This window comes from Spermophilus citellus (assembly GCF_964194105.1).
Source record: "Spermophilus citellus genome assembly, chromosome: 3".
Taxonomy (NCBI): domain Eukaryota; kingdom Metazoa; phylum Chordata; class Mammalia; order Rodentia; family Sciuridae; genus Spermophilus; species Spermophilus citellus.
In genome coordinates this window covers 110,467,241-110,755,598 of record NC_138184.1, presented here as the reverse complement: position 1 = coordinate 110,755,598, position 288,358 = coordinate 110,467,241, and the positions used below count along the sequence as shown (strand labels likewise).

At 42.9% G+C, this 288,358-nt stretch overlaps 6 protein-coding genes across 8 annotated transcripts in view; 4 read left to right on the top strand and 2 right to left on the bottom strand.

Moving 5' to 3' along the window:
- The window catches only part of PES1 (pescadillo ribosomal biogenesis factor 1), a 16,609-nt gene extending 13,589 nt beyond the window's left edge, over positions 1-3,020 (bottom strand). Inside the window, exons 1-2 of the mRNA XM_081285952.1 lie at positions 2,886-3,020; positions 234-313 (exon numbers count right to left, since the gene is read on the bottom strand). Of these exons, the coding sequence (XP_081142078.1) occupies positions 234-313; positions 2,886-2,909 (104 nt within the window). The 5' untranslated portion in view covers positions 2,910-3,020. The remainder of the gene's footprint in view (positions 1-233; positions 314-2,885) is intronic.
- Positions 3,021-14,311: 11,291 nt separating this feature from the next.
- TCN2 (transcobalamin 2) lies at positions 14,312-30,895 on the top strand. The gene is made up of 10 exons (XM_081286342.1): positions 14,312-14,438; positions 14,738-14,956; positions 18,315-18,507; positions 19,302-19,471; positions 20,203-20,364; positions 21,867-22,039; positions 22,167-22,353; positions 23,666-23,837; positions 26,716-26,831; positions 30,322-30,895. The coding sequence occupies exons 2-10, from the start codon at positions 14,893-14,895 to the stop codon at positions 30,381-30,383; spliced, it is 1,299 nt and encodes a 432-aa protein (XP_081142468.1). The 5' UTR covers positions 14,312-14,438; positions 14,738-14,892; the 3' UTR covers positions 30,384-30,895.
- A 5,471-nt stretch (positions 30,896-36,366) lies between these two features.
- SLC35E4 (solute carrier family 35 member E4) lies at positions 36,367-43,419 on the top strand. The gene is made up of 2 exons (XM_081287322.1): positions 36,367-37,712; positions 42,437-43,419. Exons 1-2 carry the CDS (start codon positions 37,094-37,096, stop codon positions 42,868-42,870), a joined length of 1,053 nt encoding a protein of 350 aa, XP_081143448.1. The 5' UTR covers positions 36,367-37,093; the 3' UTR covers positions 42,871-43,419.
- Positions 43,420-58,041: 14,622 nt separating this feature from the next.
- DUSP18 (dual specificity phosphatase 18) lies at positions 58,042-64,010 on the bottom strand. 3 transcript variants are annotated; one of them, XM_081288161.1, is made up of 3 exons: positions 63,446-63,868; positions 62,533-62,921; positions 58,042-59,574 (listed from the first exon to the last, which is right to left on the bottom strand). In XM_081288161.1, the coding sequence occupies exon 3, from the start codon at positions 59,505-59,507 to the stop codon at positions 58,941-58,943; it is 567 nt and encodes a 188-aa protein (XP_081144287.1). In that variant the 5' UTR covers positions 59,508-59,574; positions 62,533-62,921; positions 63,446-63,868; the 3' UTR covers positions 58,042-58,940. The 3 variants fall into 3 exon arrangements, with proteins under 3 accessions (XP_081144287.1, XP_081144288.1, XP_081144286.1); XM_081288162.1 differs by lacking the exons at positions 62,533-62,921; positions 63,446-63,868 and adding an exon at positions 63,882-64,010; XM_081288160.1 differs by lacking the exon at positions 62,533-62,921.
- LOC308643401 (uncharacterized protein C5orf52) lies at positions 63,891-71,058 on the top strand (the record flags this gene model as incomplete). The annotated part of the gene is made up of 3 exons (XM_081283258.1): positions 63,891-64,195; positions 66,829-66,937; positions 70,873-71,058. The coding sequence occupies exons 1-3, from the start codon at positions 63,939-63,941 to the stop codon at positions 71,056-71,058; spliced, it is 552 nt and encodes a 183-aa protein (XP_081139384.1). The 5' UTR covers positions 63,891-63,938.
- Positions 71,059-86,405: 15,347 nt separating this feature from the next.
- OSBP2 (oxysterol binding protein 2) lies at positions 86,406-282,854 on the top strand (the record flags this gene model as incomplete). The annotated part of the gene is made up of 14 exons (XM_081283529.1): positions 86,406-87,088; positions 115,840-116,048; positions 249,788-250,044; positions 264,704-264,896; positions 265,158-265,275; positions 266,744-266,795; positions 267,076-267,222; positions 268,281-268,526; positions 270,720-270,840; positions 271,085-271,188; positions 271,264-271,359; positions 271,439-271,623; positions 280,266-280,504; positions 280,696-282,854. 14 exons carry the CDS (start codon positions 86,406-86,408, stop codon positions 280,836-280,838), a joined length of 2,793 nt encoding a protein of 930 aa, XP_081139655.1. The 3' UTR covers positions 280,839-282,854.
- Positions 282,855-288,358: the final 5,504 nt, after the last annotated feature.

The following is a 288,358-nucleotide window of genomic DNA, read 5'->3' as shown; positions in this document are numbered from 1 at the left end:
GGATCAGGGGTCTCTCCTGCCAGAAGGGAGGGAGTAAGAGGCAAAGACCCAGCAGCCCATTCTGAAAACAAAGTTTTCCTCCAGCTTCCCCTCAGACCACACCTGGCAAAGCACAGTTCATTAAAGAAAAAGGAGGAATACCAGAATTCCAGGCAGAGGCAGCTGAGTTTTCACTATGCAGTTCACTGTTGATGCTCCCTGAAGACCCCTACTCCATTCCTCTCCAACCCTACCTGAAGTCAGGCAAGCTCAGCTGCAGTTTCTTCCGGGCTTTGTTTCGACTGATGTAGTTGGTGGCAGAGCCTCGTTCATACTTGGGGAGGGAAAAAAACAATTCTCCATTAGCAACAATGGAAGTGACTGACATTGAACTCTGGACCCAATTCCAGAGGCAACTATCAGTCTGAATAAGTAGTCAAGATGCTTTTGGAATGGGTACTGCTGTAGGAAGGAAGCTGACCTGTTTGAATGAGCTTTCTTGCACTGTCCTTATAATTTGCAGTAGAGGACACATATCCAGCATGTCGTCAGCATGATGCTAGGGACTATGAGGTTGCTGAAAATTAGATGCTAGACCAAGTATTTAGTACTAGTTCTAAATATTAGCCAGTACAACTAGTGATTCCACATATTATTTCATTTCATCCCCACAATCTGTGAGGTGGGTGCCATTAGAACCCACATTTCACAGAGTAGGAGATAAGCTCAGTGAAATAAATTACCAAGTCACACAGCTTTTTCAGAGCTGGGGCTGGTTTTCAAACTCATGTCTGAGTCCAGAGCTTGTACACCTAACCACCAACCCAGGACTCTCAATTCCTTCCCCCTTCCTCACTATTATAACCCCCTACCACCAATCACCCCTTCTTCCCCACATCCCCATGAAATGTTAGTACCACACATCTACTTATAAAATATGGTCCTTTGAGGGGGACCACCAATCACTATAATATCTAAGATACTACCCAAGCAAGTTTTGCTCCCTTGGGGATATCACCTGGGTTGAAAATGAATGTCCTAAGCCACACAGCCTCTCCCTTCCCTTATTCACTTAACACAATAATTGGTTCTCTACTATGTTCAAGTACTAAGCTAGATGTCATGAGGCAATAAAAACAAAAGGCCTGGTCTCTACCTGCCCCCAAGAAGCATGCTGCTTTGTGCAACCACCTGGGTATCTGTAGTGCTAGGATGCTGCCTCACACTCACGCTTCTGTAACTTTGATAGAGAGAAGTAGTACACTGTACCAAACATCCTACAATGCTAACCACAAGAGTCCTTTCCAAGCAAGATCTTCCTCAATAGGTCCAAAAAAGCAAAACCTATAGACAGGAGTCTATAACTCTATAACCATGAAACAGACCATTCATTCTTTCCTCCATACATTAATTGTCTATTGGGGCCAGGCCCATACTGTCCTGGAAATAAGCATCAATTTTTTCAAGAAGTTCAATTTCATTAGTAGTGTTTTCTATTGTCCTATGCTACATGCATCTATATCACCATGCTTATTCTTCTAAATGTTAAGGGGATAATCGTTCTCTACAGGATGATTTTAATATAAGGGTGGAAACATTTTTGGTTGTTGAATGCTACTGACATTTAGTGGGTAGCAGTTCAGCAATGTAGCTAAACATTCCACAACACACAGCACTGCCCATTCTATCCCCAAATGTCTGACACAGCTTAAAAGGCACATACTGATTTATTCACATATCTGCATCTCAAGGGTAGGTTTTCCATCTTCTATCTTTGTAGCTCCAACAGCTAGCACTTACTGGATGCCCAGTAGGGTGTTAGGTTAAAAACAAATTGGCAACAGAAACTTTAAAACCAAAGGACACAACAGAGCCAAGTGCATTTTCCTCATCTCCATTCCCTTCCCAATCTCTTCATGTCACTGAGGTGATTCTCCATTCAGCAACAAGAACAACTCATTGAAAAACTTGATCATGTTACTCTTGGTTTCTACTTGTCTTAGAATAAATTCCAAACTCTTCATTGTAGCTTACAGGTCTTACATGATACAGCCCCTGCCCAACCCCACCAAAAGCCATTTTCCCTTATTTCCTAAATCCCAAACATGTCAATGTCTAGCTTTTGGCAGTTAGTTTCCACTGCCTGGCTTGCTTGCCAAACACTCCCAAGTCCCAGAACCCACCCAAGGTGTTCTGCTCTTCCAGATTTCAACTGAAATGTGTGCCTTTAAGAGAACTTCTAAGACAACGCTAACTGAAATAAGCATCTTTATATTATCCACCCATATCCCTCCTTGGCTTCCTTCGCGACACATTTAACAATCTATGGTCAGACATCCAAGAATTTGCAGAAAGCAGTTTTATTTAAGCTGCAGCGGTCAAGAGGGGGCTAATTTCTGGGTCCGAAAATTCTTTGAGATTTATGCTCAGTCGTACGTTTTTACCAAAGAAAACAGAAAAAAAATGTTGTTTTTTGTTCTTTGTTTTGCACAGCAACAAGCTTGACTGCAAACCTACCTTTTATAAGAAAGAGGAGCTTCACACCACAATGATCTCCCTGCAAAAATCCTGCTGGCATCCTTTGTAAAAATCTTGCTGAAACGCAGAGAAGCTTTTATGCTACAATTATGGTAGGGGTCTTTTGGAGGCCCATATCACCTTAGGGGTGAAGTTATGAAGTTAGAAAAATCAATCCTCACAATTCTTCCAACAAAAAAGAACTTCACAGTTCTCCGAACTAATACGGCAATTCTCGCCCATCCTGGAACCCCTTTCGCAGCTATCTCCCGTCACCTACCGTTTCTGTTCCCACGAGGGACAAGACCGGAGAAAGAGACGAGGGTAGGCTCTGCGACCCCCAAATAATCGCCCGGGAACCCTGGTGTCTCTCTCGCTCACCCACTCACCTTCTTCTTCTCCAAGCCTCCCATGGCTCCACGTTGAGAGGCCGACAAGCGCGGAGCCGACAGACAGCTCCACTTCCTCCCGCTAGGGCCCCGAGGACCCCACGCCGTCCGTCCTTTAGAGCTGCCCAATAAGATGCCTGTGAAAAATCCAAGAAATTAGTGTAATTTTGTCCTCGACAATTATAACTAAAATCTCTAAACTAAATCATTTAGGCCATTATTTTGATATATTTCCCGTCCGTCAATCTGTTATGGCAGTTTAAGCGCTTAAAAAATGATGAAATTAAGGCATTTTTACAATTACCCTGATGATGATCGCTTGCCCATGTGAGCCCCGTTGCATATTGGAATGGAAGGGGGCGGAAGGTCTGGAGACAGCGCAGTGCCTTCTGGGATGCAGAGGGGTGATTCACTTGGTAGTTCCTGACGTGATTGGGTTGTCATGGCAACGGTTGCTAGGCGCTGGTGGACCCCGGCTTGAGCTACTGAGAGGAGGCTGCGCTGGATTAGTCTCCTTGGGCTTCCCTTTGGTTCCTTCGTACTTGGGAGGACAAAATAGAGGAAAATTATACTTTTTTTCCTCGCATAGAGAGACCTGAGGAACCACTTCGATTTTCTGAGCCTTAGCAGTGCACTGAAAATTGACGAAAGGACAAGCAGGGTTACGGAATTCGTGGTATATTTCAAATGTATATTTGACACATTTGAGCTTTTAATTTGTACCTGGAAATTCCATATTCTGTCCCTCAATAGATAATTACATAAATATTTCTTTGACATTTGTACTCGGTGGTACAAGTTTTTATCAAGGAAAACAGAAATAAACCCCGCCTCCCCCAGCAACAAGTTTGATTGCAAACAGCTTTTAAACCACCAGTTGTAGGTGGTGTGGTCTGAGTAGTAAATACAATTTTAATGGTTTTTGTGTTTTCTTTCTTGGAGCCTCCAAACTTCATTTGGAGAAGGCTTTGAAAGTTTACTTCTCAGAGGTGACCTGAGAAGGCAGCAGTGGCTGGCTTATGAAGGGAACAAGAGGCAGGCACAGTGGTCCTGGGCATGTGACCAGGGCAGTCACCAAGACCCATGTACTTGGTCCAGTGCTTTGTTACTTTCTTGAAATTCTTAAAAATTTTAAAGAAGAACATAATCTGAAAAATGGGATGTCATTCCACTTAATCCAAAGACCCATTGGGGGGGTATTGTGCTTCTCAATCCCGCAACCCTGGGTTCTATAGGATTGGAGATCCTGGTCCCCAAAGGTGGCATGCTTTTTCCAGGGAACACAGAATGGATCCCTTTAACCTATTAATTATGATTACCACCTGGGTGCTTTTACTTCCTTGCAACCAGGTCCAGTAGACTTGAAAAGGAGTCACTGTTAGCCAGGCATGGTGTAATCTCAGCTACTCAGGAGGCTGAAGCAGTATGACAGCAAGTTTGAGTCAAGCCTCAGCAACTTAGTGAGACCCTGTCTCAAAATAAAAACTAAAAAGGTTTGAAGATGTATTTCAGTGGTAGAGACCCCTGAGTTTAAGCCCAGTACTAGAAAAGAAAGCAAGGAGACTAGAATGAAAAGGAATCACATGCCAGGAGGGTAATTGACCCTGACCAGCAGGAATAGCTAGGGCTACTTTTACATAATTGGGACAGGAGGCAATATGTGTGGAACCCAGGTGATGTAGCTCCTTCTTGCTACTCTCTTCACTATTTCAATTCTGAATGGCTGCATGAAATACCCATGACACGAAAAAGTCTGGAATACCAACGATTCAGGATCTTTAGATGTGAGATTTGGGTTACATCATCGGGTAAGTCATCAAGATCTGCTAAATTGAGAGCTGAGTGTCATTTATATCTGGTATAGATAGTGCAGGAGAGAGAAGATGAATACCAGTTGGGACCCCAGGATCAACTGCCATGGAGGGAGTGATAGTTCATTCCAATAATCTCCCTTTTGTAAGGTTTCCCGCAGGAAGAGAAGCCCTTAGAGCTGCTCCCTGACCTTGCACAGAGAAGTAATGGGGTGCAAGGGGTAGACTGTGATGACCAGAAAGTGGATCTCTCAAGTCTTTTCCAACTGGGGGGATCACAGTAGCCTGATAATACCAGTTGCTGTGCTCTAAAATCCATCACCATGTTAATGCTACACTTCTGTGGGCGGTTCTCAGCCAATAACTAAACACAGCAAGGGTAACTAAGGCAGGCTTGTTTCTTGGAGACTCAAGACTCCTCTGTTGAGTGACTTTGGCTGTACTGCTACATAGCAGTCATTTCTTACTTTTTCTTTCCTTTCCACTCTTCTTTGCAGGGGTTAGACCTGCATCCTACTCATGGGTCTCTTGGCCTCTTGTCATTCCTTTGCCAGGTACATTCGCAAGGTTTCTCCCCAATCAGTCCTTTGTACATCTAATCCTGTTTTGGCATCTGCTTCTCATATGACCTAGATTAAAACAACTAGTCATATGTGTTGATGATTTTTTTTAGAGAGAGTGAGAGAGGGGAGAGAGAGAGAGAGAATTTTTAATATTTATTTTTTAGTTCTCGGCGGACACAACATCTTTGTTGGTATGTGGTGCTGAGGATCGAACCCGGGCCGCACGCATGCCAAGCGAGCGCGCTACCGCTTGAGCCACATCCCCAGCCCTGTTGATGATTTTTTTATAAAAGGAATTTACCCATGTAATCAGCACCCAGATCAGGAAATACAATATGAACAGGGTTGGGGATGTAATTCAGAGGTAGAGCACTTATGAATGGCACCCCAAGATACCCCCCCACACACAGTTACTGCCCTGACTTTCTAGTTATTACCCCTCAAATAAATTACTGATTTCCTATATCAAACATTAGTTTTGCTTATTTCTGCTCAGAAGGCATTTTGACAAGAAATGTGAAGGGCATGGGGGTTTTACCCAACTTGTATGGATATGAAATTTGTATATGCCAATACTGCAGAAACGTGAGACTTCTAGCTCAAGGAAAAGAGTTCTTGATACAACCAGATTAGCAGGTACAGTACCACTGCTGGGTTGGTTCTCTGATTCTAGACCCACAGTCAATGCAATGAGAGCTGATAGAAACTGTCCACATGAGTGGCCAGTTAGACCCCATAAATGATGGATAAAGAACAACATATTTTCTCTATTTACATATATACAGGAGAGAGGCAGTTTTGTTTCCTCCTCTCTGGAAAAGAGGGAGAAAAACTTCTTCTCTTTGGAGAAAGAATGGGAAAAAAATCCTAATTCTTACCCTGACTCATTGGAATGTAAATAAAATTGTCCCCAGTAACTGCTGTAATTGTACTGGATGGGGTGGAGGGTTGGGGGGTGAGGGATTGGTTCCAGGACAACCTGAGGATGCACAAGTTCCATATATATATATATATATATATATATATATATATATATATATATATATGTGTGTGTGTGTGTGTGTGTGTGTGTGTATGTATTTACATAGAACCTCCAGTATACTTTGAATTATCTCTAGATTACTTATAATACCTAATACAATGGAAAATTTCATGCAAAAAATTGCTATACTGCATTGTTGGGGGAATAATGATGAGGAAAAATAGTATATGTGCAGAACAGATGGAATTTTTAAAATTTATTCTAATTTGTTATATATATGACAACAGAATGCATTATAATTCATATTACACATATGGAGCACAATTTTTCATATCTCTAGTTGTACACTAAGTAGAGTTATACCATTCATGTCTTCATACATGTACTTAGGGTAATGATGTCCGTCTCATTCCACCATCTTTCCTACCCCCATGCTCCCTCCCTTCCCCTCCCACCCCTTTGCCCTATCTAGTGTTCGTCTAATCCTCCAATGCTCCCTGCCTCCACCAACCCCATCATGAATCAACATCCTTATATCAGAGAAAACATTCAGCATTTGTTTTTTTTAGGATTTGGCTAACTTCATTTAGCATTATATTCTCCAACTCCCAGATGGAATTTTTTTTTCCCAAATATTTTTAATCCATGGCTGGTTGAATCTGAGGATGTGGAACCCTTGAATATGGAGTACTGACTGTACATCAAAATCACTCCAAGAGCCAGATTAAACCCTGTATCTTTGGCTGGATGCTTCCAAAGTCTGAGCTTCATCCCTCTAGGAAGGTCAATACCTAGAAAGAGAGGGCTCAGTCTTCCTGGAACCTTGGAAATTTAACAAAGAGCCTGATCTGGGTTGTAACCATTTAGTCTTCTTAGGGTGATAAGTTTTATGATTCTTTTAGATAAGACCATTTAACTAGACAAATGGCTACAGACTAAATCTCAAGGTGCATGAAAAGTGAAAAGGTTCTAGGGTAAATGAAAGTAAATATTCCCTACCTGTATTCTATATTCTTCCTCTAGGGGGCTAGGACTTCTCACAAGAGCACTTCCAGGGAAACTTCACTTCCCCACACAGTATGTTTTCCTTGTATCTAGCTTCTTTCACTCAAAATCATCTGTGTGAAATTCACCCGTGCTTTTGTGTGAATGTTTATTTACTCTCATTGCTTACGGAAGTTTACTATAATTTATCCATTTTATTTTTGGTGGAGAGTGGGGAGAGCAGAAGTTCACCCACTGTGAAGCTAGAGAACAATTCATTAGATTGCCCACACTTTTAAATTTTAATCATATACTTTATTTAACCCACTCTGCAAAAAAAAAAATACTGCTTCAACATGTAAGCCATAAAAACTTACTAATGAACATTTTTCATTCATTTGTTCCATTCTAAGTCCAGTGAGTATTGTAGATTTATAACACATTGCAATTCAAACTGGTGACATTTCAAATGCTCAATGGCCACATGTGGTCATAGCTAGTTGCAGAGCAGATATAGATTAAAAATAGGAATCCAACTCAACTAAAATCAAAATCTCAACCAAAATCACAGCAGGGATTTTTTGTATGCATTAATAGTTAATCCTAAAATCTATGGAAATTGACAGGATCAGAATATCCAAAGCAATCCTGAAAGAGAAGAGCAAAGTTGGAATACACCATCTAACTTCAGGACTTATTATAAAGCTATAGTCATCAAGATAGTGGGGAATACAGGCTTAAGGACAAATGAATATAGCTGTGGAACAAACAGAACCCTCAAACTTGTAATTAGCATCAGAAGTGAGAACCCATGTTCTTCCTTCTATTGAATTACATTGGCACCTTTTTTGAAAATTGACCATAGGTAGGGCCAGGAATTTAACAACTCAGTGGTAGAGTGTCTGCCTGGAATGTCCAAAACCCTGGGTTCAATCCCAGCATTAGAAAAAAATACAAGAGAATTGACCATAGGTGTATGAGTTTACTTCTAGACTCTGATTCTGAAGCATTTTTTGGTGTCAGAAAAGGAGGTGACTCCCCACCTCCTCACACATTGATGGAAACAACCCCTTGATGGCCAAAAGTAGAACAATTTGAGCAACAAAATAAACAAGTAGCATTAACATATAACCCAAACAAAAAGTAAATATATGTGAGTCCATTTATAAATGAATAATCAAATATAAAGAGAAATGACTGAAACAGAGGAGACATAGCTCCCATGTAGAAGAATTCTAACTAATTTATGGAGATACTCTGTCCTCATCTTTTATATTTCTTGACCCAGCCCTAGTATTAGCCATTTTTTCAGATGGGCCTGATTTCTCCTAAAAGAGAATGATAATATAAACCAAGATCTGAATGCTGGGTATTCTTATTGCTACAGGATTAGTCATTCCTTCTAGACTGAGTTGTCAGAGCTAAGAAATGTGTGTATTTTGTCCTGTTGTACCACACATATAGATAAATATTTCTGTATGTAACCATCTATATTTACAATTAAGCTAAACACAAGTTCATACTGATGTCTCCAACTTTAATCTGTTACCACATAAGTCATTCTAGCCTCCTCCCCTTGTTTATATAAACTCCCACTCCCCAAAATGAGAAACCTGCCTTCCACTCTCTGTCATCATTTACTTAATTGCTTAATTCCAAGATCAGATTTATTACCCATATCCTCATGGAATACGACTTTATCAACTAGAGTATAGTGCCTAAGTGCAGATCTAGATCCTTTTGCCTTTATTCTTACAGACCCCACTCATTTTCATAGTTTGGTCAGCCCCTTTCCCATGACACCCTTCAGTGAGTTGTTTCATGCTTTTGTAATATAGTTAGATTGTCACAGTCTGCATTCCATATTAGGATCTCCTGAACTTTTAAGTGATTTAAATTTTTAAAAAATTCCATGCACTTTTATAAATAGCTAGGAGGTTGACCACTGGAGGTTTACTCTATGTAAAGTTCTATAGGTGTTGAAAAATACATAGCATTGTATATCCACCCTGATATTATCACACAGAATAGTTTCACCATGCTAAAAAATTAATAAAATAAAATAAATAAACCTTGTGCTCAATTCACCTAGTCAGCCTTCTTTTCTCTGACAATCACTGATCTTACCTTCCCTGTAGCTTTGTCTTTTTCAGAATGTTATACAATTAGAATCATACAGTATGTAGATTTGCTTCTTCAGTCTTGCTTCTTTCACTTAGCACTATGCATTTAAGTTTCATCCATGTCTTTCTGTGACTTAATAACTAATTTCTTTCTATCACATTTTCATTTAATTAATACTTAATTGTGCCGGGTGTGGTAATCCCAACAGCTCAGGAGGCCGAAGCAGGAGAACTGCAAATTCAAAGCCAGCCTCAGCAACCTTAGCAAGACCCTAAACAATTTAGTGAGATCCTGTTTCAAAATAAAAAATAAAAAGGGCTAGGGATGTGGCTCAGTGGTTCAGTGCTCCTGGGTCCAATCCCTGGTACCAAAATAAATAAATGAATAATCTTAATTGTACAGATATACTACTACTTGTTTATCCATTCATCTACATTCCATTATTCTAAGAGCACTTTGGTTGCTTTCATATTTTGGCAGTTATGAATAAAGTTATCATAAACTTTCACATGCTGACTTTTGTGAGGGTGTAAGTATTCAAATCAGTTGCATAAATAGCTAGGAGGTTTACTACTGGATCAGATGGTTAGACTGTGTTTTGCCTTGTAAGAAACTGCTGAACTATCTGCCAAAGTTTTACATTCTCATCAGTAAAGAATAAGGGTTCTGGTTGCTCCCCATCCTCATCAGTGTTTGGTATTGTCAATATTTTACATTTAGCCATTTTAATTGGTATTTAGTGGTATCTCACTGTTTTAATTTACAAGTCCTTAAGGACATAAGATGTCAAGTATATTTTCATATGCTATTTGCCATCTGCATCATCTTTGTTCAGGTTCTTTGCCCACTTTTAAAATTGGGTTGTTCATTTTCTTATAGGTGTGTTTGAAGAGCTCTTCATATACTTTGGTGAACAGTGCTTTATCAGATATCTGTTTTGCAAATATTTTCTCCAAGTCTATGGCTTGTCTTCTCATTCTTTTTATTAAAAAGTCATTCACAGAAGTTCTTCCTCCCCTCCCCCCCAGTACTGGGGATTGAATCTAGGGGTGCTCTATCACTGAACTCTGTCCTTAGCCTTTTAATTTAACTTAATTTATTTTATTTTTAAATAGGGATTGAGCCCAAGGGCTCTTAACCACTGAGCCACATCCCTAGACCTTTAAAAAATTTTTTTTAGACAGGGCCTCTTAAGTTGCTTAGGGTTTCACTAAATTGTTGAGGCTGGCTTTGAGCTTGTAATCCTTCTAACTCAAACTCCCAAGCTACCGGGATTACAGGTGTGTGCCATCACACCTGGCTCCTCAGCCTTTTTCTTTTCTTTTTGGTAGTGGGGAGTAAATCCAGGGGAGCTCAACCACTGAGCCATGTCTCCCGCCCTTTTTATTTATTTATATTTACAGACATTTATTTATTTATATTCTGAGTTACTTAGAACCTTGGTAAATTGCTGAGGCTGGTTTTGAATTTGCAATCCTCCTGCCTCAGCCTCCTGAGCTCCTGATTACAGGCAGGGGCCACCACAGCTGGCTCCTCTGACTATTTAAAAAAATCTTTTGAGACAGGGTCTCACTAAATTTCCCAAGCTGGCCTTGAATCCACAGTCTTCCTGCCTCAGCCTCCAGAGTTTCTGGGATTATATCCATGTGCACTGTGCCCAACAGGAAGTTTTTAATTTTAATGAAGTCCAGTTTATCAGTTATTTATTTCATGTACTGTGTCTTTAGTATTGAGGCCAAGAAGCCATTGTCTCTTCTTAAAGTTTTATAGTTTTGTGTTTTACAGTTAGGTCTACTTTGAGTTAATAATTTTGATAAGGTATATTTCTAGGCTGTTTTTTTTTTCACATGCATGTGAACCTCCAATTGTTCCAGGACCATTTGTTGAAATGACTCTCCTTTCTCCATTGTCCATTGCCTTTGCTCCTTCATCAAAATGTCAGTTAAGGGCTGGGGTTGTGGCTCAGTGGTAGAGCACTCACCTAGCACATGCGAGGTCCTGAATTCGATCCTCAGCACATTATAAAAATAAATAAAATAAAGGTATTATGTCCAACTACAATTAAAAAATAAATATTTAAAAAAATGTCAGTTGAGCCAGGCATGTTGGTATACACCTGTAATCTCAGCAACCCAGCAGGCTGAGGCAAGAGGATCTCAAGTTCAAGACCAGTCTCAGCAATTTAATGAGAACTTTAGCAACTTAGCAATAACTGTCTCAAAATAAAAAAATAAAAAAGACTGGGATGTAGCTCAGTGGTAAAGCCCCTCAGGGTTCAATCCTCATACTAAAAAAATGTCAGCTGACTGTTTGCATGAAACTATTTCTGGGTTCTCCATTCTGTTACATTGATCAATCTGTCTACTCTTTCACCAGTACAACACCATCTTGATTACTTGAACTCACAGACTTCCTGCCTCAGCCTCCAGAGTTGCTGGGATTATATCCATGTGCACTGTGCCCATGGATATAATCTTGATTACTGTAAAATCTTAAAATAGCTAGTGTAGGCCCCCCACCTTTTTCTTATTCAGTGTTTCATTGATTACTCCAGGTCTTTTGCCTTTCCACATAACTTTGAGAAAAAATTTTTGTTAATATCCACAAAATAGAGGAATGGAAGACTCCTCAGAAAAGCAACATGAAGCAGGTGAAGGTGACTTGGCCACTGATTACTGTGACCATAGGATAGTTAATTGTCCTCTCTGGTGTGTCTTCATTACAAATGGCCTCTAAAATAAGATGTTTAATAAATGTACATTTTCCATTACTTAAGCAGTATATGACATACAATAATACAATTGTGTACCTGTCATATCCATTCTTCTCATGCCATCTTCATGCCTACAATTGTATTTTTCTCTTTAGGATTATTTCTTAGGCTATGTCCTGACACAATCAGGTCTTAACCCACAGGAAAAAAAAATAAGTCCTATGTGCTGAGCCATCACTGTGAGGGAGACCATCCAGCAGAGGAATTATGGACCCCCAAAAAGCAAAAGCTATTAAAGGACTTGAGGGGAGGTGAAGTTGGGTGAAATGTCAACCAGCCAGTTTTCCATAGGCTCAAAGCAACCAGGGCTGTGTGTGAAGGGTCAACTTCAGGCCTGGACAGCAAACTGACTCCAGAGTCCCATTTTCCTGGAAATTACAAAGTTAAGATAGGTGTGGAATGTGGAGTCCATAAATTCCTTCTCTGAGGCTTCTTCTCTGTGTTGAAGTGAATTAGCTCCCAACAGGCAAGAGTGGGAAGTTTCATTCTTACTAAAATACTTTCAAAGAGCAAATTTCTGATACTTTGTGGATTTAGAAGAAAAAACATGGTTATTAGGACACTTTATAGTTGAAGCATGCATGATCTTGGTAAAAATAATGTTTCCTGTTAATATTGCAGCAGGCTTTATTCACGCCTGTAATGCCAGCCTAAAGCAGGCAGGCTGACTTTTTCTTTCTCATACCAATATAATTTTTTCCTCTCTATCTCCCTCTACCTCTCTCTCTCTCTGTCTCTCTCCCACCCCCTTCTATCTTTTTTTCTTTGAGACAGTGTCTTGCTTTTTGCCCAGGCTAGACCGAAACTCATGTTTCAGCCTCCCAAAGACCTGGGATTATAGGTGTGAGCCACCATGCATGGCTCCAAGCTAATTTTTATTTTCTGACTATAGTACCTCAAATAGAAATAATGAACCAAACAGTTTAATCATTTTTCTTTTTCATTTTCCTGAACATGTGACCTAAAACAGCCCAGTTCCACTCCCATTTCATGGCTTTATTTCTTTTTTTGTTTGTTTGTTTGAAGGTACTGGGGATTGAACCCAGGGCCTTGCACATGCTAGGCAAGCACTCTATAGGTTCTCACTAAGTTGCCCATGCTGGCCTTAAACTTGTGATCCTCCTGCATTAGCCTCCTGAAGAGCTGGGATTATAGGTGTGTACCACTGTGCTGGCTGGACAATCCATGTTTAAACTTTTTTTTTTTTTTTTTTAGTTGTAGGTGGACACAATACAAAATAAATAAATTTTATCTCTTTTTATGTGGTGCTGAGGATCGAACCCCAGTGCCTCACACATGCTAGGCAAATGCTCTACCACTGAGCTACAACTCCAGCCTCTGGGAAATCTATCTTTTTTGAAATTTACAAGGTGAGGTAATATCAGTATAAGTGTCTGTAATTCTACCTAATATGGAGACTGGGGCAGGAGGATCTCTTAAGTCAGGGGCTTTAGCTTGCTATTATGACTGGGTGTCTTTACCAAGTATCAGTGGGATTGCACTTATGAATAGCTAAATGCACTCTAGCCTGGGCAGCGTAGTGAGACCCTGTCCCATTGTGCATGCATGCACACAAGCGTGTGCACTCACCCCCCCACACACACACCAATTTACAATACTTTTTAAAATAGACCCATATCTCCATATTTATCAATATTGAAAGCTTGACTTGTGATAAAAAGGCACAAAGTAGATTATCTTGCAAGAACCTTGGCAATTTGCCATTAAATAATTGCAATAAAAATCTCATTTGGAGATGATTAGAGGTGTTTTATGATTATAAGATCCTCACATGTTGAGCTAAAGGGAGCTGTTAGAGTGATCTTATCCAATCCTCTCCTCACATGTATTGGGAATTATTTCAAACTCAAAGAAGTTACATATACCTGGGTATGTCACACAGCCACTACTAGTTGACTTATATGCATTGAGTCTCCAGTGGGGCTGAGCACATAAGGAATCCTTTGTCCCTTCTCTCTGCAGATTTTTAAAAGTTATTTTCTAGTCCTGGCAAGCAGCCCTGCTTCCCTGGCAAGCAGCCCTGCTTCCCATTTTGTAACTCAAATTATTCCGTTTCATTATTTAACTTGTTTTGTTTTTTCTTCTCCAGGAAACCCCAGGTCTGTTGGGTTTGTTGAAAAAACTGGTCAGTCTGATCTGCTTCCAGGGACTGCGCCCGCCCTTTGGGCAGGCTGGCTGGCAGAGAGCAGCTGACTCCGGAGCTCTTGCTCATGTGACCACCACAGCTCCCTGTTGTGTTCCTTGTCCCCAGCCAGGGTGGGTACTCTGAGGGGTTCCTTCTGTGAGGAGCACCAGGTAGGCACCCCAGTCCTGAAAACTCACTGCTGGAACAGCTGGGGGGATAGCAGACAGGCTCAGTAGGATGAACTTGTACGGACTTCAGACACTGTGTTGGTGCCTGGCTCTTTAAGCAGCAGGGATATAACGTGACTGGCTTCAAGTTTTGTCCCACAGGGTCTCTACTGGGCCCTTCCTTCCTTTTGTCCCCTAATTCTAAGAAAGCTGCTCTGCCCTTCCTTCCTCTGTTCTTTGGCCCTTCCCCCCGCCCCTCTCAATAACAGACCTTTTTTTTTTCTTTCTCTCTGCTGATTTAGCAAGCAGCACAGTGGGCGTGGAGAGATTAATCAGTGACAAGAAACTGCCTCTCTCAGAGCAGTGACTGGGCTGTCCTCAGAGAAGCCTCCAAGAGTCAGCCCGCCCCAGGAGTCTGCCCCACTTACCGCCTGCTGCTCACCCATCTGCTCCTGCCATGGGACACCTTGGGGCCTTCTTCATCCTGTTGGGGGCCCTAGGGGCTCTTGCTGAGATCTGTGGTGAGTAACCAGCTTCTATCTTGTGCCTTTTTCCTCTTGGGTCTCAGAGAGGGAGGACTACCTTGCCCATCCCCCTCATATTTTGGGGGGGAAACTGAGACTGAAGTGGGATAGGGGAACTTACCTATCCCTCTGGATTCCCACAACAGTTTGGACTTAGCTGGACCTCCACTTTGGCACACTGTGTTGAAATTAATTATATGTCTAACTCCCCACCAGACAAGAGCTCCATTAATTCAGGTATTTATTAATTTATTCATCCCACACTCATTGAGTTTTTTCTGTGCCAGGCCTGCCTGATGTTAGGCTTTGGAGAAAGAACAAAGAGCAGAACAGGTCCAATCCATGTCCTCCTAGAGCTTATGTTCTAGGGAAGGGGATGAATAAAAGCAATCAAATACCAAACTGGGCTGTGGTGAGTGCCAAAAAAGAAGCCAACCAAGCTGGATGTGGTGGCGCCTGCCTGTAATCTCAGCAATTTAGCGAGGCCCTAAGCAACTTAGTGAGACCCTGGCTCAAAATAAAAAATAAAAAGGGCTGGGGATGTAGCTCAGTGGTAAAGTGCTCCTGGGTTCAATCCCCAGTATGGCTCCCTACCAAAAAAAAGGTGGAGAAGCCAACCAGGGGTGGAGGTAGAGAGCCAGGGGTGGGAGTCTGGGGAAGGATCTCCAAAGACTGGGAGCTAAAACCCAAAGGAGGAAAAGGAGCCCATGAGGAAGGAAGTGGGGACAAACATGCCTGGCAGAGGGAGGTGCACACTCAGAGGCCCTGCCTGCTCTGGCTCTGCTATATCTTGAAGGACCTTAAGGGACCTCTGAGGACCTTTCAGGACCTGTCTGTGAGTCTCAGTGCATAGACGTTGGGGCCAGGTGGGAAGACTGGGGCCAGGTGGGAAGCAGAAGGAAGATTTCAGAATGCTGGCTATTCACATATTTTTCCTCCTTGTAATCTACACACCAGGTCTCTGAGGAAACCATGATAGGCAGGTATAGACATGTCCAGTATCAGGTGAAGAATCCAGAAAGACCAAGTGATCTGCTCAAGGTGTTCCAGTGGAACTTTGCCAGATTAAGATTTTAGAACTTCAGGCCAGGGTCTTTGCTGGGCACTAGAAGCCTGTGTTCCGCAAGGGCAATCAGAGCTCTCATCCCTGAGTCCTTGGTTCCTGTCCAGGCAGACCCCAGGGAGACCTAGGTTGGGCTAGCCATAACTTTCCCTCCTGTCCATCTGGCCAGCCTTGTACTTAGCCACACAAATAGCCCATGAGCCTGACTCTATAAGAGCTCCCTTCTCTTAGGGTCTAGAGAACCTTGTACTGGGATTTGGGATACATCCTGCTGCTGCCAAGTAAGTCATTCCCAGCCTCATTCCTGCACCCAGAAAATGCTCTCCTGCCTTCCTCCTTGAAGTGGTATGAGAATCCCACAGCACCTGCTTTATTAGCTTAAAGCTCTATATGCCTGTGAAATTGACAGGTTTGCTGTACTAATGCCAAAGCAAAGTGAGCTCCTGTGTTTCTAAGTGCCAGCCCCAATCAGTGCTTAGCTACCAGAATAGTATGTGCAGGGTACCCCTGTGAGCAAAAGCCCTGGAGGGTAGAGTGCTTGCCCAAGCCCACTTTTATTAGCCTGCATGAATCTGCCCAGTTCCTTCCTTCTAAGGAAGTTAAACTGGTTGTCAGCCTCTCTTTACAACCTGCTCCTCATCTTATCATTTCTATCCTCCGATGACTCATCATGCTGGAGGTCAAATACCAGGATGGAGCCAGAGGGCTCCCTCACCTGTTTTAGGAAATAGGAGAAGAAAAGTGTGGAGAAATAGATTATCAGAGAGATTGAGACAGACAGAATTAGAGAGCCTCAGAAAGAGACAGAGACAGGGACAGAGACAGAGAGACAGAGATAGAAGGCTACAGAAGTAGAGACAAGCACCCAGACAGAAAACTTCCCCCCACCTGCCCTGTGTGTGTGTGTGTGTGTGTGTGTGTGTGTGTATCAGGGGTTTAACTCAGGGGCACTTAACCACATCCCCAGCCCTTTTTTTAAATTTTTATTTTGAGACAGAGTCTTGCTAAGTTGCTTAGGGCTTCACTAAGTTGCTGAGGCCTGCTTTGAATTTGAGATCCTCCTGCCTCAGCCTCCTGAGCCACTGGGATTACAGATGTGCCCCCCCTTGCCCGGCTGAAAACCCTCTCTCTTACTGAACATTTTGGTGAGAAACCAGCTGTGTGCTCTGGCCTGGCCCCACACAGCAAAGAATTACTCAAGTTTCAAGCTAGTGAATGGTCATTTTATGGCAGCAGGAATCTGTGACTTTTGGAAAACCAGGCATAAATTCATGGGACCTGAACTCAGAGAGAGCTGTGTTGAAGGCCAGGAGGCAGGTAGAGCACTCTGTGGCCATTCTTTTCCTTAGTCCCCTAGGAGAAGCGGCCTGCCCATCATCCTAAGATGTGGCACACTGGAGGCCACTATTGGGCAGCTGGAACCAGCAGCATCTGGGAGGCATAAATGGAAAGGAAAGTCCAAAAAGCCTCTAAGGCAAGCTACTCTGTTCTGAGCTTAGGTCCCTTCCCTAAGGGAGGAAGGCAGCCATCAACTAGAGCTGAAAAATTCCCTGAGGCTTTAGCTTCCAGGTATTTTTGTATCTTAGTTATGTAGCTTCAAATAAATTCTCTGGCTCTCAGATAAATAGCTACAAAATATGACAGTTTGCTAGTCACTTGCCTCAAACTCTCGGGCCATTTTCACTCAAACACAGGTGGCAAGAAAAGAGTTACTTTGAGATGTGCAGGGAAGAAGTTCATCAGGCAGCCCCAGTGAACCAGCTGGCAGTTCATGGTATTTGAAAATTGGATGCGTAACACATGCTGCATGAGTTGACATTTTTGTCAATGGGTAGAACATGTATTTAGCGGGGTACCAAAGAGCAGGGGATTTGTAGTCACACCCATCCTTGGTTTTGCAACCTCATATAAGATACATGATTTTGAACTTCTGTTTCTTCTCTTGTACAAAGCAGATCTGGAGTGAGAGCCAAGCAAGATAGGGTACGATGCCTAGGCATACCCCAAAGCTTGATATCTAGTCTTGCTGTTGCTCCTGATGGGCAGGTGGTTGCCTGGCAATAGCATTCTTTGCCCTCAGCCTACCGCCTCTCTCCCTCACCCACTCCAATTGCTCTCTGGGAACATCTGCTTTCCCTCTTTACCTATTGCGTCCATTTGGTAATATTTCCCCATTCAAGTTGGATGTGTATTTGGTGAAAATGGAAGTGAGAATATTTATTCCCTGGGGATGGCAGTTGCTTGCTAATGGTATGGCTCTGTGACCTCACTTATACCATTTTCTTTCCTAAGTAATACCAGAGATGGACAACCAGCTGGTAGAGAAGCTGGGCCAACACCTCTTGCCTTGGATGGACCAGCTCTCCTTGGAACACCTGAACCCCAGCCTCTATGTGGGCCTGCGCCTTTCCAGCATGCAGGCTGGGACCAAGGAGGACCTCTACCTTCACAGCCTCAAGCTTGATTATCAGAAGTGCCTCCTGGGGTACTGCTGTACTCTCTCTTCTTTCTCTGTGTCTTGCTTCACATCCCAAAAGTCAGGAGACCTGGGTTCTAGTTTGGGCCTTTTACTGCATTGTTGGCAGACTTTAGGCAAGTTTTGTCTTTTCTAGGTCTTTCTCCTTCTGTATAATGGTTGGACTAGATCAGAGATGCTAACATGAGCCCCTTGTGCTGCTACTGCACCCTCTTATACCTGAGGCAGACCTCACTAATCCATGACCATGCTGCCATAGGGAGCCCAGAAGCAACATCTGAATCTGTGCTCATCTTCTGTGCATGAAGCAGACATCACTAATTCATGGCTTTGTTCTGAGCCATGAAGCAGCATCTTTCTATTCTTCCTTTCCAAGGAGCATTAAGGAAAGGCCTGTTCTGGGGTTTGAATAACAGTGAAGAATCAGGAGCATTCATTAAACACCTTCCCACTTGGGATCCTGGAGAAATGGATACAGGGTGGGGAGAGGAAAGGAAGGGGAGAACATATGGGTGAAACATGGCCAAAGTGTGGGGCAAGCACAGGTGATTTGGATGCAGGAGCCTCAGAATTTATTCTTGTAGTTAACTAAAGATATTTTAATGATTAAATTAAGCATTCACCCAATCATTCACCTTTTTAAATATCTTTAGTTAACTACACCAATTTTTGGCACTTCTAGCGATGTTTCCAACTGTTAGGATTTTTCTATTCTGTGATGTTGGTGAGTGGCGGGGGTTCCCCCAAAGGCTTAGCAAGGTGGCACTTTCTCATAAGGATGTTATTAACTGGCTTTGTCCTAGGTCTACTTCCAGAAATTACAACAATGGTTGCCAAACCAAGCCTTCCATGGGCCAGCTGGCCCTCTACCTGCTCACTCTCAGAGCTAACTGTGAATTTGTCGGGAGCCGCAAAGGAGATAGACTGGTCTCCCAGCTCAAGTGGTTCCTGGAAGATGAGAAGAGAGCCATTGGTGAGAGGACACCATCTTCTGTGGGTGGGAAACAGTTGGGAGTGCTCACGATATTTTTGGTGAGAATCAGAATTTGGGGTTTTCTACACAGCCTATTTCCCACTTTGCCTCTCTTATTGTTCACCTGGAGACTTGAGCCTTTCCCGGTAGCTAGGCATTATCCAGCCTTTCCTGAATTCCAACATGCATGTTATTGGCAAGTCTTGATGCTCAGCCATAAAGACTGACCTGACTGCCCACCTTCTTTCAACTCACAGGCCAAGGTCTGCATACATGTGCCCTCCCTCCCTTTCTAGATCATTCCAACTCTACCTTTAACCCCACCTCCACCCCCCACCTTTGGCATTACTTCCTTGAGGAATTCTGTCTCAACTTCCCAGCTATTGAAAGACTTCTGTTATAAGGCTCCATAAACCTCAGGCCATGTTTCAGTTATAATCAGGCTCTCATGAGTATGAGTTGTGCTATGATCAGAGACCCCATCTGCACAGTGCCAGGCTGTTGTCTCTTTACTCCTGTCTTCAAGCATAATGCTTAACACATAGTAGGACCTCATGAAGTAGGGATTGAGGCAATAAAGGAATGAAGGATCCCATGAATTCAAAGGAGTATGTTGGAAAGTACAGGCAATGGTACCCCATGTGCTGATGGGCTGCTTGTTGGGAGAGGGCAGAGAGGCAAGCCCTCAGGCCTGGCATGACTCCCTTACCCTTTGTTTTTCTCCCTCCCAGGGCATGATCACAAGGGCCACCCCCACACCAGCTACTACCAGTATGGCCTCAGCATCCTGGCTCTGTGTGTCCACCAGAAGCGAGTACATGACAGTGTAGTGGGCAAGCTCCTGTATGCTGTGGAACACGACCACCACCTCCACCAGGGTCACTTGTCTGTGGGTGAGTGGGCCAAACCCTGTTGACCATAGGCTGTCTCTCCCTGGCCCCCATCCCCAGCTGAAGACCTCCATGTCCTGGCCCCACATTTACTTGTGAGAGCCCTTCTTATCACATCCCTTAGGAGTGAGATGGAGGGAGACTTGTGTATGGAGCAGTGGCTTTACCTTGAAGCTAGACTAGGATCCAAACCCCAGCTTCATGGCACACTCACTGTAGGACCTCCTGGGGAAGCCAGGTGGCCTTTCCTATAAAATGACCCTCCAGGAGCTGGGGATATAGCTTAGTAGAAAAGAGTATGCTTAGCATTCACAAGTATCACAAGTTTTGATCCCCAGTACCATATTAAAAACAAAGTAAATGACCTCCTAGGAATATAGGATTCCTTACAAGCAAAGATTTAGCATATGCCTGGCATAGAGAAAAATCTGGGTGCATATCATCTCGGTATCAGAGGACCTGTGAAGCTTGAGCCCTAGGTTCCAGAACGGCTTCCTCACTATGTGAACTTGGGCTTTCATTTCTATTTCTTATCATTGAGAATCAAGGTCTCTTTCTAGGCCTGGCATTCCATGAGTGAATATGTGTCTCACACAGAGTGGGGGTTGGATGGTGAAGGTCTGTGTGTGTTGGGGGGTGGGTAAATACCTAGAGAGAAGTAGGGAGCTTGTTCTGCCCTACAGACTTACAGAAAATCAGAGGGCACATTAGAATCAGCTGCAGCAGGTATACAGGCTTAAAAAAAAACCTCAGGACCTATGCAACTCTCCATATCAATTAAATTGAATTACCTGGGTATGGACCTAAGGCAGCAATTGGCTTAAAACTCCCCAGAGGTGGGGGTTGTGACTCAGTGGTAGAGTACTTGCTTTGCAAATGAGAGACACTGGTGTTTGATCCTCAGCACCACATGAAAATAAATAAATAAAACAAAGGTATTGTGTCCATCTACAACTAAAAAAAAAAAAAAAAAGATTAAAAATTAAAAAAAAAAAAAAAAGCTCCCCAGAGGATTTCAAAATGCAGCCAAGTTTGGGAGTGAGTAGTATAGGATCCAGTCTTTCCTTTTCTTTTTGTAAATATGTTTTAGTTGGATCTTTTATTTTACTTATTTACTTATATGTGGTGCTGAGGATCGAACCCAGGGCCTCATACATGCCAGGCAAGTGCTCTACCACTGAGCCAGAACTCTAGCCCCTAGGATCCATTCTTTTTGGGCCTGCCTCCTGTGGTCTCTTCCCTTGACCTTTAGCCCTGAAAGAGTAGAGTGACCATCCAAACCAGTTTTCCCAGGATTAAGAGGTTTCCCGAGACATAAGATATTCAGTGCCTAGATGGGGAGACTCCTGAGCAAATGATTTTGGTTGGTGGCCCTAGCTGCTCTGATCATGTTGTCTGATTACTTCAATTCCTGCTGAGGCTGCCCACTGCCACAGGGCCTGAACCTCAAGGCACTGCATGGTCCCTCATGACTGTCCAGCTCATCATAATTCCTATCTCTTCAGACACAGTGGCCATGGCAGGCTTGGCCCTCACCTGTCTGGAACGCTTCAACTTCAACCCTGATCTGAGACAACGGATCACCTTGGCCATCCAAACATCAAAGGAGAAGATCCTGAAGGCCCAGACCCCTGAGGGCTACTTTGGGAATGTCTACAGCACCCCGCTGGCTCTGCAGGTGGGAAAGAGGCACTGGAGCCATGGCCTGGGGGTCCCTAAAAGGTCAGGCTGGTTGGAGATTGGAAGACCTGGCTAATCACTGCTGGCTGACCCACCCCTTTCCTCTCTTCCCCATCCCATCACAGTTGCTGATGACCTCCCCTATGCCCAGGATGGGGCTAGGCATAGCATGCCTCAAAGCAAGGACAGCCCTGTTGGCCATCCTGAAGGATGGGACCTTCCAGAATGCTCTCATGATTTCCCAGCTGCTGCCCGTCCTGAACCACAAGACCTATATGGATCTCATTTTCCCAGACTGCCAGGCACCTAGAGGTAGTCAAACCTTTTGTGGAAACACAACTTTTTACAATCTTCTGAGATTATTTACATCTGTGTGTCCCAGTTAAGGGCGGTTTCTTGGTCCCAATTTGCTGAGGCAATACAGATTTGTTGGTATGCCTGGGACACAGAAGTTAAAATGCGATTACAGTCTCTAGATGCTCACAGTGTGGGGTCAAAGATGCCAAATACTGAGTGGACTCCAGTGCAGAAATGTTTGAATGAATAAATGAGGAGAGGTGTATTTCAGATAACTCTGAAACATGATGAGCATTAATTGACAGCATTGAATCAGGGCATCATCTGGGAAAGAGACTTGAAGAAGTGATGAGATTTGTCAGTGGAGAAGGGAGAAAGGAAAAGGGAGGGCAGAGCAGAAAGAAGACAGCAAGAATAAAAGCACATAAAAGAAAATAATTTGGGGGAACTTGGGGAAAGGTCTTGTAAAAGAATGGAAATGAGCAAGAGTGGCAGGCAGATTGAATGAAAAGCAGGTTAAGGACCTTGGGTGTAGCTTGGTTGTAAAGGATTTGCCTAGTACATGTGAGTTCAACTTCAATCCCTAGGCATGGAGAGGGGAGGTGGAGGTAGCAGATAACATTTAAAAAATGTATACAAATGTATGTTCTAGAAAGAGTCCTCTGGGAGCCTGGGATGGTGGTGCATGACTCTCATTCCAGCGACTTAGAGGCTGAGGCAGGAGAATTACAAGTTGGAGGCCAGCATTTATAATTTATCAAGGTCTTAAGCAACTTAGCAAGACCCTGTCTCAAAATAAAAATAAAAAGAACTGGGGCCAGGTACTGTGGTGCATGCCTGTAATCCTAACAGCTTGCAAGGCTGAGGCAGGAGGATTGCAAGTTCTAAACCAGCCTCAGCAACTTAGCAAGGCTCTAAGCAACTTAGAAAGACCCTGCCTCTAAATAAAATATAAAAATGGGTTCAGGGATGTGGCTCTGTGGTTAAGCGCCCCTGGATTCAACACCTGCTACCAAAAAGAAAAGAAAGAGCCCTGTGGGGTACAATTCTTGAAGCAGAGAAACTAGTGAGGGGCCTGATCTTGAGTGGTGCAGGGATGTGGAGGCTGAAGGACAAGGGAGCTGGGATGGCAGTCAGGTTTCAGTTTAGCAGATAGTCGTGGCATTAAGCTAAGAACATGCAGAAGAATGCAGTCCAGATGGTCCAAAGTGTTCTTGCAGGAAAGGATGCAGTCTAGATAGGCCAAAGTGTTCTTGCAAGAAGATAGGACTCATACCCAGGCTCTCTATCCTCACACCAGCTTCCCTTTTTTTCCTTCCTGGCACAGTTATGTTGACTTCAACTCTTGAGAATCCTTCACCTGCCCATGTCTCAGAGATGATCAGTGTCACACTGAAGGTCTCCAGTGTCTTGCCACCATATCAACAGGCCATCTCTGTTCTTGCTGGGTCTTCCTTGAAAGATGTCCTGGAGAAGGCCCACGAGCTAGGAGGATTCACGTGAGACACCCCCATTTTCTAATTCTCACTCCATTCATCCCCTCTTCCAGGGTCATGGAATGGACAGGGGACAGAGGAAAGGATTCCCTTGGGAGAAGTACTGGCCCAACTTCTGTGTCCACCTTCTGCATTCCTTTCTGGCTCATGTTGTCATGGAAACAAGGGGCCATGGGAGAGCATTGTCATTAAGAGAGCAAGTTCTGGAATCAGAGCCCTCAGCACTGGGATCCCAGCTCCCCTTTCTCCAGCGAGGGACCCAAGACAGCTATTTACCATAATTCAGGGAGGATGTCAGATGTTCTGTCCTCACAGGACCATTTTGAGGAGAGCAATGTGAGTGGCTCATAGAGTTTGTGCCACTCAGCTGGAAACAGTGGCATATATTTATAATCCCAACTACTCCAGAGGCTGAGGCATAAGGATTTCATCAAGTTGCTAAGCCTGGGCAACTTAGTGAGATCCTGTCTCAAAATAAAAAAGAAAAGAGCTGGGGATGTAGCCCCGGGGTAGAGTACCCCTGACTTCAATCCCCAGTAGTGCACACACATAAAGAGATAGTGTCATTTGCTTTTATAGGTGTAGGGTCCAAAATGTAGGAAGTGCTTAATACAGGTTAGCTTTCAAGAAATAAGACTTTGTAGTATTAAATAATCTTGGTGCAATCCTGTTATTAATTACCCTGAGGAGGTTGGACAATGCTACCCTGAGGAGATGGGACAATGTCCTTCAACTTGCTTCTTACCTTGAGATGTGACAAGTCTAAGAATAAGCAGGTTTGATGATCCACTCCCTGTCAGGCCCTGTCTGGTTCTAAATAAGATAAATGTGATTCATCTTATGAGAATGACTCTCTCTTTTGAGAAGTTAGGGTCCCATCAGGTCAACCCTTCCCCTGAATTCTCCCTTAGAAAAATGAGCCTCTTTGAAGAGGTCCCCAATTCTTGTTTCCAACTGAACTTTCCAGAGAACAACTTTTGAAGCCAGGGAGGACCAAGAGCTCTCACCTTGGGGTCATCTGGGCCAGGGACTCTCAGATCAGAGATATGCAAAGACCCCCTTAAAGGATAAAAATCTCCCACATCCATGGTTGTTACTTCTATAAGAGACTTGGATGTGACTATCAAGTCCTTTCTTTCTTCCTTTAGACAGGTATGAATCCTAAACAACATTGTAAATTAAATTGAAAAAAAGTGTAAAAACCAATATAATGGGGCTGGGGATGTGGCTCAGTGGTAGAGTGCTTGCTTGGAAAGCACGAGGCCCTGGGTTCAATTCCCAACACCACAAAATAATAATAACATTCAAATAAGGATTATCTGTGAAAGTACAGGTCTACACTGGCAGGCCCAGTGATCTCAATACTCCCTTATATTTGAGCCACCACTGAAGCTGAGTCTGTACAGGCTGCTGTAGCTTCCTAGGCTTTTTTTCTAGTCCCAACATTTCCTTCATTATTAAACCCACTTCCTGGTCAATCTCTTGCAGCACACAGAGAAATGCTTCTGGGTACCAACACAGTCACAGGCCACACACATGTTGAGTGACCTTGCCAAGTCTTAATTTAGCAGATGTGGAGATTATTCAGAGCCTGCTGCTTTTGTATTTGAATATTGTTGAGACAATGAAAAACAAAAAGAATTTCACATTTTAAAATTCAGAGCTTCGAGGACCTCTGAAAAGCCAACATGAACACAAATCTGAGAAACTGTTCTTTTGTTAGTGTGAATGGGCTGAGTTCAGGGGCTAGGCCGAAAGGCCATTTTATATAAGGGACTTGAACACTCTTGGATTTTAGTATCTATGGGAGATCCTAGAACCAATCCCCTGAAGATATGGAGGGATGGTTGTTTTTCTTTTGCCTCTTACTCTGAGTGAGCTTCTGTTTCTTAAAACTGAAATAATCTGCAGGGTGTGGTGGTATACACATGTAATCTCAGCAACTCAGGAGGCTGAGGCAGGAGAATTGCAAGTTCCAGCAAATGAGAGAGACTCTGTCTCAAAATAAATAAATTAATTTAAAAAGGGACTGGAGATGTAGTTTAGTGTTAGAGTGCTTGCCTAGCAAGTGTAAGGTCCTGGGTTTAATCCCCAGTACCACCAAAAAAAATTTTTTTTTAAATAATCCTCCCATGTCTAAGATGGAAACCATCCTCACTTTTGGAGTAAAGAAGGATGTGCCCCATGAAATATTAAGAGGAACCTCTGTAAATGGTATCCAGTTGGGTCAGGGAAATGAAAAGTGGAAGGCAAGGAGCTCAAAGAAAGTGGAAAAGGTTGTGAATAAGGTATTTCTTAGTTGCCAGGGCCTAATTAACTAACTACTCCAGCATCCACAAGTGTGGATTATGTGAAAACAGAGTAGACTAAGCAACCCAGCTCCAAGAAGAGGGGATTGCTACTGAGCCATGGAAACTTGCAGAACGAGAGACCCAGTGCCACTGCCAGTTGTCTCTGCCTCTGCTCCCCCATGTCCCTCTCCTCGTGTCCCAGTGTCTCTGCACCCTGGCCTCACATTCTCTCATTGCATCTTGGCCTATTCAGTGTGATGCTTCTGCTTCTGCTTCTGCTTCTCCACCTCCCTGGATGCACACAACATCAGAGCAGGGAATGACAACTAAGTTAATAACTTAATCAGTGTCCCTTCATGGAGGCCATGGTCTTGGTGAATGCAGAAAGGGTGAAACCTCCAGGCAGTATTATTGGGTCCGGAGAGGAGGGGTTAGAGGTAAGACCCATGGACTGTGGCAGGGTAGTCCAGGAAGGCTTTGGCTAGTGCTGGCCCTAAAGGCAAGGACAAAACTTCTTTGCCAGTGCGGATGAGCTCCATTTTTCCCCTTGAGACAACAGTCTCCTCTTTCTTCATCTTTCCCTTTTCTAGGTATGGAACACAGGCCTCCTTGTCAGGCCCCTACCTGACAACTGTAATGGGGAAAGCAGTTGGGGACCGAGAGTTTTGGCAGCTCCTCCGAGCCCCTGACACCCCCCTACAGCAAGGTGAGTGTGATTGCCTGTAACCCCTATATGTGTCCCCTACCTCACCCCAACCAGCAATAAGGCTTCATCAACTCATCCCAGCTTTCCCTTGAAAATTCTTGGGCTATACCTTGTAAAATCACCAATGTTCAAGATTGGACTTAATTTGTTTAACTGATTTCTTAGAATTTTTATGCAAGTTATCATAGAAATTCTTGGAGACCAAGTAGGTTTTAAAAAAGAAAAAAAAAAAGGAAAATTTAAATCACCTGTAATTCACTGTCTAGAAATGCCTCCTTTTAATATTTGGTGTATTTTTTCCTAGATACTTCTAGAAATATGTAAGTTTGTTTAAAAAAAATTGGAGCCACAACCAAGTGTGTCAGCACATGCCTGTAATTCCAGATACTCCAGAGGGTGAGGCAGGTTGGCAATTTAGCCAGACCCTGTCTAAAAATGAAAAAATAAGAAGAACTGGGGATATAGCTCAGCAATAGTGTTTGCCTAGCAAGTATAAAGCCCTGAGCTCAATCCCCAGTACAACCAAAAAGCAGGAGGTGGGCAGGGGAGAGCTATACTTTCTAACAATGGGATCCAATAGAAATAAAACATCAGTTACATGCGTAATTTAAAATTCTCTAGTTGTCCAAACTAATATTAAGGCCAGGTGCGGTGACACACACCTGTAATCCCAGCAGTTTAGGAGGCTGAAGCAGGAGGATTGCAAGTTCAAAGCCAGCAATTTAGCAAGGCCCAAACAACTCAGTGAGACCCTATTTCTAAATAAAATATTAAAAAGGGGCTGGGGATATGGTTCAGGGGTTAAGCACCCCTGGGTTCATTCCCAAGTACCAAAAAAAAAAAAAAAGACCCTAACATTTCTTATTTAACCCAATATATCAAAAATATCATTCTAAGAGGTAATCAATGTAAAATTAGTTTGGTACCAATTGAAAGGACACTCACAGAGTCCACGCAAAGTCCAAAGACCACACCACACACCAGAATCCCGCGCAAGAGATTTATTGTTAGTAACATGGCTGTCCTCTGAGGAGAGCAGCAGCCTGTCGGCACTCACAGAGCAGTTTTATGGCCCACAAGAGGAATCTCATAAGCTGCTTAGGAGTTTAAGCTGGGGTGGGTTGATCCTTTTAGCAGGCACATGTTCTTATGGGAGGAATCTCATTAGCTGCTTAGGAGTTTAAGCTGTGGTGGGGTTGATTGTAAGCTGTTTAGAAATTTAAGCTGTGGTGGGGTTGATATTTTTTTTAGTAAGCACATGTTCTTATGGGAAGTTAAGCAGCATCGCCTCAGAATCCAAACTTTGGAACTTTTAGATAAAATGGCTCCTGACCTAAAATGTCGAATTTGGTGCCAATAACAGTGATTTAACCCAGGCGTGCTTTACCACTGAACCATATCCCCAGCCCTTTTTATTTTTTATTTTGAAACATGGTCTTACTAAGTTGCTTAGTGCCTTCACTAGTTACTGAGGCTGACTTTGAACTTGGGATCCTCCTACCTCAGCCTCCCAAGCCACTGGAATGACAGGCATGTGCCACCACACCTGGCTTCAATGTAAAATTACTAATGACATATTTTACATGCTTTTCTTTTTTTCTCATACAAAGATTTCAAGTGCTTGTTGCCACATTTGCCTAATGGCTACCATAATGACAAGTGCAACTCTGTACTGTTTTGCAACCATTATTTTGTTGTTGTTTTTGTTGTTGTTGTTTATAGGTTGTGTTGTGTTTTGTTGGTGCTGGAGATTGAACTCAGGGGCACTTGACCGCCGAGCCACATCCCCAGCCCTATTTTGTATTTTATTTAGAGATAGGGTCTCACTGAGTTGGTTAGCAACTCACTGTTGCTGAAGCTGGCTTTGAACCTGCAATCCTCCTATCTCAGCCTCCAGAGCTGCTGGGATTACAGGCGTGCACCACCATACCCAGCTGGCTGCAACCTTTTTTTTTTAACTTTTTTTTTTTATACCAGGGATTGAATCCAGGATGCTAAATACTGAGCAACACCCATTATCCCCCACTTTTTAAATTATTTTTTAATTTTATTTTAAGGCAGGGTCTTGCTAAGTTGCTTAGGGCTTAGGTAAATTGTTGAGGCTGGCTTTGAACTCATGATCCTCCTCTCAAGCCATTGGGATTACAGGTATGCACCATAACACCCAACACAACCTTTTTTGTTTTGTTTTGTTTTGTTTTTTAATTCTTAATATACTATGGACATCTTTCTATGTTGGTATATGTAGATTTTACTCTTTATTTATAACAGCCACACAGACCATGTTATCCATTATAGTACTTTGGGCTGCAAGTAACAGGAAATGCAATGCAAACAACTTTCCTCTATGACATCCATTGGCCTGTATGATCAGAAGTACAGAGGTAGCAAGGACTTCAGGAATGTTGTAACCAGGGCTTCAGCCCTGTTTCCCTATGACTTCTTTGGCTCTGTTCTCTCTTTGTGGCTTCCTCCTCCAGAAAGACCCTTGTAGGACTGAGGATATAGCTCAATGGCAGAGTGCTTGTATAGCAATCCTGAGGCCCTGGGTTTGATCCCTGGCACTGCTAAAAGAAAAACAAAACAAAATAGAAAGACCCTTCTATTTCTTTTTGAGGCCACTCCCTTTTTATGAGTGAGAGAATTATCTTTGAATCCCTCAGCAAACTTCTCCTTACATGTCAAAGGCTGAATTGGGACCTGTTTTCATTCCTGGACCCACCTCCTAATGCATCACCTTGGGGGTTAAGTTTCAACATATGAATTATGGGGCCAAACAAACATTCAGATCATAGCATCTCCATTGAAAGGAAATGTCCTAAGCCCAGTGTAGTGGCACCTCCCTGATACCTGGGTTCTCTGAGGACCCATTCAACTCCCCCATGGGTTGTTGACATCATTTCTGATTTTATCCCCCCTGGTGCTGGGTATGAACCCAGGGCCTAATGCATGCTGGCAAGTGCTCTACCACTGAGCTTCACCCTCAACCTGATTGTTATTATTCACCCCATTTCTCTAATGAGAACACAATTGTTAACAGAGGTTAAATAAGTTGCCCAAGGTTACAATGTTAATGAGTGACAGAGCTGGGTTTTGAACCCATGTATCCTACTAGAGCTTGGATTATCTAGAGAGCAAAGGCAGATCCTGGAGATTTCATTGCTATTCCTGTTTCTCCCTCCAGACCACACTGAGCAAGTCCTTCTTCCTGGCAACCCCTGGGGTATTATGAAGACAGTGTTGTTAGGGTCTCTGATTCTTCTCACCTTGTGTCTGTTATCCAGTATGCAGTCCTGTACCCCTGCCCTTTGGAGGTGCCCCTAATGCAAAAATGCCTCATTTAACAGATTCAGACTCGATATTGGCTCTGAAAGGCTTTCAACTTCCCACCAGCAAACTATGACTGGATCTTCAAAGTGGAGCAGGAGGGGGATACAGGTCAGAGGATACCTTGTCTTGTTAACCTTCCTGGCTTCATCTCTTTCTGCAGGCATTGCTGACTACAGACCCCAGGATGGAGAAACCATTGAGCTGAGGCTGGTTAGCTGGTAGTCCCTGGGCTCCCTCAACCCGGCAGCCTCACATACTCCCTGGGCTTCTGTCTTCCTTCCTGATATCCCTGGAATAGGCATTTGCCTGACCCTACTGCTACCTCTTGAACACTTGGAGGGATGTCCTCCAGATCACCACAGCCACCACCCCTATAAGGATCCTAAGCCATGATTCAACCCTGAAGTAGGGAGCCAAGTACCTCCCTTGGGAAGTTTGAGTAGTCCAAATCTGGTCCTGCCTGGCCCACAGGCCCTCCATAAAGGTGGGCCCATGTTCTGAAGGACATACTGCACTCAGACTCCTTGGCAGAAGGAGAAGAAATCTGCAGGACATGGGCATTGTGAGTACTACTGCTCTGGGATTGGAGGCCCAAAAGGAGGCCTCCAGGGCCCAGGGGCTGTGGCCCTGACGCTGACTCTCCACTCTGCTGTCAGGGTGGTGGTCCCAGAGCTGACAAGGCCTTAGCAGGGCTGTTTAATGCCCACCTTGAAATGATTAAAGTTTTGATTGAGTATGTGTTGCAGCATCTTGATGCCTTGTATTCCACAAACACAGGGGCAAGGACAGAGAAGGGGAGGTACCCTGGGGTAGCGGGGGAGTTGGGCACATGGACATTTACATGGATATTGGGTAGTAAGGTTGGCAGAGAGGCTGTTTACTAAGCAACTCTTTAGGGCTGTAAATATTTTAATTTCATCTTTGCTTTACAGATAAGGAAACTAGTAGTTGAAAAGGGAAAGTGATTCACCCAAGGTCACAGACAAGGCAGTAATGCTGTGGCCTCCCACAGTGTCAGGCAGGGGATGTGGCTTAGAAGACAGACAGACATGACCTAAGCAGAGTACAGTGGTGCAGGCTGTGGTCCCAGCTACTCAGGAGACTGATGTAGAAGGATTGCTTGAGACCAAGAGTTTGAGACCAGCCTGGGCCACATAGTGAGATCCCATTTCAAATAACATGCCCTGGAATTAATTAAAAAAAAGAAACAACCCTGATCAGCCTCCTGGCTCCTCCACTGATATATTAAAAATTAGAGATTTTGGGAGTGGGAGGTGGGCAGAGGGAGAAGAAGAGATTCACCAGATTGAACAGGGCAGAGTTGGAGGAAGAGAGGAGGAATGAGAATGGGAAAGACAGTAGAACAAATCAGCCATAACTTCCTATGCTCATATATGAATATTCGACTAGTGTAACTCCACATTATGACACTACAAAAATGAGATTATATATGTCAAAATACATTCTATTGTCTGTATAACTAAAAAGAACAAATTTTTATTTATTTATTTATTTATTTATTTATTTATTTATTTATTTATTTATTTTAAAGAGAGAGTGAGAGAGGGAGAGAGAGAGGAGAGAATTTCAATATTTATTTTTCAGTTATCGGCGGACACAACATCTTTGTTTGTATGTGGTGCTGAGGATCGAACCCGGGCCGCACGCACACCAGGCGAGCGCGCTACCGCTTGAGCCACATCCCCAGCCCAAATTTTTAAATATTAGGGACTTCAATGATTATTCTAATTACATGGCAGAGCCTCAATTCAACTGAAGGCTAAAGTCAGAGTCTCATTGTCTCACTTCCAGCTTTTAGCCACAGCACACTCAGGACACCACTTAGGCCATGGCAGTCAAGATATGGGGACCCTGTCTCAGTAAAGTGAAGTGTTGGGACTGAGGTTCTGGATCACCCTCTTATGATGCAGGGTTCATGGAGGGGCACCCCATATCTCCACCAAGGTTTAGAGGAGAACCTGTCCTTCAAGGGGTGATGAATAGCACATAAGGTTCAAGCTGACGAACTTGAAGTCCCAGAAGCCACAGATTAAACATGTGCCTCTTCCTAGAGGACTGGCTTCCGATATTAAGGATCTGGACAGGCAAGGGAAGAAAGTGATTTAAAACATTCTTCTATATTGAAACAAACATTAAAATAGCAGGAAGCCAGTGAAAACCAGCCCTGTTTCTCTAAGGTGAAATGTCTTCACTCAAAACACAGAAGTGTTTATTCACTTGCCATTCCTTAATTGTGGTAGGGAGAGGACTCTGGACCTGCTCTGTGACTTTCCCCTTACAACTCTTCCCCAGAGGAGTGGTTACTAAAAGAGGTTGGTGTTTGCCTCAGGTCACACAATCTGTAAGTGGAAGAGTTGAGATCCTCATCCAATGATCCTAGTGAATGACACTTGATAGGGCACTTTTCAGCTGCCTCTTACCCGCTGTGACATGACCTGAGAAAGCCACAAGCCTCTCCATATGGGAAAAACTGGCTGTGGCAGGTCTCAGGGTCTATGAGCTGGGTTTGCTCCTTACTCCTGGAGAGATTGTCTTACTGGCTCTGAGGAGCAGGAAGATTCTGAACCCTGTTCACTGGTGCAGGGCCTAACCTTGGACTGCATGGAGGAATGCTTACCTTGCTCATTGTGCAGCAGGGAAGTCCTAACATAGAACACTATTTTTGTGGGACAAGGTGCTGTAGAACACTGGCAAGCACAATTTCCTTATTCCTTTGACAAAAAGTTATTCCCCTGTTGGTGCAGGGTCGGGCTATGTGGTAGTTTCTGGACTCTTGGTGTCTTGACTTCTATAAGATGATATGTATGTATCACCCCTGGCCTATCATGACTTTTATATGTAGATTGGCACACACCTGCTATAAAAGCAATAAAGCAGATGCTGTTCTCTGAAACCGTCTCCGGAGGGGTTTCTCTGTGCCCTCAAGCTCCCCACAATCAATGTTGGAGGGTCAAGCCCCGCAGCAGATCACCAAAAGGATATTTGCTAAGCAGACCCCAGCCCACTGATTCGGGAGTTGCCAAGAACAGTAATGAACTTGAATATGAGGCTCAGTGCTCTCTTACCTATATTTTCCCAGCCCTTCTCTTCTTCTTCAGCTTTCTCTGAGTAGAGCTCTAGCCAGAACTCTGCCACCTTTCCAATTCAAGCCCTAAGTTCCTTCTTACTTTCTGATCATGTGTCCCACAGCCACTGGCCAGGTGTAGTTTTGCACAATCAGCAGGGACCTAGAGAAGCCAGGGTCTGAGAAGCTCTCCTCCAGGACTTGGCTTGGTCTAGCCTGCATTTAGAACACCATGGCTCCAGACATTCTGCTCCTAAGCCTGTTTCCCATTTCCCAGCTGTGGGATAATGCCTGGGTTTACACAGAATGTTCATGCTTATGATCACATCATAGATCATATGTGAGAAAACTGAGGCCTCAGTGGAGAGGTGATCTGTCCAGGGTCATGATCAATATAGAGAAAAGAGAGAAGACTGTCCCATAGCCTCTGAGGCCCAGTGGCTAGATGCTGAGAGCCATTGCCAAGTAGGAATGACGCATCGAAGTTTCCTTGCCAGCGTACCCCATGTTGCTTAGAGGAAGGACTCGTGGAAATGGACTTGCCTTGGACATTTGCAGTGACATTGCATGTATGTTTGAGAAAGGTACCCTGCTCAAGGACCAGGGTGGATCCTGGTTTAAGGAGGATCCTACTGGATTAGGGCGGATCCAGGTTTAGGGTGTATCCTGCTGGGAATAGGGAGTATCCCGCTCCTTGGGTTTAGGGCGGTTTCAGGTTTAAGGTGTACCCCGCTGGGAATAGGGCGTATCCTGCTGCCTCAGGCACGCCGGCTCCCAGAGTATTTGGGATTTAGAACGTGGATTTTGCAGAGAATGTGGATTTCCCCAGAATGTGTGTAGAGTGCTGGTGTGAGTTCGGGAATAAAGAATTGCTGTTTGAATCTACAAAGCTGTGAGTGGCTTGTGATTTTGTGCCCAGCCAGACTGCGGCAGCTAGAAATGGATTCTTCTTCACTTCTAGTCATCCCAGTGTCCCACTTTGCACTGCTTACTTCCCATAGCACTGCTTGGCCCCCTAACATGCAAGTCTCAGATTTGAGGGACTTGGGGAGATGTAGGCAACTTTAGGCTACTCTGGGCTTTCTGGTAGGCCCCAAGGAATGTGAATGAGTCCCTTGCTGCTTCCATGAAGTTGGGCACCCTGATCCCTCCTTCTCCCACATGAAAATAACTTATTGAGGGCCCTGCACCTGCTTCCTTCCCTTCACCAAAACTTCTGTGAGAGTAATCCCCTGCCTCCAGGGGTAACCAAAGAACAGATGGGATAAAGTGCTCTATTCCCTGGCAGCTGGTAGTTTTGTCTTCCTGCACTTTGGCCCTTCTGGGTTCCCAACTGGGATGGTCACTGCTGGATCATATTCACTGAACTCTGCCCTCAGCCTCCCCTACCCCTGGGGTATACACCTTCTCTACCACCAACCTCTGTCCAGATCTCAATTAATCCACTTTCCTCAGGGCCACCTCTCACGAGGCAGGGCAGGAGAGAGCTACTTTGTATGGTCTTTAGAGGCAGTGTAGACAGATTTTCACCACCTAGCATTTCCTACCAGCTCATCTCTGAAAAGATCAGGGTGTTTTTGTTGCTTTTAAAAATTATTCTTAACATTGTTTTTTTATTGAAGGGAACTTACTTAAAAATTGACAAAATCCGCAAAAGACTAAAGCCCATAGGGGGCCCAGATTCCTCCTCCTCAATAAGTAGGGTGGGGTTCTCCCCTTGTCTGGTTCAGTTTCCCTCCCACAACTCCTCCTGAAGAAACCCTAAAATGGCCCCATCTTTTGTCCTCAGCCTGGAAATCCTCTTACCTGTGCCTCTTGCCTTGAAATTTGGGCTATTCAGCAGTGATTTGCAGGCTCCAGCAGGCATCAGAATCACCAGAAGCTAACTTGACTACGTAGATTCCTGGAACCCCTGACAGAGAGGTCTGACAATACCCGTCTCCTGTGAGGCTGAGGTTTTTCCACGGTGTCCAATGACTGAAGGGCTTTAGAGGCACTTGCAGTCATTGGGAATTCTGACCATCAGAGGGCGGAGCGGGCCAAGTTAAGCCGTCCCCCTTTGCTGTCTTTGTTCCTCCGGTCAGGTAGCTGTCAAGGACTCGCTGGTCAGAGCAGACAGGGGTGAACCCTGTTCAGGGGCAGGAGCTTCCACAAAGGAAGGAAGCCTGACAACAAGAAAGAGGCTCATAGATGGTCCTGGGCCCCTGGCTGGGCCTTGGTCCTTGTTCACCTGGACTCCAGAGCTCAGAGAGACCAGGTCCAGGCCTGGAATCTGGGTCGACCTGTCCTGTTCTGGTGCGCTCTATTTACACAACCCTAAGCTACGTAAACATCTGTCCTTCGGATGGGAAAACAGAAAACCAGATAGAGGCAGACTTAGTGGTAGCTGCTCTGCCTTACAGCCCAGGGCTGTCTTGCTAGGGCTGGGGGTAGGAGGTGGACCCCAGGAAGTTCACCTACAAGTCAGCTCTGAGTGACCAGGGGTCAGAACAGATGCTGCTGGCCAGGAATGGATACCGGCTGGCGGTACCCTGCTTCCGCAGCTGTGGGTAGCGGTGGTGATTCAGCTTTCCTCTGTGGCCTGAGGGGGCACCACCCTGGGCTGGGAGAAGGGGGAGTATATTGAGAATAGGAGGGGTGAGGGAGTGGACTTAGGGGACCTTGTGACTTAGCCCTGTTGGATGTCAAGGCCCCACAAGATAATTATGGGCAGGAATGATGTAGGTATGAGAATGGTCCTGGAATAGGGCCTGTGTGTCCCTCTTCAATATCCCACTCCTTTACGACAGCTTGGGAAGCTCTGGGGAATACCAGGTATATCCAGCACTACGTGTTGGTCTTTATGGGGGACTCTCCTTGGAGCTAGATGGAGAGGGTCCTGATCCCCACTGGTGGCGGAGCAGATAAGACTCCAACTAGGGGGACTCTAACCCACAGATGAGCAGACAGAGGTGGGAGGAGGAGGAGGAGCTGAAGCGGGCCTGCCAAGCCGATCACCGGTGGATTGGGAGCCTAGGCGTGAGGGCGGGGCAAGACACACACATCCGAGCTCCAGAGGCGGGGCCTGACCCGGGGTGATGCCTGGGGCGAGGCCCAACTTTCCGGGTGGGGCGCGGGCGGAGGAGGTGGTGGAGGAGGCGGGGCCAAGGACGCGGGGCCGCGCCCAACTGGCTGGGCGGGACTGGAGCCGGGCGGGAGGCTCTCCTGGAGCCCCAGCCGCAGCCCCAGCCGCAGCCGGCGCAGCTCCGAGTCCGAGTCCGATTCCGAGCTGTAGCACCGGCCCTGTTGGAATCAAGCCGAGATCCCCGCCTGGCACCGGTCGGAGCGCAGGTTGGTGTGTCAACGCTCATCCCGGGAATTATCGGAGGTAGCGAGGCGCGACCACCTCCGGGTACCACACGGTGCGGAGCCAGGATTGCCCCTGACAGGCCTGGTCACAGCCGGAGCGCGCAGGAGGTCTGGGAGTCCCTAAAAGGCCTAGGCACTGAAGAGGAGAAAAGGAGAGGATTCCATCTAAGAGCATACCGTAGACTCGGTGCAGGGAGGAGAGTGGAGACTTCATCCAGCACCGGGCAGAAGTGCGCGGAGCTCTGAGACCAGGCTCACGCTTGGCATCCCAGCAGCCGCAACCTAGACTCTACCTTATCTGAGTCAGAACACAGATAGCCTAGCTTCCAGACCTCGGCTGGCCCAGGGGACCTGGCACACAGAAACCGTTCCCTCACCTGTTTGAGACTGGCACAGGGTACAAGGAACCAGAGTCTGGCCTGACTCAAAGTGAGGATCTCTGGTGGACCTGAGCTGCTCACTGGGGAGCCTGCCTCCTGCCCCATCTCCACTGGTGCGAATGTGCCGCTGCCCATTGGAACAACATGAAGGCAGGATGACCTCAGCGGAAGCAGTGGAAGTGACTGGAAGTGCTCGAGTGGCTGGATCCCCTGAGTGGCCCCCTGGCAGCCCCCAGGTCCTCCGGCAACCTGGCCGGGTCCGGGTGGCTGTGGCAGGATTGGTGTGGCTGCTGGCAGGAGCTAGCATGTCAAGCCTCAACAAGTGGATTTTCACAGTGCATGGCTTCGGGCGGCCCCTGTTGCTCTCAGCGCTGCACATGCTGGCGGCAGCACTAGCATGCCACTGGGGGGCACGACGCGGGATGCCTGGGAGCACCCGCCTACGAGTGCTGCTGCTCAGCCTCACCTTTGGCACATCCATGGCCTGTGGCAATGTGGGTCTGAGCACTGTGCCCTTGGACCTGGCTCAGCTGGCTACTACCACCACACCACTGTTCACAATGGCCCTGTCTGCGCTGCTGCTGGGACGTCGCCACCATCCACTACAGTTTGCTGCCATGGGTCCACTCTGCCTGGGGGCAGCCTGCAGCCTGGCTGGAGAGTTCTGGGCACCCCCTGCTGGCTGTGGCTTCTTGCTGGCAGCCACCTGCCTCCGAGGTCTCAAGTCTGTTCAGCAGAGTAAGTTCATATGGGGAAGTGGGAATTAGGGTGGGTGTGGTCTGGATGTCCCTGTGAAGGCTGTGACCGTTATCCCATTTTATAGATGAGGAAACTGAGGCTCAGAGAGGAACAAAAGCTAAGTGAGTTTCAGGCTCTGGAGGCTTAGCTAATATTCAGTAATAATTGCCAATGATATGTCTTACATGGCTCATTAAATCTTTTGTCTCTCTGAATCCCCACACTGCCCCATCAAGGCAGGTACCATATTGTCTCTGTTTAATAGAGACCTTGCAATGGACCATGATATGTCAGTGAGCAGCAGAGGTAAGATTTGAACCCAGAATCCATGCTGAGGGAGTCAGGTGACAGTCAGCTGACCAGAAAGAGACCAAAAAGTGTGGAACAGGGAGAGAAAGAAAAAGATGGCAGGTCTTGAGCTGGAATTTGGAAGACAGGGTTTGAACAAGTCTAGGAAATGCTGATGTTTTGTGGGAGCTGTGTTATAGACCTGGTGCTAGGTGTTAACCCTCAGTTATCATAGCAACTACTGCCTTCATCCCCATTTTACAAGTGGTAGGACTGAGACACAAAGAAGTTTATGTGACCCAGGGTCACACATTTCCTAAACATAGCCCCTACCTAATTTGTACCCTGGCCTCCCTTAGGTGTCCCACTTGGGTAGGAAGTTCTGGCTATCAGCCATGTCTTTGCTCATACTTTCTGGGTAACTTTGGGCAAGTCTAGATCTTCTCTGGGTCAGAGGAGGAGGGTCAGAGTTGATAGAGTCCCATGCACCTCTTATTCTCCCTCCCTCCCAGTTTGGAGGTCCTGTAAAGAGACCCAGACTCAGGCCTGGGAAAGAGAATGGCTGTGGTAGGGGTAGAGGAGTGTTAGAGGGTAGTTTCCAGGGTTGGTGGATTAGGGTTGGGGACACCTAAGCCTGGGGCAGTTTGAATCAGAGCTAAGCCCTGCCCTGGAATCTTTGGAGCCCGGACCCAGAGGTCCTGTCCCCATTCTCCCAGGCCTTGAGGCAAGGCCAAAGCCCAGTTCTATTTTTGCCCTCAGGTTACACGAGCTGGGTACTGAAGTTGGGCATAAGTTTTGGGCATAAGTTGGCTCTGGGAAACCTGACCCTCTGAGGCCCTCCTGGGCAGGGCCACAAGGCTGGGAAGGTCCTAGCCTCAAGGCCCACTGAGAATCTGCTGAGGCTATACTCCTCACTCAGGGCCCCAGGCAACTCCTATCTGCAAGAGTGGCTTTGGACAGCCAGGCCTTGGGGCAAGGAGGCATGGAATGGCATGTGTCTTGCATCAGTTCCCTTCTTAGCTTGTGCTAGCTCCTTCCTTCCCTCCTAAGCTTCAATTCCCTGACATCCTGATGAGTTGGATGTTTACTTAGGGTTCCCACAGTGTTCTCTGCTTTCCCCATCCTGGGGCATTCAGAGCCATTGATAATCTATCTGCTTCCCATTAGACAAGCTTTGGGGAATTTCTGTGCCCCCAACATCTGGCCTGGACGTGGTCATGGGGAAGACACTTCTTAAATGATGGACTTATTGAAGTGGCTCTGACAGCCCAGTTGGTAAGCTGGTGAGGCTGCCTAGTTCAAGGTGCTAAGGATGAAGCTTAGGAGGCTGGAGGCCCACTAATAGAGATGGGAGCCCAGCTAAGATGGAAGGAACAGACTGGATCCAGGGACTGAGATAGGTTTTGAAAAGGAAGAGGTTTCTTTTGCCAGAGGTGTCAGGGCCAGATTCAGACTAGGCTGATGACAACTCCCTTACTGAGAGCAGATGCCATAGGACCAGAAGATAAGTGTCCAGGAAGGGAGAGCCCAGTCAGCAATGGGCAGAACCCTAGCTTTCCTCCTATCTGGACCAGTTGGAAGCCTAGGGAAGCTATAGGGGAAGTGGGATGATACCACTCTCCTACCTATAGAAAGGCTGGGAAGTGGGGTGCTAGCCTGCTGAACTTATTCTCAGCTCTACCCACCTGTGTCACAGAGCAACCTGACTCCATCACTGTTCTTTGAGCTCTTGTATGACCTGGAAGACAATCTCTTTTCAGGAGAGATGTTCTATAGCCAAGGTGGGCACATGTGTGGTAGGAAGAGGTGCTTCTTCCTGAGCACACCTGCCTAGGGGAGGAAGTGTGTAGCTATGATAATGACAACAACATAATTATGATAATGTCCAACACTAGGTGCCACACCATGTTCAGCTCTTCATAGGGACAGAGCTGGAAAGGGAATTCTGGGAATGGGAAAAGGCCATGCCAGGGTATGGGGGATCATGTCAGCTGCTGGGGTTAGCAGTTACACTGGGCATCAGGCCCTGTGCTGAACACCTCATCCCTTGTAAGAGGGGTGTTGTTACCTCCCCATGCCACATATGGAGACTTAAGACATAAAGAGAGGGTGATTATACAGCTAGCGTAGGGTCAAAAAGGGAATAGGACAAAAAGTAGAAAGCAGAGTTTGGAGAAGGATCAGTTGGTATGTCAGCATGTGGCACAAGCACAGATGTGCTCAGAAGATGAAACAAAAATGCCTTCGAAGAAGAAAATTGACATGGATGGTTTCTAGCAGGGGAAGGGTCACTGAGGAGGCAGGATGACACACTCACATTTTGGGAGTGACTTGACTCTGACAGGGGATCACTGCCCTTCCCCTGCCCTTCAGGGTGGGATGCAGGACAGGTGCAAGGAGCTAGATGAAGAGGCTAGAACTTTCCTACCTCGCTGCCTCCGAGGGTGAAATTCAGCAAGGGTGAAATTCAGCAAGGGTGAAATTCACCTGAAAATCCAAAGCCTTCCCTTTAATACACAGGCCAGAGGCAGCTCCTGTTGGTGCTAAATTTGGAACCAATAAGCAGGAGGCATTCTGATTATCTGTTCGTTTCTAGAAATGCTTGAGCTGGAGGGACTGTTGCCTGGAGAACAAAGTCAAAACAGAATGAAATCAAGAAAGGAATAAAATTTCCTATTCTAAGCATAGCCTTAGTGAGTAAGCAAGTATGTGACTGTTTGGAAAGTGCGTGTCAGAAAATGTGCGGAGGCTCAGAAAACCCTGGGAGGGGACCTGTATCAATTACTCATTTCTCTCCACAAACACTTGAAGAAGGCCCCAAACCTCACTGTCCTCATGCATATACTGTCATTTCACCTGGGCTGTATCTGACTCTGATAGTAACACTTACTTCCTTTGTGAATTGGCTGGATGGAAGCATGTGTAGACACAGGTACATACCAGCACACAGTCACACACTTGTGCAAGGTAGCAGCATCTCCTCTTAAAAGGTTTCCTCTTGCTGGGTTTGGTGGCACACGCCTGTAATCCCAACTACCTGGGAGGTTGAGGCAGGAGGATCACAAGTTTGAGGCCATCCTGCATAACATAGAAAGACCCTATCTCAAAAAATAAAAAGGGCTGGGGATGTGGCTCAGTCCTCTATACCACTAAAAAGGAAAAAAAGAAGTTTCCTCTTAGTTCTGGATCCATCTCAACAAACCCTAATGTTGGTAGCAAAAAATACTGATTATCGTCATAAACAGTGGGTAAGAGCCAAGAACCAACAATGACTTTCTTGTTCCCTTGTCATCCAGTGGTCATAAATACATGAAGCAAAGACTGAACCCACCATTTTGACTCAAACCATTTATTTAAAAAATCTATCTTGCTCTTCTTCCTCTTTTCCCTACTCCCCCTTTCCACTCCTATTTCTCCAATTCCTCCTCCTTCCCAACCCCGACTTCTCCTCCTTTATGACATGTAGCTAATAAGTGGCAGGACCCTCTGCTGGCCCATCCATTGCTAGGTGTTCAGAGCTACAGTGTGGGATCCTGGTGGGTCTGATAAGGGCTGGAGCTAAGAAAGGTGGGTCAGATAGTACAGGGTCTTCAAAGATGGGTTAAGAACTGAAGACAGTTCCCTCCAGGCCTAGGGAGCCCCTGAAGAGTTTGATTTATTTTTTATTTTTTATTTTTTTGGAGCCACTTTTCGTGTTCATTGACACTTGGTTGTTCCAGGTACATTAGTTTCACCCTGTGGGAAGTAGTTTGAAGTAGATAAGTCTTTTATAAAATCTTTTTAAAATATTTACTGAATGCTTACTTATTAAAACTTTACGTTATCCTTTTAGCTGGTGTGTAGCACACAACCTGATTTCAGCTACTTGGGAAGCTGACAAGATCACAAGTTTAAGGCCAGCCTCAGGAATTTATCGAGGACATAAGCAACTCAGGGAGACCCTGTCTCTAAATAAAGTGGCTCAGTGGTTAAGTGCCCTGAGTTCAATCCCTGTCATAGGAAAAGAGGGAGGGAGGGTGGGAAGGAATGGAGGGAGGGAGCGAGCGAGCGAGGGAGGAAAACAGGCCACCCTGGGGCTATAGCTCAGTGATAGAGCACTTGCCTAGCATGTGTGAGGCCCTGGGTTCAATTCCCACTACTACCCCCCCCCCCCAAAAAAAAAATAAAGGTATATTTTACTATTTACCCAATTTTCCAAGTGAGGAAACAGGTTTACTGAGCCCAGGTCACAGCTAGTCAGGAGTGGACATAGGACACAAACCCAGGTGGTCTGACTCTCCTGATTGACGGTCATAGTTCAGAGCAAGAGTCATTAACCCTGCATGAATGGTCAAGGCAGGTTTCCTGAGATCAGCTGTGAAGGCCACATTGGGTTGGCTCAGTGGGGCTTGTCTCTGCACTGCACTGGGTCCTGATGGTCACTGTCTTGGTTGCAGGTGCCCTGCTGCAGGAGGAAAGGCTAGATGCAGTGACTCTCCTGTATGCAACCTCCCTGCCCAGCTTCTGCCTGCTGGCGGGTGCAGCACTGGTGCTGGAGGCTGGTGTGGCCCCACCACCCTTTCCTACAGATTCCCGCCTCTGGGCCTGTGTCCTGCTCAGCTGCCTCCTGTCTGTGGTCTACAACCTCGCCAGCTTTTCTTTGCTGGCCCTCACCTCCGCTCTCACCGTCCATGTGCTGGGCAACCTCACCGTCGTGGGCAACCTCATCCTGTCCCACCTCCTGTTTGGCAGCCACCTCAGCACCCTGAGCTATGTGGGCATTGCGCTTACCCTTTCAGGAATGTTCCTTTACCACAACTGCGAGTTTGTGGCCTCGTGGGCTGCCCGCCGGGGGCTGTGGCAAAGAGAGAAGCCTGGCAAAGGTCTTTGAGATCTGGGGGAACTCATGAACCACACCCAGGACAGCCGCATCCTGAATCAACCTTGGCCAATGGCCATGGGAAAAGTGGAAAGCAGGCAGCCACCAGGCCAAGGGAAGGAGAAGCACCTTCTGGAAGGACTCCCTAAAAGCTGGAATGGTGACTTCCAGAGAGATCTACCTCTTGTCCCTGCCTATCTTACCCTGTCACAGACCCCATCCACCGCGGGATGGTGGATCAAAGCCTGGCATAGTCACTGCACCTGTTGGACTAATTTTTATGATTAGTAAAACTGTATCAACTGTTACACTGAAATTTCTGGGCAAACTTTGAAAAATCTCAGCGTGTTATGATGACAACGATTCTCAACAATTGCACAATTCTTCCTCCACTGGGGTAAGCAGTGTGGGGTTCCAAGAAAGGGCTCTCCACTGCTAGAACCCTCAAGGACTTGGGATAGTCTATGCCAACTCCAGGCAGCTGCTACAGCCTCATTCTTGGTTCTCCCATTTTTGGGTCTTCCATCCTCAAATAAACTATTTTTGCTTGGATCCTGTGTCATTCTTTGTGGGTACAGCCAAGGGAATAAAGGGAGAGCAGTGGGCCACCGATGCTGAAACTAGGACATTGTCTCTGACCTATCATAGCCTGTTCAAGCCGCCAGCCTAGCCCTGTTTTCTATAATCCCTCCATTAGCCAGGCCACTATTATCCATTTTTTGGACAGTGGCATTGGCCTCCTCCCTGTTCTTTCCTGTCCCCTCTCCCAGGGCCCCTTCACCTGGAAGGAACTTTTCAAAAACACACATGCTCTGTGGCTTCATACTGCTCTAATGATACGGTCAGAACTTCCTACCCCAGACCACACACAGCTCTTGGGATCTGGCTCCTGTGGCTTCATCAGGCTCCTGTCTCACTTCTCTTTCCCTTGGACTCCGCCTTCCAGGCTCAGTAACTTCCTTCAGGTTCACACAATGCCAGATACACCCTTGCCAGAGCCTTTGCCCATGCTGTTCCCTCTGTCTGGTACCCTCCTACGCTCCTTCCTTCTTTCTGCTATACCCTTGCCAAGGGGGAAAGGTCCAAACATGCACATCTCCCTTATTTTTTCGGTATTGACCCAGGGGTGTTTGCCACTGAACTACATCCTTAGTTGTTGTTGTAGTTCATTTTTGTACCAGAGATTGAACTCAATGGCTCTTAAGCACTGAGCCACATCCCCAGGCCTTTTTTATTTTTTTATTTTTGAGACAGTGTCTTACTAAGTTGCTTAGGGCCTAGCTAAGTTGTTGAGGCCAGCCTTGAACTTGTGATCCTCCTGCTTCAACCTCCTGAGTCACTGGGATTATAGGCATGCACCACTGTGCCAGCCTACCTTGCCTTTAAAGACCAGAAGCTTGGAGTCATGGCACATGCACAGAGAAGCTGAGACAAGAGGATTGCAAGTTTGAGGCTGACCTGGGCAATTTAACAAGACCCTGTCTCAAAATAAAAAATAAAATGGGCTGGAGGTGTAGTTCAGTGGTAGAGTACCCTGGTTTAATTGCTAGCAATGCAAAAAAAAAAAAGGGGGGGGGAGAGAAACCTAGGGGTTAGGGTTTGGAGGTGGGTGGCTCAGTGATGGAGCACTTACCAAACTGTTCTGGGTTCTATCAGCACGTGCGCTCTCTCTCTCTCTCTCTCTCACACACACACACACACACACACACAAAAGCATGGTGGCCTGTGCCTGTAGTGACAGGTTTTACAGGCTTAAACAAGAGGATCACTTGAGCCCAGGAGTCTTGAGATCAACCTGGGCAACATAGTAAGACCCCTTTGTCTCAAAGGGAGAGAGAGAAGCCCCAAAAGGAAGACTGCTAGGAGAGGGTCTTAACAATGGGCCATGCCACAGGGCTGCGGGGGAACAGGGTAAAGCACTGGAGTGTCCCCATAGAGGAAGTGGGAGCACTCAGCAGGGAGCACTCAAGGTTAGCCCAGGGCCTTGAAAGGAGCAGAGCTCCCATGCAGAGAAACTAGGGCAGGAGTTTCTATCCCTAGAGCTAGCCTGGATTCCTGTGACCAGCTGTCCCCCACCCTCAGCCTTGTCATATCACCTCTCTGTCTTTCCTTGGTGCTTCCTTATACCCAGCTACCTCCCCTCAGGGATCACCTGTTAAAAATGACAAGGATCCAGCCTAGAGCTGGCAGTCCAGGGGCCGAATCCTGCTCTGCCCACCTCACTATGAATGTTGGGTAGGTACCCTCCCTTCTCTGTGGCTCAGTTACATATCTCTAAAACGGGGCTGATTCCAATGAGGAGGATTTTAATGAGTTGCCATTGGGCAGCATCAGGGATGAGAAAGAAATTGATGGTGCCAGCTGTCTCTATCCCTATCTTGGGTAGTCACCTCCCCATTTCTAAGGTTCCAGACCCATCTGGAAAATGTCTCTTCTTGGTTGAGGATGGGGAGCTAAAACAGGCTGCAGCTGGGATCTAGGAGGACTGAGGTTCAGGGAGGAATCACTCATTTCTTTATGTAATCAGAATTCCTAAAGGACCACTGTGCCAGTCAGTGCTAGGTGGGGCTGTGTGAAGGGTCAATCTAAGGCTGGGTAGTGGCCAGGTGGTGAGGGACTAGGAATAGAGGCACAGGGGTTCCTGGCCCCTGACTCCACCCAGGCTGGCTTTGCAGGAGGGGAAATGGACCTAGTTGAGTCACCCGCCACCCACCCTCCCTGTGACTCAGAGATGCCACTGGCACAGCCCAACCCTCATGTAGCTTGGGCACTTCTGAACTCTACTCTCAGGCTTGGCCAGGCAGAACAAAGGAGGATGGCTTTGGTTGGGCTGAGCCTCCTCAGAGACTCAGGACCCTTCCACACTTGAGAGGTCCCATTGCCATAGCAGGAACATCCCTGCACCACCCTCACTCAGGGTCCTGGGCTTGGTGGGATGCTTGGCTAGTAAGTGAGCTCCCCGTCACATCAAACCCTGATGGTTATGGGGAGTAATTAGATATGAGCTTGACTTGGAAACTAGTTCATCATCAGATTCAGGACCATCAGGTATCTAAGTTTCGCCCCAACAAGGCCACAGCCAGTGCCTTCCCATCACTCCTCCCAAGCAGTGGGCACAGAGACTGGACTGAGTCAGAAAGCCTGGGTTTCAGTTCGGGCCTTTGCTACTCATGGCATGATTTCAGACTGGCCTCTTCTGGCCTCATAGTGTTGTTGGGAGTTAACACAGGGAGACCAATGGGGAGAGTCCCAGTGAAGGTCATTGTACTTTAAGGCTTTGTCTTTCACTAGTTTCTGTTGCCTCTGGCAAGTGGCTTCACCTCTCTGAGTCTCCATCTTTGCATCTAGTCCCTGCTAGAAAGCTTTCTCAGGATAAGAGATGTCACCGCCCTGAAGCTCTTCTCTCCTTGAACCCCTGCCCTATACCATGCCAAATTGAGTTTGAAGCTCCAGCTCAATGGCACTCCAACTCCTTACACCACTCCAGGTAGGGACCCAATTATATCCCATCCTCTGAGCTAGATCAATTTCTCTCTTCTTCACCAGATCAGGTTTCAAGGTGACCTGCTGCTCTCTCCCCAGCCATCAGCACAGGGTATGGCAGGGACTGGGTGGTGGAATCCCCCCTTATCCAAGGGAGATGTGTTTCAAGAGCCCCCATGGGTGACTAAAACTGCAGATGGTAACTTAATCATATGTAGCCATGTTTTTCTATACATACATAAATTAAGTACCTTTTCTATCTTAACTAAGCACGCAATCACACACTGCAGCTGTAACTTTTGCAATTTGAGGTGTGACAGCAAAACTTGCATTTTTTCCCTTCACAATTTTACACTTGATCTTAGCCAAAAGGCCGAGAAGCGATCCCCTTCACAATTTTAGATAGAAGTTTCATTCTTACAATAGATTTTAGTAATCTCAGTATATGATTTTTTTTTCTTTCCTCATTGAGAACATTCTTTTCACTTACAGAAAACACTTTACACATTATCTCTGTCACATCCAAATTGCCAGCATCACTATTCTTGTGCTCTGGAGGTATCCATTAAGTAAAATAAGGGTTATTTGAATACAAGCATTATGACATCCCAGTTGATCTGATAACCATGATTAAGAAAACACCTACTAAGTGGATAACAAGTGAATAGCATATACTGAGAGGAAACATTGGGCAAAGGGATGATTTACATCTAGGCAAGTAGAAGTTGGACAATGTGAGATTTCATCGTGCTACTCAGAACAGAATACAATTTAAAACTTACAAACTGTTTATTTCTGGAATTTTCCATTTAATATTTTCAGACTGCTCTCTTTACAGTGAATAACAGAAATAATAGAAAGTGAAATTGTAGATAAGAGATGGGGACTACTGTACTAGTAAAAGTTCTGAAGTCAGACTTGGGTTCAAATCCTGGAGCTGGGAATGTGGAACTATGTGACAGGCAAGCACCTTCCCTTCTTGTGTCTCTGTGTGAAGCGGCAATAGCAGTAAAACCTAACCCCAATCAGCTTCAGAAAGGGCTTAGCAATAATGCCTAAAACACAACAGGTCCTCAATTAAACTCACTCAAGGCAGATGCTTACCAGTTCCTCCAAAAAGCTCCTTGGGCCATCTCTCCTACCTCTTTGCCTTCCATTGCATACTGAGAGCCCCAAGAGCATGCTCCTGCCTGGGCAGAGTGGTGTGGATGTCCCAGCCTCCCCCCTGGCCCCGCCTTGGAGGAAGCCAGGGAAGCTGAGGCTTTTCTGGGCATCCTGCCATTGTGAACTTGGGAACAAAGCCTTGTCTCAGTCCCAGCTGCCAGGGTGCCCTTCCTGCCCTCCCCTGGTGGCCCTTGGATTGTCATTCTAGGAGGCTAGGGCAAATGAGGACTCTTCTTACTCCCTTATTTGCCCCTCAAATAATCCCAGGGATCCCAGAAATTCTACCATCTCACTGTTTCTGCTCAGTTGCAAATGCTTTCTGGAAATAATACAAAATACTTAACTGAGGGCCACTTCACAGGGAGCCATGGAAGGTTTTAAATAGAAAAGAGCCATGGTCCTCAGTATATATTTCTTGAAAAAAAAAAAAAAGAATCTTCAATTTCCTCTGGACCCTATGTGGAGGAAAAATTAGAGGCTTGAGCCAAGGGTCAGGGAGACTAGGGAAAACCTGTTGTGGTGGTCCAGGTGAGCGGATGATAACAGAGACAGCACTGGGGACAGAGCAGCTATAAGTTGTATTGATTTAGGATAATAATTTTTTAAAACATTAAAGGAGGCCATTATTTTGGACTAAGATTCTGCAGTAGAGCCTAATACACCAGTCTAAACATTAAAATGGAGTCACCTATGCTCACGTTCTGCATCACTAAACTGAAACTGGTTGTTATCTGACCTTAATCAGAAATCAGGAGATAAGGAAAAACAACCAAAATTCCCCAACAGGCTGGTTTCAACTGGCATGACAATGAAGTTCCTGAGCTTTAATCTTTTAATTCTACAGAAAGTAACCTAAAGTAATCTGATATTAACCAGTTATTCTTCTAGTGTTCTGTTCTCCCTGCCTGCATCTTACAAAGAAAGTGACATGATTAATCAGCTATTTTCTTTTTTGGTACCATGGATTGAACTCAGGGGCACTCAACCACTGAGCCTCATCCCCAGCCCTTTTCTTTTTCTTTTTTTTTTTTTTTAATTTAGAGACAGGGTCTCACTGAGTTGCTTAGAGCCTCAGTAAATTATCCAGGCTGGCTTTGAACTCGCCATCCTCCTGCCTCAGTCTCCCGAGCTGCTGGGATTACAGGTGTGAACCACCGTGCCCAGCTACCAATCAGCTTTTTGTTCTTTGTTTCTGCTTTATTTAGTCTTTCTCTGTTCATAAGACTTTCTGCTCCATCCATAAGAACACTTATTTTACTTTTTGATTGTTTGTTTTGCTGAATACTGAGGATATCCTATCACTGAGCTACATACCCAACTCCCTTTTTTTTTTTTTTTAATTTTTTGAGACAGTCTCACCAAGTTGCCCTGGCTGAGCTTGAACTTGTATCCTGCTTCAGCCTCCTGAACATTGAATGAAGGGTAGACTTTTCTAGAATCAAACAACCAATTAAGGTTTTAAAATCAAAATTATTCCCAAGAATAATGGCTTAAGGCAACAAAATATGTATTATCTCCCAGTTTCAGAAGGTCAGGAATTTGGGAGTGGCTTAGTGAGGTGGATTTTGGCTCAGAGTATTTCGTGAAGTTATAGTCAAAATGTTGGCCAAAGTTGCAGTCTTCCAAAGGTTTGACAAAGGCTGAGGTTCTGCTTTCAAGATGGGTCATTCACATGGCTGTTAACTGGAGGCCTCAGTTCCTTGCCTTGTGGGCCTCTCTCTATGGCTCTTGGCATGGTAGCTATCTTCCACCAGAGTGATTCAAGAGAGCAAGGAGCTACAGTGTCCTTTTTAATTCAATCACAATGGTCACACTTTGTCCTCATTAGATTCCCTAATATCTTATTGCACAGGTCAAACCTGTTTAATACAGGCTGCCCACAGTTGACTCACACAAAGGCATGAACACCAGGAGGATGGGATCACTGCAGCCATCTGAGGTTGGCAAGTTTGTGAGTGACTGAGAATGTGAGGACATAACTTGGGGCTATAAGGTCCTTGCTTAGCATCTGGATGGCCATATTAAGTGACAGCACTATTTTAGGTAAAGAGTTTCACTTTCCTGCCAAGGGTCCTTTCTGAGAAAGCCTCACCACTCCCTCTTACCAACCCAATTCTTAACCATTGCATTAGGACCAGCCTGGCTGATTCCTGAACCTGCCCTATAAAAATCTCAGAACCCAAGCCTGTTTTGCCTCTCTTTTCCTATAAAGAGATGGCCTTTATTTGTCAGCTCTGACAAGTAAACTCTTGTATGTATCTCTGCCTATTCTCCGTCTCTCATTTCTTGCTTACCAGTCTCTCGTTCCTCACTTTCCCTTCAGGAGCCACAGGGAATTAGTCTGGAAGCTTTCTGCTTCGGGTAGGATCTTGTCAGCCACACTACTGTATGCCCCCTGACAAAGTACTGTATAATCTGATCCACAGCAAGCACTTAGCAAATGTTTGCTTTGTGAGAACTGCCTTCTGTCCTACAGACAGGACAAGTTATAGAATCCCCAGCTTGGTACTTGAAGCCCTGAATGTTCTGGTATTGCTAAGCCCATTCCATTGCCCCACCCCTGTTCCCTATGTCTATTATATACTGGAGCCTTCTTTCTTTTTTTTTTTTTGGCGGAGAAGGAGGGCATACTGGAGATTGAACTCAGTGTACTTGACCTCTGAGCCACATCCCCAGCCCTATTTTGTATTTTATTTAGAGGCAAAGTCTCACTGAGTTAGTTGCTTATTGCCTTGCTTTACTGAGGTTGGCTTTGAACTTGCAATCCTCCTGCCTCAGCCTCCCCAGCCACTGGGATTACAGATGTGTGCCACTACGCCCAGCTTGCTGGAGACTTCTAATAATGAGGCTTCCCTTTGTCAGAGGACAGGGGTCTGAGAAGGTCCATCTGTAACAGTGATTCACTTCATGCTTTTTTTTTTTTCCCGTTTTTGCCGCTGTGACTTATTTTTAAAATGGACATGTTTCTTTCTCTTCCACTACATCTTCTCCTCAATAATCTCAGGGGAAACAGGATTACCTTTCTTCCCCCATCCTAGGAGTTATCTGTCCTTTAGCACATATCACAGGAATGAAGTAATTCAGATTTAGGGATGGCACCAAAAGATCTAAGAAATGACAACCTCCCAAATTAGCAAGTGAATTACCACTCTAGATAGAGAACACTGGAATGTAGTGTGGAGAGCCATTCTGACACATGATTGGGTGACTCCCGTTAAGGGCCTGAGGTGCTCTGGCTGTGTCGGAGCTTTCCCGACCCTTTCCTGATGAGAGAGCCCATCCGTGTGGGGGTGTGCATGACCACTGACCCCGGAGACCCAATCACTGGCCCTGACCTTGGAGTGCAGCCCCCCCTCAACCTTCATTGGATGGAATTCTCCCCTGAATCTCTTGTCCCCCAAATAAAAGGCTACTCCCCGGCGTGTTCGCTCGCTCTCTCTCCTGCTAGCCCAGAGTAATCCTCGCTGCCCTGCTGGGCGGCTAGAGGCGGGAACCAGGGAGGCGAGCCGTCTGGGACCTAGCAATGTAAAATAAGGTACTGGTTTGTGTGTTTTATTTCGATCTCTTCTAACTAACTTAATGCCTAGAACCTCATTAATGAAACCACTGCGCAGGCCGCGTGGTAGAATTGGCGCCCACGAGGGGGGCATTCTGAATTAGTTAGATTGAGTGGGAGCGCGCGCTAAAAAGATAAGGGAAAGAAATAAAGATAAAGGAAGATAAGGAAAAAGAAATAAAGAGGAAATAAGGAAAATAAGGAATAAAGATAAAGATAGAGGAAGAGGTGACATTTGGGTCACAAAAGTACCTGGAGATATTGAAGGAAAGAGACGTTAAATTACTTAAAATGGGAAATTCTACTTCTTCGGATAAGGAAATGTATCTGACTATTTTACACAGTATAATTAATCAGAAAGGAAAACAGATAAAGAAAACTCAGTTATTACAATTCTTAAAGATTGTAGGTGAATATTGTCCTTGGTTTTGTGACCAAGAGTCTCCAAATTTACTTACTTGGGAGAAATTAGAAAAGAAAAAAGTTTGTCTTTTTAAAAATATGGGCCAAAGTTCACAGCCCCCTGAAGACCTTTTAAAAGGCATTCAAGGAGCTGTTAAGTCTATTCAGATGGAAAATCAGCCTGAAGCTGGGTTGATTTCCTTTCCCTTGAGCCATTTAAGAACAAAAGCACTAGAGACCAAGGTTAGAAATGTGAACTTAAAGTCCCAGCCCCATGCTGAGAATTCAGATGGCGCGGATCAGCCCGCTTTCTCACCGCCGCAGGCATTTCCTCCTAGCGGGAGCCCGGGAATTCCAGGGGAGGTCCCACAGTGTGACGTCATCGCGCCGACCATGGGGGCCGCCATCTTTAATTTTACCGGAGCGGAACCACAGTTTCCATACAAACCCCTAATGATTTTCAAGGCTTTTAAGAGAGATATTTTAGCCAAAATGGGATTGTTATTAGTTACTCCAAATTCTATAAGATCAGTTGAAGAAGTTAATCAGAGGTATTTTCCTGGAGATGATAAGGAGACCTTTCAGGAAGAATATCTGTTTACAAGCCAGTCTCCATGACAAAGATTAGTAAATACTCCAAACCAAAATTTTTACTAGGGGCCCTGAGTACTTCCCCAATCCCTAAGACAGCTGAAAAAATCACATGGCTCACAGAGGAGCCTATATGGATTTCTCAGTGGCCCATCTCCGGGGAAAAGCTTAAAATAATTCATAGATTAGTTGAGGAACAACTTCAGGCTGGTCATATTGAACCAACACTTAGCCCTTGGAATACACCTATTTTTGTTATTAAGAAAAAGTCAGGAAATTGGAGATTACTACAAGATTTAAGGGCAATAAATCAGGCAATTCAGCCTATGGGATCATTACAGCCAGGACTTCCCTCCCCCACAGCCATTCCTTTAGATTATAGCTTGATGGTAATACATTTAAAAGACTGTTTTTTCTCTATAAGGTTACATCCTGAAGATTGTGAAAGATTTGCTTTCACTGTCCCAGCAATTAATTTTAAGGAACCTGTTAAAAGATACTGCTGGAGGGTGCTTCCCCAGGGAATGCGTAATAGTCCTACACTGTGCCAAAAATATGTTGATCAAGCGATAGATCCCATAAGAAATAGCTTCCCTGATGCATATATTATTCATTTTATGGATGATATATTATTGGCTCATGCTAATCCAGAAGTACTTTCAGAAATTTTTACTCAGTTAGAGACTTCGCTTACAGCAATGGGTTTATGTATAGCTCCTCAAAAAATTCAAAAGGTATCTCCTTTTCAATATCTAGGTCAGATAATTCAAGGGAGTACAATCCGTCCTCAAAATCTTCAGATAAGAGTTAAGGAGTTACATACCCTTAATGATTTTCAAAAACTATTAGGAGATATTAACTGGCTAAGACCATCTTTAAAATTAACTACTTCTGAGTTAAGTCCTTTATTTCAGATATTACAAGGAAATCCTTCTCCAACCTCTCCACGTCAACTAACTTTAGAAGCTAAGGCAGCCTTAAGGAAAGTGGAAATTGCAATTAAAAATGCACAGCTTACTAGAATAGATCCTAAAGAAATAATGTATTTATTAATATTTCCAACTGAGCATACCCCAACAGGAGCCATATGGCAAAGATTAGGAGTTATTGAATGGATTTATTTATCCCATTCCCCTCAAAAAACATTAATTCCTTTTCATGATTCTATAGCTCAATTAGTAATCAAAGGTAGAACTAGGATTTTACAATTAATTGGATCTGAGCCTAATATCATAATTATTCCATTTTCTGTTCAACAGACTAATTGGCTTTTTCAAACTTCTACCTCATGGCAGATAGCTTTTGCAGATTTCCCTGGCCAGATAGATAGCCATTATCCTCGTGATAAGATTGTACAATTTGCATCATTAACGTCACTTATTTTTCCAAAGATTGTACGTTCTCATCCAATAGAGGAAGCTTTATCGGTGTTCACGGATGGTTCCAACTCTGGTAAGGCAGGTTTCTTCAGCCGTGTTCACACAGAGGTAATACAAACTTCTTATACTTCTGCTCAAAGGGCAGAGCTTCAAGCTCTGATTTGTGCCTTAGATTATTTTTCAAATGAGCCTATTAATATCTATTCTGACAGCTTATATGCAGTCGGAGTTACCAAAAATATTGAAACCTCAGTTATTGGGTTTACTTCATCACAGGAGTTATTTGAATTATTTCATAATTTACAAAAGACAGTGCTAATGCGAAAGTACCCATGTTTCATTGGACACATCCGTGCCCATACTAACTTTCCTGGACCTCTAGTTGCAGGTAATGACAAAATTGATAAATTAGTAGCTTTTTGTCAACAGATGTCTTCGTATGACTGTGCACTAGCTTCCCATTCCTTGCATCATCAAAATGCTTCTAGCATTATTAAAAAAATATTAAAAAATTTAATATTACCAGAGAACAAGCTCGTAAGATTGTAAGCCAATGTTCTAAGTGTGTTATTCACACTCCATCTCTGCCATCAGGGGTAAATCCCCGTGGATTAAAACCAAATCAAATATGGCAAATGGATGTAACTCATATTCCTCAATTTGGTAAGCAATGTTATGTGCATGTCATAGTGGACACTTATTCTAGATTTATTTTTGCTACAGCACGTACTAAGGAAAATACTCAACATGTAATTTCTCATTGCTTAGCAGCTTTTTCCGTTTTAGGGTGCCCTATGCAGATTAAAACAGATAATGCTCCAGCTTATGTAAGCTCTTCTTTTCAACAATTTTGCCAAGAGTTTCAAATTAATCATAAAACAGGAATTCCTTATAACCCCCAAGGTCAAGCCATTGTAGAACGAGCTCATTTATCTATTAAGCTTCAATTACAAAAATTGAAAAGGGGGAATAAGATAGTGACTCCCCAAAATAGTCTTAATCATGCCTTGTTTGTTTTAAATTTTTTAAACTGTGACACAGGAGGTCACACTGCTGCTGAGAGGCAAATGTCTCCCTCAGTAACAGGCCCCTTAGGCAGAGTTTTGTGGAAAGATTTACAGACTGGTCAGTGGAAGGGTCCGGACCCGGTAATAACATGGGGCCAAGGGCATGCCTGTATTTTTCCAGAAGGTGCTTTCCATCCTATTTGGGTGCCTGAACGTGCTATCAGACATGGAGGAGATAGAACCCAGACTCAAGCGACTGAGGATCGACCCGGAGGAGCCACAACCCAGAAGGAGGAAATATCGGAAAAAGATGAAGAAAGACCAGATTGAACCAGCCGAGAAGCTGATTTCGTGGAAAGATGTGAAGAAATTGACAACCCAGGCCTCCCAAATACTTCGACGCCTAGGAAAGAACAGGACCCCAGTCTTGATGGTAGCGACAGTAATTGCCCTACTGGGCTGTCAGGTAAAAGGGAATCAAGTAGACACTTATTGGACATATTTCCCAGATCCACCCCTGGTACACCCAGCTGTGTGGACTGGAGAATCTATTCCAGTATTTACTAATGACTCATTCATGATGGGAGGATTTACAGATACTCATATTACTCCCAATCATGTGACTAGATTTAATTATCCTGGCTACAGTGCCCAATTACCTTTGTGTTGGTCACATGATAAACATGCTGGCTGTCTGAAAGTATCATTTGAAGAAAAGACAGCGATCGGTAAACCTAGACTGACAAATAATTCTATTTATGGGGACTTAAAACCTAATACTAGATCAGTAATTAAGATGGGACTTTCCCATAACAAGCCAGTCATTTCTGCAAAACCTCCACCGGTACCCCACTGTCCAAATAGTTCTATAATTAAAATTGGCACCTTTCCTAAATAGATTGATTGTGTAAATACCTTTCCTGTACAACATAAGGTGTCTAAAACTAGTGGGTATATTTTAGACTGGTCTCCAAAAATTGATAAGAGACAATTACGAAGAAATTCTGCTATGACACCTGCAGGATTTGTTAGTAATATTTTGACTTATAGTGAAGGAGGTATTCAAAAAGATATTTGGCGTTTAATTGCTGCCTCAGAATATTTACATTTTTCAGATAAACCTTTACCAAAATTTGTCGGCAAGAACTGCAAAGAGGGATCTTGCTATGGCTTAAGAGCCTGTGTCCAATCTCCTTATGTTTTAATTATTGGAAATGTAAAAGTTAAATGGATAGATGATAGATATTTTGTTACTTGTAATAAGTGCAACCTAACCAATTGTATTTCTAGGTATAATGGAGGAAAAGGAGTGCTGATACTTCATCAGCCCTCTTTTGTTTTATTACCTGCTAATATTTCAGAGCCATGGTATGCTGATGCTGGTTTACAAGTCTTGCAGCAAATTCATGCCCAGCTAACAAGACCTAAACGTGCTATTGGAGTCATAATTGTTGGTGTTTTAGCACTGGTCTCTTTTATTGCCTCAACTGTCTCTGCATCTCTGACATTGTCTCAGAATATTCAGCATGCAAAATTTCTTAATAATTTAGCTCAAAATACTTCCAAGGCTCTGCGTAATCAAGTAAATATTGATGAAAGGATTGAGACTAAGTTAAACGCCTTAGAGGCGACTGTTATAAACATTGGTAATGAACTTTCAGCCTTAAAATTTAAGGAAAGGCTTAAATGCCATGCTAATTATAAGTATGTATGTGTTACAGCTGCCAAGTACAATGCTTCTCTCTGGGATTGGGAGAAGATTAAAAACCATTTATTAGGTATTTGGCAAAATAGTAATAATAGCTTGGATATTCTGGAACTTCATCACCATATCCAAGACATTCAAAATAATAGAGCTGAGTTTTCAGATCCTTCTTCTTTGGCTAACCAAATATTGAAGGAGTTAAATGGATTCAACCCTGGAAATATTCTTAAACACTCCGCTTGGTACATTATTGGATTATTCTCTTTGCTGTTAATTCTCTTTTGTATTGTAACTATAGGATGGCGAGTCTTCCAATCAAGAATCCAAAAACTCCAGAGAGTGAACCGCCGCCTCATTGTTAAGAAAAGAAAGGGGGAATATGTGGAGAGCCATTCTGACACGTGATTGGGTGACTCCCGTTAAGGGCCTGAGGCGCTCTGGCTGTGTCGGAGCTTTCCCGACCCTTTCCTGATGAGAGAGCCCATCCGTGTGGGGGTGTGCATGACCACTGACCCCGGAGACCCAATCACTGGCCCTGACCTTGGAGTGCAGCCCCCCCTCAACCTTCATTGGATGGAATTCTCCCCTGAATCTCTTGTCCCCCAAATAAAAGGCTACTCCCCGGCGTGTTCGCTCTCTCTCTCTCCTGCTAGCCCAGAGTAATCCTCGCTGCCCTGCTGGGCGGCTAGAGGCGGGAACCAGGGAGGCGAGCCGTCTGGGACCTAGCAATGTAAAATAAGGTACTGGTTTGTGTGTTTTATTTCGATCTCTTCTAACTAACTTAATGCCTAGAACCTCATTAATGAAACCACTGCGCAGGCCGCGTGGTAGAATGTAGCCTTTGAATCACCCCTTTAAAAACCTACTTCCCCGTGATGAGCAATCACAGCTCTGGACTTGAGTCCCTGGTTTCTCTTGTTGGCAAAGCCATAAAACTTCTTTTTCATTTTTCTCAAAACTGTGCCCTCATTATGGGATTGGCATGGGGACAAGGACCAAGCTTTCAAAATACCTCCAAGTGGGCAGTAGGACCTCAACTTGGCCTCAGGAAGGAACCTGATTTAGGCCACTGAAAAGAATTTCAGGATCCATCCAAAGAAAGGCACAAGATTTTAAAAAGTGATTACAAAGGTGCTATAATCCTTATAGTTCACAAGTCTGAGGCAGGAAGATCTCAAGTTCAAAACCAGCTTCAGCAACTAAGCAACTTAGCAAGATCCTGTCTCAAAATAAACAAACAAACCAACTAAAGGGGGCTGGGGATGTGGCTCAGTGGTTAAGTACCCCAGGGTTCAATCCCTAGTTAAAAAAAAAAAAAAGGTGGGGGAACAACAAAGGTGTACATCCCTGAAAGGCAAGGTACAGACACCCTTCACCTCTCAGAGAAGAAAAAGACTTGTGATGTATTCAGGATTGAGCTCTCTGATTATATATAGGATTTTCCTGGGAAGAAATATGTAGTTTCCCACGTAAGCTTTTTTAAAATCAAATCCCATGTCAATCATTTGATATTTGGGTTTCAGAATGTTTCTTTTTGGTTAAGCAGTCTAGCCATAAATCAGTTGTGGGCACATTATGTAGTTTTTAAGATCTGCTGATATTTAAATTAATTGGTTTTGTTCTAATTTATCTGGTACAAGCATACACTGGAGGTTTTGTTCATCCAACTAAAGAGACAAGCATGGCTAGTCATTCTCACAATTCATAGCAATTCTAAACAAAGCCTTCTAGGGGAAGTCAGAATTGTACCCCTTGCTTCAGAACCCCTAGGTCACACCTAGATTAAACAGATGAAAACTTTGAAAAGGCTTATAAGACTAAGCCTCTTCTGAGGTAGGATTTAAACCCCTTTTTCTCCCCTATATGGAGTGACTTTCTGGAAAAGCACTTTGAAAACAGTACAGGACTATGCACAGATGAGAGGAAATACCTTGACTTGGGACCAGCAGGGCCAAAGAGTGAGTATATCATCCATAGTGAGAGATGTCCATTATGCTAAGCATGGACCATGACTGGCCTGGTGCTATAGAATTGCTGAATCTTCACAGATGAGGACACTAAGGCTCTAAGTCACATTGAGGGTAGGTGACAGGGCTAAGTTCAGGTTTGCAGGTACAGTCTTTCAAGCTAGAAAACTCTGGAGACCTGACATGTCCTAGAGAATGGACTATGCCCCCTTTATCTAAGACTGATAGGGGATTTAAGATCTAGTCACATACAACAGCACTCAAGAAAAAAAAATTTATAATATTGGAATGTTTGTTTGAAAACTATCTTCTGTGTAAATTTGATCTTAGAAAACTAGAGTATGGCCACTGATGGATGTGGGTTGTTTGGGGACTGTAGGGTTCCTAGAGCACTATTTGAAGGCTACTTATCCAGTAGGTTGGCACTTACTGTGAAAAGTTCAGGGGGTGCCATGATGCTTAAGGCTCTGGTTTTGGGTTTGAAGGAACAAAGTAGGATTGTGGCAGTCTCATTTATGAGTTGTTCAGTCTAGCGAAGGGCAGCAGGATTCCAGGCACTGGTGCTCTGGTCTCTCTCCAGTGTACCACCTGCCACTGATAGGGTAGAAAATTTATCTTCACCTCTAACAATCAAGTTTAATTTTTAAAGATATAGGTTACAAAGTTGAAAGCTGTGGTATCACTTTTTTTTTTTTTTTTTTTTTTGCCCTTATAAAAGGTATCATCTGGTGCATTCCTGTATCAACAAAGATCCTTCAAGTTCAGATCCTGATATAGGATCAATAATAGGTCTGTACTTGGACCCAAAGCAGAGGTCTAGGAGATGATTTACAGTGGAATCATCAAACGGACATCCTTCTCATAGATGTCAGGGATCATTCCCATTGGGGAGCTGACCATGTGTATAGTATTCTTGCCAAACAGCTGGAACTCATAATGGATGAGTTGCTCCCAAAAGCCAGCATTGGGTCGGATGATGGGCCGGCATGACTTGGTCCATGTGTGGGCATCCAGCAGGGACATGGCATGGTACTTCATGAGGTAGGCAAGGCACAAAGTGGCTGAGCGGCTCACGCCAGCGGCACAGTGTAGCAGTGTACGGCCCTGCTTCATTTCCACACTGTGGATGTGGTCGGCAATGGGGTCAAAGAAGTCATAGAGCTTGGAGACAGGTGCGTCAGCCACAGGCACCTGTGTATACTGGATATCCTCATAGATGGTATTTACCACCTCTACTGAGACATTGATGACTGAAGTGATCTGGTTGCTGGACAGCAAGAGCTTGTTGTTGGCAGCTACACCATTGCTGATGTACAGGCTTCTGGTGATCTGTGAGAGGCCGCTGATTGAGGGCTGCCGGAACTGAACTGGGAAGGTGCACACGGGTGCTGTCATCAAGGCGGTGGGTCAGCAGTTGGTGACACATGAGGCCTGCATTTTTCTAAGCTGTGTCCCTGGAAAACTGCAGAGAGGGAGAGAATGTTTAGAGGGTAGGTGCCCAGCAGGCCAACCCAGGAGACTTCTGGGAAATGAACAGATGGGTCCATGGGATTCCCTAAGGCAGTCCTTTGACCATCACAGGAGAATCACTCAGGGAACTCACTAATAATACACATACCCAGATTTTGGCCCCTCCCCAAATACACCAAATTAGATTCTCAGGTAAGGGGCATAAATTCGCATTTCAGCTTGCTTCTTAGGTGATCTAATGCATACTGTCCTACAGAACAAAAGGCAAGTCCCTGAGCCTGGCAGTAGTGGCTTCCCTTGAGGGGTCCCTCATCTCTATTTGGGCAGGTCAACTTGAATTCCTCAGCTGTGCCCTGGCCTGATTCTCCATCTGGGCTCACAAAGTCCTCTGCTTCCCCTCTTCAAAATTCTCTCCTTCCTTCAAGTCCCACTAAGTGGGAATCATTTGTAATATCTTCCTCCTTAGTCTTCTGATTATATGCTAAAGCATGAGACTCTGAACCAGTGACTTGAAACCAGAGCTCACTGAGAGTCACTGGGAGGGGAGAAGAATAAGACCAGGGAGGTTCCTGCTCTCCTCAAAAGAACCATCTCTTTGAAGAGATGGAATGTACTCATGTGGAACTGATGTCAAATAACAAAGTCCTACATTGCTAAACATTCTCCTGTGCCTTGCCTCTAAAGAGAGCCTAGGGAAGGGAGTGTCTGGGAGCTTCCCAGAGACTAGCATAATGGGCACCAAAGCAACCCCAGGAGCAAGAGCAGAGAAGCAGCAGAGCCTCACAAAGACTTGCCATACCAGCACCACCATGTCTGCAGCAGGGCTGTGGCGTGAACCCCTAGGAGGGGCAGACTCCTGTCTTCTCCTCATCTTGGATCCCTCACTTTCTAACTGTTGAACTAAGCTTCAAAACTCCCACACCCTCTTATGTCTTACTGAAAAAGGGACATTTGGATTTAGATCACACCTCTCCAGTCCAAACGGCAGTCTTCGCCAGGCAGACTAATGAGAAACCAAACATTTTTTCCCCCTGCTGCCCACAGTCAGGATAAGATAGCCCCTCAGCTTGACTGTCAAGGTCATTTGTGGCCTGGCTGCTTCCTTTTCTCTAGCCTCCCATTAGCCTCACCCAAGTCCTCAGTTAGACTGAGCCACTGATAGTTTCTCATGACATTTCTTCTCTAGCCAGAGGCCTTTGTTTCTGCTGCTCTCTAAACCTGGAATCCCGCTTCCTTATAAACCTATCAGATCCTGAATTATTCCGTTCAGCAGGACAGTGGAAATCTAAGGAGCCTTGAGATCTTAGGCCAAGAGTCTCTTCTTTAAAGGAAACCTCCTGGAAACACTCTCTTCCCTCTCCAATGCTTGATTAAATTCCTGCTCCAGGCCTCAGTAGCCTGGTGTTTTCTCCTTCCTAACATTTCCAAAACCACTAAAGATGTGGTTTTGCCTTGAGCTATCTGACAATTTGATAAAAGTCTTCTTCTCAAGACACCATGAGCCCTTTAGGAGAACAATTATCTTAATGTCCATTGTATCATGAACCAGTGCCAGACTTCCTGTAGGCGCTTGATCAATACTGGTTGAATTAGGAAACCATTCCAAAGGAGTGAGTCCTGGCCCTTAGTTCAGTGAGGGTTTATAGATTTTGGGGGAATACTCACAACATCACACAGCAAATCTTTTCATACAGGCGGGGAAAATCAAACAACATCTCTTAACACTGATTAGCACATTCACTGGCAGCAACAAGTTGGGTAAGGGTGATTGGTGAGTTCAAGAGGTGGATACCTTTGAACTGATTGGTTTAAGCCGCGAGGGGTGTACTCAATAAACTGCAGGGTTGCCTAATCATGTTATCAATCACCAAAACTACTGGGAGGGTCACCTGGCATTTCAGATATTTTCCCTGTCTCATGCTGATTGATGGTTGCTAGGGGGGTGCTATGAGTCCTCACCTAGCATAACAGAGTCAGGGACACCTGGCTCCGAATATCTCTCCTGTTAACTCAGCAGGGTGGGTATGAGCCTAGGAGCGCTCTGTGAGTTTTTCCAAGGACAAGTGTCACACCCCCTCCCTCGGGACAGGCCTTGAGGTAAAAGCTGGTTTCTCAAAAACGGAGTCACATCAGTTTCTCAGATGGGTCTACGGGACTCTCTAAGGTGGTCCTCTGAATATCACAGAGAATCACTCAAGGGTTCCTAGGCTTCTGGAAAGAATGCTAAAGGATGCAGAGGGAAATTCAACCTGCCAATGCCCCAGGGTCAAATTCATTAGGCTTACCCCAAGAAGGGCAGATAGGGCTGGTTTGTTGTAAAGGTCATTTAAGGGACATGGGATGAGGTCTAAAACCCAGGTGGAAGGCTAAATGCTAGGAGATATTCTGGACTCTCACCATCAGACCCCCCCTCCAAAATTAACTGAGGAGCCCCCAACCAGTGCCCAGAGGGTAGAACAGAGGAGACTGTTGATTGAGTGACAAAAAGTATGAAAAGACACTACATTTTAAAAAGACTAAGATCCTACCCTGGGGCTCAACAGATCAGACTAAAAATCAAAATGGAGTGACTTACACTAAAGTTCTACTTCACCAAACTGAAACTAAGCTGTTCATCTGACCTTGGAGAAATGAGGATCAGAGAGGTAATTGCCAATGTTCTGAAACAGGCCACTCAACTGGCAAAATAAAGTTCCCTGGGTCTTAATACTTTCATAATAAAAGGAAACCTAAAGTAATTTGATGTTAATCAATAAGTTTTTCTACACTTTTGTCTCGAGGCTGAGGCAGGAGGATCAGTTCAAAGCTAGCCTCAGCAAGACCCTGTCTCTAAATAAAATAAATAAAAAAGGGCTGGGTAATGTTTAAGAACCCCAGGGTTCAATCCCTGGCACAAAGTAAATAAATAATTGTAATTTTGCCCTTTGACAATAGGAGTAACAGTGCCTACCTTAAAAGGATGTTGTGATCTGGGTGTGGTGGCACAGGTCCATAATCTCAGCAACTGGAGAGGGTGAGGCAGGAGGACTACAAATTCAAGGCCAGTCTCAGCAATTTAGCTAGATCCTGTCTCAAAATAAAAGGGCTGGGGGTGTGGCTTAGGGGTAGAAGGCCTCTGGGTTCAATCCCCACTACCATAAAAAATAAAATAAGAATTTTGTGAAAATTTAAAGGAGATAATCCAGGTAGTGTTGAATATAGAGCCTGGCACCGAATGAGCACTTTAAAAATGATAACTATTTCTTCTTGCTGTTGTTAGTGGAGTTAAAAAGCGAGGCATTTCCTCCAAATCAGCCCGCCCATCAGTTCTCCAGCCTTCACCTCGTGTGTCTCAGCACCCTTTGGGAAGAGAGTAAAGAGTTTAATTCCAGACTGGGGGCTCAGGAGTCGCAAAGTTCCCATGAGGAAAAAAAAAATGACCCGAGACTTGAAGAATAGTTCAGCATGAAGAAGAGGGAGGGAGAGAAATAGCAACTCGACAGCAGTTGAGGTTCACCATTTTACAATCTATGAAGAAGCCTTTGCCTTCCCTCGTGTAGTTCGACCTTCACAGCTACCTAATCAGACTGGTGTCTAGAGTTAATACTTCCATTTGTCACAGGTGGAAAGAGAGGCACAGAAGGGAGGCCTTGTTCGGGGCCGCCCAAGGCCCCAGAGCTGGTCGTCCGGCTCATTACAGGTGGAAAAAAAGTCGGCAAACACCGAGAAGCGCTGGTTAAATTCTGGCTTATACAGCAGAACAAAATCCACGGGTTGACCGGTTCGAGGCTCTACTTCCAGGAGTGAATTAGGTAGGTTACTTGTGGAATTAGCATTGGAATAGGCTTCTTTTCAACTTGACATCAAGATCCCAACAGTCTTACCTCTCTCCAGTAGGAGTACAAGGGGGTTCGTTCATGAAGAAGTGAAACCGATTATCCCCAGCCAAGGTTCTCAAAGAGAGACCGGCTCGGAAGCACAATCCCCGCCGGCCCAGCAATCTGATTTCCATAATAATGGTTTCTCCTGGGGGGGGGGAGACGTCTGCCGCCCTGGTCTCGGGAGAAATCTCGGTTTCCGTTCTGCGCTCGGAGCAGCCCCTCCCGGATTTAACCGATTACCACCTCCGCGATCACTCCTCGGTCACAGTCGACCTCACCCTCGCCGGCTTATTCTGGCCCGCCCAACTCGTCTCTATAGCAACGCGCTAAGTCGCACTATGGCGGCCGCCGGAGGACAATTCTGCCGCGTCCTCAGCCTCCCGGTTCGCCCCGCCCCCAGGCCCCGCCCCATCGCGTGTTTCCCGGGCAACGCACAAACCTCTGCTGGCCGCGTCTGCCCTGGGTCTCACTCAGTATCTGCGCAAGCGTAGCAATCATGGTTTCCATTCCGGCGTCGTTCCCCTCCAGTGTCGAGGACGAGACCGCACGGCCGAGTAGGCCCTCGGTTACTTGGGATCTGGATTTGTACAAGGATTACAAGTCTTCCTCCAAAGCGACCGCCAGTTCCGGCGCCACTGGGAACTTGGATTTACAGCGCGACCAGCGCGGCGACCGCCAAGAAACCGGCCACGGGGTCCAGCCGAAGGTCTACTTCCTTCGACCACGAACCTCACAGCCATCGGTGTTCTTCAGGTGCAGCCTTGGTTCCCCCGAACTCTCTTAGACCGGACCAGAACCTGCGCCTCTCAACGCTTATCTCCAGAGGCCCATGTTCCCCTTTCTCGCACCCTAGGGGAACCTGGATTTCTCAAAGACCCTGACCCCAACTTCTTTCCAGTCCTTCTCTGACACCTAGGGGCCCGTCTGAACGCCTTCAGCTCTGACTCTCCCGAGTAACTCGAGTCCTACTCCCAACATTTCCTCCAAATCAGCCCGCCTCTCAGTTCTCCACCTTCACTTCGAGCTCTGAACCTGCCTGAGCCTGGTGAGACCAGGGTCCACCTCAGGCTTGAAACTTTCCAACACCCGTCTTCTTAGCTTCCACGTTTCTCAGTGATTCTGGAAAAAAACCCATTTGTCTACCTGTTCCCTATCATTAGGAGCCCCAATTTCCCGCACCCTTTTTCATTTCTGAACTCCTGTCGCTGCATTTTGCAGGCTCCTGTAGAGGACTGGCAGTGGAAGGCAATTTGGTTCAAAATGACCATTATTTATTACTTGAAAGGGAATATTTCCAATCATTTTTTTTAAAAAAAAAAAAAACCTTTTCTTGTATTGATAAATTTGGTGCATTGCTAAGAGGATGAAGAGTGTTTTATGACCAGGCTTGGTAACACACATGTATCAGCCTCTGCAGTGTAGGGAGAACTTCTTCCCTCAAAAATGATAAGGGCTAGTTATGTAGTGCAGTGGTAGCACACCCCTGGGTTCAATCCCCAGGACCACACACACACAAATGTATCTTTAAATATTTTTAGAATTTTAGTTTTTTTTTTTTAAAGAGAGATTGAGAGAGAGGGGGACAGAGAGAGAGAGAATTTTAATATTTATTTATTTTTTCTTAGTTCTCGGCGGACACAATATCTTTGTTGGTATGTGGTGCTGAGGATCGAACCCGGGCCGCACGCATGCCAGGCAAGCACGCTACCGCTTGAGCCACATCCCCAGCCCCTAGTTTTTTTTTTTTAAACAAGATTTAGGGGACTTGCTGTAAGCACCTTGACCTCTGAACTAGTTTTTTTTCCATTAACTCATGTCTAATGCTGTGTTGCCCTGCATAGAAGTCAGAGAAATGAAAATGAGAGATTGGAGATATTTGCTTATTAATATTTGTTTGTAAATATAAAAATATTCACAAGACCATTGTTCCAAATTGGCTGAAGATGAATTAGAAAATAAAATCTAACCCTTCAAAATGTTTTACCCTTTAGAAAATTGCCTTTTAAAATCGAAGTTAGGAAAGTAATATACACTTACAGAAAAATCAGAAAAGAAAGACCAGCAAAATGAATGACCTGAGACAATCACTGTAGCATCTTGACATATGTCATTCCAGGTCCATTCATACACGTGTGTTAAACTTTTTGAAAAATCCATCACAAAGAGTTCATTGTTTAGTTACCTGATTTTTCCCCATCTAATACACCTAAGATGTTTATGTTTTTTTAAAAACTATCTTTTTTTAAGGACCTTTATTTTATTTATTTATATGTGGTGCTGAGAATCGAACCCAGTACCTCACACATGCTAGGCAGGTGCTCTACCTCTGAGCTACAACCCCAGCCCCAATGTTTATGTTTTATACATAATCACATATATTTTATTGTCTGGCTTGCTAAAGTTATTCATTTTTCTTTTCTCCTTGTTCTACATTTAGTTTCCAAATTTTAGCAAATACCAGCATTTATTTTTAAGTAAGCCAAAACATTTAAAGGTATATATTTGTTAAACCACTTCATGGTGTAACCAAATTATCAATATTGAAAACTCAGTGGCTGGCAATATCTGGTCTCTCTTTTTTTTAAATCAATTCCTCATTTTGTTCAAATTTTTTACTTGGAGTACCTGGCTCCATCCTATTCCACCTTCCCCACCTCATCCCATCTTCTACTTCTCACTTTCCAGAGTCTTCTAAAGCCCTGTGCACTCTAAACTTCCCTCATGTTTGTAAACTTTTCCCAAACCCTTTACCCTTAGAATTTCCCTATTAACCAGCCCAATCTTTGTACAAACTCTTTATTTTATTTTTCCCCTGTTCTGATTTACTCCCCACTTCTTAGATTCTCCTTAGATTTATGCTGTGAAGTTCTGCTCCAACCCACCATGTCCTCTCTCAAATTCAACCCTTTGACCTGGTTCTCCAACTTTGACTCTTCTCTAAGATTCTCCGTTTCACCTTCTTTTTCTCATTAAGGTAACTGCTTCTAGGGCTAGGGGTATAGCTTAGTAATAAAGTGTTTGCCTAATTTGTGCAGGAGCCTGGGTTCCATCCTCAGCATTGCCCCCCCCCCCTCAATAAAAACCCAAACAAACAAAAAACAGTTACTGAGGGTTGAGGGTTGTCTCTGATTCTGTTTACACTTCTCTTTGGACTGCTCTTGGCTCTTCAACATCCTTCTCAGGTATCCAAGTCACAGTTCTTTAGCACACACCTTGTCCACAAGGAGAAACATGGTTATTCCCTTGCTCCTCTAAAAATTATGAGAAAGCTGTGCATGTCCTAAGAAACTTCAGCCACTCCCCCAGGAGCCAATGAAATCAGGCCCTAACCCTGGCTTTCGTCTCAGCCATCTCTAACTGGTACTACTTTCCCCTCCCCATTCCAGTTTAATGGATTCCAGTGAAGCAGCATTGAGCAAATTTTTACCCAAGAGCCACTTATCTCAGGTGATTATTCGTGACAACCTCAGTGTACAACGAATCTATGAGACAGAGGTAAAGTAGTCACAGTTTTTGCATTAGAGTGTGTTAAGGGTTTAACTCATATTCATTTTATATTCCCAATATACTGGAGGCAGTAGATCCTTGAGGTGATAGGGAGTCATCAAGATGTTCTAGGGGAGGCCTCATTTTTACAGAGGAGGCAGTTGATAATTGGCGTTACTGACTTGTTCATGGTATCATACCTGTTCCTGAACTAAAGGAGCCAGAGAGAAAAACTCCATGGTTTTTTGCCTCTTGTATTTTTTTCTCAAAGTATATTATGTCTCTAGGGAATTCATGAATACATTCCTACTATTCCCATACAAAATCTTAGGTTCTAGAGCTTGAATCAACATCAACATTTATCTGGTCATTTTTTTACTTTGGGTGTTAACCCCATTTTCCAGATTAAAACTGAGGCTCTTTTTGTTTCTGAACAAGTAGGGTTTGACCTACATACTTGGAAGCCCAAGTGTTGGCACTCCAGTGCTCCCCATGGACCCGGATTGATTCATTCATTAAACATGTCTTTAGGAACTGCTTGGGACAGGCATTGTTAGGCAGTAGGAAGAGACAATTGAATAAGATTCATTTCTTCAAGTAGAGCATTTATTCCAGAGTTGAGCTTTTGTCCCCTTTTTGATTGTTGAGCTTTCCTCCATGTTCCTGGGTCAAATCTGGATGGGCCCATGGGATTCTCACATAGAAAAGAGTGGAGAAGGTCTGTGGATGTAGCTCAGTGGTAGAGCACTTGTCAAGCATGCACGAGGTCCTGGGTTTGATCCTTAGTACTGCCAAAAAAGAAAAGAATGGAGAGCCTTAAGAGAGAGTACCAGATCCTCTTGAGGGCCATATAAACCAAAAACAAAGACTTGGGGGGGGGGCATGTAGCTGAGTGGCAGAGCACTTGCTTAGCATGTATAATGATGCCCTGGGTTCTATCCCCAGCGTTATGAAACAACAACCAAAAACCCCAAAGCAGATCCGGGCCTGGGTGTTTACTAAACTTGCAGTGGAGTAGTATAGTGGAAATAAGGTGGACTTGGGCTTGGAGATGGGCAGGCCAGCTTTGGGTAACATTCAGTGATTTGTTCTTCCCAGCCTCTGTTTTCTTATAGGATCTATTAAGACCTATATAGGATCTATTAAGACCCTTTCAGTTGCAGGTTATATAAACAACTTGAACTAGTTCAAGAAAAATAGAGGAATCTGGGTTTACATAATCATGGATGGATAGGTCAGCTTCACCAGTGTTTGGGATGAGGGAAGCCAGGGGTTCCAGTCCTTTGGTGTGTCTTCCACTCCTCCTCTTCTTCTCTTGCTGCTTTCTGAATATTATCATAATCAAGTTGATTTTCCTTGGGGGACAAGCCACCCTGGCAAGTAGACCACAAAGGGAACACAGTGCTTCTGCTATTGATCAAGTTAGTCAAGTCCTGGATAAAAACCCCCAGTTGGCTGCAGTTGGGACTTGGGCCCATTTCTGCTCCAATCATGGTGATGAGGTGGTGTGTTGTGTTCTGGCTGACTCAGGACTAACCTCTATACCCACTTTGGAGAGAATGTTGTACCTTGCCAGTGGGGGAAAAAAACTCTGAAATACTGTACCTTGAAACTTCTGTATTATCTAGAGGGTTGGTTCATCCTTCAGCCACCCAGAAGTTTCCTTTTAAAACAGTATTTAGCCCTATGTATGATAGGGACTTGATATCTATTATATATTATTATAGTCACTTAATAAATCAGGAAATCGAGACTTAGAGACATAGAGTAATTTACTTGGGTCACATGGTCATTGCAGAATTGCAATCCAAGTCATTGCAGATTCTTCCTTAAGGAAAGAGACTGTCTTCTTTATGTTATAAACCTGGAAACTAGCCCAGAGGCTGGCTTGCAGGAACTCAGTGGATTCAGGCACCTCAGTGATAATGTGGCAATATTCCTGTCTCCCCACCAAAAGTATTCACACTGGGGAAAGAGATAGCTTTGGCTGGACACCAATTTCAGTGAATACAACTAAGATCTAGTGTCTTAAGAATCCCTTGAGCATGCTCTGAGAACAGTGAGTAACGGCTGGTATCATTCATCTACAGCCATGGTGCTCAAGCAGGATGGTTTTGCCCCACAGGGGACATTGACAATGTTTGGAGATATTTTTGGTCATCATAAGTTGAAGTGGTGTGGAAGCTACTATCATTTAGTAGGTAGAGGCCAAGGATGCTGATAAAAAATTCCTACAATGTGCATGATAAAGAATTGACCAACCCCAAACATCAATAGTGTCAATGTTGAGGAACTCTGATTTCTCGTAAGCCAAGCTCAAAGTGAAATCACTAGCTGAGACAGCCCAAATACTAGCTGTCATGGAGTAGACTAGAAAATAGTGTTAAAAGCAGCCATTTACTTCTCAGTGGCTGGATCAGAATTATCTCAGGTACATGATAAGAAAATAGATTCCTGGGTCCCTCCAAACCCTACTAAACTAGAATTTCTGAGGTCTATAATTTTATCAAGCAACTGAAGTGTTTCTTATATTCAGCCAGATATAGAGACCACCAATTTGAATTATATCATTTAATGTCCATTCTTTTTGTCACTATCCTCCCTTTAATTTGCTGTGTCAAATAATCATGTCAACATTGACTAGCATTTATTAAGAACTCCTTTGCTTAGCATTGTGCTAGATCTTCAAATAATTTTAGTGCTTATCTGAATCCTTTGGGAAGCTTGTTAGATCAGCTCTTACCATATTCTGTTTCTACATGTCTCAAACCTCCCCATCCTTCAAAATCCAACCCCAATTTATATGCCATCCCTTCTGTTACAGGGCCTGACTCTAGACCTACATGGAGGATGCTTATCTTGCTCATTGTGTAGCAAGAAAGTGCTAACAGAATTCTATGTTTTGGGACAGAGTACTGTCAGAACACTGGCAAGCACAATTTCCTTGCTCCCTTTGAAAGGAGTTATATGGCAGTTTTTGAACTCTTGGTGTCTGGACTCCTGTAATATGATATGTTGCATATCACCTCTGGCTTATTATAGGTAAATTGGCATATACCCACTATAAAAGCTATTTTTGCTGTACAATAAAGCAGATACAGTTCTCTGAAATTGTCTCTGGAGAGGTTTCTCTGCACCTGAAAGCTCCCCACTATCAATGCTGGAATGGCAGGCCCCTCAGCACCCCATGCAGCTTTTTTTTTTCAGAGCTGGGGATCAAATCCAGGGCCTCATGGATGCTAAGCCTAGACTCTACCCCTGAGCTACACCCACAGCCCTATGCAGATTTTATTGATATCTGCCCTCTTTTGTATTCAATGCTTCTTTTATGAGTAATTACTTTCTTCCTGGTTTAGAAATATTTATGTGTGTGTCTCTCTCTTTCTGACTATGTTTTAGTTATTGGAAACACCTGTGGCGGATTTGTCTTAGCATCCCTTCCCATAGCTAGCTTGTTGGAATAAATAACTGAATGTGTAAGACACAGATGTGCCTTCCCAGACCTTATAATGTTGTTAGGACAGGGAAGAAGTTATATTAGAAGTAACAATAAGAATTCATGGGATAATAAGGGATTTCACAGACAATATACGGGAAGCACTAGATGATTAACAGGGACAGGGTGATGGTGGTTATAAGAAAGAGGTGTTTCTCCCTCTTTCTAGACACACCCTTCCCACAACCCCAGTCCCCCATTTTTACTGACTGTTCTTCGTCATTACAGTCAAAATCAGACTCCTTGGCTGCACACTGTCAGAATGTAACATAGGGGTTATTCACTTTTTATAAATGAGGAAACCAAGGCTCCCTATGAAATATGGTATTTATGAAATGAATATTGGGTCCAGCAGGGACATTTTCCACTTCCAAATCAGCAGCCCTAGATGCTTATCTTGCTGTGAAGTGGCTCCTTCATCCCTAACCTCACCTCTATTTTTTGTAAGATAAGAGCTTCAGACAAGACCAAGAAAAAGATGAGCCATTTGTACGACCATCTGAAAAAAAAGTTTTTGACAGACCAACTCAGAAAGCTGGGGCGCTGGAGACAGGAATCCATGAACATACAGCAGTACTTGGATAAAATCCGGACGCACAAGGTCCAGTCTTGCAAGAAAAGCCATCCACCCTAGTTATGGCAGAATGATCTGACCCAGGGTCACAACACTAGTGGTGACCAGAGAAGAACTAGAAGCTAGCCAGCCTACATCATCATTGAACAATAAACCGAGACCAGCAGACAGCAGAGCACCAAAAAATCCCTCAGCAATTCTTTGTCCTACCCATCCTCTCTATTCTGGTGAAAGATCCTGACAGTCCCGATTCAGAGGCTGAATCAAGCCAGTCTCCATGATTCAGGCAAAGATTGACTTTTCAGTGCCCCTATTTCTTTTTCTTCCTTCTTTCCCTGCACTGGGAATTGAACCCAGGGTATTACACATGTTAAGTATGCATTCCATTACTGAGCTAACGCCAGTACCCACATTTCTAAAGTGATATATCCTACCGAGGTGTTTTGGGAAATGGAAACTTATATGGGAATGACTATGACTATGACTCAATAATGCCACTACCTGGCATTCCAGTGGTGAGAACTTCAGATTGGGGCATCAGAGAGTGCTATTTCCGCCACTTATCACTCATGTGACCTTGTAACCTCCATGGGCCTATTTTCTTATCTGAAAGAATCAGGTTATAGAAAGGGAACCTGCCGCCAAGAACTGGCATGAGGCCGTCAAGTGCTTGGCCCTAGACCTATCATTTCCAATGGCTACCATCAGAGTGGCCCCAGTTAGCTTCTAGCCTTGGGGGTTCCCACTCCCTTTTCTGCTTGCTATCGTGACTACATCCTGATAGTGTCTAATCTGGTTCCTGTAGCAGCTTCTTTCTGTCTTGTGTAGTAGCTGTTTGGGTGTTTGTGATAATCCCTGACTTGAGTGTACACTCTGGGAACCAAGGACCTTCCAAGATTCAGTTCAAGCCTTATTTCTTCTTTGATGCTTTTCCTCACTGGCCCTAGAAGGAAAGGCTGCTTCTTTCTGGCCCTTGGTGTGTCCACTCTCATCTCTGCACAGTTTAGTTGGTCATTACTTGTTTGCACAGTCTCCCTGATCAGGTTGCAGATGTTTTGATGATAGCAGTACTAACACCACAATGCCTAGTAAATGGAGTGGTCATTCACTGTGTTTTGAACAAATGACGGTCTTATTTCTCTATATATATAGCATCAGGACAGTGCACAGAGGAAGGGCTTGGTACTTATTTTTATGTTAACTGAGTCTTCTCATTTTACAAATGAGGAAACTGAGGCCTAAAGAACGGCCTGATTTACCCAAGGTCATATGGCAAGTTAGTGGCAGAGAATTAAAACCAGGTGTCCCAACTCCCGTAGAATGGTCATTCTGCATCACCACAGCTGCTAGGTGAGGACCTTAGTCCTCTCAGTGGCTCTTGGAAGTCATCCTTGGGAAGTTCTCCACATTCCTCCTCCCCACTCTCTCCAGCGCTGCTGCCTGGTGCCATTTGGCAGCCTTGCCCATAAACTGGAGGATCTCAGTGAACTCTGAGGCCAAAGGGGCCTGGGTTAGGGGTAGGGAGGCAGATGTTTTTATTTATCCCTTTTATGGTCTTCCTTTAACACTGGAGCCTGCTTCTTTTCAGTGGGAGCCCAAAACATCATTTTCTAGATTCATATTTTTTTTCTGAGCACAATTGATTAAAATAAATTAATTCAAAATATTCACATTATATAAGCAATATGACTACATTGGCACAAAAAAATCAACCAAAACAATAACAAAAATGTGCCTTTTCTCTTAGATAAGCTAGCTTTTTGGTATATTTCTTATATTTAGTATATTTGTTCTATTTCAACAAATCTTTTTCTTTCCTTGGCATAGTACCCAGAAAGGAGGAAGACCTTGGGGATACTGTAATCTTCAGGAGGCTGCAGAACAGGCCCAGTTCCTTTAATCTCCATATTATCCCTAGGAACTTTCTATGTCCTATGTTTCACCTAATGCAGCTTTTCTGAGCTTTGCCCAGGCACCACACACCTTTCTCCCTTGGAGAAACTGGCTTTGCCTGGGTGAAGGTCTTTGAGTCCCCACGTGGTACCCAAAAGTCAGAGTAGACCCTTGGGGTGGGTAGAAGGAGCTAGGAAGGAGCTGGTTGCTTTTATAAGCCACTGACTTACCTCTGATTGACTTAATCTTCTCATTTTTTATTGAAAAAACAGAGGCTATTGCATTTAGGTTGGGAAAAAGAAGCAATGAAATTCAAGAGAAGCCACTTAGTTATTGGAAGGGAAGAAGGAGATTAAAAAGAAGAAAAATTAAGGGAAGAATGGAGTGTTGGATGGGGAAAATATTATGAGGAGGAAGAACTTAAAGATTTAGTCCAGTGAATATGTACATGCATATGGACACACACATGGAACTCAGATCCAATGAAATGTTACAGAGAAGCCCATTCCAGTAGTCAGAACCATTAACATACTAACATTTATTGAGCACTCATGTGCTCAGTAATGCACAAGGCTTAGCTATTTTCAAACATGATCTCATTGAATTTTCCCCATCTGATGGGTGAGAAAATGAGGTTCAAAGAGTAAGAATCTTGACCAAAGTTGGACAGTGACAAAATCAAACCCCAAGCCTGTCTCAAACTGAAGCCCATCTCCTAACCACCACATTTAGACTCCCTGTCTTTATCACTCCAGGTGGAAGCAGAGGGCCTGTGACTCCAGAGCACATATCAAATCCTTGCTCTTAACTCTATGATTTCACAGATGATATTATGGGGTCTCAGTAATGTCAGTCCTGTGAGGTCAGCTGTTTAACAGCAGAACTGAACTCAAACCTAGTTGTTCTTATGCCAAGTGGCCTTCAGCCACCCATTCTGGGACGCATAAGCTATTAAGGAAAGTTAAGACAGGTTTAGGTGATGCAGACAAGGGAGATGCTCACCTAAGAAGTGGAAGGAAAGAGCAGTCCTGTTTACTTCCTGGTAGTTGTGAAAACATATTCTCAACATCAATCAAGAAATCATTGCTAAATACCCTTTGTGACTGAAGCTCTGTGATAATGGCAGGGATAGGTGAATGGTACTTTCTTTTAAAGAGATTAAGTATGTTTGAGCACACCATTATTTTCTGCTAAAAATACATTCCATTCCCTCCCCCAATGCATTTCACTACTTTGGAGCAGTTGGAAAAGCTTAGTTGAAAAATTTGCAAGGTGTACACTGGACCTTGTTGCTTCCCTCTCTAGAATTTCTCCATAATCTGGGATATAAGGAAGGAAACTTCTATTTACTGAACAGCTATAATATGGAAAACATTGTATATTTTACCTCATTAATTCCTTATAGCACTTTCCAGGCATCATGCCCATCTTGCAGCTGAGAAAACCAAAGCACAGTTGGGTGCAGTGGTGTACTCCTGTAATCCCAGCTATTCAGGAGGCTTACCCACGAAAGAGGATTGCAACTTTAAGTTCACTTTGTCAACTGAGTGAGACTCTGTCTCAAAATAAAATAAAAGGGCTAGGGATGTAGGTTAGTGACAAATTGCTTGCCTAACATGTGAGGCCCTGGATTAGGTATCCAGTACCACAGTAAATTAAAAAAAAAAAGGCACAGGGAGGTTAAGGAGTTTGCTCTGAGTCATTTGATTTGAACCAGACTATAGGTATATGGGGTGTACTCTTTCCACACCAGCCCACTGCCTCCAGCTGTGCTGAGCTTTATTGTGAGTAAAGAGCTTAATTTCAGCCACAGTTTGTTGAAGGCACTGTTCTGCAAGAAATGCCCATGTTTGGAGCTTCCTATTCATGGCCTCTGGCTCCTGTCTCTCCTCTCATGGTTATAGCTATTAAGTATGGTGGTAAATAAAATAGCAGGAAGGAAATCTGGGCGAAGACTCATTCCCTTTATTTCTGGTCCCAGCTCTGAGCTGGTGGAGGTGGCTCTAGAACCCTAGTTTGATAGATCTGGAATAGCCTGCCAAGGGAGGTAGGCAACTGGAATTGTAAGGGAGCAGGGAAGGCAAGTGGCTCTGCCCCAGTTGCTGCTTGAGTGAACTCCATGTTCTTTATTTCTGCTTCATTCATCCATTCATCCATCTATCCACCCATCCACCATCCCACTCATCTATCCACTTACCCATGTGGCACTTTAACACAACCAGAGCACAAATTAGTTTTCTTGTTTGCTGTTACACCTATGGCGGGGTGACCTCCAGCTTTGGAGTGCCTCTACCCTGATGCACTCTGATTTTGAGCAAGTCCCCTTTCCCACTTTGAGAATTTGGGGCTGTAAGACCTGTATTGTGTAGAGCCTCTCCTATTTTACATGTGGGTAACTGAAGCTGGGAGTGGGAAATGGCCTTACCAAAGTCAGGTAAGGATTTGGAGGTGGATACGGTACTGGACCACAAGATGCTGACACTCATTTGTACAATGGGAATGGGAATCCTGGCTTTCCTCATCGCTCAGGATTATAGAGAATGCCACAAGGTAAGAAAAGTGAGGGGAAATGCTTTGAGAAATGAAGTCACAGGCCAAAAATGTCTCAGACATGCACTGGGGCCCTGGCTGCTGGACCACAGATGAATCACACAGTGACCACCAGAGGTCAGCAGATGCTTGCATTTATGTGTCACGATAGCTCTGGTAGAGTCAGGCTGCCTGTATTTGAGATCTAAGAAGGGAAACCAAGTCATTTAATCCCCAGGACTCAAGATAGAAACAGACACAAGCACGTATCATGGCTCAGCCCTTTGTTGAGTTATAAAGAGTTACTCCAGATAAGTCAGAGCCTAGCTGCTATTTTGAAAGTCAGCAGTGCTAGCTAGAAGAGCTGAGGGGACAGTGCCAGGGCAGGCCTTGGACTGGGGCTCCCTCCCTCTCCTAGGAAACCTCTGTAGGCTTTAACTCTCCCACCTGAAACTCAGGGACTAGGGAGCTGATAAATGGTCCCTGAATTTCCTTCTATTTCACAGAACTTCCCAAGCATGGTGGCATGTAGCTGTATTCCCAGCAATGGAGCTGAGGTAGAAAGACTGAGTTCAAGGCTAGCCCTGGTAACATAGGGAGACTTCATCTCAAAAACAAAATAAGCAAGCAAAACCAGACCAAAAAACAAACAAAAAAACCCCAAACAACAACAACAAAAAAACCCCACCATTTCTCAGACCTGAGATGAGTCACAGGGCTTTGCACATGTAATGTTCACAAATATCTGCTAAATGAAAGGCAACAGGTCCTGCTCTGAATGAAGCCAGAATACCTAGGCTTATATAACATAATTCAGGGTTTTACTTTACTAGTGTATTCATCACTTCAAAATGATTGCAGTGGGATTCCTTTAGCTACTCTGCTCATCTGGGAGCATTTTTAGAGGTTCTGTCACCAAACCTCCTCAGTAGATTCTGGTCTCTCAGCTGCTGGAATTATCATTGTACAGATAGTCTTTTTAAGCTTTTCCCATGTTTAACCAACACCTTCTACTTCACCTTGCACATGTTTATTGATAAACTTGTATGTACCAGGCACTTTTTCTTTTAATTCAAAGGATATTTAATGAACATCTATTTATGATGTGCCAGTCACTAGTCCATATCCTGGAGATGTGGCAGTGAACAAAGGAGAGCCACTGGCTCTTTGGAATTACATGTTGTGGGGGAGAAAGACACCAGACAAGGTGAGTAGGTAAATTAGGGGCTCTGTTAGAATACAGTAAGTGCTAGAGAGAAATATAGCACCCTATCATAATGAAGCTGCCTTGGAAAACACTCTGGCAGTTCCTCAAAATGTTAAACACAGAGTTGCCACTTAACAAAGCAGTTCTTTTAGGCATATACCCAAGAGAAATGAAAACATATATTCATACAAAACTTTGTACATCAATGTTCATAGCAGCATCATTCTATATAACCAAAAAGTAAAAACAACTTACATGCCCATCAATGGATGTGTGGAGAAAAAAATGTAGTCTGTCTGCATAATGAAATAGTATTTGGCAATAAAAAGAAATGAACTGAGACATGCTACAATATGAGTGAACCTTGAAAACATTACATGAAGTGAAGGAAGTTAATCCCCAAAGATCATGTAGTATAGGATCCTATTATATGAAGTGTCCAGAACAACTCATAGAGATAGAAAGTAGAGCTGGGCATGGTAGTGCATGCCTGTAATCCCAGAAATTTAGGAGACTGAGGCTAGAGGATCATGTCTGAGGCCAGTCTCAACAACTTAACAAGACCCTCAGCAACTTACCAAAACCTTTTCTCAACAGAGAATGTAGAGCACCCCTGGGTTCAATCCCCAGTAACCTCCCCCTATCTCCCACCCACCAAAATTAGTGGTAGCCTAGGGGTGGGAGGGGAGGCAGGGACTTGGTAGGTAAAGGGTATAGAGGTTCCTTCAGGGATGATAAAAATTGTTCTAAACTTCATCATGGTGTTGGTTATGATAGGTAACAGAAGTGAGCAGTGGGAACATGAGGTTAAAAATATAATTCTATAGATCAGGACTACTGTGCTGACCCTCACATTTTTTCTTCTGAAGGACAATTTGCCTGAGGATGCTTTGGCCCTACATGGACTAAATTAATAGAGAGTGCTAAATTCCTTGGCAAACAATCTGTTATCTACAGGTCCAAGGCAGGCACAAAATGCTCTGCCAATAAGAACACAAATTACCCTGAAGGAAGGAACTTCTGTGACTTTTACACAGACCAGATTCCAGGATGCAGGAATACAGGATAATTAAAACAAATTCCCCAAACCCAAAAATCTGTAAGAACAAGTTCTAATTAGAATTGGTCAGTGTAGGCAGAAGTGATTCACAGTTGATTTGAATCTTAAGCATGTCATTTTAATAGAAAATCTCTCCTCCATGGGGTAAGACCACGTACAGAGAAGACTTAAATGTCTGAAGCAATCCTGCTGTCAGTCAAAAGTCAAGAGGTAGATTTGGGTGAGACTCCGGAAAATTTCCTGGAATGCCCAATAAAGCAGGTGGGCAGGAAGGACATGTTGACTTTTTCCTCTCTAAGGGCCCACTCTCTCCCTTGAGAGTGTCCCCTTTTATTCTTTTCCTATTCCTTCTATTAAACTTGTGTCTACTATTCCAAGTGACTCCTATGAAATCTTTCCAGTGGTCACAAGAATTAGTGACTGAGGACGTCAGTTGGTCACTTTGTCTCTACAGATGACCTTGTTCTGCAACAATTGCACAACCCTGTGAATATATTAAAAACCACTGAGATGTGTGTGTGTGTGTGTGTGTGTGTGTGTGTGTGTAATACACATATTTAAAACATGGGAGTAGGGCTGGGGATGTGGCTCAAGTGGTAGCACGCTCGCCTGGTTCAATCCTCAGCACCACATATAAACAAAGATGTGTCTGCCGAAAACTAAAAAACAAATATTAAAAAAATTCTCTCTCTCTTTAAAAAAATTAAAAAAAAAAATAAAACATATGGGCGTATATATACATATAGGTGCTGGGAATTGAATTCAGGGGTGTTTAACCACTGAGATACATCCCAGTCCTTTTTTGTATTTTAGTTAGAGACAGTGTCTTGCTGAGTTGCTTAAGGCCTTGCTAAGTTGCTGAGGCTAGCTTTAAACTTGTGATTCCCTTGCCTCAGCCTCCAGAGCTGCTGGAGTTACAGGCATATGCCACTGTGCCTGGCTGTGAATTATATTTCAACAAAAGTTTTACATACATACTTAATGGCAGGTGAGAGGGATGAGGTTCAGAGAGGGAGGAATGTAATTTAGAGAAATGATGAGAGAAAGCTTTAAATGAAAGATGACATGTGAACTAAGACCTGAAGAACGTAATAGAGGAATCCTAAGGATATGCAGGGGCAAGACCTGATGATCACCACAAATCCCACATTTTCATTCATTCATAATCACATTATTTCACGTTCAATCTTCCTTGCTGATATTGGCTGACTGTGGTCGGACCTCAGCTTTGTGCCACCCAGTGGAGGCTTCTGATTAATGACCTACAGAGAAGATGCTGATGGACCTCTCATCAGGTAAGTATGAATATAAAGGCTAGGATGCCACTTAGAGGACAACCATCCAGGCAGAGATCTAATAATCTTGTCTACAATTAGACCAGCAGGAAAGGGCAGACACTTGCTGGCTTTCCTTTCCAGGTACATCTAGATCAAAGGAACATTGTAGCCACCTTTGTTTTCAATATCCTTCCATTCTTATATTCGTCTGTTGGTGTATTCATGGGCTTTTTTTCTGGTGGTTCTCACTTCTGGCTGCACATTAGAATCATGGAGGGTAAAAGAGGGGGTACTTACTCCATGCCAGGGCATCTTCTCCAGAGATGTTGTTTAATTGAAGCACACATTTTTAATTTCCCAGAAGATTTCTCCTGAAATGACTGATGGAAACTGAGTTGCTAATGAGGCCAGCTGGTCGAAATCAGTTGAATTAAAGATACCTCAATAGGGTTCCTGGATTAATCAATAAATTTAAGCTGTGCCATTTACTCTGGCAAGACATCAGACCATCTCTTTCAAGTTTCATTTCCCCTTACTAGGAGCCAAGAATAATGATTCACTGTAAAGTTTTATAAATCTATTGGACATAATGGCATCAAAATTCCCAGCAAACCCAACCACTTTCAAAGGTCTTCATAGAAGCAGTCAAAAATATTTTGTGGCAGAACACCATGTGTCTCCCAGGTTCAATTCTCTTTCTTGGTGGCTGCCATCATGCCATTTGGAGAAGTGGCAGCACATTTTGGTGAGAGTGCATGAAAGAGTAAAACTGCTCACCTCATGGCCAGGAAACAAAAAAAAAAAAAAAAAAAAAAGAGAGAGAGAGAGAAAGAGGAAGTGGAATACTTCCCACTAGGCCCACCTCTTAGAGATTTCCTACCTTCCAAAACATAACTCTGGGCACCAAACCTTTAACACATGGGATTTTGAGGGACACTTGAGATTCAAATTATAGCAGACCCCTTTCAGGCACTCTGGCTTTTTAAAAAATGAAATGTGGAGGTAGATGGAGCTCTTGCCTACTAACCAAGCCCCTCCTACAATACCTCTGGAATAAATAAAAATTCCACAGAAATAAAAATCTTTTGTAATCACAAAATTATATCTGTTCCACATTAGTGTTCTTTCTTAGAGTGCTTACTATATTCTGTCTGTATTAATAATAAGTGTTCTGACCAATTCTCTAACCATAACTATTATGTTGTTAGATGGAGGGATTATTATTATTATTATTATTATTATTATTATTATTGGATATCTTCAGCAGGCACTTTTGTTTCATTTTGTTTTGGTACTGGAGATTGAACCCAGGGCCTTGCACATGATATATAAGCACTGTATCACTGAGCTATATCCCAACCTGCCCCCTGGCTTTTTTTATTACCAAGGATTAAAGCAGGTGCTTAACCACTGAGCCACATCTCCACCCCTTTTTTATAGTTTATTTAGAGATAGGGTCTTGCTAAGTTGTCCAGACTTGTGATCCTCCTGCTTCAGCCTCCTGAGTAGCTGAGATATAAATGTGTGCCACCATACCCTGCAGAAGTTTTCTTTATGACCAGATGTGGTGGCACGTGGCTTTAATCTCAGCAATTTGGGGAGGCTGAGGCAGAAGGATTGTAAGTTCAAGACCAGCCTCAGCAACTTAGCAAGACCCTATTTCAAAAGAAAAAATAAAAAGGGCTGGGGATGTAGCTCAGTGGTAATGTGCCCCTGGGTTCAATCCTAGTACCAAAAGAAAAAAAAAGTCTTCTATGTAAGATGGTGGTGGCCTTTGTGCAAGGTTGTATTTTTCGAGGATCCTTATAATAGTTTTTAATCATAGGCATGTGTGTGAGAACCATTTCTTATTGGCTTCCTAGCTCTGCTTTGCTTTGGGTTTGGCATAAGTGACTCCATTTTGAATCTGCCAATTTTCACATAATACATATAATAAAATAATAACTTTTTGATATGCCCTGTAATAGTCTGCTCGGGCTGCCATAACAAAATGCCATAGACTAGTGTCGTAAGCAACAAAAATTTATTTCTCACAAGTCCTCAATGCTGGGAATTCCAAGATCAAGGTGCAGACCTATTTGGTTTTCCTTCCTGGCTTGCAGATAAGATGGCTTCCTTCTGTCTGTGATCTCACACTGGGGAAAGAGTGAGGTCTCTGATGCTTATGAAGACACTAATGCTATTGGATTAGGACCCTACACTTGACTAATTACTTCCTTACTCCAAATACAATCACATTGGGAGTAACATAAGAATTTTGGTGATGGGGCTGGGGTTCTGGTTCAGTGGTACAGTGCTCGCCTAGCACATGCGGGGCCCTGGGTTCAATCCTCAGTACCACATAAAAATAAATAAATAAAATAAAATATTGTGTCTAACTACAACTAAAAATTATTATTTTTTAAAAAAAGAATTTTGGGGAGATACATTCAGTTTACAGCATTACAAAAAGCCTGATCTGTGTTCAATATTGCCCAATTATTTCCAAAATATATATTTTTTAGTTGGCTTATTTTAAACAAATTTAAACGAAATTCATACATTGCATCTGGCTGATATGTATTTTTTAAATTGGTACCATTTTCCTATTTTTAATTTTTTTTTTTTTTTAGTTCTAGGTGGACCTATATTTTGTTCATTTATTTATTTGCAGTGCTGAGAATCGAACCCAGTGCCTCACACATATGAGGCAAGCGTTGTACCATGGAGCTACAACCCCAGCCTGCCATTTTCCTATTTCTATTTTTTCCCCAAGATATGCATTTATTGAATACAACTGGTCATTTGGATATAGATTTACCTATTTTTGGATTTGATTGATGAACTCCTTGGGTCATTTAGCTTGTTACTATGTCTTCCTTTTACAGTGGGAGAAAGCCGTGATTAAATTAACATTTAGTTGGAAAGGAATGGGATGGGTTATAGTATAAAAATAAATATAGATGGTGCTATGTATTTTCTACTGGCCTGTATCCAAATCACATAGTATTCTACAGTTGTGCTTCATGTGATGCTAAGATTGATCAGTAGACTCAATTAGTATCACTCTAATCCTTGATGTAGTCCTTCATTGACCCCATCACTTAATAGCTCTGATGATCTTTACTTTACCTTGACTAATTATTTCACAGGGAGTTGCCGAAAGATGATATTTTTTTTGGGGGGGGTAGGAGTGCTGGGGTTCAAATTTAAATTCTCTCACATAAGAGTCAAGCACTACCACTAAGCCCTAGCCTTCCCTGGTCCTTTTTTTTTTTTTCCCCATGTAAGCAGCAAAGAAGTGTTTATTGTGAGCTAGCTTGGTCCCCCACGTGCACACAGTAACTGGTGACACTGAGAGGCCCTGAGCCCAGGGTTTGCAGCAGTTTTATACACTCTTTAGGGAAGGCAGGTACTTCACATACATCATAGCATCTCTTAGCAAATCATCACACACACACACACACACACACACACACACACACGGGAAAATCATAAAACAACTCTAAAATATGATTAGTACATTCACTGGCAGGAACAAGTTGGGTAAGGGTGATTGGTTAGTACAAGAGGGGGATTCGTTTGACCTGATTGGTTTAAGCCACAAGGGGTGTACGTGCTGAACTACATGGTTTCCCAACATGTTATCACCCACCATAAACTACTAGGAGGGTCATCTGGCATCCCAGGTATTTTCCCTATCTCATGCTGATTGTTAGTTGCTAGGGAGTTGCTATGGGTCTCACCTAGCCTGACTGAGTCAGGGACATCTGGCTCTGCAGATCTCTCCTGTTATTTATAGATAAACAACTTAGCAGGGTGGGTATGTGCCTAGGAGGGCTCTGTGGGTCTTTCCAAGGACAAGGGTCACACCCCTTTCCTTGGACAGGCTTTGCTCTGAGGTAGAGGCTGGTTTCTCATTCCCCGCTTTGTCTGGAAACTTGGGAACTAATCATGGTTCCCTCAGTTGGGGGTCTATTTGGGAAGGCTCTACATCTTGGTAGAGTAAACAGTAACCCTCGGGGCCAGGCTTCAACTTCCTAGACTCACTCAAAATTGGCCTTCTAGATCCAACCTGACTCGATTTACTTATATACACTGTCTATCTATTTCTGGATTCATTCCCCCCATCTAATTTTAGGAACTCCTTATTGCTGTAAGGAGAAGGGGCAAAGGCTTAGTCTAGCTGCTTCAGAGCTGAGAGGGGGCATTGAATGTGAGGGGGCTCGACGACATGGGGGACGAAGTGGGGGACGTGTTTAGAAGTCTTGGGGAAAAACAGGTTGTCATCTGGGGATGGGTGCTTCTATGAGAGAAACAAAAACTATTCCCTGGTCCTTTTAATTTTTTATTTTGAGACAAGATCTGACTAAGTTGCCCAATCTGACCTCAAGCTTGCAATGCTCCTGCCTCAGCCTCCTGAATTGCTGGGATTACAGGCATGCTCAACTGTACCCAATTCTTTTATTTCGAATTCTATCTTCTCTTCTGAATTTATTAGCTAATCCTTCTATAAATATTTCCAGTTTAAACTCTTTGGTTCTCATGAATACAGCTTGTATAAGAAAGGTGGGATATAGATTTAATTCTTTCCCTTTATCAATTTTCATAATTATGAATTGGTACAATAGAAACCACCATGATTGACTAGTGAAATATATTTTTATTTTGTTTTGTTTTTGTAGCTTTAGGAACTTGTGGGCTTAACATACAAATTTTTACATAGCTGATATTTTAGTCCATTGCAATCATTATTCTTATTGATGCTCAAACTGTCTCATCTTTGGGTAATAGGAGTCCCTTTAAGTTGGCTTCTGAGTCCCTTTGACTCAATAGGTATTAAATTCAGTGGTCCTGAATAGCTTCTTTATTCAGTCCAATTACTATTTTTTGAATAGATGAAACATACAGTAAAACACCCAAGAGGTTCAAATGGTATGAGGAGATGTCCCAGGTAGGTTAATCTTGCATATTTCCTGCCCCAAACTCAGAGTCACCGTTTCTCTAAGGGAAAGGATCTGTCACTTTAAAAATGAAAAAAATCTCTCATCCCCAGGAGATCCACTTTCTGTAAAATGAAAGGCGTTCCTCACAGTGATGTGCCTACCCATGTCCTGTCCTACTCTTTCAAATATGCTGAGCTATTTATCATTTCCCAGACAAGCTGTTCTCTCCTGATTTGGGACTTTGTGCCTGCTGGTTTCTTTGCCTTGAATGCTTACCTTGTCCCTCTGATTCACTGAAAAATCTTGTTCCTTTTGTGACTCTTTCACCCACTGTGGAAGAACTAATGGCATAGGCCCTGTCATCTTAGAGAAGCTGGTTATTTATTACAGTAGTTAAAGCATGTTGTTAATTATTTGTTAGTCAGCTTCCCTCCTTGAGAGCAGCAAACACTTCTGATACATACACAGCAGGGGCTGAGCTTTCCCACTGTGGATGCTTCCCAAGCTTGTCAACCTTCATCTCATGTCCTGCTCTAGCCTCTGATTAGTTCATTTCACCAACCACTTCACAGAGCACTCTGATTAACTAACTAAAAACTATTTACTGAGTATCTACTATGTCAAATGTGCTTTACATATATGATTTTCTTACAATGCTTTCTAGTAGATATTATCTTCATTATCCAAATGTTCAAGAAGAAGCTCATGGGATGGCTGAAGCTTCCATAGCTAAGGAGTGGCCAAGCCTGGATTTCCTTGGTGGATCTGACTCTCAAAGCCTTCTGTGTTTGTCCTCTATATCACTGTCCATACAAATGTGACCATGATCTACCCACACCAGAACCCCCTGGGTAGTGTGTGTTTTGCTGGGGATGGGACCCTGAGCATACCCAGCCCTGGGTAGTTCATTAAAATGAACACTCCTGGATTCTACCTCAAATCTACTGAATCAGAATATCAGGGAGATGGATGGAAAACTGAATTTCTAATCAGCTTCCCTGGGGTAACTTTAAACAATTATTATTATTACTATTGTTTTGAAGTACTGGGGATTGAACCCTGGGATGCTCCACCATTGAGGTACATACCCAGCTCTTTTTATTTTAAGACATGTTCTCACTAATTTGCCCAGGCTGGCCTAGAACTTGCCATCCTGCCTAAACCTCAGTTATTAGGATCGCCCAGTTCTATGCCCCACTGCTCCCAGAAGCAATCACTTTTCCCCAGGGGTGGGGACACTGAGCACACTGAAGTTTGCGGACCACCATTGTACTCATGGGATCACCAAAGATGGCCTGGGTTCTGTACTCCAGAGCTCACAGGAAAGACTGTAGAGACTTCTGCTCAGCTCATGCCTCACCTCCTGGTTCTAGGGCCTTCCAATCTGCTCCTTTCTGATCACCACTTCATGTAAGAAATGGTCCCTGCACAGGTCACCTTGTCAGAATCAAAAATCAGGACCAGCGGGTAAGGGAAGGGTAAGCCTTTTGGGGATGAGACAAAGGGAGACTGCACGGAGATCTAACCTGGAAGGGTCTGGGCAAAATCCTAAGTGAATATAATTTTTCATCATATATTCCTAATCATTTGTAAAAACCATCAACTTTTTCTGTTGGGATAGATTCTTTAAAATCAATGATGTTTAACCTTTCTGAGGTCACAGTCTTCTTTGATAATCCCATGAACTATGGACTGTCCCTCCTCAAAAATGCGCGGACAGGGAAACCTCCAAGATTACTGCGGAAGCTTCATGATTGCCAGCCTCCACAGGAATATCCATGCAGCGGATCCAAGTTTAAGAATCTGATTTTGGGGTGTGTTCCTTGTTCTAAAAGTCTTGGTTTAGACAAAATCAATTTCTCTCTCTCTCTCTCTCTCTCTCTCTCTCTCTCTCTCACACACACACACACACACACACACACACACACACACCTGCCTTGGCATGAACCAGAGGCCAGCTGACCCAGAAGGTGGAGGCAGGAGGTCGTGGTGGCCCACACACAGATAATGGCTGACACGTCATTTTTAGCTTTTAGCATCTCTTGGCTGAGCCCCTGTAAGCCTTTGGGTTTTGAGTGCTGCCTCTGCTGGGGTTTCAGGGAGCTGAATGAACACGCCCCAGTCGAGGGTGGGACGCCGGGCGTAGAGAGCTGCACCGGGAGCCGACAGGCTCGGCATTCATCATTGTTCCCCCAGCGCCTGGCACTGGTTGGGCGGCAGGCAAGGATCGTGGCTTGAAGCGCGCCTTCCCTTCCGCGTCGTCCACCCTCCCAGCTCTCGGCCCACAGGTGTTTCCAGGGCGCCATTCAAGGGCCAGACCAAGTCAGGGACAGAGGTCCAAGTCGGGTCGGTTGCTCGCGGGCAGGACCACAGGCACCTGGCACAGCGCGCTGGGGGCGGCGGAGGGACCCGCGCGCGTTCCCGCCTCGCGCCGCGCGCGTGACGGCACGGCTCCGCCCCCGGCCCCCCGCCCGCCCCGCCCCCACGCCCCGCTGGGCCGCGCTCGGGTGGGCTCTATGGGGAAAGCGGCCGCTTCGAGCCGAGGCGGCGGCTGCGGCGGCCGCTCCCGCGGGCTGTCGTCGTTGTTCACGGTTGTCCCTTGCCTGTCCTGCCACACGGCGGCGCCGGGCATGAGCGCTTCTACGTCCGGCTCCGGGCCGGAGACCAAGCCTCAGCCCCAGCCCCAGCCCCAACCCCAGCCCCAGCCAGAGCCAGAGCCAGAGCCAGTGCCGGCACCGGAACGGGACCGGACGTCAGGACAGATGTGGGAGCCAGTTTCAGAAGCAATGCTGAGATCTGATCCTCGCTCGCAGAGGAAGTCTGAGTCAGGTCTATCGGTCGGGACAAAATCCGAACTGCTAGAGTTGCCGTGGGGGGCAGACCCCGGTCCAGGTGGAGGGGCTGGGCCCTTATTCAAGGGCATGTCAGAGCAGCTCCCCGCGCAGGCTTTAGTATCTGGGAACGTGCCCTTGCTCAAAGAGTCTGGGTTGTGTCCAAGACCTCTGCCTCTTCTGCGACCAGGACAGGCGAAGACACCTCTTGGAGTTCCAGTGTCGGGGACTGGCACGGCCCCTAGTGCCCCAGTGGTCCCACTGCCTTTGGACAGCTACAAGGGCTGGCTCCTCAAGTGGACCAACTACCTGAAGGGCTACCAGCGCCGCTGGTTCGTGCTCGGCAATGGCCTGCTGTCCTACTACAGGTATGAAAGTGTCAAGGTGGGACTTCCAAGGTTTGGAGGGTGGTGATGCTGCAGTGATGGTGATGGGAGGACCTCCAGGGTTGGGGCCCATGGCCACAAGCCTAGGAGGGCTTGGGAGCATGTACTTTAGCAGGAGAATTAATACTACTCTGGCTAACTGTCAAGGGCTGGGGCCCTAACCTCTGGCAAAGATGATGTGACCTATGGACATGATGTCTGGAAAAACCTAGGTTTATGGCCAAGTAGGAAGGTGGGATCATGGAGTGATCTAGGGCCTCAGTCCTTCTCTGGTCTTGGTAGCTGTGGGGCCTGGGATAGCTAGCTAGAATCAGCCACCCAAAGTCCTTGTCCTCTTCTGATTCAGGAGCTAAAATCATTATAACAGGAATTGAGGAAGACAGTTACCTTGCTTAGTGCTTGGGACACTTTCATGGGAAATGCTTCTTTTCCCTCCTCAAGCAGTTGGCCAATTTGTTTCCCACTGTTACTGGTGTGTGCTGGTTGCCAGCCCTTGAGCTTTGACTAACAAACCCACAGATGTATGGTTCACAGTGTGTGCCTTCAGAAATCCATTTGGGTATTTTGTGGAGAGCCAGGAAGTATTCTCTTTTGTCCTTTCTTATTCCAGAAACCATGTGGAATTGATAATTTCAGTCCAAAGTTGACACAGTAAGAACTGTCTTTTCATTGAAAGTGGTTTAAAAGGGGGAATTCCTGAGGGTTTCTTTCCCTTTCTTACTGGCTGTGCCTTAAATATGTTTCCTAGGGGTGATTGGTTTAAACTTTGAGATCTCAGATCATTCTAGACCAGTGGTTCTCAAATTTTAGTGTGCATCAGAATTCCCTGACAGGCTTATTTATTGAAACAAAGTGCTAGGCCTCTCCACTGAGTTTCTCTTGCAGTGGGCCTAGGGCACATGGGCTGAGAGTTGACATTTCTAACAAGTTCCCACGAGGCCTATGATGCTGGTCAGGACCATACTTTGAGAAACTCCATTTCATTCTTATAAACAGAGGGTTCCTGCTTTGCTGTTTGCTGAAACTTGGGTTACCTTATTTGCTTCATTCAGCCAATAGTATTCCTTCAGGTCACCTATTATAGGATTTATGCCATCCTTCCTAGCCTTTTAGAAATGTGGCTTTTAGAGGATGGTTTGAGTCCATGATGCTACTGAGAATTTGTTAGCTTCACTGAAGTTATGTGTTGGTTTCCAATCCAATGTGGAGCATCACTGCATGTGTTTAATTCCTGCCAGAAGAGAAAGCGGAGATGTGTTTCTAATGCATTCTCATGTGGTATATTGGTGCCCCTTGGCCCACTCAGCTACACCATAAATATGACCCAGAATATATTATTTTTAGCATTAAGAGACTTAGCAAAAAGAGCTCCTTTTCCAAATGGTGTTTTAATATCAATTTCCATTCTCTGTCAGGTCTGTGAACATTTCACCAAGCCATCCAATGATAGGGACCTTTAGTGATTTAGTACAAGTATTACTTTTTTTCTTGAAGGCAAGGGACTAAACACATAGGGCATGTTAGCTATGGACCACACATTCCACTTTACATTTATATTCATTTATTTCATTCTTGCAACCATTCTGTGAGGTAGTCTCTATTGTTGTCCTGCTATACAAATGAGAATTTCTGAGGTTTGAGAGGAGAGCATAGCTTATCATTCATTGGGTTACCAGCCCAGGATCTGGTGGAGGGAGATTCTGACCCTGGGTTGGACCTAGCCCTTTTGAGTGAGCTCAATTGTCAAAAGCCAGTTCTTGTGGAGATTGGATACCAAGAGATATTATAGTGTTTTCAATATCAGTTTTGATCAAATTGCCCCTGAAAATGTGAAGTTGTGCATGGAAATCTGCAGGTGCCTGTTCCAGATGTGTCCTAATGCCCACTCATCCTTGAGTTCAGCAATTCTGTGTTATCTTTATTCACCAGGTATTACTGAAGCAAAGGTCAAGGTGATGTTTATGAATACAGGGTTCATAAAGACAGGAATGCCTTGATCTAATGAAAGTAAAACCTGGTCTCCAGTTTTTTTTTTTAAATTTAACTTTGTTTTCATTAGAAGAGCAAAGAGGTCCCTTTCTTTTCTTAAAATAACTACATATAAACAATTGGCATTTGAAGAAAATCTCAAGTGTGCAGATTCTCTGGGTCTAAGAAACATTCTTACTGCTTGCTGATAAGGTTTTAGAGACAAATACTGGTTTGTGGTGGGGAGGAGAGAGTAGGAACAAGTTTCTTGTTTATGAATGTGCACAGCTCAGGTCTATAGTTTCATTTTTGGATATTTCTAGATTACAAAGTGGGTACAATTGTTGCTTGACTCATCTGGATGGGATGAATGATTCCTGACATTTACACAGCCCCATGCTCTCATTTAGTTCCATGTGAGGCCAACCAGAAATGGGAAACTGAGGCTGAGCAATGAAGCTTTTGTGACTTACCCAAAGGTACCGAGCTAGCTGATGTGTGTCTGAAAGCCATTGGAGATGAGTAAATCTCCATCTGCTGAAAAGACCCTTCTGTAGGAGCTAGAATAGCCACTTCTTTGAACTCAAGAGTGCTGTGATCTCCTCTTCCACATGTCTCCAAGCGCTTCAAATGTTTGATGCTGTTCTCCTGTTCTACTGCTGATCTGAATCCAAGCATGGCCATCCTGCCAGACAAAATCAAGGACCAGTCCTCCTCCAGGCCAGTCACTCATAATCCTGACAGCAGCAGGGTGCCTTATGGAGTGCTCTGTCTGTACCAAACATGTGTTCTCTCAACCCTGCCCACATGCTCAGCTCTCAGTGGTTCTTCAGGTGTGTGTGGCTGGTATAAAGGCAAGATTCAAGTGCTTGTAAGCCAAAGACCGAGTAAAAGGTTTTGTTCACTCTCTTTTTTCTTACAGACTGATATAGGCTGGATTCCCTGCTGCAGCTGTTAGAGAGGGAACAAGAACCATTTCTCTTGCCAGCTTTCCTTTGGGGAAGCCATTTCCTATACATGTATATATTTTAAAATTTTTAGCTAAGGGAAACCTGGGGTTTGGAGAAAATGTGGGCACTTATTCCTCTTCCCCTCACCAATCAGTTCATCCCATCCTTTGGTCTCCCTGCTCCAGGATAACCACCATCCCAAATCTTGGTCATCTTCTTCTTTCTTTCCTTTTTATTTAGTTTTAGCCCATCTACATGCAGTTTTGAAAAGTGTACATTTTTAATTTGAACCATTTTCTACTTCATAAAAATGTGCGTGTACAGTCTTGCTTGTGTATGATTTCATGAGACTCGTTTATTTTAACTTTTTTGTGGTGTTGGGAATTGAACCCAGGGCTTTGCACATGTTAGGAAAGCTCTCTGACATTGAGCTACACCTCCAGCCCAGCATCTTCTGTTATGGATTAATTATAGAAATTCATGTACACATGCAAGAGTTTCTTTTGGGTTGTAGAGGCAATTACTGGTTTGTGGGGGGGAAGAGAGAGTAGGAACAAGTTTCTTGTTTATTTATGTGCACAGCTCATTGAGTTGGAGAGAACATGAATGTTCACCTTATATAATGTCAAGTTATTTCCAAAAGTATTATACCAATTTTTTTTTTACTCTCACCAGTAATGAATAAGAGATTCTGTGGATCTATATCCTGTATAACACTTGATATTTTCAGTATTGTTTTTTGCCAATCTAATGGCTTCCCTGTGGTATCTCATTTCAGTCTTGACCTGCATTTAAATACCCATTATTTTTACCTTAATAGAAAAACAGTGGGGGTTCAAATAAGAATTTCTCATTTAGGTGTGGCTTCCTTGGGGACTTTTGCTTTGGATTTTGTTTGAGAATTTCATTTGATTGCTTAAGTTCACTCTAAGTGAGACAGCACATAGTGCTAACAGATGGGCTTAGTAACATTCACATTAGTAGGAATAAAAAATGTTCCTTGTAAATATTGTCACATATAAAAAGCATTTCTGGGAGGTATGGGTAGTTGTTAGCAGATTTCTACTTCTTTCCAGCAATGTGCTAAGAATGTAAATAAGACAGAAGTTGAGGTTTTTAATTCCCTTCTTGGCACTCTTAATTATATATCTATTTAGATACTAACAAGGAGAATATGGCTTTGCATTCAATTGTTTTGGTTGTTAGTTCCCATTTTAAACATTTCATTCATAGTTCTTGTCTCATAAAATTAGAGAAGAATTTATAAACAGAATTTTAGCTTCAGAATGTTGGTATGGGGAACGTGTTACAAACTCAACTTTTATTAATATTAACAACAAAATTGATTAAGTTAGGCAGAATTTTGTCTTGTATAACAGTTGTTCATTTGGCAACATTATAAATGAATTTTTTATTTCCCAGGAGATGACTTTAGACACAGGCATTTATTTATTGTTCATACTGATTTATGCTTAGTAATGACTAAGCTGATTAGCAAGGAAGACATTAAAGAAATTAATTTAGATCTTTAAGAAAGAAGGTTGTGGTCAAGAGAAAGTAAATTTTGAAGTCCTCTGGCTTAGGAAGCCTACTATGTATTTGGTGAGCTGGGTTTCAGAAAGTTGGTGTGGGGAAGGTGTTCCAAACTCAACTTTTATTAATATTAACAACAAAATTGGGATGGAAGCCAGGAAACAGAAGATGGTGCACCAAGACATCTTTATCTCTAGATAGAATTATATACTCATTCCTCCAGTGAGGTCAACTCTCAAAAGCCAACTTTTGTGGAGATTGGGCACCAAGAAATATTGTAATATTTTTGATGTTAATTTCAATAACACTTGAAGGATAGAGATGGAAAAGACCATCCATTGCAAAAAAAAAAAAATCCCTCAAAATGTGAAGTTGAGCATGCCAGTCTACATGTTAAGGCAATGAGTTTCCCACAGGAGGTGGTCTTATATTGAATTTAGCTTTAATTTAAAATATCAGTGTTTCATATTAGGAGTCTATTAGGAAGCTGAAATGGAACACACTGGTTGATAATGTATAAATATTGGTTTGAAGTATATTTGCTTACCATTTAGCACAGAGTTGTTGCAAATAGGTGATAAATGAACTAGCAGCATATTGTGAAGGAACATCATGCATACCAACATTCTTAGCAAGTTCTGGTGACATGAATTGTAATTTTCCCCACAAAATTGCTCCTCCTCCTAACTTTCCTCTCTCTATGAATAGCTGAAAACCTCTGAGTCATGATTACTGCTTCTTCTCTCTCTCTCTCTCATCTCACATCAGATAGATTTTCCAAGCCTGCCTGTCTCTCTCCCCTAATTCCTCCTTTGCATCCTTGCTGCCACATCATGGTACTGCTTTGCCTTCTGCTCAGTTGATGTCCCAGCTCCCATTTACTTAACCTAGACAGCAAATGCATCCCTGCTGTGGTACTAGCTCCCCAACCCAAAGGTCCTGAGGTTGTCTCATTTTCTCTAGAATTCTCTTTTTAACAGTCTCATCTCCTGTGTAAGAAGATTCCTGCATTAAATTCCTCCTGTTTGAAATATCTATAGTGGTCCTTGATTGCTCCAAGGACCAGGTCTTCCTTCTCTTACAGTTCACAGGATGTGTCTGTGGACACCTATAGAGACAACTTTGTGTCAAAAGGATACTATGATCAAATTCAGTATCTTCTTTTAATTCCATATACAGCCTAGCATGGTGCTTTGCCACTGAAACACTCTCTATAGCTTGTTTAGTCTGTGAATGAGTGAGTGAATGGATGGGAATTGCCTGTGAGTTTATGGAATTTTAGAAAGACAAATGTATTAATGCCAAAATAGTTTTTTCCTTAATTTGTCTTCAATTTCATAATTGTTTACTGCAATAAGATTGAGAAGATAAATTGGATATTGCAGGATCAAGCCAGTAATGCCAAAAAAGTGACAGGAAATACAGATATGTTGATCGGTTTGAGTGAGTTGCAAATAGGATACTTGATGACCAATAGCTTATTCCTGTGGTTTCCATTTATATTTCCACAGAGTTACAAGTGTTTGGATGTGTGGTCTGTGTATATCTTCAATGATTTGTCACTTTTTAAGTTGGCAGTGATTACAGGAATGGGGAGCAGAGATTAAGTTTTTAATGTTTCATGATCTTATAGCTCTTTAAATTAGTTTTATGCATCTGATTGTTTGCCTGGAATGTGTTACATGTGCGTGACTCTGTGAGAAGCAGGCCACAGATTAAAGATGAAGCCTCCACCCTAAAATCTTAATTATTGCATAATAGTACTATCTCTGGATACTCTAAGTATTGGGAGTGATTTCCAGTTTCAGTGAAGTAGTGGCAGCCTTGTCATTATCTTATATAGAGGAAGAAGTAGAAGTTCACGGACAGAACCAGGCTCAAACATAAGTCTTCTTACTCAGCTCATGCATAGATTTCCACCCATCTCACGTTCTTACTGAGGTGAACTGGGGTTACCCCAGGTTTGAAGAATGATTAGGATAAATCATATAACTCAGTATGTAGTTGTACCCACAGCTATGCTTTATTATAATAAAGGATACAAACAAAACATAAGTCAATGAAGAAAAGGAAAAGGCATGGGACAAAGTCCAGTGTAAGCTTTCAGGGATATTCTTCCACTGGAGTACACAGACAGACTTACTCCTTCAGCAACAAGTGTGAGAACACAGGTGAAACACTGCCAACCAGGCAGACTTGTTAGGGACCCAGAACCAAAGATGTTTGCTGGGGGCTGATCACATGGACACCCTCTGCCTGGCATATACCCAAATTCCAGATTCCTAGAAGGAAAGCAGGTATTCAACACAAACGGCATGTGTAACTGGCTTAGGCACAGTGAGCCTCCCTTATTGGTTAGTGATCATCAGGGACCCTCCTGAAATCCAAAGTTCAGAAGCCTGCCAAGGGCTAGTCTTAGAAGCAGGCCCTTCAAAAGATGAGCAGTCTCAGGCTTGCTATGTGAACTCTTTTCTGAACAGATCTGATCTCCCTCCTTCTTGCAGAGTTCAAGGATGTCAGTCAGGGTAAGGGCTAACACTGTACCCTGGTTCAAGGAGAGTGAGTACTTACAGTTGACTTTGAGTGGCAATCTACCGAGTGACTTCTTGTTTCCCATCAGCCCAAGCCACATCCCACTCTTACAGGGTGTCTACACACAGCCTAGTCTGCAGCTCTGTAAGCAGAGTATCCTCTGTGTGAAGCCTCTGGCCATGTGGTTGGCTTCGGAGACTCATTTCTGATCTAAGGGCCAAGGCACTTTGGAGGCTCAGTTTTTGCGTATGACTGGAGTCCACTTACCACATGAACCTCTCTCTTCTCCAGTATTTTTGTGCCTTTAGTAGAATGTCCGATTTCAATTCTTCAGCTGTTACTGAACTTTGTACCTTCCTTAGGTGGGTGTCTGATGATCCAGGTTTGAGCCTTATGAGCAGTCTGGAATGTTTACAACAGTGAATATACACTGGTCCTGTTTCCTGGACAATTATCCCAGATACTGACATGTGGGAAGGAGGAGATGGTAAGAAACACCATCATGAAAGAAATTGAAATTGGCAGCTTGATGTGTGCTGAATCATATACCAGATGTCACCACGTAGAGATGTGACTTTGAGAGGCTCCTTTCATAATCATACCAACAGAATAAACCATAAATGAGTTTTGGAGTCACACTGGTGCTGTATGTTTTTTTCTTTTATGTGTGATGCTTTCTCGCGTCTGTTTGCACTTTTAAGAGTTCTCTGAGTTCTGCTCACTCAGTGATGCTCCCCTCCTTCTGGCACCTCATCACATGCTCAGCCACAGCTCAGTACCTTTAACACCAGTTTAACAATCCTGACTCATACCGTTTTATCTGTATTGCTGGGCCACTGCCTGAAACCAAGAAGAGGGCAGATGGCATTGCTGAGCTTGCACAGGAAGTTGCCAGATTGTGTTGTCCTTTGAAGCAGCAGTGGATGCTGCTATAATACAATGGGTGGCTTCTCTGGTTTACTAGATGCAGCCCTAACCCCAGGCATAGCACTCACTTCCTTTCCAAGCCAGGTACCCACCTCTTTTTGTCCTGTCTCTTCCCTTCACCTGGCCTTGATTCTTCCCCCGCCTGACTTGCCTTATTCCCCCTCCACAAGCCATCTGTCTTTTATTTTACCCTTAAGATTTCACACTGGCCATCCCTCAGCCAGGAGGATGCCTCCTCGTTGCTGCTGAGATCCTAGCCAGGAAGTCTTAATTCCAGGGTCATCGCAGCACAGACCCATCTGGCTTCCCTAGCAGTCATCTGGAGGAACCTTTCTTCCTCTGGGTACCCTTTTGTGTATTGTGTCATTTGGTCACACACTTCTGATAACTAGGTATTTGTTTCTTCTCACTCCATTAGATCAATATTTCCTTCCTCCTCACCAGAGTAGGGGCTATGTTTTCTCAGTGTAGTGTCCTCTGGGATGTTGGACATAGTGCCTTACCTTAGCAGATTTTCAAATTTCAAAGAAGTATTTTTATATAAAACATACTTTGTGGGAGGGGGATTCAGCTCAGGGATACAGTTGTGTACTTAGACACATGAGAGCCTTAGTTCAATCCAGAAAGAAAGGAAGAAGAAAGAAAAAATAAAACATGTTGTTATGTTGATCTTTTTCACACTATAAAGTCTCAACATTGCAGCTTGCAGTAGCCTAGAGGGAGTCCCTGAATTGCCAGAATGGAGTGACCATTCTCTTGGAGTTACACATGATCTGACTTTTTAGCCGTTTTTTTTTAAGGCTTAGCAGAAGCCAAGGATATATAAGGGAATTAAGAGCTGATTCTATTCATTTATGTTTAAAATTACTTGTTATGACAAATTTTAAGCATACACATGTGTAGATAATAGTATTTTGAAACCCCATGCACCTATTGTCCAGTTTCAATAGTTTTTCACTTCTAGGTCAATATTATTTCATCTCAATCCCCCTCATATCATTTTGAAGTGAATTTCAAATATATTTCACCTATAAATGTTTCATTATGAATTTCTAAAGGGTAAGGATTTTATAAAATATATTCATAATACCATTTTTCCACTAAAATAAATTAACAATAATTCTCTATTATCAAAATATATAATCAGTTCACAGTTCAAGTCTCAAATGTCCTAATTGGGTTTTAAAAAAAACCCATTTTTTTGTATTAGTATTCAAATAAAGTCCACTCATAGAATTTCCCATCATCTGAGTTTTGCTGGTTGTACTCTTTTGGTCAGTTAACATGTTCCTCTGTCCCATGTAGTTCCTTAATTTGATAGATGGATCTGGAGACTTGATCAGGCAGTGGGTGTTCTTCCACCAAAAATTCATAATGTCTGGGGCTGGGGTTGTGGCTCAGCGGTAGAGCACTTGCCTAGCATATGCGAGGCCCTGGGTTCGATCCTCAGTACCACATAAAAATAAATAAGTAAAATAAAGATACTGTGTCCATCTACAACTAAAAAATATTTTTTAAAAATTCATGATGTCTGGAACTTCTCTTTTTGTGATGTTAGCAGCTGGTGATAATCTATCTTAGATTAGTCTAATACTTTCCTTTGTTTTTTATTTCTTATTTTTACAATACTGAGGATTGCATATAGGGATCCAGGGGAACTCCACCAGGCAGCTGCTTCCCCAGCCCTTTTTTTATTTTTTATTTTGAGACGAGTTCTCACTAAGTTGCCCAGGCTGATCTCAAACTTGCAATCCTCCTGCTTAAGTCTCCAGTGTCACTGGAATTACAGGTATGTTATTATACCTGGCTAGATTAGCCTAATTTTGTCACTTCATCTTTATTTTTATTATTTGGTTACTCATAACTAAGTTCACACAGAAAAGGCAGAATGATACTTGATTCTTTTCCATTACTCACAAGTTTTAAAAAATGATTGGTCCTCTCTTCCAATAGTGAAAAATGACATTTCCTCCCACCTGGTAGGATGACATCATTGCTCCTAGAGAACATAGGCAGGGAGAGGAAGAACCCAGGAAGTGCTTGCTGAACTGAAATGTATTCCTGTCTTCCTACCGCCTCTATTTGCCCTTGAAAGAGGACAGATGTACATTTGTTGATTTGTGGACTCCTGAAAAAAGTAAGGATATGTCTCACTCACATCTTGCATGGGCGAAGGAAAGGGTTCCTATAGGAGGGATGGGCTGGCTGTGAAATGAAAGCTAAGAAAATAGTATTACAAAATATACACAAGACACCAGAAATATGTTTTCAGAGTGGGGGCAGCAACGGGCCAAGCTGACCAGAGGGGTGCAGCTTCTGACAAAGAAAGAGCCCTCACATGGTTTATTTATATGGGAACAGATCAAAAGGACTCAATAGAAACATCTTTGCAAGAACAGGACAGGGCAGGTAGCCTGTTTGATTCTTAACAGGTCACACTCATCTCCAGTGTTGTGGGGATCCTGTGGCAGAGCTGAATAGGATGTCACATGTACTGGGCAATCTCAAGCCAGCAGGGTTGCCGCTGGGAGTTCCCAGATACCAGACTTTCCTATCCAACTGCTTCCGAGCTGATTTGGTTCACGCACATTTCACCAACGGCTTCCCGCAGATGTAGATGGCTAGTTTCATGAGCTTTAGCAATCTTTTTAGCCTTCTGCACATTGTATGAAATAAAAAGCAAACACATTGGTCAGGAATAGAACACTGCAGGAAATTATGTTTGATATGTTCATGAATCTTTGTGGTTTGGGAGGTGCTTGTTTTTCTCCATCTCACTCACTTCATGACTGGGTAGGAACTGACCACCCCCATTTTATAGATGGGGAAACTAGTGTACATAATGTATGATTGTTTTGTCTAAGGCTCAAATACATGTAACTCTATCACTTCGTTCAACATACAGCAAGTATCTTGGAGTCACTATTGACATAACCCCAGCTCTCCATTCTCATATTTATTCATCTAGAAACATGTCCCTTGAATATCCTCCATGTGTCATATGTCACAGAGGTGAGTTCCTGAACTTTGGCAGAAACTCAGACTTACTTTTTTTTTTTCAGGAAGATTTTCAAGTGTATAAAATCGATTAAATTAACTCAATTAAAATTAAAAAGTCAGTTAAATTAAATTCCAGAACATACTGGTTAATTTAAGGTTTCCTGTGAGACCTCAGCTTCAAACTGCTAGTTACTGAGTGCTGCCCAATTTTTAGCTGTGTATGTAACCATGCAGACAGGCCCCAACTGTCCATGTATGAGGTTGTGAATATCCCCCAAACAGTGTCCCTGGCATCTGCCCCCATTCCTGGGCAGCAGAGGGCAGGGCAGCCATTGGAACTTCTCTCTGGAATGATAGACAGAAGATACCCAGGGTCATAAATCCTTTTGAATGCTTACCATAGCCTAAGAATAAATAAATCTTTCTTATTTTATTTTCACATTTGAGGTAGAGGAATGGTTTAGAAGGTTAAGTAGGTTGTCCTGGATGACACCAACTTGGTAAGTGATCGACAGTTAACCTGAGTAGTAGTGAGAGTACTGCTTTGCTCATATTATCATTACTGTGCAGCACTGTACTGCAACTGGCAGGCTGGCCAAGGTGAAGCATAGGAAAACAGAAATTTTCCTTGACATCAGTCTACCTTGATTTGCAAAAATCTTTGAGAAGAGGGGAGACAGAGGTACAAACCTAAGTGTCCTATCTTACTCCATGTCTTCATGGGTCAGGCAAAGCCATCCTATCTGGATTTAAGGTCTTTGGTTCTTCAAAGAAAAATTCAATACATGAAAGAAAAGTTTGGAATGTAACAGTACCCTCTATTTTTTCCATGTTATATTGATTTTGATTTTAACAATGGCCAAATTAATGGCACTTAATGGTATCTAAGGTGCATATATATGTGTCATCCCATCTGATGACATTCCAGAATAAAGACATATAGTATCCCCTGGGTACAGATGAGAAAGCCAGCCCTTGTTTTAGTGCAGTGGTTGTGCTAGTGTGTGGCTAAGCTGAGATCTGACTCTAGATCTAATGAAATTCCACCACACCACTGGAGCCTCCCCTTTTAGCATTGGAAGCAGTCCTTCTCCCATCAACAAGTGTATCCCTCCCATAACTCCCCTGGTTTAGCAATTGTCCTGTCCCACTTGGAGATCTTTGCATGAGCAGTCTCCCATGTGAAGGCAGCCAGGGAGCATTGGAGGGACCTCTCTCTTGGTTTCTGATTTTGTTCTTTTGCTCAGAAGAAATCAACCCCTGCCTTGCACCCTCTCGGCAGGGTTCTGTGTGACTGTGTAGCAGAAATGATGGCTCTGGAGGCCTCACAGGAGGCTAGTTGCTCCTTTGTGAACTCTGAAATGGTTGGCAAGGTTGGTTGCCCATATGCACTAGGTTTTTCAGTTATCTGTTGGCTTAAAACAATGATAATGATTTTATTGTCTTACCCAGTTTCTGTCATTTGGAAATTCAGAAAATATTTGACTGGACTGTTCCAGCTCAAGCTCCTCATAGGGCTGTAGGCAGATGGTGTCCAGGGCTTGAATGGAGATAAGGATCTAGAGAGATTAAGAAACTTGTCTGAGATTTCACAAATAATTTGATTTGCCAAATTCAAGCCCAGGTCTGCTAAGTCCAAAGCTATTGCTCTTTGTTCTTTTACTGTCCTAACTTTCTTCCCCACCAAAACTTTGATAATCAATATATTTGAATTAGAGGCTCATCTAATTTACATTTTGTCTCTTCTAGGGGTCCATTTTTCTAGCTGCTGGGTAGAAAATGAAAGAAACATATAGAAATGTCTACCAAGGCTTTTCCTGGATCCTGGCATTTCTCTCGGTCCCAAATTTTCCATTATCAACTATCATACAAAAAATGTTACTATGTAGCCATATATAGAATTACATCCTTAAAAATCATTGTCTAGCTATTGCAGGGTTACAATATTCTCTGGAATGTAAAGATAATGAAAAATCAAATCTCTCCCACTTTTTTGTCATTGTTCTCCATGTGATTTTTTTCTATTTATTTATTTATTCTAATTGGTTATATATGATAGCAGAATGTATTTCAATTCATATTATACATATAGAGCACAATTTTTCATTTCTGTGGTTGTACACAAAGTAGAGTCCCACCATTCGTGTCTTCATACATGTCCTTGGGGATAATGATGTCCATTTCATTTCACCATATTTCTTACCCCCATCCCCCTTCCCCTCTCTCCCTTTGCCTTATCCAGATTTCCTCTATTACTCCCATGCTCCCCTCCCCATTATGGATCAGTATCCACATATTTGGCCTTTAGTTCTTTGGTATTGGCTTACTTCACTTAACATGATATTCTCCAGCTCCATCCATTTACCTGCAAATGCCATGATTTTATTCTCTTTTAATGCTGAGTAATATCCCATTGTGTACATATACCACGTTTTATTTATCCATTCATCTATTGAAGGACATCTAGCTTTGTTCCACAGTTTAATATTGTGATTATGCTGCTATAAATACTACAGCATCACTGTAGTATGCTGATTTTAAGTCCTTTGAGTATAAACCAAGGAGTGGGATAACTGGGTCAAATGGTGGTTCCATTCCAAGTTTTCCAAGGAAGCTCCATACTGCTTTCCAGAATGGTTGCACTAATTTGCAGTCCCACCAGCAATGTATGAGTGTGCCTTTTCCTGCACATCCTTGCTATCCTTCTTATTGTTGCTTGTAGTCTTAATAGCTGCTCTGCCATTCTGACTGAAGTGAGTTGAAATCTTGGAGTAGTTTTGATTTGCATTTCTCTAATTCTAGAGATGTTGAACATTTCATATATTTGTTGATTGATTATATATCATCTTCTGAGAAGTGTCTGTGTGATTTTTTAAAATATTTTTTTTAGTTGTAGATGTATACTATACCTTTATTCATTTATTTATTTATTTATTTTTATGTGGTGCTGAGGCTAGAACCCAGTCTCTCACATGTGCTAGGCAAGAGCTTTACTACTGAGCTACAACCCTAGCCCTCCAGGTGATTTTTAAAAAAATGATTAAAAACATGTAACATAAAACTATCTTAACAATTTTTATTTTTATTTTTTTTTTAAGATTAAAGGGTCTTGGTATGTTGCCCAAACTGGCCTTGAACTCCTGGGTTCAAGTGCTCCTTCTTCTTCAGCCTCCTGAGTAGCTGAGACTTAGGTGTGTGCTAATGTGCCCAGCTTTACCTTAACTATTTTTAAATGTCCAGTTTTTGGTGTTAAGTATATTCATGTTGTTGTAAAACAGATTTCAAGAATTTTTCATTTTGTGAATTTTAAACTCGATACTACTGAACACTTCTTTCCTTTTTCCCTCTCTCCCCAGTGATTGGTAATTATCATTCTATTTTCTGTTTCTATGACTTTGATTACTTTATATAACTCATAAGAATGGAATCATATAGTATTTGTCTTTTTTAAAAATATTTTTTAGTTGTAGTTGGACACAATACCTTTATTGTATTTATTTTTATGTGGTGCTAAGGATCAAATCCAGTGTCTTGCACATACTAGGTGAGCACTCTTCCCCTGATCCACAACCCCAGACCTCAGTGTTTGCCTTTTTAAAACTGATTTATTTCATTTAGCAAAATATCTTCAAGGTTCATCCACATTGTAGCATGTGGGAGGATTTTCTTCTTTTTTTTTTTTTTTTTTTTGGTACTGAAGATTGAATCCAGAGGTGTTTAACCACTGAATCACATCTCCAGCACTTTTAATTAATTTATTTAGTTATTTTAAATATTTTTTGGTTGTAAATGGACACAATACTTTTATTTATTTATTTATTTTTATATGGTGCTGAGGATTGAAGCCAGTGCCTCACACATGCTAAGCAAGTGCTCTACCACTGAGCTACAACCCCAGTCCCATTTATTTATTTCTATTTTGAGACAGAATCTGGCTAAGATGCTTAGGATCTTGCTAAGTTGCTGAGCTGGCTTTGAACTTGTGATTCTCCTGCCTGTTTGTTAATTCATTCCTATAGAGCCTCAGTGACATGAACGATTGCCTGTGAAAACATTTCTAAGGTAACAGAAAGCAAACCTATCCAAGATAAGCCAGTTGGTTGTTTCTTAGAAAATCTTTCCTCTTTTGAACTGAAGTAGATTTCGCTGGGATGTTGCTGTGTCTCACATCCCATGGCCTTATCCTCTCTACATGGTTAGACTCTTCCTCTTCAGAGAGGCTGCCTCTGTGGGTTATCTATTGCTACATAACAAATCACCTTCAAATTTAGAGGCTGAAAAGAATGATAAACATGATCTCACAGTTTCTTTGGGTCAGGAATTCACAAATGGGTAGCAAATTGGTGTGAATTTGTCATGAGGGCTGCAGTTATCCAAAGACTTGACAGAGGCTCAGGCTCCACTTCTAAGGAGGGTCACTCACATGCCTGGCAAAGCAGTATTGGCAGAAGATTGTAGTTCCTCACTGCAGATTTCTCCAAAGGGCTGCTTGAGCATCCTTACAACATGATGACTAGCTTTCTAAAGGGATAATTATCCAAGAAAGAGCAAGGTGAAACTGTAACCTGCCTTCCCCAAAGTTACACTCAATTTCCACATTATCTTCTAGGTTACAAGGTGATCCCTGCTTAAGGACAGGGGAAGGCTGCAAATATCTCTCTCTCTCTCTCTCTCTCTCTCTCTCTCTCTCTCTCTCTCTCTTTTATCTGTAAGCAGCCATGTTTGCCTGTTTGAAGAAAACCAGGAAGGAAGTACTTGGTATACTGTTTCATAGGTGAAAGCATTGTTTCTGCTGTAAAGATTTTTGTGGTATGGATGCTTAATTAGCTAGAGCCTCCTGTCTAACCCCCTCAGTCCTGCTTATTAGTCACAGTTCAGGAAAACAGGGCTAGATTTGCCAGATTTGCCAGAGAGTGAGGAAGACATAGTTGAGACCTCTTTGGGAAATAGCCTGACAGAACATTGGTACCCTATCTGGTGACAAGACTTCCCCCCATTCATTCCAAATGGTGGAAGGGTGATACAACGTTATTGGATGTTATGGGGCGCCCAGGACAGTGGCTGCCCCGTGGAGGCCTGGACCTGTCTATCTCATTCATTATTCTAAACCCAGTGCCTGACTTAGCCAGACCCTGACTCAAAGTAAAGTTTAAAAGGTCTGAGGATATAACTCAATAGTAGAGCACTTACCTAGCATGTTTGAGGCCCTGGGTTCAATTCCCAGTACTACAAAAAAAAAAAAAAATGATGTTTGAAGTATAGTCAGTCCTCTGTATCCACAGATTCTTTAATCACATATTCAGCCAACTACAGACTGAAAAAATAAATAAACACAGTGCCTGGCTTGGCCTTCAGCAGGCCATCACTAAATGTCATGTTGACTGAATTAAAGAATGAATATGAATTAAAGAATGAATATGAATTAAAGAATGAATATGACAAGCAAGGGTTCAAATGCAGACTCCATTTTGAGAGTCTGCAACTATCCTTAGTGAGGGGGCTTTGGTTTTGCCAGGCTACTGTCATATTTTAACAGTTTAACTGTCCTATAAGTGTCGATTGAACTTTGGTGGGAGTCATTTTGACATCAGATTATTTCATCTAAATTAATGCCAGTCCTATAATATTGGAAGCCACGAAGAGAGGAAGTAGATTCCTGAATAAATAATATGACCCTCTGTCAGATCTTTAAGCTCATATTTTAATTTAAGGGTTTAAATTTGTAATTAATCTTATGTTAAATTTGGTATTATTGGGGCTGGGGATGTGGCTCAAGTGGTAGCGCGCTCGCCTGGCATGCGTGCGGCCCGGGTTCGATCCTCAGTACCACATACAAACAAAGATGTTGTGTCTGCCGAAAATTAAAAAATAAATATTAAAAAAAACTCTAAAACAATTTGGTATTATTTCCTACACTGATCACTAATTCTTGACATATCAGGTTTTTTCTTGGTTAGTAACTGATTTTCTTGTTTTGGATTTTCTTTGGTCTGTTTTTCTCTCTGCTAGGGTTTTTTAGGGGGGTGGTATGAAGGATTGAACTCAGGGACACTTGACCACTGAACACATCCCCAGCCCTATTTTGTATTTTATTTAGAGACAGAGTCTCATTGAGTTGCTTAGTGCTTCACTTTTGCTGAGGCTGGCTTTGAATTCACCATCCTCCCACCTAGCCTCCTGAGCTGCTAGGATTACAGGCATGTACCAAGGCACCCGGCTTTCTGCTGGATTTTTAAACAAAGGTCACTTGTGGAATGAAGAATCCTATAGGTTGTGACTGCAGCTACAGAGATTGTGTGATGATTTAAAAAAAAATGGGGGCAAGTATCTGACTTGTTATGTGTAGGAGAATCTGGATTTACAGGCCTACAACTTTGCTCAGAATAGATCTAGCCCTGTGCCCTAGGGATCCTGCCATCTCCATATTTTTCCTTATTAGACACTTGGCACATAGCCCCATTCCTGGGCCTGGCTCCTGGGACTCACAGGCTCCTTTTTATCACTGAAGTTGTTCAGAACTACACATGGGAAAGATTTAAAGTATAATAATTAGGGATTTTATTTTTTGTTATGAAAATTTTAAAATATACAAAAATGGAGAGGTCTATAGTGAATAGTCCTTGTCTCCATTACCCTGTGTCAGTAGATTGCTCTTTAGGTTCAGTGGATGGGCTCCTTGTCCCCACTTAATTTGAAGCAAATTTCAGACTTTCTTTCTTTTAAAAATTTTTCAGATACAGCTTTCATTGATTAAATACTTAGTATGTATATCTTTAGAGATGAAGTTTTCAAAATATATATAATAAAAATGGTATTAACATGCCTAAAAAGTTAACAATAATTCCCTAATGTTATAAAATATTCAATCAATATTAAAATTTACCCATTGATTTATAATTTTTTATAGTTTCCTATTATGACTCGGCCCTGTGGACATCAGCTTTTTTCCTTTTTCTTTATTTAAAATTTTTTTTGTGTGTGTGGTATTGGATGCTGAACGCAGGATCTAGACAGAGCATGCCAAGCAAGTGCTCTACTATTGAGCACCTGATATTTTGATGGGAAACACATGTTGTCCAAGCCCCCTACCAATGCTCACATCAATAGTGATTATGATTTCCTAGGCCCATTAGTTCATTATGGGTTGTAAAATGATGATATTCAATCATTCCTTTTCCAGTTATTTGCGGGAATGATTCTATAACAGAAATTTCCCCTCATCAAACATTTGTTTACCCAATGGCTTGGTTAATATGGGAATGGTTGAATTTCTAGCAGAAATCTACACACACGCATTCTGAGCCCCAGTAAACAGAGATTTAATTTTTGCTTCAACTGTCAGACACAGCCCATATTTTTGCTTCTCATATTCCTTCTTCTTTCCTAATGTTCCCAGATTCCTTCTTTTGGCACACATTTTCTTCTTCCTTCAGCCTTTCTTTTAGGGTAGATCTGCAGGTGGCAAGTTCTCAGTTTTCCTTCATCTGGCAATATCTTCATTTTCCCTTCATTCCCAAAGGATGTTTTCACTGGATTTAGAATTTTGGTTCTTTCAACACTTGGTCACTTTGGGTCTCTCTGGTTTTGGGTCTCTCTGGTTTCCTGCTGAAATCTTTTGTCATTCAAAATGCTTTCTCCCTGGCTCAGCAAGGCACTGGGTTTGATCCTCAGCACCACATAAAAATAAATAAATAAAATAAAGGCATTGTGACCAACTACAACTAAAAAAATATTTTTTAAAAAATGCTTTCTTCCTAGGAAAGGCATTGCTCCTGACCCTCTGCTTTCAAGAATTTTTTTCTTTGTCTTTAATTTCTAGAAGTTTGATTATGATAGATATTGGCATGAATGTCTTTGAGTTTATCTTGTTATTGTAAACCTAAAAAGTTTGTTTGTTCAGCTTCTTATAGATTTGTATATTTTGCTAAATTTGGGGAGATTTCAGACATTTTCTCTTCAAATGCTTGTCCTGCCCCACATTCTTTCTTCTTTTTCTCCTGGGACACCGTTGACACAAATGTTAGATCTTTTGTTGTAATCCCATGGGTCACAGGGCTCTGTTCACTTTTTTCGTCCCAATCCATTTCATTTCTGTTGTTCAGACTGGGTAGTTTCTATCTTCAAGGTAACTGAAGTTTTCTTCTGTCCTTTCCTTCTGATGTTGAACACGTTATTGAGTTTTAAAAAAATTGGTTGTTATGTTTTTCAGTTGTACAATTTCTGATTCTTCTTTTTAATCTTATATTTCTTTGCTGATACTTTATATCATTGAAGAGACTCACTGTTAAACCTGCTATGGAAATAGCTGAAGGGTTTAGGATGAGCATTTTTAAAAACTCCTCAGACCGGGGCTGGGGATGTGGCTCAAGTGGTAGCGTGCTCCCCTAGCATGGGTGAGGCATTGGGTTCGATTCTCAGCACCACATAAAAATAAAATAAAGATATTGTGTCCACCTAAAACTAAAAAATAAATATTTAAAAAAACCCTCCTCAGACTAACAGAGATAGGAAAACTTAATTGCATGTATTGCTTAGCTATTACTTATTTTTCAAGTGGATTTGATACCAGAGACAGGGACTTCTGAACTGGTAACAATAGAAATGAAAACTGGGCCAAGAAGTACAAACACACCAGGCAAAGGTTTAATGGGGGTAGGGGTTACCTCAAGAAGAGGGGGAAAAAGATCAGGCTGCTCATCACATCAGAGAAGGATAAGCCTTTTACTGGGTTGCTGACATGGGCTAGGGTCTAATTGATCATTATCACAGTTCTGACTTTTCCAGGAGGCTCTGAAGTCCTTATCACTTGAGAGGGCAATCCAGTTCCCATGAGATGATTGCTCCTCCTACTTGGGGTGTGGGAGGAACAGCCACAGTTCTTGTCATGGAGTAATTGCTGTCACTTAGGGTGGGTGATCTATTTATGAGACTCCGCTGATCCTGGAATCCAAGGTGACTGCAGTTTAGAGCAATGATTGGAAATATCTAGATATTGCTTCCAGGGGCTGGAACAGAATGTCGTAAAAGCTGGAAGTTGAAAGTCCCTGCAAATCTTGAAAATATTTTAGTTACCCTTATCTTGGTATCTCAGTCTTGAAGGGAAAGAAAGTATGTTAGGGAAATTTAGGGCTAATAAACCATGAATTATCAGTTTTTACACAGATTAACTGAAATGATTAACATGCCTACATGCAGAGCTGAGCAGAAATCTGACACAAAGTTCAAGACACAAAAAGGCAGAGATGCCAAGCCTTTATCCTTCTTTAAGTTACCCATCAGGCATCAGCAGGCCCAAGTGAAGAGTCTGTGCTTTTTAGCAAAGGTAGCCTAAGTTCCTGTTGTGACTGGGGGTCGGGGGGGGGGACCCAGGCTCATCCAGGTTTTGTGATACTTGTAATGGGCATCTGGTCATGAGTGAAAGCTTCGGGAACACATCTGCCCTTTGTCCCTGTGGAGATCTGGAACCATCTTAGGTTAATGTTAGTGATAATAAACTCTGGAAGTTTACAGTTGCTTTACCAAATATATTTTAAGACCATCTTGATTATAAAAAACACCTTACATTTAAGTACTGTTTTCATTGGAGAGCTGCAGTCTTTGTGATCAAATTAAAGGTATTTAAAGTTGAGTTGATTCACTTAACAAATATTTATTGAACATGAACTATGTGGCTGACACTGCTGGCAGCTGGAGATACAGCAGTGAATTAGACAACCATTAGTCCTGAATCAGATGGATTAAAAGGCAATCCAAATAGGATATGGTAGGAACACTAAAGGAGGGGCCCCAAGGGGTGTAGGAGCTTGGCAGGGAATGTAAGAAAAAAGTGAAATTTCAACTGGCATGCAGGATAAGGTAAACAAGTGGGCAGTGAAAGAGTGTACACATGGAGGGAACAGCATGCAGGTAGAGGGAACAGCATAGGTATAGGGCAAGCTCATAGGCATAGGGACATTGTATGCTTGGAAGCAGCAGACAGGAACGAGACAGCTCAGAAAGAACTGGTATGTCTTCATTCTAAAGTAATAGAAGTAATTGAAAGGTGTTTAAGCAGAATGTTGACAGGCTTGGCATGAAGTTTTAGAAAAACGCAGTGCAGGAATTGTCTGGAAGAGGTAAAGGGAGTCTCAGAGAGACTGATAAAGAGGCTATGGGTACTTTCTAGATGAGAGATGACCATGGCTTAGAGCTGTGGTGAGCAAGGGCAGCTGGAGCAAAGTGGATTGATTTGAGAGAGAAACAGGGGGCATGATGGAGATTTGAGTCCTGCTTGTTGAGTTAAGGGTGAGACTTTATCCTCATCAGTCATGCATTCCAAAACGTTAATGACATGGAAAAATACCACAGTCTGTTCTTTTTGTTGTAGAAAAATGTCATGTTCATCCATTTTCTACTTGACATTTTTCAGCCTAAATTTGAGAGATAAAACATTTCTTTAATATTCTGTGACAGGCTTTCTACTTAATGATCTTAGGAACCACCTTAGATATTGCTAGGTTGTACATGGTGTTCTAACATTTTGGTGGGACCATAAAATGGATCTGATGGATTTTCAGTGAGTGGTACTAATTGGGTGGTATGCTATTATCATGTTATTTCCCTTTAAGCATGGGAGTTTGGCAGAACTTTGGCTGGGGATAACACTTAGATTGGTGTCACTGAGCTCTGGGTTTGAGCCAGATCACCTTTCTGGGCCTGTTTTGCTGCTTATGTATAACACTCATGCATTAATTTACTTTGCTAGCATGTCACCAGAGCTCTTACCATGTTATCTCTGACAAGATAGGGACAAAACAGACTGGAACCATATCTCATGGAAATTATGTTTTAGCTTGTAAGTTGTAGATACAAAAACCAAGTAAACCAAAAACATTATTTCTGGATAGCTACCCCACTATTCTCCATGGTAAGAGCCCTGTGCTGGTGGCTAATAAACCTGGTTCTAGTTCTGGCCTTGATGTTGACTAGTTCTATGTACCAGAGCTTCATCTTTTATCTTTTCCTGATCTCTTACCTGTTTTTTTTAATTTTTAACTGTAAAATGTGGCTAATTCCCTCTGACATGTGCCTTCCATATGATATACACTTGATAAGCGAATGTCTAAACATTAAATGTCTAAACAAATGAATGTCTGCTTTGCTTACATTGTGGGCCCCTGTGAACATCGAGAGTTATATTTGTGATGGTCCCCATAGGAAGTGAGGCACTATTGCAGATGTGAGTTGCATTGATAAAAATGTTGTATTTTATAAGTTACTGTCTGTCATCTTTTTGGGGTAAACATTTCACAAAATTGTATTTTCAGCACCAGGAGAATGGCTTCTAAGCCTCCATTTTATTTTCATTTAAAAAATTACATCAGAAATGTCCTCATAGCAGAATTTATTTAGCATTTCTCAGGGGAACTTTAACTGTCAAATAATGAGGCCAGAAGCAAAATGAAACAATGTCATGTCTCACAGTGACAGTGTCATCTCTGAAGGGAGATGACATGACACAGTGGAGGCTTCTGTTTGATGGTAACATCAGGCATTTGTAATATTGGGCATTTTCCAAATGGTGCTATCTGACGAGCTTCGATGGTTTTGAGAGTATAAATGAAACCTGGGGGACAAGTCTGCACAGCCCAGTGGGTAAAAGGCAGAGCTGAGGGTGGGTGGGGGAGATTGATGTAGGGGCATGGTCCCCACAGGACCTACAGGGAGATGCCCGTTTCTGCATTCAAGTCTTTGCATCTGGAACAGGGAGGAGAATTTCTACCTTTCTATCACTTCTTAAGTGATTATTTCCTATGAGACTTAGATGGTATACCCTCAGGTTGAGGTCAGTAGAATGAACAAAAAGAGGTTCTTTATGTCAACCAGAGAAGACCCTAACAGCATCCCCTTGACCTAAGAGAGGTTGAAAGATTATGGCTGGCTTCATGGCCCTCTCTAAATAATAATAATAATAATAATAATAATAATAATAATAATAATTATTATTATTATTATTATTTTGTATACTGAGCATTGAATTGAATCCAGATGTGCTACACCACCAAGCTACATCCCCAGCTCTTTTTTTTTTTTTTTGAGATAGAGTCTCCTTAAGTTGTTAAGACTGCCCTTGAACTTATGATCTTCCTGCTTCAGTCTCCTGAGTCACTAGGATTATAGGCATGCTTCAGTGCACCTGGCACAAGTTGATAAATTTTTATTTAAGGAATTTCACATTGTACTTCCTTCAGCTGTCCATCAAGGTCACCTGGGTTTCTCTTTTCAACTTTTCATTGGAGTATAACATACATTCAGTAAAGCAGGTTAGTATAAGTGAATTTTCATGAGGCAGGTACCCCATTTATTTTGAATTTATTTCCTTCCACTCATTGTTAAACAGTGACTTGCAATTTATATCACTGTCACCTTACAGAATTGGTTGTTCTTTGAGGCCAGATAAATGTATCATATTTACCTTTATACCCCCCGCACCCCGCCCCATCCTAGTGTCTCTAGCATGGTTCCTTTATAGAGTAGCCCACAGAAAGTGCTTGCTGAATTAGAACATGGAAGGTTGGATGGGAATTAACCAAGTGAATCATGGTCAACTTGAGCTAGCATTGAATGAAAGTTACATATCAGCCTACATGCTTTGCTCCAGAGTTGTAGTTTTTTCTATGTGTCTGAATTCAAACTTGCTGGCTTGTCATTTGTTTTCTCGCCTTGGACATTTTTTTTGTGAAGGTTGGGAAGCATAGCCCAAGGCAAAGATGAAAGACCTGACACTTTGTTTGGGAGATGCAGTCCCAGAGCAGTGAGCCAGCAACAGCAAGTGAGGCAGAGGACAAATCAAAGTGAACCTTCAGTGCATTTCCTTGCTAGATGTCATTTCACATCTAGAAGTGAGCTACAGAGAGACACCATGGTTATTCAGTTTGTTAGTCAGCTTTGCAACACTGTGATCAAAATACCTGACAAGAACATCGTAGCAAGGAAAAGTTTATTTAACTCATGGTTTCAGAGGTCTCAGTCCATGGTCAGCCAGCTCCATTGCTCTGGGCCTGGTGAGGCACAACATCACGGTAGAAGGGTAGGGCAGAAGAAAGCTGCTCAGTTCATGGCAATCAGGAAGCAGAGAAAGGAAGGAGCTGGGGTTTAGGAGAAAATTAAATCCTTCCAGGTAATGCTCCCAGTGACCTATTCCCTCCCACTAGGTCCCAGCTCCCAGTAGTCCATTCAGCTATGACTGATAAGGTGAGAATCCTTACGATCCAATCATTGCCTGCAAGCTCTGAACTTTATGCAGCAGGGACTATGCTTTCAACGTAAGACTTTGGGTGACATTCCAGATCCAAACCATACACTCAGCAAGCATTTTTGCTCAGGACCTGGACTTTCCTATAAGGTTCACAAGGAGAAAACATACCTTGGAGAAGTCCATATAGGGAAGAACAGAAAGGGAATTTATTGGTCCCATTCATCTCCTGTATCCACTGTGGCTTTTCATGCAAGTCTAGAAATGAAGGGACAATTTGGCATGAATGAAGCATTGGCTTCTTCATTAGCACTGTTTTCCACCTTCTCCTTCTTCTTTTTTTCCCCCTCCTATGGGTTTCAAACTTCCTAGCATGCACACAGTGCTGGGTTCAATCCCAGAACTGCAGAAATAATCAACAAACTCTTTCTATCTCCCATCTAGACTGGGAGGTGTTCCCTTCCTCCCTCAGCTTTGCTCTCCACTCTACTCTTGGGTTAATGATTTTTAAAATGCCTCCATTTAGTTTAGTCTAGAGTTTAGTCTAGAACCAGATCCTGATGGGTATTTGGGCTTCTGCCCTTCACTGATTGGGACTATCTCCAAGCCAGTCACTGAGCCTGAAGACAGGTAAGTTCAAATTTGAGCTCTAAGACTTTGTATCAGCTATGACTCTGGGAAGGAGGTGATAGCAGGATTAATTGTTTTTGTTTTGAAATAACTTAGATTTCTAGAAAAGTTACAAAAATAGTGCAGCTTTCCCTGAAGTCAACATCACCAAAGTATAATGATCAAAACAAGGAGGTTAACATTATAATAATTCTACTACCTAAGCTCCAGACTTCATTTGAATTTCACTAGTTTTTCAAGTCTTGTTTTTTTTCTATTTTACAATCAATTCCAGAACTCCTTTTTTTTTTTTTTTAATGTGGTACTGGGGATTGAGCCTAGTGCTTTGGGTATGCTAGGCAAGTGCTCCACCACTAAGCTACAGCTACAGCCCCATATTTAGTGATTTTTCTATGACTGTGATTCCATCTACATTTATTAAGGAATATCTGTACCTTTTCACCCATTTATCTATTCTTCCAATTATTTACTTACATCAGTATGGACTCCTGGGTTTTATAATTACTACTCCAACTACTACAACTACTACTTGTGGCAATGGAAATTGAACCCAGGGCCTTGCACATGCTAGGGAAGTGCTTTCACTGAATCACACCTCCAGACCTTTTTGTATTTTGAGACAGTGTTTCACTAAGTTCCCCTGGCTAGCATTGAACTTGTGATCATCCTGCCTTAGCCTCATAAGTAAGTTCATGTAGCCTGCAAGGTACCTTATTTGGTCCCTACCTACTTTTATTTTATTATTTATTTATTTATTTCTGTAGTGCTTGAACCCAGTGTCTTGTGATTGCTAGGCAAATGTTCTACTACTGAGCTATACCCCCAACAATTTTAATTTTTTATTTTTGAAATATCCTCATTAAGATGCTTAGACTGGTCTGGTACAGTGGCTTACACCTGTAATCCCAGGGGCTCGGGAGGCTAAGGCAGGAGATTGTGAATTCAAAGCCAGCATCAGCAAAAGTGAGGCACTAAGCAACTCAGTGAGACCCTGTCTCTAAATAAAAATACAAAAATAGGGCTGGGGATGTGGTTCAGTAGTTGAGTGCCCCTGAGTTCAATCCCCAATGCCCCTCCCCAAAGAAAAGATGCTTAGACTGGTTTTGAATTTATGATCCTTCTGCCTCAGTTTCCTAAGTAGCTGGGCCACTGCACTTGGCCCTTCCCTGATTTTCTAGTTTAATTTTCCTCTTGTCCACTTTTCTTTAAATAGAGCACAATTTTTCATATCTCTGGTTATATACAAAGTATATTCACACCAATTCGTGTCCTCATATATGTACTTTGGATAATAATGATCATCATATTCCACCATCATTTATAACTCCATGCCCCCTCCCTTCCCCTCCAACCCCTCTGCCCTATCTAGAGTTTGTCCATTCCTTCCATGCTCCCTCTCCCTATCCCCCTAAGAATCAGCCTCCTTATATCAAAGAAAACATTCGGCATTTTGGTTTTTGGGATTGGCTAACTTCACTTAGCATCATTTTCTCTAACTCCATCCATTTACCTGCAAATGCCATGATTTTATTCTTTTTTATTGCTGAGTAATGTTTCATTGTGTATATATGCCACATTTTTTAATCCATTCATCTATTGAAGGGCATCTAGGTTGGTTCCACAGTTTAGCTCTTGTGAATTGTGCTGCTATAAACATTGATGTGGCTGTGTCCCTGTAGTTTGCTGTTTTTAAGTCCTTTGGGTATAGACCGAGGAGAGGGATAGCTGGGTCAAATGGTGGTTCCATTCCTGATTTTCCAAGAAAGCTCCATACTGCTTTCCATATTGGCTGCACCAATTTGCAGTCCTACCAGCAGTACATGAATGTACCTTTTTCCCACATCCTCGCCAACACTTATTGTTGTTTGTCTTCATAATAGCTGCCATTGGAGAAAAAATAGCCTCTTCAACAAATGGGTGCTGGGAAAACTGGAAATCCATAAGCAAAAAATGAAATTAAAGCCCTATCTCTTACCATGCACAAAACTCAACTCAAAATGGATCAAGGACTTAGGAATAAAACCAGAGACCCTGTGTCTAATAGAAGAAAAAGTAAGCCCCAATCTTCCTCATGTGGGATCAGGCCCCAGCTTCCTTAATAAGACTCCTTTGGTGCAAGAATTAAAATCAAGAATCAATAAATGGGATGGACTGAAACTAAAAAGCTTCTTCTCAGCAAAAGAAACAATCTGTGAGGTGAATAGAGAGCCTACATCTTGGGAACAAATCTTTAACCCTCACACATCAGTTAGAGCACTAATCTCTAGGGTCTATAAAGAACTCAAAAAGCTAAGCACCAGAAAAACAAATAACCCAATCAATAAATGGGCCAAGGACCTGAACAGACACTTCTCAGAAGATGATGTACAATCAATCAACAAATATATGAAAAAATGTTCATCATCACTAGCAATTAGAGAAATGAAAATAAAAACACTCCTTTATTCTCAATATTGTCCACTCTTTTATTCTCAATATTCTGGCCACAGAATGTCTTTCTGTTCTTCAAAAGTTGAAAACTCAGGCTGAGGATATAGCTCAATTGGTAGAGTGCTTACCTCGCATGCACAAGGCCCTGGGTTCAATCCCTAGCACAACCACCATAAAAAAATTTAAAAAATTAAAAAATAAACTCGTCTTTACCTTATGGTCTTTGCTTCTGCTATTCCCTCTGCCTAGATCAGTAGTCCATGTCCTTCTTTTTGAACTAATCCACAGTGTCCTTTATGGTTAGGCACTACACTATTTAGCACCTGAACAATCTCTACCCAAAATGATTTTAAATATAAAAACATTAGACTTCCAGCAGCTATGGAAACTTGGCTATTGTTATCAGTTAACGTGAATTTCCTTTCATCAAAAGATGCCAGGACCCAAGAGCTGGGCTTTCCTTAACCTATTTGTCATTTTCTCAAAGCAGAAGAGAATCAAAAAGGGAAACTACTATTCAAACAAAAGATGTGTTATTCTCTTGCATCCTACAGAAACCAGGGGGGAAATGGTTCATACCTACCTCTTGGAACCATAAAAAAATCATTTGACTTTAGAACAGGTAGAAGAATAAAGAACATGACAGTTGATAAACAGCCAGAGATAATCAATAAGCATTCAAGGACAGCAGAAAACTGCCTAATGAACTTCTGCCACTGGAAGTATCATATGCTGACCAATTTCTCTTTCTTTTATAACACACTCTATGGAAAAAAGATTTGGTGTTTTGTGGAGAGTTTGCTCTGAGTGAGTTAAATAGATCTAGTCATGATAGTTGGACCTCAGTTTTCAGACATCAGTCACAGTTGGAAATGGCACATGCTTTAGTCACCTCCACTTTCCCTCATTTTGCTACCATTAGCTCCATAATCCTGTAACTTGCAAAGGATTTGGTCCCTTGTCATGAGGTAGCACTATGTAATCCCAGCCCACACCTTCAACTCATCTGTGGTAGAGCCAGAGAATGGTGGTAATTTTGCTCTATGGGTCTCTGATATAACAGAAGAGTCGACACTATTCCCAGGTTGTTCCAAGTGGGAGGTGCCTCCCTTAGACTCTGGTCATCCAGTATCACTGCTCTAACTCAGTGGTTCTGAAACTTAGTGGAAAGATTCTAGCATGGAGAGTGAGGCCTGCTGTGCTTTGTGTAACCCTGAGAAGTCACTCCTTTTTGCTATTTCCTAATTCTGCCAGGGCTTAGAACACGGCAGACATACCTTGCATATGGCACCAGTGTGGGCTCTCATTCTTCTATCACTCTGCCCACTGTAGGCAGACATGGCCTCAGAATTCTTCTCAACCAAGTGATGACCAATCAGACTCAAGAGGCATCATCTACAAATTGTGACTCCAGGGCCTCTTCTAGCTCTTAGGGTCTGAGGTTCTGAGAACGTGCCTTGAGGGTTTCTTGAGTCTGGAAGACATTGAGTCTGGGAGCCTCACCTCATGCCTTCTCTTGTATTCTACAGAAACCAGGGTGAAATGGCCCACACTTGCCGTGGAACCATCAACCTGGCCACTGCACATATTGATACTGAAGAGTCTTGTGGTATCTTGCTGATGAGTGGGGCAAGAAGTTACCACCTCAAGGCCAACTCAGAGGTGGAACGGCAGCAGTGGATCACCGTCCTGGAGCTGGCCAAAGCCAAGGCTGTTCGTGTGATGAGATCCCATTCAGGTAGTGAATGGTTGATATAGGGGTGTGTATGAGTGGTGTCATGGGTTTAAAAGGAGTGGAAATTGAAAGCATTTGGGGGACAGTGGTGACCAGGAGACCCGGCTAGTCTGAACCAACCTAGAAGGTCAGGTTGTATTTGTGCCTTTCCTATACAACTCATCGTTCCTTAGCAGTGAGATAGATACCCAGCCACTCTACCAAGGCCGTCACAGGTGGCTATCAGTCTTTGGGATGCAAATGTTTATGGGGGCAGGGGCTGTGTGATCTTTCCCTGGACAAGTCTGGTTGCCAGACTTCAGCAGACATTTCAGGTGCTATGGTGCCTCAGGCCCATACTCAGCAATCTAGGGTGGGAGTCCAGGATTGTGCCTCTGTGACTTGGGCCAGACTTTTTCCCATCGTCTCTTTGGTGAAGATTTTTTAGATGTTTAGCCAGAGCTGCTGTCTTTGCCATGGTGAGACACCAAACTCAGATGTTCTGAGCAAGATGTTTTACTTTTTACTTTAATAAATTTAGTTTTTAATATGCAGTGTTTTTATATAATTTATAAACCAATGGCTCCAAAAGCCTATGAGTAAAGTCTTGTCTTTGTACCTGTTCCCAGCCACCTACCCTGTCTTTGTACCTGTTCCCAGCCACCTACCCTGTTCTCTGACCCAGAAGAAATTAGAGGTACTAGTTTCATGTATCTTTATATAGATGCCCAAATTGGTGCTTATTTGTGAATAAATGCAGTGCTCTACCTTGCTTTTTACACTTAGCAGTATATTTTTTAAAATTTTCTTTATCAGTTCCTAAAAACTTCCTCTTTGTTTTCACAGCAATGTGATTTTTCATTGTATAGATGTACTGTAGTTTATTTAACCCATAGCCTGTTGATGAAATAGTTGATTTAGGTTTTTGCCAATGTTTTAACGATACACTGGGTTGCAACATGTAAGCATTTCATTTCACACTTATGTAAATACAACATACTAGGATTCAAGTTGCTGGGTCAATGGGAGTGTATGTTTGTAATTCTGTGATGTATTGTCCAACTGCCTTCCATAGGGGTTGTATTGTGAGATGCCAGTTCAGACTGTGAGACAATCACCTCCCTACCACCTTGTGCATCCAGAGCCATAGTAAATGTTTCTGATGATTGAAAAATGTGTCTACACAAACTGGGAGCAGGGGTTGGGCAGCTATGATCTTTCTGAAGTTGTAAGCAAAATGACATGTGTTTCTACAGACCTGTGTAGTATTTCTGGGGAGACAGGGTTATAGGGGAGGAGCCACAGCCCTTACTCTCCAGGATTATCTCACAGCCTGGGTGGGGAGACATTGGATTCTGTGTAAGGAGCTTTAGCATAAGACGAGAGGATGAGAGGGACTAGTGACATTTGTCAACGTCCTGGGCCCTATCTCCCCAAGTTATGGTCTCTCCCCCAGTGCTAGCTTCTCAATGTGCATTGAAGGGCACCTAATATCAATATGGCCTTCTTTTTTTTATCTCACCCATTTGGAGTATGGGTTCTATCTTATTCTGTTTTCTGTTGCTATAACAAAATGCCTGAAAAGGTGGTAATTTATAAAGAATAGAGATTTATTTAGTTCAAGGCTTTGGAAGCTGGGAAGTCTAATGGCATGGCACCAGCATTTCCTCAGCTTTTGATGAGGACCTTCTTGTGGCATCATAACATAGTGGAGAACATCACTTGGCAAGACAGAGCAAGCCAGAGAAAACTCAATTTTATAACAAAGCCACTCCCACAATAACACATTAAACCTTGAATACATTAATTCATATATTAATCCACCTCAATCACCTTCCAAAGATCGCACCTCTCAAATACCATTCACTTTTGACTTTGTGGATTAAAATTTCCAGCACATAAAGTTTAGGGGACATATTCAAACCATAGTAGGTCTCCCTGCTCAGTGATTATTTTCCCTGGGGTCAACACTCATGCAACTCTGGTATGTCAATGATGATGTTGATCTTGGGATGTATTACCCAGGGTACCACTCCATCTCTCCGTGAAGGAGGGGGTTGTGGTCATATCAAACAAGGGATATGCTGAGACCCCCTGTAGGACCTGTGGTCTTAGCTTGGGATGCCTGTTGAGAGCCACTGTGGTGACAGATGTGGTTAAGCTCAGGACAGCCATGTTGGCCAAGTGAGGATGCACTGCTACTTACCAAAGAACTAATTTCTTCTTTCTGCCTTCTTTTTTTCTAAGAATGGATGAATGAATGAAATTGCTTCATTTTCGAGAAACATCCTGAAAATAATGTAGTTTGTAGCATTTACTGGATTAATTATCATAAAACAATTTTCTTGGAACAGCCAGTAGGAAGGGTTTCTTTTGTGGTTGGGGAGAAGTGCTTGCTAATTCAGCTGACAGTATGAGAGACTGGTAGTCTGGACTTGCTTTAGGGGATGTGGGAACCCCTAAAGTAACAGCCTCACCTACATTCATTTCATGAGATGCAGCACATAGCTTGTGTTTCCAAGGGGATAGCCTTCAGAAGGGTAAGGATACAGAACAGATTACTAACATTGGAGATAAAAGTGGTGGTGTCATTACTATTGACCTTATAGAAATAAAAATGAACTATAAGAAAATACTATGAATAATTGCCTGTCAACAAATTAGATAACCTAGATGAAGTGATCAAATTTCTAGAAGCAAAAATATTACCAAGACTGAGTAAAGAAAAAATAGAAAAATCTCAATAGACCTACAATAAATAGATTATTGAATCAGTAATCAATGGATCTTGCAACAAAGGAAAGCCCAGGACAGGATGGCTTCACTGGGGAATTCTAGCAATAATTTAAAGAATTTATACCAATCTATCCCAAAATCTTCCCCAAAAATTAAAGAGGAAGAAACATTTCTTAGTCTGTGAGTTCAAACTGATAACAAATACACACAAGAATATCACGAGAAATGAAAACTATAGACTATTATCTCTTATGAATATAGACTCAAAACCCTTAACAAAAGACTGGCAAGCAAAAATCCAACAGTGTATTAAAAATATTATGCACCATGACCAAGTGAGATTCATCATAGGAAGCAAAAGGTGGTTCAATATAATAAAGTCAATTAATGTAGTATACCAATTTGAAGGGAAAACAAAGAACATGATTATCTCAACTTAATGCAAAAGAAAAGGATTTAGCATATATCCACTCTTTCATAATAAAAACACAAAATAGGAATGAAAGATAATTTCCTTAAAACAATAAAGGACATGTATGAAAAACCTATAGCTAAAGTCATACTCAGATCAAAAGTTTTCTTAGATCAGAAACAAGGATGCCCACTTTCACCACATCTATTCAACACTGTACTGGAAGTTCTAGATAAAAATTATGCAAGAAAAGGAAACAAAAGTACAAATTAGAATGGAAAAAATAAAACTTTTTCTATTGGCAGACAAAATGATCCTACACATAGAAAAAAATCTCAAAGAATATACACACACACATACACACACACACAACAGTTAGAGTTAATAAATAAATTTAGAAAATGTGCAAAGGTACAAGATTGACACAAAAATATCACTTGTATTTCTATATACTGGCAATTAATGATCCCCAAAAGAAATGAAATCAATTTTATTTGTATAGCATAAGAAAAACTGAATAAATATGACAACTAAATTCAAACTAAAAACCATTGCTGAAAGAAATTAAAGACCTATATAAATGGAAAGTCATCCCATGCTCATAGATTGGAAGATAATATTGTTCAGAACTGAAAACACTATTCAAACAAAAACTGCTCCTAGAAATCTATAAAGTCAATGTAAATTTTATCAGAATTCCGTGTTTCTTTTTACAGAAATGAAAAGCTGAACCTAAAATTCACATGGAATTAATTTCAAGGGACTCCAAGTAGTCAAGACAATCTTGAAAAAGAAAAAACTTGAAGGACTCATATTTCTGATTTCAAACCTCATTATGGAGCTATAGTAATCAAGACAATGTGGGACTGGTATAAAGATGGTCATACAGATCAATGTGATAGAACTGAGAATCCATAAGTAAGCCCTATATCTATGGTCAATTGATTATTAACAGGAGTACCAAGATCATTTAAAGGATAATTTCTTCAACAAATGGTACTGAGATGACTGGATATCCATATACAAAATAAAAAATGAAGTTGGATCCCCTTTTTCATGCCATATACAAAAATAATTCAAAATAAACCAGAGACCCAAATTTAAGAGTCAAACCATACAATTGTTAGAAGAAAAAATTATAGTAAATTTTCATGACCCAGGATTTGGCAGTGATTTTCTTAAACTATGACACCAAGTAAATTGCAATGAAGAAAATATAAACTGACTTCATCAAAATTAAAAACTTTTTTGAGTATCAAAGGGTCTATCAAAAAATGAAAAGATGACCCCCATCATAGGACAGACTACTTACAAATTATATATATGACAAGGGTATAGCATCTAGAACATACAAAGAAACCTTAAAACTCAATCATAAAAGACAAACTACCCATTAAAAAAGGGCAAAGTACCTAAGTTGGCATTTCTCCAAACAAGATATACAAATGGCCAATAAACACGTGGAAAAAAAAATCAACATTATTAGTCATTGAGGAAATGCAAATCAAAACCATAATGAGATACCACCTTATGCCAGTGGGGTGGTTATTATAAAAAGGAGGAGAAGGAAGAGAAGAGGAGGAAGGGGAGGACCAGAATGAAGGGAAAGGAACAAGAGAAGGTATTGCCTTGGTGGGAAATAGTTTGGTGGTTCCTCAATAACTTAAACATACCCCCATGACCCAAGAATTCTACTCCTTCCAAAATAACTGAAGATAGCATTCAAACATAAATTTGTACATGAATGATAATAGCAGTGTTATTCACAATAGCCCAAAGGTGGAAACATTTCACTTGTCCATCAATGGATGAATGGATAGACACAATATTCATACAACAAAATATTGTTCAGCCATGTAAAGGAAGTTCTGATACACACAACAATATGAGTGAGTCTTGAAAATATCATGTTAAGTGGAAGAAGCCAGACACAGAAAGCAACATATTGAATGATTTCTTAAATTTGAAATATCTAAAGTAGATAAAATCCATAAAGAAAGAATGCCTAGTAGTTGCTAGGGGCTGGGGGAGTCACATGGGGAGTGACTCCTTAGTGGGTATGCAGTTTCCTTTTGGGGGTGATGAAAATGTTGTAGGAATAGAGAGAGGAGATGGTTGTACGGAATTGTGAATATATGAAGTATGACCTAAATGGTTAAAATGGAATATTGTGTGTATGTGTGTGTATACACACAAACAAACAAACAAACACATACACACATACCCTAAGCCACCTCAGGTGGCTTGCCAGTGTTTTGGTTTTTTTTTGTGTTTTTTTTTTTTTAATATTTATTTTTTAGTTCTCGGCGGACACAACATCTTTGTTGGTATGTGGTGCTGAGGATCGAACCCGGGCCGCACGCATGCCAGGCGAGCGCGCTACCACTTGAGCCACATCCCCAGCCCCTTGCCAGGGTTTTTTAGGATAAGTTCCAAGCAAACTCCACCTCCTTGGCCAGTGATCAGGCCCCTGCTGGCAACCTCTTGTTCTTTTCATCTTACCCACTGGACTCCACTCCTACCTCAGGCCCTTTTTATGCTGTTCTCTCTGCCTAGGACACCCCTTCCCCCATTCTTGGCCCCTCTGGTTCCCCATCCTTCAGATCTCTGCTTAATGTCACTTCACAGGGCTTTAAGCAATCCCCCTTACCCAGACATTTCCATCATATTATTATTGTTATTTTCTTCATTGCCACCTGCAGTTATTAATTGACTGATTTGTTTTCTTACTTGTTTTATTAAATACAAAATAAACCTCAGTAAAACCTAGGTTCCTTGAGGGCAAAGAGAACCTATATATCTTGTTTTCATGGTGACTCTAAAACCCAGCACTGGGCACTGGTCAGTGCCCAGCAAGGGTCTGTTGTGGGGTTGGCATGCCATGACATCCTCAGCAGCTCCAGATACCTCCTTGGAGGAGGGGACTAGGGTTTCTACCCATCACCACTGGAACAGATGAAGGAACTCTTTACAGTTTGAGGAAGGGAGAAGGACCAGGGCATTCCTAATGAGGACATAGACCTATTTTCTGTGGTACAAGCAGAACCAGGGGTGAAAATAGTGAGGCTGATTTCTGCTTAGTCTGAGAAACAAAGCAGAACACATTATAGGAGGGAGGTGATAGGTTAGGGACATTAGAGAGATTCCAGCAGAGGGCTGGGGGTTGGGACTGGGGTGCTGAGGGTCTTTCTAGGACTTGGGAGTTAACCTTATGGGCTAACTTTGCATTTCTTTATTCCCTTTCCAAATTTGGTGGAATGTTCTGTGGTAGCATGGACAGAGGATGGGGCCCAGAGGCAGGTCTGATGCTGGGTGGGTCACCGGGTCTCTCAGTGCCTCAGTCTCCTCATCTGTGAAATGAGCAGTCGGCCAAACTTCTCCCAAAGCTCTATCTAGCTTCGGGGCCTTGGTTAAACTTTCTGAGCTACAATTCCCTCATCTGTGAAATTCTTCCTCAGTTGCTGAGAGGATTACCTGACAATATACAGCAACTATAGTATCCTATGTGTACAACCAATTTCATTCATGCTAGCATTGCTGTTGGGGTTTGTGCCACAGTGCTTGTAAATCATCCTGCCCACAGCAACTGATGTGACAGAATCATCAACAGGTCAGGTGCCTAGGGTATTTGAGAATTGAAGGGGAAAAAACAGCCTGTCTCCAAATAACCAAATCCCCCAACGTGTGTTTCCATGAAATGTGTGTGGTGGCCCCGGAGGGCTTCATTCCCCATCTCCTCTATATAAGGATGTGCTGTAGATGGCTGCAGGAGGGATAGCCTTTGTCATTCTAATAGATGTGGCCATCTACCTAAGGAGCACCTACATCAGTAAGAGAGGAGTCGGCTTGCTGGGACAATGGCCTTCCCTGGCCAACCTCACCCTAGCTGTAAGCCTTCCCCAGAGCCCAGGATCAGCCATTGGAGCAGTACTTCTGAACTAGAGCTTACTTACCCTTCTATGTCGCTCAGTCACCTCTGCAAATTGTGGAAGTACTTGTCTACTTAGACACCTGAAATTTGACCTTTGTGGCTTTTCCAGTTTCATATTTGTGGCCTAGACTTGCCAGTTGCTGAAAATTAGCCAAAGAAAGGAAGGTTATTTCTAGGCCCAATATAATTTTTATTATATACAAGATAAACCACAGTAGACCTCCACACTGTGTTCTTCTACATTAACCTTTTAGAGGGAATGAACACTTTTACCTCCCAAGATTAGGGATTGAACTAGGGGCACTCTACCACTGACTTATATCCCCAGACTTTTTATTTTTTATTTTGAGACAGGATCTCACTAAATTGCTGAGGCTAGTCCCAAATTGCGATTCTTCTGCCTCAGCCTGCCCACTTGCTGGAATTACTGGTATGTGATATTGCTCCTGGCTGAGAATGAACATCATTTAAATGGCACAATCAGACATTAACTCAAACTTCATGGGCAAGGTGTGACAGCTCCCATTGGGGTTATAACTGAGCCTCCTCTGATGGGAGAGCATGACTGGCACATAGATATGCAGCGTAAGGTTACTTGTCAATGTCCTGGGTGTGTTTGTGGGGTTGGGGTTACCTAGAGGTGAAACCTGAAAAGAATTTAAAATATGGAGATGGAGGTGAGAAGGGGAGGGAAGGAGGACTTTTCAGGCAGTGGTCATGGCAATGTTTGGAGCAAAGGGCCAGATGTGTTCAGAGATGAGGGACAACAAATGCAGTGAGTAATCACCAGGGGAAGGTGGAGATCAGCCAGATGGAGGTGGCCTCCTCACTGCCTGCCTCAAGGATAAAGGGGTGTCCTGGGAAGGATCTGGGACTAGGACCTTTGTCCAGGAGGCTGATGGATAGAAGGGCTAGATAGACTCTTAGCCAGCGTACAGAAGCCAACTGCCGATCCTGGGAGGCCAAACCATCTTTGGTGAGCAGGAACTCTCCCCACCTCCAGGCAGGCGACCTGCTTTGCCCTGGGATTTTGCACCAGATGGCTTGTATGCTGAGGTTATTTGGAGCTTTTGAAATTGGATTTGATTAACAGTTGCCACTGGCTCATGTGAAGGGAAGATTTGCCTGTTTCAAGAGGAAACACAATATTCACAAGAATTTTAAGTTATGATAAGGAAGCAGAGAAACAGATGTCCTTTAAAACAGCCTGTAATTCTTTTCTCCAGTTACTTTATATTTCTTCTGCTTTTCTTGGTGGTGGCTCTCACAGTTCCTTCCAAAGAGATAAGTGAGGGCAAAAGACTAAGACCCCACAGGATCAGTTCCTGCCAGGACTGGGTGGCTGCCCTGTCATGTGGAAAGGTGCACACACATGTTATAGGGAACCTATTAGAGATAGTCTGATAAAGACTGAGCTCATTTTGGTAATTGTCATGTTTTTGTTGATTTGTTTTAAATTGAATTCTCTTTGCCTTAATTATCATATTTACTGCTTCTTAGGAAGAAATGAACTCACTATGTCCCTGTTATCCTTACACACTATTCTGTTGTGCCAAGCCATCCTTGTGTCTTTCCATCCTATCTCAGGCCTTCTCACTCCCTAATCTTCTTCCCATGCCCCTTGCTTTATACCCCACCCTGCTGTGTGGCAACCCCCAACCCATGTTCTTTGTGTCTCCCCAAAAAGTTCTCCCTCGGCCTTAGGGAACCCTGTATCCTACACTACAGGTTTCAGGTTGAGTTCTTCCATGTGTGCCTGACTCCTCTACCTGGAGCTGCTCTATAGAACTCTAGCGACTCACCTCAAACCTCCTACTGCTGTGCTGAGGCTGGGGCAACCCATCCAGCCCGCAATGTGCAGGTTATAGATTGGCTTTGGCCATCTCCTCCTAGAGTCGCCCCTACCCCACCTCAAAGACTTCCACTGAGATATACTATTTGCTGATCACATCTTCCTGTCCCCATTGCTGCATCTGTTCCCTATGTCTCTCTTCAAGTTCATGAAGACATCTGTCTCTTGACCTCTCTGCCTTTTTCCTATCTACCCACCTTTACTGCTGTACCATCTCACCTTTCAGTCTTTCCAGTACCTGTACCCTTCCTGGCCTCTTGATTTTAAGCACATCCATTTGCCAAACCCCAAGCTGGGATCAGTCCACTTGTGGCCTCCTGTGAGTATCTATCCAGCTGCTGGAGGACAACATCTATACCTGTGTAGGCCATGGTCACTAAACAGTCATGCTTCCCACCCAGCATACCAAACCCATGGAGTCTGGGATCAGACAGTGTAGAAGTATAAGGGCTTAATTTTTGGGGCCTCAGATGCTGTGCTGGTCAGCAGAGCAGGGGTCTTCCTGCTCGGGTGAAGATAGGTAGGGCCACTTGTCCTGTAGAGGTAGGTTCTTCCTCTCTTGCCCAGTTATCTAGCTTTTCTCACACCCACTTGTCCTCTACCTTACTATGGAGCTGCCCAGAAATCAGAGAGACCAGAGCACACATCAAGACCATCTAAGCTTTCAAGATAGTTCTTTCTTATTCTTCGACTTTCAAACCTTTTCTTATGCTTTATTAGAAAACTCCATGTGAGACAGGGCACAGTGTTTTCTGGTATTCTTATTCTGAGTGAGGCAGCCCCAGGACTGATTAGATCTTTGTGTGGGCATTCTTTGATATAGCAAAACTTCATCTGGTGTCCACAGCTGCCATCTAGTGGCTGGATGGGCTTTAGGAGTATATGCTGGGCCTAGCCTAGCTGGCATGCTTTCTTACCTTTTTTTCCCCCCAGAATGTATATATCATTTAATTTTTTAAAATTATTTTCATTTGTTTTTTTAGATATACATGATAGTAGAGTGTATTTTGATATATTGTATATACATGGACTATAACTTTCCATTCTTGTGGTTGCCCGCCTCTTTTTAGGGTCCCTGTGGAATCATGAGAATGTGGGACTCTTGGTGGGGAGGAGCCTAACCAGGAGAAGGTACTTCCATTTAGGCAGGCCCCCGCCCCCAAGGGGATTAAAGAGGACCAGAAACAGCATGTATCCTGCAGTCCTCTTCCCATATCACTCATTCTTCCAAATCCAGGAGTCATGGTCCCCCTGCTAGGATTATCTGTCTCAGCATCTCAGCCCTTAGGTCTACTAGGGACCTTAGCCATGGAGTTTGTCCTCAAATTCCAGGCCTTGTCCCTTACTTGGCACACCCTTGCATCTTTAGCCAGTCACTGATATGGAGCACCTGGTCTGTCCTCATCAGGCCTTGTCTGCCTCCATATCATGGGGCTCCAGCTCAGTAATCTTAAGGGTCATCTCAGTGATGACCCTTTCCCAGCCATCACAGCATTTGTCCTCCCACTGCCCTTCTGGACCTCTTGGACTCCTCCTCCAGCAATTGCCTTCTTTATTTTCCTTCTTCACTTACTTGGCCTGTGCCTGTGGTTGGTCCCTCAGGTCCTGCAGAGGTAGGTTCTTCCTCTCTTGTCCAGTTATCTAGCTTTCCTCACACCCACTTGTCCTCTTCCTAACTGTGGAGCTGCCCAGAAATCAGAGGTGAGGCTTGAATCCTGGATGCTGTTTCTTATTAGCTGGGTCACTGTTGTGTTTCTTCACCCATAAAGTGTATCTAATGATAAAAACTCCATAGGGTTGTCAAAAACAATAAATTAAATCATGTTACAGAATGCTCAGTACAGTGACTAGAGTGTGGTGACCAATTAGTCAACGGTAGTGAATTTGTTGATCTTTTGGTGATATTCTGAACCTTTCCCTTTGGGCAGGAGTGGCTGGACCCTCTTTGCTGAACCCAGTAGACATGCCATATTATCAAATATGGGAGTGGATCTTCCTACCTGTGCATACCAGCACCCCCTCAAGCCCATGACTTCTGTGAGCCCTTACCAGTGCCTGCCCCAACATGTGGGTCCCCTTCCACTTTCCTCTTCCATCTCCCAGTGGCTCTTGAAGTCCTTGGCATTCTGCATAAATTCACTGCTGTCATCTATCAAAAGATCTTATCCTCATTTATGGAAAAAAATTAGTCCATAGCTTGGCCTACCTCACTTTCTGCAGTCAGATTTACCATCCTCCCTGTATCTGCCCTCTGTGACTCAGGTAGAGACCTTGAAGTCCTTGAAGCATTGCCTGGCCCTTAGGGCCATTTTCTCCCTCTTCTCAGGGACTTGGTTCTGTTGCTGTTCTTTCTCCCATAACCTTAGCCTCTCTTGTGGTTTCTCCCTGCTGCATATGACACACAGCCTGCTTCCTTGACATGGCCCTTGCCAAAGTTCCCAGTCAAACTTACAGATCTCACAGTTGGCCAAGAAGTAAAGTGACTCTTGCCCTCTCTCACCTCTCATGTTCAGCTTGTCACCAAATCCTGCCAGTGCCAGCCCTGAACAGTTTCACATCTGCCCTTTGCCCTCTCTCTGTGTGGTCTCACCCTGGCTGGGTTGTCTGGCCTCCCAGATTCTGGTCTTCAAAGTCTTTAAGTAGACTGTGTTCTCAACAGCCAGGGTAAGTCTTCTAAAACATGATTCTGTGCAGTTCCAGTTCCAGGTGGGATGATGTGAGAGCATTTCACTCTGCAGCTATAAAATGTGGAAAGAATGCACAGTACTCCTATTAAACACTGAAAAATAAACAGTCAGAGGCAGATTGGGAAGGAAGATCAGAATTTGAGGTAACATGAAAGAGGTGGCGAGTTTGCAACTGTTTCCCTTCCAGTATCTTCCAGCCTCAGACTCAGGGGAGACCCAGAAGTGAGCAGACAGAGACAGCTCCAGAAGTCCTCTAGCAGGAAAGGGTCTCTTGGCAGTGATAACAGAGATAGCAGAAGGTCTGCAAGTGTCTAAAACTGTGAGGAAACTCTCCACTCCACCAGGAAGAGCTGTGGTACTAAGAGGGTAAACAATCATCCATTGCATGTGTCCTCTTTCCTCTCTCCACTTAGCCCCAGATATGGATATAGTGGTAGGCAGGGGGCAGTAGGTGGGGGGTAAATGAAGTCCCAGAATTGGCCCAGAGGATTGAAAGAGGAGGTCTAGGGGAGGTCGGGAAAATACCAGATCACACAGTTGGCCATGATTGGCTGAGATAGAACTACTCTCCGACCAATCAGGCATGAGGCACTTTTGGTACTAATAAGGAGACCGGCGGGAAAGGAAAGAGGGTGTGTCGTGTTCCCTATGCTGTGGGTGGAAGCTTCTGTGTAATTGGTTGGTTCTTCTGATTGCAGAAGGATCTTGGGAAAGTGATCCCGTGAAGTTGTTTGTGAACTCCTAGGTTCATGGCCAAGCTGAACTTGCATGGGTTGGATTCTGAACACATACCAAAAGACTTTGAGAACTGCACTAAAAGCCACAGGAGCACCCAGGTCCCAGTGGCTACTGGCTGGCACTCAGTGGTGGACAAATTTGAATAACATTGGAGAGGCTTTAAAAACAGATCTGGCAGTGAAATCACCACCCTGAGAAGGCTGTTTAGAACTTGTGGCCTAAACCTCACTGGGTTGACTGACTACTAAAATTAAAACATCAAATTCCCTGTATCAGGAATGAATGAAGCAATTAACAGTACAGTTTCCACAGAAATAAGGTGTTTGTTCCCAAACAACTCCATCCACAGATTTGACAATTTAAATGAAATAAGCCAATTTCTCAAAAATATCATACTCCAAAATTTACCCAAGATCAGACCCTTAACCTGAATATTCCTATAACTAATAAGATTGAAAACCTTCCCCCCGAAAAGAAATTTTCAGGCATAGGTGATTTCACTTGTGATTTCTTGGAAACATTTGGAATAAGAATAATTAATCATTTTCACACAGTGTCTTTTACAAATAGAAAAGGAGGTAATAATTCCCAACTCATTTTATGAGGAAATTTATTACCCTGATATCAAACTGGACAAGATAGTACAAGAAAAGAAAACTGCAGATGGTTATCTCTTATGAATGCAGATGAAAACATGGTTATCAAAATATTCACCATCCGAACCCAGCAAAATAGAAATAGAATAATACAGTATGATCCAGCTGGATTTATACTAGGAGTGTAAGATATATTCAGTATTTGAAAATCAAACAGTGTAATTGCCATATTAACAATCTAATTAAGAAAAACTATATGTTCTTATTGATATAGAAAATGTATTTGAAAAAAATTCAATATTATTAATGGTTAAAAAAGAAACAACTCTCAGCAAACTAGTAATTTCCTGTACCATTTGAACTGCGTCTTCAAAAAGCTAAAATTATACTTTATTCTGAAAGACTGAGTATCCCCCCCCTCCCCAGTGTCAGTATAAAAGTCAAGGATGTTCACTCTCACCATTCATATTTTTCTTCATACTGAAAGTCCTATGCAGTATCATAAGGTAAGAAAAAGAAGTCAAAGGTGCTCAAATTAAAAAGGAAGAAACAAATTATCCCTGTTTGCAAATGATATTTTGAAAAATCCTAAGCAATCTATGCAAACATTTTTAGAATAAATGAGTTTAGCAAGGTCACAAAATACAAGGTCAATACATAAAAGTCATTCATATTTCTATGTACTAGCAGTGAACAATTGTGTTATGTTTGGATGTGAGGTGTCCCCCAAAACTCATGTGTAAGACAATGCATGAAGGTTCAAAGGAGAAACGATTAGTTGAGAGAGTCTTAACCCAATCAGTGAATTAATCTCTTTTTTTTATTTTTAATATTTATTTTATTTTTTTAGTTCTCGGCGGACACAACATTTTGTTGGTATGTGGTGCTGAGGATTGAACCCGGGCCTCATGCATGCTACCACCTGAGCCACATTCCCAGCCCGAATTAATCTCTTAATAGGGATTAACTGAGTGGTAACTGAAGTGGTAGGGTATGGCTGGAGGAGGTGAGAATTAGGACGTGGCTTTAGTATACATATTTGTATCTGGCAAGTGGAATATTTTCTCTCTCTCTCTCTCTCTCTCTCTCTCTCCTTTCTGATCATCATGTGATCTGGTTCCCTCTGCCACACTCTTCCACCATGATGTTCTGCCTCATCTTAAGCATCAAGGAATGGAGCCGACCTTCTATGGACTGAGACCTCTGAAACCATGAGCCCTAAATAACCCTTTCCTCCTCTACAGTTGTTTTGGTTGGGTCCTTTAGTCACAGAAGCAAAAGAGCTGACTAAAACAGAAATTGGTACCGAGAGTGGTACTGTGACTAACCTGACCATGTGGTTCAAAAGCTTTTTGAGCTTTTTGGAATGGGTAGGAGGAATTTTGAGATTGGTAGCAGTGCAAGCCAGAAATGCTTTCAGTTTTTGTAAACAGAGCTTAATGGCTGATTCTGGTGGGAACTCAGAAGACCAGAATGCCAATAGGACTGTGAATAGTGAAGACAGGGCTCAAAAGAGTTTGGAGAACAAGGACTCTATTGGTAATTGGACTTAGAGGCCATTCCTGTTATGTTCTGGCTAAGAAGTCTGCATTCTGCCTGTGTCCTGAGACTTTTTGTGAGATTGATTTGAAAAGTGATGGACTTCTAAACCTGGCAGAAGAAATTTCTAGGCAGCATAGCATTCAGGAAATGTCATGGGTATTGCTGGCAAGTTTTAGCCAAATTGATTGTGATAATCAGGAGCAGAAAGCAAAGCAGAAAGATTTGGAAAACATGGACTTGAAAGGCCAGAGTAAAACTAGGGCTCAGGAAGTTGCAGTTGTTAAAGACATTACCTCCACTAAGAAATGCTAAAGACTGCCTAAAAACAATAAGAAAGATGGCTTGAGGGCATCTCAGGAGCTAGCAAAATTACACCCATCTCAAGTTCAAGGGAGCAAAAGTGAAAATTTTCTGGAAAAGAGACCAGCGTGGCACTCTTCTTGCACAAGTGGTAACTGAAGTGGTAGGGTGTGGCACCCTTCTTGCACAAGGGGGCCTAGGAAGTTTTTTCAATGTGCTCAGCCACCCAGACACTCAGAAGCTGTTGCAGCCAGGAGGCTTGGCTACTGCTTGAGATGGTGGCAGATCTTGGCATCAACCATGTGGGCTGGTTCTGCAGGAATGCAGGATGCTGAAGTTAGGGGTGCATGGAGGTTTCCACCAAGATTTTAAAGGAAGGCCTGGGAGGCCAGGCAAAGTGCAGCAGAGTTGAGTCCCTGTGGGCACCCCCTGAGAATTCAAAGTGTGGAGATGTGAGGAGGAAGCCAAAACTGCTGTGGAGAACCCTAAGATTAAGAAATGCCAGTAACATGGGACATCATCCTAGGAAAGCTGCCGGAATTGAGCAGATACAAGCCAACAGAAATACCACTTGGGCTGCAGGGGTGAAGCAACACAAGCCTTTTGGAGAGAACATCACAATACCATGTGCCCCAGATGCTGAACATGGAGCTACAGGACTTGTTTTCCTATAGCTCCAAAATCCTATACAGCAAGATTTTGGTCTTACTTTGGTCCCAGCCCTTCTTTCTATGTGTCTAATTTTGTGAATGGAAATATTTACTCTGTACCATTATATATTGGATACTTGTAAATTGCTTTTAATTTTACAGGAGCTCAGAATGAGAGATTGAATGAAACTTTTGAATTGAACTTTGAGCAATCTTGGAACTGTTTACACCATGGGGACTCTTGGAAATGACAAAATGTATTTTGCATTGTGAGATGGTTGTAAGTTTTTGGGGGGCAGAGTGGAATATTATGGTTGGGTAGTGAGGTGTCCCCAAAACTTATGTGTGAGACAATGCAAGAAAGTTGAGAAGAGAAATTATTGGGTTGTGAGAGCCTTAACCCAATCAGTAAATTAATCTCTTGATAGGGATTAGCTGAGTGGTAACTGAAGTGGTAGGGTGTGGCTGGAGGAGGTGGGAATTGGGGCGTGGCTTTGGAGTATATATTTGTATCTGGCAAATGGAATTTTCTCTCTCTCTGCTTACTGATCATCATGTGAGCTGGTTCCATCTGCCACACTCTTCTGCCATAATGTTCTGCCTCACCTAGATCCCTGATGAATGGAACCAGCTTTCTATGGATTGAACTAGCCATCTATGGATTGAGATCTCTGAAACAGTGATTTCTAAATAACCCTTTCCTCCTCTACAATTGTTCTGTTTGGGTTCTTTAGTCACAACAGCAAAAAAGCTAACTAAAACAAATTGAAAACAAAAAAATTTTAAATATTATTTACCATGGCCCTGTGAAATACTTAGATATATATTTAACACAGTACACATAGTATCTATATGCTGAAAAGAATTAAATACTGATGAAATAAATAAAAGAACAAAATAAATGGAGATATACTATACCCATGTATTTATAAATAAAGATATCAGTACTCTCTAGATTTCTCAGTAGTTTTAATGCAACCCCAATAAAAATTTCAGCAGAACATTTTTCAATATTGAAAAGCTTATTTTAAGTTTATATGGAAAGATAAAGGAACTAGAATGCCTAAGAAAAAAAATTTAATTTTTTTTTAGTTATAGATGGACACAATATCTTTATTTTGTTTGTCTATTTTTATGTTGTGCTGAGGATCAAACCCAGGCCCTCACATGTGTGAGGCAAGCAGTCTGCCACTGAGCCTCAACCCAAGTCCCAACCTATGAAATTTTTAAAAAGAAGAATAAAACTGGAGTAGTTACTTAATTTTAATACTCAATATTTAGAAATAATAATAAAGACAGTGTGATGTTGATGAACACCACACAGATTAATGGGGTAGAATAATGGAAGAACAGAAAGTTCAAAAATAGACTCACACAAATATAGTAAGTTCAATTTTGGCAAAGGTACAAAAATTTTTCTTGAGAAAGGATAGTGTTTTCAATAACTAGTATTGGAACAACTGGACATCATACAAAAAAAAAAATCTTGACCTAACTTCCCACTTACACAAAAATTAATTCAAAATGTAAAACAAAAAAAAAAAACCTACAAAACTTTTAGAGGAAAACATTTTTTATGACCTGAGTTAGAAAGCATTCTTAAACACAAACTCCCAGATATAATATTAAAAGCACAGTACATAAAAGAAAAAAAACTGATAAATAGGACTTCATCAAAGATGTAAATTTTGGGGCTTGGGATGCAGATCAGCGGTAGAGCACTTGCCTAGTAGGCATGATACCCTGAGTTTCATTGCCAGCACTGCAAAAGATAAAAATAAAATTTTGCTTTGCAAAAGACACTGTTAAAAGAATGGAAAAACAGAGTGCAGCCTAGCAAGTCATGTATTCAACAAAGGAGTTATATCCAGAATATATAAAGAACTCTTAACACTCAACAGTAAATAATATTGTTGTTTGTATTCTTTTTTTAAATTCTTTTTTAAAAATTTTTTGTTTTAATTAGTTACACATGACAGTACAATGACCTTGTCATATCATATATTTGAATCAGATGGGATATAATTTCTCATTATTCTGAGTGTGCAGGTTGCAGAATTACATTGGTCATGCAGTCACGTATATACACACAGCAATAATAATGTCTATTACATTCTACTGTCCTTCCTTTCCCCCTTCCCCTCCCTTCCCTCTCATCACTTCTCTCTATCCAATCTAAGGTGATGCAATTCTTTTTTTTTCTCACATCTTCATACATATATTTTGTATAATGATGAGGGTCTCCTTCCATCTTCCATGCAATTCCCTTTCTCCCTCTCTTTTCTTACCACCTCTCTTCCCTATCTAGAGGTAATCTTCTTCTCATGCTCATCCTCCCTACCCCATTTTGAGTCACTCCCCCCCCCCTTAGAGAAGAATTTGGCATTTGTTTTTTTGGGGATTGGCTAACTTCACTTAGCATAATCTGCTCTAATGCCATCCATTTCCCTCAAATGCCATGATCTTGTTATTTTTTAGTGCCGAGTAATATTCCATTGTGTATAAATGCCACATTTTTAATCCATTCATCCATTAAAGGGCATCTAGGTTGGCTCCACAGTCTAACTATTGTGAATTGTGCTGCTATAAACATTGATGTGGCTATGTCCCTGTAGTATGCTGTTTTTAAGTCCTTTGGGTATAGACTGAGAAGAGGAATAGCTGGGTCAAATGGTGGTTCCATTTCCAGCTTTCCAAGGAAACTCCATACTGCTTTCCAAATTGGCTGCACCAATTTGCAGTCCCACCAGCAATGTATGAGCGTACCTTTTTCTCCACATCCTTGCCAGCACTTGTTGTTTGACTTCATAATGGCTGCCATTCTTACTGGAGTGAGATGGTATCTTAGAGTAGTTTGAATTTGCATTTCTCTGATTGCTAGAGATGGTGAGCATTTTTTCCTGTATTTGTTGATTGATTGTATATCCTCTTCTGAGAAGTGTCTGTTCAGATCCTTGACCCATTTGTTGATTGGGTTATTTGGTTGTTTTTTTTTTTTTTGATGTTTAACTTTTTGATCTTGTTTTGAGTTTTGAGTTCTTTATATACCCTAGAGATTAGAGCTGTATCTGATGTGTGAGGGGTAAAAATTTGTTCCCAGGATGTAGGCTCCCTATTCACCTCCCATATTATTTCTCTTGCTGAGAAAAACTTTTTGGTTTGAATTTGTCCCATTTGTTGATTCTTGGTTTTAATTCTTTTTTTATTGTTAGTTGTTCAAAACATTACAAAGCTCTCGACATATCATATTTCATACATTTGATTCATGTGGAATATGAACTCCCTTTTTTACCCTGTATACAGATTGCAGAATCACATTGGTTACACATCCACGTTTTTACATACTGTTATACTTGTTAGAGTCTGTAAACAAGTCAGGATGGAGCCTGGCATTTTGCCAGAGGGAGTGGTTTGAGAAGTAATACCAGCGAGCCATTAAGTGTGGAGATTCCTTATTGGTTGACTGCTGTATCTAGTTTATGTTAATTAAGATAAGCTGTGTGGAATGTATATATACCCCTCCTGTCCTACAATAAATGGCTCCAACTCCTGCTGTATTAATGTACACAAGTTGCTCGTCACCCCCCCCCCCCCCGTTATTTTGCTGCAGCCAGACTGCCGCAATACTAGTGTCTGTTGTAATCTGCTGCCCTTCCTATCCCCTTCCAATCCCCCTCCCCTCCCCTCCCCTCTCTCTACCCCATCTATCGTAACTCATTTCTCTCTATTATTTTTTTTCCTTTCTCCTCACTTCCTCTTATATGTAATTTTGTATAACAATGAGGGTCTCCTTCCATTTCCATGCAATTTCCCTTCTCTCCCTTTCCCTCCCACCTCTCGTCCCAGTTTAATGGTAATCTTCTTCTCATGCTCTTCCTCCCTGCTCTGTTCTTAGTTGCCCTCCTTATTTCAAAGAAGACATTTGGCATTTGTTTTTTAGGGATTGGCTAGCTTCGCTTAGCATAATCTGCTCTAATGCCATCCATTTCCCTGCAAATGCCATGATTTTGTCATTTTTTAGTGCCGAGTAATATTCCATTGTGTATAAATGCCACATTTTTTTTCCATTCATCTATTGAAGGGCATCTAGGTTGGTTCCACAGTCTAGCTATTGTGAATTGTGCTGCTATGAACATTGATGTAGCTGTATACCTGTAATATGGTCTTTTAAGGTCTTTGGGGAATAGTCCGAGAAGGGGAATAGCTGGGTCAAATGGTGGTTCCATTCCCTGCTTTCCGAGGAATCTCCTTACTGCTTTCCAAATTGGCCGCACCAATTTGCAGTCCCACCAGCAATGTATGAGTGTACCCTTTTCCCCACATCCTCGCCAGCACTTGTTGTTTGACTTCAGTCTTGGTTTTAATTCTTGTGCTATAGGTGTCTTATTAAGGAACTTGGGGCTAACCCCACGTGATGGAAATTAGGGCCAACTTTTTCTTCTATTATATGCAGAGTCTCTGGTTTGATTCCTAGATCCTTGATCCATTTTGAATTAACTTTTGTGCATGGTGAGAGATAGGGATTCAATTTCATTTTGTTGCATATGGATTTCCAGTTTTCCCTGCACCATTTGTTGAAGATGCTATCCTTTCTCCATTATGCTTTTAGTACCTTTGTCTAATATAAGGTAGTTGTAATTTTGTGGGTTGGTCTCTGTGTCCTTTATTCTGTATCATTAGTCTACCAGCCTGTTTTGTGCCATGCTGTTTTTGTTACTATTGCTCTGTAGTATAGTTTAAGGTCTGGTATATCGGTACCACCTGTTTCACTCTTCCTGCTTAGAATTGCTTTAGCTATTTTGGGTCTCTTATTTTTCCAGATGAATTTCATAATTGCTTTTTCTATTTCTGTGAGGAATGCCGTTGGAATTTTGATCGGAATCGCATTGAATCTGTAAAGTGCTTTTGGTGATATGGCCATTTTAATAATATTAATTCTGCCTATCCATGAGCAAGGTATCTTTCCATCTTCTAAGATCTTCTTCTGTTTTTCTCTTTAGGGTTTTATAGTTATTTAGGGGTTTATATAGTTATTTAGGGTTTTATAGTCTGTTTAAGTTGTGTATAGATCTTTCATTTCTTTTGTTGTTTCCCAAGTATTTTATTTTATTTTGAGGATATTATGAATGGGTAGTTTTCCTCATTTCCTTTTCAGAGGATTTGTCACTGATATACAGAAATGCCTTTGATTTATGAGTGTTGATTTTATATCCTGCCACTTTGCTGAATTCATTTACTAGTTCTAGAAGTTTCTTGGTAGAGCCTTTTGGGTCTTCTAGGTATAGAATCAAATTGGCTGCACCGATTTGCAGTCCCACCGGCAATGTATGAGTGTACTTTTTAATTTGCATTTCTCTAGCAATCAGAGAAATGCAAATTAAAACTACTCTAAGATACCATCTCACTCCAGTAAAAATGGCAGCTATTATGAAGTCAAACAACAACAAGTGCTGGCAAGGATGTGGAGAAAAAGATATACCCCTACATTGCTGGTGGGACTGCAAATTGGTGCAGCCAATTTTATTCTATACCTAGAAGACCCAAAAGGTACACCCAAAACTCTTCAGCAAATAGTGCTAATTTAAGTTCTTATTTTCCTATAGTTATTTTCCTATAGTTATTTCCTATAGTTATTTTCTTCTTTTCCTATAGTTCTTTTCCTTTAATTTCTTTTGTCTAATTGCTCTGGCCAGTGCTTCAAGAACTATGTTGAATAGAAGTGGTGAGAGAGGGCATCCCTGCCTTTTTCCAGATTTTAAAGGAATGCCTTCAGTTTTTTCTCCGATTAGAATGATGCTGGCCTGAGGCTTAACATAGATAGCTTTTACAATGTTGAGGTAAGTTCCTCTTATCCCTAGTTCTTCTAGTGTTTTGAACATAAAGGAGTGCTGTATTTTATTGAATGCTTTTTCTGCATCTATCGAGATGATCATATGGTTCTTATATTTAAGACTATTGATGTGGTGAATTACATTTATTGATTTCCATATGTTGAACCAACCTTGCATCCTGGGGATGAATCCCACTTGATCATGGTGCACAATCTTTTTTATATGTTTTTGTATCCAATTTGCAAGAATTGTATTGAGGATTTTTACATCTATATTCATTAGAGATTTTGGTCTGAAGTTTTCTTTCTTTGAAGTGTCTTTGTCTGGTTTTGGAATCAGGGTGATGTTGGCTTCATAGAATGAATTTGGAAATAGTCCCTCTTTTTCTATTTCCTGAAATAGATTGAAGAGTATTGGTATTAGTTCTTCTTCAAAGGTCTTGTAAAACTCTGCTGTATATCCGTCCAGTCCTGGGCTTTTCTTGGTTGGTAATCTTTTGATGGATTCTTCTATTTCCTCACTTGATATCGGTCTGTTTAAGTTGTGTATATCTTCCCGACTCAACCTAGGCAGATGACTTAAGGAATTTATCAATGCCTTCACTATCTTCTATTTTATTGGAGTATACGGTTTCAAAATATTTTCTAATTATCTTCTGTACTTCTGTAGTGTCTGTTGTGATGTTGCCTTTTTCATCCCATATGCTAGTAATTTGGGTTCTCTCTCTTCTTCTCTTCATTAGCATGGCTAAGGATCTGTCAATCTTATTTATTTTTTCAAAGAACCAACTTTTAGTTTTGTCAACTTTTTCAATTGTTGCTTTTATTTCAATTTCATTGATTTCAACTCTGATTTTAATTATTTCTTGCCTTCTACTGCATTAGCTGCTGATTTTCTCTTCTTTTTCTAGGGCTTTGAGATGTAGTGTGAGATCATTTATTTGTTGGATTTTTCTTCTTTTAAGGAATGATCTCCATGCAATGAATTTTCCTCCTAGTGCTGCCCTCATAGTGTCCCAGAGATTTCAATATGTTGTGTCTGTGTTTTCATTTATCTCTAAGAATTTTTTAATTTCCTCCTTGATGTCTTCTGAAATCCATTGTTCATTCACTAGCATATTGTTCATTTTCCATGTGATGTAGGAATTTTTCTTCCTTATTTTATTATGATTTCCAATTTCATTCCATTATGATCAGATAAAATGTATGGTAATATTTCTACTCCTTTTTATTTGCTATGATTTGTCCCATGGCATAATATATGGTCTGTTTTTGAGAAGGATCCATGTGCTGCTGAGAAAAAAAAGTGTATCTGCTTGATGTTGGTTGATATATTCTAAATATGTCAATTAAACCTAAGTTATTAATTGTGTTATTGAGTTCTGTAGTTTCTTTATTCAACTTTTGTTTGGAAGATCTGTCCAGTGGTGAGAGAGGTGTGTTAAAATCACCCATGATTATTGTGTTGTGGTCTATTTGTCTCTTGAACTTGAGAAGAGTTTGTTTGATGAACATAGATGCACCATTGTTTGGGGCATATATATTAATGATTGTTATGTCTTGTTGGTGAATGGTTCCCTTTAGCAATATGTAGTGTCCCTCTTTATCCCTGTTGATTAACTTTGGCTTGAAGTCAATTTTATTTGATATGAGTATGGACACCCCTGCTTGCTTCCGAGGTCCATGTGAGTGGTATGATTTTTTCCAACCTTTCACCTTCAGTCTGTGTATGTCTTTTCCTATCAGATGAGTCTCCTGTAGGCAGCATATTGTTAGATCTTTTTTTTTAATCCAGTCTGCTAGCCTATGTCTTTTTATTGGTGAGTTTAAGCCATTAACATTTAGGGTTACTATTGAGATATGGTTTGTACTTCCAGCCATTTTGTTTATATTTGTTATTTAACTTGATTTGTTTTTCCTCTTTGATTAGTTTTCCCTTTACTGTACTACCTCCCACTATTGATTTTCATTGTTGTTTTTCATTTCCTCTTCGTGCAATGTTTTGTCCAGGATGATTTGAAGTGCCGGTTTTCTAGCTGCAAATTCTTTTAACTTTTGTTTATTGTGGAAGGTTTTTATTTCATCATCAAACCTGAAGCTTAATTTTGCTGGTTAAGATTCTTGGTCGGAACCCATTATCTTTCAGCGTTTGAAATACATTGTTCCAGGATCTTCTAGCTTTCAGAGTCTGTGTTAAAAAATCAGCTGTTAACCTAATTGGTTTACCCCTAAATCTAATCTGCTACCTTTCTCTTGTGGCTTTTAAAATTCTTTCCTCGTTCTGTATGTTGGGCATTTTCATTATAATGTGTCTTGGTGTGGATCTCTTATGGTTTTGTACATTCGGTGTCCTGTAGGCTTCTAGGATTTGGATTTCCATTTCATTCTTCATGTCTGAAAAGTTTTCTAAAATTATTTTATTGAACAGTTGCTCATTCCTTTGGTTTGGACCTCTATACCTTCCTCTATCCCAATAGCTCTTAAATTTGGTCTCTTTATATTATCCCAAATTTCTTGGATGTTCTGCTCGTGGTTTCTTATCAGCCTTTCTGCGCTGTCTAAACTCTTTTTGAGATGATATACTTTTTCTTCGTTGTATGATGTTCTAACTTCTAATTGTTATACTCTGCTGGTGATACTCTCATTTGAGTTTTTAATTTGGTTTATAATTTCCTTCATTTCCAGGATTTCTATTTGTTTTTTGTTTTTTGTATAATCTCTATCTCCCTGTAGAGTTGATCTCTTGCTTCTTGGATTTGTTTATGTAATTCATTGTCAAAGTGATCTTTCATTGTTTGCATTTGCTGTATAAGGTCTTCCTTGAGACTCCAGATCATCTGAGCCATGTATATCTTGAAATCTTTATCTGACATTCTTTCTGCTGTAGCTAATAATTCTTCTATTGTTGAGTTGTCCTGCATTGTTTGTGTTCCTTTTTTCCTTGTTTTTTTTTCATGTTGCTCACATTTCTTTCTAGCTCTGTGTGACTGCTGTGTTATTATTTTCTCCTATAGATTTGTATTGCTTTTGTATATTTCTGAGATCTCTCCTTTGTGATGGAAGACAATGTCTAGAGATGTTGGATTCAATTGTAATTTAAAATAAATTCATTAGCTTCATAAAAGGCATACAGATTCTGGTGGCATATAGAGAACTGAGGGTCGGGCATAGGACTTTGTTTAAGGGGATAGATGTGAGGATATGGGGATTAATATATCTTAGCTACTTTGGAGGAAAGCTCTAATGAAGGGGGTTATTAACAGGAGAATAGACAGGAGGTATTTGGGGGTAGCTAAGTACTTGGGAGGGCAATAAGAAGCATAGAAACATTCACCTATTTGCATTAAGTAAATTACACGTAGTAGAAATAGTAATGCTTGTGAGGTTGGGAGAGGAAGAGAAGGAACAAGAAGTGCTCGCTTCGGCAGCACATATACTAAAATTGGAATGATACAGAGAAGATTAGCATGGCCCCTGCGCAAGGATGACATGCAAATTCATGAAGCGTTCCATATTTTTACTGTATCCAGCAAAATTAAGCTTCAGATTTGACAATGAAATTAAAATCTTTCACGATAAACAAAAGCTAAAAGAATTCGCAGCCAGAAAACCAGCACTGCAAAGCATTTTGAGCAAAATACTACAAGAAGAGGAAGTGAAAAATAGTGCCCAAAACTAACAGTGGGAGGTATCTCAGTAAAGGGGGAGAAAAATAACCAAAGAGGAAAAACTAGCCAAACTAAAATAAATAAATAAATAAACATGACTGGAAGTACAAACCAAATTTCAATTGTAACCTTAAATGTTAATGGCTTAAATTCACCAATCAAGAGACATAGGCTAGTAACCTGGATTAAAAAAACAAATCCAACAATATGCTGCCTTCAGGAGACTCATATGATAGGAAAAGACATACACAGGCTGAAGGTGAAAGGTTGGGAAAAATCATACCACTCACATGGCCCTCGGAAGCAAGCAGGAGTGGCCATACTCATATCGAATAAAATCAACTTCAAGCCTAAGTTAATCAAAAGGGATAAAGAAGGACACTATATACTGTTAAAAGGAACCATCCACCATCAAGACATAACAATTATCAATTTGTATGCACCAAACAATGGTGCTGCAACGTTCATAAAACACATTCTCCTCAAGTTCAAGAGTCAAATAGACCACAACACAATAATTATGGGGGACTTCAACACACCGCTCTCGCCATTGGACAGATCCTCTAGACAAAAGCTGAACAAAAAAAACTATAAAACTCAATGACGCAATCAATAACCTAGACTTAACCGACATATATAGAATATATCAACCATCATCAAGTGGATACACATTCTTCTCAGCAGCACATGGATCCTACTCAAAGATAGACCATATATTATGCCATAGGGCGACTCTCAGTAAATATAAAGGTGTGGAGATAATACCATGCACCATATCTGATCATAATGGAATGAAACTGGAAATCAATGATAAAAGAAGGAAGGAAAAATCCTACATCACATGGAAAATGAACAATATGTTACTGAATGATCAATGGGTTACAGAAGACATAAAGGAGGAGATAAAAACATTCTTAGAGACAAATGACAATACAGACACAACATACCGGAATCTATGGGACACAATGAAAGCAGTTTTAAGAGGGAAATTCATTTCTTGGAGTTCTTTCCTCAAAAAAAGAAAAAAACCAACAAATAAATGAACTCACACTACACCTCAAAAACCTAGAAAAGGAAGAGCAAAACAACAGCAAATGTAGTAGAAGACAAGAAATAATTAAAATTAGAGCAGAAATCAACGAAATTGAAACAAAAAAAAAACATTGAAAAAACTAGAAGTTGGTTCTTTGAAAAAATAAATAAGATCGACAGGCCCTTAGCCATGCTAAGGAAGAGAAGAAGAGAGAGAACTCAAATTACTAACATACGAGATGAAAAAGGCAATATCACAACAGACACTACAGAAATACAGAAGATAATTAGAAAGTATTTTGAAACCCTATATTCCAATAAAATAGAAGATAATGAAGATATCGATAAATTTCTTAAGTCATACGCTCTGCCCAGATTGAGTCAGGAAGACACACACAATCTAAACAGACCAATAACAAAAGAAGAAATAGAAGAAGCCATCAAAAGACTACCAACCAAGAAAAGCCCAGGACCGTATGGGTATACAGCGGAGTTCTACAAAACCTTCAAAGAAGAACTGATACCAATACTTTTCAAGCTATTTCAAGAAACAGAAAAAGAAGGAGTTCTTCCAAATTAATTCTACGAGGCCAACATCACCCTGATCCCGAAACCAGACAAAGACACTTCAAAGAAAGAAGACTACAGACCAATATCTCTAATGAACTTAGATGCAAAAATTCTCAATAAAATCCTGGCGAATCAAATACAAAAGCATATCAAAAAAATTGTGCATCATGATCAAGTAGGATTCATCCCTGGGATGCAAGGCTGGTTCAATATACAGAAATCAATAAATGTAATCCACCACATCAATAGACTTAAATACAAGAACCCTATGATCATCTCGATAGATGCAGAAAAAGCATTCGACAAAGTACAGCATCCCTTTATGTTCAAAACACTAGAAAAACTAGGGATAATAGGAACTTACCTCAACATGGTAAAAGCTATATATGCTAAACCTCAGGCTAGCATCATCCTAAATGGAGAAAAACTGAAGGCATTCCCTCTAAAATCTGGAACAAGACAGGGATGCCCTCCCTCACCACTTCTATTCAATTTAGTTCTTGAAATACTAGCCAGAGCAATTAGACAGACAAAAGAAATTAAAGGCATAAAAATAGGAAAAGAAGAACTTAAATTATCTCTATTTGCGGATGACATGATAATATATTTAACAGACCCAAAAGGGTCTACCAAGAAACTATTAGAGCTAATAAATGAATTCAGCAAAGTGGCAGGATATAAAATCAACACGCATAAATCAAAGGCATTCCTGTATATCAGCAACAAAACTTCTGAAATGGAAATGAGGAAAACCACTCCATTCACAATATTGTCAAAGAAAATAAGATACTTGGGAATCAACCTAACAAAAGAGGTGAAAGATTTATACAATGAAAACTACAGAACCCTAAAGAGAGAAGTAGAAGAAGATCTTAGAAGATGGAAAAATATACCCTGTTCATGGATAGGCAGAACTAACATCATCAAAATGGCGATATTACCAAAAGTTCTCTATAGGTTTAATGCAATGCCAATCAAAATCCCAACAGCATTTCTTGTAGAAATAGATAAAGCAATCGTGAAATTTATATGGAAAAACAAAATACCCAGAATAGCAAAAGCAATTCTAAGAAGGAAGTGTGAATCTGGAGGTATATCGATACCAGAGTTCAAACTGTACTACAAAGCAATAGTAACAAAATCAGCATGGTACTGGTACCAAAACAGGCAGGTGGACCAATGGTGCAGAACAGAGGACACAGAAACCAATCCACAAAAGTACAACTTTCTTATATTTGATAAAGGGGCTAAAAGCATACAATGGAGGAAGGATAGCATCTTCAACAAATGGTGCTGGGAAAATTGGAAATCCATATGCAAAAAAATGAAACTGAATCCCTTTCTCTCACCATGCACAAAAGTTAACTCGAAATGGATCAAGGAGCTAGATATCAAATCAGAGACACTGCGTCTGATAGAAGAAAAAGTTGGCTACAATCTACATACTGTGGGGTCGGGCTCCAAATTCCTTAATAGGACACCCATAGCCCAAGAGTTAATAACAAGAATCAACAAATGGGACTTACTTAATCTAAAAAGTTTTTCCTCAGCAAGAGAAACAATAAGAGAGGTAAATAGAGAGCCTACATCCTGGGAACAAATTTTTACCCCTCACACTTCAGATAGAGCCCTAATATCCAGAGTATACAAAGAACTCAAAAAATTAAACAATAAGATAACAAATAACCCAGTCAACAAATGGGCCAAGGACCTGAACAGACACTTCACAGAGGAGGACATACAATCAATCAACAAGTACATGAAAAAATGCTCACCATCTCTAGCAGTCAGAGAAATGCAAATTAAAACCACCCTAAGATACTATCTCACTCCAGTAAGAGTGGCAGCCATTATGAAGTCAAACAACAATAAGTGTTGGTGAGGATGTGGGGAAAAGGGTACACTTGTACACTGCTGGTGGGACTGCAAATTGGTGAGGCCAATTTGGAAAGCAGTATGGAGATTCCTGGGAAAGCTGGGAATGGATCCACCATTTGACCCAGCTATCGCCCTTCTCGGACTATTCCCTGAGGATCTTAAAAGAGCGTACTATAGGGATACTGTCACATCAATGATCATAGCGGCACAATTCACAATAGCTAGACTGTGGAACCAACCTAGATGCCCTTCAATAGATGAATGGATAAAAAAAAGGTGGCATCTATACACAATGGAGTACTACACAGCACTAAAAAATGACAAAATCATAGAATTTGCAGGGAAATGTATGGCATTAAAACAGATTATGCTAAGCGAAGCTAGCCAATCCTTAAAAAACAAATGCCAAATGTATTCTTTGATATAAAGAGAGCAACTAAGAACAGAACAGGGAGGAAGAGCATGAGGAAAAGATTAACATTAAACAGAGACGAGTGGGGGGAGAGAAAGGGAGAGGGAAGGGAAAGCATATGGAAATGGTAGGAGATCCTCAATGTAACACAAAATTACATATAAGAGGTTGTGAGGGGAAAGAGGGGGGAAAACAAGGGAGAGAATTGAAAAACAGCAGATGAGGTAGAGAGGGAAGATGGGAGGGGAGGGGAGGGGGGATAGTAGGGGATAGGAAAGGCAGCAGAATATAACAGTCACTAATATGGCATTATGTAAAAATTGTGAATGTGTAACTGTTGTGATTCTGCAATCTGCATTTGGGGTAAAAATGGGAGTTCATAACTCACTTGAATCAAATGTATGAAAGATGATATGTCAAGAGCTTTGTAATGTTTTGAACAACCAATAAAAAAAGAAAGAAAAAAATAAAAATGGAAAAAAGAGAAGGAAGCAGAGAAGTAAAAAGAAAAGAGGAAGAAAGAAAAAAGGGGGAAGAGATGGATAAAAAGGAATGAAAAAAGAGAGGGGAAAGGAGAGAAGAAAAAGATAAGAAGAAAAAAGAAAAGAGGGAAAAAGAAAGAAAAAATTCACTCTTAGAATTCTATTTTCTTCTCTTCCAGTAGGTGGCATTGTGCATTCCAGGTTGAGTCACTGCCCTCAGGGGTCCCCCACCCTGAGTCGGCTCTCCCTCCCCTGCCAGGTGCCTTTCCAATCCCGGTCTCTTTGGGTTGCTCTCTGTCTCCCTCATTTCTCCTGCCCACCAGGTCCCAATTACTGGGACTCTTCTCCACAGCCCTGGGTTCACTCTGGGCTTGCGACACCCTGGCCGCCCAGCGCTCCTGATCAACTGAGCGCTACCTCTGTGTTGGGTAGTCTCCAAGTCATCACAGCTGTGGAGAGGGGGAGTTAGAGACCGGCAACCTGTTCTGTCTATTCCCTCTGATAGCCACGTGCACCGAGAGCTGCCGAGAAAGGTTTTGGGTTATCACAGCTGAGGGGAGGGAGAGTTGGAGATCAGGCACCGTTTCAGTTTCACTCGGCTCTGATATTCACGCCCACTGAGAGCTGGCGAGAAAGTTTTTGAGTTGTCACAGCTGGGTAGAGGGGTGGCTGGGACTCACACACCTGTTCCAATGCCAATCTCGCTGCTGTTACAACTGCCCAAAGCTGATGAGGTAGATTTTCCAAGATGGCGACCACCCGTTTCTGCGCTGGGGTGTCCAGTGGGAGGAGGGAACTGGGCTGTTTCTCCACTAAGTCCAGACTTCAGTCCTCAGTCTGGTGCCCTGCGGAGTCTCAGGTCACAGTCTGTAAGCTGCCAGAACTCTGTGGCGCTCAGCTCTGCCCCTCTACAGCAGGTTCCTGGGTGCTGCGCTGCTGGCTGGGTTCCACGCCCGGAGCAACTCGAATTTTCTTGCATTCTGGACTGCTTTTGTAACCAACCGCTGTTTAAAATCCTATCACAGGCTCCATGAAGCTTAAATTTGTGGATGGGGGCTCCTATGAGGGGGAGTGTCTGACCACTCACTCAGAGTCTTGCCAGTAACGAGTTCTCCTCTACTCCACCATCTTACTGTATTCTCTTGTTTGTATTCTTAATAGCAGTGCTGCCATTCTGACTGGAATTGAGATGAAAGCTTAGAGTAGTTTTGATTTGCATTTTTCTGATTACTGGAGCATGAGACAGTTTTTAATATATTTATTGATCGATTATATTTCTTCTGAGAAGTGTCTGTTCATTTCCTCAGCCCATTTATTGATTGAGTTGTTTGTTTTTTTTGTGTTGAGTTTTTGAATTCTTTATATATCCTGGAGATTAGTGCTCTATCTGACATGCATGTGGCAAAAATTTGCTCCCAAAATGTAGGCTCTCTCTTCACTTCATTGATTGTTTCTTTTGCTGAGAAGAAACTTTTTAGTTTGAATCCATCCCATTTATTTGTAAGGGTCCTGCGAACGTCAGAGGAAGAGACCACCAAGAGACTGGCTCATGCAATCAGCAAAAGGGGATTTATTGATAATCCAGCGCGCTGGGGCTCCATGCTCACTCAAGAAGGGAGAGCAGCCCAGAGCCCAGAGCAGAGGTTAAGCAGTGCTTAAGTACACTTTTTGGGGAGGGCGGGGGCTTTGCATACATCAGAACAAATCATCATGAGGCACGGGAAAATTGAACAACAACTCTCATACATGATTAGCACATTCATTGGCGGGAATAGGTCGGGCTGGAGTGATAGGTCATTCCTAAGGAGGGGATACATTCAAACTGATTGGTTTGGGCCCTGAATGCCTACGTGCCAAACTGCACAGCATCCTAGGTTATTAAACAGCTAAGTGGTCAGTGGCATTGTCTTAACTGCCTCAGGAATTTCAGGTTCTGTGTGCAGTTCAGAAACTTTACAATACCTAGTCCTTTACTTTTTAACTCAGGCTTTGCAGCTTAGAAACTTTACCCTTTCATATTGATTCTTGATTTTATTTCTTGCGCTTTAGGAGTCTTGTTAAGGAAGTTGGGGCCTAATCCCAGTGATGAAGATTCTTCTATTAGGCATAAGGTCTCTGGTCTAATTCCCAGGTCCTTGATCCACTTTGAGTTTAGTTTCATTCCAATTGACTTTTAACAAAGGTATAAAAGCAATTCAATTAACATACAGTGCTAGAGTAATTCAACATTCATAGGGGAAGGGGCTTCAACCTAACCACTACACAGTACATAAAAGTTAATTTAAAGTGGATCATGTATTTAAGTGATAAAAATTTTTAAAGAAAATATAAAACATCTTTGGGATCTATGGCTAGGTGAAGAGTTCCTAGATATAATATGAAAATCTCCATAAAAGAAAAAAAAACATGAAAACTTTTACACTGCTAAAGTCCCTATTAAAGAGGATGGAATGATAAACTACAGACTGGGAGAAAATATTTATAAGCCACATAATCTGATAAAGGACTAGTATATAGACTATATAGAGAACTGGAAAAATGCACCAGTTTAAAACAATCTGTAGGGCTGGGGATGTGGCTCAAGCGGTAGCTCGCTCGCCTGACATGCGTGCGGCCCGGGTTCGATCCTCAGCACCACATACAAACAAAGATGTTGTGTCTGCCGAAAACTAAAAAAAATAAATAAATAAATATTAAAAACAAAAGACATTCCCTCCAACCATCTTTCTTAAAAAAACAATAAAAATAAAACAATCTGTAAAATAAGCAAAACAACATGAAAAGGTGTTGAGTTATTATTAGCTATTTGGGAAATGCAAAGTAAGGTCACCATGAGACATCACTATATACATATTTGAACTTAAAAATAGTGATAATACTAAATGTTGGCAAGCATCTATATTATTTTACCAAGGAGAATAAAAATGCAAGTCAATCAGTTTAATTTGAACTTGAGAACAGAAGAAACAGTGTTTTAATATAAACGTGTTCCAAGTGGGATAGTCTTATAATAAAATTTACTTTTTGTGTATCTGAAGTTCAAATGTAATGGACATCCTGCATTTTATCTACCTATATTTAACCCCATCCTGGAGGACTTTGATATCTGATCTACTCTAGTCCTTCCATACATCTGGTTCACAGAAAAAGCTCCTAGTGAGAAAAGAGTATCCTTTCATTCGACACAGGGGGGCGCTAGAAGATTGCTTCTTAATTTACTTTGCTCCTAAATGAACATCTAGGGAAGCGCCAGTTTGGCTGGCTTGCAACATACAGCATACTGCTCAGTGTTTGTGCATCATTTTCTGATCTTCAGTTCATCTCCACAGAAGCTCTGGGAGACTAAGAAATGGATACAGACCTGGCCATCTCTCTGTCTTGGGCCTTCACTTCCAGGGCATCTAATCCAGTTACTCAGGGACTTCTCTCCCAGGCTGGTCTACCCCTATGTTGATGTCATATCCCTATTCTGATATCACAGCCCAGCTTCTAGAGCTCTCCCAGGCGGCCCAGATTCTAACCAAAAAACAACCAAGTTAGGCAACTGAGCAGAGGTGAAGGGAGCTTGGGCGGCTGGTGGCCCTTGGGGGGTTGAACCTAAAGAATATCTGGGCAGCCTGCCATCCTGTTCTCCAAAATGAAAATTCTCTAAAAGATAAGACTCAAGTCTTTTCTTCTGTCCTTGTTGGCCATGGTCATCTCAGGGGTGAAGGTAATTCCCCTGACTGTAGAATTGTTCTGGCTCTGTGAACAGCTCGCAGGATTCCTGCCATCTGCGTGCCTGAGGATGCCAAGTGGCCTTGGACCATTCAAAAGTCCTGTCTTCCCATTTGAAGGAATGGCTTCCTGAAACCCAATGTTTCTTACTCGTTGGGTAGTCATTTCTCAGTATTTGGAGAATGCTAGCAGGTACCCACCTGTAGTGGGCTCTTCTCTGGCCACTGCCTCCTTCTTCCTTCCCTAAGAAGTAGGGTTGGGGGAAGCATGTGCTTTTTTTCTTGGGATCACGGTAAATGTAGCCACAGTCAAGTTATTAGCCCTCGAAACACCGCCCTCTTAGTTGGTCAGAATAAAAGAGGTCTTTTGTGAACTCATTAAATCAATAAAAACATTTATTGTCATGGGTTAAACAAATAACCAAAAAATCCTGAATAACTTCTGACTTTGGTGGGTAGGAAGCCCTGGTGCACATTAATGTTGTAAATTCTCAGGGGAGAACCACTAATCTGATGGTAAAATGGTATTCAGGAACCCCTGTTTTGTTTTGTTTCTCATTGTTGTTTGTTTTTGTGGTGTTGGGGTTCTACCCCAGAGCCTTGTGCATGTTAGGCAAGTACCCTATCACTGAGCTTTATTCCTAACCCAGGAATCCCCACATATATATATATATATATATAAAACATTCATTGTAGAGCTCACGCCAGTCCCTCATGGATCTCACTTTGAGAAACAGTTGGTCCAATTGATTATTTATACTCACTTGCTTCCCCAATTTCCAAATTCCATGTTTTCCATGGATTGGGGTTTGATTCTGCTTTACTCCCATGTATTAAATTATTGTGCTGGATCCAAGGAGATAGAAGGGTGATGTAGGTCTGTGTTGTTCATTGAGAATGTTTGTGCTCAAGTTCTTGAATCTGGTCTTCTGATCTAGGTACAGTCTCTCTCTCTCTCTCTCTCTCTCTCTCTTTCTCTCTCTCTCTCTCTCTCTTTAAAAGAAGGGATTGTAGCCAGATGTGGTGGGGTACACCTGTAATCCTAGCTACTCAGAAGGCTGAGATAAGAAGGTCACAAATTTGAGGTCAGCCTGGTCAACTTAGGGCTGGAGGCATAGCTCAGTGGTAGAACAGCACCCCTGGGTTCAATCCTTAGTACAAAAAAAAAAAAAAAAAGAGAGAGAGAGAGAGATGTGTGTGGGATTATGTCTTTTGTTATTATTACTCTGCTGAAACTTCCTTTTCAAGGTGCTCTCCTGAACCAAGAGTGCAAACACAGGTTTGAATTAATGTTTTTTTTTTTTTTTTGGGGGGGGGGATGGGTACCAGGGATTGAACTCAGGGGCACTCGACCACTAGGCCACACCCCCAGCCCTATTTTGTATTTTATTAGAAATAGGAAATAGGGTCTCGCTGAGCTTTTTAGTAAGCCTTGCTAAATTGCTGAGGCTGGCTTTGAACTGGTGATCCTCCTGCCTCCCCCTCCAAGCTGCTGGGATTATAGGCATGCACCACCGCGCCCTGCCTTGAATTAATGGTTATTGAAACCAATAGTCATGAAGGGCACTCACCACACACTGAAAGGATTGGCTTCTGTTTATGTGGTAGTCCCCAAATGAACATAGAATGGTATCTTGAAGAGCAGCCATTGCTCATTTGAGGGGTCAATAGCTACAAGTGGGTAGTCCCCTCCCCATCACAGCTGTGAATTCAGACTTTCCAGAGAATGTCACACAACTTTTTGAAAAAAATAAACTGATTTAGCAAAGTTCATAGAGTTTTTACCAACCCCCCAACATGCCAATAGGTCAACCTGTCTTCCTCTCAAACTTATCTGTGCCCTACTCATGCCTGGACCATATTATCCAATAAGGCTGAGGGAGGAACAATGGAGCCAATGCTTCCTATCCATGATGCCAGGACAGGCCATTCCATATGGCCAAGGAGGAGGGAGGGGGGAGTCCCTGACTGCCCATCCTGGTTTTTGGAGAGAGAATAACCAGTGTCCAGTTTGATAAGTGAAAATTTAAGGGATTTTGTCAAAATAGAGGACAGAACTCTGCAGGGAAGGGCTAGATGACTCTTACTTTGTGGCTTTAGCAGCATCTTCCATGCAGTTGTCACTCAGTAAACATGTCATTTGAAAGAGATGCAGGTAAGGCTTGGTAGACCAGTCAGTGAAAGGATGCTGCAAAACACCTGGGATGGAATTTAAAAACAAAAAACAAAACAAAAATTTTTGTTGTAGTTGTTGTTATGGAAAATTTAAGATGTAAACTGAAGTGTAAACAGAAGAGTCTCAGGACCCGCATATACATTTTACTCAGATGCCAGTTAATAAATTCACAGCCAGCCTTACCTAAGCCTCTCCCTTCTTCCTTAACCCTGTATCATTTTGAAGCCAGTTGCAGACCTCAGATCATTCTATTTATCCATATTTCTGGATGTGTTTTTAAAGGATAAGTATTCCTTTTTTAAAGAAGAAAATATATAACGAAAGTACTATACTCATAGCTACAAAATTAACACTAGATTAGAAGGAGGTTGAGTTAAAAGAGCCAGTTCTCTCCCTATGTCCTAGAGAGTGTGAGGGAAGTAAAAAAGGGAATGTAGGGGATACATACACACTCTTCCAGAAAAGAAGATGGACTGTGTGGAGTCTCATGACACTGAAGAGGAAGTTAACAGCCCTCACCTGGGAAAAGCACCTGGCCCTTCCCAGAGAAGTAGGACTTGGCTTTGGTGGGGCCCTGCTTGGAAAGGGAGGGGGTCTGAGTGGGAGGAGTTGCTGACAAGGACACAGGAATTGTAGCTCCCAGGCATCCACATTAGCAAAGGGAAGAGCCACCAGAAAGTAGCCTAGAAAAGTGAGGGTATTTTGTCCTGTAGGAAGTGCACACAGTTTGGATTTAGCTGTGACCCTGTGACCCATACAGATGGCTGCAGCTTACCCCCAAGGGACCCATACAAATCAGTGCTGGATGAAAGAGGCTCAAGGTAAATGGGTCACCAGTGAGCTTGAATGGATGTGCAGAAATTCAGAGGAGACTGATGTTCAATTCTCAAAGAAACTGAGTTGGATTTTCACAGTGAGGATGACAGGCAGCATTTGTTCTGACCTGGCCCTTCCTCATAGAACCTTGGTCTGCCAGCCAGATTCAAGAGCCAACCCAGTGTTAGCTCCCTTATTTCAGTAGGAAAAAAGAGTCATTGGGAAACATGTTTTTTTTTCTTTTAATCAGGGGGTGGCTATGTTCTTATGAAGAGGTCAGAGAATAACAAAAGTCATTGCCTATATTTGTTACCTTCTTACCATTATGGTAGATTAAGCATCATTTTCCTGCCAGGGCAATTACCTTGATTACTAATTGCTTCCTTTGTAACTTAGAGGCATAATAGCACTCTCCTTTATAATCATCGGATTGAAAAGGCTCATGTGTTGTTGCCATCTAAATGTTAACCTACATGTGAACATGTGAGCATGAGCACAGGCTCTGACGCAGATGATGCTTTTGGCTCACTGCGTCACTGTGTCCAAGCAGAGGGGCATAGGGTCCAGGCTGAAATGCTTGATCTAAGCTGGAGGCAAGCAAGACTGTTACATTTTCCTGGCTACTTACTGTACTTTGCTTTGCCAGTATAAGCTTTTATTGGAGATAAACCTTGAAAGGAGATGGCAAAGTATTCTGGGCTATAATAACTAGAAGATGGGGTACTGAGTGTCAGTTGCCTGATGGTATGAACAGATGTGGCTTAAATGGGTGCAAAATTTAGGATTCTAACTTTGCCTGGGAGTCTCTAGGAGACCTTGGACAAGGCTCCACCTCTCTAAGCCTCAACTTCTCTGTCGAAATGAAGAATAATGTCTGTATCATGAGATGGTTATGAGGAATAATAATAATAATAATAACAATAATAATAATAATAATATAATACAAAAACAAGACTAGGTGAGAGGGAACCATGTGGAGCAGCTTACAAATGCCATTATGTATCACCACTGTCCCTGGCTCTTCAGCTGGAGTCCTTAGTTGATGATATATCTATTGATGTGTGATAGCCTCATGCATGAGGGATATCTCCTAGCTACACTGGAAACACCTTCATAAAGGGATATTTACTAATTTCTTTTTAAATTAATATTTTGTAATTTTCTTACCATGGTCAGTTGGTGGCAGGAAATAAATACTCCAATTGGCTTAAGTACAAGCAGAGTTTATGCTCAGGGTTCAAGAATGGTTATATGGGTGGCTGTTCTCTCTGACTCTCCCTCCCATATCTGGTTCTCCCAGGATCTCTACTGTGTCCTTGAAGACTTGCTTCTTTTTTCCTTTATAACTTTGTTCTGTAAGTGAGCCTGAACTACTCTGGCTGTGCCCAGCCTTTTTGGCTGTCTCTGTACCTCATTTCCAAAATCTTGGGTGACAGGCTCCAGCACAGCTTTGAGTAGTTACCCAGCCCTGGTCTGATCAGACAAGGCCAGACTGGGATAGAGTAGTGCCTGAGGGGGGCTACCTGAGTGTGTTTATGAGGAAAATAGTAAATCCTGCCTCCTCTTCTCTAAAATGTATCCTCTTCCAAGGAGCCTTCCCTGACCACCCCCAGCCTTTGTCCAGTGGTCCCTTGTGGCCACTCCTAGGAGCTGGAGCAGGAAAGAGAAGAAGAGGGCAGACAATGGCTGTATGGGCTATGTGCCCCTTGCCCATGCTCAACTCAGCCAGGGAACCATGGTGAGCTCAGACCCAGATTTGGAAGGAGACAAGGCTGGCTGCAACAACCACAGAACCACTCTTGTGGAAGAGCATCTTGGAGAACAAGATGTTTCCTAGAGGAAGGGGCAGAATTCTTAGAAGCTTCCAGAGGCTACTCACAGGCAGAGCTTTGAGTAAGGACTTTGTAAGCCCAGCACAACAGCTGCCCATTTCACATGTGGTCAACCCAGGGACAGTAGCCCTGGAAGTCCAGAGAATCAGCTGGTGGAAGTTGCTGTCCTCCTCTGGAGGGGATCCCTGTTACTGGGTGTTGATGGTGGGCCTCATGCTTGGCCTTTTCCCTTTGTCAGCCTAGGTAGTGTCCCTTGCTGCATGTCTGATGGTGTCTGGTGAAGAAGATATGTTTGAAAAGTGGGTCCCACAGCAAAATGCTGGTTGGTCCAACACTTTCCTGAGATTGGGTTTGGTGATAGTAGCCAAGAGTGATAAGGACTCAGGTAGGTTGTCGCGTTCCATGTGTCTAAAATACTCAGGGTCACTTCAGGTGAACTGGGCTGCACGAAATAATCACACGAGAGACAGAGATACCTTTTTCTTTGGGATCCTGGTACGGCTCCCTGACCTTAGGGGTCCATGGAAAAAGAGAAAGCGAGCACATGCTGAACCCTTTTTTTTGAGTAGAAGCCATTAAAATGAGGTAAGGGGTCAGGTTTCAGAAGGTTGAATCTAGCTTCCTGTTGTCTGCTGACAGCAGGTTGATTGACATCTGGGAAGGCCACACCCAAAGGCAGAGCAAGAGAAGGGGACACACAAAGGGAGTTTCCATGGAACATTCTATCCCAAACAGGGCAAAGGGGTAGTATTACAAAGGAATAGGTGAGTATAGCTCAATCCCATGGGTGACACGCCTGCATCTGAAGACATACCCTCAAATTCCTGAACCGGGACAATGTCCAGGTCACTACAAAATATAGTGATGGGTCAAAGCCTCTTGCTTTAGGATGAAAGGCATGAATCATTCAGAGTGGCTCCCCACATTAGGGCAAGGGGCAGGGCCTGGAAATTTTCATGATCTTCCCAACCTTCTCCCCTTCCTTGTCTTAGTCCACATTCTGTTGCTCTGAGTATGACATACTAATTCAAGATTCAAGGTTTCAAGAGTCAAGAATAAAGTTTTATTATACTCACAGTTTTGAAGGCTGGAAAGTTCAATATCTGCATCTGAATGTGCTGAGGTCCCAAAGCAGCTCAGGGCATCACACGGCAAAACGGATGTCCTAGCTCAGGTCTTTTCTCCTTTTCTTATAAAGCTGTGGTTCCATTGGATTAATACCTAATCCTGATGGCCTCATTTAACCTTAATTAATTCTCAAAAGTCCCACCTTTGAATGCCACAGTCCTCTTAAATTTCTACCTTCTTAATACTTCATAATGGGGATTCAACACAAGTTTTTGGTGGGAACATTCAAACCATAGCACCCACATACACCACAGGCAGCCTGTGAGGGAAGCTCCTGGGTTTGCACTTGGTCCTGTTGAATACATACTGCTCTCCAGGATCCATCACATGCTGAAGTCAGTTCTCCTCCAAGGAAAGAACCAAGGCTGTGCCCATGCATGAATCCTTAGTACCTAGACACAAGGAGGAACATTCCAGCCAGTCTGATGTTTGGTGTGCATAATGCTACCTGCCTGTACACTGCTTTAGTCTAGGTCAGAGCAGAGAAGAATAAAGTTGGGCTGGCAGGCAGTCACAAGTCTGGGGAGTCATACTGAAGGAGAACTGCCTTTGAGCAGGCTGTGTTCTGGCCACCCAGGCAGGAGTTTGTGGCTCTCCTGGTCTCAGGCACTGTCCTCCATAGAGTGGAGATGGAGTCCATTATGACTTATTCACATGGACATCAGAAACTGGGATTCCAAAGGGAAAATTTTGAGTGGTTGGTTAGAGTGGCTGAGCAAATGGTAGATTTTCTCTTTCACCAGTACCCACCTTACATTTTTCTTGGGAGGACAGTTGGAAACATTTAACTGCTCAGAGCTGAGGTAGCCTCTCTTGAAGAGTGGGATTTTCATATTAATTAGTTGCTTGAGTCATGGTACATATCTTCCATGAGAGAACTTCGACTACAAATAAGTCTATCTTTTCTCATCTCTGTCAGGCACTCAAAGGGGAGAGGCCAGGCTGGCCTGTAGGGTATCTTGTCTCCAATGAAATGGCTATGTGTTCACAGAGGAGCCCTGTTCAGAGATATTTTGTTGAGTTCAGCCAAAAGTGTCACCTTTAGGGCCTGGAGTGCAGCCATTCCAGCAGCAGTCCCACTTCCCCTGAGTGAACTGTAAGTGGTTAGGCCTGGCTTCAAGGCCACTATGAGGTCTGGCTTTTCCTCTCTTCAGCCAAATGACATCTGTGGTTGCCTTTGCCTTTCTGGGGTTCCTTTTCTGCAGAAGGGAAATGGCAAGAACCCCTGGGATTCTCTCACAGCTATTATTACCCCTACACACTGAGGAGGCTCCCCTGTGGGATGACAGCCATCATAGAGAGTATTGTCATTGGAGTAAGTGCCCAGGAACTCAGCTAGTTCCTATTAGGAATGTCCATTATTCATTTAGAATGCTGGAGGCAATAGGGGTATGTCTCTAAACATCTCTGCCTTTCAAGAAAACTGTTTTAGTTTTTGTAAATAGACTCAATGGAAAAAGAAAAATAGACTGTACTGAAAGATAATAAATATCTACTAACTCAGCAGTGATCACTGTTGAATCTTTATGGAACAGCATTCCAGATAGACCTTTATGTATGTATCTTCATTTAGAGATTGGTGTATAATTTCACAGCAGTGGGGAAAATCCCCAGTATTCAGTTTTCTAACTTAATAAATTCAACAAAACATTGTAGACATTGTTTACCAAGTAATATATATCTGTACCATCACTTTTTGTAAATTTTTATTACAGAAATTTTCTAACACATCTCTATGTCTAAGTACACATGAATATACACTCCCATATATTGTCTATGTTTCCATCACTTGCCTTTTGACAATTATCAGTTTATGGTCCATCTTATTTCATTGCAGTCTCTTCTTTTATTTCCCTGTCTAATTTTTTTATTATGGTAAATACATACAACATCAAATTCAGCATTAGTCACATTTAACATAACCTCAAGATTTGTGCAACCATTACCTTTACCTAGTTCCAAAACATTTTCATCACCCCAAAGGAAACCCCATACCTATAAGGCAGTCACTCTGCCCCTTTCCCTGGGCCCTTGGCAACCAGTAATCTGCTTTTCATTATTTTTCATTATTTTAAAGCAAAGCCCACCTGCAAATATTTTACTTATGTTTGTCTAAAAACACAATGGCTCTTGAAAGTGTAAATTCAAAATCACTGTCACACCTCAAATCCAATTCTTTAATATCATTATTAAACTATTCAAATACCTGATTATAAGGTACATAATATTTCATTAAATAGATATGGTATAATTAAAAGGTTTTGAAGCAATCATGTTGTTTATAGTGTTTCCTATTGTCAAAAAAGCACTGGGACAAGCATGTCTGTGTCCACATTCTTTCCCGACCCATGGTGTGATTATTTCCTAGGGGAATATTCCTAGAAAAGGGATCACTGGGTCAAATGGGTACTTCACATTTGGATATTGTTGCCAAATTATCCTATATTAAGGTTGCCAAATTATCCTGTATCCCAGCTTCTACTTTCCTTAACAGAAAATGCACAGGTTGGTTAAGGGAAGGTCCTCCCTGGGAATATTCACATGTTCATCCTTTCCCATAGCTTGTGTGTAAATACCACTGCTCTTCCATTTGCACAGAAAGGCCAGGTGATTCGGTGCTTTGGGTCTCCCAGATGTGGCCACAGCTTAAGATTATCAATTGATAATCAGATACTGGAGAAAAATGCCATAGCACCCATAAGTGACAGCCCATGCAGCCCTTCTCCCCAGTGAGAGCATGGGGCTGTCAGAAAGAGTTTTGGCAGCAGCCTGGGTAAGTGGCAAGACAGAAAGCCCTGTTAGTGGAGTTGGACTGGTTCACAGATGCTTTCTTCTATCTGGAAGCTCTGGAAGCTGGTGGGAGGAAATTGATACTCTATCTTTTGGAGGAGAGGGAGGAAGAGGAAACAGATGAGAAAAATTATCTACTATTATTCACTTAAACTTGATGCCTTATGCTATTAAAAATGTTACAGAGACATTAAAGGGATTTTAAAAGAGGAAATGAAACATTACCATGATCCCAGCCATTGCTGTTCCTTGGGGCCCTGCTCACACCACACACACACACACACACACACACAAACACACATACCCTTCACAATATAACAACTCATTGCTAAGTTCTCTCCTCTCCCTGGGCTATAGGGCATTGGCATTCCAGGCCACTATGCAATCTTTGTTGTCATTTTTTTTAATCTAAAATTAATTTCTTTTTTTTTATTGTTGTCATTTTTAATACTTCTTCCAGGCTGTGTCAAGAGCTTGGCTCCAGTTTTCTTTTCCTGCTGTTGTACAGTTAAACACTTGAGGTTCTATTATAAATATAACACACTCCCACACACACACACCATGTCCAGGCTTATAGCTGCCTCACTCTGTAATACCTTCCTACGAAAAACCATGTTTGGTAAAGGGTGTAAATAGGATTGTGAATCCATTTAATTGTCCTATTGCCCAGTTGTATAAAAAATGGGTATCATTGTCTCCCAGGAGGGTGCAAGATAGCTACTATAGTATGAGAAACGGTTAGAAGTTTTATTATAAAATATTAGTTCCATTCAAACATTTTGTTTTTTTAAATTTTAATTTTCATGTATGTTAGGAAATATGCATAAAGTATGTCAAGTAGTATAACATGTATAATATAAATAATCATTCATATATTAGGGGCTCATAATGATACTTCATAAGTGGGGTGTGAAAACATGTTAGGTTTTTGGTGTTTTTCTTTGAGAAAAAGCAAAAAGGAGGTTTATTGCTTTTCTAGCAAAGGAAAATCACAGGGGACTCCTATACCAGAGGCTGTGATTCTGCCCATCATTGAGAACAGGCTTTTAAAGAAGTGATTAAGAGGCCACATTACATGTGTTCTCTGTTGGAGTTATAATTTACTTGTTAACTTGGGAGATAGTAATTTCTGAGATCTGGTACCATCTCCAAAGTCTGGATTACTTTGTTCCTATGGTGGATGTTGCTCAAGGACACATAAATATGCCTAAAATGGGTAAGTAAGGTAATCCTGTTTCCCCTGAGATTACGGTGTTAGTTAGGTTTTTTTTTTTTTTTTTTTTGTTAGTTAGGTTTTTGTTCCTGTAACCAAAATACCAGATAGAACAACTTAAAGGAGGACAAGCTTATTTTGAGCTCATGGTTTCAGAGTTCGAGTTCTTGGTTGACCAGCTCCATTGCTATGGGCGTGAGACGAGGCAGAACATCATGGCAGAAGGGCATGGTAGAGGACAGCTGCTTAGCTCATGGCAGCCAGGAAGCAAAGGGAATGGAGAAGTCAGGGACAAATTATGCAATCTCTAAGGCACACCCCCAGTGACCTATTTGCTTCAGCTACACCCTACCTGCCTATAGTTATCACCCAGTACAGTGGTCTTTTAAAATTATTAATACATCAAATGGATTAATCCACTGATCAGGTTATAACTCTCATAATCTAATCACTTCACCTCTTTCATTAACACAGGAGCTTTTGGGAAACTCCTCATATCCTAACCATAACAGTAATCCACAATTTCAAGAGCTGGTTTGTGGGTCCTTTGAGGACCAACTCCATCTTCTACTCATGCTCTATTTCCACCTTGAAGCATGGCACTTGGCACAAATAGGTACTATAGACATCTAACAGACTCTTCTAAAGGGTGATCCCAAGTAGATATAAATTGGCATACTTAGGAGCCTAATGCCTTCCTTCCTTAACTGCCTTAACCTTCCTGCCCTTTCTGAAGTGTACCTGTTACTTCAAGAACTAAATAGAAGTGACTCCAAGAGACAGGAACATGCATCCTCTGCTCTTCCCTAGGAAAGTTCCAGAAAGAAAGGAAGGACCTTTTATTTTGAAATTATCCACAGTTCCTTTCCAGAATGAAATGGGGTTCAGTCTCATGCTTGAGTTGTAAGAACTCAAAGTCCTATCAGGACCCATAATCTCTTCAATAATTAAGTGGTTCTTTTTCCTATAGATTGCTGGTCCTTGCTGCCTACCCCAGCCTACCTGTTCAGCCCCTACCCCTTGATCCTTTTTTTCTCTCAGCACCTATTACACATAAATATGTTTATATCTGAGTCTCCCCTTATTTTCAGGGGATATATTCCAAGACCTGCCCTGGATACCTAAAACCATAGATAGTACAGAGCCTGTATATACTATGCTTTTTCCTATGTATGCATACCTATGATCAACTTTCACATCTTTACTTACAAGAAGTACTTTGAAACTTCTCTTTGGGAAAATCTGAATTGCCAGCATCACTCATGTACTTTGTGGCTTTATTAAGTAAAATAAAGGTTTCTTGAACACAAACACTGTGATACTATGACAGTTGATCTGATGACTGAGGTAGCTACTAAGTAACTAGAGGGTGGGTAGTGTATAAAATATGGATACACTGAACAAAAGGATGATCCATGTCCAGGCAGCACAAGATCCCATCATGTTATTCAGAAAAAAGTATAGTTTAAAACTTATAAATTGGTTCTGTAGTGTTCCATTGAATAATTTTGGACCCACTTGACCATAAGTAAGTAAAACCATGGAAAGTGAAGCCACTTATCAGGGGGCACTACTGTGCCCTCCTCTCAGGTTCTCCTCTTTACCTTCAGTATTCCTTTGCTCACCACTTATCTTTTAATGATGTTCCAGATTTTCCTATACAAAGCAAAACCTCTTAATCTATTCGAGTCAATTTAAAACCAATGAAGATGTCTACTCTAAATTGAACGATCGTTCAGGCTGAGTATTCAGTCTTAAGAGACTAGAAAGGCCCTATTATTTAGCACTATTCTATCTAAAAATTTTGAATTGCCCAATATCATTTTCTACATCCCAGTGCCAAAGATTTTACTGTAAATATGTCACATTGATCCATCTCCCTTCAGAATATAGCAACATGATTATCTAGAACGTGGTCATATAGAAATATCCAGCCTCCAATGGCCCAGCTGCTAAATTAATCACTAACTAGTGATTCTCCCTTGGCAAGTACTATGTGTAAAAACGTGAGGCGGTCAATGAGGTGGAGGTCAATGCTGCACTCTGGGACTTTAGCATTTCCACATCCCACGGTTATGTACCCAGGCCACTTGATGCAATTACATTTTCATTTAATCTCTTTGACATTTTTTGATCTAATTTCAGTTGTCTCACATTGTTTCAAGTGACCTAAAAGTAAACACGATGTACTAGTTTTAATGTTAAATTTTTATTCCACTAACACATATGTGTTGGGGAAAAAGTAGTGGATATAATGCTTCTAACAAAAAGCAGTTGCGCTGCTCCTGCCGCTGACCCCCTCCATCCTCCCAAAGGCAGCCATGCCTGCCTTTAGTTAATACCATAGTGCCCTCCACATCCTGAGTCCTCTGTCCTGTGGCTCCCTCCACAATCTGACTTGTAGGTATGGAGAGGCCAGAGCAGAAGCCTGGGATTCTCTGGCCAGGGAGTATGCCCAGTAGGCTGCCCATGCCCACTGACTTTGCTTCTTCCTGTTAAATGACCCTGATGTGTGTTGAAAATTCTGACTTTGGGGGCTGGGGATGTGGCTCAAGTGGTAGCGCGCTCGCCTGGCATGCGTGCGGCCCGGGTTCGATCCTCAGCACCACATACAAAGATGTTGTTGTGTCCACCAAAAACTAAAAAAATAAATATTAAAAATTCTCTCTCTCTCTGTCTCTCTCTCTCTCTCTCTCTCTCTCTCTCTGTCTCTCTCTCTCTCTCTTTCTCTCTCTCTCTCCTCTCTCCTAAAAAAAAATTGTTAAAAAACATTAAAAAAAAAAAAAAGAAAAAAGAAAATTCTGACTTTGGGCTACTTGGAGGGAAGAAGACCCAATAAGGCATGTACTCATTTCCTTTCCCTGTGCCTAGGAGCTGAGGCAGACTGTGGGTAGAGCTATGCTCTGTGTGCCCATGTCTGAGGGCACTGTTTCAGTGAGTCACACTGTCCCCCTAAGAGGAAGGGACACATTATCAGGTCATGCAAAGAAAGGCCTCCCTACCTTGGGTGAGGAGGAACTCAATATTTGCCCCTCACTGTTAGGAAGTAGTGATGATTTGGTCAACATCTGTGCTCTCAACTTGACTGTTGCTCCAAGAAGACAAGTAGCATCTCTTGTGTCCTCTCTGGGCCATTCAGTCCTGGACAGTACTGAATGCAAGTACTAAGGAAATGTAGAGTGAATGGTAGTGCTGACTCTTACATGAAGATTTTCAAAGCTGTGCCTGCTGCAACCCATCAATGAGCATTATAGTGAAGGACAGACCTGGGGAAGGATCATTTTCTTTATTTGGAGGAGAACATCCAGGAATAGGAGAGAGCTTGTCTCAAAAGCCAGCCCCACTTCTCTCCATGCTGTAATATCACATTAATGCAGCTTCCCTGAGCCCAGGTGCTACTCTTGTGCCCTTAGAACAGCAGCCATTTTATTACATTGAACCTCAGAAAGAGGGAAATAAAGCATGTGTGTTGGATTTTTATTAGCTATTGCTCTGGTATCCTTCTACTTGAAAGCACCTCGAGAAGCTAAGCTGTGTGCTCATAAATTGAATACTGTCAGGAAAATGCCTCTTCTGCAAAGATTTAGCCAACAGGGGCAGACCAGAGAAAAGGGCTGGTGGCCCTGTGAGCCCACAGGCTGTGTGTTGACCTGTGGGCTGACACAAGAGTGGTATCCTACCAACAGGGGAAGGCTATACTTTCAGCAGGAGGCAGGAGGACTGAACACAGTCCTTATGGTCTCAGCAGATTGCATTGTCCCAGCTGGGGGATCCATGCAGCATAAGAGTGGACGGCCACCCTTGTTTTGTCTTCAATAATGGCTTCTTTTAAAAAAAATTCTTTTTTGAGGTATAATTGACATTCAATAAATTGCCAATAGTTAAAGAGTACAAGTTGACAATTTAAAAAAATTTTTTTTTAGTTGTAGATGGACACAATCCTCCTTTATTTTATTTATTTATTTATTTTTATGTGGTGCTGAGGGTTGAACCTAGTGTTTCACACATGCAAGGCAAGTGCTCTACCACTGAGCCACAATCACAGCCCATAAGTTGATAATTTTGATATATGTATACATCCTTGAAACTATCACCACAATTTAGATAATGTACAAATTCATCACCCTCAAAGTTTCCTCTGACCATTTGTAATTCCTCCTTAGCCCCTCCCATCTCCCTAGGCAACCAGTAACCTGCTTTCTGGCACAACTGATTAGTTTGCATTTTCTAGCACATTTCATACAGACATGGGAATTCATAAAGAGATCATGTCTGTACTGGGCAGGATATACTCTTTCTACTTGACTTCTCTTACCCAGCATAACTATTTTAAAATCTGTTTGGGTTGCTGCATGTATCACTGGTTTATTGCCTTTTATTGTTGTCTCCTTCATACAGATGCCCCCCAGTTTGCCTGTTGATGGGCATTTGAGTGATTTCTGGGTTTGGTATGATAGAGAGCTGCTATGAATGTTTATATTCAAGTCTTTGTGTGGACTTTTTTTCTTGGATAAATACATAAGGTAGATCATAAGGTAGATATTTGTTTTAACTTTTTAGGAAATTACCACACTATCTGGCAAAGTGATTGTTCTCTGACCAGCAGTGTCAGAGAGTCCTGGCCTGGAGGATAAAGAATCACCAGTCCCAGGACAATCTGAGGAAGGATTGAACACAGCTTTCCCAATCATCGGCTTTTATAGTTTACCTTCTGACTAATGACTGGATGTTTTCTTAATATTATATGTTTTTTTTTTGCTTGTTTTAGAGTGGGGAACCCATGCCCATACAGTACTATTCATAATACTTTAATGGAATTCAGTTGAAGGCAGCTTACTGTGGACATGGACCCTTGCCTCTCACGGTCCCCTGGGTCATGAAATATCACATGTCAGAGGCAGGGAGGCTTGTTCAGAAAGCACATTTTGTCTAAAGATAAATTAATAACTCTGCAATATTGATAACATGGTTGCTCTCCAGATCTGACTGATCATGTAAAATCTTGCTACTAGAAATGTCTGCACAAGAATGCAATTAATGAAGAATTCTTGGAAATAAAAAGCCATAGCATCTTGATTCAAAATGAGCCTCTTCTCAACCCCTTGCAATATTGCTTCTTGGCCCTGGAAAATTCCCAGAAGAGGAGAAAACGGGTCTTGAAGTGTCCACTGAGATTACTTGAAAGTATATTAGTTGAAGGTTGCCTTCAGCATGAGAGCATCTGCAGAATGAATTCTACAAAAAGGATTCAGAAGCAGGCATAGCCTTTTCAGAACTGGGGTAGGTTTCCGTGTCCTGTTCTGGCTCACAGAGTCAAGTCTCCAATTGCTTATTAAAATACTGTAGATCACAATCCTAGTGTTCATTTTAGCACCAGAATGGCATCTTCAGAAATATATTTATGGTATGGTAATTCACTTAGTGATAAGAGTACAGTTCAAATCACTTTGGAAAGGACAAAGTTCAATAGTTTTTAAGCACGTTGTAAGGAAATCATCTAATTTTTGTTTTCCAAAAATATATCTGATATTTCCAACAGCATTATTCTGCTTCTGAACACTATTCTCCACTGATATCTTTATAAATTCCCATGTCTGTATCCACAATTTAATCACTATAGCCTCATAGCATATTTTGACAACTGGTCGGATAAATCCTCCTTTATTGTTCTTTAATATCAAAAATTTATTGGAGTTTTCTCTTACCTCTATAAGAATCAGCTTAAGTTTTATTAAAAATACCCCTGGGGACTTTGTTTGATATTACTTTAACTGTAGATTAATATATCTTCTCTAACCATGTAACATGTAGACCATATTTTGGAGTGGCCAGTGCCTTGCACACATAGTTCTTGCTAAAATTTTGTGGAGGTTATTTAATATATTTTAATTCAGTTCGTGTTTATAATAAATATTCACTACATTTCTCTTTGTGGCATGCAGTGCTAGGAGGAGTCAGTGAAAGACAAAAGTAGTTTTCCTGCCAGGGACCTCACTGCCTGCTGCCAGGAGGCTGACTAACCACTGGAAGTCACAGAAGCCACAGTACAATATGCCTGGTGCTTCCCCCTGGGAAACAACACAGAAGGCCAGAGATAAGGGTCAGAGAAAGCTGTCTGGAGGGAGGTGATGTGTAAGCTGAGACCTGAAGGGCAAAGAGAAAGTAGCTGCAGAAGGTGGGCGGAGCACAGTGTGAAAGTGAGGCCTCAGGGAGGAGAGAGCATGGCCATCTGGGGAACTAAAGATGCTTCAGGGGTTTGAGGAGCAGAGGGGGATGGGATGGGATGGGGTGGAGTTGCCCAAAAATTAAGGTACAGGGGCCAAATCAATCACCAGGAAAAGCTATGCCAGCAGATTTCCCACTGAATCTCAAGGGTCAGAGGAGCCTTGGAAGGGTACTACACTGCACTTGGCAGTCAGCTTCATTTCCTCTGGATGCAGGGTACAAGATGCATAAGGCAACTATTTCCTCTGCATCCAGCTGAAAAATGGCAACATCAGAGGGTTGTGACAAAGAGGAAGGAGAACTTCAGGAAACAGAACCAAGCTCTCTATCTAGTTTGTTTCTCATGGTGTCTATAGTACCAGAGCCCAACCAACCTGGGCTATGATCTCAGCTGCATTATTTTATAGTCATCTGACCTAGGACAAGTGATCTAACCCCACTGCTCACCCTCACCAGCCTCAATTTCTTTATTTGAAGAATCAAGCTGTTGCAAAGATGTGTAAAGTATCAGCACCACGCCTAGCCCATATGACATCAGTAACAAGTAGCAGTGATGATGGTGGGTATAGTTGGATGGGTTGCAGAATCCAAGCATCCTCCTGCAGAGTCAGAAAGAGAATACTTGAAGTGGAAGGCAGTAACATCATCTCCTTTTCTTTTTTTTTTTTTTTTTTTTTTTTGAGACAGAGTCTCACTGTGTTTCCCAGGCTAGCCTTTAACCCTTTGGCTCAGGCACTTCTACTTCAGCTGGGAAGCAGCTGAGACTGTAAATGTGCACCTTATGTCCAGCATCTCTCTCCATTTATATACTGTTTGCCCAGAGCCATTTTAATTCTCTGAAATTGCTGCTAAGATACCAACGTAGAATTCTACCTGGTTCCCATGGAAAATTTTCCTCCAAGGGGAACACATCAGTAGAGACAACTACCCCCTTACAGTGTGGGGAGCTGTGGTGGACAGCTTGAATGACTCTCCTTTTACTTGGGATCTTCAGTCAAAGGGCCAGAATATACTCTGGGGGTATCCAACAAACCATCCAAGGCCTTTCGTATGATTTAATCTGACAGATTCAGAGAAGAGGATAAAATGATTTTGCTGTGTGGCTCAGACTCACAGAGCTCTTGCAATTACATGCCTCCTTTCATGGAACATTAGATTAGCACAGTAACTCTGTTACAATGAATCTCCAATGCCAGGGATTGTGTTAATTAATAAGTTGTAAGTGTTGACTTTTGATTCAGGCCTTCATTAGGGCAACTCATTTAATTTTTACTAGTTTTGGCTACATCTATATATGTGATATAACAAAAGGTAAGAAAAATGCTTGGATGTGGATAATCACTGGGTCATCTTGGAAATATATCCTAGAAGTGCAGAGAGAGGCAGTAAAAGAAGTCAAGCCCTGTCCCAATGGAGAGGACTTCAGTAGGCCAAGCATATGGGATCACAAACCTGGTGCATTTAGAAGCCAGGATTACATGGATTGTGAAATCAGCCTTCTTTTAGAAACAGAGTCTGGTCAACCTTCTCTCCAGGTGTGCACATATTCCATCATTTCCAGAAGCCAGTTACTAATACTACTGAATGAAAACTTTCCTTAGCATTGACCCCACCCACTCAGCTCAGACATTTGCAGCAAGAAAATATGACTTACCAAGCACATGAAAATCAGAGGAAGACCAATATTAGCTATGCAGTTCACTGCATAGAACAAGCTTTTGCTTAGGCTCTCTAGTTGCCTGGATGATCCCAAGAGGAAGGAAACAATTTAGCTAGAGACAGTTTGGGTGCAGCCTTTCCAGAAGGCAGTACCAATGACCAGAAGGTGGACAGACTTCTGTTCTATCCCCAACAACACATGACAGGATGAAATGTTCCCTAAGAATGAGGGCCTGTCCTGAGATTCTCTCTCTCTAACAGCTCTGCCTCCTCTTCCAGTGGAAACTATTCCCATTTTAGATTGCATTTTAATTTTATTTCATGCCTTGCTATTTGAGGGTAAGAGGAATACAAATCTCAGTGGGAACACGTGTGGTTTCCCCATGCACCTTGCTACACACGTGCTGATGGCTGTCATCAGAAGGAAGCAAGATGTGGGGGGATTCTATCTACATGCCACACGGTGATCAGGCTAGAGAAAGAGGACACAGGGTTGGCAGAGGTATTGTTTTATTGGGGTGGCCCATTGAGTGTCAGTACCTGGGGCCGAAGGTGATGTGGATGGCATACAGGGTTTATTCTTTGTGTCATTTACAGTTTCACCTTTGGCCTTTAGGGATGTCTAGGTTCAGAAAAGACTTTGGCTATGCGGCCCTCTCTTTACCCACTCTTTAGGGAGGAGAGAGAGAGATGAAGGGATAAAAAAACATGACAATTTGAAACTTCATCACCCATTTGTGCAGAGGTTTTGGATGCCAGTCTACTTGGTATATGAATGCTCCATGATGGATTTGGAGGGGACTGACAAGAGGACAAAGCCAGATAGTCTTGAGAATTCAAGGAGACCTCAGTTTTAAGGGCTGGATTTGGGAGTTGTGTTTGCTCTGGGCCTATAACTTTCAGGAAGCTTTTCAGCAAGAAGCAAAAAGCAGCTCCAAAGACATATATTGACCTGCATTGTATCAAAGGTTCAGAGGGTAAAATGGGGGAAGACAAACTTTATAAATTAAAAGAAATTGATTTGAGATTTGGTAACTTGCTGAGAACAGCAAATTGTGTAAGGGTCATTTCAAGACTGATGAGCCTTGGATTGACAATTTAAAAATCAGTTAAAGGGTGTCTCTATGCTTACCTCCTTGTTGCCGCAGTCTGGCTGGGCACAATTCAGGAGCCACTTGTCAAAAGAAACTAACTTTATTTTTAGAACTACAAACGCCAAATAAAACAGCTCCTCAGGAAAAAACCCTCAGAGCCCAACTGCCACCACCGGCTTCCCACAAGCCTCTCACCCCCACACAACCCTCACCACCTCCCACAATCCTCCTGTTCTTGAGGCTGATTGGCTGGGTCGCGTGGGTGGAGCCAAAGAAGTCCCCCAATGAGCAGCTCCGTGGAGGAGCCAATCAGCTAGATGTTGCTGGGGCCGCTGTGAGCCAATCATCAGCCGGCAGCTGGAGTTTGCTGGCAGCTGGAAGTTTGCTGGGGCCCCTTTGGCTGTGGCTCTCAACATCTCCCCCTCTCTGTTTAAACAACAAGCATGTGGCTTGGGGACCGTGCCTGCCTTAGGTTGTCCAATACTACATATGGTCCTTACCCGTCTTCGGATGAGCTGACCTCAGGGCGTCAGCCTCCTGTCTTAGGTTGGTACCATTGTAATTGGATCTTACCCGTCATTGACTACTGGTCCAGTATACAGCCACACCTGTGGAGAGGTCTTTGTCATGACAAGCAGAAGGGAGGAAGATACACCAAGCCAACTGATGGCTCTTGTTGGAAAAATTGTACCACCAATGACATCATCAGCAAAAATACCCCAACACTACCACAAGTCGCTGCACCAACAGATAGTTCACAATGCATAGTCTAGGCAAGTCTAGGCAAGTTCTGCAAGTTCTGCACATAGTTTAGGCAAGTTCTGCAAGCAGTTCAGTGATGGCTATTGCAGAAGCTGTAGATTAGTTTTATCTTTGTCTTCACCGGCACTGGGATAAAGATAGGAATTCTGGCAATAATGGCTAAAGAAAAAATTATGTAACATTCCAGAAGGCACTAAAAGAAAACAATTTTCTTAACAATTTACATTGTCTTCACTGGCACTGGGATGAAGATAGGAATTCTGGCAATAATGGCTAAAGAAAAAATTATGTAACATTCCAGAAGCCACTAAAAGAAAACAATTTTCTTAACAATTTACATTATCTTGAAGAGAATTATTAAATATAATGAAAAGGAAAGGTGAAAGTAAACAAACAGATCTGTTAACCTTCTTTTTTGTTTACATATTAAAACAATTCTTAATAGTTATTTACCCAATTTAAATTAAACCATTTAAATCACATGAATAAAAAAATATTTGGATCCATTTTTTCATGAGCGCTCATCATATATGATATATGGACATACGTACATTCAAACATATAACACAAAACACAAGTGTGCACACATAATATAATACATACAACACATAACATAATAGTAAAGGCCTTATAACTTTTTACAGGTGAAATCTCCATTGCAATGTTTAAAACTCTATAGTCAAAAATAAAAATAGAACTGATCAGCAAAACATTAACCTAGGTCTGTATGAGCTCAAAAAACAAAATAGAACTTCATGATATGGGAAAGGGCAATAATAAAATAGATATTGAAAAAAGCATCCTGGTTCTGTCGCAGATGTAAGGATAGCCAAATTGGAGTTTTGGATATCAGCTGTTATGGATTTGAGCCAAATCATCTTCTTTTTGGTCTGTAGAAATCGCTTTAGTTAATCTCTCTGGAATCCAAATTAGCTGCTGTTCTCCCTGTGGAAATACACAAACAGGCCCCCGACTCCAGACAATCACTGGGTCAGGATTTTAGTTAACCTTTCCGGAATCCAAATCGGCTGCTGTTCTTCCTGTGGAAACACACAAACAGACCCCCGACTCCAGACAATTACTGGGTCAGGACCTTTCCATTGTCCTGTTAGAATATCTTTCCAAAGTACCTTGGGCTTATGTACATTTTTTGGACACATATGCCTTTCTGCAGCACTAAGTCCTGATGAATCCAAATTTAAAAAGTTTAGAGTAAAAAGGGTTATTTTAAGTTTATCTTTGGGGAATATATACCCCTTCCCAATTCCGTCTTTTTGCTTTAATAAGTACATTTTAATAGTTTGATGAGCTCTTTCAACTATGCCTTGTCCCTGTGGATTGTATGGGATTCCTGTTATATGAGTAATGCCAAATGATGAGCAAAATTGTTTAAAAGAGGTAGAAGTATAACCAGGGGCATTATCTGTTTTTAACTGTTTTGGAATGCCCACAGTGGCAAAATTTTGTAAGCAATGAGCTATAACATCTTTAGTTTTTTCTCCGGCATGAAGGGAGCCCATCAAAAATCCAGAAGAAGTATCAACTGTAACATGCAAATATTTTAATTTTCCAAATTCTGGCAAGTGTGTGATGTCCATCTGCCAAATATGGTTAGGTATCAATCCTCTAGGATTGACTCCAAGATTAACTTGTGGTAAAAAGGTCACACAATTTTGACATTGTTTTATTATTTGTCTAGCTTGTTCCTTAGTTATTTTAAAACGCTTTTGTAAAGTATTAGCATTGACATGGAACCTTTTATGAAAATTTATAGCTTCTTCTAGTGTAGAGAAAATATGTATGTCATGTGTAGTTTTATCTGCTAAATCATTGCCCAAACTAAGGGCTCCAGGCAATCCTGTATGTGCCCTGATATGTCCTATAAAGAATGGATCTTTTCTGTCCCAGATTAAACTTTGTATAGTGGAAAACAAAGAGAAAACAGTAGAAGAAGGGGAAATCCTACCAGCATCTTCAAGGGATATTATAGCATTAACTATATACTGACTATCAGAAAATAAATTAAATACAGAATCTTTAAACATCACAAAAGCTTGTAATACTGCATTAAGCTCTACCTTTTGAGCTGATTGTTTGGGTACTAAAAATGTAAAAGTTTGATCAGGTGTAACTATTGCTGCTGTACCATTATTTGACCCATCAGTGAATATATTTGGAGCATTCATGATAGGTATTTTTCTTGTCATTTTTGGAAAAATTACAGGATGCAATGACCAAAAAGACAATAAAGGATTAGGTGGTAAGTGGTTATCAAATGAAATATTAGATTTGCACATGATTATTGCCCAAGTATTTAACTCATTAGCTAATTCATCAATTTGATTCATAGTATATGGAGTAATAATTTTATTGGGAGAAATTCCAAATACTCCCTTTGCTGTTTTTATTCCTTTGAGTATTAATTGTCCTACAGCTTCAGGATACCTAGTAAGAATAGTGTTAGGAGAATAAGATAAATGTATCCATAATAATGGACCTTCTTGCCAAAATACTCCTGTAGGAATATTTTTTTGTTGGTAGTACAATAAATAATAAAGGCAAACTTATATCAATTCTATCCAAATGCATATTTTCCATATATGTTTCAATGATTTTTAATGCCTTTCTTGCTTCAGGCGTTAACATTCGGGGTGAATTTGGATCTGATGGACCTTTTAGGATATCAAATAAAGGTCCCAATTCTCCTGTTGGAATACCTAGATAAGGCCTTATCCAGTTTATGTCTCCTAATAACTTTTGAAAGTCATTAAGTGATTTGAGTTGATCTACTCGTATTTGAATTTTTGGTGGACGGACCATGGTTGAGGATAATAGAACTCCTAAATAATTAATTGGAAAATTTAATTGTACTTTATCTATTGCTATCTCTAGATTATAATTTTTTAATAAATTTGTAAGTGTGGCATAACATTCTAGCAATGTGTTTTTAGCTTTGTGTGCTAATAATACATCATCCATATAGTGAAATATTTGTAGTTCAGGATTTTGATTTCTAAGTGGCTGGATTACTTTGTTAACATAAATTTGACACATAGTTGGGCTGTTAGCCATCCCTTGAGGGAGTACTTTCCATTCATATCTCTGATCAGGACCTTCATGATTTAGTGCAGGGATAGTAAATGCAAAACGTGGACTATCCTCAGGATGAATTGGAATTGAAAAAAAAACAATCTTTAATATCTATAACTAAAACATACCAAGTTTTTGGCAAAGCAGACAATTGAGGAATCCCTGATTGAGCAGGTCCCATAATGACCATTTCATTATTAATGGCTCTTAAGTCTTGCAATAATCTCCATTTACCAGATTTCTTTTTGATGACAAAAATGGGAGTATTATGGGGAGATACAGAAGGTTGTATATGTCCTTCCGCTAATTGTTGTTTGACCAGATCATGGGCTACTTGTATCTTTTCTTTAGTCAAGGGCCACTGAGGAACCCATACTGGTCTTTCTGATTTCCATGAAATTTTTATTGTCTCAGTGGCCCTTTGTGAAAATCCAACCCATGTCTGTCTGTTCCTTGATCTATTTGTATTGGTGCTGCTATACCTTGTTCTTGTTTTTCTAATCTTTTTCCTTTCCTAAAACCTTGTCTAGCCATAATAGTGGGTGCATTTTGATTGATGTTATTTGTTAATGTCAAACCTAATTGATCTAAGACATCTCGTCCCCATAAATTTACGGGAAGATGATCCAATACATATGGTTGTATAGTTCCTTCACATCCTTCAGGATCCTTCCAATCTAATACCATTGCGCTTCTATTGGGATTAGTCACCACTCCTAGGCCTCGAAGCGTTTGAGTGGCTTGTTGTAATGGCCAATGTTTTGGCCATTCTTGATGAGAGATGATGCTAAGGTCTGCACCTGTATCCAGTAGCCCATTAAATTCATGTCCTTGAATATTTAGTTTTAGCATGGGGCGAGAATCTAAATTTAAAGAAAGCATAGCCCAATCTACACCTGTGGAGCCTAATCCCTTGGAACCTCTTTCTACAGCATGACTGGAAAATTTATCATGTAGGCTTGGTATTATTAGTAACTGTGCTATTCTATCTCCTGGTGAAATTACTGATATACCCTTTGGAGAACTGGCTATAATTTTTATTTCACCTTCATAATCGGGATCAATTACCCCAGGACTTATCAAAAGTCCTTTTAGAGTAGAAGAGCTGCGTCCCAATAATAAGCCTACTGTTCCTTTGGGAAGAGGTCCTTTTACCCCTGTGGGAATGATTTGAACTCCCATCTCTGGAGTTAGTACTGATCTGGCGGAGGCGCAGATGTCCAACCCTGCGCTCCCTCTGGTTTGCCTGAAGAGGGATCTGATGGACAATGTGTCCTGGTCACTACCCTGATGGGGTTGCTGGGTTCCTCCAGTGCTCCGTATATTTGTGGTTTGGGGCCCCGGAGCATTGGGGCCCCCTGTCCATTTTTTGGCAACGAAGCCCGATGCCTTTGTCCACGATATTGTGGATAAACACCTTGTCCTTGTTCGTTTTTTGATAATGGAGTACCCTCTATGGTGGTTTGAGAACGGCATTCATTAGCCCAATGTAATGGAGTACCCTCTATGGTGGTTTGAGAACGGCATTCATTAGCCCAATGTCTCCCTCTACGGCATCGTGGGCAAATACCCGGTATTCTACTCATTTGATACCTAGTTTTGTTAAACCCTCCTCCTATGGGGCAATTCCTTTTAAAATGTCCTGTTTGTTGACAATTGTAGCATGTTCTTGGCCTGGTATATAAAGCCTGTTTTACTGCAGCTGCCACAATTTGCCCTTGTTCATTAATGTCTCTGGCATCTAAAGCCTGTTTTACTGCAGCTGCCATGACTTGCTCTTGTTCATTAATGTCTCTACATAATTTAATATATGTGTTTAAATCTTCCTGTTTCCATGGTCTAATGATATCTCTGCACCAACAATTCGCTTGGTCATAAGCCAGTTGTTTTATTAATGGCATTGCTTGTTCTGTATTCCCAAAAACTCTGGTAGCTGTTTGAATAAGCCTATCTACAAATTCAGCGTAAGGTTCATTAGCTCCTTATATTATCTTAGATAATTGACCTTGTAAACCTCCATGTCCTTGTAAAGTCTTCCATGCCTTAACTGCATCTACAGCAATTTGTGAGTATACGCCAGGATCATATGCAATTTGTTGCTGCTGATCCTCATAAGGTTCCTTTCCTAACAACATATCTAGATTTCTCTGAGAATAACCAGCTGCTGCATTTCGCCTAGCCATCTCCTTGCAAAATTCCTCATTGGCAACCTTCCATAACAGGTATTGTCCTCCATTTAGCACAGCTTTACAAATATTAGCCCAATCTGCTGGCGTCATGTTTAAGTTGGTAATGGATTCGACCAAGCTTATAGTGAAGGGTGCTTGGGGACCATAGGTTGTTACAGCCTCTTTTAGCTCCTTCACTGTTTTGAAATTTAAACCCTGGTAAATTCGCTGCCCTCCTACCTCAAATACAGGGCATACTTGAGATCCTGTCTCAGGATCCCAACTATCAACTGTGGGGGTTGGCAGCCTCCTAGCATATGGAGGTGGTGCTGTTGATTGGACACTTATGCCCTCTGGCGGTAGAATGCTGTTAGTAGCAGTCTCCTGTAGAGGTGGTGCTGTTGGTTGGACACTTACGCTCTCTGATAGAAAGGTGTTATTAGCAGTCTCCTGTTGTAACTTTTCCCCTGATGGCTTTTTCTGCTCTAAACTTCCTTCCTCTGTCTCACTAGCTTGAAAGACCTTCTCTTTTACTTGAATCTTTTCCTCTTTCTGACTTACTTGAGAGACCTTCTCTTTTACTTGAATCAATATGTCTTCTCCTTCCTCTACCTTTTTACTTAACAGTCTTTCGGTTTGTTTTTTACTAATTGCTGATCCCGTATTTCTGCTATAATACAACCCAACAAGATGACGCCAAACAAAACCGAGACAGAATGAAATAAAAATGGAACCATACAAAATCATTATATCAACCTTTCTATCCTCCTGAAATGTCCATCCGTCCTTTCTCCCTATCTGTTCCTCAGACGCAAATAGTTTTTCCTCAGATGTGAGCGGTTTTTCTTCCGTCTCACTCATCTCCAGGGACAGGCAAGTTAAAACAAAAATGAAGCAAAACAAAAGAGGAATCTTAGAATGGCTACCCATCCTCTCGCCCTGCCCTCAGGGGCGAGCAGTTTACTTACCCTCAGTCGCTCCCCGTACGGGCCACCAAATGCCGCAGTCTGGCTGGGCACAATTCAGGAGCCACTTTTCAAAAGAAACTAACTTTATTTTTAGAACTACAAACGCCAAACAAAACAGCTCCTCAGGAAAAAACCCTCAGAGCCCAACTGCCACCACCGGCTTCCCACAAGCCTCTCACCCCCACACAACCCTCACCACCTCCCACAATCCTCCTGTTCTTGAGGCTGATTGGCTGGGTCGCGTGGGTGGAGCCAAAGAAGTCCCCCAATGAGCAGCTCCGTGGAGGAGCCAATCAGCTAGATGTTGCTGGGGCCGCTGTGAGCCAATCATCAGCTGGCAGTCTGAAGGGCAGGGAAACAGCCCAATGAACATCTCCGCAGAGGAGCCAATCAGCTAGATGTTGCTGGGGCCGCTGTGAGCCAATCATCAGCTGGCAGTCTGAAGGGCAGGGAAACAGCCCAATGAACATCACCGCAGAGGAGCCAATCAGCTAGATGTTGCTGGGGCTGCTGTGAGCCAATCATCAGCCGGCAGCTGGAGTTTGCTGGCAGCTGGAAGTTTGCTGGGGCCCCTTTGGCTGTGGCTCTCAACACCTTGTATCACTTGACTGCCCTGAAACTAAAGAGGATTCATATCTATTTGTTTTTTAAATTCCTTGGAAGGACTTTCACAGTCAAGTCTAATGTGATCCCTGTTTCAAACATTGTTATTTTTCAGGTGGCAAGAGTCCTATCTCTTTATGATATCCATGCCACAGTCTTGTTAAATACATTGTCTACCTTAATTCTACTTTGTGGATAAAAAACAGTGAACAGTAGAATAGCAGAGAGCTCTAACTAGCACAGAGAAGCAAGATAGGGAGGTCACACTCATCTTCCAGGCCTGGGTCTGGCCCAGAGGATATTTTGGGAACTTTTGTGATAAATGCTTTAAGAACCCACCTGGCCTACTGTACTGTTCCCAAATCAATTTGGGTATATAGATAAATATCACCAAAATATAGCCATAAAATTATATTTTGCTGATTTTTTAAAAAAGTAAACTTTAATCAAAACAACAAAATGTTTAATATTTAGGAGTTTCTGGCAGAAGTTGCAATCACTGGTTTGCATCAATAAGAACTAGTTTATGAATGCAGGTGTTTTTTTTTTCATCCACCATCTGCAGTATTGTTTACAGAAGAAACCAAGGTTATAAGCCTTCCTGACAAAGCTTCCTGCAGACATCTACTTGCAAGCCCATGGGTAAAAAGTTTGCTTTTATATTTTTTAATGAATAGATTCTTTAGGGTTTAATTAGTCATTGTGTCTATGCATGAATCATTTATAATCTGGGTTTGCCCTCAGCACATGGCACTTAGAGTCAGATAAATAGAAATAATATTGCTAAGCAAAATGTAAAATGCTCTTTAGTCAATTATTATTGGTTGGCAACATGTTTTATGGAGATAAAAGCTGATTTGCAGCTGCTATGGTTTTGGTTTGTCATCTTGTGTGTTGGGGAGAAAATGAACAATATAGGAAGCACACACATCAGTTAGGTATCTTCTACACCAGCATTCTGAGGGCCCAGAGTCTCTTTCAGTTTCCAGCCAGCCCAATGGTAGAGAAGTGCTCTCAGCTAATGAGAGTAACAATAATCACTGCCATTTGCACCTACTCTGTATCTGGCATGTCTGCATGCATCATGGGTAATCTTCCAAGTGACTTGCCAGTCGTTGAGCTAGTAACTTGTAGAGCCGAGCTGTGAACCCCGATCATTCTAAATCCCTGTTCTCTGCCTCATCCTGTCCCCACATTATCTAAAAACTGAGACAATTAAAGTTGTAGTTCAGCTAAAAAAAAGCTGATTTAAAAAATGATTTAGCGGGGCTGGGGTTGTGGTTCAGTGGTAACCACTCACCTAGCATGTGCGAGGCCCTGGGTTTGATCCTCGGCACCACATAAAAATAAATAAATAAAATAAAGATATTGTGTCCAACTATAACTAAAACAATAAATATTTTTAAAGTTATCTAAAAAAGTGATTTAAGTTGCACTGTACCCAGGTCCACAGCAGCATTATTCAGAGTAATCAACAAAGGTAAAGCAACCAAAGTGTCTGTTGGTAAAGAATGGATAAACAAAATGTAGTATATCAATATAAATATTATTCAGATTTTAAAAGGAGAGAATTCTGACATATACTTCAAATGCTTGGTTTTTCTTCCCCATTTTAAAAATTATCAATCAAGCATTTGAAAATTATTTAATTCCCCCCTTTCTTCATTTTTATTTGTGTCTTATTTATTATTGCAATTCTGGAGATTAAACCCAGAGGTGCTTTACCACTGAGCTACATCCCGAGCTGTCTTTATTTTTTATTTTAAGACAGGATCTCACCAAGTTTCTCAGTCAGACCTTGAATTTAGAATCCTCCTGTCTTAGCCTCCCAAGTTGCTGGGATTATAGGAATCCACCCTCAGACCCAGCTTGTATCTTTTATTTTTAATGAAATAGACTATAATATGAATCTTGGATATATTATAGCTTATCTTAAATTATTACCCTTACCACTTTCCAGACAATTCAACACTCTCACAACAGTTAAATTCCATGTATCCCCTTGCTCTTTGTATTATTATTGTTATTATTATTGTATATTTTACTCATATATGTATGAGCTCCACAATGTTTTGTAATTGCTTTTTAAGCAATCAATATTTATTTGTATTTACACTGAAAAAAGTTTCTAATATTCTTTTATCCCTTTCTACATTTCTCTGCATTCCATTTGAGATCATTTTCTTTCCATCTGAAGAACTCCTTTTAGTATTTCTTGTGATCTATGTCTGCCAGCTGTGAATTCTTTGCTTTTTGGTTTTTGTTTTGAATTTTTTTAGAAGAACAAGTTCTAACCATGTTGCCTTGGCTATTTCAAACTCCTAGGCTCAAGCAGTCCTCCTGCCTCAGACCTGAGTAGCTGGTACTACAGGTGTACACCACCACACTGGGCTTATTTCATCTTAGTTTTTCATTGTTGATTGAACCCAGAGGCGCTTAACCACTGAGCCACATCTCCAGTCCTTTTTTATATTTTATTTAGAGACAGATCTCATTAAGTTACTTAGGGCCTCACTAAGTTGCTGAGGCTGGCTTTATCCTTGTGATCCTTCTGCCTCAGCCTTCCAAGCCACTGGGATTATAGGCATGCACTACTACACCTGGCTTATGTTAGTTTCTGAAGGAGTATTTCACTGGGTATAAAATTCAAGATTAGCAATTCTTCCTTTTTTAAGCTTTAAAGATGCTATTGTCTTTTTTGTTTTGTATTGAAAAAAGAATAATCAATCTTATTATTGCTCCTTTAAAGATAACCTACAGGTTGAGCATTCCTAATCTGAACATCCCAAATCTGAAATGTCCAAACTCTTAAACTTTTTAATTGTCGTGTTTTGGGTTTTGGAGCATTTCCAATTTTGGATGTTCAAATTAGGGATGCTCAACCAGTAGAATTTATGCAAACATTTTCAGAATCTGAAACACTACTGGCCCCAAGCATTTCAGATAAAGGACATTCACCCTGTATCTTTTTTTTCTTTAGCTGTTTCTAAGATTTTCTCTCTGTTTTTGATCTTTAGGACTTTGACTATGATGTGCTAGGGAAGGTTTTGTTTATATTTCTCCTTTCTCTGAGGCTCACTGAGTTTCTTGAATCTGTGAGTTAATGTCTTTTGATAGATTGGGGCAGATTCATGGCCATTATTTCTCTCACAACTGCTTCTGAACTCTTCTTCTTGTGGAACTCAAATTATATAAATGATTTGAGTTTACCTTTTGACACCAAAAGCTTTTGCACACTTTTCTGTCTTTCTCATTCCTTCTTCTTTCTAGATTTATAAAAAAATTTATAGTAGTAGATGGACAGAATGCCTTTATTTTATTTATTTTTATGTGGTGCTAAGGATTGAACCCAATGCCTCACACATGCTAAACAAGTGCTCTGCCACTGAGCTACAGCCCCAGCCCTCTCTAGATGGTTATTTATTTATTTATTTATTTATTTATTTATTTATTTATATTTATTTTTTTAGTTTTAGGTAGAGACAATATCTTTCTTTATGTGGTGCTGAGGATTGAACCCAGTAACTCATGCATGCTAGGCGAGCACTCTACTCCTGAGCTAAAACCCCAGCCCCTATAGATAGTTTTTATTGTCTGATTTTGGAGTTCGGTAAAGCTGCTTTCAGCTTTATATCTTCTTCTATTTAGTTTTCAATGGATTCTTAATTTCAGATATTATACTTTTATATCCTAGAATATCTATTTGATTATGCTTATATATTTCCAGCATAGTTCAATTGCTTCATCTATTCATCTTTTTTGTTCTTTTTATCTTTTAACTCATTGATCATGGTTATTTTGAAATTAGCTCCTTGCTGATCTAGCTGCTTAGGACACATTGGATATGCCAACTAGCTTTCACTGGCTCTTGGCATTTCAACCATCTGTATTTCTGAAAATTTATATTTTTCTTCTGTAATGTTATTGCTGATGCTATTGTTGTTGTTGTTGTGTGTGTGTATGTGTATGTATTTGGATAACTGCCCATGGGCTTCATGCAGGGGGGGAATTAAATCTTTGAAAATTCCTAGGAGCTCTAAGGATAGTCATGCAAGGCTTGACTTCATGTGAATATGGTACCTGGTGACTGCCAAGGGAAATGCTGGTTCCTGGGAAATATCCACCTTGATAAGTTCCCATTAGCCAACCAATGCTACAAGGATGGTATTCAGGATTGAATTTATTTTTTTTTTCCTGTTTTTACTTTTATGTATCATAAGATTTTAAACATTATAACCATATTTAGAGGGGAAATAACTTTGATATTTAACTCAACTCTCAATGTTATTTTAAATTGTCTTCTACTCTTAGTTAATATATATACTTCAAATAAGAGCCATAGGGTTTAAATTTTTTATTGTGGTGGAATGTAAGGAACATAAAAATTTACCTTTCTAACTATTTTCAGTGTACAACTCAGTGGCACATTAATATTGTTGTGCAGCCACCACTACCATCCCTAGAACTCTTTTAATCTTGCATAAATGAAAGTCCATACCCATTAAATAATGACTTCCCATTCTCCCCTCCCAACAGTCCCAGCAACCACCATCTTACTTTCTCTATGAATTTGACTACCTCATATAAATGGAATCATGGCATGACTTATTTTGTTACTGATTTATTTCATTTAGCATAATGTCCATGTTGTAATATGTGACAATATTTCCTTCCTTTTAAGGATGACTAATATTCCAATATATATATATATATAAACCATATTTTGTTTATCTAATCATCCAGCAATGGACACTTGGGTTTCTTCCATGTTTTAACTATGGTGAACAATGCTGCCATAGCATTGGTGTACAATATTTCTTCAAGACCCTACTTTCAATTCTTTTGGATATATGCCCAAAGTGGAATTCATGGGTTATATGAGAAATCAACATATTGTTTTTCATACCAAATTATCCACATCCTTGTCAACATTTGTAGTTGACTATTATTAGGATGATAATAGTCATCCTAATAGGTGTGAAATATAATCTTATCATGGTTTTATATGCATTCATTGAACAATTAGTGAAATTAAGCATCTTTCCATATACTCATTGGTGAGTTTATATATCTTCTTTGGAGAAGTAGAGAAGTGTTTGTTGTCCTTGTCGTTGTTGTTGTTTTGCTGTGGGTTAAAGCCAGGGCCTTGCACATGCTACATAAGTACTATACCCCTGAGCTATACTCCTTGCCCTTTATTAAATCAGGTTGTTTGTTGCTATTGTTATTAGTTTTTTATTTTGGATATAAATTTCTCATCATAGTGGTAAATATCTCCTTATAATTCATGGATTTCCATCTTATTTTGTTGATAGTGTCCTTTGAAGCACAAAATTTTCAATTTTTGTGAAGTCTATTTTGCCCATTTTTTCTTTTGTCTTTTATGCCTTTGGTGTCATATATAAAAAATTATCATCAGTTCCAATGTCATGAAGGTTTTTCCCTATTTTGTTTCTAACATTTTTAAGTTTGAACTCTTATTTTTGATCTTTAAGTCATTTTGAGTGTATTTTTGTATATAGTTAAAGTTCCAACTTCATTCTTTAGTATGGGATTATCTACTTTCCCCAATTCCGTTTCTTGAAAAGACTGGTATTTCCTCATTGAATGGTCTTGGCACACTAATCAAAAATCATTTGAAGCTGGGTGCAGTTGGCACATACCTGTAATCCCAGAAGCTCAGGAGGCTGAGACAGGAGGATCGGAGTTCAAAGCCAGCCTCAGCAATGTCAGGTGCTAAGCAACTCAGTGAGATCCTGTCTCTAAATAAAATATTTAAAAAAGGCTGGGGATATGGCTCAGTGTTACTGAGTTACTCCAATACCGAAGAAGGAGGAGGAGGAGGAGGAGGAGGAGGAGGAGAAGGGGGAGGGGAGGAGGAAGAGGAGGAGGAGGAGGAGGAGAAGGGGGAGGGGAGGAGGAGGAGGAGAGGAGGAGGAGGAGAAGGGGGAGGGGAGGAGGAGGAGGAGGAGAGGAGGAGGAGGAGGGGAGGAGGAGGAGGAGGAGGAGGAGGAGGAGGAGGAGGAGGAGGAGGAAAGAAGAAGGAGAAGGAGAAGGAGGAGAAGAAGAAAGAAGAAAGAAGAATCATTTGAGGTCTGGAGGCATAGCTCAGTGGTAGAGTGCTTGCTTAGTATGCACAGGCCCTGGTTTCAATCCCCAGCACTGGAAAAAAAATCATTCGACCATATATTCACAGGTTTATTTCTGAAGAGCAATTAGCTAACCCAGTGTCTTCTTATTAGAGATATGGAACCTGAGGCCCAAAGAGAAAAAGGAGCTTTCCCTGGGTTGGTAGTTACAGAGCTGGGACACCATCCCAGGCCTAACTTCACATGTGATGCTTTCAAAAATCTAGTTGGCGGTTTGCTTTGTTTGCTTTGTTTCTGAAATAGTGTTATATCAGTTATGCTTTGATGGAAGTCACAAAGGTGTTTTTCATTCTGTAGAAAACGGATGTAGCTCACCAATCCCCCTCACCATTCCTGGGGGCAGTCACTGGCAGCACCTGTGTTTTTGAGGCACTACTAGGGTGAAAATAGACCACTCCATCTATTTCATGGGTTCCCATTTGCTCTGACATTTGTTCGTAACTGTTGGAAGGGTGGTAAATATAGATACTTCCGAACACCCATTTAACTTTAGCACCTACTGGCAAGGAACTTGTTCTATGGATTTTCTAGAAACTTAGAGCTTCTTTCTCCCTTGCCAACCAGCAATACAAATCTGCCTAGGCTGCCATTCCTATGGATGGCTTGGCAGGGTATGGATTCAGGGTAAGAAGGGGGTAGTAGTAGTAGGAAGTATAAGTTAGATAAAATCTCAAAGCAATATTGAAATTGTGTCATTCTTGATATGACCTATTTGGGGCTTGGGCATCTTTCAGTAGCACTAAGACACCCTTTGCTAGGAGCTGACATGCTCCCACAGAAACAGAAGACAAGATGTCTTGTAGACTTTCTGGGGTGGGTGAAAAGGGGAGGCAAGGGCCTAGTGCCATGGGAGATCATGGAAAGAGGAGGAAGACTGGGCCCAGGTCCCCAGTTTGGTGAGGAGGAACATGTGAGCTAAGAAAGCAGTGGTTGTGAGGAAGTCCAAAAGAATAAACCATGGATATGCTCATGTTTTCAGGATACAACAAAGTACATCTCGAGGGTGGTGAGTGGATTGGTTTGGATTTAACAGCAATATTTATGATAAAGAAGCATTCTTGGCAGGTTGGGCATAGTTTATTTAGTTGTCAGCAGCAGTGGTAGTCATGGTCTGCCCACCAAGATAAGAGTATATAGAAAAGAAGTCAAAGGAAAGGGTCCGAGCTATGGGGCAGGTGGAGGAAGAGAGTCTGGGGCTCTCCAGCCTTTATGGATGAGAATCAGTGGTATTTTTTTTCCAGTTTTTAGGCTTTTGCAGAACCAGAAAATAACAGAACTGAAATTTAATATCTTGCTATGTGGCTTGGATTGTTTCTGTTAGTTCCAAATCTTGAATATTTGGGAGGTCTTCAGTACAAATGTGGGCATGTCAGTGGAAAGCTCTGAACTTTGTGCTAGACAGACTCGAAACTCCCATGTTCACTTGGCATCCTGTTCCCCTTCTGATGCCTGTTGACCATTGCCACAGAAAGCCCACATAACCTGGTATACCTGGACACTTGTTTCTTGTCTCTGAGAAAACTGAATGGAATGAATTAAAGTTGAGATTCATAAAATACAGTACATTACTTTTAAAAAGATAAAGAGAAAAAAAAGCTCTTGGAAATAATTTTCAAGTAGAATTAGTGGGTCCCCCACCCCCAGGCATCACATGTGGATTGTAATTCTTATTCCCTGATTTGAAAGTTGAAGGGGCCCTTGAACCACATCATGTTTCCTGAATGGCAGATGGCCACTCCTGTACCATCTGTGCCCTTCATGAATGTTTTCAGTTTCCCACTTTTTTGTGAATGTTTGAGCAGAGTCCTTCAAGCCTGCTTGGACAGAATTTATGAATCTCAACTTTAATTCATTCCATTCAGTTTTTCCCCTTCAAAAATGTGTGGGGGTGGGGCTCTGCAAATGGTAAAAAAATGAAGATGTCTTTGGACTTGAATTAATGAGACAGAAAAAGTTGTGCATGCTTTTAAAATAATTAGGCTAGAGTTGCCAGTTTAGTTCAGTAAAGGGAGGGTCTTCTCATTCCTCCAGAAAGGGATGGATTTTGGACTCCAGAAAGGCCTAAGGGAGGTTGTCCAGTAGACATTTCCCTAGACAGGTTGAGTTATTTCAGACTTCTGACCAGAGGAAGCCCCACATCAATATTTCAGAGAGGAAACTAAGGCTACAGTGGACCCTGTCATGTTGCTGGTCTGTGGCAGAGGCCAACTCAGAACAAGGACTCCCCCATCTCAGTGAGGGACTTTCCTGGCTGGAGACAGGGAGCAGCAGAAGGGATTTGAACAGAAATGAAAAAACGTAGAAGCGGTTCTGCATGATGTCACCAGCCTCCAGCAGTCCCATCTGTTGGTTGATTGACACTCAGTCACCAAAGATGGGGGTGGGTGGATGGGAGGGAAGCGATTCCAGGTGGAGATGGCCCCTGCACCTCTAGTTCGCAAGACAGACTTGCTAACTAGTTAACTCCTTATAACCCCAGGGCATATGATAGAGGAGAAAAGAGGGCTTGAGTCACCGGCCTTCCATGGACCCCGCCCCCGCTCAATCCAGGCCAGGGGCCAGCCCCTCTGCGGCCTCCATTGGGCCAAGATAACGCTTTACGGCCGGGTCGGGTTCCTGTTCATGCTCTGGAATTTTAAGAAGCCGAGCTGCTCCTTCCACTGAGCGCCCCGCGTCCTGCCACGGAGAGCTCGCCTTTGTCTAGACAGCAGATTGGGCGAGCACTAATCCCTGTTTGGGACAGGTCTGGTGGAGGCACATCCGATTCTCTCGGGACCAACCCAGTGGCCTCTGGCTCTCAGAGCCGGGCCCTGGGGGGTGTAGGCGGCCTCCTTCAGAGGGTGAGGAGGAAGCTGGAGGAGTGAGGACTGGACACGGCGCGCCGCGCCCCTGTCGCGCTCAGGCTGAGGTTTCTGCCGGCGGAGTGTGGTTCTACTTGGTTTGGCTGCGCTGGGAGCGCGCGGGCTGGACGCTGTCCGCGGTGCTGAAGCAGCGGCCGCGGCCGGAAGGCGGGACCCCGGCCGCCGGGCTGCACACACCCAATCCGAGGACCGCCCTCCTTCTCCCCGGCTCGGCGCGGCGGTGGCAGCCGGCACTGCACCGAAATGGATTGAGAGCGCGGCGGCGGCGGCGGGAAGGCGGCAGCAGCTTCAAGAGCCTCCTCAGCCTCGGGGCCGGACCCACATCCACACTCGAGAGCCCCTTGCTGGGGTGAGTTGGGGCAGGCAGAGCAGGGATGGGGCAGATGGGGCATGAGATCTCAAGCTTTCAAAATCTCTTTCCCCTTTGTAAAAAATTTTCCAGCCCTGATCTTGAGTAGCTGAGGGCTCAGAGATCTGCCCCTGTACTAACCCCAGTCTTGGGATAGAGGGCAGGCCCCCTTTGCCCTTACAAACCAGGGGACAAAGGGTTTAGCCAGAAGTCAGACAGTCAGGAGGCTTGTTCTTTTCACCCTGAGTACAGCCCACCGCTCAGCACCAGGAAGGACTGTTTGCCTAGGCTGGTGTCACCAGGGTGAAAGCCCCCCCTCTCTGTGCAGGGGGGCTAGTCCTGGTAAGCCCACCACTGGAATTCCACCCTGACAGAGGCCAGCCATGTTTTAGCAGAGGAGGGCAGGCTTCAGCTTTCACTGGGGCTGCAAGCAAGAAGTAAAGCCTTTTCCCTATCTCCTTGTCTCCTTAGGCACCTGGCATGCCATGATAGGGCTTCAAGGGCAAGGGTCACTTCTGTGCACTTGGCTGTTGTAATTGAGCTGGACTAAGGCAGAGGTGCTCTGGAGTGGATACTGGGCAGGCACTCCGTGTGTGTGCGTGTGTGTGTGTGTGTGTGTGTGTGTGTTTTCCCAGCACGCAAAGGAGATTTTAAACTCCAGTGGTGACTGCCACAGGAAAACCCTTCTCCACCCTGCCTGTGCCTCTGTGTAAGCAGTTTGGGATCACGCTGGGCAACTACCCAGCCAGAGGAGCCTTGGGCTTTTTTGGCTCTTAAAGCTGCCCCTTCCTGCCTTGAGCCATCCACTGAAGGGGGAGATGTGTTTAAACTTGATGGGTCACCTCTGTCTTCGATCCTACCAGCAGTCGGTTCCCATCTCCATCACCTGGCAAGGTCAGACAGATAGACCTCTTAACTGCTAGAGTGGAGGGGGGCTGCTGGGGGGGCTTTGCTGACTAGACAAAGGAATTTTGGTTGGGGAGGTGGGAGAGTCAAAAGAGTGGAGTGGAGGGACCATTCTCCAAGGTCCAAGAGAGGACTAGTTCTGTTAAATTCCAATTCTTTTGATTTGCCAGTTCTAACCTAGTGGGTATAGATGAAGCTTTGGATCTTGACAGGCTCATGCTGAAGGACTGGGTTGTATGTTTTGTTCTGTCTAGCCTAGGCTGTGTACATCAGAAATGACTCTGGTGGGCAGTCACCTTGGATGATTGGATGCTTGACAGTGCTGATGAAATGGAAGCAAGGTGGAGATATGTGAGATGATGTGCTGGTTTTAGGGTCAGTGTGAGCTGCAGTGGTGCTGCAGTGCTGATGGAAATACATGCCAAGAGTGTATTAGCGTTAGTTTCTTAAAGCAGACCACTTGGTACCCAGGTACCATTTGTTTCTCATCAATGTTCTACAGAAAGCAAAGGTCATAACAGGGTAAGTATGATAACTGCATGTCTGACATATACTTGATTTACATTTTTTAAAAAATTTTTGTAGTTGTGGATAGACAGAAGACAGAATGCCTTCATTTTATTTGTTGATTTTTATGTGGTGCTGAAGATTGAATCCAGTGCCTCACACATGCTAGGCAAGTGCTGTGCCACTGAGCTACAACCCCAGCCCAATTTACATTATTCTTGAGCACTTTTTTCCACCCCAAAGTATTTTTTACCGATTGTATAAGAACCTTGTATTTTGGCCAGATTAACGATCCCCTTTAGGGAGTGATTGTCTGGAAGGATGGCTGACTCATGACTATACTTTGACATCTTTGCTGACTTATTTCATAAAAATATGAAGTTCAAAAATATAATGGCAGGCCAGCTAAATAGTAGGCCATTGGTTTTGATTTAGAAAAATAGTGTATTTGAGTTTTGTATGTCATTTGTTTTAAAAATTATATTTATAGAAAAAAGTTTTCCATAGCTAGATCAAGTTGAGAGATATATGTATATTTTTAGCAAGCTGCACACCTGTAATGTAATAAGGCTACCTATTTATATCCATAGTCTGAGCAACTTAAAACCTGCTTAATAATTAAAATGGGCTCATGTTCTCCTCTATAGTTGAAGAAGATATTACTTGAGGGTTGACCCTGGTAATACTTAGTCCTAGATCCTATTCAAAGTCTCTGTTCAGGAATCCTGCAATTGGTTGATTCATATGCAAGCCTGCCTTTATGTACAGTTAGAAAAAGTACATGAGAAATATGAGCAGAATCTCTCTGAATTTCTCAAGGCAGAAAATGAAGATGTCATGATGAATATTTATCAATATAATACATTTTATTTGAGGGGAAAACAATTGATCTTGCATTCCTGATAGAATAGTAGTGTTAAGGATGGTGACAACTGCCATGTAATGTCATGAAATGAAAAGAGGTTCAGCTTTACTTATTGAGAAACCTGGGTTTGAATACCAATTTCAACCTCTTATTCACTGTATGCCATGACTTAGCCTTTCTGTGCCTCAAATTTTTTATTTCTAAAATAGAGAAAGTAACACCTACCTTTATGTCAACTCTTAACGTATGATTGGCATGTGGATTCTCAATGTTAATCTCTTGCCATAATTTACCTCCACTAGTATTAGAAGAACATGAGTGTGTTCAGCCAAATCCCCTCAAATTTGTGTTTTTACTCAAAATGTGAGGACCATAAAAGAACTCCAAAGCTTACCTTGGGAAAATCTGGTCCTATTGGAGGTGGTATTCCCAAGGTGAGAACCATCCTTGGGTGGCTGTCATCCTGGGGTCTTGGCTGGCCAGCAGTGGAACTTGGGCAAAAAAAAGACAAAGATACCATTTTTTTCCAGGAGGGATGAAGCCCCAATGCCTAAGGGTATAACAGGTCTCCATTCAGAGAAACCCCTTCCAGGCAAGTCTTCATGGCTGCTGTCCCTCTTGATTGATTGATTGATCAATCTCAATCTCTCTTCTTCTCCCTCTCCCACACTCTTCTCCCCACCCACTGTCTTCCTCCAGCAAAGTGTGCCTTTTCCTCCTGTTTATGTCCTTCATACCCTGTGTTAATAGTAACTGATGCTGGGTAGGTGCTGACTTTGAGTGGGCTGGCCTCTCCTGCAGTCAATCAATTGTAATGACCCCATGAAGTGAGAACCATTATCATCCTTGGAAACCAAGACTCAGAGAGGATTGGTCACAGGTGCCCAAGGTCAAACTCCAGCATGATGGAGAACTTCACATGCAATCCAGTGGCATGGAGAAAGGGCCATAATGACCTTGATCTCCAATCTCAAAATTCAGTACTCTATCCTCATACTAAGGTGACAGCACCCCATTGCTAGGAGACAAGAAGAATCAGACACTAGGGCCAGTCAGGCCAGAATCACAATGGGGAGGAGTTAGTGCCTGGTACCCTCTCTTTCTGGCCTGCCAGATCATCCCATCCTCACCTAGGAACGGGGCTTGTGATCCTAGCAGCCCCAGCAGTTAACAGAACTGAGAGGTGGAAGAGCTCTTAAAAATCTACTGGGCCAGCCTTTCTTGATGTGAACAAAGAGCCTGAGGTCCCGAGAAGAAATAACTCATCCATGGAGATGGGGTATCTCTATTTCTCCTTGCAAGATAGGAGTCCCTCCCAGTGGTCTCTGCACCACAATCCCTGTGGGGAGCCTGGATGTTGCTTGTGGCTCTGACAGAAAAAGCTTCCTTAGTCCAGGGACCTCTGTGGATTCTTGAGATGTCATTGGGATGGACAGTTCTGTCTGTCCCTGAGTCCCTTCCTGGGAAGCAGCTCCATCTGGTCTCTGCTAGTGCATGGTTGCCATTTACAGATTACATTGATTTCCATTTCCTGGGGTGATGAGATCATTTAAATGTTATTCAGTCAAATTTCTACTTCTCATGACTTGAGACCTTTCTGTAATCCTGCCTGCTGCTAACAGCTTGGGTACCAGGCATTGATATAAAAAGACATGCTTATTGCCCATAAACTTGAATTATTTACAAAGCCTGTGTGGATCTCTTATAGCTGCTTTGTACACACAGCCTGCCTCAATGGTTATTTAATGAGTATACCCATGAGCTTGCCATTTTAATTGAGTGGCATTTCATGATGCTGAACCATGCATTGCCTTGCTCCCTGTCCTGGGTTGCCATTTCAGTTACTGGCTCCCTTCCTCTAGGTCTCCCACCCTGAACCCCAGCCTTATCTATATCTATTTTTCTCCCACATTTTCTCTGGATTCTATTCCTTCCCTTAAGTCATGCTGCCACTGCCCTGATTCAGTTGTTCATTATCCACTGACTTTTTGCAATATCTTGCAGTTGGTCATTTTCCTGCATGGAGCCCCTTTGAGAATTGCCCCTGTGTACCCCAGATAGATTACTATTTCAGGGACATAGATTCTGCTCTTGCAACTGCTCTCCTGATGAAGCTTCCATAGCCCACTACTGCCTCTGGGATGAAGGCAGATGCCTTGGCCCAGCATACAGGGCCTGTCTGCAGGCCTTGGCACAGAGCCAAGGTTTCTCATAAAGCTGGTTCTCTTTCTCTCCAATTTAGTGCTCCTTATCCTACCTGGATGTGTTTCTTTCTTCACCGACCTCCACCAGGTGCATTTCCAGAGCTGTCTCATACAAGTTGCCTTCCTCCTCTGAACTTCCCTCCCCCTGCCTAGAGCCCAACCACTTTTGCTCAGTTGGCCATTAACAGAAACCTGAGCCTTGCTATGTGTCAGGTATGGTACTGGGCATCAGTCATGCCAAAGTGAATGTTGTGGTTTGAATTGTGTCCCTCCTCCCCTAAAAGATATGTTGAAGTTTTAACCCCATGTACTTGTGAATATGCCTTTATTTGGGGGAAAAAAGTATTTGCTGAGAGAATCAAGTTGAAGTCATGCAGGTGGTCCCTATTGCAATATGACTGGTTTATTTATAAGAAGAGGGAAATTTGGACTCAGATGCACACAGAGAAGAAAACAGCATGTGAAGACACAGAGAGGCAAAGACCACAGGAAGACGGAGGCAGAGATTGGAGTGACATTGTCGCAAGCCAAAGATGCCTAGAGATACTGGAAACTCAAAGATGCAAGGAAGGATCCTCCCCTAGAGCATGTGGAGGAAGCATGGCCCTACTGACAGCTTGATTTTGGATTTCTTGCTTCTAAAATTGCGAGAGAATGAATTTCTGTTGTTTCAAGCCTCCTGGGTTTGGGCAGCCCTAGGAAACAAACTCAGTAAGTGCTGACCCTTCCTGGCCCCCAAGGTACTGAGCATTTTGCAGGGAGACAATCCTGATCTTTATGAGTCAGTGTGGTGAGTGTACCAAGAAAGGTAGAAAAGTGTGATGAGAACTCTAAGCAAGGCCCTTCCTCCAGGCAGCCTTCCATGCCACTCTGCTGGGGAGGCAACTAACAAGTAAGGCTCTCTGGTGGGAAAGGAGTCCCACACCCACTGTCCAGAGAGTAGCAGAACTGACCCGGATGAAGAAAGGCAGGTTATCTCAGGCCAGGTGAACAAAGGCAGGGGAGGGAAAGAGCAGTAGGTGGAGTCAAGGCTAGAAGTAGGGAGCTCTAAGACCCGCACAGCTATTAGCTCCCAGTAGACTACAGTTTGTAAAGGAGTTTGAAGTTGAACTTGCCTACTGTTGGTATGAGGGAGTGATGGAAGGGAAATGTCAGGGAGCAGATGATATTTTCAGTAAACTGTCCCTGTGGTAACCTGGAGGATGGATCTGAAGGGGTACACGTGAAAGCTGATATCTCATAAATGAACAAGAGAGGGTAGCTGGAAAAAAAGGGTGAGCATTTGCAATGATTTTGAAGGGTTTGGGGATTCATTCCATGTAGGGGCTCAAGGACAGGGAGAAACCATAGCAGCAGATCCCCCCAGGTTTCCATTTGGTATCTGGGGACAAAGAATTGTCCAGAGAGGGAAAGATTGTCATGAAGGAGCAAAGGAGTGATGTTGGGCTCTGTTGGAAACAGATAGGGGTGGGGAATGGAATCTGGGTGGCTATGGAGGTCTGAAACTTAAGAGGGAAAGACTTTATTCCTACAGATGGAGAAACATCGACAGAAAGATGGGGCCTAGAGCTATGGCTATAGACCCCATGACTTGGGCCCCAGCATGAAATGGGAAGAGAATGGAGGTGAGGATTGCCTAGTAGTGGGGACAAGAGGAGGTTTGGAGAACAGAGGGTGTGTAGCAGGAGGACCAGGAAGCAGAGGGCTTCAAAGGGGGTGGTTGATATGACTCAGGCCTTCTACAAAGAAAGGCCCTAGGCTTCATTCATATAGTGCCACTGGATTCAGGGATGACTTTAAGCTACAGTGCACCTGTCATTTCTTGCCTTTTCCTATGTCTTCTGTCAAAATTGCCTACAAAACCCTCTTTCTATTTCTGACACCTTTCCTAACACCTTTCCAGACTATGGTGCCCAGAGCAGACCTGGTAAGGTAAATACAAGTAGATGCCCAAACACCCCCATAGGTCTCTCTCTTGGGCCTCATGCCTGAGCCACAGCCATTACTCTGAAGGTCACTGGTGCCTATGTCCATGAGCTTCTGCCAACAGCCTAGAAGCTGCGGGTGGGGTAAGACCTACAGCATGATTGGATAAAAAGTACTTGAATCCTTCTTTGCTCCCCACACCTGGTTGCAGCTGTGTCCCTTCTTTGCAGGGCCCGTCACCATGGGCGGCTCTGCTCCTCTGCCTCATGGGGATTGTGCCACGGGTACGCCAAATGATCCAGCCTCTCTATGATTGCTGCCTGCCAGGTTGGTTTGTGTGCACTGATGTGGTGGCTTCTCTGATGTGACTTCTGGGCCTTCCTGCCCCCAAACTCACTTATTAAACACCCTCCTTTATGCCTGATCTTCCACTGTTAGAGAATCCTTTGTAAGGTGTCTTGAGCAGGAATTGATTCGAGCATATTCTTCCCATTGTAATTTATTGAGAAATTACATTCAGTTAGGAAATATAAGATTGTAAACTATCTAAATGATTCTACAATATATAAAATAAAATCTAGTCATCTTTCATTACCTCCCTGCATCTTACCCTCCTCCAAGAGACATGCACACCAATTTGTTAAAATGGTGCTTTTCCAGATCTTTACAAAGCCTTATAAGGACATGTACACCCACACATACATATATACATAAATGAGATCATTTTGTACATACTGGTAGGGATCTTGCTTTCTCCTTGACCAAAATGTATTTTTGAGATTTTCAGATGATTTAAATAGGCCTATATCTCCTTTTAAAAATAATGGCATAGAATTCTATAGTGGATATTTTAGTTAGTGATTTCCCTCTGGATGGACAATTAGGTTTTTTACACTTTATTACTATTACAAAGAGTGCTGTAGTAACCTTCTTTTATATGTGTGTGGTTTTCTATAGCAAGGATTCCTAGGAGTGCAATTGCTAAGAAAGACATACACACGACAAATGTCAACAGACGCTATCAAATTATCAGCCAAAAAGAATGTATAAATGTGTATCTCCCAAAAGTGTGTATTGTCAACCAATATTATTACTCTATCATTCTTTTCACTGTAACTCTGATAGTAAACAGAGGCATTTCCTTGCTCTGTTTTGCATTTCCTTATTACCCCTGATACAAAATACTTTGATCTGCTTTTTGACTGATTGTATGCATTTTGTGATTTGTACATTCATACCTGTTATCACCTAACTCTTTGCATACTTGTGGGTCTTTATACTGATTTGTAGAAGCTCATTCTAGTTCTGATTATATCTTCTTTGCTGTTTATATATTTTGCAAATATCTTCTCTTTGTTGCTTACCTTTTAACTGTTTAATGGTGGCTGAGGTGGTGTGGAATTTTGAAATGTTTATGTTGTAAGATCTACCAATCAGAGATTATTTTTTAATGGGAGGGGGAGGTATGGAGCTTGGAGGCTTAAAGTATTATATTCTTGACCCTTCTCTGGTCTCTAATTTCTCTTTCACTGTGAACAAAAACCTCATCTTCCATTTTGCCAGCTACATAGCAGCACTGTCCATCCTGCCCGAACTCATTCCAGCTGCCACGAGCATCAAGAGAGAAGCTGTCTTTGACCAGGCTTCATAGTTATTCTAAACTTCACAATTAAACTAATTCCTTAATGGACATTGAGATTAACTCTGCTATGGCAGGCCTTGACTAGGGAAGTGATTTTGGGGATGCCTAGCACCCTGCCCCTGATGTGGTTCATTTTTCCTAGGCAAGTCAAGTGTCTGTGTGGGCAATGTCTTCATCATGGCTTTGCATAAGAAAGTGTCTTAGCTCAGGGTGCCATAACAAAATACCACAGGCTGGGCAGCTTAAACAACAGATTTTTTTTTCCTCTCAGTTCTGGATACTAGAAGTCCAAGATCAAGTCAGGTTTGGTTTCTTCTCTTCTTAGCTTGCAGATAGCTGCTGCTTTGCTGTGTCTTCACATGGTCATTCTCCAGTCTGTATTTGCATGGCCTAATCTCTCCCTTTTCTTTTTTCTTTTCATTAAACATTTTATTTTAACACTGACAGATTTGCACACATTTGTGAAAAAGAATAGGGATTCCCTGTACCCTTTACCTAGTTTTTCTAAAAGTGACAGTATAACATCACAACCAAGGTTCTGGCACTGATACAGTGAAGAGACAGAATAGTTCCCTTCTTATAAGGACACCAGTCATACTGAATTAGGACCTCCATGTCTTCATTTTATCTTAATTGTCTCTGAAAGCTGCACTGTGAAGTGCTGGGGGTTTGGACTTCAACATGGGAATTTGGAGGCACACAGCTCAGCCGAGAGAGAGAGAGAGAGAGAGAGAGAGAGAGAGAGAGAGAGAGAGAGAGAGAGAGAGAAAGAAGAAGAAGAAGGAGGAGGAGGAGGAGGAGGAGGAGGAGGAGGAGGAGGGAGAGAGAGAGAGAGAGGGAGAGAGAGAATGTATGAGCACATTCTGTCTAGGTGAGAATGGGGGAAGTAAGGCTTTGAGAGGCTCCTATACTTGTTTAAAGTTACCTGGGGAGCAGGCTGCAAATGTGAGCTCAGACTCATTCATTTGATTCCAAGGCCCAGACCTTCCCAGGGTGGCCTGACTGGTGTCAAAGCTGTTTGGGCCCACTCCCCTGGCTTCTGCTTTCTGGTTGCTAATCCATGTGCCTACCTTTCCAGGGTCTCAGAACTCATGTTCTCGGAACAAGGTACCTACTCCTTGCAGGCTCTTTTCTTTTTCCTTTTTCCCCTTGGGATAGAGTTTCAAATTATAATTCAGTTGATTGAATGTAGCTTGTTACATTTTTCATCACTATGGGAGAGATTGCACAGGAAGAATATTTGGAATAAAGGGAAATTACCCAGTGATTTCACAGCCTCACAAAACTGCTTTTGATTTTTGCACATTCCTTCCTCTTCCCTCCTCTTTGCATGTGCTTATATTTCCCATTTTTGGCATCCTGGTAAGCATGGTACTTCATACTCTACCTTTCTCACCCCACATTATAGCTAACACTTTCTCCATCTTTATAATGGTAATTTTAATGGCTGCATAATATTCCATGGAGTTGATGTCCTCTAATGTTTTGAATCATCTGACAATTGTTGTACACTTGAGTTTCCTATTTGTGCTATTTTAGATAATGATGCCATGAATATCTTTGTACAAAAGCTTGTTGCTTTTCCTGAATTGCTTCCTGAGGGGAAATTCTCAGGAGTCAGATTATTGAGTTAAGGGCGGCAGCAGCAACATGAACTGTCCCTTTATGGAATGAGCATTCTGATGTTCCATGCCACCAATATGTAAGCTCAACAGCTTCCTTATAAACTCACCAGCAATAGATATTAATAAGTAAATACATTTTGACCATTTTAATGTACTTTGAAAGGGTATATCAGAGCTGTTAATTTGTGTTGCTTTAATAAGCAACAAAAGAGGGGGAACATTCTGCAGTAGGTTTATATTTTTAATTCCTTTGGTTATCATTTTCTTTTCTTTTTTTTTTTTTTTAAGAATTTAGCTTTCCGGCTGGGGCTATAGCTTAGTGGTAGAACACCTGCCTTGCACATGTGAAGTACTAGTTTCAATCCTCAGCACCATATAAAAATGAATAAATAAAGATATTGTGTCCATCTACAACTAAATAAATATTTTAAAAATAAGAATTTAGCCTTTATTTTATTTTATTATTGTTGTTGGTTTTGTGGTGCTGAGGATAGAACTCAGGGCCTCACCAATGCTAGGCAAGTGCTCTACCTCTGAACCACAACCCCAGCCCCTCATTTTATTTTATTTTATTTTTAGGGGGGGGAGAGGGAATTTTTTTTTAATATTTATTTTTTAGTTCTCGGCGGACACAACATCTTTGTTGGTATGTGGTGCTGAGGATCGAACCCGGGCCGCACGCATGTGAGGCGAGCGCACTACCGCTTGAGCCACATCCCCAGCCCTTATTTTATTTTTTAAAATATTTTTTTAGTTATAGATGGACACAATATCTTTATTTTATTTATTTATTTTTTTATGTGATGCTTAAGATTGATCCCAGTGCCTCACTCTTGTGAGGCAAGCGTTCTATCACTGAGCTACAACCCAGCCCTCATTTTTTTTAAGGAATAATTGAAGTCTAAAGCATGAACAATAATCCCTTAGGAATTTCAGCTCTTTAATTATCTTAAGGGAGTTCTTGGTTAAAGTACTATTTAGACTCAAACAAGCAAAAGGCCTTTAAGTTAATAATTGACTTAAATAATCAAATGGGGCCAGGCAGAGGCCAGTGTCCTTTAAGCTGCTGGGTGGGGCTGACCCCTCCAGGTGACCCAACCCACAGGAAGACAGCCCCTTCCAAATGCATGGCAGGATTCTAGTGCAGGTCCTTGCTTTCCCCAGGACAAAGCCTGCAGAAAGGCAGCCTCCACCTCTTCTGCTGCCCCTAATAGCAGAGGGCACTTGTGGACAGATTCCAGCCAAGGCACCAAGCCTTGCTTTTCCTTTTTTTCAAACTGACTTGAATGGTGTGCTTTCTCCTAATCCTATTTTTTTAAATCTAAATAATCAATGATAAATTGAATTTTTCCCTCAGAAGCTTATTTTAATTGCCTAGCAACCTATGATCATAAATTGCTCTTGAATTAATTATTGGCTTCAGTAGAAAATCATTTATTAATGAGGATGGCATTCAGCACCTATGCATGACTATTCTTAGAACACTGCTGCTTTCAAACCCTTCATTGTTGATCTAGCTCCACAGGGAACATGCATGCCTGACAGACCCTTGGAGAACTTGATTCTCTAGACCCACATGGAGCAGATCAATGCCTTTCCATGGTAGGTCCCAGGCCCTCATCAGTGATAAACCTGAGGCCTGGAGGGGGAGACACACATCCCCAAATTATAGTGGCTGAGGGCTATCACCAACTCAGGTCAGGAAGCCACCACTGGGTCTTGCTCCACAGGACTCTCAAGCCCATCTTCACCTCTGCACCAAGGTTAGGGCACAGGTGCAGAGGAAAAGGGGGGCTGCAAGGTGTGGTGTGTGCTAGAGATGCAGACTCCAGGCAGAAGCAATGGCACTTGGGAAGGCAGGATGGTGGTGTGGTTTGATTGACTGGGTCAAATAGGGCTCTTAGTGAGTGATTAAGCTGCTTTCATCAGTCAGTTAATTGATCTTGTCATCCTGTGCCCATTCATTCTTTGTTCACCTACCATGTGCCTGGTCACCTTGAGGCTAAGAATGGTGGCAAAAGGTCACAGTCTCTGCTCTCAAAGAGTTAACAGTCTTGTGTGGGAAATAGAAAAATAAATAAGAACCCCATTAGGCTGTGCTGTGTCCTGGAAAAGTAAGAAGCTCAGAGCACTCTGGAAGCCCAGATTTGAGGAAATTTACCTGTGATCCTATTATTTTAGTATATCCGTACATGCGTAGTTTTTACTTGGTTATAATAATATTGTGGATTTTCCTTTTTTTCCCCTCTCAATATTTTGTTTTCAAGTTATTTCTGCAGAGGCATCACCTATATAGGTTCGAATGGCTTCATGGTATTCCATGAAGTTGATGAAATAACCATTCACCTGCTGTTGGAATCTTAGGCTGCTTCTAGGATTTTGCAACAAATGGCACTGAGTACTGAGTGTTTTGCTTCTTTCCCATTGTGCACTTGTGATGATCCATTTTGTCATACTGGGCTGCAGTTGTAGAGTACTTGTGGTTCTTACTGCACTGCCATGTAGCCCCCAAAGGCCTTGTGCTGATTCCTGGGATTTCCATAGTACCTGGGGGATTTGTTTCTCTATTGCTTCCAGTATTGAATAATGGAGCCCAGGTAGGATGTGACAAGGAAACTGGCTACTGTAGACAGAAGATAAACTAAAGACTTTGAGTTGAACAGATTAGCTGCCCTTGATGTAGGGTCAGATAGAAGCTAAGAGGGAGGGTTGCAGCTGCCTCTAGGGTTGCCAGCTCAGAGTATTTGGCGTAAGTGGACCTCAAGAAGGTCTTAGAGTTGGTGCACTCAGTTTTAGGTCACATTGAGGGTGCCTGGGGACCAGAACCTGGAGCTTTTCAAGAGTCACTCGGGATGCATTAGGGCAGATGGGATGCAGGAGGGGCTCTGGGGCTCAGCCTCACCTACACAGGATGGGAGGGGACCATGCGGGATCAGGGAAGCTGGTAGAGCAGCTAGAATTACCCAGAAGTCATCTTATGCTCTCTTTGCCTTCTTTGCTGTTTGGTTAATTAAGACTTTTCAGGTAATATCTTCTTGAAGGACAAACTGGCATTCTTCTTGATGACAGTTCAACTAAGCTGAAGACTTTTAAGTATTTCGCATGAGCAGAATCTGATAATTTTTTTATGTGACTTACAGTGTAAAATAATTATTTAGAAAGTGGAAATTTGTGTATGTGTGTGTGGTTTAGTGGGACTAAATGATATTCTTTCGAATTTTTTCTTGACCATTTCACTTGCTTTCCTGGTTGTCTTTTGTTCCCTAACTTCTCAGGTACACTGCTGTAAGGGGGGCGGGTGGTGGCTCTGGCATCACTAGTTGTGAAGCCAGGCATGCAGTACTGAGCTTCTCTGCCCTTCCCTCCCTCAGCTTTCAATACCATGGGCACAGACCTGCATTACATAGATTCTTCCAGTTTTCAAATTCCATGATATCATAGTGTCTGGTTAAATATCCTGGGTTGGGTTTATTCCTGCATATGCAAATCCTCAAAAAATTGCTGGGCACAGCAGCGTGTAACTGTAGTCATAGCTATTTGAGAGGCTGAGGTGGGAGGATTACTTGAGCTCAGGAGTTCAAGACCAGCCTGGGCAATATGGGTTAGACATGTAAAAAGACATCACCTGTATATTTGGAACATTTTCTCAAAGCATTTTCTTATGAGACCTCTGGTTGTACGTGAAAAGGAGTATCATGCTTAAAGGACCCCACAGAGCAGGGTTCAGAATTTGGCCTCTCAGAACAGGCAGGTTCCCTGGGCAACTCTCATAACCCTGGGTAAGTCACTCTCCCTAACAGCCTTAGTATCCTTATCTGTATAAAAAGTGTGTGGAGGGGGGATGTTGGTGGAACCTCCCTAACAAGGCTCTTTTATGAGGATTGAGTGAGTGAATGGCGCAGCCCAGTGCTTGATGTCCAGTCAGCACTTCATTTATGGGAACCATTTCCATCATTATTATGCTTTTCATTTTGTAGCCAGAAAACCAAAGCCCAAAATGGTTTAATGCTTTATATCCCCTGGGCCAGTACTCTCACGTAATTGCTAAGGATTAATTCTCTCAGTTGCTTCAAAAGCCTGGAAGGAATTATTGACCCAGCACCACCTTCCCTAAGTCTGTTAGACATTAAAACAGGAGCTCTGTTGTGTACTTGAAAATCCTTTAAATTGGGGAAAATTGATTCTGTTTCAATAAATTACATTTGATAAATCCCATTGACTTTGTTCTGTGAGGTGGCAGTATAGGGAAGGGAATTATTAGGAATGGAGCAATGGCAAAACCCAGTCCTGGGGCTCAGATTACATAGTTCTGTGGGAAAGACAAGACAAAATCCAGGCAGAGTGGTAGGAACCCCACAGTGCTAGGATTGCCAGGACATCAGGGTAGCAGAAGCAGAGAGAGGGAGGGAGGGAAGGGAAACAGACGGATGATGAGGTCATAACATCATGGATATGTGGGGAGATGAAGAACACCGAGTGGGGGAGAAACATTGAACATCTCTAGGGCTGTTGTACTAAGCTTGGAACGCGGGCAGCCAGAGCGGGAGCAGGGTAATTTGCTGGGAGGATTTGTAGGAGTCCACACACGAGCAAGAAGCCTGGGGGCAGCAGTGGGGTGGTGAGGAATAATGTGATCCTGGCTGTATTAGGTGGTACAGCCCTCAAGATGTGCTGACCAAGTGAATGTGATTCCAAGAGGAGCCAAGGATGACTCCAAGGTTTCTGGCCTGAGCAACTGGGAAGATGGATGTTGCTGCCACTAGCTCAGGGCAAAGGATTGAAGCAAAAGTTCAGGATCACAGGGAGCTCAGATTTGGACAGTTTGTGATGCTCATCAGACATGGAGAAGTCCTGCAGGCAGCTGGCCAGGGGGCCTATGTTCAGAGAGGTCTGAGCAGAGACAGATATCCCCAGATATCTTAGGGATATTAACAGCCCTTAGGGAGCCTGGTTCCCTGGGGCTCTGCCTGTTGCCATAGTCTTAGAAGGCAGCCAGGTGGCTGCAGGTGGCACTGGTTTGATAAACCATCAACCGTTGCAGCAGGTTAAAAGGTGACCAGATCCCAGAGGTCACCTCCGTTTCCTGGAATTATCGTTAGAACCCCATTTCCCACGTGCGCCTGGATCTCAAGGGCATACTTAACTTCGAAAAAAAAGCAAGCCAAGTGTGGTGCTGCAGGGGGCGGCACCTTAGCTCGAATTTTCGCGTTCAAGTGTGACGTCGAAATGGGAAGCCCTCCCTACACCCAGGGCTCTGGGTGCCCGCGGGGTCGCACGGGCAAACAAGCTGCGTTCTCAGGGGAAGAGATCCGGGGAGGCCGTGCTGCCGCTCGTGTTTGGCTGGGCACCCGTGGCGCCGATAGAGTTAACGGGCTCGTGCACCGGGCGGCACTGGTGCATTGTGGTAACGCGGCGCTGGGACCCGCGAGTGCCCGCCGCCTCCGCCAGGCGGCCCGCCGAGCTGAGCGCCCATCCGTGCGAGCCCCCGGGGCCCGGCGCCATGTAGCGACCGGCCACTCGGAGGCCACCCCGCCGCGGGGATGAAAGGACGCGGCTGCTGGGAGACGGCCTCCGTGCGCTCCTTCTGCAGCTCTGGCTGCCTGAATAAATTTAAGAAGGGTTAGTGCTGCCTGGCTTCGGCCGGGCTCCCCGCTCACACACGCACGCCCGGCGCCAGGCTTTGCTGCATGATCAATCCACGCGAGCCTCTGATGTCACTCCCTCGCGGAGTGGGGAGCGCGGGGAACCTCGGGGAACCCGTCACCCCGCACTCCGCCAGGATGCGCTCGGCACTGGCTTCACGCGCGGCGCATTTTGGAAAAGGGATTTGCGGCTAGAGACGTTGTGCGGTTTTTGCTCTGCTAAAACGAAATACAATCCAGATCTTTCTGGAAAGAGGGAGAAGGAGCGGTCGTGCTTAGCCCATCCACCTACCTTTTCTTCTTTAGTCTGACTGATACCCGCATTCCCCTAGGGCCTCATGGCCCTGGGGCGCAGTCAGAAGTGCGGCTTTGCCCAGAAGGACCTTTTCCTGGAGCTTCTTAGGTGTTGGCTTTGCTTACTGCATGACCCTCGGGGCGGCTGTCTGGGTTTGAGGAAAGGCCAACCCTGAGGATGCTTCCCCATCCCATGGATAACTGCCCAAGAGCCCTTTCTTAGCGTTAAGGGGTTAACAGCTGTCTTAAGGTAAAGCCTTGCAGACTCTTACTTGCAATTCATGATGCTTGAAACCTTCTTTATTGGAGATTTTGGCGTGAGTTAAATTTGCTATGTTTACTTTGGTGAGCATTTCTGCTATAATTTGAATCTGTAGGGAAAATTAGGATTCTTTAACCCTGTGAATCTTTCAGATATAGAGGCAGTTAATTTTACTTAAGAGTTTATTAAAAACAGACCCTTTCAGAAATTAACATCCTCTGATCTGTAATAACCCTTGTAATTAACTTTGCTTGCTTACTGGCCTGGCTCATAAGGCCCTTGCCATTTCTAGACTTCATTCGCCAAAGTTAGAAACTCCAAACCTCAGCCCAGGACTCCTGGGGAATCACATTTCACCATATATTTTCCTGAAAACAGACTCTTAGGTTGTTTGCAATTTTTAATATTTGAAATTTATTTCATTAGGAGCTGATATGATGACCTCATCTAAAAAAATCCTTTAAAGAAACTTGCAAGTGAATTTTGTGTATATATTTTGGTTTTAGAGGATTAGTCTTCTCATTTTTATTTTGGATAGAGAGTCATTTTTAAAGCAGTTGTGTTCTTTCTGCAAAGTTAAAATGATGATTCTGTTATCAATTTAGATGGATACATTCAGAAGGTGAGTTTTGGAGTTAGTAAAAAAAAAAATTATCAGTTAGATTTTTTATTCTTCCATTGGCCTGCCCGATGATTTTCTTCATTTCCATTCATTATCTGGTAGGTTTGATGCTAACGGGAGTATTGAACTAATGCTTTCTGCTTGATTGTGGTAAGAATGCACACCTTTGCCTGGAAGCACAGGGGTTACCAGAGCATCTGTACTTGGAGAGCAGTAATGTGGTCACCTTTTGCCAGGCCTTTCCAGAGCAGCCTTTCATCTTACCCCTCTTGTCTTTGTCTCTCCTTGCATTGTGGGTCTTTTGGGGATGAGGAGGCTCAGGAGGTTGTGTATTGAAGGCACAGTGCTTAGCAGGGCCAGAGTAGACCAACACTATAGCCAGAACTCCAGTTCCCTGTGAGTGAAGGTGGGGTCTAGAAGGGCCAGAACAAAGTTTAAGACAAACTGGCAATCTCCCAGTTTTTAAGTGTTGGCTTTGCTGGTTAACCAGAGAGGTATGAAGGAAGCCTGGTTAGTGATCAGCTTTTGGGAGTGGGAGCCTCCTTGCCTCTCTCACCACTTTATGAGTACGGGGACCCTCATCCCCAGCATGCAGACAGGGAGAGTCTGGCATTCTCTTTTCAGACACATTAAAGGGTATTGAGATGAGGGGTTACTCTGACATATTTTCCCTCAGGAATTTGGGTTCCAGTGAAATTGTGTTATGTACCTGAGCTCATTTTTGTGCTAGTTGAAGGGGGCGCTGACCTTGCTGCCTGCCTTGGAGGCCAGGAGCAGAAGTCCAGGTGGTGACCATTTCATTGATAGGAACATGTCTGGCTTTTGAAGGCTCATCCCATGGACCATGGGCTCTTGGCTCAGGGACATTATAGGACCTCCAAAGTCTTTCCCTCCTTCAAGGTTGGAGGATCCTAAAAATGGAGAATAGATTTTACCCGTTCTATAATGTACTTCTTCCTGGTCCCCAACACTTGGCATTTTTGCAGAATTGATGTTCCATAGCTGACCCACCACCTTCTAAGTGAGTGAGTGAAGGCTGAGGTCCAGTGGCCTGGATCATCACTGGCTGTTGTTTCCTTCTCCAGCAGGGGTCCTCAACTTCATGTTCTTCTCTGAAGCCTTCTCCTGATTCACAGGGACTGTCCCAATTCAGGACTACAGTCACAAGTGAAGTTTTTCTGCCCCTGCCCTCTCTCATCTGGTCTCACAAGGGCAAGTGGCTTTCCTAGAACTGCCAGGAAAGCTGGGAAGGGTAAATCTAGAGGATCATGGAGAGCTTCCTGAAGGAGATGGCACCAGCTGAATGTTGGAATATGAGTGAAAGATGGGAAGGTAGAGAATGGGATGGGTAGATTCTCAGGAGGATTGAGGCAGGTCTTAGGGCCTTGTTGTAAGTAAGAATTAGCAGAGGGGTCCCATTGGTAGGATAAATCAGAAAGGACAGATGAGCTGTGATGCCCAGGCCTCTTGAAATGGCAGATGTTAAACCGTGGGGAGGTGGGAAATGCAAGGAGGACACAGCCTCTGCCAGCTCTTGAGGTGGCATGAAGTTTATGGAGAAAGGCTTCACCATAGCACTGGCCCCATTAAAGTCCTCCCCATTAAAGTTCCTCAGTGTGATCCACGGAAGCAGGACCTTCTGTCATAGATATGTCATGTGGTATAGTCTTTTTCTGCTTGCCTTTAGCATGAGGCGGTGAAATTAGTGAACCTATTAATTAGTTAATATGTATGAAAGCCCCTGGCTCATTCCTGACACATGGTAGTTGCTCATGATAATTAATATTTTGGGGTGACTTCAATGTATGCATGTGCATTATTTTACAAACAGACCTGGTGGAGCAATATTTTACTGTTATCATTTGCACAAAGGCCAAGAAGGACAGTTTCAAGAAGCCCTTGATATGCAGTAAGTATGCAATGAGAGGCTTATTGGCTATGCCTTTGTACAGATTGGGAAATTGAGGCTCAAGGAGGAGAGGTGACTCTCTAAAATCACACAGGCAGAAGTGGGACCAGCAACTGTATGCCCAGAACTTACCTTATGTTGGTTGAATGGTCAAGGTAGAGGAAATTCATCAGGGAAGGCTGTGGACTGGGAATCTGCTGTACCTTCAAGGCTCCGGGCCTGGGTGGAATGCCTCAGTGCGGTGGGGCTGGGGGCTCACTTTCTGGGGCAGAACCTTGGAATCTGGGAAATGTAGATGTGGTGATTTGGGAGAATTTCTTGTTACTTGATAGACGATAAATGCCAGGAGTAAGTTTGAAGTGTTTTGATGCTTTTGAGCAGAGCGAAGAATAGTAAGTGATAAAAGAAAACAGATTTTGTCCTTTCTTTTTAGAAAAAAAAAATCTGTATCTCTTAGTCATTCACTCTATCCCAAAAGCTATGTGGAGCACACAATGTCCACAGCCAGGTGATAGGAATCCAATCCAGAGGTTCTGGAGTACCAGAGTCCATTTTTCCTTGTCCCCAGGCCAGCCTTCTTAAAACCCTCCACACTGGCCTGTGCATGACCCTGGTGGCCATGCTTGGAACCCAGGAGGTGCAGGTCATTCCAAGTAGAGAAGATTTGAGAATATTCAGAGCAGGATACATACAAGAGCTAAGGAAAGATGCCATCAATGGAAAGTGAGATGAGGGGTGGGCAGGGAGCCCACTATGGAAGGCCTTCTGTGGGAAGGAAATTAAAGGGTGAATAAGGGTCCCAGGTAGGGAGAGCAGAGGAAAGGTGCTGAGGAGAGCCTTACACTTGTGTGCATGTGTCACTGTGTTGGGGTGGGCTAACAGGCAGGGAAAGCAGAAAGCTCCAGGCAGGAGGCGGTTGGGAAAGATGGGGAGAGCCTCTTCCCCCAACCCCGATACTCTGGATTGGCCATGGGAAGCTGCCTCACCTTGACTCACAGGCTTTTTGTCTGTGGCAACTCTGAGCCCTGGGTGACAGGTAGACCATTGCATTGGATTGTGAGGCCTTGGAAAGAAAAGAGGGTCTCAATCAGAAGTATAGCAGGAACAAGAATGGAGTACCATTCATGTGCACCTGTGCCTGCTCCCTGCAGCCACAGAGTGCCCTGTTAGCAAGGTATTGTGATGAAGTTGTGACTGGGATCAGGCTGCCACAATCCTGCAACCAGATTTCTTTGCCATCAGTGGTCCTAAGGAGCCTGTTGAGGTGAGAAGCTTGTTCATTTGGCCTTCACAAGTTGGTGTGCAGACAGATTTCTCAAAGCCCTTTTCTTCTGCTTATCCTAAAATTGTTGTAGTATACTGATTTGTCAGAATACTATTTTCCTTCATTTTCTGGATGTGTGTTATAATGAAAAAAATCTATAGTATCTGTTTTGATTGACTCCACCTAAGGTTATACAGTCTACAACCTGTTCAACCATATGCAACAGGCCTGTTAATATAAACATTTATCAGGAATGATGTTTGGCTCTGAGGATATCCCAGTGACCTCTGTTGCCTCTAGAAAAATTGCTGCTCAGGTACCAAGTGCAGGTAGTTGACAATGTAGGGGCTTTACCACAGGCCAAAGTGGGATTAGGGCTCAGAAGTGCCCTGGAAGGCTGAGTGGGGAGGCTTCAGAATAGTCAATGAAATGGGGGAGAGGGTCCTCTGAGTCACTGTGGAGAAAGGAGCAGCCTGTCTGGCTGCATGGAACTGAGCTTGAATGCAGAAGCCCCTCCTGACTGAGACTGATCAATGGGCATCTTTTCTCTGACCTCATGACAGTGTCCTATGGTACTGTGGACAGCACCCACTGTGGACATGATTCATTCTCTGATGCCTGGGTTTCCTGTAAAGTGCCAGTCGATCAGACCAGCAACAGCAGCTGATAAAATAGATGAGCAATGTGAATAAAGATGAAGTCTGTACTTCAGGCTGCCAAAGATAAATTTCCTTTTATGTCCTGTTTCCTTCTGACATGTGTGTTGAATAATGACTCCTGACGCACATTTTCAGAAATAGTAGCTATTCGTCTGGGAATGGAACCACCATTTGACCCAGCTATTGCCCTTCTCGGACTATTCCCTGAAGACCTTAAAAGAGCATGCTACAGGAATACTGCCACATCGATGTTCATAGCAGCACAATTCACAATAGCTAGACTGTGAAACCAACCCAGATGCCCTTCAATAGATGAATGGATAAAAAAAAATGTGGCATCTATACACAATGGAGTACTATGCAGCACTAAAAAATGACAAAATCATAGAATTTGCAGGGAAATGGATGGCACTAGAGCAGATTATGCTTAGTGAAGCTAGCCAATCCCTAAAAAACAAATACCAAATGTCTTCTTTGATATAATGAGAGCATCTATGAACAGAGCAGGGAGGAAGAGCAGGAAGAAAAGATTAACATTAAACAGAGACATGAGATGGGAGGGAAAGGGAGAGAAAAGGGAAATTGCATGGAAATGAAGGGAGACCCTCATTGCTATACAAAATTACATATAAGAGGTTGTGAGGGGAATGGGAAAATAAACAAGGAGAGAAATGAATTACAGTAGATGGGGTAGAGAGAGAAGATGGGAGGGGAGGGGGGATAGTAGGGGATAGGAAAGGTAGCAGAATACAACAATTACTAATAGGGCATTATGTAAAATTGTGGATGTGTAACCGACGTGATTCTGCAATCTGCATTTGGGGTAAAATTGGGGGTTCATAACCCACTTCAATCTAATGTATGAAATATGATATGTCAAGAGCTTTGTAATGTTGTGAACAACCAATAAAAAAAAAAGAAAAGAAAGAAATAGTAGCTATTCGTGCTGTGTGGTGTGTCAAGGCGGAAGTTTATAGACTTGGGGCACAGAACCACACTTGCACAGTGCCCTTGGGCTGCCCATTGCATCCTGGTCTGGAGTAGGCAGCATCCTATAGCATAGGTGAAAGCTGGTTAGAGGACAGATGCTTTCATTGGGAGGTTAGATCAGATAGCTGATCTCTCCACTGGGTGCATGCCTACATCCAGGATAGTTTTACATGGTAGTTTTACATAAGAAGCAGCAGGATTCATATGGGATTGGGCTCCTGAGGCATGACTCTTAATTTGCTAACCATTTGGTAACTGCTTAACTGTCTGGAAATCTCCAAGCCTGTGCCCACTCCTCCCCTTCCCCTCTGTATTCTGTTCATTCATTATTTTTAAGGCCTACTTACTATTAAGGCAATGATCCCAGGTGTTTAAGATCAGGGTGTTTCCGTAACTTCATTGTCCCTCATGTCACTATTGTTAGGTTGTCTTTTTGGACAGTATTTTTCCTTTATGTGAATACCTTTTTGCATCATTGAGATAGCAAACTTTCAACATGGCTTTATATCCTAAGCACTTTCCCTTGTGATTATAGGCTGAAAACTTACCATTGGATGGCTGTGGGATGTGTTTTCCTTCTGTTAGACATTTAAGTTCTTTCCAGATTGTCACTGCAGCCAAACTGCTGCCTGAGCATCTTTGGCATACAAAAATTTTCATTTGTATTTCTTTCTGGGACAGATTCCCAAGAGTGCCATTGCTGAATCAAAGGGTGTGAATGCTTCCCTCTAGTACCCTATTTCCTCCACAAGAGGAAAGAGCAGAGGAAAGGTGCTGAGGAGAGTGTCCTGGTTCATGATGCTTGGAGCTGGATGTGAACAACAACTTCTCTAAGCCCCCCTATTTTTGACTCCTAGTGTTCTGAGAGAGTATTCTTTGGCCAGGCACAAAATTGTTCCTTAATATATTGACTAACAAAAAAGTATGAATTAACTGAGGTTATATATCTCAGTGCTAGAGCACTTGCCTAGCATGTGGAAGGCCCTGAGTTCCACCCAATCGAAACAAAAAGGATAATTTGTCCCTACTGGTTCAGTTATTTGTGGTGGCCCTCCCTGGCCTTTCTTCTGCCTTTGTCTTGAAACCCAAAGGGAAACATTAGAAATGGAGATGGTTTATGTCATGCATGGCCAGAACCCAAGCCAAACAGGACATCTTGAAATCTTGGCATTCATCCACTGTCCTTGGTAGTTGGGATTCAGAAAAGTGGTCCCTGGAACTGTCATTCCCTAGCAAGACCTGCTGTATAACTCGTGGAGTCCTATGCCAAATGGAAATAGAGGGCCCCTTGCAAAATTTATTAAGCATTTTAAGACAGTAGTAGTCACATATTAACCCAAACACCAGGAGGCCCTTCCGAGTGCAGGCCCTATGTGACTGCTCAAGTCTCATGTCCATGTCCTGCCAGCAGTTAGAATGCTCTGCTGGGCTCTGAAGGTCAGCACTACAGGAAAACCCTTGACCCATGTTACCAGCTCCCTCCCAGGTATCCTCAGTCCTAGAGTTATTTGTTTCCCCCCATAGCCGTCTCTGTGCTTGCTTTGATGTCACCCTGTACCCTCACAGCTCTTGCTGGTGGCGATTTGTCCCTTCTGCTCATCTTTGTCTATTTTGGCCAAGCAGAACAGGTGGCCAGAATCATCTTACTCTTCTAGGACATATGTGCACTTTTTTCCATTAGGAGCTTTCACCTGGCTCTGCCCACTATACTCCTACCTTCCTTCTCCCAACCTCTCTACCCTTGCCTGGGGCTAGGAGGAGATGCTGCTTGTACTTTGAGGAGCTGGTAATTAATCCAAATGGCTGCAAATAACTGCCATTAATGGTCAGAACAGTTGGCTGTTTAGACTTGTGCTTAATTGGAAATGTCAGGCCTTCTCCCTAATCACAGTCACCAGGTTCTTCCATACAGTAAAGGATCCAGTAGAGGCATTAACGAGGGGTCTCTGAAATATAAAACCCAACCTCAGGATGGATAGGTTTCCATGGAAGGAAGGGGCACTGGTTAGTGGTATTCTGAAAAGAGGTTGGGGCTGATTGCCCAGCTCGTCACAGCTGCATTTCTGGAGTGTTTTCTGTGAATTGTGTAGAGTTTGAAGCTTTCGTAAAAGGCTTTTGGCTTGATATAGCTCTACTCTCATGGGAAATGTGGCCTCACATTCATGCATTTTTCTACATATTTTTCAAGTTTGAATCAGGGAGGTGTTAGTATGCAAATTCTTACATTGAGTTGAGAAGGGTTCAGTTACCCGCACAAATGAAAATCATGTAGTTATAAAAGCATATACTGTCTCCATCAGATGAGAACTTGAGATGATTTACCCAATTCCTATGGCACAGATGAGGAAACTGTGGCCTGAAAACAGTTGTACAGTTCAGAAGCCATGAACCAGCCCAGTGTAGAGATCTGAGTACACTCTCTTAAATCATTGCTATTTGGCTAAGATAATTTTTTTAATATTTATTTTTTAAGTGTAGATGGACACAACACAATGCCTTTATTTTTTTATGTGATGCTGAGGATCGAACCTGGGTCCTGCCCATGCTAGGCGAGTGCTCTACCGCTGAGCCACAATCCCAGCCCCTGGCTAAGATAATTTTTGACATTTTTTTCCTGATCAATAAGATAATATGTGCCCATTGTAGGAAATTCAGTAGAAAAAAACTCTTAAAGAAATTAAAATAATAATAATATAACATTATAATAATTATAATTCTTACACAGAGAAAACACGTATTGTGGATCTACGCTATTCACCTACATGTGATCAATCTTTGCCAACCTCTTCTCCGTCACTATGAACCCTAGCTGGTTTGAGGTTCCCTCTCCCCTCATTTTGCAGATGTGGGAACTGAGATGTGGAAACAGAATTTGCCTGGTGATACAGCCATAGTAAATGGACTCAAACTCCCCTGCTAGTTTCAACATACCCACAGCAGGATTTGATAGAATTTGAAGTTGTGTCAAGAGTTGTAAATGGTACCTTGTTATTGAATGGGCATATCTTTGCTTTTACATGGGGTGATTTTTTTTCATCTATTTATTTGCCTCTTGCGGGTTGGTGACTCCATTATCATGTGTTAGTTTCATCTGGTATTAAAACTGAAACTTGCATATGTGAAGATTATAACTGGGATGTATGTTTTCTGTAGTAGGACCTGTATTTCCTTATTAGTGTATTTTTTCCAACACTTCATTATGAAAATTTTCAAGCATAGAGAAAAGTTGAAAGGATTGTACCAATGTATCCACCACCTGTATTTTACCATGAACATTTTATTGCATTTATTTTCTATTTATCCATCTGTATGTTCCTCTATCCATCAGTCCATCTTATTTTTAAGTGCTTTTCACAGTAAATTGTAGCTATCAGTGTCAGATTAAGCGGGGCAGGCAGCGGCCAAAGGAGGCAGATTTAAAAGGGCCGCTGAACAGGCTTTATTGAGACATCACTCCTGGGCGGAACTCTATCAGACCCACAGAGGGGACAGGGGAAGGGTCTGAGGAGAAACCACGTGAAAGCTCGACCGGACTGGACTTTTATGGGGCTTACAGCAGGAAGGGAAGGGCTTGGGACAGGAAAAGGGGTTTCTAGGGTCCCTTGCCCCCTTGGAGTTGGTCAGGGGAGTTGGCTGAACTCCAGGATTGGCCAGGGGGTCCTGCTGATTGACAGGCGTTAGTCAGGAGATCTGGCTGATTGGCAGGCATTTCCGCTGGCATCTGATTGATGTTCTTTTCCAGTGGGCTGCTTTGTTCTAAGTTGCCACTAAGACCCCACCAAGTCGCCACCACCGACCTAACAATCAGTACATTTCATCCCCCCGAAAAAACCACTTCAGTATGTCATTAACAGAGTTCAACACGTATTAACTTTTTTAAAGTAAAATATTCATATCATGGATGGCACTGATATATGCATAATTTTTTTATACTGGGGATTGAACCCCCAGAGATGCTTACCCACTGAACTACATTTTATTTTATCTTTTATTTTGAGACAGGGTCTCACTAAGTTGCTGAGGCTAGCCTCAAACTTAGGAGCCTTCTGCCCCAGCTTCCCAAGTGGCTGGAATGATAGCCATGTGACACTGTAGAGCTTCAGTTATTTGAGTTCTGACAAGTGTGTATAGCTCTGAAACCCACACCATGTCAAAATAAAGGACTTGTCTGTCATTCCAGAGTTTTCTCAAGGCAGACCCTGACATTCCTGCTTTCTGTCTTGTTTCATTATGGATTCTTTTTACTAGTCTAGAAGTTCACATAAATGGAATCATGCAGTATGTTATCTTTTATGCAAGGTCCCTTTTACTTAGCATAATGTTTTTGAGGTTCATCCATGTTGTTGCAAATATATGTCTCTTTTAAAACATTGTTTTAGTTGTAGATGGACACAATACCTTTATTTTATTTATTTATTTTTATGTGGTGCTGAGTTTTGAACTCGGTGCCTCACATGTGCTAGGCAAGAGCTCTGCCACTGATCCACAATCACAGCCCAAATGTCTCTTAATGTTCAGCTTAAGAATATGCCTTAGTTTATCCATGCTCCTGTTGATGGCCACCTGTGTCCAATTTAGGGCTATTAACAGATAAAGCCTCCCCATTTGTCTTTGCACCTTTGCTGAAAGTCAGTTGAATGTAAAAATAAGAGATTGTTTCTGATTTCCAGTTTTCTTCCATTAATCTACATGTCTATCCTTATACCATTATCACACTGTCAATAGATGCTCTTGATTTTAATGTAGTTGAATTTATCAGTTTTTATGAATAGTACTTTATGTTTCTGCCTGGAGATCATGTAGATATTTTCCCCTAAAATGGTTTGAAGTTTCACACTGAAGTCCTTAATACATCCAGCCTTGATTTCTACACAGGATATGAAATATATAACTTTATTTTTCTTCATGTGGTCAGCCAGGTGGACAAGCACTGGTTAGCTCTTTCCCCTACTGATCTGTTCTACCACTCAAGGAATCAGTGACTTTCAAAGGTCCACATATGCTTAGGTCTGTTTGGAGATCTCTCTCTCTCTCTCTCTCTCTCTCTCTCTCTCTCTCTCTCTCTCTTTTTCTCTTGTTTCACAGGTCAGTTTTTCCCCTGTACCAGTGCCACACTCTCTTAAGTAGTATTTTATGTAGTGGACATCTTATAGGTCTTAGTTTATTAAGATGTTATTATATTGATTCCCATTTATAAATGGGAAAAAAGAGAATAGAGAGGTTATGTGCCAAGCCATACTACTAATGTTTGTTTGAACTTGACCAGTTAGACTTGCAAGCCATACTCTTAGATTCTGAACTCGGCTTCCCTCAATAAGACATTCAAAGCTAGTCCTCCAGCCAACTTCTCCCTTCCCTTTCTTTGCCTGGTAAAGAAAAGGTAAATAAATTTCATTTACAGCCTCCTGAATAAAATCAGGTTCATATGAGGTTTTAACCCTCTCTCACTACCAAACTTGAGATAGTTCAGGGAAAGTTTTTCAAAGATATTACCACCGGGTTTATGTCTTTGGGGAACCTTCTAGGTAAATATGCAGGCATGGTCAAGAAAAGAGCTGTTTTACCAGGAATGGTGGCAGATGCCTGTAATCCCAGTGATTTAGGAGGCTGAAGCAGGAGGATTACAACCTCAGCAACTTAGTGAGACCCTATATCAAAATAAAAAATAAAGAGGACTGGGGATTGAGCTTAGTGGTAAAATGCCCCTGGGTTCAATCTCCAGTGCCATAAAAAAATTAGAGAGCTGTTTAGGAGCAGGTGTTTAGTAGCAGGGCTGCAGACAGAGCAGACAGCTTGGACAAGAGAGACTTCTGAAGCTGCAAGAGGTGAAAATAACTGGAGTTCTAGGTTGATGTTGTCAGAAAGAATGAGACATGGGGTCTCAGTGATCTTTAGGGACTGTAACCTGTGTCCTCAGCACTATACAGAGTAGCTGGCACACAACTGGTTCTCAGTCAACACTTGTTAATTGAGTGAATGTGATTGAAGTACTAATTTAACAGATTAAAAATTCTAAATTGAATTTTGTTTGAAAGCTGACATCAGTTTATAATTTTGAGTAGTGTACTGTGCTGGAGACCAGAAGACAATTCTTACCCAGGAACCAGTGTAAATAGTTTGACCTCAGCCCTGATGGACTTGGCTTTCTAATCCATTCCATTGAGGGCATGTAAGTATGGGTATTTGTGCCTGGTGCCGAAGCATGGAAAACCACTTGGGCTCCTGCTGCAAGAAACTCCCTTGGTCCCGATGAGAAGGAAGTGGATCATACCATCTAGCAGTGCTGTGGGCTGGTTTATAGGTACAGTTCATAGCTTCCAAGAACCTATATTTATAAAGCAGAAATTGCTGTAGAAGAAAAATTCTTCCACTTTCTCGTTAGTGCTAGCTCAGAAGGAACAGAGTACCTATCATTCCAAATAGCATGTCCTAGAATCTGGGTCACTTCTACAATTCCCCGAGCATGTGTGGCTCTGAGCCCTGCCCTCCTTTGCCAGCTGCTCACTCACATAATTGTGAGACTGAGATTGTGATGTGGTTCCAGAGAGGGTCAGAATAGAAGTGAAGCCCAGGGCATGACAGAAGCAGTGCAATCCACAGGAGGAGGCAGGACATGAAGTCAGTTACTAGGGCTAACCTTGACCTAGCACCAACGTCATCCTGATTCCTTCTTTTATAGCCTGTCTGCCCTTTTGCACATTGATTGGGTAATTGAACCATCTTTAGAATACCATGAGTCAAGTTTTTCACAGCTCATGTATGCTTTGTGAAATAGAATTATCACTGATATCTTTAGTGAGGACTTTCTATGTTTCAGACATGGTGCTGTGCTCTTTCAATTTCTTTTCAGTCCTGTTAATATTTTTACTACTCTGATTTTAGAAAGGAGAAAACAACACAGTGAAATGAAGTCACTTGGTAAAGATAGTAGATTGTAGAGGCCACCATCCCTCACATGTGGCACCAAGATGTTCAGTTTCGAAAGTCCCAGTGGCATCTTCACACAAATATAGAGTACTTGGTTGTGGCATGAAGACACTGAAACATTAATTGTTCCTGTCTTCCAACTTATGTCCCAGTGTTTTGGGTCTTTAAGGGCATAACACTAAATTGTCTGAGGGTAAGAACCAGGTCTGACTCAAGTCTATGAAATAATTGGAAAACATAGGAAAATATGGATATAAAAATACATAAACCTACAAACATACAAACATATATCTTTGAGTACTTTCTTATATTTCTTTTCCCGTTACATTGACTAGAACCTCCAATACAATGTTAAGTAGATGGTAAGAGCAGAAATCCTGATTCCCAGTCTTTGAGGGACATTCAGTCTGTGACTATTAAGCGTGATGTTTATATTATAAATATTTTTATAGATCCCTTTTCCTAGTTTGCTGAGAGATTTTTATGTTAATAGATGTTGCGTTGGGGTTTTTTTAAAAAAAAATTTAAATTGTAGGTGGACACAACACCTTTATTTTATTTATTCATACGTGGTGTTGAGGAACAAGCCCAGGGCCCCACACATGCCAGGCAAGTGCTCTACCACTGAACCACAACCCCAGCCCCTGGATGTTGAGTTTTGTCAAATGCTTTTTCTGCACCTGTTAAGATTATTATAATTTTTTTCTTTTCTTTTTTTTTCCTGTCAGTGTGATTTTTATGTTTTGGACCCACCTTCATAGGTTTTTCTTATTCAGTAAATCTACAGTGGGGATCGAAGATTTGCAAGTTACCAAATGCTGCTGCTTCAGGGATTACACTTTGAGAATCACTTCACTAAAGAGATTGGAGGGAGATGGTGTGGAGGATGGTGAAAACAAGCAGGTTGGGCCCATACTTAGCTGGATCGTGCACGTTACACATCTGGAAAGCTCTAAAACTATTTCTTACCCATAAAATGGGATGGGTAATACGGTGAGGAGTAAGAGAGTTGACCTGCATAAATAACAGTAGTGTTTTGCACAAAGTAAATGTTTAATAGATGTTACCAATCTGTTCCTCTTTGTATGGTGGTGGGAGGTTTTTTTGTTTGGTTTTTTTTTTTTTTTTTTTTTTGAGATAATGAATGGAAAGCTCTTGCCACAGGCAAAGTGTTCCATACATGCTAGCTTGTCATTTTGTTTTTAGCAACTTTATTTGAGATATAATTCACATACCATACAATTCACCCATTTAGAGTGTACACATTCCAGTATCTTTTACTGTGTTTATAGGGTTATGCAACCATCTTCACACTCAATTTTAGGACATTTTTATCCCTCCTAAAAGAAACTCTGTTATCAGTCAGTCCCCATTTCTCCCATCCTCAACCCTAAGCAACCACTATTCTACTTTCTCTGTCTTTATAGATTTGCCTATCTTGACTATTTCATTCAAATTTATAATATGCCACCTTTTGCGTTTGGCTTATTTCAATTAGTGTAATGTTTTTATGGCTCATCCATCCTGTAGCGTATACCAGTTTTTTTTTATTCCTTTTTAATTGTAAAATAATATTTAATTGCATGGAGATACCACTTTTGGATTGTTCTCACTTTGGTGCCATTATAGAAAATGCTATCAGTATTTTATGTGCCTGTCTTTGGGGGTATGCTTTCATTCCTCTTGGATACATATCTAGAAGTGGGATTGCTGGATTAGATAAGAACTACCAAACGTCTCTCTAAAGTGACTGCCCCATTTTATATTGTCACTAGTGTGAGCATTGCAGGTTTTCTACATCATTACCAACACTTATTTTCTGCCTTTTTAAAAAATTGGGCATCATAATGAGTGTGAAGTAGTAGTATCTCTGTGTGGTTTGAATTTCCCTAGTGCATAATGATGCCAAGCATATTTCATGTGCTTATTTATTATCTATATGTCTTCTTAGAGAAATATCTATTCAAATCCCACTTTTAAGTGAGTTATCTTTCATTGATATTTGAATGTTAAACCAACATTCATTTTAGGAGAAAGCTCACTTAATCATGATGGTTTATGCTAGATCAAATTTGCCAATACTTTTCTGACTGTTTTTGTTTGTGAGGAATATTGGTGTATAGCTTTCCATTTGTGTAATATCCTTGTCTGATTTTGGCCCTTGGTAGAATTTATATTATTTTCTCCTTAAATATTTGGTATAATTTGTCAGCAAAGCCCATTGAGCCCCAAGTTTTCTTTGTTGTAATGTTTTAGACTATAAAATAAATTCTATTAGTAGACTGCCTAGGTTTTTTTGTGTGTGTGTGTGTGCATGTGAGTTTTGGTATTTTTGTATTTCAAGGATTTGTTTATCAAAGTTATTGAGTTGTGGGCATAAAATTGTTCATGATATTTCCTTATTATCCTTTAAATGTCCACTCTTTCATTGCTGATGTTAGTAATTTGAGTCATACCATTTCTGTGCCTTAATCTGGCTCAAGGTTTATAGATTTTATTGGTATTTTCAAAAAAATAAAATTTTGGCTTTATTGATTTTATTTCTATTATATGTTCTTTTCAAACATATATACTACAGATACTTTTTTAAAGGCAAATTGATACACAATGGAATATTACCCAGCCATAAAGAAGAACGAAATTATGGCATTTGCCAGTAAATGGATGGAATCGAAGGCTGTCATGCTAAATGAAATAAGCCAGTCCCCAAAACCCAAAGACCAAATGTTTTCTCTGATATGTGGATGCTGACTTACAATCAGCTGTGGTGAGGGAGCCAGGAGTAGAGGTTCACTGGATTGGGACAGTGGAGAATGAGAGGAAGAGGGTCGGAATGGGAAAGGCAGTAGAATGAATCAGATATAACTTTCCTATGTTCATATATAAATACACGACCAGTCTAACTCTACATCATGGTACAACCACAAGAATGGGAAGTTATATTCCATGTATGTATGATATGTCAAAATGCATTCTAATGTCACATATAACTAAAAAGAATAAATTTTTAAAAATTAAAAAAAGCAAATTGAAGTTGGGTATGGTGACACATGCCTATACTCTCAGCAACTCCAGAGGCTAAGGCAGAAGGATCACAAGTTCGAGGTCAGCCTCAGCAACTTAGTGAGATCCTGTCTCAAATGAAAAATATAGATGGAGGAAGATGGCGGCGATGGGAGTGCAGCTCCCCAGTGCGCCGCGTCACTGTGAGGGAGAAAGACGAGGTGAAACAGCTGAAGGCTACCTTGTTGGGAATTTCCAGTGAAATTGAGGTGCTCCAGAATCTAGAGGACAGATTTCCAGCGCGCGGGATTCGGCTGCGGGGGCTCGGTCGCGGGCGATTTCTCCGCACGGAGGGTAGCAGTACCTGGTCGGCGGACTGCCCCGCGGATGGAGTCTGGGGCGCGCGCTAGTTAGTTAGCGGCGAGGTACCAGAGTGGGATTACAGCGAAGCGGATTCTGGAGGCTCCTGCCAGCAGTGCACTGGCCGCGCTTAGTGCTGAGTTCTGGCTTTGAGACAGAGGAGAGAACCGGTCAAGTTCGATTCCCGACACCGGTCGGAACACGGAGGAGGACAGCAGCCGCCATCTTGGAGAGCTGATGCAATCATCCCTGTTTTCTACTGATCTCAGCTCATTCAACTACGGAACAGGTGATTCCAGGCTGGTATATGCCTGCGTCTCGCAGACAGATCGCTCAGGCTCAGGACTGGAGAACCTGAGGAGAATACTCTTCGGGGCTCGCTCCTGGCAAGGCGGGCGCCGGACTTTGAGCGGCCAGATTCTAGCTCCCCGGGTTGCTTTGGCCCAGGGCGGGGGATCCTACGGGGACTCCGGGCTGAGGCCAGTTACAAGTGGATCGTGCGCTGAGGGGCGGCGTGGCTCTGACTCCCGGAACAGTTTTGGCCCAGGGCTGGGGAGCCCGCGGGAACTGCGACTTTGACCCTGCCCCTGGTGGAGCGTTCACCGAGCTGGGAGAGTTTGGAGCGGCCAGACTTGGGCTCCCGGGGCTGCTTGGGCCTGAGGCTGGGGTACCCGCGGGGGTCGCTCTGTGGAGCCTGCTCCTAGCAGAGTGTGGCAGGGATCGGAGAGGCTGGGTTCTGGCTCCCATAGCTGCTTTAGCCCAGGGCCGGGGATCCTGCAGAGACTGCGAGCTGAGGCCAGCTACAAGTGAAACATGCGCCGAGGGGCAGCGGGGCTCTGACTCCCGGAATAGTTTTGGCCCGGGGCAGGGGAGCCCGCGGGGACTGCGTCTTTGACTCTGCTCCTAGCGGAGTGTGCACCGAGCAGGGAGAGTTTGGTGCGGCCAGGCTTGGGCTCCCGGGGCTGCTTTGGCCTGGGGTTGGGGAACCCGTGGAGGTTGCTCTGTGGAGCCTGCTCCTAGCAGAACGTGGCTGGGAGCGGAGAGGCCGGCTTCTGGCTCCCGAAGCTGCTTTGGCCCAGAGTTGGGGATCCTACAGGGACTGCTTCTCGGTCCGGGTCCTGCTGGGTGCTGCGGGGGCCTGGGGGGCAGAGTGGAGCTACCACCTGCGCCCAGAGCAGGCTAAGGGACCCGCCGGTGAGGTATCACGACACCCTAACTGCAGCTGGGGCCGAGGAGAGTAGCTGCCCACGCCTGGAACAGGACCAGCGACCTGACGGCGCGGTAGCCAAGTCACCCCATTTGGAGTGGAGGCTGTGAAGAGCCGCCGTCTGATCCTGCAAGGTAGGCAGACCTGCGTCCCACTGGCAGGACAGGCTCGGCAGCCTGCCAGTGTGGTGGACAAGTAGCATCGAGGCAGTCACGTCACACTGGTTGGAGTGGGGGTTGAGCAGAGCCGCCGCCAGTGTCCGGAAAAGGCCCAGCGACCCGTTGGAGAGGCAGTTTGGTACCCCCACTGGGAGTGGGGGCTGAGCAGAACTGCCGCCCAAGCCCGCAAGGTAGGCAGATCTGAGACCCACCGACGGAACAGGCTTAGAGGCCGACCAGCGTGGTAGACACGTCACACCAATTGGAGTAGGGGTGGAGCAGAGCTGCCACCCACATCCGGATCAGGACCAACGATCCGAGGACGTGGTAGTTACATCACCACAATTGGAGTGGGGGCAGAGTAGAGCAGCCACCCGCGCCCGCAGGGTGGGCAGACCTACGACCAACCAGCGTGGTAGATAGATCACCCTAATTAGAGGAGGAGCACAGCCACTACCCGCCCTACAAGAGAGATCTCCCAACTATACAAGAGTAATATAAATAAATAGGGGGAAAATTTCAAAAACACAACAGTTTCACCAAGCAGAAAGAAACGCAAGCAATATGAAAAGACAAGGAAAGAAAGGACCACAAACAATGCAGGTCAACTCAACTCTAGAAGAGGTAATAGCTGCAACAGATGGAATGTCAGATAAAGAGTTCAGGATATACATGCTTCAGATGATCTGGAGTCTCAAGGAAGACATGAGACAGCAAAATCAGACAATGAAAGATCACATTGACAAGGAACTACAGAAACAAATCCAGGAAGTAAAAGATCAATTTCACAGGGAGTTAGAAGTAATAAAAAACAAACAAATAGAAATCCTAGAAATGCAGGAAGCAATAAACCAACTTAAAACCTCAATTGACAATACTACCAGCAGAATAGATCACTTGGAAGATAGAACATCAGACAATGAAGACAAAGTATTTCAACTTGAAAAGAACATAGACAGCTCAGCAAGACTGCTAAGAAACCATGAACAGAACATTCAAGAATTATGGGATAAAATTAAAAGACCAAACTTAAGAGTCATTGGGATACAGGAAGGCACAGAGCTCCAAACCAAAGGAATAAACAATCTATTCAATGAAATAATACGAGAAAACTTCCCAGACTTGAAGAATGAAACAGAATCCCATATCCTGGAAGCCTACAGGACGCCGAAAGTGCAAAATCATAAGAGATCCACACCTAGACACATTATAATGAAGATGCCCAACATACAGAATAAGGAGAGAATTTTAAAAGCTACAAGAGAAAGAAAGCAGATTACATTTAGGGGCAAACCAATCAGGATAACAGCTGATCTCTCAACACAGACTCTGAAAGCTAGAAGATCCTGGAATAACATTTTTCAAACACTGAAAGAAAATGGGTTCCAACCAAAAATCGTGTATCCGGCGAAATTAAGCTTCAGGATGGAAGATGAAATTAAAACCTTTCACGATAAACAAAAGTTAAAAGAATTCGCAGCTAGAAAACCATCTCTTCAAAAAATCCTTGGCAAAACATTACAGGAAGAGGAAACTGAAAATAACATTGAAAACCATCAGTGGGAGGTAGGACAGTAAAGGGGGGAAAGTAATCAAAGAGGAAAACTAATCAGGTTTAGTAACATAAATAAACAAATATGACTGGAGGAACAAACCAAATCTCAATAATAACCCTAAATGTTAATGGCTTAAACTCACCAATTAAGAGACACAGGCTAGTTGAATGGATCACAAAACAAGATCCAACAATATGTTGCCTACAGGAGACACATTTGATAGGAAAAGATATACATAGACTGAAGGTGAAAGGCTGGGAAAAATCATTCCACTCATATGGACTGCGGAAACAAGCAGGAGTGTCCATACTCATATCAAACAAAATAGATTTCAAGCCAAAGTTAATCAAAAAGGATAAAGAGGGACACTACATACTGCTCAAGGGAACCATACACCAACAAGACATAACAATCATAAATATATATGCCCCAAACAATGGTGCAGCTACGTTCATCAAGCAAACTCTTCTCAAGTACAAGAGTCTAATAGACCACCATACAATAATCATGGGAGACTTCAACACACCTCTCTCACCACTGGACAGATCTTCCAAACAAAAGTTAAATAAGGAAACTATAGAACTCAACAACACAATTAATAACCTAGACTTAATTGACATATATAGAATATACCACCCAACATCAAGTAGTTACACTTTTTTCTCAGCAGCACATGGATCCTTCACAAAAATAGATCATATATTATGTCACAGGGCAACTCTTAGACAATATAAAGGAGTAGAAATAATACCATGCATCTTATCTGATCATAATGGAATGAAACTGAAAATCAACGATAAAAGAAGGAAGGAAAAATCATGCATCACTTGGAGAATGAACAATAGGTTACTGAATGATCAATGGGTTATAGAAGACATTAAGGAGGAAATTAAAAACTTCTTAGAGTTAAATGAAATCACAGACACAACATATCGGAATCTATGGGACACATTGAAAGCAGTTTTAAGAGGAAAATTCATTGCTTGGAGCGCATTCCTTAAAAAAAGAAAAAACCAACAAATAAACGATCTCATATTTCATCTCAAAATCCTAGAAAAAGAAGAGCAAAACAACAGCAAAAGAAGTAGAAGGCAAGAAATAATTAAAATCAGAGCTGAAATTAATGAAATTGAAACAAAAGAAACAATTGAAAAAATTGACAAAACCAAAAGTTGGTTCTTTGAAAAAATAAATAAAATCGACAGACCCTTAGCCATGCTAACGAAGAGAGAGAACCCAAATTACTAGCATACGGGATGAAAAAGGCAATATCACAACAGACACTTCAGAAATACAGAAGATAATCAGAAATTATTTTGAATCCTTATACTCCAATAAAATAGAAGATAGTGAAGGCATCGATAAATTTCTTAAGTCATATGATCTGCCCAGATTGAGTCAGGAAGATATAGACAACCTAAACAGACCAATAACAATAGAGGAAATAGAAGAAACCATCAAAAGACTACCAACTAAGAAAAGCCCAGGACCGGACGGGTATACAGCAGAGTTTTACAAAACCTTTAAAGAGGAACTAACACCAATACTTTTCAAGCTATTTCAGGAAATAGAAAAAGAGGGAGAACTTCCAAATACGTTCTACGAGGCCAACATCACCCTGATGCCTAAACCAGACAGAGACACCTCAAAGAAAGAAAACTACAGACCAATATCTCTAATGAACCTAGATGCAAAAATCCTCAATAAAATTCTGGCGAATCGGATTCAAAATCATATCAAAAAATTATACACCATGATCAAGTAGGATTCATCCCTGGGATGCAAGGCTGGTTCAATATACGGAAATCAATAAATGTTATTCACCACATCAATAGACTTAAAAATAAGAACCATATGATCATCTCGATAGATGCAGAAAAAGCATTCGACAAAGTACAGCATCCCTTTATGTTCAAAACTCTAGAAAAATTAGGGATAACAGGATCATACCTCAACATTGTAAAAGCAATCTATGATAAGCCACAGGCCAGCATCATTCTGAATGGAGAAAAATTGAAGGCATTCCCTCTAAGATCTGGTACAAGACAAGGATGCCCTCTCTCACCACTTCTGTTCAACATAGTCCTCGAAACACTGGCCAGAGCAATTAGACAGACGAAAGAAATTAAAGGCATAAAAATAAGAAAAGAAGAACTTAAATTATCACTATTTGCAGACGATATGATTCTATACCTAACAGACCCAAAAGGGTTTACAAAGAAACTATTAGAGCTAATAAATGAATTCAGCAAAGTGGCAGGATATAAAATCAACACGCATAAATCAAATGCATTCCTGTATATCAGCGACAAATCCTCTGAAACGGAAATGAGGACAACTACTCCATTCACAATATCCCCCCAAAAAATAAAATACTTGGGAACCAACCTAACAAAAGAGGTGAAAGACCTATACAATGAAAACTACAGAACCCTAGAGAGAGATATAGAAGAAGACCTCAGAAGATGGAAAAATATACCCTGTTCATGGATAGGCAGAACTAACATCATCAAAATGGCGATATTACCAAAAGTTCTCTATAAGTTCAATGCTATCCCAATCAAAATCCCAACAGCATTTCTTGTAGAAATAGATAAAACAATCAGGAAATTCAAATGGAATAATAAAAGACCCAGAATAGCAAAAACAATGCTAAGCAGGAAGTGTGAATCAGGTGGTATAGCGATACCAGACTTCAAACTATACTACAGAGCAATAGTAACAAAAACAGCATGGTACTGGTACCAAAACAGGCGGGTGGACCAATGGTACAGAATAGAAGACACAGTGACCAATCCACAAAACTATAACTATCTTATATTTGATAAAGGGGCTAAAAGCATGCAATGGAGGAAGGATAGCATCTTCAACAAATGGTGCTGGGAAAACTGGAAATCTATTTGCATCAAAATGAAACTGAATCCCTTTCTCTCGCCATGCACAAAAGTTAACTCAAAATGCATCAAGGAGCTCGATATTAAACCAGAGACACGGCGTCTGATAGAAGAAAAAGTCGGCTATGATCTACATACTGTGGGGTCGGGCTCCAAATTCCTCAATAGGACACCCATAGCGCAAGAGTTAACAACTAGAATCAACAAATGGGACTTACTCAAACTAAAAAGTTTTCTCTCAACAAAAGAAACAATAAGAGAGATAAACAGGGAGCCTACATCCTGGGAACAAATCTTTACTCCACACACTTCAGATAGAGCCCTAATATCCAGAGTATACAAAGAACTCAAAAAATTAGACAATAAGATAACAAATAACCCAATCAACAAATGGGCCAAGGACCTGAACAGACACTTCTCAGAGGAGGACATACAATCAATTAACAAGTACATGAAAAAATGCTCAACATCGCTAGCAGTCAGAGAAATGCAAATCAAAACCACCCTAAGATACCACCTCACTCCAGTAAGATTGGCAGCCACTATGAAGTCCAACAACAACAAGTGCTGGCGAGGATGCGGGGAAATGGATACACTTGTACATTGTTGGTGGGACTGCAAAATGGTGCAGCCAATTTGGAAAGCAGTATGGAGATTTCTTGGAAAGCTGGGAATGGAACCACCATTTGACCCAGCTATTCCCCTTCTCGGTCTATTCCCTAAAGACCTAACAAGAGCATGCTACAGGGACACTGCTACATCGATGTTCATAGCAGCACAATTCACGATAGCAAGATTGTGGAACCAACCTAGAAGCCCTTCAATAGATGAATGGATTAAAAAATGTGGCATTTATACACAATGGAGTATTACTCTGCATTAAGAAATGACAAAATCATAGAATTTGGAGGGAAATGGATGGCATTAGAGCAGATTATGCTAAGCGAAGCTAGCCAATCCTTAAAAAACAAATGCCAAATGTCTTCTTTGATATAAGGGGAGTAACCAAGGACAGGGTAGAGACGAAGAGCTGGAGAAGAAGATTAACATTAAACAGGGATGATAGGCGGGAGGGAAAGGGAGAGAGAAGGGAAATTACATGGAATTGGAAGGTGAGCCTCAGGGTTATACACAATTACATATAAGAGGAAAGGAGGGGTAGGAGAAAAATTAGACAAGTGGAAGAAATGATTTATAGTAGAGGGGATGGAGAGAGAGAAGGGGAGGGGAGGGGAGGGGAGGGGAGGGGGGATAGTGGAGAATGGGATAGTCAGCAGAATACATCAGTCACTAGAAAGGCAATATGTAAATTAATGGAAATGTAACTGATGTGATACAGCAATCTGTATATGGGGTAAAAATGGGAGTTCATAACCCACTTGAATCAAACTGTGAAATATGGTATATTAAGAACTATGTAATGTTTTGAACAACCAATAATAAAAAAAATATAGAGAGAGGCTGGGAAGGTAGCTTAGTGGTAGAGAGCCAGTTCAATCCCCAGTGTGGCAAAAAAGAAAGAAAATAAAAAGGGAAATTGAGTCATACTCTACATACTATTCTGCACCTTGATATTTTTCCACTCTTAGTTTTCTTTCATATCAATACACAAAGGTTCTTTGGATTCTCTTTGACAGCTGCATAATCTGTTATATGTAAGTATCACAGTTTAAATAACCAATCTCTTTTGGAGGGTATTTGGGATGTTTCCAGACATTTTGCTATTAAAAACAGTACTGAAATGTACATTAATTTTACATCAATATTTAGACACATGTTATTCTGTATGTTTGTAGGATAAGTTACTAGAACTGTATCAGTAAATAGTCATCTATTTTTTCCAGTTTTATCAGTGCATTATAGTTTTATATAATGATGGGATTTGTTATTACATATTCATATATGCATACTACACAACAATATAATTTGGCCAATATCACTCCCTAGCACTACCCCCTCCTTCTCTGCCTTATTTCTTATTTTGAATCAACTTTATTAAAGTATAATTTAAATACAACAAAACAAACTGCTTTTAACTGTACTTTTGAGTTATAATATGTGTACATTTATACATATAACCAAAGTCCTAAATAAGACATAGACATTCTTTTCATCCCAGAATGTTTCCTCCTGTCCCTTTGTAGTCAATTACCCCACACCTAGCCTCAGATAACTACTGATCTTTTTACACTTGTTAAGCTTGTTTTAGAACTTCATACAATAGATTCAAACAATTGCAATTTTTGATGTTCATCCAAGTTGTATGGATATGTAACATATGTAATTTGCTGGTTAGTTTTCCATAATGTGACTATACCATGATTACTCATTCATCAATTACTGGACACGTGTATTGTTTCCAATTAGGGTCTGTTATGAGCCATAAAGCTGCTATGAGCATATAAAATGTATGCATTGGGGTCTTGATCTCCATAAGGTCCCCCCTTCACAGGTTTGTCCCCAATAAACTTTTGTTACTGTTTAAAAATAAATAAAATGTATGCATTTTGTGGACATATATTTTTCTCTTAGGTTTACCTAGAAGTAGAATTGTAGGTCATATTCTTAGTGTATGTTTATAAGAAACATCTGTTTTCCAAAGTGGTCATACCTTTTTATATCCCTGCCAACAGTATGTGAGAGTTCAGTTGCCTCTTATCCTGTCAACACTTGCCATTGTTAGTCTTAGGTTTACCGCTTCCTGTGGCATGTGATGGTATCTCATTGTGATTTTAATTTTAATATTTCTAATTACTAATTGTGAGAGCCTCTGTTCTTGTACTGATTAGCCATTTGTCTGCTTTTGGAAACCAATTTTTCAAATATTTTGCATGTAGAGAGTGGTGTTTGCTTAATTATGAGTTTCTAGTTTTTTGTTTTTGGTACCAGGGATTGAACCCAGGGGTGCTTAACCACTGAGTGACATCCCCAGCCCTTTTTGTTTATTTTATTTTGAGTCAGAGTCCCCCTAAGTTGCTTAGGGCCTCACTGAATTGCTGTGGCTGGTTTTGAACTTGTGATCCTCCCATATCAGTCTCCTAAGTCACTGGGATAACAGGTGGGCCCAGCTTTAGAGTACTTTATATATTCTAAATACAAGATTTTTTTCTTTAATATATGTTGAGAAACTTTTCTTCTCATCCACAATTTACCTTTTCGTTTTTTAATTATGTCATTCTAAGAACATGAGATTTTAATTTTGATGAAATGTACTTATCAGATATTTCTTTTCAGGTTAATGATTTTTGTCTTCCAATAAATTTATCCTACCACAAGATAGTTTTAACTTTTAAATTTAGGTTTATGATAATTTTGAGCTTATTTTTATGTATGATATGAGGTAGTTGCCAAGGTTATTTTTTTCCATATGGGTATTCAGTTGTTTTAAGACCCATTTTCAAAAAGTAAAGCTTTTCCTTCATTGACTTCTTGACACCTTTGTTGAAAATCCATTGATAATATATGTACAGGAATATTTATGAACTCTATTATGTTCTAATACAAAACTATATTTATGCTAACACTACACTATCTTGATTATTATAGTAAGTCATACTTTCAAGTAATATAAATCCTCCAACTTTTTTATTATTTTCCAAAACTGTTTTGACTCTCTTTGAGTCTTTGATTTTTCTAAATAAATTTTAGAATTGGTTTTTGTATGTAAAATTTAAAATTGGCTTATCAAGCACTTCAAAACATTTTCCTGGGATATTCATTTGGATCAAATTGAATCTATAGATCAATTTGAGGAGAATTGATATCTTAATATTGAGGTTTCTAATCTATAAACATGATATATCTTTATTTAGGTCTTTTAAATTTTCTCTTAGCTATATGTTATCTTGCGCGTATTTGGTTAAATTTGCATTTACTGTTTTTGATACTATTATAAGTGATATAATTTTCAATGTTATTTTCCAGTTGTTCTTTGCTAGTAATAGAGAAATATAATTGTTATATATTGACCTTTAGACCTACAATCTTCCTAAATTCATTTGCTATTAAGACTAACACGATGTGATCTATTGTCTATAATGAAAGGGATTGGTTTTCTTTCTTTCTTTTCTTTTTTTTTTCTTGCTTCCTTCCTAACATGTATGCTTTGGGTTTCCTTATTGTACTGGTTAAGACCTTGAGTATAAAATTAAATAGAAGTGATGAGAGCAGACATGCCTTACCCCTGATCTTAAGGCAGAGAATTCTATTTTTAATCATTAAGTATGATGATAGCTGTAGGATTTTTGTAGATGTTTTTATAATGGTGAGAAAGTTCCTTCTTTCTAGTTTTCAGGTTTTATCCTGAATAGTGTTGAATTTTGTCAAGTAATTTTTTTCAGGATTTATTGAGTTTGTTATATTTTTAATGTATACTGTTAATATGAATTATATTAATTTCAAGTATTAAACCTTACATTCCTAAAATAAATCCCTCTTTTTTTGTGATGTATTGTCCTTTTTTAATGAATTCCATTTGCCAATATTGTTTTAAGGAAATTTTTACCTTATTCATGAAAGTTCTTAGGCTATAGTTCTCTTTTTTCATAATATCTTTTTACTTTCGCTATCAGTGTAATAGTGGCCTCATAAGATAATTTGAATTGTTTGCTTCTCTTCTGTGAATCTGTTAGGATTCACCAGTGCAATAATTTAGACCTCAGTTTTCTTTAAAGGAAAGTTTTCAAATTTTGAATTTGGTTTTCTTACAAAGGGCTTATCTAATTTTCTTTTGTTTTTTCTTGTATCATTTTCAGTAATTTGTTCTTTCAAGAAATTTTCTATTTAATCAAAGATGTTGAAGCTGTTGACATAACATATTCTCAAATGTCAAAAAGATCTACAGCAATGTTCTTTTGTGTTTCTCGCTCCCTTCCTTTTTTCCCCCTAGGTGTATGAGAGGGTGGTACTGGGAATTGAACCCAGGGCCTCACACATGCTAGGCAAGTGCTATACCACTGAGCCACATCTCCAGCCCTTTTGTAGTTTTATTTTGAGACAGTGTCCCACTAAGTTGCCCAGGCTGGCCTTGAACTTGTGATCTTCCTGCCTCAGCCTCCTGAGTAGCTGAATTACAGGTGTATGCCACCATACCCAGCATATTTTATTTCTTGATTTTTATAGCTAATGATTAACAAGTTCTATTGATATTTTCAAAGCAAAACTTTTCTTATTTGTCCTAACTAGTTATACATGACAGTAGAATTTATTCTGACACATCCTACATAAAAGGAGTATAACTTTTCATTCTTCTAGTTGTACATGATGTAGGATCACACCAGTCATGTAGTCATATGTGCACATAGGGTATTGAGGCTCAATTCATTCTACTATTCTTTCTACCTCTATACCCCCTCCCATCCCTTCACTCTCCTCTGCTTAATCCAAAGTATTCTTCCCTAGCCCTAGCCACCCCACTTATTGTGAATTAGCATCTACATATCAGAGAAAACATTCGGCCTTTGTTTTTTGGGGATTGGCTTTTTTTCCACTTAGCGTGATATTCTCCAGTGACATCCATTTACCAGCAAATGCCATAATTTCAAATTTCTGAGTAATATTCCATCATGTATATATACCACATTTTCTTTATCCATTCATTTGTTGAAAGGGGCACCTAGATTGGTTCCATAATTTAGCTATTATGAGTTGAGCTGCTATAAACATTGATGTAGCTGTGTCACTGTAGTATGGTGATTTTAAGTCCTTTAGGTATAAACCGAGGAGTGGGATAGATGGGTCAAATTGTAGTTCCATTCCAAGTTTTCTGAGGAATCTCCATACTTCTTTCCATTGTGGCTGTACCAATTTGCATTCCCACTAGCAATGTATGAGTGTACTTTTCCCCCACATCCTCACTAACTTTTATTGTTGCTTATATTCTTGATAATTGCCATTCTGACTTGAGTAAGATGAAATCTTAAGAGTAGTTTTGATTTGCATTAAAGAAAAACTTTTTAAAACTTTTAGTTTAAAATCTCCATTGTTACTCTGTTTCTATTCCATTGATTTCTGCTCATTATTTTATTCTGCTCTCTTTGATAATAAATTTGCTCTTTTTCTAGCTTCTTAATATGATGATTTAGATAATTAATTTTAAGCCTTTCTTAACACCCAAAATAAGCACTTAAAGCTATTATTTTTCCTCTAAACACAGCTTTAGCTGCATCCCACACATTTTTATATGCTGTACTTTCTTCATAATTCACTGCAAAATGTTTTCTAACTTCCCTTGTGATTTATTATTTGACTCATGGTTTTTCAAAAGTATGTTTATGTGGTGATATGTTTGGTTTTTTCCAGTTGTCATTTATTTTTCTTTATAATTTAATTCCATGGTAGCCAGAGAATATGCTTTTTATCATTTTAAATTCAGGACTTGATTTATGGTCCAGCATATGGCTCATCTTAGTGAAGTTGTGTGTATTTTTTAAAAGAATGTGTATTTGCCATTGTAGGATGTATAGTTCTATAAATGTCGGTTTAGTTTTGTTGACAGACAAAGGAGAATTGAAGATACATATTCATTTGTTTTGTCTATGCCTATCAACTGTATTATGTTATAATGTATTGTAGCATTTAAACTTGTATGTATAATTGTACTTTGTCTCTTCTTTCATTTCTGTTTTGCTTCATGTTCTCTCAAGATCTGTCATGAGGTATGTGCACATTCAGGAGTTCATGTCATCTTGATGAATTAATTCTTTCATCATTATGAATTGTCCCTCTGTATCTGTGTCCAAAAGGCTGCTCTCTGATGCTGATGAGACCACTGAAGCTTTCTTGTGATTGAGGTTTGCTTGTTGTTTCTTTTCACAATCATTTATTTTTAACCAATCTGTACTTTTATATTTAAAATGTTTTTTTAAAAAAATAAAATAAAATATGGTTTTTCATGGAAAGCATATGGTTGTTTATTTATCTATGCTTTCATGTTTATATTGTAGATAGCATACCATGAATCTTGCTCTTTTGAAAATTCAGTCTGATAAAGTCTCTTTTAATTGGAGAGCTGAGATCATTGTGATTTAATGTAATAATTGATATGTTTGACTTTACTTTTTTTTTAAAAATAAGAGACAGGTCACACTATGTTGTCCAGGCTGGCCTGTCCTGGACACAAGTGTTTCTCCTGCTTTAGCCTGTTAAATAGCTGGGACATCAGGCATGTACTACCACATCTGGTTTGACATACTTGAGTGTATCTACCATTTTGCTAGTTTGTTTTTTCTCATCTATTTTTTGTTCTCTTTTCCTGTCATTATATTATTTTTAGTATTTGATCTTGTTTATTAATTCATAACCTATAGAGCACTCTTATTAGTTATTCTAGGATTTTTTACATTATGCATCTTTAACTTATGGCAATCTTCTTCTAAATAATATTCCATTTTTGGCTAAAACATAAGAACTTTACAACTGTGTACTTCCATTGTCCCTACTCTTTGTGCTATGTCCTATTTTCCTTTTCATGGGATATAGCCCTGCAATATACTTATTTTCATGCTTTAAACAGCCATTTTATCTTCAAATGAAATTTAAGAGTGGGAAAACTAGCATCTTTTATATTTACTCACATATTATCTTTTCCAGCCCTCTTTGTTCCTTTGCCTGGATCTGAGTTTCCATTTGTATCATTTTCTTTCAGCTTGGAGAACTCTCTCTCAGAGTGCAGGTCAGTGAGCAACAAATTCTCTCAGGTTTTACTCATATGAAAATACTTTTCACTTTAACTTTTCAAGGACATTTTTATGGGCTGTATCATTCTAGATATATCATTCTTTCTTTCAGCAGTATAAGGATGCTGTTACTTTGTTTTCTGGTTTATATGACCTGCCTCCCTGGCATATTCCTTCACAATGTCCCAGTAGCCAAATTCAAGAGCCAAAGCTTCCTGCAAATGACTACAAGCAGGAACTTTGTCTCACAGAACCTCACCACTTATATTGGTCTGTTTTATGTTATTATAATAAAATAACTGAGGCTGGGATCTTTATTCATAAGAGATACTTCTTTATTCATAAGAGATACTTCTTTTTTTGGAGGCTGAAAGTCTGAGATCAGGTGGCCCCATCTGCTCAGCCTCTGGTGAGGGCTTCTTGGCAAAATAGCATCACAATGGCAGGGCATGTAGAAAAGATTATATAGTGAGAGAGGAAGCAAGAAGGATTCAGGACAGGCTTGCTATTTTTATAACAACTAACTTTCTTGGGAACTAACAAGTGTCCCCAAAAAACTACTTTAATCCCTTCAAAGGGTGATATCCCCAGTGATGCAATCACCTTCCTCTAGGCCCACTTCACTACTTATCAACCTTGGGGACCAAGTTCAGCACATGAACCAATTCAAACTTTATTGAAATCATAGCAGCACTCTTGACATTGAAGAGGACCAGAAGTAGAGTCCGTGGTACAGGAGTGTGGTGACCCTAGGGGGACCATCTAGAAGAGTACTTAATGAATGGTAAAGTGTCTGTATTATTTTTAGTATTCAAAAAAAAGTTTGCTTGTTTTTTTAAGAGAGAGAGAGAATTTTTTAATATTTATTTTTTAGTTTTCGGTGGACACAACATCTTTATTTTATTTTTATGTGGTGCTGAGGATCCAATCCAGCGCTCCGCGCATGTCAGGCGAGTGCGCTACCGCTTTAGCCACATCCCCAGCCCCCCAAAAAAGTTTTTGAATGGCAGCTGTTGCTGTTGTTGCCTGGGTCTCTGCTTTAGATACCTGCTGTAAGAAAAGGAGCCTTTGGCTGGGGATGTAGCTGAGTGGTAGTCCATTTACCGAGCATGCGCAAGGCCCTCAGCTCAGTCTGTAGCACCACGAAAAGGTGGAGGGGCTTTTTTAGGCCACAGTCATTCTAAGGTTCCAAGGCCCTCTGGTCCTAAATGACCTTTGATATTCTTCAGCACAGCCCTTCAAAGGCCTCAGAGCCGCCCCCCTGGCCCTGCTACATGCTCCATCAACTCCCATCTCTTCCCGCCATGGTGGGCCTGAGGCAAGGACACCAGAAAGTCCCCAGCTACATAGTGACCTATTTAAGGGGAGACCTATCCAAGCCACCATGAAGTAAATATGAGTTGGGTCTTAGGTAGAAACTTGGCTAAAGATGTTTGTAATTCAAGCCTACATTACCGTGGGGTTTTGGGGTTTGCTGGATCACATTCTGACATCCTCACAGACTGCTCACTGGTGTGCATCACTGAGTGCATACAGGTTTTTTCCTAAGCCCCTCAGCCTATTGTGAGAAGTACCTGGGCACTTGAGGGGAAGTTCCAGGCTCTGGGGACCTGGCATAGGGCTTGAGTTTTGAATAGCATCCTGTGGGCTCAGGAAGTAGCTGCTACGGAGTGCAGTCCCCAGAACTGGGGTAGAAAATCCACTGGCATGGCCCTCAATGGGCAAGTGGGTCTTATCTCAGGCTTTGTACTCAAATAAGGTTCTTCCTTCCCCACCCTCCATTTCTGCCACTTTTCTCTCCCCTGACCCACCTTGGCCCAAATCTCCACCATATTTCCACCCAGAAGGTTCATTGAGTTGGTATGTCCTGTCCAGACACAATCTCCCAGTCCTTTCTTCTTTTTGTTTAAAGGAACAATTAGTCACCTTTAGTTTCTTGACAAATACTATCATTTCTCATAATTTCTAATGTTTGTAAAAAAAATTTTGGCTTAAGATGTTTATAATTCAAGCCTACATTACCATATAGTAATAAAATAATTTTTTTATTTTAGAAAATAAAAAAATCAATATATAAATTTAAAGTAAAAAAAAATGTAACTGCCAAGAACCCAGAGAATGAAGACCACTGGCCTGTAGGAAGCAATTGTCCTCCACAGGTAGCTGAGCAAGCAGGTGGTCTGAGCAAGGGGCCCTCGGGGAGACTGGGGATGATGTCCTTTATTCTCACCCTCTTGGGGACAAAAGCTGGATAGAATCCCACTTCATTTGTCTTTGGCTGTGTTCCTCTTATGTAATTGCCTGCCTGAATGTGGGCTTTTCTGGGGCCTCATTATTTTGAGATTGATTTTCCTCCTTTGCAAAAACTGCTTGGGTAGCTTTTTACCAAACTGAGCATTGTAAGCCACCTGCCTACAGCAGTTGTTACACGGATCCTCTTAACAGAGACCTATTGTGCTGTGGGTGGTGACTACCCCTCCTTAGTCCAGCAGATACATGCTTGAAGAGGTGTGTGGGGAGAAGCAATGGTGGAACTAGGGGAATATGTTTAAGTGCACCTGGTCAGGGTCCGATTCATGGAGGAGTATGGGTCTGCCCCATGAGGTCTCCACCTTTTACTAAAGCAAACACCAAGGCCCAGAGCAGAGAGAACCCCTACATAGTCAACACAGCCTGTTGTGTGGTACACAAACTGACACTTAAGCTGAGGACGTGCCCACCCAATGGTCTTCCCACTAACCTGAGAAGGTAGAAAACAAGGACCTAAATTGAAACAAGCTTGAAGTCTCTCAGTTTTAGGAATGGCCTTGGCCTAGCTGACACTCAGCAGCAGCTTTTCCCAATCAGTTCCAGACCAGGGCTAACAGCCTCTAGCAGCTTGAGGGTGGCTTTGACTTCTTAATATCAGTGGGTCATCAGGGAGAACGGTCCACACTCCTTGGTATCCTCCAGGAAGAATTTCAGGTGCCTACAAATAAAGGGACAAAAGCCAGGTTTCCAGCTACATTGTCAGTGACCCAGAACTAGGCTACCCAAGAAATGCCACCCTGGCCCCATTCTCAGAGCCTCACTCAGAGCCTGGTCACTTTAACCACAGTTCGTCATGTTCACTTATCTGGTGTTGCCATTAGAAATGACCCTTCCATTACTGAAAGTTTGGTCCTTGACCCAGATGCCAGTCAAAAAATGAGGATAAGATTTTGAGAAAAAAGAAAAAAAGTTTTATTGCATTGCTGGCAAAGGAGAAAACACAGCAGACTCCTGCCCCAGAGGCCGTGAGTCTGCACATCAAGGGGCTCAGGGGGCTTTTAAAGAGGCAATTCAAAGGTTACATTCCAGGTATGTCTTGGTGGGGGTTGCAATTCACTTGTAGACTTGGGAGGTAGCTATTTCTTAGGTCTTCTGGTGCCATCCCTGAAGTCTGAATTACTTCATTGCTTCAGTGTTTGCTCAAGGACAGATAACTCTGCCTGGGATAGGAAGGTAATCTTGCTGTCCCCAGGGTTAGGGAGGGGAAAGGGAGAACCAAAAGGAAAAAAAAAAATCATGTCAGTTTTAAAATAAATGGCAAAACAGCAAGGGTTATATCCAAAGCATGAAGCGGACCCCCATTATGTTCCCTAGGTGGCTTCCCTTGTCCCTCTGCCCTACCTGGTCCTCAGCCCTTAAGTACCTGGCTCCAGGTGTGCATGGCTACTACATACTTTTCAAGGGATAGGAGTTCCCATCTAGTCTTCTGGCCACATAAAGCTCTCTTATTCCTGGGTCACCAGCAGCCATGGAATCAAAATGAGGGAGGCTGTGTGTTGTACAGCTCGTTGGAGCCTGCAGGAAGACTCTTTGTCAGCATTGGACAACAAATTGGCCAAAGTTACCTCAGGGAAATTCACTGGATGAGGTTGTTTTGCTACTTTTTGCTGCTGTTTTCTACACAGAGCATTTTTATTTGTATTCCTTGAATATGGAGCAATTTTATAACCAGGTGATAACACCTGATGCTCACAGCTCCTCATTGTAGGCCAGGTACTGTGTAAACAGGCACTAACCTATTTTACGGATGAAGAATTAAAGGTTAAGTAACTGTGCAGGGTCACAGGGGTGAGGAATAGCTGAGTGGGGCTTCTAGGTTTGCATGAGTCAGAAAAGGGGAAAACAACTCTTCCTTGGCCTTTTAACCAAGAGGGCCCAAAGTGATGTGGGACAGATAAGGCTGGACACCCAAGGAATTTTCAGGAAGCAGGTTTATTAGCTGCAGTGGTCCAGAGGATGCTGATGCCTAAAAAAAAAAAAATCTCTGAACTCTGAGTCTGGAAATTCTTTGAACCTTATACTCAGTGGGAGGAGGGGTTTGAAGGCTTACATGAAAAGTGCTTTTTTGTTCCAATTTTTTAGACTAGACAGAGGTTGTTTTATAAGTCTTTACCACAGAAAGCATAACATGTATACCATCAAGTTAGTGAACAAATTTAGCTTTTGCAAGACAGAGCAACTTTGTCCTTATAGAAAATAGGAAGTCTCAAACCACAATGAGTTCTTTGCAGAAATTTTTGTTGATATTCTGTTAATAAGAACAATTATGGTGAGGGTCTCTGGAGAAGCTTAATTATGGCAAGGGTCTTTTGGGTGGTAGTCTGGTCTGCTTCAGAAGTTCATTTAAGTCCCACATCTGCCTGTCTTGCATCCAGGAGAGCATGAGATTTCACCTCTGTGGGCCCAGTGGGCCTCTTTTTCCCTACAGAGCTCAGCCACTCCAGCCTGTCAGGACAGACGCTCACCAAAGTGCTGCTGGAAGAGGCAGGAGGGGGCCCAGAGGTTTGCAGGGTGAGAAAGAGGATCTTTTTGAGAACTAAATAGCTGAGGTCTGGTCTCCAGGTGTGAATCATGGGATAAATCCCAGGGCGATCAGATTGTGATTCACTTCATTTTTTATTCCTCTATTCACTCAAGAAGCAGGGGTGGGGCTGGGGATGTGGCTCAAGCGGTAGCGCGCTTGCCTGGCATGCGTGCGGCCCGGGTTCGATCCTCAGCACCACATACCAACAAAGATGTTGTGTCCGCCGAGAACTAAAAAATAAATATTAAAAAAAAATTCTCTCTCTCTCTCTCTCTCTCCTCTCTCACTCTCTCTTTAAAAAAAAAAAAAGAAGAAGAAGCAGGGGTGCACCAAGGAAAGCCTTAAGACTGGACTCTTCTAACCACAAAGCATCCTAATCTTCACCACTCAAACCTCCATGCCACCTTATGGTTGATGCAGCACTTTCCCAGCCTGTTACCATTAGTCATCTATTCATTCAGCAAGCTCCTATTTAACACCTCCCATGTGCCTGGCTCTGGGATGTGGGGATCCACTGGGCAGATGCAGTCTCTGTCCCTTCAGGGCCCGATGGCTCCGATAGCAGAGCCCCTGTCCCCACCTCTGCTTGCCTCCATCATTGATATCTAGAGGCAGCTGCTTGTGGAAAACTCTCTAGTGTGATTATGTGAGCATCAGATGCTTTCCAAGGATAAGCCAGGGCTGTCCTCGGGCCAGGAAAATGTAAATGAGTAGTTTCCAGTGACCTGTCCAATAATGCCATTACCACCTGAGGCAAATCAGTGGGTTCTCACATGTGGGTTGCTGGATACTTGCTTTATATTTTAATTCTACTTGCTTTGGCCTCAAGATAGGTCTTGGCATTGCATCAAATGAAACTCTTACATAGGTGAGTATCCTTACTGTCCATTAAAGTATCCTTGTCACTGGTCGGGGAGGGTTGACCCCACAACTCTCACCAAGTCACCTTATCCAGTGTGTGGGCCTAGTCTATCAGTAGAATCAGTGGTTTCAAAGAAGCTATGCTCAGAGTTGGGCCAGTGCTGACACCTTCCCTCCTGCCAATGTGGGCAGGGAAAAAGCCCTCCTAGCCATGCATGGTGGCATACACCTATAATCCCAGCTACTTGGGAGTCCAAGGCAGGAGGTTCTTAAGTTTGAGGCCAGCCTGGGCAACCTAGTGAGACATCCTGCCATGGCCCAAAGAAGAGCTGGTGCCACAGGGAGGCCACAGTCCACAACCAGATGGGACAATGAGGTAGCTGCTCATGTGTAGCCACAGGGACTAGGCAAAGGCTTATAATAAATAAAAAAGCAAAACATGACATTTGTGTTACTTGGACAAAAGCTAGACATTGGTATTGAAAGAAGGAAGTAGTTTAATTTTCTAAAATGTCAGGATAATGGAAGAATTTTTCCCTTTTATTTGGTGTCCCTGGAGGCAGCACAGAGAAGAGGGAGCCCCAAAAGCTAGGATGCCTGAAAACCCTCTTGGCTTCCCCTCACTTTCTCTTGGCCTTGGATTTCTTCATCTGAACAGCTGGGGTCGGGGTACTTGGAGCCACGGGGGACAAGTATGCAGCAACATTTGGCTGGAAACTGGTATTACAAGTGTCAAAGCCAGCAGGATCTTAAATAGTATCTAACCCAATGGTTCTTGTCCTGGCCAGCATGAAGCCTCCTGCAGAAATTGTTTAAAAATATAGATGCCCTCCCCACCCCCAAGTCACAAGGAAGTCCTCTGGACTAAGAGACTGAGCCTGCAGGCAGGAGTTTCTGATTAGATCACAGATCAGGTGGGGAACAGGTAGGACTGGTTGGGGATTAGAGGCCAACCATAGAGGCTGGTGCAGACTGAGGCAGGCCCTGGAAGAGGTTCACTATTGTCTAGAAACCAACCAACCTGGGAGGCTAGTGCCTCTGGGAGGTGTCCACTGTGCTAGGACACAGGTAGTTTCCTGGTCTCAACTCAGTGGTTTGAATATCCTTCTCATTGGGTCAGAGGAAGGGGCAGGAACCCAAGCACTTCAGGTTTTACCCACTCCTTGCCTGTTACATAGGATGACTCAGTCCACACCAAGAAATTGGGCTACAGCATCATGGCCAGCTTCCCAGGCATGGCTGGCCCAGCATCTGTCCCTGCTGCATTTGTCTTAGGATGGGCTGGGGACAACCCTGCCAAAGTCCTGGCCTGAGCTGACTTCTCTCTATCTTGCAGAGAGGCTCAAACCTGGATGTGAGAGGGTGATAGAGTCTAGATGGACTGGAGAGGTTCAGCTTCCCACAGTGCTGTGACCAGGTTGAGCCCCTCTGTTTCTTCAGGGAGACCCCATGGGAACCCTGTTGAGGTGAAGCTGTGGGTGGGCTGAAATCTCTGCTGGACAGAGAGGCTGTGGGTGGTGGATTGTCTTCAGCTCACAGCAGATGCCATAAATGGAGCACATGCCTCTATTTTTATGCTCCCTCTCTGCGCCTATGTTTACTTTCCTGGAGGTGGGCCCAGCTGCTCGGGGCCATCCATCATCCTGAGGACAACCAAGGACAGTGTTCAGTTCCAGGTCATGGCCTTCTGCTGAGGAGGAAGGTACCCTTGCTTCATGGGCAGCCTGTCTTTCACTTGTATGCCCACAATTTTCACCCTTTAATTTGCTCATGGCTTTGACACATGTGCCCTGGCTACCTCCAGTGAGAGGGCCACAGGAAGGAGGCAAGTGTCTTTGTCCTCCAAGATTTGCACTCCTGGTCTCCATCTAGCCCAGGGGTTCCAGGAAGCATTTTTCCTTGAAAAGATAAGAGATTTAGCTTGATGCCATCTTTCAGTTTCCTGTTTATCAAATGAAGTTTCTACCCCTGCTGCTTAGTGAAATGGACACAAAGTGACTAGTATGCAGGCCCAGGAGCTCCAGCTGTTGGGCCCTACCTCAGACTTGGTAATAGGTGTGAGGGTGCCTATCCTGCACCCCCTCTTCTGGAGAAGTTGTCAGAGAGGATGGGTGTGGCCTCACCAGTTTCCCACAGTGCCCTCATCTGACCCTGTATCTGTCTCCAGTGGGAGAGAAGAGGGATGGCCCACAAAGAGTGCCCAAGGATTAATTGAGACCACAGTGGAGCCCTGACTGGTATTTTCCATCTACCTACAAGGGCTGTTCAGTTTATTATTTATCATTATCTGATTTTCCATCAGATTAGATCCCATAGCCCTTCTAGTGTCCTCAGGGTTGAGTAGCTCAGAGCCTCTGTCTCTTGCCTCCTTGAAAGGAGTGGCATCATTCATCCATTTTCCTAAAGGGTGTTTTGATTATATTTTTCATGTTTTCACCCCCCCCACACACACACACACACTTTTTTTTTTTCAGAACCTCATGTGTAGGGCTAGTGTTCCCATGGGCCCCCTCTTTGGAAGGCAGACCTGTTATTCTTTTTTTTTTTTTTAAGAGAGAATTTTTTCAATATTTATTTTTTAGTTTTTGGCAGATACAACATCTTTGTTTGTATGTGGTGCTGAGGATCGAACCCGGGCCGCACGCATGCCAGGCGAGCGCGCTACCGCTTGAGCCACATCCCCAGCCCCAGACCTGTTATTCTTCCAGGTTCCCCAGTCAGGAGGAGTGGGCAGTGCCTCAGAGGGTCTGCCCATTCCCTGTAGCCCTAGGTGGCTCCCTGTCACATGTGAGGCCTCATGCTCTGCTGGCTCCCTGCTTCCTTCTGTCACTACTGCTCACCTGTCTCACCTCTGTCCTAGGCTGCCGCTTCCTTCCTGTCCTTGAAGCAGCATACCCCTCCTGTGCCACTTATCACCACATCCCAGCTCTTTCAAGGTTCCACCCCCAGCTTGAAGTCATCTCCTACCCCCGGCTCTGTCTAAGCCCATCCCTGTCCTGTCACTGGTCTCAGGATCCTCATTCTCTTGAAAGTTCCTAGAGGACCTCTCAGGCTCCCTCTCACTGTCTAAGTTGGGAAAATTATTGGCAGCTATAACTTGGGGTGAAATGGGACCTCCTTGAGGGCTGGGGACCTAAAGGCCAGTATTAACCCCAAGCAGGATTCGCCTCCCTGCCTACCCACCCACTCTTGGCCAGGTTGGAGGACACCAGCAGGGGCCTCCAGGGCCAATAGGAGTGGCAGGAGCTACCAGGCTGCGTAACAATCACACACCAATCCCAGCTCTGCCACTTAGAAAACTCAGGCCCCACCTCAGACTTGGTAATAGGTGTAAGGGTGCCTATCCTGCACCCCTCTTCTGGACAAGTTGTCAGAGAGGTTGGGTGTGGCCAGCCTTGGGTGCACTCCTTAAATCTCTGCACTACCCTTGCCTCTAAGGGTGATACTTAATGGAAAAATGTGTAATGCATGGAATTGTACAGCATATGGAAGCACAGGGGAAACAGCCACTGGGCAACTTCATTGTCAATACAGTGAAGTCACTTGACATCCTCTCAGACTCCCACCTCAAGGCACGTTTCTGTCTCCGTTATCAGCATCCGGCTGATTGGATTCTATGATCAAGCCTGAGCAGCTTAACAAAGCTCCCAAAATCTAAATTAAAGTCACCAAAGCTGCTGTAATTGAATGTTGGAGCGCTAACGATGCAGATTGGAATTGGCTATTTTCTGCCAAGGATGCCATGCCCTCGCATTTTCTCCCTTGAAACTGACACCCACTGTGTTTGCTTCTCTGCAGAGGCCCTTGGTGGGGTGTCTCTTTGCACAGCCAGACTGGGAAAAACAGGATGCATGCCCTGCTCAAAATCCACAGCACTCTGGATGCAATGAACTCTGCCGCAGGGGGCTGGAGCCCTAGGATGGGAGCCCTGGAGACAAGTGGCTGCTCAGAGAACAAAACCATGGACTGGAAAGCTGCCAGGGCTCAGGGACAAGGACTTGCCCCTTCCCTGTCTTGCATTTTTAGATTCAGTTCTGCAGAGAGGGACAACAGTACCCATCCCATCTATCCAGGGAAGCACTGTTGGTGAGGGTTGATCCTGCTGGTGACTGGTCTCAGCTCTGGGTTCAGTGGCCCTCATGCTGCACTGACTCAGGAACCCTATCATGGTAGTGCGGGGGTAGTGACTTCCTTTTCCCACAAGGACCCTGCCCAGATTCTGGGGATGCAGAGATGAGCAAGTGATGAACTTTGTTCTCAAAGAAGCTACCACATTCTTTTTAGATATTTGGAAGCCACAAATATTATTCCAGTTGGCCAGAGACTGTTGCAGGGGACCAGTGCTGGGAGTCCATGGGAAGGAACCTGAGGGCTCAGGGTGCTAACTCAGTTGAAGTGACTCATACTGGGCCTTTGAAGAGAAGAAAAGAAATCTCAGCAATGGGGTACACTATGGCAGTGCAAAAGTGAGAAAAGTGCTCGAGTATGCACTGAGCCAATGTTCCACATATGGCATCAGGCTTGGCTGAGGAGCCAAGGAGGAGAAAGGGCCTAGGACTGCTGTGAACACTGTGCCAAGGATTTCCGGGCATGGGGGGAAGTGGGGATCCCTGCCTTGTTGACACCCTGAGGTGGACGAGTAGTCCTGTGCCTCTGTCGTAGCCCATCTTGGCAGCATTCCCCCAAGACTTCTCCCGTCCATTGCTGGGTGTGGATGCAGTGGGAGCCATGAACTGAGGCCCATTCCCTCAAGGCTGCTCGCATTTCCAACCACTGTGTATGTGTCGGAGGGTCCCAACTGGTTGTCATGTGCTTTGATCCCAAGGAATTTGTGGACAGGTGAGGACAAAGCCAGGCTTCCCACAGTGAAACAAACAAGAGGCAGTACAAAACAGGGTGGCCACAGAGCTTCTGCATGTCACTTCCCTGTGCCCCTCCCCCAGACCAGTCTGCACAGCTTTTTGGTTTCTTGGTTTCAAAGAACTGCCCACAACAGGGCATCACCACTGAGAAATTTGATCCATTTTCTTCCAAAATGAAAAAAGCTCTGTTTCTAAAAATAGCCCACCTGGCTCCCCTGTTACCATGGCAATCCGTCCTTCCCAGGCGCCTCCTGAGGAAAGATGGCCAGGGGGTTCCTCAGCTAGACCAGGTCATTAAAGGGGCTAAGAAGAGACCTGAGTACTGAGCAGGGGCCACAATAAGCAGGGCCTCCCTCTGGTTCTGACCTCTGATTTGAAGTAAGAGGCAGTTCTATGCAAACGTGAGTGTGCCTTTGCAAGGCAACAGAGGGCTCAGTGGGCCAGAGATGCAGGCTCTGGCTTATATCACATCCCAGTGCTATAGTAGCCATAGGTTGGGTACTTAACATCCTCCCTAGAGGAGGTAAATTAATATCTCCAGCGTAGGGACAGGCACACTTAACCCAGGCCATATAGGACCACCAGGCTCTGCCCAGGATACCACCTCCCCTGCATAGGGCCTGAACAGAATGGTGTATATACACCAGGCTTTCCAGGAAGTCCAGAGGGGTGAGGTCTTTTGCCCAAAAAGGAGTCGCAGTGGTCAACTAGAGCATGCAGACACGGCTCCCCAGGACAGTGAGTCAAACCTTAATTACTAGCCATAGAGTAAGAATGTGACAGGTATTTAGCTCAGCCCCAGCAACTCCAAGTGCTGGCCAAATAAAATGGCCCCCAAAGATGTTCATGTCCCAATTCCCAGAAACTATTGCTATATTACCTTATATGGCAAAGGGGACTTTGAAGATATGGTTAAGTTATGGATCTTGAGATGTGGGGAATTATCCAGGTCCCTATAAAAGGCAGGAGAGGTAGAGAGATTAGAAGATTCTGCTCTGCTGGCTTTGAAGAAGGAGGAAGGGGCCTTCAGCCAAGGAATAAGGGCAGCCTCCATAAGCTAGAAAGGGTGAACTTTCTCTTTTGGAACTTTCAGAAGGGGTGCAGTCCTGCCACCACTTTGATTTTAAGACCTCTGACTTCCAGAAGTATAAGATGATAAAAGTGTTGTTTTAAGCCATTGTGTTAACTTCCTAAGCTACCATAATGTAGTAAATTACCACAAACTGGTGTCTTAAAACAACAGGAATTTATTCTCTTGTAGTTCTGGAGGCAATGGGCCTAAAATCAAGATGTCTCATGCCTTTCTCTTAGATTCTGGTGTTGGCAGAAATCTTAGCATTCCTTGGCTTGTGGACATATCATTTCAATCTCTCTCTGTATCCTTACATGTTCTCTTCTTATAAGGACAGCAGTCACATTGGATTAAGGGGCCATAGTATTCCAGTATGACTTCACCTTAACTAATTGCATTTGTATCAGCCCCTCCAAATAAGGTCACATTCTGAAGTTCCAGGAAGGTTGTGAATTTGGTCACAGCCAGCCCTATACATACTCTAGAGGGTTGAAAACTCATAAAGGAAGCTTCTCATGGATGGAAGGTCACTGCCGCACACTGATAGCCCCACCGAAATCATCAGAGAAGTCGCATCCATTGCCTTATAACTCATTGGTAACCTGAGTTTTATGGATTTATGAATTCATTTTTCTGTGTAGCTGGTTAAAGTTGATGGGTATTTCAGGAATCAGTGCTTCCCTAGGGATGGCAATGTCAGTCATGTCTGTGAATGGGTAGGAACTTGTCTCTCTTGGTCATTTACACCACATGGTCCCACCATCCAAGAGTGGGCCTAAGCCTCATTTCCCAGCTCTGGGCCTGACTCGAAGGCTGAGGTCCATTATTCTTTCTTTGCTCCACAGTCTGTGTGCTGTGTGCCTTGTTGCTTTAGCCAGGATGCCCAGGATCACCACTGGCAGAGAAAAGTACAAGGAGACTCAGGCCCAAGTTCCCACCATCAATGGAAAGTTGCTTGAATGGAAAGACAAAGACCCTCACTGACCCTGAGTTGTCTCTGGGGAAGAGCAAGGTCTTTCCTACCTTTCCTGCTTGGATATCCTTATTTCAGAAGTCATGTTCTTTGAAGGAATCAGAGAAGCTCACTGGGATCCTGGTTAATCACTTTTCTGAGTGTTTGCCCTGAAATTAGAAGTATGCCAGGACCAGCAGCACACAGGCAGCAGGCCACGGAAGGTCTGGAGAAATCCATACAGGAGGTCAGAAAGATCACACTGGTAACCCTGCTGGGAAATGATTGGCCCTTTCCAGAGCAGGAGGAAGAGGTGGTAGAAGCCCCTGATCTTGCTCTTCATCTTGCTCCCTCCAACTCTCAAGTCCTCCCTCCATCAACTCTCAGTTTTGATTCCCTGAGTCACCATACTCCTCTGTGAGCAATGGCTTTATAGGCCCAAGATCTTGGACAGCAGTAGGTGGATATGATCTACTGTTATTGGGTTGCCCGGCAATCTCAACCCAGATGTCCTCTATGCTGAGCCTCAGCCTTTCTGCCAGAGTGAGGACATGGGTGATAGGGTGTACAGCCCCCAATGCAAATATTCTAGCTCTAGCCGCTTCCTGGCCAAGTTAATGGTCTGGGATGGAGAATGAGATGATGGGCCAATAGAGAAGGGAATTGCTATTCAGGGAAGCAAGTGGATAGGCCCTGACCTGAAGTCACTGTAGCTTCAGATATGCCTAATATGCCTGTCCCAGTTTGCAGCTTATTTCTCAGGCCAGGTTCCTAGAGATTCTTCCAGTGTGGTCTGCAGTGAGACACAAGAACTGGATGAAATGGCTAGGAGAGATGTGGTAGGGAGCTGTGGTCCTAAAGCAGGGCCACATGGGCTAGGACCCCAGGTCTCCCACTTGTATGCTGTAGGACCATCCCACTCCAAACCTCAGTTTCCCAGCTCTCTCCCTTATAAAATGAGGATACTCTCTAGGAGATAGTTTTTGTCCAGTGCTTTAAAAAATTCTGGCACCTTGTGTAAGCCTCGATGCTACTGCAGTCACCGTGATTGTCATTGCTACCTATTGTGAGGTTCTGTCATCTTGCCCAACTGCTTCAGTGCTGACCTGTGGGAAGCTGCCTCTTCCAAAGCTTGCTTCTGGAGTTTCTGGGACCCAGGTTGGGTCTGGGTACAGTTTACCCAGCACTTCCCAGAAGTACCAGGCACATGCAAAGCAAGTCAGTGGCCCAAATGAATGAGGCACAGTGACTTCCTGCAGCACATTCAGCAGAAGTGGACAGGAAGCAGGTGGTGAAGGGACACCACGGGACTAGAAGAAAATACTATGCACCCTAGAAAGTGAGAGAGGCATGCCTCAGACCAACCAGAGGGTATGAGCATTGAGAACAGGCCTGATAGACTGGAAAAGATCCTTCCGAACAAAGGGTGAGTGATAGATGTACTTCATGCTTCTCTGACTGGCCCCTTGCTCCCAGCTGCTGCCCAGCAAAGGCAGTCTCTCCCTGCCTTCTTCCTCCAGTCCCCAGCCCACACCCAGGAGGTCCCTGCAGGGTGGGAAGGTAAGACATAGCATCTCTATACAGCTCTCTTTGTGGTTGCAGACCTGAGCTCCGCCCCCCCCCCCCCCGCTCCCCCCAGCACTCCCCAGGAGCCTGCTGTTAGTACACAGCATGTGATCAGAGGCCAGCAGCCCACCCCCTGGGGTAACAGAGCAGACACATGGAGCAGTGACTTTTGCTGACCTTCTTCTACTCCCCTTCCAGGGGAACCAGCAGGACATCAGGATCACCTTCCCAGGGACCCAGTCTCTGAGCCATCAACAAATGTGTCATAGCCACTTGGAAAGAGCTTTCTGGGTCAGAGAAGGGCTCAGCAGGGGCTGGTACCACAGCTCCAACACCTGACCTTAGCCAAGCTCCTTTCTGTCTTCTGGGTATCAGTTTTCCCTTTGAAAACAAAGGTGTCCTGAATGAAAGAGGCCTGGCCTAATTTGTCCATGATCTGGAGGGAGTTCAGGAGCTACACTGCCCTTTTGGGTTTGGCATGATCATTTCAGGAGTGAATGTCACTGACAGCTCAGGATTCAGCTGGGACACTTGCTACCAGACTCTACCCTTGATTTGGCTAGCAGTGACTATGGTGAAAATGGGAGAAATGAGTAATAGAGAAGGTAATAGGGGCTCAGCACTGTGCCAGCCAGTCCGGGCCCATGTGCTGCACAGGACCCAGCTCAGCTCCATCACCCTTGTCCTGCTAATCCTCCTCACTGTTGGATAGTTGTCCCTTATCCAAGGGTCAGTGCCTGTCTCCCTGCAAACTCCACAGTTCTGAACAGAGACAGACAGCAGGGAACAAAATGATTTCTATGTCACAGATACTGCAGGAGAAGCCCAGAGAAGTAGGTAACTCCAAAGCCAGAAAACCTTCCTCCCTAGGAGGATTGTAAGTGACCTGAGCCATCTTAATTCCAATGGGGGAATATAATAGAAGCAGCTCTGAATCCTGTCCTCCCTATCTGGGGATTTGTGTGCATCAGCAAGAAGGGCTGTGACTGCTGCCTGGGCTGAGCCCACCTGAGGGCTAGAGGGTTGAGGACGGGCCAGGTCTCCTGGCTGGCCAGGAAATGATAAGGCTCTTGGCAGTCTGATGAGGACACCACAGTAGGGGTGGGGTTGCCTGGGCTTTACACCTAGCCTGGGGCTCCAGAGTCAGTGGCCTTCTCTTCACTCCTACATCCATTCCTTGGAGAACTGGACAGCTCAGGCTTTGGAAAGGATAGGGGACATTTTTCTGATGCTCTCCATAGTAGCTCTGAGATAGGTAGGGCCGACTGATGGTACCTGTGACTGTGGGCCTGGGGCCATCTCACCACCCAGCCAGTCTCCCTCCCAGCAGCAGCCCTTCAGGAAAATGCCACTTTCCCAGCTCCCCATCCTTGACTTAGTTCATGGGATCTTTTCCAGAGGTGCCACCTGCCAGGGATCTGCTGGTTCATTCCCACATGCATTTGGGGCCATGCCCCATCCTGCACTGCATCCGGGGTGATGAAACCTTTTTCTTCTCAGAAGTGTCCAAATAGACCCCCTGCTTCCATTGTTTCTTAAAAGGACTGGCATTCTCTGGAAGGTTAGTGGAGAGGCAGTGCATTCAGGATGCCATTGGTGGTGATAGTTCCAACTTATGCAGACCACCCAGCCCATAGATCCTTCTCAGACTGGTGAGATGGGGGTTGGAGCCCTTGCTATGCACCTGAGAAACAGATACTTAAAAGGGAGATAGACGCATGAAAGCAGCAGAGCAGAATGCGAGCTGAGAACCGGGGCCTTCAAGCATCCCCTTCCTACTTCCTCATTTTTATACCTCCACAGGGTAGCGTGACATAGCCTGCTTTTGAGCAGGTTTGGGGACTTTCCAGAGTGGCTGGGAGGGCTGCTTTGTGAACCCAGCCCCATGGGGGTGACTTTGACCTGGCCCTAGATCTCTTTGCTATCTTGCTCCTCTTCTTGTATTAGTGCACTTGCAAAATTTCTGTTGAATTTTATGTTAGTGGGTAGTTTAGCATTTTCTGTGTTGATGCTCTTAGTTTTCTTTGTAATAATCAGATACTTGTTGTTTCTCCAGGGTACTCCATATCCCTGAGTATTTTTCCCAGTGGAATGTGGGAACAGAGAGGGTCTGGGGGTCATGAAAGCTTGAGAACCCTGAGGCCATAAGCTTGAGAACTGCAGCCCTAAATAACGTCATACATCCAAGTGTTTTCTTTGCTCTGGAATAAATTCCCTCCCAGTAGAGATCCTCATAAGGGAAGAAGTGGGGGATGGGAGCCACAAAGTTATTTTCATGACTCTTGTTGGCTGTTTGTGAGATTGTCCTTCAGAAAGCATAAACTAACAATGCCGGTCTTTTTCCTAATCTGAGGACTGTCACATTAAATAGATTTTATTTGTGCCCCTAACACCGTCAGCTCTCCCTATTCATTAGCCCCAAATCTGAGGATTCAACCAAACACAGATAAAAACTATTTGGAAATAATAAGTATCTAGACATGATTTAAAGTATATGGAGGATCCGTTTAGGTTGTACCCAAATACCATGCCATTTTGAATAAGGAACTTGAGCATTCTTGGATTTTGGTATCCTCGGGGGTTCTGGAAGGAGTCCACTAAAGATACCAAGAGATAATTATTTTATTTATCTTTCCAATGTGGGTTTCCTCATTGTGAGGTTCCCTTACCTGGACCTGAAACTTCTGGACTCAGTGTGGCCAGAGGTCACCATCCTAGAGAACATTGTTTTAGTTCTGAGTCTGCCCAGGCTGACATGGGTCACACCATTGTGCATTTGAACAACCTTAGTCTTGCTGTTAGAATGTGGGGCGTAGGTGCCACCACCCCCACTCCAGGGATGGCAGGTATGCAGGAATTGTATAGGAGTATGGCCTGTACTAGTCATGGCCTTGGAGCTGGGTGGGTGCTACTGTCCATGTGTATGGCTGGTTTCAGGGTCCTTTCTGCCCAAGTCCAGTCCTTCTGTTTTCTCCAGCCCCTGACCTCATGTGGCCACCCTGGCCTTGGCCGTACATATCTTTGGCCTCTCTGTCCCTCTAGTCTGTCCACTATGCCACCTGCCACCCATCTCATCTTTCCCACAGACTGCTGCTTATGTCACACACTCTCTTTTGCCGAGGGATAAGGGACCAGACCCCTGGGTTTGTGCCAGAGACCCTTCACCATCTCCCTCTCCAGCCTGCTTTATCTCTGTGCCCTATCCCTCCCACCTGCTTTATCCACAGATCCTGCCCTCCTGTGTGTGACATGCTAGTCAGCTGCCAAGAACCAACAGGCCCCCAATCATTTGTTCTTTCACTCTCCCCCTCATTCCACCCTTCCTCATTTTCCTGATCTCACTGCCCCTCTGGGAAGGACTCTTCCTGCCCATCTCTGTAAATGGACTGTGCTGGTCAGTAATCACTGACCCTGGTTCTTCCTGTCCTGCCTCCAACACAGCCAGCTACATGACAGCAGAACAAGCATGTTATCGTGTCTCTGGGAACCTGAACTTGGATGTTGAGAGCTGTTTCCAAAGGTATACCATTTAACAACAAGTTAAATAGAAGTATGGAGCCTCCTGATCTGCCACAGGGGACGATGCTCCGTTAAATACTTGCATCTGTCCTCCTCTCGTTCGAAGAATCAGAAGTCACATTCAGGCTGACCTACAGCCAGACCTCATCCTATGTGGCTCTTCTGGCGTAGAGTCAGTGGCTGTTCTACTTGGTTGTTGGCTGGTCATTCTGGTTGTTAGGCTGGGAAGGTGGCAATATATCTCAGTGATGGGAGGTCACAGGAACCCAGGCTCTGATGCCAGAGTCCCCTCACCTCATAGCCCTGGCAATTTCTATGCCCCTTTCTGCCCGAGGCCTACCTTGCTGGGTCACCACATGCATTACCTGAGGCAGCACCCTCCTTAAGGCTTGGCACTCAGAAAGAAACACATCAGTTGGTGGAGCATTTCTGAGGACAGAGAGGAAGCCATACTGGCAGACAGTCCTGTATTCAGTTCACTGCTCTTACCCTTAGCAGCTGAGTCCTAAGTCTGTGGCTTGGCCACTTGGAACCTGTATTTTATTGCCTGTGGGGAGGGAAGAGCCGCCATCTACTGACCTCCATTGTGAGCTTCAGAATGTCTTTGGATAAAGTGGGTGGCCCAGCATATGTGGTTTCCCAATGCTGGGCCACTCTGAGGTTGAGATTGGGCTGGTTGGTAGGGAGGCTCCCTGCCCCCTGCCTGGATGCTGGCCCAAGTTCTCTGTGGCCAGCAGGGGAAGATGTACATTAGACACTCTCCCTTGCTTGGGGCCCATGGAGCTGGCTGGCTTGGTTCTGCCATGGGCTCACAGTGCACTTGGAACTGCAACTTAGCCTTGTCCACCCACACGCACCTTCCCTGACATGAGCAGAAATCTGTTCTCTCAAAATATGCATTTATTTTTTAAAATTTTATTTAATTTTATATCTTAGGTTACAGATTTCTTTCTTCTGAAAAAAAATAGCCTTGCTGATAATTCTGAAACAAGAGATTTCAAAAACTTCTCAGCAGATACAGCTCTGGGACTCACAGGCTGCTGTCAGCCTCTTGGTTATCCTGTCCCAAGCATTTAGGCAGCAGCAGGGCCCCAGGCCAGCTGCCCTCAGAGGTCCCCATGGCTCATCAGCTCCTGGCTAGTAGGAAGAGGAGCAATGATGGTTCCTGAGCAGCTGTCCTGAGAGGTGAGAGGGAGGGTGGGAGTGGAGACAGAGGGCTGCCTGGCCCCTTGCATGGAGGCCCCAACAAGGGGTGGAGGAGGTGTAAGCTCCAGTGTGAAGAGGGAACTAGTGAGATGGCCTGGGCATGACTTCACCTCTGAGAGCACTAGTTGCTTTGTGTGTCCCCTGGGGATGCTTCAGTCCCTACTTTTAGCCATAAGCAAGTGGCCGTCTTCTTCAGGAGAGCTGGGTGCAGATCAGCAGGAAGATGGACCAGGGCAGATGTGTGAGGAGACAGGGAGTAGGTATTTTCTATTGTAGCCTGAACTGGGGGTGACTTTGAAGAGGGGTACAGTATTGGATTATGTCTCAAAGGGATGAATGGGGTGAGACCCCAAAGAAGTAGAGGAGGTATAAGGCTCCTGGTGGTAGAGACATAGGGTGAAAGTCCCAAACAAGCTCAAGCATTTGCAGAGAGCAGGAGGCAGTTGGGTGTGACTGAGGAATAGGTAGGTCTGGAGCAGAGAAAGCAAGTTTGGGAAAGAAGGTATCAGTCAGCCTGGATGGGCCTGCAAGGTCAGGAAAGGAGTTTTGGCTTTGTTCTGAGGATATCTGTGCCCACTGAACAATATCTACCTCTCCACCCAGCCTTGGCCACAGGCCACAACTTAAGGGAGCTGGTGCCCTGCATGCAGGCACCTGCAGACTACCCTCTCCAAAACCAAGTCTAAGCTCTTCCATTGACAGGTAGGCCTGGACTGGCTGGGCCAGGGTTGAGCAGGTCCTTCACCCTGGCCAGGAGCAGCTTTGGGCATCATCTAGGGAAACAATGATTTTGAATGGGGTGCTTCCTACTTTGCCTTCCTTGGTTCTTGGGCCATGTTGATTGGTGACAACCATAGCAATTCTGTTTCCCTTCACAGATGACTCTGGAGACGACGACGAAGAGACTGCCTCCCCAGCAGATAAGAGTGAGTTACAACACACCCTTAAGAACCTCTCCCTGAAGTTAGATGACCTCAGCACGTGCAATGACCTCATTGCCAAGCATGGTGCCGCACTACAGCGCTCCTTGAATGAACTAGATAATCTCAGAATTCCATCTGAGAGCGGTGAGAAGCTGAAGGTCGTGAATGAGCGGGCCACCCTCTTCCGCATCACTTCAAATGCTATGATCAACGTGAGTTCCTACCCCCACCACCATCTGGACATAAGTGAGGGGACCCTCAAAAGCAAGGGGCTCCCTGTTAGCAACACTGTGGCCTCTAATTGTGTGACCAGAGGTGCTTAACAGACCAAGGGCTCTAAGTCATTTTCAGAAGCCAGCACCTCCCATACTCTCCAGTCATTGTTGTTCTCTGTCATCTCCTTTACTCAGTCATTGCTGGGTGAGGACATTCTTTTTAATTGTCTGGTGGAAACCACAGTTGACTGTGGAATCTGTTTGAGGCTTACAGGTGTTTTGGGCATGTGTGAGGAAGGTCAGGGCCCCAAGTTGAGAAGCTGACCAGTGGCCAAACATAATAGGGATGTGGCTGCCATGCTGACCATTATAGCTGCTCCTGCTCTTGCCTTGGGTACAACCCACAGATATAGTGGGATCAGGATCCACATAAGCATGGGGAAAGGAGACAGGTATGTGTGGTGGGTGGGGAGGTTCTGTTAGCTAAAAGAACTTTGGAGCTAAGCCTACCAGGGAGTCATGCCAACCTGATAGACAAACCAAGTAACCATAGTCTATAAACTAAGAGGTACAGCTATGGCTGTTGGTTACCCTCCCTGGGTTCTGGGAGCTTGGAGGGTCAGTCTGTGGTTACAGTAATTAATATTTGACTGTGCTTCTGGGTCCTTCCTCTTTCTGCCTGGTGAGTGTTGCCCAGGTATGTTAGTGAATTTTGTATTGCTGTGACCAAAATACCTGACAAGAACAACTTAGAAAAGGCAAAGTTTATTTGGGGCTTACAGTTTTAGAGGTCTCAGTCAGGAGACAGCTGAGTCCATTGCTTTGGACTCAAGGTGAGGCAGCACATCATGGCCAAAGGGCAATATGGAGGAGCACTGCTCCATTCATGGCAGCCAGGAAGCTAAGAGAGAAAGGGGAAGGGATCCAAGCCACAAGATGAATTCTTCCAAGGCACAGCCACAGTAATCCGCCTCCTCCAGCCATGCCCTACCGGCCCACAGTTACCTTCCAGTTAGCTCACTCAAAATTGGATGGACTGATTAAGCTACAGCTCTCACAATCCAATCATTTCACCTTTGAATATTCCTGCATTAACACGGAGCTCTACCAGGCCTCTACCACCCAGACTTGGGTCTGTTGGGTATGGTGGCACACAACCTGTAATTCCAACTACTTGGGAGGCTGAGGCAGGGAGATCACAAGTTTGAATACAACCTTAGAGACTTAGGGAGATCATGTCTCAAAATTAAAAAGAAAATACCAAGAGGTGGGGATGTGGCTCAGTGGTAAAGCACCCTTGAGTTAAATTCCCAGTTAAAAAAAAAAAAGACTCAGGTCTGACTACAACAACCTTCTCCCAAGGACAGCCTCCTGGAGAGGCACATTCAGGCACATCTGGGCCAGAAGTCCCATGGGGTGGCATGCTGGGAACAAGGTAGTGTCAGGAAGGGGAGGAGTACAGAAATGGAGGCCACTACAGAGTGGGTACTAGAGGTCCATGAAACATGGCTCAGAAAGGCCATGGGCTGGCTGAAGACAATGGTCAACATCAGTGTCCAGGTAAGCGCCAGCTGAGCTAGGAGTTGGTACCATGCCCCAGGCCTAACAGGAAACCCAAAGGCAGGGTGGGCAGATGGAGGCTGGAGCCCACTGCAGGCCAAGCCTAATACCTGAGCATTTGAGATCCAGGTCTGTTGGCAGCATGATTGTGGGGCAGAAGGGCCTCCCGCCACCCACACATGTCCAGACATGCTCAAGCCTGGAGCCTGGGTTTAACATTGGGAATCCCTACCTGGTGCCTGAGGCTGAGCAAGGAGTGCCTTTCTCCCATAACACTGGGAATCTCAGCCCACAGATGTATGTACCTTTGTCCTTCCCCAGGTCCCCAGATCCCACAGTGCTCAGACTGCAGTCTATTAGTGTATAAAGAATCCAGAAGCGGCTGGATTGGGCTGTGTGGCCACCCTGCATGTCGCCCCATTCTGCTTTCATTTTCCTCCACTTACCTTCTTGGGTCTCCATCCTCCTTACAGCTCACAGATTTTGTGGACCCAGGTCCCTGTACTTGTATCAGTGACACACCCAGATGTTGTTCATTTAATGACACAATGCTGCAATCATGCTCTCCCGTCCATCTGGAAGCCAGTGTCCGCCTGATGCTTCCCTGGCTTGGCTTCCCTGTACTGCCTTCCACCCAAGACTGAAGCCACTTGGCCTTGAAGAAGCAGGTTTGGCTTCTCCAAGATAATGAGCCTCACAGCTGGTTCTAGTCTAACACCTCTTTTATCAGGCATCAGAGGCTCATCTGTGTTTACAAAGCCATAAAACAGCTCACAGTCTAAGTGCATAATGAATTGTTTTATGGGAAGCACAGCCCCCTGGGATTGCTTATGAGGCCTCTTTCCAGCACCAGCTCCAGGGAAATGTGTGATAGACAATTGTGGCCTTAAGGGTCAGGAGCTGCACCCTGGGCTGGGTTCTGTAGATTGGCTGGTATGAGCCTGACCCAAGGGCCTCTCAATCCCATCCAGAGGGTAGGAGTAAGGGCTGCCACAATAGGCTGTACTTGTAGCCCTCGCTGGACCAGAGGCCCAAGTTTCTCCTGGGGTCCCTTCCTGACTGCCATCCCTCACCTGGCAGAAACCAGACCAATTCTGAGAGAGCTTTTATATGGCTCCATCAATTGTCCAAACCCCTACTGTGTGCCAAGGGACCATGCAGGCAAGTGTGCCTGAGGGTCACCACATGGGTCACCCCTGGCCAGCCTTGGCTTCCATGTCTTTTACAAGAAAGGGGTTGGACCAGATTCTGTAACCAAGACAACCATACATCTTCTACCCGCAATTCCCCATGGAGCCTGTTGAGGCTTCAACCTCTTGCTACTTCCAAGAGCCTCACCAGTACCACTTGTATTCTTAGTGCTGGAGTGAAAACTGAGTCTCAGAGAAGTCACCTGAAATGCCCAGTGTTGCCAAACCAGGATGCAAACCCAAGTTAGTGTGGCCCACTGCAGGAGTGATGGCCCCTGAGGGCTTCAGAGGCCCCCTCCTGCTGTGGTTGCACTCTGACACCAGGATATGGAAGTGAGGGTCTCATGTCTGCCCAGGGTGGGATCCCAATCTCGGGATCTCTCTGAGTCCCTCATGTATCTTTTACCTTTGAGCTGCCATGTGGCCTCTGATCACCATGGCTGAGTCCCCACCAGGACCCATCCTGGAAGACTGGGGACCCAGAGATGGAAGCCATCCCAGATACCCCCAGAAGGTACAAATTGCTATCTCCCAATCCCTCCAGATATCACTGCCAGATGTGGAGGTCCCACTCCCCACCTCCTGACTGTGCTGTGAAAAGAAGCTTCCCAGAAGTCCACACCTGAATTTGGGGATTCTATTCCCACTGGCCCCTTGGATAGGAAAGACCCAGCTCCTGGATGCTGTATTTCAGCCCTGGTGAGTGGCTCCACGTTTTCAACCTTATAGGTTCTGACCAAGTCTGGGTCATGATGGAGCAGAGGGTGAGGGCCAGCCATGCAGATGTACCCCACAGAGAAGTGATCCTGCAGAGGCCCCACAGCCAGGAGCCTCCTATTCAGATGGGCCTGCATTTTATCCTCACTCTTCCCCAAGATGGCAAAGACTGCCATTATTCAGCCTCTGGAGAAAAGTCAGGGCAGTGGGGGGACAATTTAAAACTCCTTTAAATTTGGGAAAGAGCTTCAATATCATAAGCCTTTCAGCCACAAGCTCCCAGTGGAGCTGGGGGACATGGCCTCCTGATAATCCCTGAGTATCCAGGCTGCATGATAGTTGTGCAGGCCCCTGCCACATTCCACAGCCCTCTGAGGAGCAGGGCAGCATCCTCGCCTCTCATCCAGTATGGCTTCTTCCCTGTGTGTTTGAGGAGGGAAGGTTTATAGACTAGGGATACAGTGACACTGCAGTGCTTCACCTCTCCATGCCTTTGCCATTGCTGTACCATCCCTCTTACTATGTAGTGAAGTGCTGTACGGCTTATGCAGTTGAAGAAGTCTGTCTGATGGGCATTTAACCCAGATCTTAGAAACTATTTACTGAATCCTGCCCAAGCCTGTGCCAGGAAGGGACTCAGCAGTGAACAGACAGGGTGCTGCCCACCCCCAGAGCTCCAAGTCCAGCAGATGTCCTAGTGATGTTCTATCCCATATATGTTTAGTGGTGCATCCTTCAAAAGGAATGTTGACCTAGGGCCAGCAGCTTCCCTGGTTACTTGAAAGCCAAGTATGGATGGGGCCTGGGAAAGTGCTAGGACTACAGCCACATGAGGAAGTAACCCTTAAATGCCAGTCATGTACACCTCTATACCCTGAGAGCCAGGGCAAGCCATGGCTAGGCCTGCAGAGGGCAGAGGTGGTGGCCATAGATCAAGGCCTGGAAGGAGAAAAGTGGGCTCAGGGTCACAGCTACTAAGGATGTCCCGCTACAACCTATAGGGAAATAAACTCATATCTCCTCTTGACTGGGGGCAAGAAGTCCTGCATCCCAAGCTCAACATCACCTACTACCCCCATCTGCAGCTCTGTGGTGTCTCATGGGCTTTTCTACCACAGTGTCTTGACTTGTCCTCCCACAAGAAAAGGACAGACACAGTCCCCTTTGCAGTTCCAATAGCCTCATAGCCTCCATGCTTGGCACAGGGCTTAGAATATGGAAGCCTCAGCAAATGAGAGAAGGGGTCAGGGAGGGATTATGAAAGAACACAGGAACAAATGAATGAATTGCTTAGTGTCTGGCAGAATTTTCTCATGGGCAATTGTTTGCTTGCTTGCTTGATTGATTGATTTTTAGACTGACAAAAGCCAGTCCAGCAGATCCTTGCTTGAATTACTGTCTTTGGTAACTGGAAATTAGCCTACAATTTAAGAGAAATCTTACAGCACTGTTAAATGACTTGGGTTTTTAGAAAGAACCTTGAATCCCAATGTGCAGTGTTCGAGGTGCTCTGTCCACCTAGTATGGGATGCACTCCCCATGTTCCAAACCTGTGAACCAGGGCACACCTCATGGTGTAACATTGGGTCTATCTCTTGGTTTAAGGTGGAGAATGATTGCATTAACACGTAGCAAGCTCATGCTTTGGGTTTTATTTTATGTAAAGTAGAGAAAAGAAACTCTCAGCCAGGCTTGGTGGCGCACGCCTATAATCCCAGCAGCTCAGGAGGCTGAGGCAGAAAGATTGCGAGTTCAAAGCCAGCCTCAGCAAAAGTGAGGTGCTAAGCAACTCAGTGAGACCCTGCCTCTAAATCAAATACAAAATAGGGCTGGGGATGTGGCTTAGTAGTCAAGTGCCTCAAGTTCAATCTCCAGGACCAAAAAAAAAAAGAAGAAGAAGAAGAAGAAGAAGAAGAAGAAGAAGAAGAAGAAGAAAGAAAAAGGAACTCTCCAATCTTTTTCTATTGTTGCTATTTTTTTTTTGAGGGGGAGGGTGGTGTTGTTTGTTGGTTGGTTGGTCCTGTGAATTGAATCCAGGGATGCTTTACCACGAACTACATCCCCAGCCTTTGTATTTCTTAAAATTTGTATTTGTGTATTCTTTTTGAGACAGGGTCTCACTTAATTGCCCAGGCTTGTCTAGAACTTATGATCTTCCTACTTCAGCTTCCTGAGTCACTGGGATTACAGGCATGTGCCACCATGCCTGGTCAGGCTTATTCTTTTTTCCTGTAAATTTATCTTTGTGATAAAGCAAATGCCTTGTTTGAAGGACAGGTCTGTGGAATGGTGGTGATGCGACAAGAGACTCCCAAGTCTTCTGCTTATGATTTTATGCCTCACAACAGCCATATGAAGTTGGTGTCATTGTAGCTTTGTTGTTGTCATCATTATCTGCATTATCCAGGTGCCTCCACAAGGCCTAGAATGGTCATTTGGTCTGGGGCTTGCAGGCTGGCTATTGCATGAGCCAGTGGCCTCTGTGTCTGGGTTATCTCCACTGCTGGCCAAGGGGAGGATCTTTATGGAAGGACTGGAACACACCACCAGTATCCCAGGCCCAGCACACCTGGAGTTGGCTGAGTTGGGCCCCATTGCTCTTGCCCAGAGCAGAAGAGCCCCATTGTATTGTGAGGTCTTTCTGGAGGACAGTCTGCCCTAGGACAAGGTGGATACTCCCTTCCCAGGCTGGGGCTGGGGACAAGTTCTGTCTGTAGGTCTGGGTGGAGATGCCTGGATGGGAAGTACTGCCACACAGACACATTTTCTCACCCACAGAGCCCTCAGAACCTTCTTATGCCACCCACTTACACCTGCTCTTCCTCCTCCTCCTCTCGGCTCCAGCCAAGAGAGGGCAGTCATGGTTCCCACTAGAAGGCACTGAGCAATAGGTGGCAGGTGCTAGTGGTTATCTATCCCTGCAGCACTGAGCCCCTTGTGGGGCTGACAGCTGGACTCTGTCTTTGCAGTATCAGCTCCTCCAGGTCTCCACAGGTAGGACCCAAGCAAGGCAGATTACTCCTGACACTGCACCCCCCATCTGAGCTTGGAGAGGCTCCTTGTGATTGGTGACTCTTGAAGAGGCCCCTCTGACAACCCAACCTGCCATGGCCCTTAGGAGCCATAATTCAGGTCAGCCCTGCAGGTACCTATGAGCAATTCTGTGGGGAGGAAGCTGTGCAGCTGTTGGTGGATAGTGAGGTACACAGGAAACCTTCTGCCACCCAGGCAGTTTCTCTTCTAGACACTGGGTACACAGCCCCTGCCCTCATGGGCCCTGCATCCTCATTGGGGAGCTGCAACCATGTAGATGATACAAAATATCATCAGCAGAAAGACCTTCAGAAGAAAGAACCAGTGAGGCAGGATGGGATGGGAGGTCGTAGGAAAATGCTGACTGGAGGTAAGAGGTGCTTGGGACACAAGGATGCCCACCTGCCTGCACATGGAATGAAGGCTCAGAGTCAGGGGAGGGAAGGTCAGAGGGGACACCAGGCCAGTTGCACAGGACCTGTGTGCCATCACCAAAGTTCTCTGCCTTCCACTCAGAATGGGTGAAATGATCTGACTGGCATTTCAGCAAGACCCGCTGCTTGGAAAATGGGCTGTCGGCAAGGCAAGCGCAGGCCATTGAAGACTCAGAGGCTGGGGAGAGGAGAGCTGCACTGGCAAGAAACGGGCAACGCTGCTCTGAGTTGAAGGCAGGGCTAGCAGAGCTGCCTATGGGTGGAAAGCAAGGCCAACAGGGAAGCCTTCAAGGTGTGGGCCTGCACCACTAGAAGAACAGGGTCCCGTGCTCACTGAATCCTTAGCACCCCAACATGGGTTCTAGAGAATGCAGGAGGATTCTTTTCCAGAATAGGTTTTATGTAAGTAGCAAGTGGGCAAAACCAGCCAGAGGACAAGCCCCATAAAACACCAAGGACCATCGAGGTGCCCAAAGGGACGAAAGCAAGGATGCAGAGACCAACCCTGCACTCTGGTTCCCTGAGTTTGCCAAGGAAATTAGCATCTCACAAGAAATATGGCTCAGAGCCACAGAAGAGCTGGCTTTGGGGATTGGGGAACCTATGAAATCCTGACAGCAAGGATATGCAAAAACCCATGGAGAAGGGTGCCTGGCACAACCAGGACACAGATGGACTTGGCTTGAGAGGATAGTCCAGTTGGAGAAAGTTATAAGAGTACAGTGCCAGGCGTTGAGAGGGGACAGTGGGAAAACTGGAAGGCAGAAGCTGGTGAGGACAGGATAGAGGTCAGTAACTTATGGCACTCAAAACTTCATAGAAATAAAGCTGATGTCTAAAGAGCTTACTTATGGGAGTGCCCCAAGGCTTCTCTGAAGCCCCATTTGGTTCATCATGGCCCAGGAGACCACTTGGGGCTCCTTGAGCCAACCCAAGCAGTGGGGAGAGGCCTGGAGCTGCCCCTGATCCTGCCCATGGGACAGGTTTCTGTCCAGATGACCCCTGTTTTGCTTCTGACAGCTTGCTCACTTGGGGCCTGAGGAGATGAGTAAAAATAGATTTTAGAATTGTCTTTGAATAACTTGGCAAACTGGCAGCCAGATGGTGCTGGTTCCTGTGCACAAGAGGTGAACTATTTTGGATATGGCAAGGGCTATTTTAAAGTTTTAATTAAAGTGGAAATCTGCCTCACCAACACCAAGACTGAGTCACATCAAGGAGAACCCATTGGTGTTAGGGAAGGGTTGCAGCCCCAGCTGATGGTCAGGCTGTGCTCAGTGCCATGTGAAGAGCCAACACAGGCAGGTGGCTGACCCAACTCTGCCCTCAGAGCTCAGCCTCGATGGGGCCAGGATAATGGTTATACAGAACATGGCAGCTTGGCTGGCCAGAGGAACCCCAAGCTGAGCCCAGAATTCCAGGAGATTCCACTCAAAATCTTGGGTAGCTAAGATGGCCAAGCATTTTCAGTGTGGCAGACTCTGAACCAGAGAGAACCAGCCTGAGTCTCAGCACTGCTCCTTTCTGCTGGACTAAGTTTGGGTTTCTTGTGTAAATGATGCCAGCTCACTACTTCTCAGTGGGAGGAGAGGCGAGACCTGTTGAGCCCTGGTATGAATTTTTGGCCAAGCGGAGGTGACTTGGAAACTGTCTCCCTGCCATGTCCTTCCCAGGGCTGTGAAAGGTGAGGGTCCATGGTAATGATGGCTACATGAAGATCAGCATGTGGGTGGGCAGCCTCAGCCCCAGCACCTCTATAGTGTAACAGGCAGAAAAAAGATGCCTTCCCAAATTGCTGTTATAATAAGACATCAGATGCCTGGAAGGTCCTGGCCCTGCCACAGGTGGAGACACCCCATTTTTCCTGCCCTCTCCATGCCCAGGATTACTGGGACCTGCTATGTGTCTTAGTGGCTGGAGATAAAGCCAACCTCACAGCCTAGACCCTCTAGGCATTAAGCCTATCTTATCATATCTATGTGAACCCAATGGTTACCCACCGCAATGTCCACCAGTTCTCTGGTACCTTCCTCATGCCCCCATCTAGGAGGGAAATTAGTGTGGAGGAGACTATTTCCAAGCAGCCCTATCTGGTTTGACCAGAGAGGGTCCTGGCTTGGTAGTCCAAAGAAATTGAGAGGCTTTCCCAGGCCACACATATGTTAGCCGTCTGACCCCCATGCCTGCTTATCTTTGAGGAGCAGTGAGGTCATTGGCAGGATTAGGATTAGGAACAGCAAAAGCGATTAGAGTTTGTCCTCCTCCTGGGGTACAGCTGGGCAGAGGTTTCCAGGTCAGAGAATCTGTCTCTCCCATGGATACCTATTAAGGTAACCAATAGAAATTTTCCATAAAATTCACACAGTGTGGTTTCTCCTGAGTGGGCAGCCCTCACAACCTCCTTTATCAGTTTGAGTTTCTCAGAAAGGAGAATTCCTGAAGGGAGAGTCTGGGTGGACAACCAGGGACAGGACTCCCCAGCCTGGAGCCAAGTAGGGTCAGAACTGATGGGGGAAGCCCACCTTTTCTGTCTTGGGCTTAGAAGTTCTCACTCTGCACTCGGGTATCTCAATAAGCTCCCCACCATGGCAGAACCACATTATCCAGGGAACCTTGTACCCTGGCCAGCCCCTCTGCATCTCAGAAGCACCCATGTTCTCTGTTGGCCTTTCACCAGGACCCTCTTTGCAACCTTATAGGGTGGTAGGAAGGACCAAGTCCAGGAAACTAGAAACTTGTCTCTACCCTGAAGACAACTGACCCAATTAGTCACATAATCATGGACTGTGTAGACAGAGTCCTGGGATCTAGCCCCTCCATGCCAAGTCCCAGGAGTAGGTTATGGGCCTACTCTAGAGTGGGAAATAAGGCAGCACTCATTCAGGGTCCAAACACTGGTTCTGGCTACCAGCTTGAGTCCATCAGTACCCCTCAAATGATTCAGGACATGTATAGTTTGGGTAGGGAGTTCTGGGTCAGCAAAAGTCTCTCCTACTAAGAGGTTGGCACAGCTTTCTAGCCCCAGGTATAGCTGTCATAGAACCTCAGTGGAAATGATCATGTTTAGGTCTTGCCTGGGTCAGCCAGGCCTTCTCTGGGCCCTTGGAAGCCTCCCCCTTGCTAGTGCCCAGATGGGCCCCAGGCTTAATCCAGCTTAGCAAACACAGGGCACTGCCCAGCTCAGCATTCCAGAGCAGCAGGGCCAGGCCAGGAATCTGCTTTCTCTTCACAGTGCAGACAGGATGGGGCCTGGAGGTGGCCAGCAGCAGCAGAGGAGACCCTGGGAATTGGGGATGGATACCAGGTGGGTGCATTGGGGGTAGAGAGGACATATGGACTTCTTCAGATCACAGGGTAACCAAGGAAGCTCATTTGCTACAAGTACCCCCCCACACACCAGTGGCAATGTCAAAAGCCCTGGGTCCACACATGTGAGCCTCTCAATATTAGGACAGAGCAACCTCCATCCTGTCTACTTCATCAGGTGATTGTGACAGTCTGTGATCTGCATGAGCCAAGCCTGGCCACATGTGGCCTAAATGAGGCCTCAACTGTCCAGGGTGTTTGACTTCCTTCTCCCTGTCACATTGCACCACTCAGGCTGTGAGGTAGATAGAGATCATAGATGGTCAGGTATCAGCCAGCATCCTGTTACCCTGAAGGAGGCAACCTCCTCCCACAGGGATCCTTGTTAGCAAGCATCTTCCAGGAGCCCAGCTCTGCATCAGAAAGGCCATGAGATCCCATGGGTATTATATCTCTGCCTTCCAGGGGCTCTCAGATAGCAATAAAGATCTAGCTTTACAAAATAAAATAGCAAAACTGGTTTCATGCCCTGGGAGACATGCAGGTGAGGCATACAGGGACTCAGACCCTGGCCCTGCAGATACCTCCTTGGGGCCTCAGGCAAGTACCTTGGCCTCACTGAGCCTACATTTCCTCCTTGAGCAAAGCAGGTGCGGGGAGCTGGGGAGGTGAGATCACATCAGAATAACCAGATGTGTTTGAGATCAATAAGGGAAGAGCAAGAAGCACATACATAGTGGGTCACACCTGAGGGCTTGGGGAACAATGGAGACCAGGAGATGAGCTGGGGAAGAACTGGGGCCAGGTCTGGGAGAGGCTGTCAGCCGTTCAGGTCTGTAGGAAACACATTTTCCCTTAAAGAAAAAAATGATAATTTATTAAGTATGTAAAACCCATAAACAGTGAGGGTAGGAGGTGAGGGAAAGTAAGGAACCTAATTCATCCTCGATCTTTGCTCTGTGATCTCATCTTTTTGCTTTTGCTTTTCTTTTTCTTTCTTTCTTTTTTTTTTCTTTTGCAGTACTGAGCTACATCCTTAACCCTTTATTTCTTATTTTGAGACAGGTCTTGCTAAATTACCCAAGCCAGCCTTGAACTTGCAGCCCTCCTGCTTGAGCCTCCCAAGTAGCTTTTGCTTTTGCTTCTAAGAAGCCAAGATAACCCTTGATATGAATCACTAGCCTGAGCACTCTTTTATACTGTTGTAATGCAGTTCTTTTAAATTTTGTTTTAAATATGAGTTATATGAGAGCAAAGCACCCATCTATGTCACTATTCATACAAAAAGAGAGGATCCAAGAGGCTATAGAGGATTGACAGGAAGTGATGGAGTAGACACTAGGGCTGAGGGAGCAAGAGGCCTCCAGAAGGGATACCCACAGACCAGCAAGAACCTGAAAACAATGAAGCATCTTTCTCTTTCAGCTGTAGCAGGGTTCCACACAGACAAGAGGACCTTGTGTGGTCTTTCTCATGTGGAAGTGGCCTGGCTATGTGGATGGAGCTGACTTGAGACTCCATCCTGTTTGCCCCTTCTCCCAGGTCCTCAGGTCTGGAGGCAGGGGATGTGAAGAGAAAACAAAGAATCAGTAAAGTTTCCAAGAACTTCCAGAGGCCTGCCCAGGGAGATGTGGGTACTCCACAAGTGCTCTTCAGTGAATTACTTAAGTACATTCTGTACCTGCTGTGAGGCTGGGTTGGCAGCTGCCTGGGTCAGTGGCATAGCTGACTGGTGGCCCAGAAACAGCAGCCCAGCTGTGTGGGAACTCCTTCCTTTGGTCAGCAAAAGGGTGGCAGGGACTGAGTCAAACTTGAGTGAACCTTATGGCCAAACTTAAGGCTGTGGGGAAACAAGGGTAACATGGGGACATGAGTCTTATGGAAACAGCAGTCTGAGGTAGGAGGTAGACTGAGCTCTGGGTTGAGGACCTGGGTTTCAATCAGACTCTGTTGCTTCCTTGCCATGTGACTTTGGAACCTTGGGTCCACCATCTTGGAATGTGATGAAGGTGTCTATCCACAGGGATCCTAAGGGGGTCTGGAACATTCCTGGGGTACCCAGAGGGATACTCTGCCCATTCACTGCCTCTTGTACCTACTGGCACAAAACCAGCAAAGAAGTGCCTTCTGGTCTGGCCACTGGGGCATGTTGTCACTGCGTCTGTTGTCAGATTCCCCCACCCTGAGGCCTACAGCATTGAAGGAGAGATGGGGTTCTAGATGAGGCAGGGAAATCACTCTAGAGCCAAGGGAACTAAAGGCCTTGGCTCCAGCTGACAAGCCAGGGAATAGTAGAGTCAGTCCTGGAGCTGTATCTCCAAATTGCATGGTAGCCAGTGACTGAAGCTTTGCACCCAAGGGAGTCTTACAGACCCATGATTTGCAAGTTCACAATATCCCCAGACCTTCAAACCTCTGAATGCATCCTCTCCCAATTTCAGGACCTTTTAAGCGCATGAGATAAGGAGATTTATTTCCATGCCCAAGAAGCTCTCTCTTCCCACCCCATTCTGTGCCAGGACATTTATCAGTATAAATCCCTACCTAGGTGTGGTAGGGAGGGGACCAACACCAGGACTTTTCAGGGAAAGGTGGACAGGACTCAAGTCAGGTTCTAACTGGCTTTGCCAGATCTCAGGTCTTCCAAATCCGCATAATGTGCCTTTTTTCCACTATGTTTTGCCGATTTCTTTGGGAAGGTCACACTCCATCTCCAGACCCTGTCTGCACCTCTTCTGAATGGACGGGGGCCAACCTTGCCTTGCCTAATCCACATGAGTTTTAGTGGGGAGATGGTGGAGGGAGATGCCTAGAGTACGACTGTTAAAGGAAACATATATCAGGGTCAAGGCTGAGCAATTAGCCCCCTTAAGTCTCATACTAGAGGCCCTTATCACCAAGCCAGACCTGCCACCAGTGCTCAGGCTGTCCCTGTGGGTTGGGCAAACCACCTGAGCTCTGTTAGGGTGCCTGACTCAGAGCCATTGGATGCCTACCAACTTTGAGCTGGTCTGCCTCTGCTCCCCAGAGGAAACCCCAGGATACTCCACCCCTTCCATTCCCATCAGTCCAAGTCCCTGGGCAGGGTGTCACTCAGCCAACTCATGTACTGCAGTACCTGCTGAGTTTCAGGGATCTCATGGAAAAAGGGTTACTGTGAAGAGAGACAAACACAGTTGCTAGAGAGGCGGCCAAACTCACCAATATACCATTGTAGTGGAGGCTGGTATCTGAGCAGGCCTGACTATGGTGGGACTGTGCAGTTTCCCAGGGCTGGAAGCAAGGGAGGTATGAGGAGCCACCAGAGATAATACTCAAAGTGTGAGCACCAAGGGCCTATGCAGGTGCAGCTGGTGGCCCATGAGGGCTTATCTGTTGAACACTCCCTCCATCAATCTTATCACTGCCCTGTTTCCCCAACAGCCCTTTGAGAAAGTGCTGTATTATCCTTGTGTCACAGATGGGGGCTCATGTGCCTGTCTCCCTCCAAGAAATCACATCTCAAACCTGCGGAGTTAGACAGCATGTGCCATTTGTGGAACCCAGCAGTGTTCCTCCATGTGGGTGACTGCAACAAGGGCTAGGAAAGCAGTACTTGGGGTGGCAGTCCAAGAGTATTATGCAGACTTGGGCCCAGGAAATTCAACCCCTCCTCCTGGGTTAAAGAAGGAATTAGGAAAGAACAAATTCAGACATCTCTGGCTTGGACCTCGCTCCTTCCAGGAATAGCTGAGGCCTGGGCCTTCATCTATGCTATAATAACAGGGACAGGATGACCTATCCAATTCTTAAAAGTGTGGTAGAACCACCTATATGGAAGACTGAAAGGAATATGAATCTCATAGTAGGCCACAAGTATGAAGGGGGAACCTTAAAAGCAGAGTTATGTGATACAGACTATGAAGTAACTTGGTAGAAATTTCCAGTCCCAGTTCTTCTACCAGACAAGACTTATTACCTCTCTGGGCCAGGAAGTATAACAGAATGTGGCTTTCCTTCCTTCTGCGCAAAGCCTGGGGCTGGCCTGAGCTGCCTTGGGTTCCCATGGGGGCAGGGACTGGCGACAAACATCAGTCCTAGTGCACGGTGAGGACATGGCAGCAGAAAGCTGGAGCTCCAGCTGTGATGATCAATAACCCAGCATCCTCCAGCTACATGGGGCTCCTGTGGGGAAGCAGCACGTCAACCAGGTACTGTCCAAATGGCATTCTGTCTAAGGCCAGCCAACCAGGGGGTGCCAGTTCCTGGGTTGGCTCTGAAAAGGCCAAAGTTCCCATATTTTCATGGAAACCAGAGGGTGGTGGGCATGTTTTTGACCATCCTGGCAAAAGGAAGGGAAACTAGATGGCAACCCCAGGGGCCCCCTCCCTGCCCCTACATAAGCCTAGAGTTCAGGAGGCCACTTGTCCTTCCCAGGCCTGCAAGGACTTCCTGGAACTAGCTGAGACACACAGCCGGAAATGGCAGCGGGCACTGCAGTATGAGCAAGAGCAGCGTGTCCACTTGGAGGAAACCATTGAACAGTTGGCCAAGCAGCACAACAGCCTTGAGCGGGCCTTCCGCAGTGCTCCTGGCCGGCCCCCCAACCCCAACAAGAGCTTCAGCGAGGGTAAGTGGGTGAGCAGTGACCAGCAGGATTTGTTCCATCCATCCACCCTCAGTCTCCCTCTCCCCGGCTGTTTCCACCTAGTTTCTGCTGCACACCCTGACCCCCACACACATGTGCCTGTGTCAGGGACAGATGGCATAAGGGGTTAGGGGAGTGGGGCCAGGAAGAGCCAAGTCCTTGGCTCTGGATTTCTTCAGGCAGCAGGATAAGCCCTTTTAAAGAGGTTGCAAACTGAGATAGTGGCTCTATATGTATCTCTAGGAAGCCTCTTGACTTCCAAAGGAGAGGACAGTGAGGAAGATGAAGATACCGAGTACTTTGATGCCATGGAAGACTCCACATCCTTCATCACCGTGATCACCCAGCCCAAGGAAGACAGGTGGGCACTTACTCCCAGCAGGGACAGCTGTGACCTGTGAGAAGCCTCCTCCAGAATCATCCTTTTCTATTGTGTTCTCTGGCTCCATCTGGTCTTTTGACCAGCTATAAACTTTATCCAGATGGTATTTTTGCTTATATTCTATTCTTCCTTGCATCAAAAAGTCAAAGTTTGCATCAGGCACTTAATTAAAAATAGAGAGAGAGAACCAAGCATTGACTGAATCCAGTTCCAGCCTGGGGTTCAGAAAAGACCCAGAAGGCCTCAGCTGCTCATCCTTGCCTCAGAACAGTATAAGGCCCCAACCACTCCTTCCATAGTGTCATCATTTGAGAACAGATGAAAGATGCAGGGAGTCCCATCTATTTCCAAACTTTTTTTTCATTATTCATAAACACCTACTCTTTGATGATGTTTCTAAATACACATAAAAACATACATTAGAGACCAGAACATTTACTAGCAATAAAAACGTAGCTGTCAGACTCTCAGAGCCACAGGAAATTTTTGTGGGTACCAGCATACCAACAGGTACAGAGAGAAAAACGTGAGATAGGCAGGTGGGCTGGGCACAAGCTGTGGCCAAGTCAGGGGTGAGTAGGCTAGTGCAAAGCCCTAGCCACTCCATTTCTACTTGTAGCTGGGACCTCCATGGGCCACTCAGCTTTAACACCTACCTATCCCAGTGTCTTCTACGGAAAAGGCTATCAAGTCTCATCAGCCATGTATTTCTAGCCCAGAGTCATTTTCTATTTCCCAGTAATATCTAAAATTACTTATATTAGTCACAAATTAGCTCACTTGGCCATCCTGAGCTTCCTTGCACTTTTTCACCAGCAATATTTCCTTCTTGGCATTGCAGCCAGGAAGGTCCTGCTCAGGCTGCCTCACCCCTCCAGACTCTGTCCACCCCTCCCTCCCATGCCTGGAGCCCTATCTGGGCCGGCTTTCCCCTCCATAGGCTTCCACTGATCCTGGGCTCCTCAGCCATGGTACCCCTGTTGCTGTGTTCCTCTACTCTACAACTCTCAGGAGCGCAGGGATGTATCAGACCCACTCCCTGCCCTTCAGGAACCCTTGTCTAGTTTGGGAGTCAGATACAGTGGGGTCTGTGTGAGATACAAAGGGGCCCACAGGGCTAGATGAGGCCATCCCAGAACAAGTGTCCACTCCCAAGCTTTTTCTTGCTCCTGGGTCACTCAGTTGCCAGGAGGGGCCTGAGGGCAGGGACTCCAAAGGCTTTGCTGAGTGCCTGCTGCAGTTGGGGTAGAGGGGTACCTATGGATGGGACATCTCCAGATCCCTGCCGGAGCCCCTTATCCCCACCTTCAGTATCCTGAATCTGAGATGGCACACTGGAGTTGCTTTGTCCCTCATATCCTACCAAAGAGTCTGGAGGAAAGGTGGGCTAGGTAACAAAGTGGCTTCAGATTCACCCATAATTTGCCTCCCCATTTGTTTCCCTCAGAAAAGCTGAAGGTGGAACTGGAACAAGCTCAGTGGACTGGAGCTCAGACAATGTAAGTGAGGTGGCTCCTGGCCTGGGGCCAAGCTCTGGGTTCCTTATGAGGAGAAGCCAGCCAGTACAGTGAGCTTGGGGCCACAGGGGCAATCCCAGAACTCTGGCCACCTTTGAGTCCTGGATCTGCCTCCTATGTAACATTTCAGGCAAAGCTGCCCTTCCTGTCAGAAATGTGCCAGCAGCCAACTTGGCACTAGCCCCTGGGGAGTTCAGAGGTGAGGGCAAGGACATGGGGGATCAAAGGAGCCACTAACAGGCCTGCTCTGCTTCTCTGATAGGTGTTAGATAGTGCCTCATTTGTGTCCAAGGGTTCATCCAAAGTCAAGAGGCGTGTCCGTATCCCTGACAAACCCAACTACAGCCTTAACCTCTGGAGCATCATGAAAAACTGCATCGGCCGTGAGCTCTCCAAGATCCCTATGCCGGTAGGCAGCTCAGGGGAGGGCAGTTGTGGGAGTCCTCTGGGATATGACAGCCTTAAGGTGTCATTTCCTTAATGGTACCTGAGGAGCATGTAACTATTTAATTATGTCTGACAGCATCGGCCAGTCCTCCAAAGAGCAGGGGTCCTCAGTCTCAAAGGGAAGAGACAGGGAAGGGCTGTGTGTGAATGCAGATATAGGGAACCCTGACCAGGCTTCACACTATCCCAGCTGTCCCGACTTGGTAAAGGGGGAGTGGGCTTTGCGTATAGAAGAGTAGTCTTCCTTCATACTATAGGCCATCTCTAGTGCCCTCCCAGGACATGGAGGCTCAGCAAAGCCACTGGAGTTCCAAGGACAGGCCTAGGGTCCTTGTATCACCAGGTTGCCATAGCATCTCTGCCAAGAGCAGGCTTGGGGCACCAGGCCAGAGAGTTTGCTTGGTGACCTATACAAGTCCTTTCACGTCTCTAGCCTCTGTCTGCATCTGCACAGTGGAATCACAGCACCCTCTTCAGAATGTCTGGGAGAATGGAGTGAGACAACAGGGAATACTCTGGAGGGAGGGTGACCCTGTTAGAGGCTGACAGGGGCTCTGAGCTCTATCCATCCTGCACAGGGGCCTCCACAGGAGCCCTTGACAGAAAAACTTAGATCACAGTTCAGACTATGAGGAAGATCCCCACTTTTTCTATCCACAGATTTCCTTATTTACTTATTCACTCTCTGATTCCAATAGTTTAATACTCACCATAACTGTAGTAAGCAAGTCAGATGCCCTGGCCTTTGAGGCATTTACAAAGTGGGAAAAGTAACAGTAAACATCATCAAAATATGCTATTTTTATGCTGCAAAGGAAACCGAGGCAGAAGGGACCAGGGAGGTAACAGGGTAGGGCTGAGGTGCTAGACAGCCAGGTTGTTAAAGGGGCCTCACTGTGAAAGTATCATTAGATCAGCTATGTCCCTCAATGTCTGAGAAAAACAGAGGTGCCATGATGTGCATATTCAGAGTAATCTGATCTGGTCTGATCATCTTCCCTCCTCCCTATTCACCTACAGGTGAACTTCAATGAACCCCTATCCATGCTCCAGCGGCTAACTGAGGACTTGGAGTACCACCACCTTCTAGACAAGGCAGTGCATTGCGCCAACTCAGTGGAGCAGATGTGCCTAGTAGCTGCCTTCTCTGTGTCCTCCTACTCCACCACTGTGCACCGCATTGCCAAGCCCTTCAACCCCATGCTAGGGGAGACATTTGAGTTGGATCGCATGGAGGAAATGGGCCTGCGCTCCCTCTGTGAACAGGTGAGGCCCAGCAGGCTGGTACTGGGCAACTCCTGCTAGGGGCCATCAGCTGAGGTCCAGCTGGGTAGTTGGGCCTCTTATGGCAGGAATAAGTCTAGGGCCTCCTGAAAACAGTGAGGGGCATTAGAAGAGAGCTTAGTGGGAAACAGTGTTGGATCTGGTGTCAGGAAAGGGGAGGTCCCATCTCACAGCCAGGGAACCATGTGGCAGAGGTGGGAGGAATTTCGCAGGGCATTGTTAGAAGTCTAGGCAGACCAGAGTGTGGGGTCACCACTGAATTGAAAAGTAGCAGGCAGGCAGAACCTGGAATAGCCATGCACATTGTGATAAACACTGCCCTGGCCAGTGTCCCTTCCTCCCACCCATCTTCATCCCTTTTCTACCCTATCCCCTGGAGATGAGCAAGACTCAGGCCCAGTGGTCTACAAACCTCAACTTGGCATTTTGACACTGAGCCTGGATGTCCATGTCATTCAAGAAGCAATTAATTCTATTGGTGCTAGTGCTGCTCTGGCTCGTGGAATTTTCCCAGAATGCTGGAGTTCACTGATCTTAGTGCTAGTTTAAAAGGCTACTGCTGCTGTGAAAATCCATAAGGAGGTGACTACAGTGACCCACATAGGGGTGTTCTGGCCAGGTTTTGAAGGTGAATCTAGCTGGTTTATAGATATTTGGGGTATGGAGTTTGGGCCATTCAAGGGTAACCCCATGGTCCTTGGCCTGAACCCCTAAATAAAATGCATACATTCATTCAGCAACCATTAAGTACCCTAGATGTGCCAGATATTTTCACATGTTGAAGATGCAGATGGGGAACTGGGATATGTGGCTCTTGTTCTCATGGGGGCTGCAGGGAGTGCTCAGTCATTTTGTATATCAGATACTTCTGGCTCTTTCTAAAAGGGGGATGGGTCCAGGAGCAGTTTGATGCAGAGAGAGGGAGGAAAGGAGGAGACAAGGGTCTCCAGTGGAGAGATGGGGGGAGGTACAGGTAAGATTGGGGAAGGTATAGATGCTGGGTATGTTTTGAAGGAGGGACACACAAGATTTGCTAAGGATTTGATGAGGAACATGAGGAAGAGACCAGGGAGAATCCAAAGCATTTGGTGTGAGCAACTAGAAAGACAGTATGGGCCTGAGATGAAAGTAAGGATAATGCAGGGCTCCCACATCCTGACATTGTGATCATATCCCTGCATTTTCTCATAGGGATAACTCTAGTGAATGTGTGGTAGCCCCACCATAGGTGATAGCTGGGCTAAGGGATAGTTCCCCCCCTTCATGCAGGGCAGCTGGCAGGTTGGGCCTACAATCCCAAGGCATAGGAGGTGATGCTGCCTGTGGAAATGGGACAACTATGACCAAATGGGATGTCAGGAGCTTGCTAACTCTGGTCAGGTTGAACCTGACTGAGTGGAGGCAGCTGGAGTTCAGGGGTGAGGCTGGGCTTGGAGCCTGTTCAAGGCCATGCGAAGTAAGTGCTCTGAGGAGTAAGGAGGTTAGGTAAGGCAGAGCCTGTCAGGCGTCAAATGAGGAAAGATAGACTTGACAGTGCCATGAGGCAGAAGAGGGCAGCTGGCAGGTGTCCTAGGGGAAAAAGCAGTGGTAAAGTGTGCTGTAAGGGGAAGGCTCAGGGGGGCTGGAGCCACGTATGGGCGACAGAAGAGGCCTGAGGCAGGACACTGACATGACTTCTACCCTTGAGCCAGGCTAGACTCTGCCCCTTGGTTAAAATGGCTTTGCCATTCGGAACCCTCTCCCTCCATGTAATACCATACATGTTCCCAGGTGTATAGTGAGGGTTAAATGAGAAAGTGGGCATGGAAGCTTTGGTAAAGCATCACCCTTTCTTCCTTAGCCCTCAACGTAGCCAGTTCTGGGCACATTCTGGAGTCACAGCCTCCACCATCACCCCTGTTTCACAGTCCAAGAGCCAGGCATAGTGACACCAGGCCCATCTCATACTACTATGGCTGGAGCAGGCCCAGGACAGTCACCTGGGTTCCTTTCCACTCGGGATTCTCTCCTTCCCAGGGACCTGTTTTGGGCCAAGGCCACCAAGAGGAGCAGCCAGGCCTGCTCCTGTGGCTACAGAGATGTGTCCTGGAATCAGGGCAGTCTGTCCCTGCCTGGTAAGGAAGATGGTATGGGCCCATGTCCAGCAATGCTCACACCCATTTGGTCTGGTCCCAGGTGAGCCACCACCCTCCCTCAGCTGCCCACTACGTGTTCTCCAAGCATGGCTGGAGCCTCTGGCAAGAGATCACCATCGCCAGCAAGTTCCGGGGGAAATACATCTCTATCATGCCACTTGGTGAGCAGGGTATCTGTGTGCTCCTAGAACAAAAAGGACACTACTGACCCTAAAAACCAACTTAGGGCTCTCTCACGGGAGACCTCCCTGTAGGTATTCCCCCCACTGCCACCCACATGCCTCCTGGCCTGTCCCACTCCTCAACTTTCAGCCCATACGAATATCTTCTGATTCTCGAGACCCTGGGCCTGTGGTAGACCCCACATGCCAGGGCCATGATCTCTGACGTGTACCTGGCCTCCAGGTGCCATCCACTTGGAATTCCAGGCCAGTGGGAATCACTATGTGTGGAGGAAAAGCACCTCAACTGTGCACAACATCATCGTGGGCAAGCTCTGGATTGACCAGGTCAGAGCTGGGAACACTTGGGAGGGGAGCATATGGCCTGGGGATTAGACGCTGACCACTACCTTCTCTCATCAGTCAGGGGATATCGAGATTGTGAACCATAAGACCAATGATCGGTGCCAGCTGAAGTTTGTTCCCTACAGCTACTTCTCCAAAGAGGCACCCCGAAAGGTAAATAGGACCACCTTCCAGCACCCCAGGAGACCCATACTAGGATGTGTGCTTATATGAGTCCCACCAATATCCACAGGTGACCGGAGTGGTGAGTGACAGCCAGGGCAAGGCCCACTATGTGCTGTCTGGCTCATGGGATGAGCAGATGGAATGCTCCAAGATTGTGCACAGTAGTTCCAGCAGCTCCAGCTCTGATGGGAAGCAGAAGACAGTATATCAGACTCTGCCAGCCAAACTGCTGTGGAAGAAGTACCCACTGCCGTGAGTAAGGGTTAGGGGCCCTCTTCAGGATATGGGACAGGGACTGAGGGAGAAATAGAAAGGAGGCTAGTGAGCAGTAAACAGGAAGATGACTCTCCTTCCCCCACCCAGCAAGAAACACAAGGTTGGGAGGGATCAGTTGACATGTGGGCAAAGAACAATATCATGCACCTGACATCCCAGTATGGAAGCCAGAGAAAATGAATGTAAAACTATCTGGAGAGAAGAGATACTATGCAGAGACAAGGTGACTGGACATAATCCTTCCATGACTGAGAAATAAAAATGAACTTGAAAAAAACTTGCAGGAAACAGAAAATTATAAGTGTAATTTCAGATTCTGAAGAGAACAAAATAGAAATTCTACAAAAGAAAATAACCAAAGTTGAGAACTTCATGGAAAGTTTTAACAGAATGAATCCATCACCTGAATATAGGTGAATGCTCACATTGTAACATAAAGAGACATCTAGAGAACCTAAGAAGCTAGAGAAGAAGGCCTATGGGTGACCCTAGTGAAGTCCCCAGAGTTGGTTTGTTGGCATACCCTGGAGATTTGTTAGTGTACATAATCTGCCCCAGACAGAATGGGAATCTGCAATTCAATAAGGTCCCCAGGGCATTCACATGCAAGTTTGAGAGCAGTGTCCAGAACACTTCTAGTCAGAGTCCTAGAAGGGAACAGAGACCACTTCTGAAGAGCAAATAGCAGAGGATTTTCTATACCTAAGACTATACAGTGAGACTGATGGAACTATATCAGAGAATATTAGGCAATATTAGATTTTTTAAAGCAATTACGAGCTGAGGAACATCATCCTGACAGACACCTTTTCATCAACAAAATTGAGGACTTGAAAACAGCCAAGTAATATCTTCCATGTGCTAAGAGACACATTGCCGGGGCAAACCATCTTTAAAGAATAAAGTTGAAATAAAGATCTTTTATGGAAAACAAACATTCACTTGGCCACCAGATCTACATTAAAGGATATACTTTTCGAAGAAGGTAACTAATCCCAGGTGAAAGAGCCAAGATGTATAAATGAATGAAGAGTAAAAATGTGGATCTAAATGAACAGTGAATAAACAAAAAATAATAATGTCTCATGGGGTTTTAAATTTTAGACTGTTACCTCCATTTATTTACTGTTACCTCCATTAAGTCAGAAGAGAAATAAATGGAGGTAACTGCTTTAAGGCCCTATGCTACCCAGGAGGTAGGTCAAGACTATTGGAAGTACGGATACTGTAATTCCTAGGGTAGCCACTAAAATAATACATTTAGCTGGGAACTCAGAAGAAAGGAAGAAAAAAATGGAGAGGAGGAAGAATGGCTAAAGAGAATAACAATAACTTTCCGAGGGCTAAGGATGTGGTAAATGGAAGAGAATTCCTCAGCACCAAAAAAAAAAGTTCTCCGAATGAAAGAAATGAAAGACCTTGAATTGAAAGGGTCTACAGAATGGCAAAGATGAGAAATAAATAAAAATGTTAGACCACAGGGTCAAAACTGAGAACATCAAAGAAAAAATTCTAATACCTTCCAAAAGATTTCAGTCAAGGCTGAAGACTCAGATTAACATCAGATTTAGTAACAGCCAAAACTGGAGTAATATTTTCAAAGTTATGAAGAAAATGAAATTAGAATGTAGATTGTTCTATCCAACTAAGATACAATATGAAGATATGATTAAAAAAAAAAAAACCTCAAGCACGCATACAGAAAGCAGAAAGTTTGGCACACATAAACTGAAGATTAAACCCAGGGCCTCCAGCATGCTACTTATACAGGTTAGACAACACTCTACCACTAAGCACATTCCCAGCCCCCTAGACATAATATCTTAAAATGGGGAGGGAAAAATTTCAAAAGATGTTGTGCTAGACACATGAAGTAAACAGATTTTATAAAACAATTACAAAGACCAAAGGAAAAGAGAAAATATTCCCATAATAATGAAGAACTAAAAGTCTAGGTAACAGTAATATGTGGGAAGAAAGGGAAAGACACCAGGAATATGAAGAAATGCTAAGTTATTATTAAAAGGAAGATGCATATAGGTTTTTTAATTAGAAGAAGAAAAATAATGAAAGATATTACAAACAAAAACAGCAAATTAACATAGTAGAAATATTCAAGCATTTCAATGCTCATAATAAATATAAATAGATGAAACCAGTTAAAAAACAAAATATTGATAGGATTTTTAAAAAAATGAGAAATATACTCCTTATAAGACAAAAATATGCAAAGGACAAAAGTAAAAGAGATGTTGTGAAAATCAATCTAAAAAAGTTATAATAGCTATATTAACATCAACTAAAATAGACTTGAAGGTGAAAACATTATTAGGGAAGGAAAAGGGGGTAAATTTATTAAGAAATTCCAAGTTTCAAACATTATGCATATAAAAAGCAGCCTCAAAAATTTGCATCATGATACCCAAGAGAAATTGATAAATCCATCACCATAGTGGGAGATTGGGAGATTCCAATATACCCTTCTCACCTGTTGATAGGTCAAGTTAAAATTTAAAAAAGGAAGAATATGAAGGGGATCAAAACAACGGGATCATTCACAGGCTTATAGATGCAGCAATCAGAGAATATACTTTTTTTAAGGATATATGGAACTATATACAAAAAACAATCATGTACTAAACCCTAAAGAAAGCCTTGACAAACTACAATCTATCATAAGTCAATTAGACATTACAAACACAATGATGAAATCCTCACATATTTAGAAACAATTTTAAGTTGCTAAATAGCCCATGATTAAAATAGAAAATTAGAATAGCAACTTTAAATATCTAGAACTGAAGACAGCCAAGATTTCAAAACTGGATATATACTGAAGTATTACAAAGGTAATACTTCAAAACTAATATATTGCCTTAAACAGTTTCTAAATTTGTAGCTTTTTAATTTCTGAGTTTCTGTGGTAAGTAAAGTTCAACACATATACCCCCCAAAAGAAGAAATCAATAAAATAGAAAAAGGAAACATAAAGAAGCTTGATAAAGTGAAAAGTTGATTCTTTGAGGAAATAAACAACAATAGAGAAACCTACTGCTAAGACTAATCAAGATGGAAATTAATATTATTAATGAAAAAGGTTTCATGACGTATAAAGTATAAAGATAGTATTAGGATGTAGTCTTATAAAAATATAACTTACAAGAATTGACTCCAGAAGAAACAAAAAGCATCAATGACCCTATAATAATTAAAGAAAACAAAGAAGTAATTTTTAATTACTATAAGGAAAACACAGACCCAGATAATTTTACAGGTAAAGTCTATCAAAATTTTCAAGAAATACCAGTGGGGTATGGTGTCACATGCCTATAACCCCAGCAGCTTGGGAGGCTGAGGCAGGAGGTCACAAGTTCAAGGTCACCCTCAGCAATTTAGCAAGATACTAAGCAACTTAGTGAGACCTTATTTCAATGTAAAAAAAATAAGGACTGGGTATATAATCCCCAGTACCAAAAATAAAAAAAGGAAAGAAGAAATATGTTAACCCAGTTTTAAATAAAGTCTTCCAGATCATAGGAGAGAAAATAGTCTCTATACTCTTAGCCCAGAATAACTTTCATACCAAACCAGATAAAGACAGTAATTAGGAAAATAAAATTTCTACCCTATTTCACTTACATAAGCAAAATTCCAAAACAAGATATTAGAAAATTCAACAGTGTACAAAAAGTAACAATCTACCATCATATTGAATTTATCCAGAATATGCAAGAATGATTTTATATTAGAAGATCCACAAATTAGTCATATTAACATCTCAATAGATGTGCCCAGATATAAGATTAATATGTAAAAATCAGTTTCAGTTCTACATACTAAGAGCAAACAACTAGAAAATGCACTTTAAGGCACCAATTATATAAGAGAATATTAAGGACCTTGTACTAAATCTTACATTCAAGACCTCTAGAGAAAATTGTAAAACTTTACTAAGAAATATCAAAGGGAGAACTAAATAAATGGAGAAAAATACAACATTCATAGATAGAAAGACTCAGTATTATAAAGATGTCATGATTTAAAGAATCAGTAGATAAAATCCCAATAAGGATCTCCATTGAACTGGGTTTTTAAATTTATATTGAGGAATAAAAGGGCAAAGACATTTCTGAAGAAGACCAACGAGTACTTAACCATAGTAGATATCAAGACCTACTTTGAAATTACAGTGGAGTGAAATGATGAGCCTAGAACAACTCCATGGATACATGTGTATCTTTGATATATGAAAAAGGTGGCATATCAGATCATGTGGAAAGATGGGGCTGTTCACACATGGATGTGAGACAAAACAGTTATATATTTGGAAAAAGATTAACTGATTCCCTCCCTTACATTATAACAAAAATCAACTCTAGACAATGACCTTATGGTTAAGTATTAAGTTTGACTTATTTCTAAACAATAAGTTAATACTCTAAGTAAAAAAAAAAGATTAATATCTTTTAGAACTTAAGAAAACATATCTTAAACAAGATACAAATAAAGCATTGGTACATTCAACTATATAAAACATTTTTGTTTATTAAGAAGCATTTTACTCATTAAAAGACAATTTTTTAAAAGTGAAGTGTCAGGCATAGTGCACACCTATATTCCCAGTTACTCAGGAGGCTTAGGCAAGAGGATTCCAAGTTCTAGGCCAGTCTGAGCAACTTATCAAGATCTTGTCTCAAAATAATTTCTTTTAAAAAAAGGGCTGAGGATGCAGCTCAGTGGTAGAACACTTGTCAAGCATATGTGAGGCCCTGGGTTTAATCCCAATACTAAAAAAAAAAAAAAAAAAAAAAAAAAAAAAAAAAAAAAAGAAGAAGAAATAAAAAGGAAAGCAAAAAGACAAAACATAAATTTGAAGAAGGTAGCCACAATACCTACACCTGACAAAGGATTAGTATCAAAAATACAGAAAATTTTATAATTAACAATTTTTAAATAAAAGATTTCTAATCAACAAGTCGAACAAAAACAACCCAATGGCAAAATGTGCAAGAGTCATGAACAAGAATTTCATAGAAGAAACATATATGACCAGTCATTATATGAAAACCACAATCAACATCATTGCTAACTGGGGAAATGCAAATCAAAACCACCACAATGAGATCTGTTTTATATTTTTTAAAATTTATTTTTTAGTTATAGTGGACTCAATGTCTTTATTTTACTTTATGTGGTGCTGAGGATGGAACCCAGTGCCTCACGCGAGCACTCTACCTCTGAGCCACAACCCAGCCCCTGTTTTAAATTTATTTGATTAGTAAAAATTTTAAAAGTCTATCAATGGTTGAAGAAATGTGGACCCACAATATTTCTTATGCATTGCTAATAGGAGTATAAATTGGTGCAACCACTTTGGAAAACCATTTGGCCTTACCTCCTGAAGGTGAATTATCACACTGGGTACAGTGACACAAACCTGAAATGCCCCTCCGTTCAATCCCCAGTACCAAAAAAAAAAAAAAAAGATGAAAAATCAGGAAGGGTAATAACCCAGCAACCCCACTTCTAGGTATAAACCCAAGAGAAATTCCTGTTAATGTACAACAGGAAACACACACACACACACACACACACACAAGACTAATCCAATAGCAAGAAAACTTAGAAACAACCCAGGAATTTATTGAATGAAAAACTGTGACATATTCACAGGAAAGAATATTATGCAGTAGTTAAAACAAAGGAAGCACAGCACCATGCAACAATATAGATAACTCTTATAATATTAAGTAAATAAAAATCCAAAATATTATATGTCATAATATATATATATGTGTGTGTGTGTGTGTGTGTGTGTGTGTGTACACAGAGAAATACTTAAAAATACTTAAAGATACAATAAAATTCTATTAAAAGGAAAGGAGGGGACTGATGAACCCAGGAGTCTTGCTGATGGCTATCTGAAAAGGGAATGGATTGGTGAGTTTTCCATATGGTTAGATGTAGGTTTTTGTCAGGATCCTACCTTTTGTTTATGGTGGCAACATTAGATTAATAAAAAGCAGACCATGCAAGAGCTAAAAGAGAGTATCATGTACTAAGGATTATGACTAATCCAAACCTGTGTGCCTGAGGTCCCAAAAACAACAAAAAGAGAAAACAAGATAGTAGATTTAAACACAACATATCAACACAAGTTAGTAGCTAATCCAAGTCTGAAATCCAAAATGCTCCAAATTCCAAAAGTTTTTGAGCACTAATAAGTCATCAAAAGTAGAAAATTTCACACCTGATTTCATATGACAGGTCACAGAAATATAGTTACACTCAAAATGCTACATAAAATTAGGCTGGGGCTGGGATTGTGGCTCAGCAGTAGAGCACTCGCCTAGCACAGGCAGGACCCGGGTTTGATCCTCAGCACCACATAAAAATAAAGGCATTGTGTTGTGTCCATCTACAGCTAAAAAATAAATATTTTAAAAAATAAAAAATAAATAAAATTAGGCTGTGTGTACAGTGCGGAACAAATATAAATTTTGTGTTTATACTGGGTCTCATCCCAAAGATATTTTATTATGTACATGCAAATATTCCAAATTCCAAAAAAGTCCAAAATACTTCTAGTCCTAAGTGTTTTAGATAAGGAATATTCAACCTGTAATTACATTAAATATTCCCATTATAGGTGTAAGATTTGGAAATCAAAAAAATCCAATTATATGTGGTCTGCAAGAAAAGCATCTAAATTGGAAACTAAAGAAAGATTGGTTTGACAGGATGAAAAAAGATATGTCCACATAAATACTAATGACAGCTGGGGATGTTATAGCTCAGGGGTGGAACACTTGCCCTGGGTTCCATCCCCAGCATCACTTAAAAAAAAAAAAAAGGAAAAAAAAGAAATACCAAACAAAAGCTGCTTAGCTATATTCACATCACAAAACAAACTTTACAACAAATACTAGAGATAAAAGAGATAGTTCATAATGATGAAGCTCGGTTCACCAGGAAGATGAGTATTAAATCCAAATATCTTCTACCAAACACAACCTCAAAATATATATAGCATAAGCTGGCTGGTACAAATATAAAGAGAGAAATACTGATATGCAATCAAAATGGGAAATTTTAATATCAGTCTCTTAGGAATAGGAAAAAACCTCAGGAGGATATATTTGAACAACAGAACCTACCAGTTATAGAATACTGCACCCAACAAATGCATCGAAACATTTGCAAAAATTTACCATATTGGGCTGAGGTTGTGGCTCAGCAATAGAGTGCTCATCTAGCACGTGTGAGGCCCTAGGTTCCATCCTCAGCACCACATAAAAATAAATAAATAAATAAATGTATAAAAAAAATTGACCATATACTGTGCCATAGGAAAATTTCAAAGGACAAAAATTATACCAAGTATATCATCTGACTCCAAAGCAATTATGCAAGAAAAAACAACTAGAAAAGTCCCCATGTGTTTATAAATTTAAGAAATTTGCTGGCACACACTATAATCCCAGCTACTTGGGAGGCTGAGGCAGAGGGATCTTAAGTTCCAGTCCAGCCCAGGCAATTTACCAAGGTCCTAACTCAAAATAAAATTTTAAATAGGGATGGGGAAGGTATTTCAGTGGTGGAGTGCCTGCCTAGTAAGGCTTTGGATTGGATCCCCCAATATGAGTAAGGCTAGGGATTTCCAATCTATCCATAGGTCCAAAAATATATAATAGAAATCTTAAATGAAAACTGAATGATAATAACATCAAAAGTGGTAGTATTCAGCTGGGCATGGTGGCACAGTCCTGTAATCCCAGTGGCTTTGAAGGCTGAGGTAGGAGGATCCTGAGTCCAAAGCCAGCCTCAGCAACTTAGCAGACCTTAAGCAACTCAGTAAGATCCTGTCTCTAAATAAAATAAAGGGGGGAGGGTGCTGGGGATGTGTGGCTTAGTGGTTGAGTGCCCCTGGGTTCAATCCCCAGTACCAAAAATAAATAAATAAAAAGTGGTAGGATTCAGTTAAGGCAGCAATTGGAATGAAATGTGTAGCACATTGTATTAAAAAAGAAGAAATGCTGAAAAATAAATGAGCTAAGCATCCATCTCAAGAAGTTAAAAACAACAATAGCAGAATTAACCCCAGGAAAGTTGAAGGAATATAACAGCAAAATAGAGGCCAACAAACCCTAAAATAGGAGCAAAAAAGTTTTTGTTGGGTTTGTTTTTGTGGTGCTGGAGAGCAACAAAGTTTGATCTTCAAACAATAAACTGACTAACCTCTGACTCGGATATTCAAAATAGAAGGCACATATAACCAACATCACATGCAAAAAGAAAGGTTGTTATGCTGCAGATGTTAATGCAGTACCAACGAAGATATTAGGTAACGGTTTTATGCTGATCTCAGTTAAGTCTAAAGTAGCAAAGCAGCTGCGGGTTGGTGGAGCACAGGCAAAGTGCGGGCAGCAAAGGGCGAGTTAGATGCAGCTGGTGGGTTTTGTCCGGCAGGTTCATCAGAAGTAACAAAGGGGCAGGGAAACGTCGGCCCAGGCCAGGAGGTGAGGGGCCAGGAGGGTCGGGAGGGGCTGGGGGGCGGCTTGGGACCAGCGATGGAGGTGGCCTGGGGACAGCGCACGGTCCCGCTCACGCCGCCGCAGGGAAAACGCAGAAAACATGTACTACTTCTCGGAGCTGGCCCTAACCCTAAACGAGCTGGAGGAGGGCATAGCGCCCACGGATAGCCGCCTTCGGCCCGACCAGCGGCTGATGGAGAAGGGGCGCTGGGACGAGGCCAACACTGAGAAGCAACGGCTGGAAGAGAAGCAACGCTTGTCGCGGCGCAGGCGAATGGAGTCCTGTATGTCTGGCCATGGGCAAGGCTGCACAATAGAGGAAGGTGAGGCTGGGCTGAGAGGGTGCCCCCCCCCGGGGGGGAGGCAGGTGGAGGGTGCAAGGGGATGCCTGGGAAAAAGGAAGGAGGAGTGTGCAGAGGGCGAAAGGGGTGCTTAGGATGGGGATCCTGCAGGGACGGGGTGGGTTCTGGAGAGCAGGTCACCTACCAACCGGCCCACTGTGTCTGCCCAGCAGAGAAGGAGTCAGACGGGTACGTGCCGCTGTGGTTCGAGAAGAGGCTGGACCCACTGACCGGGGAAACTGCCTGCATATACAAGGGTGGCTACTGGGAGGCCAAGGAGAGGCAAGACTGGCACATGTGCCCCAACATCTTCTGAGCGCCACCCTTGCAGCAAATATAGGCGCCTGCACAGCTGGGTCCACTTTTTTTTAATGCATTCAATTTAGTACTGAATATATCCCCACCCACCCATGCACTTCTTCCCCTTTTTCCCTCTTAAAAAAAAAAAAACTTTTGGGGGACTCTCACCTTAGAAGGAGGAAGGGCTGACCGGGGTTCTCTCCAGCCCCTAGGTGCACCCAGTCACCCTTGCCCCTTCACCATGGACTTGGACCCTATGGGCACCCCAGTCCCCAGTTATCACAACTCAGGCCAGCTGGCTGGGGCCATGGCTGCCCAGGTCACCAGCCTCCAACCCAGGGAGGTACTGGCCCTTCCTAGGGAACCTCTTTTGACTTTTTTAGAAAAGAAAAAAAAATGATCTACATTTCTTTCCAGCCATGATGTTTAGTAAATATTTTTAGTACAGCATTTAGCAGACAGCTTTCCAAGTGTGCTTTCTTGCCACAAAATTGTCCAGGCAAGAATTCCCTTTTTAAAGACATCCGGAAGCCAGACCTCTTTGAGTTGGGAGAATTTTGTAGCTAAATACAATATTTATATCTGATGCCCACCCCCTAGGAGCCCAGGGCCCAAAGACCAAGCAGAAAGGGGCCTGTCTAGGCCCAGCAGAGCACAAAGGGTCTCTTTCTGGAGCAACAACCCACAATGGGGGAGAGGGGCCATTGAGGGTATCCCCCATGTGGATTGAGGGCAGCAGCCCTTTGCCTAGCCTTGACCATGTTGGGGCAAGTGCCTACAACCAAAGAGGCCAGGAAGAGCTAGAAGGCAGGGCCCATAGGTGCTCCCCACCCCCAAGAACCAGGTCCCAAATCAGCAATAATGAACAGACCCCCATTCAGCATGGGCTGGTGACCTGGGCATGAGAGACCTGGCACTCTTCCTCAGATGGCTCAGGGGGTGCCCCATCTCTGCTCCCCCTGATTCTTTATTTGCCTAATTTATATATATGATATATAAATATATATATAATAGCTATTTTGCTTAAATTTCTATGGTATATAAAAGTGAAAAATGATGAAGACAGGGTATACCTGTCTGAGTTTGGCTTCCTGTCAGCTGTGCCCTGCCCTCTCCTCCTATCCCTTCCAGCAGCTTCTGCCAACCTTGAGGGCACTGGACCACTGTGACTTCAGTCCCAGACCTCAGAACCCCCCATTCCAATCCTCCCCACTTCAGTTTGGTCCTGAAAATTCATTGCGGGGGTTTTTCTTTCTACTACAGGACTGGTTTTGGTTTTATAAAAAGAAAAAACAACAACAAAAAAAAAAAAACAGAAGTGAAATCACCAACGTGTGAAATGCCTTATGATGTCCACTCCAGAGGCAAGGCAGGGTGGGGTAGCCTCTTGGGCCTCCCCTCAGAGCTGTGGATGTACCTCTTCTCAACACTTTGTAAGCAAGCACCTTTTGATCGATGATAATAATAATAAAAGAAAAAAAAATTGGCTTTGGAGTTTTCCACTGCCCTGTCTGTGGCCAGATGAAAGGGGGCTTATGAACATGGCAGATGACAGCCCACAAGGTGGCATGGGGGGAGAAACATGGGCTTTGTTCTGCTGAACACCAAGCAGCAGGAGGTAGGTCTAGAGGGAGAGTGGGGAGCCTGTTGGGGGCAGGGCCTATGCCCAGAGGCTGCCCAGAAGCTGAGTTGGCACCACTCAGCACTAATCTGGGAGAGGGGTTGCATCTCTGCCAGGAACTGCCCTGTCCACAAAGCCATGGGTCAGTCCCTCCAAGAAAGGCAGTACTTTGGCCACCTGGGGCCACTAGCAGCACCCTTCTGTCTCTCAATTCCTGGAGCTGTCTAGAGTGAAGCCAAGTACAGCACAGTTCTTCAAGAGGGAAGGCCTGCCCTGGTGAGTTCTGTGTTGCTTGACAACTGTGGCTTGGGATGCTTCTGTTACCCCTGTTGCCAGGCAATTCAGATCTCTAGCTCCTAAAAGATCCAGCAGAGTGAACGGCTAGTGGTCTGGTCCAGTGGGTCATCTTCCATTGCCGGTGCTTCCAGGTGAGAGGATGGGGAAGGGCAGGGCACCACAGGAAATCAGTCAGGGTTCTCACCATCTGCCTTAATGATCCAGAATGGACCCAAAGCTGGCTCTGCCTGGCTCCTTACTTCCCCATCTGAGAGATAGCAGCCCTTGGTGAGTCTGGCAGAAGAGCTGGAAGGGCAGCTATCTTAGAATAGGCTGGGTTTAGGGGTTATACAACCCCAGGATGAACCTAAACCAAAGTGCATTGGAAGGAGTCCTGATGGAGAGGGGACTGGCTTCAGGCCCAGAATGACAAAGCCCACTGAGGCAAAGTTAAGTATCCAAAGCTCGGAGCAGGGAGTGACCGACAGGAGACGATACTGACCTATACTCTGTGATTCCCTGTACACCAACCACCACTGAGTAGGAAAAGTTCTACACAATAAGCCATAAAGAACCTCAGATAAATCCAATAAAAAGATACAAAACGTGTAAAAGATCTTTATGGAGATGATTGAAAAGACCCGAGTTTAGAGGGAAAATGCCAATGCCATATTCACAGATAGGCAAACTCAGTCATGTTGGTCCCACATCTATAAATTCAAGATAATCCCTACTAAAATCCTATCAATATAGTTTAAAATGTTGACCAAGAAGTAATTGCACAAAAGATGGCTATTTTTTTCTAATTTTATTTAAAGAATTCATGGTATGGGGAAGGAGACAATGAGAACTTGACCTGCAGATACCCAAACAAGCTAGAAAGCCACAAACGGCCTTCTTTTTCTCCATTGCATTCTGATTACCATCTGGCACAACATGTATTATACCTGTTTGTTGATTGTCATAGTGGACTATGAGCTTCGTGAGAGTGGGAATCTTGTTCTGTCTTATACATCTTAGTCTTCTCAGTACTTGATACATAATAGGCACTAAATAAATAGTTGTTAAACTAATGAATTTCACTCCAGAAAGGCCAACTAGAGCAAAGTCTCAGGTGCACTACCTGGGGAGGGCAATGTGGCTGCAGTGTCAAGTGGGAGGAGGCCTTAGAGATGGAACTGAGGAAGAACTGAACCTAGGGACTCAGGAAACTTCTATTTCCCCCAAACTCTAAAACCAAATTGCTATACCTGATAGACTGTGGTAAGAGTATGAAAAAATCATTGGTAAAGAGAAAGAGGTGGCCTGAGGTTCCCTCATTTTCAGAGCTGGGACTTAGCACAAGAGGGGGGTGGGGGGATGGGGGTGGGGTGGGAAGAAGACACCAGAAAGAGAACAACAGCAGCAGAGATTCATTATTTTTATAAAGCTAGCCAGCATGTATAACTTCAACAAGAACCCAATAAAGACAGTGCTAAAACAAATACACACTTCATTCTTTCTTAAGAATATATAGGGTATATTCTTTTTTTTTTTTTTTTTGAGACAGAGAGAGAGAGAGGAGAGAGAATTTTTTTAATATTTATTTTATTTTTTTTTAGTTTTCGGCGAACACAACATCTTTGTTGGTATGTGGTGCTGAGGATCGAACCCGGGCCGCACGCATGCCAGGCGAGCGCGCTACCGCTTGAGCCACATCCCCAGCCCTATAGGGTATATTCTTAAGAAATATATGTATACACACACACACACACACACACACACGAGATTAAGTTCAATTTCATACAAGAAAGAATTCTCATAAATCTAAATAACATAGTATCAACTAGGACCTAGTCACTTCAAAAGACTAGTTGGTAAACCCATGCAAGAATTGGGTTTACTGCACAAATGCACAAAGCTTCAATATCAGGAAGCTTTCCATTATAAATCATGAGGCTGGGGTTGGGGCCCAGTAGTAGAGCACTTGCCTAGAATGTGTGAGGCACAGGGTTCGAGAGCCTCAGCACATATAAAAATAAATAAGTAAAGATATGTGTCCATCTAGAATTTTAAAAAATTAAAAATAAATAAATCACTACATCAACCAGTTCAAGGACTAGTTCCTAGAATATATTCATTTTTAGAAAACTAGACATGTTGGATTCAATTTTTAAAATATTAAATGCAACCATGAGTTAAGGAATATTTTTATCTTACAGGCCCAGTTAGCCTAAATGTTTTCACTGCCTCAAAAGATTTCCCAAAGTAGGACATCTAATAGGAAATATTCCCCATAAAGTTGGATCCCCAAATGGCTTCAATAAAACAGCAAATCTAAAATAAAGGTTGTCCTAAGCAGAGCAGAAAAAATTGCCAGAGAATTTGTAATTAGGAGTAGATCCTCAATTTTGTAGCCAAGATACACCATCTGAATAGTACACTAAAACCTCCAGCAGAAAATATAACATGATCCCAAGTTGGAAGTGTCCCCAGTCACCTGAGAGAAGCAAACAAGCCTGTAAGACTCCATATGTGGAACCACAAGGAAAATGAGAAGCTCACAGCATAAAATTTGTAAATACATAAGGAAATGAGTCCACCCCCCAACAGCATGAGCCACCAGGAATAATAGATGGAAGAATCAGACATAAACCTCCTCCATACAATGAAATTATTACACATAGAATAGAAAATAAGCATGTTTGATATATTTCTAGGAAAAGAAGGGCAGCATGAAATAAATTCTTTAAAACCTTCAGAAAAAATTTAAATCACTAAAAATAATTTGGTAAATAACATTATACATCTGAAAAGAGCATTAATGCGAAAAAATCCAGAATATAATACAAATACATAAAGAGATGAAAAACATAAAAGAGAAGATAGGAGATAAGGAGGACAAAACTAAGAAGGTACCACACATGTCTAACCTATTCTAGAAGGAGAAGAAAAGTTTTGTTTTTTAAATGAAGACTCAACCTTTGAAGAATTAATGGCTAAAAATTTCTAAGAACTCATAAAAAATATCAATAAGCAGAGTTAAGCTCAGTGAATTCCAATCAGGGTAAATATAAAGACATCCACAGCTAAATATAATATAGTGAAACTGCAAGACCACTGAGACAATAAGATTTTTTATTTTTATTTTTTATTTTTATTTTTTTGTGCCAGGAATTGAACACAGGGGCAACTTAACCACTGAGTCATATCTCCAACTCTTTTATTTTTTATTTTGAGACAGGGTCTTGATGAGTTGCTCAGGGCCTCACTAAATTGCGAAGGCTGGCTCTGAACTCCAGATCCTCATGCCTCAGCCTCCTGAGCCACTGAGATTACAAGCATGTGCCACCACACCTGGTGAGACAATAAAATCTTAAAAGCAACTAGAGTTGAGCAGGGGTAAAAAGATGACCTTCACAGAGCTTCAGTTAGACTGAAGGCTGACCCCCTCAAAAAGGGGGAATCTGACAATGAAATGGTATCTCTACCACGGAGAGAAAAATCTTAGTATTCCCACTCAAGACATCTTTTAGAAATCAAAACAAAAACATTAACAAGAAACTTATTAAAACAATATTGAAAGTCGGGTGCAATGGCACACACCTGTAATCCCAGCTATTCAGGTAGCTGGTGCAGGAGGATCCCAAGTTCAAGGCCAGCTGAGACATCTTAGCAGCCCTATCTCAAGATAAAAATATAATTCAGTGGTGGACGCCCACCAGGTTAAAATACACACACACACACACACACACACACACACACACACACAGACTATGATGTTCACTAATGGAATAATACTACTAAATAATTTCCTAAATAATAGAGAAAATTCATTGTATGGGAGAAAATTACAAAGGCAAGAAAGGAGAAAGCAATGAGGATACAGTGTAAATAATAGAAATTAATAATACATTAATTATTACATAAAATTTAGTGATCTAATGTTTCAGGTAAAAGACCAAAGGATATACCTAAAACATAAATATACAGATAAAATGAATGTTAAGAAAAAAATTGCTAGATATCAAGTACTAGAAGAGCCACTTTGTAATGATAAAAGTTAAAATTCATAAAGTTCTAAGACTCTTACACACCTAATTACATCTCAAAATATGTAAAGTAAAATTATATTTGACATTGGACTGGTAGTCATAGTCTGCAATGCAATAGGCAAAAAAAAATTTAAATAAGTATGAGAATTGGCAAAACTGTCATTATTCACAGCAGACATGACATAGAAAATCCAAAAGAATCTACAGATAATATATAAAAATCAACTTACTATATGGCAACAAATTTTCAAAAATGAAATTTTAAAATAATATTTACAACAGCATTACAAATCATCAGGTACCTCAAATATATCTAACAAAGACATTTAAAAAAAAAGCTTTAAAGGGAAAACCTTAGTTTTTGAGAGGCACTAAAGAAAGATCTAAATTTATGGAGAGTTACACAGTTTGAAAGAATGATTTGATGGCAGATGCAATCAATTATAACAAAATTCCTACAGGTTTTCTCATGAAGCTTAATGATTCTAAAATTTACCACAGAAATGCAAAGAACTAAAAAGTCAAAATAGTCTTGAAGTTAAAAAAAAATGGAACTGGCTCTACTTAAGAGTAGAAAGTCCTATTGTAAAACTATTAATATTTAAATCAATATGACAGAGAAAAAGACAATAGACAATATAATTTACTAAAAGTCCAGAAACAGATTAATATATGAACATTGGATATATAAAGACGTAGCACTGTAGATCAACAGGGAAAGAAAAAAACTTTTCAATAATCATCCAATAAGTTGGGTAATCAGGAAAAGAAGAAAGAGAATGAGCAGGGATATGATGAGGAGGGAAGGAAAAAAGAAGACAAGAAAAAAAGGAAGGAAGAATGGGAGGGAAGGAAAAAACTAAAGAGGGAAGGAAGGAAAATTGGAGCTCTATTTCACACTATACAGATAAGTCAAATCCAGATCCCTTAAAGATCTAAATATGGAAGATAAAATTATAAAGGATTCAAGAAATAATACAACACAATATCTTCATGATCTCAGGGTAAGGAAAGATAAACAAGTTATAAGAAATGAAAATTATAAAGAAAAGATTAATAAATTAATCTACATTAAAATCAAGTATTTCTATTCATAAAAATACAAAGAGTAACAAAAGGTATGCCAACAAGCGGGAGAAGAAATTTGTAAGACAGATAACTTATGAAGAACTTGTACGGAGAATATTTTTTAAGAATAAGAAAAAAAAGCAAAATGGGTCAAAATCTTGAACACTTCATCTAAGAAGAAATCTAAATGATCAACAAACATAAAAAGGTATCAACCACAACACAAATCAGGGAAATGAAAATTAAACCACAATGAGATACAACATCATACCCATTAGACTACCAAAAAATTTCAAGTCTAGCAGTATCGAGTGTTGGTGACAAAGTAGAGAAATGAAGGAAATAATCACAGTGTCAGTGGTGTGAAAATTTATACAACCACTTTTGAAAACAATTTGAGATTAGATGCACATGACCTATGATTCTACAATTCTACTTGAATGATTACATCCTAGGGAGAAATTCCTGCAAGCATGCAACAAGAGACATAAAGAAGAATATTCAGTCTCCTGTAAAGAAAGAGGAAAATAAAATAAA

Excerpts from the sequence above, each read along its gene's own strand:
- TCN2 (XM_081286342.1), top strand. The coding sequence starts at position 14,893 with ATGGGACACCTTGGGGCCTTCTTCATCCTGTTGGGGGCCCTAGGGGCT. Across the intron at positions 23,838-26,715 it reads CACGAGCTAGGAGGATTCAC|GTATGGAACACAGGCCTCCT; the intron begins GTGAGACACCCC and ends TCCCTTTTCTAG. Across the intron at positions 26,832-30,321 it reads TGACACCCCCCTACAGCAAG|GCATTGCTGACTACAGACCC; the intron begins GTGAGTGTGATT and ends CTCTTTCTGCAG.
- SLC35E4 (XM_081287322.1), top strand. The coding sequence starts at position 37,094 with ATGTGCCGCTGCCCATTGGAACAACATGAAGGCAGGATGACCTCAGCG. Across the intron at positions 37,713-42,436 it reads TCTCAAGTCTGTTCAGCAGA|GTGCCCTGCTGCAGGAGGAA; the intron begins GTAAGTTCATAT and ends TCTTGGTTGCAG.
- DUSP18 (XM_081288162.1), bottom strand. The coding sequence starts at position 59,507 with ATGACAGCACCCGTGTGCACCTTCCCAGTTCAGTTCCGGCAGCCCTCA.